We start from the raw sequence: 288,358 nt of genomic DNA on the forward strand, positions 1-288,358 counted from the left end.
TCATCGATGTAAATAAGGGTCTGTCTGTCCTTGCTGGTCTGTTTACCATACCTAATATTCCTTCGACGTAGGCACATCTGGAGCAACAAGCTTATCTACTTACCAAGGTCTTCTGGCACCCGTGGGTCTGTCTTGCATGCTGAGAAAGGGGAACTTGGGAGGGTTTCACAAACCTGCTAAAAATAAACACCTTCTTGGCTTTGTTTTGCTCATGCTATAAAATGTTGTAAAACCTTGAATAAAGCTGGCACTGCTTGGACATCGTCCACTGTGTCCCTCCTGTCCCCATCTCTTTACTTTTCTTTTATTTTCCTCATCCCCTTATCCTCAGGACCCTGATCGTGTTGCCGCAGCGCGCGCAACACCTTAAACACTCAAGTTGAATATAGATTGTCAACCTAATCAATTCCCGGTAGAAAGGGGTGCTCCTCTTACTACATTAAATCCCTCATCTTGCTCAACCTCTTCCTCAGACTAAACATATACACAAGTGATATGTCTTTCAAACAACCCACAGATTTTTTTCCTACCTGCCAGCCCTTAACTGTAGCACTTGCACTCGTGAGTGAAAAGCATTCCTTTTTGCTCTGTGACAGCACCCCTGCAAATTTAATAAGCAGAGACTTACTCTGCAAATGGAATCATAATATTAAATGCTCAATGGAAAGAAGTATCAAAGTTCCAGAGGACTCTTCTATTAATAATCAGGTTGTGTCTGTTATATAACTATATATATGTGTGTGTATAAAGATATATGTATATATCTTTGCCCTCCCAGATAAAGATCTTGCCTTATTTCTGACATTCTATGACCTTCAACATCTCCTGACAGAGAAAAAATAATTGGAGCAGAACCCAAAAAATAGGTCCTACGAAACTGTGACTCAACATCTCCAATATCCCTTGAAACCAGAAGCAAAGGAAGAGTTCAAAGCAATAGTTGAAGGTCTTATATCCAAGGTCTCCTGGGTAGCTCAGTTAAGCATCTGATTCTTGATTTCAGCCTAGGTCATGATCTCAGGATCATGATCCCAGAATTGTGAGATCGAGCCCTGTGTCTGGCTCCACACTGAGTACAGAGTCTACTTGAGATTCTCTCTCTCTCTCCCTCTGCCTCACCTCTAAATAAAATCTTTGAAGGTCTTATATCCAAAGGTCTTCTCACACCCTACACTAGCCCTTTTAACACTCCACTCTTGCCAGTGAAAAAAACCAAACAGGTAAGGATTATCAATTTTTTCAAGACTTCAGGACAATCAATAAAATTTTTGTCCCTTGTTTCCCATTAGTATCTAACCCAAATATCTTCTTGTCATAATTCTACCTTAAGTAGTTGCTTTTCTGAGGTCAATCTTCGCTTTGCCTTTTTCAATGTGCCAATCCAGGAAAGCACATTGCATTCAGTTATTATGTCTCCTTTGTTTCCTTCAAGCTATTATAATTTCTCAGTTTCTTCTTATTCTCCATGACTGTGAAAACTTTGAGGAATACTGGCCAGGTGTTTTCTAGAATGTTCCACAATTGAAGTTGGATATTTTCTCATGATTAGACCAGAGCTATTGGTTTGGAGAATACCACAGAAGTTCAATGCACTTCCCATATCAGGTATACATGATACTCAAATGACTTAATCACTTATGGTATCCTAGAGTGGATCCTGAAGCAGAAGGAAGACACTAATGAAAAAACTAGAGAAATCCAAATAAAGTCTGAAGTATGGTCAAGAGTATGTGTCAAGTTGCTTCTTAGTTTCAGTAAATGTATTATGGTAAGGTAAAATTAACATTGGGGAAAAAGTTAAAAATTTTTAAAAATTTAAAAAATAAAAAAAATTAACATTGAGGAAAACTAAGAGAAGAATATATGAGAACCTTCTGTTTTATCTCTGTAATTTTAAAAGTATTCCAAAATAAAAAGTTTATTTTTAAAAAAGTTAATGGTACATTTTCAGATAAAAACAGAATTTTCACCAACAGAACACCATGAAAAGAAACCCTAAAGAGTGTCTTTAAGTAAGCCAAAAAGAAACTGGTTTCAGATGGACTATGCAATGCAAGAAGGGTAAAAAGCACCAAAAAAATGGCAAGTTAAGTGTGAGTGAATGTAGGTTAATATTATCTATATAAAAAAACTACAGTAATGTGTTGAGGGGTTTATATATGTATAGAATCAAAGCACTTAACTGACATTTAATTAAATAGAGTTGAAGTGTTCGAAGGGGTTTTTACTCCTAGACTGGCACATAGAGGTTATTAGAAGGGAGAATCTTGAGACTTTCTCCAGACTTGCTAAATCAGAATTCCCATTTTAACAGGGTCCTCTGTGATTTATATACACATTAGAATTTGGGAAATTCTGTTCCAAAGAGACTTGTATTGTCTCAGAAGAGTAAAAGTACCAATCGACTTAAGGTTGTTGCAAATATAGAAATATTTTTGTCATTTCTAGGGTAACCCTTAAAGAAATAGTAAAATATAATTTCCAATCTAATACAGAAAAAATAATAAAAAATTATCACTTCAGATAAGGCAGGAAAGAGAGAAAAAGAAATGGATAGGACACATAGAAACCAGTATTAAATATAAGTGAGCTAAATATTCCTTTTAGAAGATGATGATTATCAGTCTAGATTTTTTTTTAAAGATTTTATTTATTTATTCATGAAAGACATGGAGAGAGAAAGGCAGAGATGTAGGCAGAGGAAGAAGCAGGCTCTAGGCAGGGAGCCTGATGTGGGACTCGATCCTGAGACTGCAGATCACACCCTGAGCCAGGGGCAGGTGCTCAACCGCTGAGCCACCCAGGTGTCCCCAGACTAGATTTTTAACAACAGAAGCAATTACATGCTACTGAGAACACATCTAAAACCAAAAGCTATGAAAAAAGGGCAGCCCTGGTGTCTCAGCGGTTTAGTGCTGCCTTTGGTCCACGGCCTGATCCTGGAGACATGGGATCGAGTACCGAGCCTCCATGCACGGAGCCTGCTTCTCCCTCTGCCTGTGTCTCTGCCTCTCTCTCTCTGTCTCTCATGAATAAATAAATGAATAAAATCTTAAAAAAGAAAGCTATGGGAAATTATACAACTTGCAAATATTAACAAAACAGAAAGCCAGCAAAGATTACTAATAATAGATTTTAAAAGTAGACTTTAAGACACATGGCAACTGGGTGACGGGCACTGAAGGGGGCACTTGACGGGATGAACACTGGGTGTTACACTATATGTTGGCAAGTCGAACTCCAATAAAAAATATACATATAAAAAATGACGCATGGCATTATTAAACATAAAGAGGAATACTTCATAATGATAAAAGATTCAATCCACCGGGAAGATAGAATATTTTTAAATTTGTGTATACATAATAACAGTTTCAAAATACATAAAGTCGGGGATCCCTGGATGGCGCAGCGGTTTGGCGCCTGCCTTCGGCCCAGGGCGTGATCCTGGAGACCTGGGATCGAGTCCCACGTCAGGCTCCCTGCATGGAGCCTGCTTCTCCCTCTGCCTGGGTCTCTGCCTCTCTCTCCCTCTCTCTCTCTCTCTCTCTCTCTCTGTCTCATGAATAAATAAAATCTTTAAAAAATACATAAAGTTAAAACTGACAAAAAGAAAAATAGACAAATTTACAGTCATACTGGGACATTGAATTGATGATACTTAACCCCAAAATTGGTAAAGATATAGAAACACTATGCTTAGTAACTTGATCTTGTTGGGGAGCAACAAGGTGTATGGCAAAAGCCACTTCTTCCTGCCATTGGTCCGTACTGAATTCAGTAGATGCTGAAGACAGCAATGATGGTGGATAGATAGCCGGGCCTCTTGTGGTCAGTTGTCCCATCTCCTGCAGCCCCTAGTTAATGCTCCTCTGAGAACTGTGCACATAGTCATGGATGCAGTTCCTGGCAGCCCCTCACGTGATTGCTTTTTTTTTTAAGATTTTATTTTATTTATTCATGAGAGACACAGAGAGGGAGACACACAGGCAGAGGGAGAAGCAGGTTCCTCACTGGGAGCCCGATGTGGGACTCGATCCCAGGATCCCGGGATTACGCCCTGAGCCAAAGGCAGATGCTCAACTGCTGAGCCACCCAGGGGTCTCACGTGATTGCTTTCTTAAGCCCCCAGACTGGGAGCTTCACCTTAGCACCTGCCCTCCTTGGTGGTGCCTGATGGTGTAGCCTCTTTGGGCCTCTCTTTGATCCAAGATACTGGACTCTGAGTAATCATTTCATCTCTCATCAGAACGGGCCACACAGCATCACCTAATGTACGTTCATAGAATACTATTCCAAATTGGGAAGCGCAGTTCTTTTCAAGCTCACATGGAACATTTACCAGAATTGACTATATCCTGGGTCATACAAGTCACAACACATTTCAAAGCTGTGAAATCATACAGAGCACTCTCTGCCACATTGCGACTAAGAAGCAATAATAGAAACAAGGCTTATTTGGAAATTAAGCATAATCCATATATCATAGAAAATATTATATCAGAAACTAAAAAGAATTTTGAACTGAATGGTAATAAAACCGCTGCATATTAAGACTTACAGGAAATAGCTAAAACCATACTTAGGAGGAAACTTTAAAAGTATAGAGTAGGGGAATAGAGGATGTAGGAGGGAAAGCATATAGTAAAAAAAAAAAAAGGCTTAAGACTTTCTGAGCTAGGGGCACGTGGGTGGCTCAGTGGTTGAGCCTCTGCCTTTGGCACAGGTTGTGATCCCAAGGTCCTGGGATCGAGTCCCACATCGGGCTCCCTGCAAGGAGCCTGCTTCTCCCTCTAGCTATGTCTCTGCCTCTCTCTGTGTGTGTGTCTCTCAGGAATAAATAAATAGAATCTTAAAAAGAAAAGATTTTCTGAGCTAAATTTAGTAAAAGAACAGAAAATATACCCAAAGAATATGGAAGGAAAGAAATAAGAAAGACCAGAAATTAGGGAAATAGAAAACAAAGAGGAGATTAGCAAAACCAACAGGGGTTTCTGTGAAAAAAAGCTGCGGGTGAAGTGAGGAGAGTCCAGGTCCAAGGGCCAGGGACACCGCAAGAAGGCAGCGTGGTGGGAGGTTGATGTGCAGCAAGTGGCCAGGGAGAAAGAGAAGGGGCAGGTTTTCAACAGGGGATTGGAAGTGAAATGCTGTACGTTCTAGAGGAAATCCCTACCCTCCATCTCCCTATGAAACACTTAGTCTTTTCTTGTTAATCCACTGTAGGGGTGAGTCTACTTAGGGGATGCCTTGAAGCACTAAGTCCTGAGGTGACGGTGGTCACAGGGTGAAATAAAGGCAGCTCAACAGCACCTGGTCATCTGCTTTATACTAATACACCCTCACATGGAGCCTGTGCGCCAGGCCCTGCTCAAACTTTACCTGCGGTCACTCATTCAATCCTCCCAGCAATACCATGGTGCTGGCATGAGTAACCTCACTGCATTTCACAACTGAAGAAGCTAAGTGTCAGGAAAGCCGGGTAGGATGGCACCATCAGTCAAGGGAAATAGCCAGGATTGTGCCCAGGCTTCTGACTCCTCCCCCACACGGTCAGTATGTAGTGTCAGGGTTCTGTCCACTGGGATGTGGATGGATTAACAAGATTAGAGCCAGAAGGAGAGAGAGGACAAGTTACCAAGAAGTACGCTAAGTCACAAAACCCATTAACAACCCCATGCAGAGAAGGAGCCCCCCCACCATAGTGGTGCTGGGATGCCTTGATGCTGGAAGTGTGGAAGGCATCATAGGCCTCTGCTCCAGCACTGCCCACACCATCAGCAACCTTATCACGCCTCACCCCACCCCTTTCTCTCCACCTCCCACACCACCACCTAGACCTGTCCTCTTGTCGTCTCTCCTTGAACAGATGCAGTGGCTTCTCTGCTTCCACGTTGGCTTATCTTATTTCCCTCCAGTCTGCATCCAGCAGTGAGCACTATCTTTTAATTCTGTATCAAATCACATGCTTCCCTTTTAACGTTTTCCCGTTACACTGAGCATACAATCCAGGCTCCTTATCTTGACCTGTAAAGTCCTACAAGGTCTGGCCCCTCTCTGACACCGAGCACTATCCTCCCTCACCGGTGGGCTCCCATCTCGCTGACCTCTCTACACACCCTGAAACACATCTTTTTCTTTTCTCACCTGAGGATTTATCCACATGCTCTGCTTGCTGCCCTAACCCATCTTGCCCTCTTCATTTGCATGGCTGGCTTTCAGTTTAAATGTCAAGTCATCCAAACGTCTTATCTAAACAGGAACTTAATTTGAAGTAAATGCTCTACATGTTCAGTTAAAATTCTTTTATGAATTGATTGCTTATGTAACGTCTGGAATGGAAGCTTCTGGAAAACAAGAACCCTGACTATTGATGCACCTACTCTTCCTAGCACTTAGCACAGTGCCTGGCACATGGTAAGCATTCACAATCATTTCTGAGTGGAGAAAATAAGAATGGGTCCAAAAGATTGCTTATCATTTGGTGATTGCTGAATGAACCCAGGAGAGGAGAGAGGACAGAGAGCAGGGATCAGGGTCAAATCGGTGACCTCTCAGATTAAGAGGGCAATTTCCAATCATGGAGGAGCTATTTTCCATTAGCAGATGCAAAAAGCAAATACTGACCATGCTATTTTGTCATTCCATTCACATGTGTTCCAAAATGTTTGGGGTAGGGGAAATGACAAGTGTCTTAAGAAGCATGGCAGGATCTGGCTGTCATCAACCTCATTAACGAGGCCTCTTAAGCAATTTGAAGCAAAATAACTTCCACGCCAACGCCAAGCTTCAAAGAGCAGTTGGAAGGAGCAAGTGGGGAAAGAGCAGAATCAGTAACTAGGTTGCTCAGAAAAGTCTCCTGTGATTAGGGGCAAAAAAAAAAAAAAAGGTAGTAATTACATTTTGCTGAGCCTCAGAATTCAGAGAGCTTGGTCTCGCCTTCATCTTCTCTATTTCAGATGGAGGGAGATGAAATAAAAGTCGATGTGGATGTAGCAGGAGGTAATTTAAGACCTGCCCTGGGATGCGGAAAGCGGTTCTCTCTCCAGAGGGTGAGGAGGTAGGTAGAGAAGGCTGCCTCTGAGCACTAAGCCCGCAGAGACGGGATAATCCCCTGTAAAAGCAGGAGCAAGAGAAAAGCTGCAGGAGACTTGTCAGGAGTGTGTGAACCGGCCCAGAGCCTGGGGCTTGCTGACACTTGAAAGAGAGAGAGGATGAGCTTCCCAGGCCTTTGACAAAGAGGGAGGGCGGGTGGCAGAGCGGTGATCAAGGCGAGTGGCCAAGCCGCTGGGGAAGTGGCTCCAGAATCAGGCAGATGGAGTCCACAACTGGCTCTTCTTCCTCCCTGCAAGTCTGTGCAAATTACCCAACCTCTGTAGGCCCCAGTTTGCGTGCCTGGGAAAGGGGCATAAGGATAGTGAGGGAAGGCAATGACCGGTGCAGGGGGGCTCGGCCCGCACATGGCACAGGGGGGCCCACTGCCCGGTAGAGCCAGGCGCCGCTGGCCCCCCGGTGTGGACTGGCTCGATCGGCTTCCTTCTCGTGCACCTTACCCGGGGCTGGATAACCTCAAACTACATTCTCCAAACTTCCTCCCAACTGGCATTCTAGAAGCAAATTAAGTGTAACCCTTTAGATGTACTTGTGTGAGACTTGGAAGGTGGAGGACACTTTCTTGCTTCTTTGAACCATGTTGTCATCAGCCAGCAAGGCAGTAAAAACGTGAGCTTTTTTTTTTTTTTTGGCCTTTTAGAGTCCATTCTCTGGGTGTCCAGAGGCAGTGTGGCTTCCTGATACAAGAACAGTCTCAGTAATGGGTTCCCGATGTCATAGCCCTCATGGTGGTCTTGGAGGAGGTAGCTTCCCTGGTGGGTCAATTTTAACAGTATTCTGAGAGTCTATTCTAGAAGCCCAATCTAGAGCCCACATCTCTAGACCTCCTAATGATTTTGTAAACATCTTATTCCCTAGGTTAAGTTCCTTCATAGTTAAAATATCTAGAATCACGTCCACTTCCTGCATTCGATCCTAACTGCTTCTCTAGGCATTTATATTTCTTTCCTTCAAAATCTCACTTATGTACCACATTTTTTATGAGTGAAAAAAAAATTAAAGCATCACTCACTTCCCCCAAAATAAATAACTATTTTTCCTGCATTATTCACACCTACAGAAAGACTGATGAAATGCCCTATCCCTAAGTAACTAAGCCTAAGGCATCATCATCCCCTATGACAGCTGCCCAAACTGCAATTATAATTCTGGGAAGGGAATATTATTAGAGTTGGAGTTAGAAGACGACCACCTTCACAGTCCCAAACCAAGAAAGTGAAGCTCCAATCAATACTGACTTTCATGTTGAAAATGGAGACGTTGAGAGAAAAGAATTTGTCCAGTAGTGCCCAGGAAAGATGGAGCATTGATGATTCAATATGAGTCTTCCCATTAGCTTGGCAGATTCAGCGTTTTCATCAAGAATGACTCATCATGCCTCACTGGTGACTGTATTCCTTAAAAATTGCCACTCCCTTTGCAATGGGCTCAAACTGTTTTTGGAAAAAGGCAGGAAATACATTCTGCATCTTAGTTTCCCTATTGATAAAAGATCATGCTGACCATCTGACACCTACGCTGATGTGGTTGTCACTTCTCCATCTTCCAAAACACTAATAAGTTAGCATTCTAGACTTTTTTCAGGCCTCTGAAATCATCTTACCAACGGTTGAGTTCTATAGAGCCGAGAATCATTTCTACAGAGAGCTGAAAACCATTTGTGAACCTACAGACCTGAGTCAGCATCTGAGCTTGACTCTGGGAAAGCCTGTTACCTCTGAGACCGTCCTCTGTCCCCAAAGGCTGACTTGCATTCCCAAGAAGACAAACATACACACTTTGGTCAATTCTTAATTATCTACATGTGGCTTGTTCAAAACCATGTATTTTCACTCAATTAGGAGACTAGTTGAAAAGACCAAGCTCTTGGATTTAAGAGAGATGGGTTCACATCCTGACCCTAGGGCTTCCTGACTCCGTACTCTTGGACAAATTATTTTACTTCTTTGTTTCACTTTCCTAATCTGCAAAAAGGAGCCAATATGAATACCTTTTTTGTGTGTGAGATAAAAGATATACAAAGTAACTACAGTCAGTAAACAGTTGCACTCAATAAACTGTAGCAATTGTTATTATTTGCTGGCTATTGCAGGAATACAAACATGACCAAGCCACAATATTGAAAGAAAAGAAAAAAACTTTTAGAAATATCTGATCTAGTAGAGGAGGATGCCATCGGTATATAGGTAACTATCATAGTCTAAATGAGATGTGCTATATAATTGAAGACCCCAATTAATTTAGACATCAAGCTTAAGCTGCAGGTAGCATTTGAAAGTGGATTAAGGCTCTGTCTGAAAATAGAGAGTGCTCCAGAAGGGAAGAGAAAAGCAATACTGTAGAGATAAAAAGAAGCCTGGTAGACCTTTCTGGAGAAGGCCCTAAAGGCAAGTTTGAACTTGAATAGTTGGATTACAAAAGCCACCACATATGCTTCTGCCTCCCACCTCCACCCCCTTAGGTAACTCTGATGTTGAATTTGGTCATGCAACTGGCTTTGATCAATGAGACGGATGGTACCAAATGTGATTCAGGTAGAGGTATGAAAAGGGCTTGCACATTGGGACTCACCCTGATGCTGCAAGTGGAATCTTTCTGCCACCATGTGAACAGGCCTGCTCGCTCCAGTTGGATGATGAGAAACCCATGGTCCAGTTCCTCTGCGTTGCCCCCATCAACGGTCAGCACTGTCAGGGGACCAGGGACCTAGTGCCCTGCAGCTGGCCCTATACAAGCACAAGCCCAGCGAAGACCAGCAAAAGAATCCTCAGCTGGGGGAATCCCTGGGTGGCGCAGCAGTTTAGCGCCTGCCTTTGGCCCAGGGCGTGATCCTGGAGACCTGGGGTCGAATCCCACATCGGGCTCCCGGTACATGGAGCCTGCTTCTCCCTCTGCCTCTCTCTCTCTCTCTGTGTGACTATCATAAAAAAAAAAAAGAATCCTCAGCTGGGCCCAACCCAAATTATAACCCACAGGACAGTGAGCAAAATAAATGGTGGTTGTTTTAAGTCACTGCATTTTGGAGTGGCCTGTAATGCGACAGAAGCTTGCTACTAATCTAGAGCCATTAGAAGCTGGGGGCAGGTGAGAGATACGATATGCTATCCAGATGGACATGCACTCAGGAGATTGGGGGCCCATCATAAATACGAGAATAGGCAGGATAATTATTAATGTAAACAGGCTTCAAAATAAGTAAGTTGATCAGTGATTACTGAGTGGAAGGTGGCGATTCATAATATCCTACACTCTTGCTGCTCAAGTGTTGTCTATGGGCCAGAGGCATAGCCTCACCTGGAGCTTACTGGAAATATGGACTTTGGGCTCCACCCCAGACTTGTTGAATCAGAATATGAATTTCAGGGGCACCTGGGGGGTCAGCCGGTTGGGCGTTGGCCTTCGGCTTCAGTTGTGATCCTAAGGTCCTGGGATGGAGCCCTGCCTCCAACTTCCTGCTCAGGGGGAGTCAGCCTCTCCCTTTCCACCTGCCTCTCCCCCAGCTCATACTCTCTGTCTCACTCTCTCTCTCTCTTACTCTCTCAAATAAATAAATAAAATCTTTAAAAAAAAAAAGAATATGAATTTCGACAACATCCCTAAGTGATTTGTTGGCACTATTAAAATCTGAGAAGTGACTATCCTATCCTAAAAATGCAAACTGAATCCACATTGAGCACTCACCTAGTCTTTCCTATTCTGGTCAGGTTTTTTTTCACTTCTTTAAATATTTCAGCACGCCCTCTTCCTTACCTACTTCCTGCCATAGCTTTAGTAGAAACAAAGAAAAACAAACAAAATCACCTTTATTATTATTATTAAGTATATTATCAAGAAACTCTGCGTGTGTGTATGTTTTTCTTGGGAACTTTGAGTATGGCCCAGTAAATAAAACTGCTTTCCCCATCCAGGTTTTGAACCAATTAAGAAATAAGACAAATGATTAGGCAGATAGAGGCCAAAATATCATTTTTATCACTGGTAAAGTCTATGTTAGAGACATTACCAAATGGGCTTCCTTTACGACATCCAGAATTAGCCAGATTTATCCACAACCAGCGCCAGTGATGTACCCAGAGAGAAGGACAAAGAAAGGCCTGGTTGAGGGGAGGGAGAGGGTTGAGGGAGGGACTGCAGAAAACCAGGAGAGTTACCCCCACATAAAAGGAAACACTGGGAATGGTGATATGTACGTGCACGTGCTGGTGTTGAGAGAGATGTGTCTGTAAAATGTGGCCAGTAGGGACGCCTGGGTGGTTCAGTGGTTGAGCATCTGCCTTTGGCTCAGGTCATGACCCTGGGGTCTTGGGATCGAGTCCACATGGGGCTCCCTACAGAGAGTCTGCTTCTCCCTCTGCCTCTCTGTGTGTCTCTCATGAATAAATAAATAAAAATCTTTTAAAAAAAAACATATTCAATGCAACTACTTAAAACCCCAATTCTTTAGAAGTGATCTTTAATGATGACTGACTGATGGTATGATCTTCTATTAAGATGAAATAATGAAGATTGTAATTTGTGATTTTTTTTAACAGGGTCAGAGTTTAGGTTGGATGGTAATAACTCCTTGAAAGTTTACGAACAAGAATAACACTAAAACTGAGATGACACTAGAGCAATGTTGACATGAGAGAAGTAGGGCCTTCTTTCTGAAGATTGCTAGTTGGCTCTGGAGTGGAGAGAACATTCGAACACCACCATGTTACCTCATGACCTTAAGGTGCCCAAGACACTATACTATTGCTTCTAATAATGGTCACAACAGCGGTAAAGGTTTGGAAGCACTTGCTGTGTGCCAGGTACTGAAATACAAGAACAATATGTTATTTAAGCATCCCAGGAAGCCGGGAGGGCAGTATTTTTCAGCACCAGTGTTCTCATTTTATGGATGAAATCAAGACTTAGAAAGGTCAATAATTCATCCACGGTCACAGACTGGTAAGGCATAGAACAAAGATTCAAACCCAGGTCACCAGTTCATGCCTGTGACCTTGTCCCTTTTGTCCTTGTTTTATGGTCACCTCTATTAATTCCCCCTTTTTAAAAAAATAACTTTTTATGATTATTATCTTGAGTAATGACACATTTTCGTTACATTTCAAAAAATTTAGAGAATATAGATTAAAAAAAAGAGATGAAAACAAAAATCTCCTGTAATTTCCCACAGAGGGATAACCACTTACTAAAAATCATGGTGTGTGTTCATCCAGCCTCTCTTCTGTGCACGTAATTTACTGGTTTGGTGGTTGTTGTTTTACAAAGAAAGGGAAGATGTCGTATATTTGTTTTGTTCCCTGCTTTTGACACTTAACTGTGCATTCAATGTACTTTTAAGCCATGTATTCTCCTAAATTACCATTTTCAATATCACATTTTTTTCTGTTGTATGAATCCATTACAATTTATTTAACCGGTCTCTTATGGCTTATTTACAATGGTAAAATATTTTCTTTGTTTTTTAACTTTTTATTTACTTTTTTAATTTAAATTCAACTTGCCGACATATAGTAAAATATTTTCATTCTCATAAATGACTCTACGATAAAAATTTGTAGCCTCATCTAGATACTCATCCTTATTCCACCCACATGTTTTGCCTACCCCAGAGCCATTCCCTCTCCCCTCCCTTCACCTTAAGAAAACCTCCTTTTTTGGGAGACAGAACATGAAAGACTCCTAACTCTGGGAAACGAACTAGGGGTGGTGGAAGGGGAGGTGGGCAGGGGGTGGGGATGACTGGGTGATGGGCACTGAGGTGGGCACTTGACGGGATGAGCACTGGGTGTTATTCTATAGGTTGGCAAATTGAACACCAATAAAAAATAAATTTATAAAAATAAAAAATAAAAAAATAAAGGTAACCTCCCTTTTTGGAAGTTGAAGGGAACCCACCTTTCATCTAGACACCTTTTCTCAGCTCCTGTTGCAGTTGGCCGTGGACTTATGACTGAGTTCTACCCAATGGAACATGAAGTGAAGGTGAAATGTGCCATTTCCGAGTCCAAACTGGGAGAAGCAGCTGTGCCTTCCATTCCCTCTGTCCCCAGCTACTAGGGAGTTGGAACTGCAACTACATCCTGGCCCTGGAGAGTGACTGTGTTAGTCGGGGTTCTCCAGAGAAACAGAACTAATAGGATATAGTTTTCGTACAATTTCCTACAAATCTACAACCTCAAAAAAAAGTTAAAAAACATATGCAGAAATGTTGCCTGTGCTTATAGAAACAATGTAAATGGAAATGGAGTTCTGAGCCAGAGGGACGGCATCTAGACAGCCAGAGGGAGGAGGGTAACCTGCCCCGAGGGTGTACCTGTCTGGGAAGGTGGTGCACTTTCAATTTTCTTAGCAAATAACCCAAAAGTGCTCTCTCCTGTGTATCAGCCAAGAGGGCTTTTCCCCCTCCTGTGAAAGTTGTAATTCTACTCCCACTATTCAAGCTCCTCCTCTCTCAGAGTATGTTAATGTTTTGAACTTGATTTGTTAGCTGTCTAGTCATTTAGGAAGGTATACTTGATTGCACGTGGGATATTTTCAAAATATAAGCCACAAAAAAAAACAAAAACAAAATATAAGCCACAATATATTTAAAGAACAGAGAGTTTTCTGGGAAGATTTGAATCATATGAACAAACTTGCCCTTTGTGATGTTCAGGAATATTTCTGGGAATAGGCTTCTGCAGAGTGTTGATGTCTGTGTGTGTGTAAGGAAATACACCACTGGGTGTTATGCTATATGTTGGCAAATTGAATTCCAATAATAAATAAATAAATAAATAAATAAATAAATAAATAAATAAATAAATATAAAAGAAATACATGAGCCTCAACCAAAACAGAGTTGGTGACTGTAAAAGCCCCCAACTCATAGATCTTAACCATCAGGGCATCACCAGGGGAAAATTTGTTTAAAACACAGGTAACCTGATCTCCCATTCAGAATTTCGGAAGGTGTAGGTCTGGGGATGAGGTCCGGGAATGTGGAATGTCCCTAGCGCGCCGGGCAACGTGGCTGCTGCCTGCCTGTGTGAGGATCACTGTGTGAAGCACACAGGCTTAAATCCTCAACAAGGAGGAGGCTTGCCCACTGGCTTTTAAGTATTTAGTTGAGTTCCTGCTGAAATGGTGCAATTTGGCTGAACAGTCAGCTGTGGAAGAGACGAATAGAGGCAATGCTTCAAAGACATGCTGAGCAAACCGAAAAGCAAGTTAAAGCACCGTGACATTGCTTCCAGAAGCCCAGGATTGACAGCCCCTGACAGTCGTGCTGGTACCAGTGTCACCTCTGAATACAAAGAACATTGGGTATTTTGACTTATTTCAGCAGGGATAAATGTTAGGGAGGAAAATATTCCCCTAACTAGTTCCTCCTCTGAAGCATCAGTGTGGAATAATAATGCCTTATATTCGTGCATCAGCCTTCCAATCACTAACTTATTTGAAGCCATCACAAGAGAGATCTTTTAAATCATCTGCCCTGAGGCAAATGGTACATTTCTTGAAATTCCTTGAATGTTGAAAAGTGTACTTTTGCAAAACACATTCCAAGTTCTTTATAGCTTAGAAACATTTCCTTCTCGGGATGTTAGGAGATGTCCAGCTGAAATAAAAGTGAAGGCAGAAGGAGGCAGAAAGTTGGCTGGCAGACAGTTAAGACATCAAGGAAAATGCTATCCCCAAGCGACACCAAGCTGCATTTGAATTTATAAAAGTTATGAGACCTAGGTTTTTCCAAACACTACCCCGAATGTTAATTGAAGAACATCCTCCTTACTATGTTCTAGGATACTCTGAGTTCTGATCCATTTTTAGAATTTGGGTCTGGAATATTCTTGGTTTCTCAAGGACAAAGGCCACAGTCTGCTTGTTTTGCTTATCCTGCACTTAATTCAGTATCCAATGTACAAAAGATACTGAATAATTTTGAGAGAATGAAAGACCTCTCCTAGAATGCACTAACCAAGGGGAACACAGAATGGGTGGGGAGGGTCCCTCCTGGCCCCTTCCTTCTTTCTGCCAATAATTTGCTCAGATACACAGAGTTAACGGAGCTAAACGAGGTGGTGGTGGGACCTCTGTAGGCCAGAAGGAACAGTGGAGAGTAAAAACCAACAAGTACTCCTCATAGGGCTGGACATCTTAAGAAATAAAACCGAATCCCTAGTCTGGCTGTTCCAATTAGACATTTGAATCACATACAATTTAAGATTAATAGTAACAATAGCAGATTGTTCTGCACTAGACCTTTTGTTTGAATTATCCCATTTAATTCATACAACAACACTACGAAATTATTATCTGTAAGGGACTGCGTCTGTGCTTGCTCATCATTGCATCCCCAGCTACTACTACATACTTGGATGCCCAAATCATAGTGTTTCAGTAAAGGAAGCAATGAGTGAGTGAAACTCCACTTTTGCAAGTAAAGAAAGCAAGCTCAAAGAGGGAAAGAAATTTGCCCCAAGGGCACAGCCCATCAGAGGCAAAGCTGCAATGTGAACCCAAGTCTGCTTTCTGGAGAAGCCCACCTGGCCTCATTCCCTCACTTCATCTCTGAAGACAGTATGTGGTTCTCTTTTACAACAAGCGGACTTACATGATAAACTAATATTCTGGTACTCTGTTTACCAGACTATTTGTACCTTCTGTAAAAGACTTGTTTCCTCAAACTTCCCAAGGTCATGACTTGGAGGACACACTGAATCTCTCCGAAATGACAGTTTGTACATTTGCCTCGTCAGGTCCGAGTGGTATAGATGTGACCGAGCTTGCAGAAGTAAAGAAAGTAGAAGAAATGAGGAACATAAAATATGTAATAAGTCTAAAATGGGGTGGAAGGAACATGATCAAGCAAGATACCATAATGAAGGAAATGGTGCAGACCCGGTTAAGATGGAAGCACCAGTAGGAGATAACAGACTCAAACACATCATGTGTGCTCTGCCGGGAATCTCAAGTTTTCACTGACAACCCACGAGTAACTGAGAATTCATTTCCTACCTACCTTCTACTCTTCTTCTTAAGGCATATTTACAAAAATTGGTCATATAGTTGATGAGAAAGACAACCTCGATAAATTCTGAAATATATTGTCTCTAGAGAAAACACACACACACACACACACACACACACACACACACACAAAACCAAAAAACCCAACCCTTAAGCAAATTGGGAGTGTTAAAACTGAATTTGTTTTTAAACAGTTCTTTTTTTTAATTTTTTTTTATTTATTTATGATAGTCACACACAGAGAGAGAGAGAGAGAGGCAGAGACATAGGCAGAGGGAGAAGCAGGCTCCATGCACCGGGAGCCCGACGTGGGATTCGATCCCAGGTCTCCAGGATCACGCCCTGGGCCAGAGGCAGGCGCCAAACCGCTGCGCCACCCAGGGATCCCTGAATTTGTTTTTAAAACTTAATTTTAAAAACAAAGCAAAAATAAACAAGGAAGCAATAAGGAAGTGACTTCATACCCAAGCCTTTGCATACAGGTAGCATGATACTCAAATGGCAAGTTGAATTTGGTTTAATGCTTGAATGCTATCATTATTTGAAAAAAATCTGAAAATAAATGAAATAGGTGGCCAATTTAAGAAAGGTGGTCTGTCGGTTAAGTGTCCAACTCTTGATTTTGGCTCAGATCTCAGATCTCAGAGTTGTGAGGCTCCATGCTCAGCAAGGAGTCTGCTTGGGATTCTCTCTCTCTCCCTCTCCCTCTGTCCTTCCCTCTGCTCTCTTCCTCTCTCTCTCTCTCTCTCTCTCTCTCTCATGTACGCTTTCTCTCTCTTAAATAAATAAATATTTTAAAAGAAACAAAGAGAATAAAATAAAACAAAGGAAATAGGAGAAGGCTATTAATAAAGATAAAAGCTAAAATTAATAAAATAGAAAAGCAAAGACAAATATAATAGCCTTATTTTTGAAGAAGATTGAATATTAATAAACAAGTTAGCTGAATAATTAATTATTAGCAAATCAAACCTGGTAGTATACTGAAAGGATTGTATACCGTTTCCATGTAGATTTTATTTCAGCACTGCTAGAATGGTTCAACATTATGAAATAGATCAGTAAAATTTACTACATCAAGTTAAAGAAGACAATTGCAGTTAAATGAATAGACACCAAAAGAACTGACCAGAGAGACCAAATTGCATTTAGCACTGCTCTGGTTTTTATTTATCATCCCTACATCTGCTCTATAGCCCAGTGACAACTCTCCTAGTAAGAATAAAAGCTGAATGCCCCCCTGTAACCCCCTCATTCCTCCCCTCTCCCCCAGGAATATTTCTTATAAAACAGTAAGTGCATGTCTATATTAACTAAAATACTATCTCCCCTACTTTCTTTGTCATAAGTTTTCTCAGGCACACAGTAAAGGATTCCCTCATGGATGAACATTATTATACAGGCCCTCTGACTTGTACACAAGAAATTCTAGAAGTCTAGGGACAACTGGATGGTTCAGTTGCTCGAGCAGTCAATTCTTGATTTCAACTCAGGTAATGATCTCAAGTCGTGAGATTGAGCCATGTGTCAGGCTCCATGCTCAGCATGGAGTCTGCTTCAGATTCTCTCTCTCCTTCCCCCTCTGCTCCTCCACCCTCAACTCGTGTGTGCTCTCTCTCTCTTGCTCTCTCTCAAATAATCAATCTTAAAAAGAAAAGAAAAGAAAAGAAATTCTAAGAGTCTATAGATGGAGATTATGTCCATCTTGGTAAATGGCACCACCATTGGTCCATGTGCTCAGACCAAGAAACCAATGAGCCACCTTGATTCTGTCCCCATCCCTAGTCCCTCATCTAATGCATCAGTGTCTTAATCACCTCAGGAAGCCATAACAATATACTGGGTGGCTCAAACATCAGAAATCTATTTTGCACAGTCTAGGAGACAGAAATCCAAGATTGGGTACCAGCAGAGTCAGTTAGGATAAAGATCCTCTTCCTGACTTATAGATAGCTATATTCCAATAAAACTTTATTTATAAATCAGACAGTGGATGAGACTTGGCCTGCGACATAGCTTGCCATCTCCTGGACTGGATGAAAGGATTGATTTCATGGCACCATAGTACTATAAATGTAGTACTTCCCCATCCTTTTATTGTCAACTCTAGGGCTGATGCTCAGGGATTCCAAGGGAGTTTATCGGTCTCTCCTTGCTTCTTAATGAGCATGAAATATCATCAACTCTAAGGGGAAAAAGTGGACTCTCTTCAAGCTCACAGCTTCAAAACCCAAGAGAAAACTAAATTTGACAAGTATCCTTACTGGACTCAACATATCCAATGTGTTTGAAAAGCCATTTTACGTTTTCAAATGTGCTAACGGGTACCATATAATTAGGTTTATTATCTATGCAGCCACATGTCACTCTGCATTTAGTGTTAGATCCAAGTTCTGCCAGTTGTGAATCCTAGCAGCCAGTAGGTGGCATTCCCATTTGATATTAATACTCAATGCTCAAAACACACACACGCACACACACACACACACACACACACACACACACAAACTGAATTCTCACTCAGTTGCAGCTCCTTTCATCTTGAGGAAGTAAGACTGTCCCCTCACCCAACACTTCAAAATAGGTACTTAAAATTAGGGTAAAATAATCACATTACCTAGAATTTAATCCAAATGGCTTTTATAAGGGTATTTAAAACTACTCCTTCCAGTCTGTAGTAGATTGTGCCTCTTCAAAAAAAAAAAAAAAGATTTGTCTATGCTCTAATCTCTGGAACTTGTAAATAGGACCTTACTTGGAAAAAGAGTCTTTGCAGACTTAATCATGTTAAGTATAACAAGACAAGTTCATCATGGATTACCGGGGTAATTACCTAAATCCAATGACAAGTGTCCTTAGAAGAGACAGAAGAAAGAGAGAAATGGGGGAAAGAGAAGACCGTGTGAAGATGGAGGCACGGATGCAAGGGTGCAGCACAGGCCACAGAACAGCTGCAGCCACCAGGGCCTGGAAGGGGCAAGGGAGGATTGTCCCCTAGAGCCTTCGTGGGGAGAGCTACTTGCCAACAGATGGGTTTAGACTTCTGGCTTCCAGAATGGGGAGAGCATAAGTATTTGTTGTTTCAAACCACCAGGTTTGTAGAAATTTGTTATGGTAGACCTAAGAAACCAATACACAGTCCCAATAAAATAAAACCGAGTCAAAGGCAAGGCAGATTGTTGATAAAATCATGAAGTTTCAGGGGCCCCTGGGTGGCTCACTCCATTAAGCACCTGCCTTGGTTCAGGTCATGATCCCAGGGTCCCAGGTCCCAGGTCCCAGGTCCATCTTCGCTCTCCCTGCAAAGAGAGCCTGCTCCTCCCTCTCCCACCCCCACTTCTTGCACATGCTTTGTCTCTGTCAAATAAATAAAATCTTCCCCCAAAATTCTTTAAATCATGAAGTTTCAAACTCAGCTACTTAACCAAAATGTTCGGCCTACCGAACTATGAATCTATGCATATATCACTGTGAACGTGAATGTTCACATCATTTGTAAGACTGAATTCTATTGGAAACATGTGTTTTGGTTTTTCCAAAGATAACAAACCTATCTAAGACCTTACCACGCCCATCATCATCCAGGAGCCATGAGGCATTGCATTGCCCGCAGCTTTTCCAAGTGTGGTGTTAGAAACAAAGCGGGGGCACGTGGACATAAACATGCATTCCCGCATCTCTGGATTAGCTATTCTTGTCTCCTATATTATGACCTTGCACGGGCCCTCATTCAGACATAGTCAGCATTTACTGTGCCCCCGGCAGGGCGCTGAGCAGTCAAAGACTGATCAGATAGTGTTCTTGTGGTTTAGTGCAGAGAATCAAAGTGGTGGGATGCCTGGGTGGCTCAGCGGTTGAGCGTCTGCCTTCGGCTCAGGGCGTAACCCCCGGGTCCTGGGATCCAGTCCCACATCGGGCTCCCTGGAGGGAGCTGCTTCTCCCTTGGCCTGGTGTCATCCTCACTCTGTGTGTCTCTCATGAATGGATAAATAAAATCTTTAAAAAAAAAAAAGAAAAGAAAACATAGTGGACTTGGAGAGACATAAGGAGTCCGATGCAGTGAACGTGATGAGTGAGGAAGTTCAGGAGCACACAGAAGGACCCCCCCACCCCCCCAGGGGGCAGGAGGAGGAGGACAGGGAACCTGAACTGAATCTTGCAAACCCGATTAACCAGACTGGGGCTGAGACACGTGGTGTAAGGGAGCAAGAGTAAGAGCATAGAATTCTGGGAAACTGCCGGAGGGTCAGCCTGTCCGGCTTGGGGACCGATTCACAGAAAGGCCAGGTGTGCAAACAGAGCCCCAGTGGGTGAAGGCCTTGGTGACGGGTTCGAATTTCATCCTTAAAATAAGAGAGCATGTGATGCTTGGGTGCTTAGTGGTTTAGTGTCTGCCTTTGGCTAAGGGCTGATCCAGGGGTCAGGGATCAAGTCCCACAACCGGCTCCTTTTGGGGAACCTGCTTCTGTCTATGTCTCTCATGCATAAATAAATAAAATCTTAAAAAAAAAACAAAAACAAGAGAGCGCCATGAACGGGTATTGCGCTGGGTCTGCACCCTTTACTGAGTGTGTGGATCAGACTGCTTTTTGGAAACGCTCGTGTGCTGGTGTGTGGACGCTGGGACATCAGGCAGGCGACGCCAGGGAACCCAGGTGAAGAGGCCACGGCTGCCATCCATCTCGACTTTCAGAAAACCTAGCAACAGCAGGTGGGGCGGAGAGGTGGAGAAGGTCTAGAGAGGGTGTGAAGGGGCTCCCTCTAAGATCAAGAGACAGGGGCAAGGGAGGGGAAAAGTAGTGTTGAGAGTCACTCTGTGGAGTTTCTGAACTCCTGAGAGGTTAAGTGCTGTCGCTTTATTCATCTCTGTGCCAGTCCAGCCACTTGTACAAAATAAGTCTTCAGTGTGTTACGGGTTGAATCAGATTTCCTAGGTTTTTATTAGAAACTGAGGTTCCATGTACCTTCCACCACGCTCCTGGAATACCCTTCACTTTCAAGTATATAAAGCTGTTATGAGAAATAATTTACAGCTCTCAGAAGGGCCTCCTGTTTTTGTTCGTCTGCCCATTTAGCGGCTTCTTACTGGATTAATGGCCTGGTGCATGAATCACAGTGACTGCCTGTGCAGAATTAAGTGCTAACCGGAGGTTTTGGGAGAACCATCGCTGATGCTGCCCGGGGAAAGGCTAGACACGGCTGACGTCCCCCATTCCGACCAGCCTCCCCCACCCCTGGGGATACATACATATTTTATTCCTTCTATATAGGAAGGCCCCCTGTTCTTGTCTCTCTCGCTATAAGTCCCTAAAGAAATTCCTACATCACTGCCAATTGAAGCCTTTTTAAATCATTTCGTGATTGAGTGAGTGAGCAAGCAAAGCACTGTAGCCACGGAGTGCTGGATGCAACTGGATAGCAGACTGGCTTCCTGAAGCGAGAGCGCCTCCAATGTGCTTTGACAGACAGGCTTTTACAGCAAGAAGGGGCGGGGGGGGGGGGCGGGGACAGAAAATGTAGGACTGTATGCTATGCAGAAGAACAGAGGTAACAGCAGCATAGAGTCTTTCAAGAGGGAAAGGTGAAAGGGACCAGGTTGGGCACAGAAAGCCTTGCAGAGATGACTTGGATTAGGTCTCTAGAGACAAGATTTAGCCAAAGTGTTTTGGGGGGAGTGCTATTGGCAATTTGGGCTGGATGATCCATTCATGAGCCACGCATGGCGTAACACTTACCATTCCCAAATTTTGCCTCCTAAGTACCAGTAGGTCCGAAAGCTCGCTGATGCATGTTTTTGAATACCCCCCAGAGGACTGGACTTTCCTGAGTGTGAGCCACTGACAGGTAGGAAAGGGATGTGAGAGATTGATTGACATGAAGGAGATACAGGGGCACCTGAGTGACTCAGTCAGTTAAGCATCTGCCTTCAGCTCCGATCATGATCCAGGGGTCCTAGGATCAAGCCCCACGTCAGGCTCCCTGCTCAGCGGGGAGTCTGCCTCTCCCTCTCCCTCTGTGTGCTTGCTCTCTCTCTCTCTCTCTCTCTCTCTCTCTCTCTCAGTCTCAGATAAATAAATAAAAAATCTTTTTTAACAAATGAAATGAAGGAGACCCAGAGGTGAAGGAGGGACCCCTGGGACTCATCCTGGGACCACTTGTGGAGCAGAAGGCTGTGATAGAGGACTTGACCCGAAAACAAGATTTAAAACGAGCTAAAGATGAGGTTCCTCATGAAATACTGTTCAGAGCATGTTCAAGTGGCCTCCAAAGATCATGTTAAACACTAACGTCAGGTTCAATTAAGAAGTCAAAGGCAAGCAGCAAATGGAAGTGAGCTCTGAACTCAGATCTAATTGCATCCCAGCCTCACCACGCAGCAGCTATCTCCTTGGACAAGCTACTCGTGTTCATTCACTCTGCTTTACCACCTTCTAAAGGAAGATTGTGCTTTCTCAAAGGGTTGGTGGAATGTCTTCATGCTAGATGAGGTCACCAAGAGGATGTGACCTGGCTGACACGGGCCAATGGAGGCTTCTCACTCCTTCCGCTGTTCTTAGAATGTACGTTCCACCCACTAGTCCCACAGTGGGAGCCACTTCAAGATTGTAGCCTCGAGAGAGCAAGGTATTGTGGAGACCATCTGGCCTCTACATGAGACCATCTTCACTGAACCCCGTGAAGCCTTCATATAAGCTCCTATGATTCTGGTGAGCAGGTGCAGAGATCTGCTCATCCTACTGTCGCCCAAGGCAAGTTTCGTCTGTTAACTTCCGTGGTTTATTAAAACTACCACCCTCCTATCTGGAAGCGCACACCTTTCTTCAGTCTCTGCTCACCGTTTGCAAGGGGAGGTCAGTTTTGAATTTCACCCTGGGGAACGCTTGAGGCTGCAAACCAACAACCATGCGATCTGATACTAAATCTGATATCAAACCTGCTTGCCCCAATACCAGTGTATCAAACTTTTATTGGGAAACAAGTCCTCTGAATTTTGATTGTATGTTGTTTCTAATTGGAAATTTTCCCTTCTTTTTTGTTACTCAAGGTAATGTCTATAGTTATTATAAGTGTCCGGTTTGATGAATGTCTGTAATTTTTTACAAACATTTAACTGCTACCACAGTTAAGAAAGTAGAACGATTCTCCCGCCCTAAAAAGTTTCTTCGGACCCTTTTATATTCATTTATCTCCCCTTACCCTGGCCCCAAGCAATCACGATGTCTCTGTTATTATAGTTTTGCATATTATAGAATTTCATATAAATAGATTCGCACAGTTTGGAATCTTTGGGCTTTACTTAGTGTGATATTTTGAGATGTATCCATTTTGTTGTCTGAATTAATATTTCCTTCCAGAGCGCCTGAGTGGCTCAGTCAGTTGAGCATCTACCTCTTGATGTTGGCTCGGGTCACGATCTCAGGGTCATGAGTTCGAGCTCCAAGCTCAGCCAGGAGCCTGCTTGAGATTCTCTCTCTCTCTCTCTCTAGCCCCTCCCTCTGCTCTCTCTCTCTCTCTCTCTCAAGAAAAAAACCAGAAACTTCCTTCCTTTTTATTGCTGTGTGGTTTTCCATACTATCAATACCCCACACTTCATTTATCCATTCAACAGAGATGGGCCATTGGCTTGATACCAGTTTGGGGCTATTGTGAATAATGTTGCCACAACCATTCGTGTACCTGTTTTGTTAGGACATATGTTTTCACCTCTTCCGGGTAAATAGCCAGAAGTACAATTTCTGCTCATATGTATGCTTGTATGATAACGAATTTTTGACTTTGTAATGTCACGCCCTACTGTTTGCCAAAGTGACTATAGTCCCACCAGCAGCGCATGAGAGTTCCAATTGCACCATATCCTTGACAGCACTTGATAGTGTCTGTCTTTTTTATTAAATCCATCCTAATGTATAGTGGAAACTCACTGTGATTTTAATGGACTCTTCTCTGATGACTAATAAAACTATCATGTGCTTTTGAATACTTCTAATCAAGTATTTATCAAATGAAGTTTCAAATTTGTTATTGGAAGCATGATTTGCAAACAGGGAGACTGGAAATTTATCCTTTCCTAGCACAGGAGGTTCTGAACAAATTAAACAATGAGCCTTCAACTAGTGTACAATATTAATATTGAAATTCTGTAATTGCATTTTGAAATATCTCAACTTGTAAGATGAATCATTTGCTAATGCACCTATTTTTAATTAGACCAATTTATGTTCTGAACTGGAATGATATGAAATGTAGGCGGCCTATAATTATGCAGCATCATAAATAGAGACAACTTCTTTGATGAGGTTCTTCTTATGAAATATTTGTTGAAGAAAGGTACTCTCAGGGAAAGCAAAAAAGGCAGCATTTGCGAATATATTGGGGCTGAAAAATTTACCCATTGCCACATGCAAAAACTTAAAATTGTGAATATCCTTGCATTCATTTACTAGGGCTACCGTAACAAAACAGCAGACCAGGTGACTTAAACACTTTCTCACAGTGCTGGAAGCTAGAGCAAAGTGTCGACAAGTTTAGTTTCTTCTGAGACCTCCCTCCTTGGCTGCCTTCTGGCTTTGTCCTTACATGGTCTGTTCTCTCTGTGCTGACACATCCGTGGTGTCTCTCCATGGGTCTAATTTCCTCTTCTTACAAGAATGCCAACCAGATTGGATTAAAGCCCACCTAATGGCCTCGTCTTCACCTAGTCACCTCTTTGAAGACCCCTTCTCATATAGTCGCATTCTGAGGTGCTTCCTCGTGTGAATTTTAGGGTGAAATAATTCAGCCTGTAATACTCTTCCTCTAGCAGAACCAGTTTTTGACATCCCTTTTACTTCCACGTGACCCACAAGGAAACATGACCGCTAGCATCTGGAGAGGGGTAGGTATTAAGTGGACCAGAAAGTAAATACCCTCTGCCCTACAATCTGCAGTCACTCTTGTGTCATGAGCTTTTCTACATGTCACCATTGACCTGCCAGGCTCCAAAGTCCACCTATTCAGACCCATAATATCTACCTAACCCTTTCACATTGGCATACTTAAAAAAAAAAAGTTGTGTTTCTTCTTTTTATAAAGTACTGTATATGCTCACAGAAAAAAAAAAAAAGACCAAGCTCAAACACCAGTGAAGTATAATAAGACAAGGAAGTACATAATAAGAAGATAAGGATCACCTCCAGAAACACACCACTCAGTGGATGCTCATCAAAATATTTTGTCTAGGGGCACCTGGGGGGGCTTAGTCGGTTAACCGTCTGACTCTTAACTTCGGCTCAGGTCATGATCTCAGGGTCATGAGATTGAGCCCTGCTTTGGGCTTCCCACTCAGCAGGGAGTCTGTTCGAGATTCTCTCTCTCTCTCTCTCCCTCTGCCCCACTCCCTGCACGTGCACATTCTGTCTCTCTCTTTCAAATTAAGTAAATAAATAAATCTTTAAAAATATTTTTTTCTATACAGATACTTGTATGCTTTTTCATATAAAAATAGAAATCACAATATACATAATTTCTCAGCTTTGTTTTTTCTACTTAATATATTACTGACATTTTTCCCTTCCAGTAAATAGATATTATAGGACCTGTTAAAGTTCAGGCTGGACAACCCTGCCTCCACCCAGAGTTAAGTTTTACTTAGACTCATTGCAATGAAATGGAAGTTTCAGGGCCAAAAGGGGCACAGCCTCTCAATGTGAAGCAAAGTCTAGGCCTTACCCCATACAGTTCCAACAACCCGCCTAAAGGTGAGAAGCAGAGATTGCTAAGGGATGCTGGGCCCCGAGTCAGGGAGGCTGCGTGGTGGTTTGTGAGCAGACAGCAAGCAGCCTCTGGTATCCTGCGGGCTTGTGAGGAGTGCCTCTCCCAGACAGGAGCTGTTCTCACCTCTTTTATTGAACTTCCTCCATTCCTCCAGGCTGAAATTGTGAGCCTTGTCCACTCCTGATCACAGTTCTCTTCTCTCATTTAGGACACCAAGGGGCATCTTTCTTCCGCCCAGCTCTCAAACACACACATAAAAAGCAACTCAGCATCACACACCCTGCACATACAACCTAGAGGAACTGTCAAAAAAGAATTTGCAAACATCACACATTCCCCTCCTCTGCTTCAAATACACAGTCCATCTTCTGGGAATGGGGCCCAGAGGTGCATAAGAAAAATAGATGTTTGCCCTGGTCTGTTCATTTTATCTCCTCAGGACAGTTAAAACTGCAAGGAAAAAAGCCCAGCAACACAATATCCTTAAAGAAGTGCTAAGTGTTCCACTGACTAATAGAAATTATGTCCTAACTGATTTCCTATCGCTAGATATTATACCTTATTACCTTATATCACTAGATATTATACCTTATTACCTTATGTCACTAGATATTATACCTTATTTCCAAATCTACTAAATGACACTTCAGGCAATATTTTAGACATTTATTTTGCACTCTTGCCTTAATATATTTCATTAGAATATATTCTGAGAAGTGAAATTTATGGGCTGAAGGGTATACACATTTAAAGTAATAAGAACTATTTCTGGGGCTCCTGGGTGGCTCAGTTGGTTAAGGGTCTGACTCTTGATCTCAGCTCAGGAGAGATTCTTGATCTCAGGGACATGAGTTCAAGCCCCACACTGGGAGCCTACTTAAAAAAAATAAAGTAAAATTAAAATAAAATCTAAAAAGTCATGATGACTATAATCTGCTCTGTATAAATGTAATGGCAGTTTATATCATTTCAGTTATCTTGGGTATGTATCTTGGAATGAGATTGAGGGTCATTTGGTAAACCTATGTTTAACTTTCAGGGCAACTATCCAATGGTTTTCCAGAGCAGCTTTGCCATCTTATATCCCATCAACAATGTATGAGGGCTCCAATTTCTCTGGATCCTCATCAATACTTGTTATCTGTCTTTTACTATTGCTATACTAGTAGGTATGATGTGCTATCTTTTTTTTTTTTTGATGTGCTATCTCATTGGGGTTTTGATTTGCTTTTCCCTAATGATAAATGATGGATGTCCTCATGTGCTCATTGGCCATTTGTATATCTTCTTTAAAAAAATCTATTCAAATCCTGTGCCCATTTATCAAATGGGTAATCTGTCTTTTTAATGTAGAGTTATGAATTCCTTATATATTCTGAATACTAATTCCTTGCTAGATATATGACTTGAAAAAATTTCTCCCATTTCATGTGTCTTTTTCCTTTCTCGATAGTGTCCTTTAATGCACAAAAGTTTTAAATTTTAATGAAACCCAACCAAGCTATGTTTTCTTTGGTTGCTATGCTTCAGGTTTCACATCTAAGAAAACATTGCCCAATTCAAAGACAAAAGCATTTGAGTTGTTTTTTTGTACATAATAGTAGGAGGTAAGGATCCAACTTCATTCTTTTGCATGTGGTTATCCAGTCATTTCAGTATTATTTGTTGAAAAGACTAATCCTTTCCCACTGAATTGTTCTTGGCACCCTTGTCAAAAATTAATTGACCATAAATTGATTTATTTCTGAATTCTCAATTCTATTCTACTGATCTATATTATATCCTATGCCAGTACCACACAGTCTTAATTACAATAGTTTTGTGGTAATTTTTGAAATCAGAAAGAGTACGTCCATCATATTTGTTCTTTTTGTATTTTAGGGTTGTTTTTGTATATTCCGGATCCTTTGATTTCCATATGTATTTCTACCATTAATTTGTAAAGTTATTTCTATGTCAATAGCAATCCTTTGTTAAACATATTATTTTTCCTTATATATTTTTTCTCTTCAGCAATTTTAATATCTAATTAATTTATTAATCAGATTAGCCAATCTAATTAATTAATCCCATTGTTTTGGGATTTGGTTATAGCTAACTTTATGGAACATCAGTCTTTGCTTTATCTAACTTAAGCTAGTTCTTTAATCCTCCCATTTTTTTTAAAAGATTTTATTTATTTATTCATGAGACAAACAGAGAGAGAGGCAGAGACACAGGCAGAGTGAGAGGCAGGCTTCCCATGGGGAGCCCCATGCAGGACTTGATCCCAGGACCCTGGGATCACACCCAGAGCCAAAGGCAGATACTCAACCACTGAGCCACCCATGTGTCCCTAATCCTCTCATTCTTGATCACTATGAAGCTCAGACTCTACCTGAGTCACAGTCTTGTTAGGTTCTTCTTATGTAAATAGTGCAAAGATAAAAATGACCAAAAGTTATTTGCCACTCCTCCCATCAAGAGATAAGGCCCATGTGCCCTCCCCTTCAATCTGAGTGGGCTCTGTAACTGTTTTCATCACTAAAATATGGCAAAAGCTCACTCTGTGCCTGGGTTTAGGCATTAAAAGACTGGAAGCACTCACTTCTTGGTCCTTGGAACATTCTCTGAGAGCCCTAAGCTGCCATGTTAGAAGTCTGATCACTCTGAGATCACCCACCATGCTCTGTGTGGAAGCCCCCAATAGCAGGGGTCCTAACCTTTCAGTCATCTTCCAAGAAACCAGACAAGTGAGTAAATCCTTTCAAAATAGTCATCCACAAGCTAAAACCACCAGGTGACCCCAGTTGACAATCATGATGTAGAAGAATCATCTAACCAAGCTCGACTGAATTCATAACCTACACATTCATGAGATATAATTAAATGGTTGTTGTTTTGAGTTTGGCAGTAATTTGTTACACAGCGATAAATAACCAGCAATTAGCCTGGGCTATTAGCCACCCATGTACTGGTAAGACAGATGGAGAGAAAAAAGAAGCATGTAATCCTTTAAAGAAACATTTCCCCTTTTGGAAAGAGGAGAAAAAGTAATGGTTGCAAATCAAGTATGGAAGCTCTGTCAAGCTCTTGTCCTCTTCACAGATTCTAGATAAGAAATTAAGACTATATGGGAGGACGAGAGGTATAAAAAAAGGTGACACTTTGAGGAAGTCAAATTAAGGTGGTGACTTACTCCATTACTTTGGTTAATCTCCCTAAATACTCCTCCCTCATATATAATCTAGGAAGAAGATTTTTTGCAGTCCCCATATTTCTAGGATGGAAGAAATACCAGGAAGAGTAGACTTGGGCTAAATTTCCAAGTGCACCTTGCGTACTTTAAAACTGCTTGGCCATTGGTGGAAATATAAAGATGCAGCTATTATGGAAAACAGTATGGTGGTTCCTCAAAAAATTAAGCATGGGGATCCCTGGGTGGCGCAGCGGTTTGGCGCCTGCCTTCGGCCCAGGGCGCGATCCTGGAGACCCAGGATCGAATCCCACGTCGGGCTCCCGGTGCATGGAGCCTGCTTCTCCCTCTGCCTATGTCTCTGCTTCTCTCTCTCTCTCTCTCTCTCTCTCTCTCTCTCTCTCTGTGTGACTATCATAAATAAATAAATAAATAAATAAATAAATAAATAAATAAATAAATAAAAATTAAGCATGGACTTACCATTTGTTTCAGCAATTCTACTTCTGGGTGTATATACAAAAGAACCAAAAGTAGGGTCCACCCTACTTTGTACACCCACGTTCATAGCAACATTCTTTACTACAGTCAAAAGGTGGACGCAACCCAGGCATCCACTGATGGCTCAATGGATAACAAAATGTGTTATATACATATAGTGGGAAATTATTTAGCCTTAAAAGGGAAGAAGATTCTGACACATGCTACAACATGGATGAGCCTTAGGGCATTAGGCTCAGTGAAAGAAGTCAGTCACAAAAAGACAAAGACCACTGAACTCCACCTATATTAGTTATCTGGAGTATCAAATTAATAGGAACAGAGAGTAAAATGGTTGCCAGGCACCAGGGTGAGGGGTATACTGGGAATTGTTTAGTGGGCACAAAGATTCAGTTTTTTGCATGAAGAAAAAGTTCTGGAGATTGGTTACACAACAATGTGGATATGTCTAACAACACTGAACTAAACACTTAAAAGTAGTTAAAATAGTGAAAGGGAACAAAGGGGAAAGGAGAAAAAATGAGTGGGAAATATCAGAAAGGGAGACAGAAGGTGAGAGACTCCTAACTCTGGGAAACAAACAAGGGGTGGTGGAAAGGGAGGGGGGCGGGGGGGTGCTGACTGGGTGACGGGCACTGGGGGGGGCACTTGATGGGATGAGCACTGGGTGTTATGCCATATGTTGGCAAATTGAATTCCAATAAAATAAAATAAAAAATAGTTAAAATGGGGCAGTATGGGTGGCCCAGTGGTTTAGTGCTGCCTTCAGCCCAGGGCGTGATCCTGGAGACCTGGGATTGAGTCCCATGTCAGGCTCCCTGCATAGAGCCTGCTTCTCTGTCTCTCTCTCTCTCTCTCTCTCTCTCTGTCTCATGAATAAATAAATAAAATCTTTTTTTAAAAAAAGTAGTTAAAATGGCAACTTTTATGGGATGCCTGGGTAGCTCAATCAGGTAAGCACCCAACTCTTGATTTTGGCCCAGGTCATGGTCTCAGGGTTGTAAGATCAAGCCCTGCATTGAGCCCCATGCTGAGCATGGAGCCTGCTTGGTATTTTTTCTCTCCCTTCTTCTCCCCCCCGTCCCTGCTCTAAAAAATAAGGCAAATTTTATGATATGTGTATTTTCCCACAATTACAAAAACAAAAACCAAAACCAAAAAAAAAAAAAAACCCTCTCCAGATTTTTTCTGGGTGGAGGTTGAGGGCTGTGGATTTTGGAAAAATAGCTACTCTGCTGGGAATGCTAAATCCTCAGCAACTCCAAGGATCAATTGTCTTCATTATGCAAAGAACTTAAAAGGGACTTGTTATTTATGGAACATCATTTAGAAATTATACAATTTTCAGCTCGCAAGATTTAAAGAACAGACACTATTAGTAAGTTTTCTTGTAATTTAAAGCTAATCTGTCTAGATGCTTACATTTCAAAATAATGTTTATGTTATAGTACTAATTTGTAGTAGCTAATATTGAGTGTTCACTCTGTGCTAGGCCCTGGCCCACGCTATATCAGTTAGGATGGGTTAGGTTACACCATGGCTACAGTCAACCCCAAAATAAGTGGAATTTTATTTAAAATTAACTACAGTTTATTTCTCACTCATACATACAGGTTGGCTAGGGACTGTCTTCCAGCATATCATCATCTTTGTCCTAAGAGCCAGGCTGACAAAGCTGCCAATATCTGGAACATTGCCAGTGCCCTATCAAAAGAAAAAAAACAAAAGTATATACCCAGAGTTAACCAAACTAAAAAATTTGAGGACACAGTCCCTAAGATTGTCCTCACTTCTAACACCAATTGCAAGTTCAGAGGTTCCCCAAGATACCTTCAGATTCAATAATTCACTACAAGGACTCAGAGAACTCTCTGAAAACTTTTATGCTCACAGTTGCAGTTTGTTACAGGGAGAGGATACTGATCAAAATCAGCTAAAGAAAGAGACACATAGGGCAGAACCTGGGAAGTTTCCAGACACAAAGCTATGCAGTCCTCAGGATACAATACTCTCCCAGCAGCCATGTGTGATAATACACACGGAATACTGCCGACTAAGGCAGTTCACCTGAGCTTCTATGTCCAGAGCTGTTATTGAGGTTAGAGACGTGTGATTAATTGAATGATTTAATGATTGATTGAACTAATGACTGATAACTTGTGCCCCAAAGTTCTCACCCTAGATCGCATAGTTGGTCTTTCTGTTATGGCCAACCTCTACCCTCACCAGAGAAACTCCTATCAAGCATGACATTGAGAACCTCCTCAAAGCTGAGGGCAAAGGCTAGTTAGTCCTTTCTTTGCGCAAGGCCAAATTCTCTACTACACAGCATATGTCAAAACACATACTGGCCCGTAAGGCTTCCACTCAGAAGGAACACGCACATTCTTTTGGCTAAATCAAGTCACAAGGCCAAGCTCAACAACCTCAAAGGGGGTGGGGAGATACATTCTTCCCATAGATGATTAGATAGAGGTGATTAGAGATCCAGTCTATCATGTAAGTATTTTTATGTGTATCATTCACTTAATTCTCTCAACAATTCCTACTATTATCTCCATTTTTTCAAATAAAGAAACTGAGCCATAGCGAAGTTAAGTGACATGCCCCAAGTCACACAGCCAGGAAGGCGAGGGCTAGGAACGCTTGGTTTTAAGCCCATTAGAGACATTAGGCACTTGCCTCAATGAAGCTGAAGTTTTTTTCACTTTCTTCTTGGACAGAGGAATTTGTGATGAAAATCAGGGGCTGGAATAACCAGGTCCCTTTCCCCACACCCACAATCAGCATTATGACAACTATATCACACTCTTTATCCCCCTCTAGGATCAAATCTTGCTCACCCACTTCTTGAAATTGGAGGGGCAAAGAAAGAGGTAAGGGTAGGGATGCCTGGGTGGCTCAGCAGTTGAGCATCTGCCTTTGGCTCAGGCTGTGACCTGGGGTCCTGGGATTGAGCCCCACATTGGGTTCTCCGCAGGAAGCCTGCTTCTCTCTCTGCCTATGTCTCAGCCTCTGTGTGTATGTGTGTCTCTTGTGAATAAATAAATACAATCTTTAAAAAGAGAGAAAGATAAGGGGGAAATTAAAATGAAGATGAATGAAATGAAAGTATAAAAAGCAAAATAGAATAACTCTTGGCTACTTCTTCTTGCTTCAAAATACATAAAATACATAATGGTCACAGCATAGGCACTGCCCCATCTGATGGCAATTACAAACTATTTTCCCACCTGAACTGGTGCTCTGTGGCTCAGCATCAGCCCTACCCGTACCCTTCATCCTCCAGAGTGGGATACCTTTTCCTGGAACTATTGAGGGGAAAAATGGTTTTTTTTTTCTACTGGATTTGCTGAGAAGACAAATTTTTGGCAGCTGTCCTGCCACCATAAGAGATCAACCTGTCTGAGAACACAACCACAAGAGAGGAAAGCAGACGAGAGGCAAGACATGCAAACCAATGCTTTGACAATGTTTGGGCTCCTGGATCTGGCCATGCCTGAGGTCAGTTTGGCCTTGACGTTCAGTTATGTGAGCCAATAAATTTTCTTTAGGGCTAAGTTGAGTTTCCTGATATTGAAATCAAAGAGTCTCGGGAGCCTTGGTGGCTCAGCGGCTGAGCGTCTGCTTTTGGCTCAGGGTATGATCCTGAGGTCCTGGGATCGAGTCCACATTGGGCTCTCTGCATGGAGCCTGCTCCTCCCTCTGCCTACATCTCTGCCTCTCTCTGTGTCTCTCATGAATAAAAAAATAAAATTTAAAAAAATAAAATCAAAGAGTCTTAATACATCCAAATATCTCCCCCCCTTTTAAAGTTCCAATGCCAAAAAAGCCATCGAACATCCTACAGAAGAAGGGAGAAAGGTTCGTATTTAAGAAATGAGAATAAATCTGAGGAAAGCAAATGAGGTTCACAGAGAATGATACCAATTTCCTCGGCACCAACCACCAAAATTATCATCATGTCCATCCATACTCACAGCCTGCAATTTTTAGAAAAGCACGAATAGCAACAGAAGGAGGAATTGGCTACCAGAAGCATGGAGAGATACCAGCATACTGAGCATCTTATCTCTCTACCAAAAAAATCTAGTACTCGAAAGCTGAAGTGAAGTCTCATATCCTTAAAATTCATTGCAGCCATAAAAAGCACCAACACATTTTCATGAGCTATTAACACAAACAGTTAAAAATAAAGCCCAAAAAGAAAAAAAAAGCCCATTTCGTATCCAATATCCTTCACTTGATCACATTTTTTTCATGTATTTGTGAAGCCACAAAATTTGGCTAACTGCAGTACATCTCCTTGTAACTGATTCAGCTTTCCACACTCTCTTTTGCATCCTAAAATAAGAAGCTACAATTTCTCTAGCCATATAATTTATAATTACATAGACTTATATCACCATGTGAAATGCAGTCTCTCCATTTCTTGTCTTTACCTTGTACAACTGATCCTTCATTTTAACAATTCTTGGTGAAATTCCCACGAACATCAAGTGACATGGACGTGGGCATAAGAACAGTTAAAGGGGAGAGTAGTAACGTGTTTGGGGGTATCTGGGGGGTTCAGTTGGCTAAGCGTCTGCCTTGGGGTGGGGCATGATCCCAGGATCCTGGGATGGAGCCCCGCGTTGGGCTCCCTGCTCAGCATGAGCCTGCTTCTCCCTCTATTCCCTGCTTGTGTTCTCTCTCACTATCTCTTTCTCTCTCTGAAGTAAATTTAAAAAAAAATGTATTTGGCACCTACTGATTGCCCATCACATGACACGTTCTTTTATTTCACTTAATACTGGCCTTAACCCTTACCGCAGGTGTTATTGCCCTCGTTTTTCTGATGGGGAAGTCATTGACCCAAATTTGAACAGCTGTACAATAGCTAGAGCAGACAGTGTTGATTGCTCATCAACAACTGTTTTCCTTTTTTCTTTGCTTGTTGAGCAAGCTTCTCATTTAAAAAGTTGAAAATGCTGAATATACTTTATTTCAGACTTCTTTGCCGCTAGGGCATGAGCATGTGACAACCTAGCCAAAAAGGCCTGGAGGAGAGTCTGCTCCTCTCCTCCAAAAGGCTTTGGGGGTAAGTTTTCTCTCTGATTAAAAAATAAAATTCACAAAGATAAAAAAAATAATAGATAAAATAAAATTCACATACACAAGAAGGATCCTCCTTCTCCCTACTTGTTATAGATGAGATCTTGTAATGATGTGATATCTGGTGCTGCAGCAGCCTTCTTGAGCCTGAGGGTATAAACCTGAGGTTGAATCCGACACTCTAAAGATGGTGAAAAGGAAGAGTGGTTTTTCATGACATCTTTGAACCTCTTATTTAACTAACCCTGGCACCTCTCTTCCTTAACACTTAGAACAGGGCCTGGTGCATATTAGGCACTTAACGAACATCTATTATATGAATAAATGAATGGTTTTGACTTTTCAAGATTTGTCTTCAAAGAAGATAAAAGAAATATCCACCCAAACTAAATCTTCGTCTACCCTATTACTTAGCAATTCCAGGTATATATCCAAAAGAAATGTGTCAGGTGTCTATAACAGACATGGGGAAAAGTGTTCATAACACCTTTCAAGCTGGAAACAATCCAAACGTCTGTCCACAGGAGAATGGATAAGTACATATTGGAATATCCATGCTTTGGGATACTATACAACAATCTAAGAGAACAGACTACTAATACTCACAAGAGCATGGATGAGTCTCACAGACATAATATTGAGCAAAAGACACCGTACACATGAGAATACATCCTACACAGTGCCATAAAATTAAGTTCAAGAACAGGAAAAACTAATCCATGGTGATAGCCAGAGGTTGCCTCTGGGAAGTGGGGATGGTTATTGAGGGGTGCAGGGCATGAGGTAATCTCCTATGGGGATAGAAATGTTCTACAGCTTGATCCGAATCACAGGTGAAACATGTAAAACATCATCAAGCTGTACACTTAACAGGTGTGCACCTTACGGTGTATGTTATGCCTCAATTTTTCCTAAGGCCAAAAAAAAGTTTTATTTTTCTTTTAAAGGAGGTATAGGAAACATTTTTTACTCGGTGTTTCTTTAGGGAAGGTATTACTTTAAGTGCCCCACAAAATAACCTTCATAGTAACACTATCGAGTAGGCATTGCTATCTATACACCACAGATGCAGATATGAGACTCAGAGAGATTAAGTTACTTTCAAGGTCACACAGCTAATCAATGTCAAAGCTGGTATTTGACTACAAGTTTATCTGATTCCAAAGCCCATGATCCTTTCTCTGTGTTACTATAAAATGTGCAGGCACCTGCAGAGCCCACTTTCCAAGGTCATAGAAAGAATCATTGCTGTGACCCAGGAATACTCTTCCGGAATGTGGATTTTTCTAAATAAATCGCCTAAATAGAACAGAAAAGGCTTTATATACAAAGATAGTCATTGCAGAATTATAATAGTGAAAAACTGGAAACAACCTAATTATTCAACAGCGTATAATTAAACAAATGATAATACAGATATTCGATAAAATATTATGTAACCATTAGATATTATGCTCAAGGAAGCTTATGACGTAATTTTCAATGGGGTGAAATGGAATAGAAATTGAATTTGCTTTAAGAATACAACCATGAAAAAGAAAAAATTTTTAACTTACGCCTATAGAAAGAAAAAACCCTGAAAGTATTTGCATTTAAAGAACATTTACAATGTCTGCCTCTGAAGAATGTGATTTGGCAAGGTGCTTTTAGGAGTTGAGGTGGGTGGGGGTTAGGGAGAAGACAGGGACTTTTTTTTTTCTTTATAAGCTCTGCATCTGATTTTTCACAATGAATATGCATAATTTTATGATAAAATTGTAACTCATTAAAAACAGCTGGAAGGGAATTTGTAAAATATTAACAATGGTTGTCTTTGGATAATGGGATTTGAGAGCTCTTTTAATGCTTTTCACTCTCCTATACTTTGTAAAATTCCTATGATGAGCATGTTTCCTTGTATCTGAAAAAAAAATTCATTTCAGTGAGATGATGCATTTGGAAGCACTCTGTAATCTGTGAAGCAATTCAATTATAGGTGATTTTTATAACTACTGTAAAACATATTAACTGCTGGCAATGCCATTTGTAAGAGCAGAGGGCAGGTCCTCTATCCTACTGCCGAGCACTCAAGTTTTGCCAACAGCTGCCACCTTCGGAAAGTGGAGGAAGGCTGAGCAAACCACCGCCCACCCACTCAGGACAATTGCAATGCTCGAGAGTCATTCTGGCAAAGCGCAGGCGTTAGTTTAGAAGAACATTTCTTGAGGCTGTGCTTCTCTGCCCAGGCTGCACATTAGAATTACCTAGAGGTGATTTTTAATTTTTTTAAATGTCCTGACCCCAGGGATTGCAATTCAATTGCTTGAGGTGAGAGACTCTGCTATGGGTATTTTAAAGATGTAATCCAGTTAATACAAATAAACAGAATGGAGAGTGATGCCTTCTAGAAATGCTGTGGATAAATTCTCTATCCAAGTGCAGGAAAGAGTTCTAAAACTCCTCTGGGAATGTTTAAACTTTCTAACCAGAAAAACATTGCTTTCTACAAACCAACCCGAGTTTCATTTTTTTAAAAAGTGCGAATTTTAATCCCTACAAGTATATTTGCAGTTTATAAAGAGCACTCAAAGAGTTAATCTCATTTGATGAACTCATTGAATCATGATAACATGTATACTGCTAACAGGTGCAAGTAACTGCCTAGAGAATTCTGGGAGGTAAGAGAGGCAGAAACCATTATTTACATTTTGCCCAGGAGGCAATTGAGAGGAAAGAGTTCAGAAGTTTCACAAGATCTAGTAACGGATTTGAACCCAAGTACTCCTTCCTCCAACTACAATATACTGGCTTTGAGGTTTGGTTTTTATCTTTGAACTGCCAATGATATTACACTGGAACAAAAGATTGGAAAAAACCCTTGCCTGCCTCCTTTCTCACTGCGTCCCTAGAATATAGAAAGCAAAGTGAATGTATTGTGTGACCATTAGCACTGCTGAGAACAGGGCCTGGACACATGAGAAAAATGCATATTCAATGAAAGAATAAATGACTCTATTTTCCAAGATAACACTACCTCCATTTGTCTTAGTCCTTTCAGAATGCTTTCGTAAAACACCGTGGCCTGAGTGACTTGTAAACAGCAAGCATCTATTTCTCACAGTTCTGAAGGCTGGGAAGTCCAAGATCAAGGCTCTGGCATATTCCGTGTCTGATGAAGGCTCACTTCCTTGTTCACAGATGTCAGTCTTCTCCATGGAACTTTACATGTCAGAAGGGGTGAAGGAGCTCTCTGGGGTTTCATTTATGAGGGCACTAATCCCATTATGAGGGCTCTACCCTCATGACCTAATCACCTCCCAAAGGCCCCACCTCCTAGGACTATCACGTTGGTAGTTAGGAAAGCATACATATTTTGGAGACACACACTCAGTCTACAGTACCATTTTACAGGGGAGGTAACTGAGACTCTGAGGAAAAAGGTAACATGCCTGAGGTAGCAAAACTTGTAAGAGATGGACATGGGAAGAAAAGAGAACTAAGGACAGTCAACCTTGTACTCTTACCCACTATACTCAATTACCACTGGTTGTAGTGTTTAAATATCAAGCCCTAAAGACCACAGCCTAGAGATAATTTATATGGCAACTATACTCTAGATATTATACACAGATATCATAAAGGAGGAATATTAAACAGGAGTTGGCAGCAGTGATTTGCTATTATAGTGTTTTATTGAAAACTATTCATTTTACTTAAGATTTACTTCCAGAATCCTTAGTCTGACTAATGACAATCTGAGATGATTTTTTTTAAAAAGATTTTGCTTTCTGAAAAATTCACATAATATAGTATGTGACAGATCACCAGAGTCATATATTTATATCTACAATTACTAGACACAAATAAAAGAGAGCTGGAGAAAGGATTTCATATATGCTTTTCATCAGGGAAGAAAAGACCGCTCTAATCAATATCTTGCAAGACCATTAGCCAAAATCCTGAACTGAAGCTCAAATAATTGAAAAATGAAATGATCCATCTATTCATGACAAGGAGATTGAAGTCTTATTTTAAAAAAGTTGAATACATATATGGATGAAAAGGACTGACACTGCCCTTTGGTAATTGGCTAAATAACAGTCATAAACAAATGGAAGAAGTAACTAAGTTGAGAGCAGAAGTCAGAATTTTTCCCCATCATTGTCAAGAGGCCACAATTCACACATCCCAAATTTTGATACAGAATAGAATGGACAATGGTAAAAGCCATTTTAATTCATTGATCCATTGTCTATCTGTCTGCCCATCCAATCATCCATCCAATAGGTTTAACCACATCGAATTGCCATCATTTGATCATTTCTTTACTTCCAAAAGAGACAACTTCATGTGGTTCAATATAAAATATTCAGTTAATGTTTATTGAATATACTACTATGTTCAATGTACTATGCAAGGTTTGGGAAGAATGGTTGGATGGGAAATACACTCCATCCCTGCAAACCCCCGTGGGAGAAATACACACCAACTCCTGTTTATAAGAGAGCTAGGAATGTACTCATCTATATGCATAGGAAGAACATATAACAAACTGTCAGTAGGGACATGGTTGGTAGAAGTTCATAAAATTATTTTTCCATTTCCCTATTTCTATTGTAAAACATTTTATTCAATGGACACACATGATTTTGTAATTAAAAGTGCTTGAAAATATACCGTGAAGGTTGCAGAATTGATGGCTGTTAATAAATAAATATAAAATAAAGGCTTTAAAAGTGAAAATACATGAAGCAGCCTAAGTAAAACAAATGACTGAGAGACTTAATATACAAACAGACAATGGCCAGGCCATATATAAAAACAAAAACTCTGACCCACAACCTGCAGCAACCAGCCTGGGAAACCGACCTATTATCTATAGTAACTAGCCCAGGATGCCAATCTCCTATCTATAAGTCAGACCACTATCTCTATCAACCAGCCTTTAAGCCAGACAATAATCTCTGTAGCAATTGATTCAAAATAGCAGGACTTGATTAGTAAGTCAATTTCCCTAATTTTTAAACTTTGGACCAGCCAAAGACAGCCCGATATGTGCCCCTAACCAATGATGTAGGATTCCCCCTTCTAGTTAGCCCACCTCCAGCTTCCCCATGGCAACAGCCTCCAATCAGGACACACTTGAAGCCTTCCTTTTGTTTCACTATAAAACTTCCTCTGCCTGCCTTTCAGTCTCTGCCAAAACACAAGTGATGGTGGCTGACTCTTTTGCTATAGCAAACTCTAAATAAAGATACCCTGCCTGTGCTCATTTGGTTTGTCTTCATTTATTTCTGCAGAAGACAAAATAAAAATAAATTCAGGAGTGAGCTTAGCACAGAATGCAAATAACAAAGGCATATGCATTTATGAGAAACGAAGCACTGTAGTAACTCTCCATACCCCACTAACAACAGAGACTAGCTAGGTTCTGATTAAGACCCAAGAAGATGAAGTTATTTTACTGTTTTGTATGTCCTTCCTCACACCCTCTTCCAGCATGGTTTGCTCCCAACCCCTTAACATGGAAAGGCAAATCCAAGCCATGAAATGCCTCTGCTGATATTTGATTTTTGAAGGCTGAATCAGAATCAGAAAGACCTAGGAACCAAATTTAGTCACTAAAATATCAACTCCATGAGGGAAGGGAGCATGTCTGCTCAACTCAGTTGAAATGATTGAAATAAACACATCGATGTATCCAGAGCATAAGCACCACATGCAACCTACAAGTAGAAAACTCAAGTGACTAGGTCATATCAAAAACCTATCTTACTTCCTTAAAGTCCCTGAACCAAGGCATAGTCAGAGAAAACCGATGATCCAACACACCAAATGTGGCCCAAACAGACTAGCCACACAGGAGCCAAAGATTGGGGTCATAACTCCCTAGTAATTTGTCCTATGATGCTCAGTGCTTAGTTGGATACAGCTGCATTTCTAAACTCCATCTTTCTCTCACGCTCACTGGATAGTAAACATGAATCGCTATTAATAATAATTTTCCACTGCACGTCCAGAGTAATCCATCCAGAGAAAATTGGAACTTCTTTTTTGCTGAGGTCCAGTCCCATCAATTTGATGCTCATTTTATAGAAAGGCCATTGAGCAAAATTAATGTACCCAAACAAATAGAGTTTGTCCTTGTAACTGATTCAGAGTATGACAGGAAACAAAAGGGCTGCCTTAATGGCCTCCTCTGGGAAATTTATTTTCAGAACATTGAGTTATTTTCTTCTACTCTACCAGATTACATTAAAATATTTATTAAAAAAAGAAAGGAAGAAAAATAAAATGTAGTTGTCTGTTTTCATAGAAATCACTTTGAGATCTAGCTTCATTTAAATTCACTTGTTATTGTCCAAGTCAAATAATGCTATGATCTCAGGATTATTTTAATTCTTTCTATTTTCCATTTCTTCCCATTTTCTTCACACTGCCCTCAGCATGATTTACTCCCAGACTCTTAAGCAAAAGAAAAAACTAAAGCCATCATGTGCCAGAAATGAGGGCACCTGAACCTCTCTCAAATATTACCATATCTTGCAATGAGATAATATTTTAGACCATTATCCAAAAACTCTGATCATCTTTTTTCTGTTGTATTGGAAAGGCCAGTGAAGTCACCTTCCTCATTCTGGGTCACTGGAAAAGAAAAAAAAATGCCCCCTTTCAGTCTCTAGAATGTTTTATGCTACATGATCTGCCTGCCTCCAGAACTCCTCCATCACAACTGACTGGATCCAAAAGCAGCCCATTCATGGGCTAACCTTTGAAGTGATGAAGCACAAGAAAACTCTATCCAAACAGGAAAGATAATAACAAAAGAAGCCGATCAGAGTGCCTTGTTGGAAATTAGATTTAGAAAATATGAAGAGAGAGTCAATTGGGTGGCAGGAAGAGACTCTGAAAACTTGCAAAAAGAAGGCATGAGGGAGCTCAGAGTAGTCATAAGCAGTGGCCATGAGGTCAGGAAAGCATGACCAGATGAAGAGTCAGTGGGTAGCAGGAGAAGAACAGACAAGATGGAGCAGAGCTGAATCAGCAGGATGACAGGTGACCCCTTGCTGCTGGGGAAGGCACAGAGAGAAGTTAGTTCCTGGCCAGGTTTCCCTCAAGTTCATCTGGACAGTAGTTTCTGTCACATGAGCTTCCTATTATCATGTGTACACTTAAAACCCCACAAAATCCTATTGCAGGAACCTGAGTGTGCACCTCTTTTTTAATACAAAAGAGCTGGGGACACACACACACACACACACTCCTCTAAAAACTAAACCTTGTCATATCTGGTGGACCTGCGCCTCCTTGCACAAAGCGGAGAGGAACCTGAAGTTATAGGCATAAGGTCTAATCAAGTTCTGCTACTCATTTGTGGGGTAATCATACATAAGGGTGTTTTGCATCTCTAAATCTATTATTTCAACCATAAAATGGAATAGGACCAGATGCATTCCCTTGAATTGAGTTCAGGCCATGTGGCAAGTTCTGTGCTGGCTCCAGTGAAGAGGGGCACCTAATTCAGTTGGGGAAGGAGGTCCGCAAAGAAGCTTTCTTGGAGAGATTGAGAAGAGGTGGTGGGCATGTTCTGGCTAGACTGGAAGAAAAGCATCATTCATGTGACAGTTTTATGTGTCAACCTGGTTAGACTGTAGTGCCCAGTTATTTAATTAAGCCCTAGTCTAGGTGTCACTGTGGAGGTATTTTGGAGATATGATTCACATCTATAATCAGTTCATTTTAAGTGAGAGATGACTCACCATAATGTGGTGGGTCTCATCCAATCAGTTGAAAAGCCTAAGAGCAAACACTAGAGTTTACCAGAAAGGAAATTCAAGAGTACTGCATCAACTCCTATCTGAGCCTCCAGCCTGCTGGCCTGCCCTACAAATTTTGAACTTGCCACTCCCCACAATCACATAGCCAGTTCTTCAAAATAAATCTTTTATATCCCATTGGTTCCGTTTCTTTGGAGAACCCTGACTGATACAGTCCACATGAAGGCAGAGGCACAAGCCCTGAGGGAGGAAGCCAGAAGGATTGGTCCAAAAAGTGAGGAGGGAAGTATCCAGAGTTTGCAAAGCTTTGTAAACCAAACTAAGGTTTTTGGATTCATTCTAAGTATCAGGTGAAGCCACTGAAACTTTACGCAGAGGAGGAACATAATTACAAATGCAAGTTGAGAAGATAACTCAGAGAAGATAACACAGAGAAGAGATTTGAGGTGGGAGGCCTGGCTGACACCTCTTGCAGCTGGTCCAGTATCTTCTCCTCCCTTTCCTCTTGCCAACAGAATTATAATTTGATCTGCTGTCCATCTATTCAAGGTGACTCAGGAAAGTGGGATCATATTCCAAACTCCAAGGATAAATCATGATTATCCAAGACAGTACAATGGTCCCATTCTCTTTGTCAGTGATTGTTTCCACAGTAGGCATGTGACCCAGTCCTCGGCAATGAGCTTTGAGGGGAGATCTATCATGGGAGACTTGTGGGAAAGGTACTTTCCCTTGTAGGAATGCACTAGGGAATAGTCTTTTCCTGCTTCTGGATATGGCCATGTCTGGGTATGAAGCTGGTTTCAACAGCTGCATAGTCACGTTCACCCACAAGGGTGGCAGCCTGAGAGTAAAGCCAACAAACTAAGCATGAACTAAAATGGTAAAGAACCCAGCTGCATCAACCAGCTCCCAAACCTGCCCACTTGCTGGCCTTCCTCCTTTGCAAAATAATGAATTTCTTTTAAACCATTTTGCTTTGGGATTTCTGTTTTTGCTTTCCATGACATCTTAACTATGTGGGGGGCTAGGGTAGAAATAAGAGTCTAGTTAAGAGACTATTGGAATGGTCAAGACAGAGATGATGATGGTTTGGACTGGGCTGGTAGGGATGAAGAGAAAGAGAAGTTAATGATTTAGGAGATATTTCAGAAGAAGAATCAATAGGATGAAGGGTGGATGGCTAGAGGGATGGCTAGATTAAATCATGAGGAAATCGCTGTCCATGTTGACCGTGACTGTCCTAGTCCATTTGGGCTGTTGTAACAGAAATATCATATGCTGAGTGGCTTATAAACAATAGAAATTTATTTCTCACACTTCAGGAAGCTGGAAAGTCCAATTAGTGGCACCAGAAGATTTGGCATAGGTGGTGAAAGCCCACTTCCTGAGTTATAGGCAGTCATCTCTTCACCGTGTCCTCACATGATGGAAGGGGGCACCGGAGCTCTGGGGGATCATTTTGGTAAGGATACTAAATCCCTTAATGAGAGCTCCACCCTCACGACCTAATTACCTCTCAAAGGCTGCACCTCCAAATACCATCCCACCAGGATTAGATACCCCCATATGAATTCTGGAAGAACACATTTAGCCTATGCTAATTTCTTAATAGCTTAATATGTCATTTGAAAATTTCTTGCGGACCAGAAATGATTGCAGCTGTACTTCTGAGCTTCTTTAGCATCGAGTTCATTGGCCAACAATACTAACTCCCGAGATACAAGTTAAAAATAGTATCAGCATGTAAGGTCCTTTGTTAATCATCTCAGCATCCCAGAGTCTAACTGGGAGCAGGAATGACTGTGCAGCCACTCTCAAGTGTTTCCTCAGAGCCAGGAGCGACCATCTCCAAACAGCCAGAGCTTTCTAGAACAAAGAAACTTGTCCTTTATTCTGAGGCCAGTTTAACAAGAAAGCAGAGGAGCAGCCTCTAGAATGGAGAGGCTGGAGGTCATTTAGCATAGCTGGGCATCTTCATGGATGGCATGGCCAGGTTTGGATACGTTTCTGAGCATGGGCATCCCGTCCCCTCCCTAGCCTTTGCACCTGGATCCTGGCAGGTGGACCTGTCGCACATTCAGTGAGGAGGGGACTGTGTGAGGAAGCTCAGAGCGCCTTTGAGGTGTCCCGAAAAATGAATGGAACCACATGTGGCTTGTGGTGTTTCATAGGCAGATTTTCTGGCAGGTTTCCTTCAACACAGAGCTTTCATTGTGAAGTTTAGAATCATGGCCTTTTCATCCGAGGAAAACAGCATAAATCTGATCACTGGCAGGAAGCAGTTTTGCTTTTGCTCACCCTGTTTTGTGATTATTTTTTAGGTTTGGTTTATGTTTTCCCTTATTGTAAAGCTGTGCTAATACACATACCAAGCCTTGGATGGGGGAAGCTTCCATCTGATAATAATAGGTAGGTGCAAGTTACTGTGATGGCATCTTAGAGTGGATTGAAGAGCTCCCCTTGACACTCTCTCCCCACCCAAAATAATTCATATTCACTCAAAACCTCAGAATGTGGCCTTATTTGGAATAGGGTCTCTGCAGATATAATTAGTTAAAATAAGGTCATATTGGATTAGGTTAGGCCTTAAATCTAATGACTGGTGTTCTTATAAGAGGAGAAGACACACAAAGAAATACAGAGAGAAGGCTGTGTGACTTTGGAGCAGAGATTAGAGTGATGTAGGTTAGATTAGATTAGAGTGATTTATAGACATAAAACAAGGATGCTGGGAGCTACTGGAAGCCGGAAGTGTCTTTGGAGGGAGCATGGCCTTGCCAACATAGTGATTTCCAATTTCTGGCCCCCACTCTTGGAGAATAAATTTCTGTTGTGTAAATACTTTGTGGTGATTTGTTAGGACAGCCTCAGGAAGTGGATACAGGCTTCAAAGGCTGAGCCCCAGACTCTCCGCAGGCCCGCACCTGTCACCTGTTTCTTTTTCTCTGTTCAGGACTTAAGGATTTGACCTATTTTCCTTTTCTTTCAGCACCTGTTGTCACCCGCTCACCTGCTCTCCCCCAAGCCCAGCAGCAAGGTGGTACCCAGTTTCTCCAGCTCCCCATTCTGCTGACAAGTTCATAGCGCTCTCCTTGTTTTTTTATTCTTTTTATTTTTTATTTATTCATGAGAGACAATCGCTTCTCGGCCTTTTGGCTAAGATCAAGTGTATTCATGAGAGACACAAAGAGGCAGAGACATAGGCAGAAGGAGAAGCAGGTTCCCCCCAGGGATCCCAATGTAGGACTCGATCCCAGGACCCCAGGATCACATCCTGAGCTGAAGGCAGAAGCTCAACCACAGAGCCACCCAGGCATCCCTGTTTATTTTTTATTTTTTTATTCTTTACTACAAACAAGCAACCACAGAAATACGAATCCTGGGGAAATGACAAAGTCTTATAAACCTTGTTAAACCACAGTCCTGCTCTCTGGGTCCTGGATTTATCTAGCATCTACAAATAAATTGGCACTTGTGGCTTTCAGCTTTCTACCTGTTAAAATGAAAAACAAAACTTGAGTTGTGTACATCTATTCAGTTATAAAATATTTTGAAGTTTTCTTAATATAAGCTGCACAAACTGGAAGTAGCGATGCATTTTAATTAAGGACATGTATTTTTCACCACCACCACTGCTGTGCACCTTGTGAACCCATCCCCATTCCTATCCCAAACCAGGATTTTGGAAAAGCAAATCTAACAATTCTTTTCTTGCCTGTCTTCCGAGTTAGCTGCTGGGGAACTAGGCCTGTGTCTTTTTTGTTCATTCTAGAACATGTAGCTGAGCAACCCTTTCCCTCTTCTCTTGCTGAGATGTATCCTTCCCTTCAGAAGCTCCTCGTCTTGTTTGGCAGTTGTGATCATCACTGAAACGGTCATGATGGTCCTTGGCTGACATCTGGCCAACTTGGATTATGGGAGAGTTCCCATCATTCCTGGTAAGAGTGATTCACTATAGCTAAACTGCTTGTGGCAACAATATGGTTTGTGCTCACCATTTGCTTTGCTTCTAGGGATCTGGGGTTTTGGTAGATGCTAGGCAGAGGGTGCCTACATGACCAAGCCCAATAAAAGCCCTGGGCACTGAGTCTCTAGTGAGGTTGCCATACAGACAAGATTTCACGAATGTTGTCATGACTTACAGTTTGGAGGAGGTGTGAGTGTCCTGTGTGATTCCACTTGGAGAGAGCTCTGGGAAATGAGTGCCTGGTCTCCTCTGCACTTCGTCCCATGTGCCTTATCTCTTTGCTAATTCTGCTTTACATTTTTTCACTATAATAAGTCAAAGACATGGGGCGCCTGGGAGGCTCAGTCGGTTGGGCATCTGCCTTCGGCTCAGGCCATGATCTCAGGGTCCTAGGATCGAGCCTCACATAGTGCTCTCTGCTCAGTGGGGAGTCTGCTTTTTCCTGTCTCTCTGCTCCTCCCCACTGCTCATGCTTTCTCAAATAAATAAAACTTTAAAATTAAAAAAATAAGTCATAGACGTGAATATGATTATATACTGAGCCCTGTGAGTCCTCCTAGTGAATTGTCAAATATGGGGGTGCTTTGGGGAACCTCCAACACACATTATCTTAGTGGTATTTGGAGAGCAGATATCAATGCTACCAGAGAAGTTGGGAGTGATGACTTCAACTACAAAATTCATTTTCAGAATTATTTTAAATATAATTTCACTCATTCATGCATTTGTTCATTAATGTATAAAACTTTCATCAAGTACAGACTGTGTAGTCATTCTCCTATTGGGAACCAGAGGAAGAGAGAGGACTACAAAGAGGAGAAGAAAATATTTCCCTTTACAAGGGGCTCATATTTTCATGGCACCTTCTAACAGGGAAATAATTAAACTTCAGTGGGAGAAGGCTCCATCAGAGGTCAGAGCAAGGTCCCTTGTATTTGGGGAGAATACAAGGCAGACACAGGATGATCTCTGTTTAAGAAACTGAGGACTAGTTTTTCTAAGAGTAAAGAGGGGATAATAAGAACCCCTGCCTCAATAAGTTGCTGTGAGGGTGAATATACTAATAAACTCAGAGTACATGAAATAGCAGCTGACTATCAGTAAACTGTAGCCTTCATTAATACTGCATTAAAGCAGCATTTTATTTGTACATAAGTTTTGGAGAACAAATTCTGCTTAAAGCAAGATCCAATATTAGTTTAAGATAAATTTTGGAAAGGACAGGAAACTGGGAGTTAATTTTTTCTTAAATATATCGGTATAAATACATCTGTATTCAAATCATGACATACACCTGTAAATATTGAAGTGGAGCAGAATACAGATGGGAGGGCTCATCTAGAGGATCTCTGTGTTTTCTCAAGGTAATAATAGATTCCCTATGAAGCAAAATTCCACTGCGGCTGGATAAACAAAGCCAAAACAGATTGCCAACCTAGTGGCTATTATCAGATTTACTCAAAGACCAGTGTTCTCTGTTTTCTGTGTTTACTGATTGCATAGCAGTTGAACCACAACCTTTAAAATCACATCCAATTAAAACTTTCACCTTAGACAAATAGTTCCTGTTTTTTTTTTCCATTGCTATAAAAACTTTGTAATGCACTAAAGTCAGTTTGAATGTAATTTTTTGGTTAAAAAATTTCAAATAGTGTGAAAAGGTATACAGAAGTAGAAGCTCCAGAATTTCTTTTTTTTCCTCCCAATGTCCATATAGAAAGAATTTAGTGGTAATGATATATTTGGAACATTCTCCCAGCTAGCCTAATCGCCTAATAGTTATCACTATTACACTCAATTCCATCAAGATTCTCCTGGAGTGTTTAACTATTATATTTCTTTCTTGTGGCTGTTGGCATTCCGTGGCTTACCTGGCTTGTGGCCACATCACTCCAATCTGTGCCTCATCTTCACATCTGTCCCCATTTGTCTTCTCTCTCAAACCGCCCTCTGCCTTTCTTTTATAATACACGTGTCCTTGGATTTAGAGCCAACCATGATCATCTGGGATGATCGCATCCCAAGATTCTTAATCACATTTGCAAAGACCCTTTTCCCAAATAAAATATTAACAGGTTCCAGGGATTTGATGTGGATATATCTTTGGAGGGAACCATGACTCAATCCACTGCAACCACATTATTCAAAATAGCACCTACTCATTCACACCACCATTGTTCTGTATTCCTCACCTGGCATTGCCCTTTTTCATAACATTTATTATCATTGTACATGCTAATCTTCTCGTCATTACTTGTTATTGCTTGTTTCCCCCATGAGAATGGAAGCTTCTTGAGAACAAAGATGAGTTCACTCTTTTCACTCTAGTACTAGACTAACATCTGTCACACAGAAGGGGAATAAGTTTTTGTTGAATGAGTGAATGGAAGAACTAAGATATTTTGAATCTGTGTTTGTTTAGTAAGTATGGTTTTGTACTTAGATTAGGGTGCCTTGGAGGAAAGAGGGTTGCCAATGGAGCCTCACCAGTACCAACGAGCACCCATGGTCCTGTCACTTTATAGAGGGAAAGCAGATCTCCTGCGCACCCTAATCTCTAATCTCACATTCCTTTCCAGAGGCAACTATACACTTCTCTGTTATATTTCCAAAAGCATTCAATGCATGTATATGTACCTAAGATTAATCTTCAACAGTATTATAGAGTTATGTGTTGAGTTCACTTATTAGAAGAATCAAACTTTTGCTTAAAATCCCTTAAGCTGAGGCACCTGGATGGTTCAGTGGTTGAGCACTTGCCTTTGGCTCAGGTCATGATCCTGGAGTCCTGGGATCAAGTCCCACCTCAGGCTCTCAGGAGGGAGCCTGCTTTTCCCTCTGCCTATGTCTCTGCCTCTCTCTCTCTCCTTAAAAATCTTTAAAAAAATAAAATAAAAATAAAAATAAAATAAAATCCTTTAAGCTATCCTAAAATTACCTTTAAGCAAAAGTTTTTATCTTTTGAAGAGGGCTATGGACTCACTGAATTTCCAATTCAGTCCAAACTCTACTCAGACTCACAAAGCCCAGCTTCAGAAATGCCCTAAATTCTAATCTCATCTTTTGTCATTCCCCACTCTGTGGGTTCTAGCCAGAGAGCAGAGGAGTGGTCAGGATCTTCAGCAAGATCTCAGCATGAGATTTGTATTGAAAGCAACACAATGAAGCCCTAGGCAACCCTTTAAACCTAATGTCTTGCTTCTCTCTCTCTCCTCCACTCTGCTCATTCTTTGGTGCCTGATCTATGCCCCTCTTACATGCCCTCATAATACCCTGTTCTCCTTCCACATAGCACTTAGCATACCATATCATAATTGCCTGTTTGTCTGTAAATTCCATGTCCTCATAATCTCCACGAGGGCAAGACCTTGAGCTCTTTTGCAGAGCTCAGTGTGTTGTTCTACAAATTACAGAACCTGAGGGAGTTGTGGGATCCACCTCCCCCCTCTGGAATTTGTAGACAGTAGGTCATAATTCCAAGTGGCCTAGAGGCCCTGAAATGTGGCTGGCATCGATGAAGTGTTAGAGCGACCCCCTTAACTCATGAATCTGTGCTAACCCTGATAGTTAGTGCCAGAATTGAACTGTGGTATACCAGTTGGTTTAGGAATATCTATGTTGAATCATCCGAGGCTCTTTGCTTCAGGGACTAAAAAACCTGAGGCTCCCAACAAAGATTGGATTTGAAATACACATTTTGGAAAAGCCTCCTTAAACAAAGGGCCCATAAAATGGCAGCAGTGCTTCCTATATTTTATTAAAGGAGCATTATTTCCAAGGTGATGATGACATTAGACATGGTGCATTTAGGTCTGTTAGGATGTTCTGAGTACATAGATATGGTAAAATGGAATTGTGGGAGTGGAGACAGGTTTCATTTACGGATCTTGTCTCTTCTAAATCCTGACTACTATTAAAAAATGCACCCCTAAGGGAATATTCCATGGGAAAAAGGAAATATCTGTGAGAAACACTGGGAGAAGGTAGCACAGCCTTCAAAACGGAGATATTGACAGAAGGACATATTCTACATTGTTTATGTGAATTTTTAAAAGTCTGCTTTGACTGATCAATTTGATAATAAAGCCTGGCTTTACCAATGACCTTTTAAGTTAGATGTTTTACATACATTGAATGAGTTAAACCTATAGTTTCAAGGTTTTGATAAGACAAAAGCATCTCAGCAAACAATATCATATTGGGGAAAGTCTATAAAAATGATAATATTCTTATTTTCTCAATTCTAAGTTAAAAAATAAAGTGTCTTGAAATGAAGGAGTTATAGTACAATTATAAATAATTGGATAAGTCTTTAAAAACCTTTTCAATATGCTTCCTAGAAATCGAGAAAGTGGAAAACTCAAAGGAGGACCTAAACGAGGTACCGATGGCTGATCATAAAAATAATTTTTTGGTAATAAGATAAAATACTCTGTGATTTTTAGCACGTCTTGAAAGAAGATCAAAGATTTGAGTGACATTGCTGTTATAAAATGTTTCCAATGTTCATCTATTTATTTGAACAGATTTTCTCAATGTTTATGTCTATGAAAACTAAAACTACAAATAGAACTGATGCTGAATCCTGCCTTATCAAGCAATAAATAATAGTCTTGTACTAACATGTAAACCACTGACAAAAATACAGTACCATTTATCTCATTAAAGGATACATTTCCTTTTTTTTTGTATATTTTTTATTGGAGTTCGATTTGCCAACATATAGTATAGCACCCAGTGCTCATCCCATCTAGTGCCCCCCCTCAGTGCCCATCACCCAGTCACCCCAACCCCCCACCCACCTCCCCTTCCACTACCCCTTGTTCGTGTCCCAGAGTTAGGAGTCTCTCATGTTCTGTCTCCCTCTCAGATATTTCCCACTCATTTTCTCTCCTTTCCCCTTTATTATCTTTCACTATTTTTTATATTCCCCAAGTGAATGAGACCATATAATGTCTGTCCTTCTCCGATTGACTTACTTCACTCAGCATAATACCCTCCAGTTCCATCCACATTGAAGCAAATGGTGGGTATTCGTCACTTCTAATGGCTGAGTAATATTTCATTGTATATATAGACCACATCTTCTCTATCCATTCATCTTTCAGTGGACACCGAGGCTCCTTCCACAGTTTGGCTATTGTGGACATTGCTGCTATAAACATTGGGGTGCAGGTTGTGTCTCAGTTTTTCACTGCATCTGTATCTTTGGGGGTAAATCCCCAGTAGTGCAATTGCTGGGTCATAGGGTAGCTCTATTTTTAACTCTTTGAGGAATCTCCACACAGTTTTCCAGAGTGGCTGCACCAGTTCACATTCCCACCAACAGTGCAAAAGGGTTCCCCTTTCTCCACATCCTCTCCAACATTTGTTGTCTCCTGTCTTGTTAATTTTCACCATTCTCACTGGTGTGAGGTGGTATCTCATTGTGATTTTGATTTGTAAAGGATACATTTCCAATAAAATATGCCATAGGAGGTTATATCGGACTAACCCTTTTATGGACACAAATGATAAACTTTGGGGAAAATATAAAAAAAAATTATTTGAATGTACTGGAAAGCAACCAAAAGCAGGCAGTAGCAATTGAAGGGATGGTCAATCTTCAAAGAACTGAAATATAACAAGTGTGATTTATTCTTATACATCTTTTCATGTGAGGGCACTACTCATCTGTACTGTGAAAAGCACCTGGAAGTCAATCAGAAAGCCACAGTCTTAATGGCTTAAGGATGGAATCTGGAGCTGCCAGAACAGCTGGAAATTGAGGAGGGAAATTCTGAAAAGGAAGGAGTAACAGAGGGAGAGAGCTCTAATATCTATACATACACTACCCAAATCCTTGGTTGGCTAATGAACTCAGTGCATGAGGGAGACTCCAAGGAGCCCAGCAAAAAAAGCAACATCAGGATTGCTGAAAGAAATGATCAAAAATTCCAGGTAGAACTTGACTCTAGCCGACTTAACTACTTATGAGAACATATTAACACTCATCAGAGGAGGATAATTGAATCTACAGACTCTACAATATATCATCCACAAAATCCAATATGTAATTTTAAAAATACTAAATATGTAAAGAAATGGAAAAATTGGACTCACAGTCAAGAAAAAAGTAATCAATAGAAAATGACTCTAAGATAACTCAGATGTAAGAATTAGCAAAAACTTTTAAACACTTATTATGCATATATTCAAGGTCTTAAAATATATATCATAATGAATTAACAGATGGAAGATGTTAACAGATATATAGAAACTCTTTAAAAAAAGAGCCACATGGAAATTCCAGAATTGAAAAGTACAAAATTTGAAATGCACCTACTGGGTGGGTTTAACAGTTAATTAGAAATGGCTGAAGTGTTGGAGAATTTAAAAACAGATTAAGAAGGGAACCTGGGTGGCTCAGTAGGTTAAGCTTCTGCCTTCAGCTCAGGTCATGATCCCAGCGTCCTGGGATTAGGCCCCACATGATCGGATGGAAATCTGCTTCTCCCTCTCCCTCTGCCCCTCCATCCTGCTCAGGTGCTCTCTCTCTCCTTCTCTCTCTCAAATAAATAAATAAAATATTTTTTTAAATAAATAAAATATTTTTAAAAAACAGATTAAGAGAAATTATATAATTTGAAAAACAGAGGTAAAAACTATTGAAAAAAATTAATAGAGCCTTACTAACCTTTAGGACAATATCAAAGAGTTTTACACACACATATATATAGTAGGAATCTCAGCATAGGACAGAAAAAAAGGTTTGAAAAAATAATGGCTGAAATTTTTCTAAACGCTGGAATACATAAACTTACAGATCCAAGAAACACGGCAAAGCTCAAGTAGGATATATATAAAGAAATGTATATCAAGAGCATCATGGTCAAGCTATTGAAAAAGCAAGGATAAAGAAAAAAATCTTAAAGGCAGCTAGAGAAAATGACAGTGCTAACTGGGCAGGTGGGTGGATGGACATAACTCAGAAACAATGAAAGTTAGAGAACAATGAAATTACATTTTTTTGACTTGAACTTGGAGGGGGAGCAGAGGGGCAAGATAATTCAGAATTCTACTTCTAGAGAAAATAGCATTTTTTAAAATTATGGTGAAATAAAGATAATTTCAGATAAATGAAAGCTTAGAATTTCTCACTAGCAGATCTCTATTACAAGAAATGCTTCAAAAAATTCTTCAGAGGGAAGGGAAATTATCCAAGTTGGAAACTTAGATCTTCAGAAAAGAATGAAGAGCACTGGAAATGGTTAATATGTGGGTAAACATAAGAAACTATACATTGTTTTCTTAATTTTCTTATAAAACATGTAATTGTTTAAGACAAAAATTCACTATATTTAAACATATGTGGCTCTAACATATATATGACAATAATAACATAAAGGATGGGGGGATAAGTAGAACAATACTTTTGCGAGGTTCTTACACTTTACATCAGGTACTACAATATAAACTCTATGTACACTGAGATAATTTAAGGATATATACAGTAAGTGCTAGAATAAGCACTCAGAATTAATGTAAAGAGGTTTAGCAGGTCAATAGAATATTTAAGATGAAATATTAAGAAATATTGAGTAACCCAAAAGAAAGGAGGAACAAAAGAACAAAAAAGGATGAAAAAATAGAATATGAATTTCAAATGACAGTAAATCTAAATCCAACCAAATTAATATTACATTAAATGTAAGTAGACTAAAAACTCCAATTAAAAGGCAGAAATTATCAGACTAAATGTAAATAATAAAACCAAGAACCAACTATAAGCTATTTACAGGAGATACATATTTACAAACATGCATACATAAAGACAAAAATAGATTCAAAAGAAAAGGATGGAGAAAGATTTATCAGGCCAACAGTAAGCCTAAGAAAAGTGGAGTGGTTATATTACTATCAGACAGTATAGACTTCAAGGCAGGAGTAGAAAAGGAGGAACAAGTTCAGGAAAATGAAAAAGAAAGAAAGAAAGAGAGAGAGAGAAAAAGAAAAAGAAAGAAAGAAAGAAAGAAAGAAAGAAAGAAAGAAAGAGAAAAGAAAGAAAGAAAGAAAAGAAAAGAAAAGAAGGAAGGAAGGAAGGAAGGAAGGAAGGAAGGAAGGAAGGAAGGTCAAATCAAATCATCAGGAGGAAATAAAAACCCATCCGAAGACATAAAAATCCTGTGCATGCACCTAATAACACAACCTCAAAAATATATAAAGCAAAACCTCACCAAACTAAGAGAAGAAATAGACAAATCTACAATCATAGTTAGAGTGTAACCGTCATCTCAGTGAGTGATAGAATAATTAAATGTAAAAATCCATAAAGATAGGGGCACCTGGGTGGCTCAATGAAGCACCTGACTTTTGATTTTGGCTCAGGTCATGATCTCAGAGTCCTAGGATTGAGCACCAAGTGGGGCTCTGGTTTGGCATAGAGTCTGATTGTCCCTCTTCCTCTGTTCCTTCTCCTGCTCTTTTCTCTCTCAAATAAATAAATAATTTCTAAAAAATCCATAAGAATAATACTGATGGGAATAACACTATCAATACTGAATTGATAATTATAGAACAATTGTTAGTTATAGAACCACTCGACTGCAGAATACACATTCTTTTTAAAGAGGGCATAGACCATTCACTGTGGTAGGTAATATGCTGGGTTATGAAGTCAGTCTCAATAAATTTCACAAAAGGTTGAAATCTTAGTGTATCTTCTCTGGCCACAACAGAATTAAATTAGAAATTAATACTAATTTCTAGAAAAAGTCTCTAAACATTTGGAAATTGGGACGTTTGGGTGGTTCAGCGGTTTCGTGCCTGCCTTTGGCTCAGGGCGTGATCCTGGAGACCTGGGATCGAGTCCCGCATCGGGCTCCCTGCAGGGACCTGCTTCTCCCTCTGCCTGTGTCTCTGCCTCTCTCTCTCTCTGTCTCTCATGAATAAATAAATAAAATCTTAAAAAACAACTTTCATTTAAAAAATTGGAAATTACACACACACTTCAAAGAAGGGAGTCAAAGAAGAAATCATAAGGGAAATAAAAAAAACTATTGTGAAATGATGAAAATGAAAGCACAAACAGCAAAAACTGTGAATGCAGATAAAGCAGCGCATAGAGGGAAAGGCATAGCTTTAAATACATATATTTTTTTTAAAAAAAATAGAAGGGTCCAGAATCAATAATACAGTCCTCTAAGCAGCTAGAAAAAGGAGAGAAAAATCAAACCTAAATTCAGTAGCAAGAAGGAAATGAACAAAGCGCAAAATCAATGAAGTAGGAAACAAAGTCAATGGAACGAAAAGACGGCTTTTTGGAAAGACTTTTAAAAATGATGAACTTCTCGCTCTGTTAGTCGTAAAAAATAGAGACAAAATGCAAACAACCAAAGTCCTGAATGTCTGAACGAAAGACAAGTCCCCTTACTGCGGCGGGGCTGTAGTGGGGGTAAATAGACGTACAGGTAGAGACCGCGGTGAACTCTGCGAGGACGCTGCGGTGGACGGAGGCTGATCCAGGTGGGATGGGGGCTCCCCGGGGGGGTCACTGAACGGGCCCCCCCGCGCGCCTCGACGGCATCCAGCCCACCCCGCAGCTTCCCGCGTCCCGAGCTGCAGGTGGCGGCCCCGCCCCTCGCCCCTCGCCCCGCCCACCGCCGCCCTCGCCCCGCCCACCGCCGCCCCGCCCTTCCGCGCAGGCGCAGAGCAGGCGCGCGGCGGGGCGCGGCTTGGCGGCTGCGCGGGGCCAACCGCCCGGCCGGCGCGTCCGTGCGGTGTCCCCGGGCGGCCCCCGCGGCTCCGGTGCCCCGCGATGCCGAGGCCAGAGCCGGGCAGCTCGCCTGTCTGAGCCGGTCTGGACGCGGAGGGCGCCGAGGGAGGCCATGGCGGAGTCCCCCGAGCCCGGCCGGCCGGCGTCCGCGGGCGGCGGCGCGAGCCTGCCGGAGGAGGACGACGAGGAGCGGGAGCCGCTGCTGCCGCGGATCGCCTGGGCCCAGCCACCCAAGGGTGCCCCGGGGAGCGCCGTCAGGCTCGCGGAGGCGGCGGGCGAGGAGGGCGCGGCCTCCCCTGCCGCGGCCGGAGACGACGAGCAGCTGCTCGCGGCCGGCGGCGCCCCCGGGAGCTCGCCCGCCGGCGCGGGCCGGAGACGCCCCCGCGCTGCAGGTGCGACCCGCGGCCCCCCCTGCGCGTGCGCGTCGGCGGCCCTCGCGGCGGGGACGGCCCGGGGTGGGGGGGGGGGCGCCGCGGCCCTCGCGCCTCCCCTGCGGGGAAGCCTAAACTTTTGAAACCGGGCGGCGTCGTGACGTCGTGAGCTGCGTGGTCCCGCGGGGGCTTGCAGCGTCGGGCCGCGAACCCGGAGGCGCCGGGACAGCTGCCGCAGCCGCGGAGGTGCGAGGCAGGTGCGGGGCCGCGGGGAGATGCCCCGCCCGCGGGTGCGGGTGCGGGTGCGGGTGCGGGTGCCCCTGGGGCGCGTTTCCAGCCCTTGTGGTTCCTGTGGTCATTGTGACGTCGGCCCGTCGGGTTTCTCCAGCTGCTGTCTCTGGTTTCTTGAGCCTTTTCTGCGCTCATACTGGGGGGGCGGGGGGTGGGGTGGGGGCGCTTTTCCACCACCAAGTGGAGCAGTGGCCTCAGGTGGGAAAGAGGGTGGTTGATGACGATGCCCCTGCCGGCGTGGCTATTTGTGGATGAAGCAAGGTTCTGGGGCAGGTTGAGGGAGGGAGGGCAGGCCACCCTGGCGGTGAAGTGAGGTCGGCCGGCCGCTGTGAATCGTGAATCGCAGCTAGGCGAGAGGGCTGCTCTGTGCAACTAGGATGACCTCTCCCTGTGGGTGGTTGGGTCGGTTTCCTGGCCTGTGGTGGGACTCCTTACGGGATGGCTTAAAGGAAGGCCACAGGAAGTGCAGTTTTGATGGGTGCTGCTTTGCTTTTCTGGAGTTTTTAGGTTTTAGGCGTCCTGCCGCCGGGTACTCCCATCGGGGGCCTCCTGCAACGTAAGGGGCTGTGGGTAGAATGGGTTATTGGTGCCCGAGCTGGACTCAATCCAGACGTCCTCTCAGGCAGGTAGATTGGAGAGGCCCAGGAGAACCCGACTTTCCCACTCAGGCGTTTCATGGATAAAGCTTTGGCGCACTGGTGTGACATGCAGGTCCGCTGCCACGGAGTCAGCGAACGGGTGCTCTGCAGTACGACGTTGAGCAGGACAGACATGGTGATCGCACGTGGGCCCGCATTCACCTCGCTACACAGTCTGCTTCTGTATTACCTGGAGCCCTCTCTGTAAAGTCACTAAGATCTGTGTGGCTAGCTTGGTTGTTTTTTTTTTTTTTTTTCTACCCTGAAGTTACCTTGGTAGCTGGATTTTAAAAAGAGCCTAAAACCTGGAGTGTGTTTATTCTTTGAAAGTGAGGTTTTGTTTAAAAAAAAAAAAAAAAAGTAATTAAGGCCAGAAAAAGTAACAGTAGGGGCAGCCCCGGGTGGCTCAGCGGTTTAGCGCCCCGTTTGGCCGGGGGCGTGATCCTGGAGACCCGGGATCGAGTTCTGTGTCGGGCTCCCCGCATGGAGCCTGCTTCTCCCTCTGCCTGTGTCTCTGCCTCTCTGTCTCATGAATGAATAAATAAAATCTTAAAAAAAAAGTTAACAGTGGGATAGACTATAGTAGTCAAATACAAATGGATTACAAAAGAGAATTCCCCCCTTTTTAAATGGCAATGATTTATTTATATCACAGTTTATAGTTTGCTAAGATCTTTTTTTGTATAGTTCATTAATTTTCGCAACAGCAGGACAAGTTAGTTGTTACTCACCCTCGTCCTTGCTGTGAGATTGAAAATGAATAAAACTGTAATGACTAGTAGTTCATAGAACTTAAGCGGTAAGCCAAAGTCAAGTATACAGGAAGTGGTAAAGCCACAGCTGAGCCTCATTCTTCTCTTTATATCCTGCACTTTTTCCATTTTGCCATGGATCCCAAATATTATAACTGTTACCTGTGGTTATTAATGGAGGTCTTATTTCTAATGGATTTAAAAATAGTGTAAAGTTGTAAAAAGTATTTTAATACTTCAAACCAGTATTCTAAAAAGTTTGTCATAGAGTAATATAACTAGATTTTTAAGTTATTTTTCAATGAGTCCATTAACTTCCTTTGTCCTTTACCACTCAATTTCCATGAAGCTACCTCTCTAGTTCTAAGAAATTCCTACCTTTAGATTGATATCAACATCTTTATCTTATGCTTAATGCATAAACATTTGTGCTTCACTATCTTATTTATGTAGATAGGAGCTTTATGTACTTTAGCCAGTGGAAGAATGTCTGTAGCCTTTACTTGATTGAGCAAGATGATGAGAGCCTAGAACCAGCATAAGTATAGTGTTGTCAGGTCAGTGTCAAAGTAGAAAGATTAGTGGCATTCCTTGTTCTCGTTGTCATTTTAATCAGTGAGTTGGAGAGTAATAAAGACGATAATAGTCCATACCTAGGTAACAGTATGTGTAGGGCATAGTTCTGTGCACTTCACTAGCCCCATGAAGTGACTACTATTTGTTATTCTCATTTTAAGGAGGCACAGAGAGATGAAGTGACTTCTCCGTGGTGCCAGTTAATACAAACTGGGAGCACTTACCGGTTTTGTTGGAGAGCTTACAATTAGAGGCTGGTGTTGGAACACACAGCTGAACTACCAAAGTGAAAGGACGTGTGTGTTTATAAGCCTTGTAATGATTCATGGTGACTTATAAATATATGAACAAAATAACATCATTTAAATGTAAAGAAGAAAGATTCGGATAGGACAAGGTGATGAAATAAGTAAGAGGGAGGCTAGAATAGGAGTACGCAGAATGCACGTTAAAAGCTTGGTGGAGGCTGCCCACAAATCTGATCTTTAAAGTTACTGAGAAGTCAACTTGAGAGGAGCGCAATCAATGTGCCCCTGAAGTTAAACTAGTTTTTTACATCAAAACAGAACTGACAAAGGAAAACCTGTCATGCATCTTTTGGAGAAGAGACTATATGATGAATAGTATCTTTGTAAAGAAGTGATGAGTTTCATAGGAGTAGTTCCTGTAACTTCGCTGAAGCCCATTTTAATAGAAGAAATTGTAATGGGTGATGCTATCAGTATTGCTGGATCGATCCTCTAGACACTGATAATCTGGCTGAATGTAGAGGAAGATACTAGAAGAGTAGGTGCCCTACCTGTCTTGACAATCCTCCATAACTGAGCTTTTGAAAGGTGGTGAGGAGATTATTCCTGAACCAGTAATTAGAAGAAGCCTATTCTTTGTTTTCCATTTATTGCCGAGATACATCATTCTCAAATGCTTGAGTGCCTGCTGGGTGCCAGTGGATATGGAGGTTTTGGGGAGCCAGTGGTGACCAGATATCAAAAACCATGTTCAGTCGCCAGCCTTGTCCCCATATAGCTTTGTAGCCTAATGATGGAAAGGTCAATTAAAACAGTTCCAACGGCCCGTATATTTGGATAGGGAAAACTGGACCCTGGATTTAGGGGCCAGGGAACATTTAGCATAGGAAATAGTATCCAATTTGAGACCTCAAAAATGACCAGCCCTGGAATCCCCCCCCCCCCCCCGGCAGGGTTCAGATCACCAAACTAGTGAACTAACTACTATTCATTTTAGAAAATATGGCAGTTGTGGTTTTGTAAAACAGAATCTCAATCCCTCAAGTGAGGAGCGATTCATTTTGGTTTAGTTATTTAAAATGAGAAATTGGGGCAGCCCTGGTGGCGCAGCGGTTTAGCGCCACCTGCAGCCCGGGGTGTGATCCTGGAGACCCGGGATCGAGTCCCACGTCGGGCTTCCTGCATGGAGCCTGCTTCTCCCTCTGCCTGTGCCTCTGCCTCTCTCTCGCTCTCTCTGAATGAATAAATAAATAAATCTTTAAAAAAAATAAAATAGAATGAGAAATTGATCATTACCACGCGTACTTACATAAAAGGTTTATTAAATGGGTTCTCTTAACTCTTTCATTTCTGGTTACTAAAGGACCAGTGATAACTCTTAAGTGTGGTCAAGGGGATCGTTTCTTTTTTTTTTTTTTTTAATTTATTTATGATAGTCACACACAGAGAGAGAGAGGCAGAGACACAGGCAGAGGGAGAAGCAGGCTCCATGCACCGGGAGCCCGACGTGGGACTCGATCCCGGGTCTCCAGGATCGCGCTCTGGGCCAAAGGAGGGGATCGTTTCTTAATAAATAATTGTCAGATTTATCGAGGGCCTGCTATGTACCAGGCACTGTTTTTAAGCACTGGAATATATCAGAGTAAAACAAAGATGTCTGCTGTTCTGGAACTTAGATCATTTTGATAAAGGGTTACAAGTAATCAGATAGAGTTGAAGGATCATTTAGAATTAGCCCTAGGAAGGAAGCTTGGAATATACACGAGAAATCGCATGGGCAAATGTTGAGAGGGTGTGCTGGATATCTTGTGAAAAGTGAGGAGCTCAGATAGAACTGGAACTTGACTAGAAGGTCCCCACTTCTTAGAGAAGACCCAAAGGAAGTACACAGAGGTAGAATTGAGATTTTCCTCAGAAAAGTCTTTGATACACAAGCAAATCAAAACCTATAGTTTATTCCTTGAAAGGGATAGCCGTAATTTTACCTGGAAAAAAAGTTCTTTTAAAGAAAATGTAGTGTGACCAAATTCCTAAACAACAAATGCCATACTAGAGTGCTTCTTATTTTCGTGTACAGCCAGACACTGACAGGTGTTTGTGTTCTCTGCAATGGGCTGCTCAGCTCGATTCTGGAGACAATATTTTAATGGGGCACCTTGAAAACCTGAGGCATGAAACAAGAAAGCAACTTGCATGCTGAAACGACCGAAAACACTTCCATATGGAAGGAGGTAGAGAGTAGATGCGACTTAGGGGAACGTGAAGTGATCTTCAGCTATATGAAGGGTTATCCCTGAGAACAAAGGAGTAAGTGGACTTTTGTTTTGCTCCAGGTAGCAAGTCTAGGATATTGGACAAAACTACAGGAGACTTATTTCCAGAAAAGGAAGGAGTTTATTATATTTGTTTCCAAATAAAAGCATGAAAAAAGCAATGGTGTCTCATTGAAAGTGTTGAGATATTTGCCCAAAGGCCCCCTCCAGTGATTATATTATAAAAAGTATACTAGTGCTAGATTCTTGTTGAGAGAATGGCCTAGAAGAAATACCACTTGACTATTGATAATTATTACTGGCATATTCTAGCACATAAATAATACTTCATTTATTCAATTAAGCGTTTATTAAGTACCCGCTAAATACTGATCCCTCATCCAGGTACCAGGGATATACAGTGAATAAAGAAAAAAGTTCCTCCATTCTTAATTACTTTCATGGGGTAAATGAGAATGATGAGGAATTAGCATGTCAATTGTATTGACATGACTAAAATACTTGCATTATTTATTCTTCTTTTAAGTAAGTTAAATATGCCTAATAGCTCTTTTTGTAGTATTTTTCTTTTAAAAATTTAAAAATTGGGATCCCTGGGTGGCGCAGCGGTTTGGCGCCTGCCTTTGGCCCAGGGCGCGATCCTGGAGACCCGGGATCGAGTCCCACGTCGGGCTTCCGGTGCATGGAGCCTGCTTCTCCCTCTGCCTGTGTCTCTGCCTCTCTCTATATATGTCTCTCATGCATAAATAAATAAAAAATAAATAAATAAAAATTTAAAAATTAACAAATAACAGTTTTGTTTCTGTCTGAATTAAGGCAAATTTTAAATTAAGGTAAATTAATGTTTTGAATGTTCATGATGTTGAACGCATGTAATAGCATTTAAATACCTTCCAAAGTAAAGTATGAATAATTTTCTCCTTGTCTATCACTTTAAATAATTAATTGTTCATCCTGCAAGTGTTTATTGAGTGCCTGTTATGTTCCAGGAACTGTCAAAGTTCTGGGCATACAGCAGTAAAAGAAATCCTTTTCTTATAGCTCACAAAATAAATAAATTTTATATTAGGTGATAAGTACTATAAACAGAAAAATAAAGTGGAGGACAGGGAGGACTGTATAGGGCCTTGGGGCCATTATAAGGACTTGGATTTTTTCTTTTAGTGAAATGGGAAACAGTTGGGTTATTTTATTCAAGAGTGCCATGATCTGACATCATTTTTTATTTTTTGTTTTGTAAGATTTTATTTATTTGAGAGGGAGAGCAAACATGAGCCATGGAACAGGAAGGAGGGCAGAGGGAAAGGGAGAAGCAGATTCCCCGCTGAACAGGAATCCCGATGTGGGGCTCGATCCCAGGACCCTGAGATCATAACCTGAGCCGAAGGGAGGTGCTTAACCAACTGAGCCACCCAGGCACCCCAGATCTGACACATTTTAAAAGAATTACTGCTATAGCTTCTGTGTTTAGTATAGAGAAGGCATGGGTGAAAGATGGAGAGCAGTTAGGAGACCCTTATAATAATCTAGGTGAGAGTTGATAGTCCCTTGAATCACACTGAGGGAGTGGAGATGGTGAGAGGTGGTGGGACTCCGGGTGTTTATGTAAGGTAGAGCCATGCAACCTGCTGATGGCTTGGCTCTTGGGGTGAGAGTATAAGGTCATGGATGATTCCAAGGTTGTTGGCCTGAGCAACTGAAAGATTGGAATTGCCAGCAACAAATAGAGAAACCTGGAAGGGGAAGCAGTCAAGAGGGTTGGCAAAGATATGAATTGAGTTTGGGGAAGTAAAGTTTGAGCTGTCCGTTAAACATCCAAGTAGAGATGTTGAGTATGGTAGTTTAGAGTTTAGGGCAGAAGCAGGACTTGAAATAGAAATTTGAGAGTCGTCAGTGTTGATGAAGAAGAAAACAGGATCATAAACTGATTCTGAGACATCCCAAGGAAAACCTGTGAGGGAAATATAAAGGGGAGCCAATGAAGTAGGAAAACCTAGAGAAGAGGGATCCTGGAAACCAAGTGAAGGAGAAGGGAGTGGACAACAAGGTCATGTGGTGGGGTTGGCCAAGAAGATGAGTTCTGACATTAGATTTAGCAACTACGTACCCCCAACAAAAGTTGTATCAATGGAGTGGTTGAAACAGAAGCCTAATTTAAGTGAGTTCAAAGGACATGAGAGATGCCTAACTCTGGGAAACGAACAGGGGTGGTGGAAAGGGATGTGGGCGGGGGGTTGGGGTGACTGGGTGACGGGCACTGAGGGGGGCACTTGATGGGATGAGCACTGGGTGTTATGCTATATGTTGGCAAATTGAACTCCAATAAAAAAATAAAAATAATAAGTAAAATGAGTTCAAAGAGAAAAATCGAAGGAAAATCGGAGATGGTAAATATAAATAACTGTAGAGGCCTGTTATACTGGGCGTCAGAGAAATGAGGGGGCATCCGGGAGTATCATGGGTTAGATTTAGGATGAGAAAAACTATAGCATGCTTCATTTGGCGATGGAAATGATCCAATAAAGAGGGAAATATTGATGCAGGAAAGGATTGCTGAAGAAATGCCCTAGAATCATAAGAGATAGAGTCTGGTACACAAAGTGGTTGAGTTGATCTTTGAGCTTAGTTGGTTCATCTATAGTAATAGGTGGAAGGCAGAGGATGTCGTGGGCAGATGTGTGGTGCAGAGGGCTGATGATTGGTTTTTCTGATTGCATCTCTTTTCTTTAGGATCATCTGAGAGAGAGGAGGCATTGGAAATTTGAGAAGAGGATAGGGTATGAGAGAGTTGCCCAGAATACTGGGAGTTGTGCTAGTTCAAGCTGTTAGAACAAAATACCATAGACCAAGTGGTTTAAACAACAGACATTTATTTCTAAAGGTTCTGGAGAGTGGGAAGTCCAAGATGAAGGTGCTGGTATGATCAGGGCTGTCTGTCTGGCTTACAGATGGGCACCTTCTCACTGTGTCCTGGTGTGATACAGGGAGAGAGAGAGCATGCTCTCAGCACTGATCCTATTGTGGAGCCCTATCCTCATGACTTCATCTAAATGTAACTGTGTCCCAAAGACTCCATCTCTCAGTACAATTCCTTTTGGAGTGAAGGCTTCAACATATTTTGGGAGGACACAGTCCATAACAGGAAGGTAGTAGCTTCCCAGGCATCATGAAGGGCTCACCTGAGGTTTCTGGTGATGAATTTAAATTAAAGTGAGATATCAGGCACTGTGTTTGTGTATGTTTGTCCAGTCATGTTTAGCTGTCCCAGCCTAGGCATACTCAGCAGACAGTTGAGTTTAACCAGGACTGGGATTTTTCTAGGTGACTAATGAGGGAAAGGAGGAAAGGAAGAGTGATTATATGATGACTGACCATAATTTAAGCTGGCCAAGGAGGGACATAAGGACACAAAGATCAGTGACAACGTGATCAGTGCTTTGTAGGCCCTAGCAGGATGGAAGAATTGTTGGACTCGGTGCCAGAAGGAATGAACTAGAAGAATAGAAGGTGCTTGAAATTGAAAGATAGGGAGAGGTTGCAGGTATTGGTAATGACAGATCTGAAGTATGACTGTGCAATTGGAAGTTGAGATAGGATGAAGAACAAAATCAGTGCAAGAGAGGAATTCAGAGTAATGTGTGGTAATAGTGTGATTATATCAACAAATAGGGATTTTGTTTTTCATGTGTCATTATTTGAAGTTTAAGGAGAAGAAGGGTTAGGGGGAAAAAAGGAAGGATCCAAGCAGCCCAATGCTTGATGACGTTTATTTTTCTGTACCTTAATGTCCTAATGCTAATAACCTAACCCAATATTACAGGTCCCTGTCATAAGCATTCTTTTAGCTGGGCTTTTTCTTCATGTTCTATATTAATATTGTTTTTTTTTTAATACAATAATTGTTGGTTCTTCAGCCTTGAATACATTCTTGGATGATCCTGCATTTGCTGATGTTGTGTTGAAAGCCGAGCAAGCAATAGAATTTGGAGTTTTTCCAGAAAGAATCTCTCAAGGTTCAAGTGGAAGTTACTTTGTGAAGGATCCTAAAAGGGTGAGAATTTCACAGATCTAGTATACATAGTAGAAATTTTGGAAAACACTAAATGTGAAGTCATTGTGAGATTCTGAAGGTATTTTCCTAATAAATCTGATTGCACCCTTTTAAAAAATAAAGGTCAGGGGGTTTTGTGGTTTTTAACGAAAGTGCTCTATATTTAGATATAGACCTGTTCATTTTAAGGCATAGTTTACTGTCCTACTATTTTAATACTTGGTTTCAAGTATTTATGGAATACTCGTATTCAGCAACAGGTTTGTTCAGTTTGTATTCATAAGTTCTTACTTTACAGTAACTATATTAGCCAAGCAAAGTAGAAATTTAAACTTTCAAAATGTATTTAATGTCCTTTTCAGATCTTTTTCATAGGCTTATTTTGCCTAGGAGTATTTTTTTCCAGCAGAGGAGCCTGAGCAATCTGAAGATTGAAGGCATTGGAATGTGACATAGTGAAATGAACCAAAGTATTATTCTAGGAAAGAGAAGTTGATATGGGACTTTGTTCCACTTAGTCTAGAATTTTTCAGAAATCTCTATTACTGTCTCTAAAAGCTTTCTGAATGATACATAGCCAGCAGTTCTTTTTTTAGGAGTAAAAAAGATTATTATTTTATCCTAATATTTTTGCAAAGATTAAAATTGTATTTTAAGACATAGTCTTTTTTGAGTTTTAAATATATATGTAGGTAATGTCCATGTATTTATTCTGAGTTTGATTTTGTAATTTGTTCGTGTTGACTTTTTTTATTGCTGACTTAGACTTTATTGCATTATAAAGCAATTATATACTTAAAATTATAGTAAGATTTTTATTTCTTGTCTAAGGATAATTCACTCTCTAAATTTAATATGAATATATTTTATCAGACTAGTAATAAAGATTATAAACTATAGACATCCATGAGCAATTTTAAGAGGAGAGGATTTATTTAAAATTGATTCATTTGGGGAATATGAAAAATAGTGAAAGGGAATAAAGGGGAAAGGAGAAAAAATGAGTGGGAAATATCAGAAAGGGAGACAGAACATTAGAGACTCCTAACTCTGGGAAACGAACTAGGGGTGGTAGAAAGGGAGGTGGGCGGGGGGTGGGGGTGACTGGGTGATGGGCACTGAGGGGAGCACTTGATGGGATGAGCACTGGGTGTTATTCTACATGTTGGCAAATTGAACACCAATAAAAAAATCTATTAAAAAATATAAATAAACAGATAGATAGATAGATAGATAGATAGATAGATAGATAGATAGATGTTAGCGCCACCTTTGGTCCAGGGTGTGATCCTGGAGACAGGGGATCGAGTCCTACGTCAGGCTCCCTGCATGGAGCCTGCTTCTCCCTCTGCCTGTGTCTCTGCCTCTCTCTCTCTCTCTCTGTGTCTCTCATGAATAAATAAATAAAATCTTTTTGAAAAAATAAATAAAATTGATTCGTTAAAAAAAACAACTGGAAAAAGATTCGAGTAGGAGAATCTGACAACACAGATGTCACTGTAGCTATCAATACCTTTGTATTGGAGACTACTTTTTGTCATTGGACTTATTAGTGTATTTAAGAAATGCTTGAATGCCTACTGTGTACCAAGCACTGTTCTGAGTACTTGGGATACAGCCCTAACAAGCAGAGTCTCTGCCCTTTAGAATGTACATCTAATGAGAAAGTAGATGATAAACAAACATATCATATTGATATTTAGTAGATACTGAATCATAATATCGTTTGACCTAGAACAGTAGCTTTCAGGCATTGTAAAATCAGTGGAATCCTTTCATAACTTGGAAGTACAGTAATAAAACAGGTGAAGTCAGGGTTGATCTAGTTAAGTGGCATGGAGTCTTAGAGCCCTACCTTCATCTCCGTTCTCACCTTCCCTAGTGTTTCTTTTTTTTTTTTTTTTTTTTTTTTATAAATTAATTTTTATTGGTGTTCAATTTACCAACATACAGAATAACACCCAGTGCTCATCCCGTCAAGTGTACCCCTCAGTGCCCGTCACCCATTCACCCCCACCCCCCACCCTCCTCCCCCTCCACCACCCCTAGTTCATTTCCCAGAGTTAGAAGTCTTTATGTTCTGTCTCCCTTTCTGATATTTCTCACACATTTCTTCTCCCTTCCCTTATATTCCCTTTCGCTATTATTCATATTCCCCAAATGAATGAGAACATACACTGTTTGTCCTTCTCCGGTTACTGTGGCCAAGTTCAAAAAGGGTGTTGCCTGAGTTCTCCTCTGGGATTTTGATGGAATCTTGTCTCACATTTAGATCTTTCATCTATTTTGAGTTTATCTTTGTGTATGGTGCAAGAGAGTGGTCCAGTTTCATTCTTCTGCATGTGGATGTCCAATTTTCCCAGCACCATTTATTGAAGAGACTGTCTTTCTTCCAGTGGATCGTCTTTCCTCCTTTATCGTATATTAGTTGAGCATAAAGTTCAGGGTCCACTTCTGGGTTCTCTGTTCTGTTCCATTGATCTATATGTCTGTTTTTGTGCCAGTACCACACTGTCTTGATGACCACAGCTTTGTAGTACAACCTGAAATCTGGCATTGTGATGCCCCCAGATATGGTTTTCTTTTTTTAAAATTCCCCTGGCTGTTTGGGGTCTTTTCTGATTCCACACAAATCTTAAAATAATTTGTTCTAAGTCTCTGAAGAAAGTCCATGGTATTTTGATAGGGATTGCATTATACGTGTAAATTGCCCTGGGTAACATTGACATTTTCACAATATTAATTCTGCCAATCCATGAGCATGGAATATTTTTCCATCTCTTTGTGTCTTCCTCAATTTCTTTCAGAAGTGTTCTGTAGTTTTTAGGGTATATTTTGAGAACCATTTGAATGGTAAATGGTTCTCCAACCTTTTATTTTCAGGTTGTAGGTGTCCTTCTGTCTAAAATGAGTCTCTTGTAGACAGCAAATAGATGGGTCCTGTTTTTTTATCCAGTCTGAAACTCTGCGCCTTTTGATGGGGTCATTAAGCCCGTTCACGTTCAGAGTTACTTGAACTTCTTCTTAAAGGGGAGTTTTAAGAGTTCCCTAGTGTTTCTTAGAGCACAGTTTGAAAACTACTAGCCCAAAGGATTATTGATTTTTTTTTTTGTTGAATGAGGATGAATATAAAAATATAACTGGAACTTAACCTCTTAATATGTAAGCGTAATGTCCAAATCTGATGGGAAGAAATACAAAATGATTTATCAAAATGCATTTTATGGCTTGTCTCTATCAAAATCTAACAGCATTTCTACTTTTTTTATATAGAAAATTATTGGTGTGTTTAAACCCAGATCAGAAGAGCCTTATGGTCAACTGAATCCAAAATGGACCAAATATGTTCATAAGGTCTGCTGCCCTTGCTGCTTTGGTAGAGGCTGTCTGCTTCCTAATCAGGGATACCTTTCTGAAGCTGGTGCCTCCCTTGTGGATGAAAAGCTTCATCTGGGCATTGTACCTAAAACAAAGGTAAGGGAGAAATTGTTTTTAATTATGTACTTGTAATTGATAGCTTACTTCCCTGTGAACACTTTAGTAATATTTCACATGAAAGAACCTAAAGTCGAGCCCTTGTTTTGGTAATTCAGAGTCATGAGTGACTAATAAATTGATTTTAGTGGAGATCCACAAAGCTTCCCAAAGGAATATCCCTTGCTCAGATGGTGCTGACAAGAAGAAAAAGAACTAACGTTTAAAAAGCAGAAAAATATCTAGGTTCTAGAAATTCTCTTGAAGGTAGAAATAACTACTGTGTTCAAAAGACTACTGTTTTCTTTCTTTTTATTAGCCTTTTTAAATTTTTACTTGAAGACTTCCTCAGAATATTCATTCCTAATTCTACATTTCCAGACAATTCTTTCTTGCTTTCACTGGCCAGTTTTAGGCTGTCCCTCCCAGAAACATTTGCCATTTAACTGAGTTTGCAAAATCTCTATGCCTTTCTGTTTTAGATTCTGAGGCATTTCATATAGGATTAAACTCTGCTAATTTACATTTTTAGAGTACATGAAGTAAATGAGTAGAAATACTATAATGCAAATTCTAATAACCATTTTTCTAAAACTGTATGTTTCTAGGTGGTTTGGCTTGTCAGTGAGACATTTAACTACAGTGCAATTGACCGTGCAAAATCTAGAGGCAAAAAGTATGCTTTAGAGAAAGTGCCAAAAGTAGGTAGAAAATTCCACCGGATAGGACTCCCTCCTAAGGTAAATTACTGTGATAAGCTTTATTTGGTGGTGGGGGGGGGGAGGCAATTCAGCATATATGACCTGAGCACTGTGTGCTGTAGGCTGTGGATATAGTGGTAAAGAAAACGGGTTTTTCATCCTCAAAGAGCTTATAGTAGTGAACAGGCCATCTGAGTGCACTATGATAAAGCTGTTAGTGTTAGGATGGTTAAATGTTAGGAAGGTTGGAGAAGATTGGGGAGGAGTGTTCGACCCAGTGGGATGACTAGGGAGTGTTTCCGAGAGGAGTTTGCATCTACGGCTTTATAAATGAAGGGTTAAACGCACAGGTCAAGAACCAGACCTGGTTTCCCTCCTAGCCTCTCCACCAGTTAGCTCAAACCTTGGGAAAGTCCTCTGCTTTCTAAGCCCTAGTCTCTAAAATGCGGGTGAGAAAAACCACCTCCTGGTGCTGTGAGATTAAATGAAGAAATACATAGTATTTCTTAAAAATAGTTTTGATAAATGTGGTTTATTTAAATTAGTATTAACTCTTGTTTTTCTTATGTTTATATAACATTTTATGATGATACTGCTGAGAAATTGAAGAAGTAATCCCTTTGTTCTTGTACTTTCTTTTCTAACTGTAGTTCTTAAAATTATAGATTGGTTCCTTTCAGTTATTTGTTGAAGGTTACAAGGAGGCTGAATACTGGCTTAGGAAATTTGAAGCTGACCCATTGCCTGAGAATATTAGAAAACAATTTCAGTCACAATTTGAAAAATTAGTTATTTTGGATTACATCATCAGAAATACAGGTATTGAAGTTCTCTTATTTGTTCACTCAAATCTTGTTAGCTTGCAAATTGTATTCACTATTTTTTTAAGATTTTATTTATTTGAGAGAGACAGAAACAAAGCACAAGCAGAGGGAGGGGCAGAGGGAGGAGAGAAACAGACTTCCCACTGAGCAGGGAGCCCAGTTCCTGGCTGGATCCCAGGACACTTGATATTATGACCTGGGCTGAAGGTGACTGACTGGCCGACTGAGCCACCCAGTTGCCCCTGTATTCAGTTCTTTTTTTTTTTTTTAATTTTTATTTATTTATGATAGTCACATAGAATGAGAGAGAGAGAGGCAGAGACACAGAGGCGGAGGGAGAAGCAGGCTCCATGCACCGGGAGCCCGACGTGGGATTCGATCCCGGGTCTCCAGGATCGCGCCCTGGGCCAAAGGCAGCTGCTAAACCGCCGCGCCACCCAGGGATCCCCCTGTATTCAGTTCTTGATGCAGTAGGCTCCACGCCACTTTTTCTCTACCTGCCTTGGAAAACAGAGATGCAGTATTGACTTCCCTGGCAAGGGTAATCCTGTACTGGAGGTCCTAACTCCTAGTGGGCTCCTGTCCAGGTGATAGAGGTCAGTTCCTGTCCCATCTGGGGAGTTTCTGGACAGTAGGACAGAGCCAGAAGTGTTACCTGCATAATATGAATAATTAAAACTTGATTATGTAAATTGTTTTAGTTGCTTATTTTGACATTTGTAACTGCTAGTATAGTCTATAAATACATTAATTTTTTTCTGGTCTAGAAGGGAGCAATGATGTAGATAATCTAAAAGAGTGCTTCCCAAATGTGGTTTCCTGGACCAGCTGCATCAGTATTACATGGGAACTTGTTACACGTGCATCTTCTCAGAGAGGAGTGTACCCCATCCCTATAAAGCAGAAACTCTGCCTCTGGGGGCCATCAGTCTATTTTAACATGTCCTCCAGGTAATTCTGGTGCACTCTAAAGTTTGAGAACCACTGGTTCAAAATGCTCATTTATATTCGTTTCTGAAGAAGCATTGTACTTTTCCAGAGTTTTCCTTCTTAATTAATATGGTCCTGGATTAATGTTAAAATTGATATAGAGACTAGAGTACTTCTATATGAACATGAGGTGAGAATCTACCCAGAAATTTGCCTGGTAAAAATAGTAGTAGATGTTTTTTCTTCCTAAGGTGAAGAGAAGTTATCTTTGATTTTAATAACATTGATTTAATAGTTCTTGATAATAATTATACATACCTTACAGAGTGGTTATAAGGATTAAATGAATTAGTAAGTACTTACAACAATGCCAGAAACAGAGCAAACTCTAAAAAAGTACTAACTTTTGTAAGTATTTTTTAGTTTGTATGTGTTAAATTGGAACTCTTAATATGTAAACATATGCCACAGATAACAATCAAGGTCTTGAAAATCAAAAGGTGACTAGATTTTTCCCTTTGATATTAAACTATGATACCCATAAAAAAATGAAGTAACAGGTTTGTTTTGTTTTGAAAGACAGGGGAAATGATAATTGGTTAATCAAATATGAAAAGCAGAAACAGGGAAAGGAAATTAAGGTAAGGAAATTTCAAAATTATACACATACACAATTTCTATAAAAGGTCCCTTAAATTTATGTTATTCTTCATCTTTTTTCTTTACTTCTTCTATTTACATTGCATTTTTTTTTAATTCTGTTTTTCTAAATCTCTTTGTTGCTTTTTTTTTTTTTAATGTTGTGTTAGAATAGAAGAATGATACCAGCTTGGTACTTTTTTTTGTTTTTTGTTTTTTTTTTAGAACTTATGAAATTTGTTGTGCAACCACTAGATTTATTTTGCTTTTATGTAATAAAAATAAAGGCTTCTGGTATTTTGGGTCAACATGTTTATATTTTAGTAACTCACTTCTTTCTGAGTCTTATGACTCAATAATGTGGATGAATCTCAAACTCCTGCTGAGTGAAAAAAGCTACACACAAAGGGACCACACTATCTGATTCCACTATATGAAAATCTAGAAAGTACAAACTAATCCCTGGTGACAGAAAGCAGACCATGATTGTCTGCAGGTGGGGCAGAGGGAGGGAGGCCTGCAAAGGATACCAGGAAACTTGGTGAAGATTTCATATCTGCAAATGCTTATCATATTTGTAAACTTTAATATGTGAAGTTTATTGTATTTAAATTATACCTCAGAAAAGTTGTGAATAGAAAAAAAGAAAAAAAATAAATGGTAGTTATAGCAGAAATAGGTTTAAAATACACACATAAATATACATATTCATAATAGTTTCTAAATACGTTTTATTGGTATACATTAAGCAATTAGATTTTACTGAAAATTTTATTCTTGGGATGCCTGGGTGGCTCAGTCGGTTAAGCATCTGCCTTCAGCTCAGGTCATGACCCCAGGGTCCTGGGATCGGGTTCCGCATTGGGCTCCATGCTCCATGAAGAGCCTGCTTCTCCCTCTCCCTCTGGCTGCCACTCTGCCTACTTGTGCACTCACTCTCTGTCTCTGTCAAGTAAATAAATAAAATCTTTTTTTTTTCCCTTTCCTTTTAAAGATTTTATTTATTTATTCATGGGAGACAGAGAGAGAGAGAGGCAGAGACAAGGCAGAGGGAGAAGCAGGCTCCACACAGGGAGCCCGATATGGGACCCTGGGCTGAAGGCGGCGCTAAACCGCTGAGCCACCAGGGCTGCCCCAATAAATAAAATCTTAAAAAAAAAAATTTCATTCTTTTACTTTTAAGTATTTTGTGCATTTTCATTGAGGTAAGATATTTGATATAAACCAAAAGAAACAAACCAGACATGTATCAAACAGCCCTTCATGTTAACACTTTTAATTTTACAATTATCTTTTTCACCTTTTGTTTTTATATAGGCCACTTAATAATGGCAGCTGTCTATCTTTGCATAATAAGTACTCTTTTAACGTGAGAACTCTCTTGCTGGCAAGGTCTTTGTTTCAGCTATCGAAGAATGGAGAAGTTAGGAATGGCCTACACTCTGTAATTAATAGTATCTTGAGATTCCTTCTACTGAAGCTTATTATATTTGTTCTTTGAGGAGTTTTATTTAGAAAATAAACTTTGGGAAGTTTTATTTAGAAAATCGTATTTTAGTCTAGGGGACCCTGGGAAAGACTAAATTTTTCATAAGGTAGTTTTGTTACGTTCTCTTTAAAATATTCATATTTTGCATATGTCATACTTTTAAGCAGTGCAACTAGCAAGAAATTATCTGGAACAACATATTTTTAAGTTTAAAAATTCCAGGTGCTCTTCCCCAAAGAGAAAAAAAAAATGAAACTATTACTATCTAAATTTATAACAACAAATTTTAAAAACGATGATTATGAAATTCTTACTGATTTATAATTATAAGACAGTTTCTTCCTTTCATGGGTAAAAACTTGTATTTTCTGGCAACTTTTATTTTTATAGGCTCTTCAAATAAAATGTCTTTAAACTTCAGTAGTTTTTAAAAATTTATTTAATACTTGATCTTTTGGAAATATTCATATAAATTTTTTTATAAGCAGACCATTTTTTTTTCTTCTTTAGGAAACAAAATGGATTGATGATAAAGAATCACTTATTAAAATAGCTGCAATTGATAATGGTCTGGCATTTCCCTTTAAGCATCCTGATGAGTGGAGAACATGTGAGTATTTAGAACCACCAATCAATTCCATAATTACCCTTTTCCAGAATAGGAAGGGAACAAAGCTTACAGATATCAGAAAAGGAGAAGAAAAACTGGGCAAAGGAGAACCATTGATTAGAGCTCTCACCTAGATGCTGGGAATGCAGAGATGTGTACTGCATGGGCCTTGCCATGTGTTGTTTGCTTAGCTTTGAATGACTGCATCTGGGTTGTTTTTTTGGCTTGTGTTAGTCTTGTAGAATAAGTTTTTAAATATTTACAATATGGAAATCATACCTATTTTAATATTGGGCTAGAATTTAACTTTTATGTTTTGGGTAGTATTCACTTACAAAACATTTTGGGCCTACTTCCCTCCTTCTAAGCGAGTAGTCTTTTAATTGCCTTACCAGTCTCTCTGGTTAATAGTCTGGCTTGCTGCATCTTCTGGAGCTAGTTTTAGATATTTTTATTTTGCTTAAAATTGTTCATGACATCTTGAGTTCTAGATTTATGGGTGTATAGTTTTTTATAGAATTCTCTTATAATTAAAAAAAACTACGCATATTAAGTATGTAGGGGTGAAAGGAAATGATATCATCTAATTTGCCTTAAAATATTTAAGGGGAGGGAAAGTAGAGATAGGTGACATGTTTTGCAACAATTTGGGAATTAGATTACTCAAAATATAGGAGTTCATTGTACTAGTTTTTAATTGTTTTTATATGTTTGAAATATATGTCAATATAAATAAATATAAATATTTATATGTTAAATAATCTCTGTATTGGGATGCCAGGATGGCTCAGTCAATTAAGTGTATCTTGAGAGCTCCTGCTCTCAGCTCAGGTCTTAAACTCAGGGTCATGAGTTTGAGCGGAGCTTACTTTAAAAATATATAAATAAATAATGTCTGTATCTATGACTATGCCTTTTTATTTTTTAAGATTTTATTTATTCATGAGAGACACAGAGAGAGGCAGAGAGAGAAGCAGGCTCCCATGCGGAGCCTGATGTGGGACTCGATCCCAGGACCCCAGGATCTCAACCTGAGCCAAAGGCAGCCGCTCAACCACTGAGCCACCCAGGTGTCCCATGACTATGCCTTTTTAAATTTCTACTGTTTATTAGTGGGCTTTTTTTTTTTTAATTATTAAGCTTGCCACAGACTTGATTACAAAGCATTGACCTTTTTGTATTTATTTATTTTCTGCTTTTTAAAAAAAATATAATTGACCTTTTATTGATCAGGTTTTCATTTTGTTTGCTTTTTCCCTTTCATTGATTTGTGTTTTCCAACGTTATTCTTTTCCTCTGATTGTGTTCATACTGTTTTGCTCTCCTATGTGTTTTTCTGTAGGTATCCTTTTGGCTAAACCATAGATTAGATAGGGGCTTCTCTGTTGTTCTGCTCTGCATGTTCATGCTATCAGATTTTTCCCTTTGATGGGAGTAACTTAGGAAGATTTTGTTTGGTTTTAAAATTTCTCTCAGTTGATTTTTTTTTTTTTTTAATGCCCATTGTCATTTTGAGTTTTACTGCGTTGTGATCTGTGAATGTGGCTAGGTGAATTCTGCTGTTTGAAATTTGTTAGTAATTCCTTTATAATCTGTTAGATGGCCAGTTTGAAAGTACTTGAAAAGAATGTGAACACAAAGTTTTGCATCTGTCTGTTGATTAAAGTTTGTTAGTCAAATCATATTATTTTTTTTGATCTGATAATTTTTGAGAGTTGAAGTTCATTGTAATTGTGATTTTGGCAATTTCTTTCTCCATTTCTATACCTTTTTTTGCTGTGTGTTTCTCGTAAAGGCTCAGCATTTTTATTTTGCTGGTGGCTTGTTCTTTTATTAGTGTGAAATATATCCCATTTTATTCTTCTCGATGGTTTTTACTTTTCTTATTTTATCTATTGTAACATTGCTACACCTCATTTCTTTTTATTAACATTTACCTGGTATTGTTCTATACTTTTATTTTTGACTTCCATCATTTTGTTTTAAGTATATGACTTATAAACAACACTTAACTGGATTTTTTTTTTCCACCCAGTTTGAGATTCTTTTAATAGGTACACTTAGCTCTACTTAAAGTCTCAACAAATTACTGATGTGTTTGAACTTTTCCTGCCATCTTATTTTTCTCCGATGGACCACAGATTCCAGTTGGCTTTTTTCCTTTCCTATCTTTTGTTGAACTGACTTAAGCTATCTGTTTCATTGGTTTTTTCCTCTAATAGTTTGAAATTTATATGCAAATTGTATTATCAAAGTGTTAAATTTAAGGTGCCTACATCTGGGAAATTTTGCCAAATATGCAGATGAGGATTAAGAATCTGGAACTTGAAGGGAATTGATATTGAGGATATAGTTTTTAAACTGTCCCCTTGGTAGTGGAAGTCATGGTGAATAGATACCATCAATAGGACAATGTGAGGTACACAAATACTCAGTAAATGTTTAGTGAACGTTTAACAGGTAAAGGAAAGAAAGAGAGGAATGGTGGCATCGAAGACAAAAGGAAAAGCCAGCACACGAGAAGTGGCTTAAAAGAAAGAAGGTAAACTTTGAGAGAGCAGAATTTCCAAAGCCATACAGGAGAGAATTTTAGAGATGGAGATGACTGAAAGCAGTACTACTTGCTGTGGAAACATTAAGTAACATAAGAACAAATGGGCCTCGGAGAGACTCTTACGAAATAGTTTTAGGGGAAAGAGGTTTTTGTTTTGTTTTGTTTTTTATTTAGAGAGCGCTCATGAGTAGGGAAGGGCCTAGGGAGAGGGAGAAAAAGAGAATCTCCAGCAGACTCTGCACTGAGCATGGAGCCTGACGCAGGGCTTGATCCCTTGACCCTGAGATCATGACCTGTGCCAAAATCAAAAGTTGGACACTCAGCCAAATAAGCCACCCAAGTGCCCCTGGGTGAGAGAGTTTGAATGGTGATAATAGAAATTGAGGGATAGGGATTAGAAGTAAAGGCGGACAGGGAATAAGGGCTTTTATGTGACTGGTCAGGGAGAAATGAAAAGGAAATTGGATATAGCTTCGGGTCGATGAGGGCCAGAAGAAAGTCTTTCTTTGGAATAGACAGTGTACTTCCCACAGTATACAAGGGGTTAGTAAAAGAGAAGTAAGAAGAAATGACTCTAGATTTTTTCCTTAGGGCTTTCTAAGTGGTAGGAGCCATCAAAACGAGGTTGTCATCGGAGGAACCCTCAGTGGTTCTGTGGGTGATCATATTGTCATAAGCTGTCCTACTTTCTTGCAGGAATCTGAATATGCACCCTCACTAGAGGATTCTACTACTTTACAAATCTTTCGAGTCCTAGTACTGTGTAGATTGAGTGTCTTCTTAGGAGAGAACTAGAATTAGCCTAGAGTCATGGATCTTTGGTTATTTAAAGCCACTTTTACCTATTTACCTGCTAATGATTTAAAATTTTGGAACATCATGTGTTTACGTGCATGTGCGCATGAGTGGTCAATTCCTGATGATTTGTGACCCAGAGGGCAGGGAAATATCAGCCATGGTATTTGATCTGGGGCTGTGAAAAAATTATAGGTGTCCTATAATTTCCAAACTGAGGAGCCAGAGATTCAGATATATTTTTTGATGTAGGGCTGTTTGAGATAGACTCATTATCAAAATTCTTACTCTTTGCTATCTAAAACTCAGGAACTGAGGATCCCTGGGTGGCTCTGCGGTTTAGTGCCTGCCTTCGGCCCAGGGCGTGATCCTGGAGTCCTGGGATCGAGTCCCACAATCCCACGTCAGGCTCCCTGCGTGGAGCCTGCTTCTCCCTCTGCTGGTGTCTCTGTCTCTGTCTCTCTCTCTCTCTCTCTCTCTGTGTCTCTCGTGAATAAATAAATATAATAAAAATTAAAAAACAACAACAACAACAACTCAGGGACCTAATTAGTTTCAGTAGTATCTTACTATGCCTTACCATCTAAATTGACCATCCAAGGGATGCCTGAGTGGCTCAGAGGTTGAGCGTCTGCCTTTGGCTCAGGGCATGATCCCAGATCGCATCCCGCACTGGGCTTCCCTGTGAGGAGCCTGCTGCTCCCGCTGCCTGTGTCTCTGCCTCTCTCTTTGTGTCTCATGAATAAATAAATGAACATTTTTTAAAAAATAAAATAAATTGACCATCCAAACTTGGAATCAGGATGATCATCCTCTCATAACTTCTTCCTCTCTTTCTCTCTCTTTTGTTAGATCCATTTCACTGGGCTTGGCTTCCTCAAGCAAAAGTTCCTTTTTCTGAAGAAATAAGAAATTTAATTCTACCATATATTTCTGACATGAACTTTGTGCAAGATTTATGTGAAGATCTTCATGAACTTTTTAAGGTAAATAACATTTTAGTTAATTATTGCAGAAAATGAAATAAATCTTAGAGGAGATTTTCTTAATAGAGTTAATTTGCAATTTACTGCTTCTGGTATCACTACTTACAGTAGAACCTAACCTAAAAAGGAACTAACAGTTTTACTTTACAGGAGCATAAATTTGTGAACTGATTATGAGTGTTCTCTGAAGTGAGACTATATTAAAACCTCACAAGTTGTTTTCTTCAAAAGTTGAATTTCTACAAAAGTACTCTATAAATTATAATAAATGCTAGGTGAGCTGCTCTGATTTAATCCTCTTTAAAAAGCCTAAACCGTTGGCTAGAAGTTCATTTTAAATCCTTTTGGAACCAGTTGGAGTATAGCTAAACTATTCTTGTATTCTAGAGGCATCCAAAAATAAATCAAGTAAAAATGCTCTTTAAACGTTATTTTATCTATTAGGAAGGCTTTGACATGGCCTTACGTGCTAAGTTGAAGAGTTCATTTATTCTCAAGTATTTGCTTCAAAGATCTTGATTTTTGGAATTGTAATAATGTGAGGTTTTTTTCCATTCCATGAAAGACCGACAGAAGATTTAACAAAGCCACTTTTGAAAGTCAGATGTCTGTGATGAGAGGTCAGGTACGTTAACCTTCTTATGATCTTATTCATTAAGAAAAAAGATCTCTCTTTGAAACAGTTGTTAACTTTTTTTCTCCATGGTGACCCAAAAATGCAATTCTATCTTTTATGCCGAACCAGGGCTCATATGATTAAAAATGAAGTGGATTTCAATATCATCTTTCCTCTTGTTCTAAATTAGATATTTTTGGCCTTTTTGTACATTGTTTGTTAGCCTGTTCCACACCCCACCCCCGCCCCCATGAATTCTTTGTCCTCATTTTGATAACCTTTTTCCTGAGTGTTGCTATATTTTTCATCCTCAAACATCTACTTGGATGTTTCAGTACCAAGTTCTGTTGCCTGTTGATGGTTTTTCTCATAGAATGTGTTTGGTCTTTCCTGGAGCAGTCAGTGAGTCACCATGCCACCCAGGTTGAGCACTGATTGGGGCATAAAAGTACTAACTGTAACTCAGTGGCCTTCTATTCAGTGATTTATAAACCAGAAGCTCATTGCAGAATCAGTAATAATTGATGTTGAAGAAAATAAAACTAATGCTTTAGTACCTCCTGAATACTCTACCCTTGACTAGATATTGTGATGTGTGGTATCACTTGTCTTCACAGCAGCTCTCCATAGTTACCTGCATTTCATATGGAGGCAACTTGGCTCAGAGGGGTTAAGTAACACTTAATCTGTACATTTCTATTATCTATTTCTATTAACCTATACATTTCTATACACTATTAACATTTAATCTATAAAAGTAGGGGCTCTTCGTCTGGCCCATCAGCTACATTTAGACGTTGCCTCTGCCTGAGACCCCTCTCATCTCTTCTCTGCACTTAATCATTTATAAGTGGTGTCCTGACCTCTTTTCCTATCTCTTTGACATTAAACCAGAACCATCTCTCTAATAGCAAATCTGATCATGTCTCCTGCAGCTTACCATGTTCATGACCCCTGGGTGTGCCTAGGCTCCAGTGCCGACTTAGAGCACGGTCCACAGGACCTTTTGCACTCTTCTTTCGTTCCTCCTATGCACCTGCCTTATCGCTTGTCAGTGGTGGCTTCCCCTCAGCCTGGCCACTCCTAACTCCTTCCCTCCTGTTTCCCATTTCCCAGGGACGCGCTTCTGTGCATTGCTGCCACTCTTCAGTGCCTTTTCCTCCTCCTCTGGGGAACGGTTTTCCTTCAAACTCCAGCCTTGTCTTCCCAGGCTCCTCCTGGCACTCAGAGTTCTGTTGTCTGCAGCATCCCTGGAAATACACTGATGTTGCAGCCAACTCAAAAATTAGATGTTAAAACAGTATGTTGGGCATGTTACTGTTGCTTGCTACAGCTTAAAGTCAAGCATGAAGTGAGTGTGTGTGGTTTTAGATAGTGCAGTAATTTCTTAAACCCACTAAAATTTGAGGACCAGGGAACTAGTCTAAAGGAAAGCAAAGTCTGTATGTGGAAGTCTGTGAGTTTATACCACCTGCCTTTGGCTTAACCATCACATCCCTACCCAGGTCTCAGATGTGGCATCGATGGAGACTAAATGTTTCTCCTTGCCTGCAGTGCTTAGTCTGTTTCTAAAGGTAGCCTTCTCTGAATTAAACATATAATAATAGATTCGTTCTTTCAGGAAGGAAAAAATGGGCGATCTCTGGGGGGGGGTGCTGGTTAAGAGTATGAGTCAGGGCACAGATCCACTGTTGTTCAAATATTTATCACTTTTTATTACAGTTGTTTGTTCACATGGCTCTTTGTTTCTGGGATGTGTGTACTTTAAGGGCTCACATGGCTTTTTTTCCCCTCACTCAGTCTTCTCTCCCCCCCAACACAGTGCATGTTCCGTAGATGTTTCTTTAGTAAATAAATGCAAGATCATCAAGTGTTTACTCAGCTTTCAAAGAAACATTAATATTTAGGATAGTTTTAGGATTGAGTAATTTTTGCTTATACATATATATGTATAAGCAAATTATATATAAATAAAAATTCTTAAACATGTAGAATGAGTTTAATTTTCTTTGTACTATTCTGTTTTCCAGTTCTCTACAACAATCACATCTTTAGAGTCAGGAAAACATTAGATATTACTTAAATTAGTGTGTTTAAAAAATAAATAAATAAATTAGTGCGTTTAGACTAACATTTTTAGAGTAGAATTCTTTAAACCAGAAGAAAAAACTAACCAGAACATTTCTTTCCTTAACCATGCTGGTGCCCACATGGATTTTCATGATAAAAACAATACTTATAAATGTGAATTTCAGGAATTCTTTGTGTAATTATCCAGATATAGCCAGCCTAGAAGATTTTAAGGGAAGAACTTAAAAGGGATCCTAAAATGTAAATTCAATGAGTTACTACTGTAGCTGGTAAAGTTCCCTGAGGTGTTAAATACTTAGCATTTTCTAGGACCTAAGCCATCCAGTTTATACTTTTCGAAGTTTTATGAATTTTATTTATTAGTATGGCTTTATGTTGAAACCTTTATACTATGACTATTAAATAGTCTTTACAAGAACCACTAAAATGCGTACTATTTCTATATTAGATATCTTCAAATACCTGAAGGAGACATCTTTATTTCTAAAGTACATAACAAAGGAAGTTTTTTACCTGATATGCAGGAAAAAAAGAAAATGAATTATTAAAATTTTATTTTATCTGAAAGTATGCATTGTTTCATAACCTTATTTATGCACTCAAAGTAGCAATTCTGAGAGTGTGTTTAAACATGAAATGTACTATATTTATGTACTCTTCCTAGTTTTATTTTTTCTATTCAAGAGTAAACTCTTAAATGGAACTTTATTTTAAATGGCAACTTCCGGGATCCCTGGGTGGCACAGCGGTTTGGCGCTTGCCTTTGGCCCAGGGCGCGGTCCTGGAGACCCGGGATCGAGTCCCACGTCGGGCTCCTGGTGCATGGAGCCTGCTTCTCCCTCTGCCTGTGTCTCTGCCTCTCTCTCTCTCTCTCTCTGACTATCATAAATAAATAAAAATTTAAAAAAAAATAAAAATAAATGGCAACTTCCCCAAATCTCTAACCTCCTTGCCTTGCATCATGCTTTCCCATGGCACTTTTACCCTAAAATACATGGTATAATTTACTGAATCATACTTATTGACTCCTCCCCCTGCTAAAATGCAAGCTGTGTGGAAGCAGGGCTTTTTGTTATTGTGTTGCTCCAGCACTTAGAGCCTACCACTACCAGGTAGTAGGCATGCAAAAAAAAATTTTCTGTAGAATGAGTGGATAAGGCAAGTATGTAGTTAAAAGCACACTATTTTAAGTTTTCGTTAAATTCCAGTTAACATACAGTGTATATTAGTTTTGGATGTACAATTTAGTGATTCAGCACTTCCATACAACACCTGGTGCCCATCACAGCAGGTGCCCTCCTGTTTCCTTCATCCCTGTTTCCCTCATCCCCTCACCCACCTCCCCTCTGGTAACTGTCAGTTTGTTCTCTATAGTTAAAAGTCTGTTTCTTGGTTTACTTCTCTTTTTTTCCCCTATGATCGTTTGTTTCTTAAATTCCACATAATGAATGCAATCGTGGTATTCATCTTTCTCTGACCGATTTATTTCACTTAGCATAATATCCTCTAGCTCCATCCATGTCATTACAAATGGCAAGGTTTCATTTTTTTCTTACGGCTGAGTAACAATTCCATTGTATCTATGTTCCACGTCTTCTTTACCCATTCATCAGTTGATGGCTATTTGGTCTCCTTCCAGACACTGTTGGTGGGAATGCAAGCTGGTTGCAGTCACTCTGGAAAACAGTATGGAGGTTCCTCAAGAAGTTAAAAATAGAGCTACCCTATGACCCAGCAATTTACACAAAGAACACAAAAATTCTGATTCAGAGGGATACATGCACATTGATGTTTATAGCAGCACTATCAACAATAGCCAAATTATGGAAAAAGCAGACTGTTTAGACTAGTCTTTGTTTAGCTTCTATGTCAAATGGAGAATATGAAACCATTCACTTTATTCAGTCTAATGGGCATAAATGAATGAAATAAAAATTGTAATTGTGAATAAATGGTTAAAATTAGGTCGGTGAACTGAACAAAGGTTTTATCTTATTTGAACTGGTGAAGATACCTCATTTCTTTCCACAGATCTTAAATCTTACTCAGGCACTGAAAGACGGGAAGAGTCCTGTGCAACTGGTACAAATGCCTTGTGTGATTGTGGAGCGCAGTCAAGGTGGAAATCAGGGCCGAATTGTCCATCTGAGCAATTCATTCACCCAGACTGTCCACTGCAGGAAGCCATTCTTTTCCTCCTGGTAGCAGATGTAAAAGAAACAACCCTTTTGGCATTATTCTGTTATTAAAACAATACAGTAATGCAAATCTGTTAAGCGCTCCAGTTACAAAACCTCAAATAATGTAAGTCTTTAAAAGGTTATCTCTTGAATGTAATCAGAAGTTTACAATTTTTTTGTCCAAATATTAAATTTCTATTTCAGGGAAGAAGCAATATATCTCCTATATTGTATTTTTGTAGAAAAATTGTATTTTATGTTGTCAATGTTAGTATAAGAGGTAATTTCATGGTTTACATATTCTGAAATGACTGTAATTACTTTAGAATTCCCAATAGAAAAATAAGTGTTGACTTTGAATAACTTTTTATATTCTTTTTAAACATTGAGTAGGATGTTCATATTCACTGTTCTTGCATCATAAAAGGCCTTGGAGGGTGAAACTGCTCTTGTGAGCTTTAATAAGTGGTTAATAGAAAAACAGGTAAGAATAGAGCAATGTTGCCTTAATTGAAAAAGCTGCTATTTTAGAACTTGAAGAAGTGCCCCCAAAGTGACTGTGGTTAGGGACCAGAAAGTTATATTTTGGTTGAGTAAAAGGTGACCATTTCATTTTCTGTACTTCAGAATATTTTCTGTCAATTATTTTGTTATAGTAAAGAAATACGATGAAGATATTCCCCCTTTTTTAAAAAATGGAAACACTGAACTGAGATGGAGGGGACTAACATGAAATTAAGGCAGATCCCCAATATTTTGAAATTCCAAAGTCACAGTAAAAGTCCCTTTTGTTTCTTGCATGGGATCAGTTATTTAATCAATTAGTACTTTAGTATTGATCTTACTCAGTTTAGAGCTTCAGTTAGTATTAACTTCACTGAAAAATAAACCATACCTCAGAGTGTATGTTGGATTGCATTTTGGGGTCCTAGGGCAATAAGCCCTTAAAAATAACAGATTATACGGGACTTGAAATTACCGGTGTTACTATAATTAACAATCAACTTTAGAATATCAGCCCTAACTAAAGGGGAACGTGACAGAGATAACCATAAAGTCATTTATATTTGATTTTGAAAATCAGTATGCCTGGCACCCTAGGACTTCATAGCACTTGTAACTCACCAAGTGATTTAAATTGAGATGAGCCCAGTATGAATATGTGATTACAAGAAACCAGAAGCTTCGTTCTCTTCTTCAGGCCCCAAACAAGTAACATCACCACTCAAACTACACTGGCAGTTTGTGGTCTGGGCCTTTCGGTTTTTTAGCTTTCTGTCTTGTGATTCTTTTTTTAATTAGGTATTTTTGTGTAAAAAATGTTCACGAAGGTTAAATTAGGACCGGAGACAGATCTGCAGATCCTCCTTCCTTCACCTCTTTCTCACGGTCTCCATGGATGTGGCAAGTGAGAACACTGCTGCCTTAGTACCAGCTCCCTGGATACGTGTGTTCTCCTGCCTTCCCTGACCTTCTGTGATCTTCCTGCTGAGATCATGGGAAATTGACTGGAAATTCAAAACTCAACTACTATCTTTAGATAAATACTAGTAATTAAAATGTGCCTTTTGAAGATGGGTTCTTAAAGAAAATAAGTTGTTATGATATGGGTACTGCTTTCATAAAACAGTTTTTTCAGTATTTTGAGAAATTGCTAAATTAATTTTTATAATGGAAAACTTAGTAAATTCCTACTGTTTTATATCCTGAAGTTAAAATAGTGTGGAAATATTTTTAAATGGCCTGACCAGGCTAGAAGAGTAAAGTTGAAATATTTAAAATATGATCATAAGTCAGAATACATTGGTTATATTTTGTAAATTTTCATGAACTTGTTTCTTATTTAAATATAGTGTTAATTTTTTCAGTGAGTATATTTATAGTGTCAAACTTGGTAGAGTAAAGGTAATAAAAATCATTGTCTTAAGGTCACAGTTCTCCTGAAGTATGTATATTGAATATTTAGAATGTTTGTGAACACATTTATGTTTATAAATGATGCCAAACCACCGTTTCCCTCGTATGTTAGTGGTATAGTTTAATTCTTTAAAATTCCAAAAGCCACTGAGGGGGCCACTTTATGGGATGAGTACTGGGTGTTGTGCTATATGTTGGCAAATCGAACTCCAATAAAAAAATATACAAAAATAAATAAAATTCCAAAAGCCATATTTAACTGGAACCTTCGTAATTGGAGACTTTTTTTTTTAATTTTAATTAGAGACATTTTAATTTTGTTTAATCATATGCTTTCTAATTCTCCCCCGAATTTATCAGGAATTGGAGGCTGTGGAAAACCTGTGGAAGGTTTTTTGCAGACTTGAAAACAGTTTGAGTTACCAGTTTTGTTTTTTTTTTAATTTAAAGTCCTGTACTGATGGAATTAAAGCCTTGTTAAAACCAGATAGTGAGTGTCATCTAATCACATTACATCTGAAATCCTCTTACAGGTACAAGGACAGGCAGGCAGCCGTATGCTTTAGAGTCGGTCTTTTCTCCCAAGTTGCTTGGCCAACAGCACGGAGCTTCTCGGTGTCGCCCCGCCTTTGCCAGCCTCTGTCGTGGTTACTAGTGCCGGCTGGTCATAGACGTGGCTCCCGGGCCTGGCGAGGAAACTTCACAAGCAGTGGTCATGATTGACCACTTTTCTCTTCCTGTTTGGACATAAGCAAAGAGTTTGCAAGATGGAAAAGCCAGGACGTGTCGGCCAGTGCTTGCGGGACTACCCGGAGAGCCCGCTGCCTGAGCTGAACTGTGACATGAGCAAGAAGTAAATCCCACCCGTGCCTGGGATTTATATGTGACTGTACCACAGTCTGCCCTATCCTGGGCATTATAATATAAATAGAAACATACAAATCATTTAAAAATAATCAGTCGTATAGGAGGCACGATGGTAGCAGCAGCGGGTGTTTTTTAGTCTCCCCGAGCCCCCAGGTGCTATCCTATAGCACGAGAAAAAACCGCAGTGGCACCATCTATGCTAAAATTCGGTGGTAAGAGTAACCCTGTAAATCCCAGAAGCTAAGCAGTTGGGGCTAAAACCATCGATAGCAGAACAGCAGCTTTGGAGGAGCACACAAGCAAAGCTAGGGGACCCGTGGAGTGGCACCCTCGGCGGGGGGCCCCCAAACCACAGTTGAAGTGGACAGGACTGTTGAGCATTCAGGGGCAGCTAGGAAGGGGAGCCCGCAGGAAGGCCCCAGGGTGCGAGGGCAGCCCAGAAGCACCCTGGAGAGCACGGCGCCTGCCCAGAGGGAGACGATTGGGTGTGGGGCCCAGGCTGACAAGGAAAGGCCTCAAGACAATGTTGAAGGAAAAATACTGCCAAAGTATGTACCTGTCTCGTTTGTGTAAATACAGAGCCGCACCTTGTGTTGTGTGCAGCCTTCCGAGGCGTAAGTACACACCAGGGTGCCTGGGAGTGCCCTTCCCCGCCCTCGGAGGAGTCCCGGCGGGCTGAGGCCACGGCAGCAGACCTACAGGGCACCGAGCAGCCCACCTGAAGTATAAGGTTCATTTCTTGCTGATCTGGAGCAAATAGACTGTCCACATTTGTTAGAATCTGAGTGGTGAGTCCAGGTGTTTTCTTCTAATATTATTCTGTTACTTCCTGTATGTTTCAGTTATTTCATTTTTCTAAAGAAGCGTTTACATGGGAGCATATTTATGTGAATGCTCTGGTTGCCGGCCTTTATTCGCGTGCAACGGCCACCACCACAGAGTACCACCGACTGGGTGGTTTAGCCAAGCCAGCGGGAGTTTATTTTCCCACAGTTCTGGAGGCTGGGAGGCCAGGATGAAAAGGTGCTGGCAGGATGGGTTTCCGGGCGGCATGCCTCTGGTTTACAGAAAGTCACCTCTCTGTCCTCGCAGGCCTTTTTCCCTGTGCCCTCCCCCTGGGTGTTTCTTCTTCTAAGGACGACAGCCCAGTTGGATTAGGGCCCCACCCACATGGCCTCCTGTAACCTTAATTACCTCTTGAAAGGCTGTCTCCAAATATAGTCACGTTTGGGGGTTCAGACTTCTGAATACCAATTTGGGAGAGGACACAATCCTGTACATAACACCACCCAAGGTAGAAAAAAAGAAAAAGAAAAAATTTCTAAGCACTTGCATTTGTTTTTCTCAACGTGGCTGGGATCGGCCTCCACCTCACTCACTCCAGCCGCCTTCTTAGTCATACACCTGATAGAAGACTAAGATCATCGGGGGGCCGGGAGGCCCAGTGGGTTACGTGTCTGCCTTCAGCTCAGGTCATGATCCATGATGGGTCCTGGGACTGAGTCCCGAGTCCTGCATCGGGCCCCCTGCTCAGCGCGGAACCCCCCCTCCCTCTGCCTCTGCCCTCCCCCTCCCCCCTGCTTGTGCTCTCGCTCGCTCTCAAATAAACTCTTAAAAAAAGACTAAGATGATCATAAATACCTTCTGAAAGGCCTTCTTAGTAACGTGGAGAACTTCTCAACTTTTATAATAACTTCTAATAATTATTTTGACTACTGAGGTAAAGTTCTCGCTTACTGCCAGACTCTGGGCTCTGTTCTACAGAGTTGTGGAACCACAACAGCTCATTGCTCAATCGCGGCAGTTACGTGAATTTACTTTGGCTCTTTCTCACTTCCTAAAACCCCAGCTCCTGGGTGGATGACAGTGTGCATGATAAGTATAAATCACTCATTGACTTCAACAAACACTTGTTGAGCACCACGCTCTGTGTCGAATTCTCTAAAAGATAGTAGGAATGCGAAAATCCGTAAACTACATTTTCAACTCTTGGATTCAGCTTCAGGTAATGCTCAAAGGGAGAAGAAAAACCTGAAAACGGTAATAGGGCTAAAATCAAGTATTTTCTGGGGAATAATGTTCCAATCTTTGTGTACCTTACACCCACCCTTTTCTACCTTTGCCTCTTAGCCTGTAAGTTCCTTACATACGAGGGAGAGAAGGTAAATGCTTTGTAGACTGAACGCTTGACTGCATTTGGCTGGAGCTCTCAACCGATTATTTCTAATAGCAGCATGTTTGCAACGTCTAGATTTCACTTGGACTGTGGAGGGTGTGGCTTTTGTCCTGCGGCGTGATACATTGGTGTTTTGCAAGTGGAGGGTAGAGGGTCTCCAAGGATGTCTGTCCTTAGTTCCCTCCCACTGTAAGCATGAGCCACGCCCCCCATCAGGAAGCGCGGTCTGCCTCGCCTCCTTTTCAGTCTGCACTGGCCTTGCAACTTGCTTCGAACGGCAAAATGGTAGTGAAAGTGAAGCTATGCCAGTTTGGGGGTTTTGCCTCTGCCCCCCCCGGAAGTCACCCCTGTAAGACGTCCAACTCCCCCCGAGTCCATGACGCCATGAGGAAGGCCATGCCAGTCATGCCGAGAGACCACGTTGAAGGAGAAAGACAACAATGTAGGCGTCTGGGTGGCTCAGTCAGTTGGGCATCTGCCTTCGGTTTGGGTGGTGGTCTCCGGGTCCTGGGGTCGAGCCCCGAGTTGGGTTCCCCGCCCAGGCAGGAGTCTGCTTCTCCCTCTCCCTCTGCCCTTCCCTGCTCCTGCTCTTTCTCTCTCGTTCATGTGTTCTCTTCCTAATCTTTAAAAGAAAGAGAGAATATGGTCATCCTATTTACCACAGCATCATCTCTCTGAAAAATATCAACAAGTGTCTGTATTCTATCAACAATATTCAAGTATCTTCAGTGATTTGCCAACTACATAATTTTACAGCCAGATTTCCTTGGCTGGGGATAGTCAGGTTTTATTCACTGCATGTGTTTGTTCCGTCTTCTAACCTAGAACAGTTCCTTCCCTCTCCCCATGACAGTAACTGCTGGGACATCCCCCACATCTGAATCTGCTTCCTCTTACTGTTCAGCTTGATCTTCTATCCCCTGTATTTTCTATAAACTGGAAGTGAGATCTGAAAGCTGGACTAGGTTCAGGTTAAACATTTTTGACAAGAATATTTCGAGGATGATTCTGCATACTTCATACTGCATGTACATCAAGAATTAGATAAAAGATATTTCATTTTTATTGAAGAATTCATCATGGTAGGGGAGGAAGTCCCACAGGAACCAGAGAGCTATGGCAGTAGGAACCCTGCTCACAAATCAAAAATTATTCTTGTCTAGGGACGCCTGGGGGGCTCAGTGGTTGAGCTGCTGCCTTTGGCTCAGACCATGATCCCGGGGTCCTGGGATCGAGTCCCACATCGGGCTCTCCGCAGGGAGCTTGCTTCTCCCTCTGCCTGTGTCTCTGCCTCTCTCTGTGTGTCTCTCATGAATAAACAAAATCTTAAAAAAAAAATTCTTGTCTGTGTAGAGGACGGTTCGATCCCCTCCATTTCTTTGAAAATCTAATTTTTGTCCCATCTTTATCAATGACTTTTTCTAAGTGAGCTGTCTTTTTTGATGCTGATGATGCTGATGAATGATGGATGATAAAGATGAGTTGGTTTTAATCAAGCAAATGTACTAATGACATTACCAAAAGAATATTGCCATGAATGATATTAAGCCTAAAATCTCAAGAATGACATTCATAACTTAGAACAAAGGTGTACTTCACTTCCGTGAGCTTTCATTCTTCGCTGTGAGCTATTTTGCTATTACTCATGGCATTTGCTTTTCATAAGAAGATCCCCAAATATTAAGTGGGCTCATGAATTGAACAGCGAAAGTATATAACAAAAGTGAATTTATCTAAGCAAACTGCATTATTAATCAGCTTCATTCTTATTCAGTAAGTTTTAGCCTGTTTCAAAATCCATGTAAAGAGCTCTTTGAGAAAGTAAATCCTTAAGCTTTAACATTTTTTTTCTAACATCAAGTAATGCAATAGACTTGACTTTCCTCATTTCAAAACGTGATAAACTTACTTAGGCGCTAATGTCACTTATCTTCACTAACTGGCTCGTGCGCCACAGTTCTCCTCTATGAATTTTAAATTGGAATAGACCTGTTTTCAAGCCCTGGTTCTGCCCCTTATTCGCTCTGTGTCCTGGACGGATCTTGCAATCTCCCAAACCAGCTTTCTCTCCGTGTATAAAGCACACAAGCGGATGGTCACCTCAGAGGTTTGTAACAAGGACACGTAAGGTACAATTTGTGAAAAGCCTGGTACAAATTCTGGTAGCTGGGGGCTCCTGGGTGGCTCAGCTGGTTAAGCGTCCACCTTCAGCCTGGGTCATGATCCTGGGGTCCTGGGGTCAAGCCCCTTGCCAGAGCCCTGCTCAGTGGGGAGCCTCTCTCCCTCTGCCCCAACCCCTCTCTGTGCTCTTCTGCTCCCTCCCTCTCTTTCTCTGTCAAAATCTCAAAAAAAAAAAAAAAACAACCACAAATTCTGGTAGTCCTAGGATGGGTCTCTATCCAAGCACCTGTCTGCGTATGGTGCAAATAATAGCAAATTAATGCCATTTGAGGATTTGGGGCTTTAGATGATGGAATAAGGCCATGTATCCGTGTCTGTGGCTTTGGATTGCTGCAGAGAGACCATGTGTGCAGGGCACATGCCTGGAATACATCGAAAACGTGTTTCCTGGAGCCTGGCAGCAGGTCTGGAACCAAAAGGCCACCCTGACCTCCTCTGCGGTGCAGGTGCGGGTTGACCTGGGCTGGGGAGCGAAAGTCACCCGAGCGCACTGGACACAAGTCGGAGATGAATCCAAACCCCATCCTGGGAAGGGATCCGACATCTCAAAAGTGGTTTGTTAGGAATCCTGACGCCCCCCAACCCCCCCACCCCAGTCCCCGCCAGCGCAGCGCTCTGGGGTTCCCCGGATGCCTGCAGGGCCCCCACTGGGCCCTGAGAACTCAAAGCTTGGGAAAGCAAAGAGCAACCCCGAGCCCCGTCTGTGCCCTAGACGCGCGCGCCTTGGGCCTGGGCGGCTCCGCGGGTGCACCTGCTGGGTGGCCGCGCACCTGCGGGCGGTGGGGCTGAGCCGGTCACCCCCATGCAGAGAGGCTGTGCGCTGAACCCCTGTGGCTTGGGACGCCTCCTGAAAGCTAGTCCACCCTGCAGGTGCTGGCTTTACATTGCGCCACTTAAAGGTGGTCGGGAACTGAGTTTGAACCAAGGGGCTGGTTTAAAGCAAGGTCGCCCCTGCCCCTAGCATAGCTGCTTTTTTCTTTTTAAAAGATTTTATTTATTTATTCATGAGAGACACAGAGAGAGAGGGAGAGAGAGAGAGAGGCCGAGACACAGGCAGAGGGAGAAGCAGGCTCCCTGGAAGGAGCCCGATGGGGGACTTGATCCCACGACCCCGGGGTCACGCCCTGGGCGGGAGGCAGCCGCTCCGCCGCTGAGCCCCCCAGGCGTCCCCTTAGCATAGTTTCTAACTTGCCATCCGTGCTGTGCCTCAGGACTCGCAGCTGCACAAGCGCTGGAATCTCTGGCTAGAATGCTGCTCACTTTTCTGGATAGGATCCCCCTTAATGTTTCGAGGGCGACCATCGTTATCTTTAAGTTTCCACCCACTGCGGCTCCAAGAGGGGGCAGTTATCAGGCTGCTGGCGCAGCAATCTGGCATGAGCTGCAGAAGAATGCAGTAAAAAGAAGAGGCTTGGACTCCGGCTTGAAAAGGTTGAAAAGTAGCAGAACGTGTTGCTCCCAAATACGGCACTTGGGCCCGAGGAGGATTCTGAGCTGAAGCGGATAGAAGGGGAGCCCTCTGCCTTCCCCTATACCTGCCTAAAGGCAGGACAGTTTGTCAAGATGCCCCCCTTCCCCCCACCCCCGCCACCTGCGACAGTTCTAAACTCTACCATCAGTCTCCCCATATCCTTGCCTTCCCACGGCCCGGTGCCCCTGGAAGCTCAAAGTCCTTTGCCTTTATCTGGTCGCGTCTCTAAAAATACACTGTTCTCTTGTTAGGATCCCTCTAAGCCCGTGCACTAACCAGCCCGTGGCACCTGTTTGTGAACTTCCTGCTTGTTCTTTTCTCTTGTTAATCTGCCTCTTGTTAGTCTAATTTACGGACCGAGGCCGGGGAACCCAAGGTGGGTAGAAGAAAAAGGGTTTTTTCTCCTTCTCCACCAAGGTCAACTAGATTCTAGTGGAGCTTCTAGTCATCACCCGGGCAGGTATTCGAGTTTCCCCTGTGTGGATGCCTGTGTTTACCTATTTATAAAGTCCTCGCTTTGCCTTGCACTGAGTGTTTTCCACGCTGGACCCCTCCCAGTTGCCCATCGGGATCTGCTTCTCATGTTTCTCCTCCTGCTTATGCCCGGGCGGCAGTTGCACGGACGCCACCGACAGGCACCCCCACATGTCACCTCTGGCTTTGCCAATAGGAGCCCCTGACGGATGAGCGCTCCGAGGCCCAAGGGAGGAGAGCGAGGTTGGAGACTTCATCCCCCGGCTCCCGCCCTGTGGGCTTGGGATGGTGACTGAGGCCCTGTGCCCTGCAGGGCCGGCCCTGCCCTGTCTCCCCTTGGCCCGTAGGCCTAGGAGTGGGAACGGCTCCCTGCTGTTCATCGGCCCCAGAAAAGGCACAGTCCCTGGGGAGCCGGACGGAACTCTGCCCCCAAGCTGGTGGACAGTCCCCTTATAACACTGCCCTCAACGTCCCCACTCGGGCGTGCACCTGTTCCTGCCAGGACCCTGACTGTCCCGCACGTGATCTCACCCCGTCCTTCCTGCCAAGCCGGACCATGGATATGATCCCCGTAGTACACCTGAGAAAGGCCCGGAGATATTAAACAGCTCGCCTCAACTTACACCACTCATTTTCCTTGTTTTGTTTTTTAAAGATTTTATTTATTCCTGAGACACACACACACACACACACACACACACACAGAGAGAGAGAGAGAGAGAGAGAGAGAGAGAGAGAGAGGCAGAGACAGGCAGAGGGAGAAGCAGGCTCCATGCAGGGGGGTCTGATGCGGGACTCGATCCCGGGACCCCGGGGATGAGGCCCTGAGCCGAAGGCAAATGCTCAAGCACTGAGCCCCAGGCGTCCCTCCAAAGGAATTTTTATATGTTAAAGCAGACTTCAGGCTCCTGGGGGTCGGCCTAAGAGCTCCCGTTGCCCTCAGCAACGTAGGATCGAGCAGGCGGTTGAGGCCCTAGAGGAAGGTCCCTCCGCCTGTTTCAAGGACTTGCAGTGGGCTGTAGGCAGTGAGGAAATTTAATAATTTTTCTTCAGCCTTTGTTCCCCACATCAGGAAAGGCTTTGTGACTCGATCGTCCCGCCCCCCTCACCAGCCTGGACAATGTTGCGTTACCTCTGTGGTCCCACCCTTTACCTTTTGTCCTCTTTCTGTAAAAAAGGCTTTGTAGACCCCCTTGACTGTCTTAAAATGAAATTCATAGATAATATAATCTACCTAAAGACCTGGGTTTAAATAAAATATGTAACATGTCTTTTCTTTTTTCTTTTTTTTAAAGTAGGCTCCAAGCCCAGGGCAGAGCCCAACGTGGGGCTTGAACTCACAATCCTGAGATCAAGACCCAAGCTGAGGTCAAGAGTCAGACCCCTGGCCGACTAAGCTACCCAGCTCCCCTGTAAAATATCTTAAAATAAGAGGACAGTCGCTTAAAATAAAACATGTGCTTCGTATGTAAACACTTAGCATGACCTCATTGTTATAACAAAGTAGTGAGATGCACATACTCTCATATAATGAGTATGCTTGGATTTAAGAGAAGTGACACAAAATTGAATTTTTTATTTATGCAGGAGATTTTGTAATCGGAGCTAAATTAGGAGAGTCCTGTGGGGTCACTACTAAAGTGGATTCCTTTTTGTTTTTCTTTTTTGTTTGTTTGTTTGTTTTTTGCTCAAAAATATTCACTCTAGGCCTCCACCTCCAGGGGAGAATACTTTCATCTTTCCATTTTTCCACCCATTGATTTTTGGGCTTGCCAACGTGGCCTGCTTTGGCCAAGAGGAATAATGGCAGGCAACTGACCTGAGGCTTGAAACATGCTGCGCAGCGGGAATCGCCCTCTGGTACCCCCACCATTATCACGAGGAGAGTTTCTCCCCGGGGTGAGATGCCTGGAGCAGACCTGAGCCCAACCCAAGTGTGGAGCCCAGCCCAGCTGACCCAAGTTTGAGGCAGAACCGCCCAGCTGAGCCCAGCCAGGACCAGCCAACCTCCCGCTGACCCAAGATGCATGGGGGCGAATGACTGCTGCTTTAAGCCTCTTTCTTTTGGACTGGCGTGTTACCCAGAACTTGCTGACCAATACAGTATAGTGACTGCAAGGGATCCCTGGGTGGCTCAGTGGTTTAGTGCCTGCCTTTGGGGCAGGGCGTGATCCTGGAGACTCCAGATCAAGTCCCACATCGGGCTTCCTGCATGGAGCCTGCTTCTCCCTCTGCCTGTGTCTCTGCCTCTCTCTCTCTCTCTCTCTCTCATGAATAAATAAAATCTTAAAAATATATATATAGTGACTGCAAAAGCTATAAAGGCAGATACAGAGGGGCTGTTTGGGGGACGCAGATGACACGAGCCATGTTGCTATCACTCATGTGAGTTTTCCACAGTGGGGCATGCTTCTTTTTTTCTTTCTGGGCAAAGCAAAGTATAATTTCCCTCTTGATACACAGCAGTTGCATTCCCAGTGTATTCAGATATTTTAAAAATATAGAAAATTATTTTGTGTTTGTGCAAATCAAAGTTGGATTCTAGGTTCAAATGAGTAGGAAGAGGTTATTCACCTCCCAAAATGTCTTTCCAGATTTTCATTGCACGGGACTGTGCCAACTGTTACAGATCATTCGGCACCTAACCCCTACCCTTCAAATTCCCTCCAAACCCAGTGGCAACCAAAAACACCCCCACCTGTTTTCAGAATGCTCCCTGGGAGGTGGCATGGTTCTTGTTGGAATCACTAGATGAAGTGACTCAGTGGTCCCTTCTGGGTCTGATTCTAATTGTCACTTGCCCAGTAAATATGTATTAAGTGTCTGTCCTGTGTTGGTAACGGGGATGCAATAATAATGCACAACCGTTGCTGTCCAAGGGGTTACAGTGTAGAGGGAAACACCAGCCAGCAATTAGGCAGTTTTGGTGTGGAGTGATGATGCAAACCACTGAGGCACATTCGGGCTGCTGCAGGAGCATCTCAGGGGAGCATCTGACCCGATCTTGGGGGTTCGGTCTCTCCCAGAGGAGGTGATGTCTAAGCCACTCTTAGGGAGGACTAGGTGTTCACTGGGTAAACGGGTAAGAGGGGGCCAGAGGGGAACAGGCAGGAGGCTCCATCCCAGAAGCTGAGCCTGCGGGACCCTGAGCGCTGGGCTCCCAGAGATCTTAGTTCAAACACTGTCTCAGCTCTAATCCTGAGCCACTAGAATAACTGAGCTTCTTAAATTGCTCATTACATTCCAGGCATTTTGGGGAGTGCTCTTCATGGGTTCTTTCTTCTATTTGTAATTTCTTATAAAGATGTATTTATTTTAAAGAGAGAGAGAGAAGGGGGAAGGGGCAGAGGGAGAGGAAGAGAGAGAATCTCAAGCAGACTCCCTGCTGAGCGCAGATATCTAACCCCCCCCCCGAACCGTCCCCCAGCCCCTGCCACACAGAGCTGGATCCTGCAACCCTGGGATCATGACCTGAGCCAAAAATCAAAAGTCAGATGCTTAACCGACTGAGCCACCCAGGCGCTGCCTGGGTTCTTCCTTTTAATCCTCCCAACGGTCTTTATAACCATCCCTCTGCTACATAAAGAGAAACTGAGGCACAGAAAGGTTAAGGTAGCCTGACCTAAGGAGCGGGAGCCAGATTGGAACCCAGGCAGCGTGACTCCAGGGCCAACGATCCTTGCTCACTCCTACCTGCATAACCTCAGACCCTGTTCCCTCATGTGCAAAATGAGTCTGACAACAGCTCCCGGGAATTGATAGATGGGTGAAATGTTTACAGATTTAGGGCACTGGACACATGGGTGGCATTTTTTTTCAGTCATTTGTCCAAGTTCAATCTTTCCCTTTTTAAGGGAGAAGCATCATAATCTGGAGAGTATATTAGTGTATTTAATTTTAGTTGCAAATCACATTTTTGAAACCCAAAGTGCCATTTTTTAAAAAGCCTATGCTAAGGTTACGTTGGATTGCAAAAAAAGGGAAAAAAAACACAAAATGCAAGTTGCCTAAGTAGATGGGGGTTTATTCTCACATTAAAAGAAGTGCAGTTAGACCAGTTCCTCCTATCGTTTCGCCTTCTGCCTCGCGCTTACCGCAAGGTTCAAGAGGGCTGCTGAAGCTCCACTTGTCACACCCGCATTCCACCAGAAGGGGGGACACGGAGCAAAGAATAAGACAAATCTCCCAGTGGAGTCAGTTCCTTTAAGGATCTTCTCTGAAGCCCCACAGAGGGCTTGTGCCTAGTCTGGGATTGGGATAGAGTGATGGTGGGGTACAGGAGGCCCCCCGCCCCCCGCAACGCAGGCAAGGCCGGTCACACACCAGAGCTGCATCAGGCTGAGGATCGACTCCGACCGCGACTTCTCTGCCTCGGCTCGACCCCTGCCCTTTCCTGTTCCACTCACTTCTGCATGTTTTTCCGTCCAAAGACCACTTGCAAAAGCACTTGCACCCCAGGCTCTGTGTGCAGGAACCCCATGTTCTTTTTTTAAAAATATTTTATTTATTTATTCATGAGAGACACACACACAGAGAGAGAGAGAGAGAGAGAGAGAGAGAGAGAGAGAGGCAGAGACACAGACAGAGGGAGAAGCAGGCTCCCTGCAGGGAGCCTGACGTGGGACTTGATCCCAGGACTCCCGGTACTGGCTTTGGGGTGGCAAGGAAGACGGGTCCCGGGACGGGGGGGTGGTGAAAGAAAGAGGGGAGGAGGACGGTGGGCACGAGGACAGGGCCTGTGGCAAGGAGAAGGTAGAGCAGGGCTGGCGGGTCTTGCTTGGCAAAGGGTTTCAACACCTATTAGCCCACGGAGAGACCCGTCCCCTATTAGGGCCGCAGCCGTAGAGCCATAGAGCCGGCAATCTTGGCTGGAGTTTATAGAACCAACCCCAACTCGGACTGGCTCAAGGAGACAAAGGAATTTCTGACCCATAGGAGTGAAAACTTCAGGCATGGCTGGATCTAGGTGCTCATATGCTGTCCTCACACATTCCTGTTTCCTAGATCTGCTTTCCTTTTTTTTTTTTTTTAAGATTTTATTCATGAGAGAACAGAGAGAGAGAGAGAGAGAGGGAGAGAGAGAGAGAGAGGCAGAGACACAGGCAGAGGGAGAAGCAGGCTCCATGCAGGGAGCCTGACGTGGGACTTGATCCCAGGTCCCCAGGATCAGGCCCTGGGCTGAAGGCAGCGCTCAACTGCTGAGCCAGCCGGGCTGCCCCTCTGCTTTCCTTTAATTGCCTTTTCTTCTTCTTTTTTTTTATTGCCAAGGCAGGTGCTCCTTTAGCGGTGGGAAACCGCGACACCCACAACCACCACAAATGCCAGCAGCCACGTGGTTGCCGCAGTGAAGGTGCTTCGGGCCAGATCCTGCTCCCGGCTCCACTTCTTCACCCCCTGCCCCACGCCTTTGCCGTGTTCAGAATGCTTGGCCCCCTGACTTGCCCGAGCCGAAAGCACACGGTGGAAGGGACAGCGGGGCCCCGAGCCCGGGCCTCCAGACGCCTCCAGACGCCTGTCCCTTTCTTCTGATTCCTGCGCTCCTGCCATTCCCATGAGGAAGGCACGTCCAGGCGGGAGCACCGGTTCCAGGAGGAGGATGAGAGACACGTGGGGCTGAGCCAGATGATCCTGCCAAGGGGACCCCGGACAAGCCAGTCCCCCAGGCCCGCCAGGATGGGAAAGCCCAGCCCATGTGCCAATTGAAAGAGCAGCATGACAGGTGCCACTACAATGACAACACCTGCCTCTTGTGGTCTCTTCCCCACCCCCCGACGTCCGTGCAAACCCAAGCCGGTCCCTCTGGCCCTGTGGACGCTCCCACCACATGGGCTAAAAGTGGAGAGGGTTGGCCTCCCAAGGGAAATGGGGTCTGGTGCACAGGCAGGCTGCTCAGGCCTCACAGCGACATGCTCCTCGGGCTCCCAGCCTGTCTCCGCAGTAGGTCTGGAGGCTGGGGTGCTTGTACCCCACTACCAAAGCAGGGGGCAAGCCCTCCTGGTCCCTGTGGGAAGCTCCATGATTTGTCCACATCCTCGGGGAAGGGGGTCACCGAATCGGGCCCGTCTTAGTGGCATCAGAGATCCCCCTCTGCGGGATGGAGAGGCCTGGGCCTGGCTCTGCGTGCAGGCCTCGGGGACCTGCGTCCAGCTCTGCCGCTGGTTTCCCTTGAGCATCCTGCTATGTCCCCCGACGTCCCTCCGCTCAAGGATTTTCCTGTGCAGACACACAATAAAAAGAAATATTCTCAGCTTCTTGTTATGAGCTCCTATCTGGGCCCCTCTCAGCAAATATTCAACACGCACGACGTTTACTGTGTCTTACCTGAATATTGGGGGAGTGGTTTGTTTGTTTTTTTTCTTCCCCAAATTATCTCCCAGAAAAGAGGGAACCGCCTTATTTCTGAAACCTTCAAATCCTCTCCCACTAAGGAGTACTCTCTCATTTGCCTTATTTGGGTCAACCGTCGTCGTACTTTTACTGTTTGGGGAAGGTTACCTGTGAAGGCCGCAAACCCATACTGGTTTGGCCTGCTCCTACAGGGCACCCCACAGACTAATCAGAGTTATTGAAGAGAGAACCACAAAATGCAGATTCAGTGACTGTTTCCGGTGGTGTGATTTCATGAACTCAATTGCAAACTTTGTGACGAAGTCTTTCAATGGTCACCAATCTGTACCTATGAGACATTTTTTTTTTAAAAAAGAGACTGCATTTATTTGAGAGAGAGCAGGGGCGAGCGAGAGCACAGAGGGAGAGGGAAGCCGACTTGCCGCCGAGTGCAGCGCCCAACGTGGGGCTGCGTCCCGGGACCCAGGGGGCAGGGGCTGCGCAGAAGCAGACGCCTAACCGACTGAGCCACCCAGGAGCCCCTGAAATTGTGTTGAACTTGTACGCGCAGTAAACCCGGGGAGGCCTGACAGCTTCACTGTGTCGTCTTCTTAACGTAGTAACACAGTTTCTATGTTTATCCAGATCTTTGATTTTTTTTTTCATTTAGCATTTTGTAGCATTCTGCGTACGAGTCCTGTACTGTACGTGTTCTGTTAGATTTACACCCAAGGATTGCATTTGTCTGAGCAGTGGTAAGTGGCGCTTTATGTCTAGTTTGGCCGTTTGTGGGATCATTCCTGGAACATAGCAGCATGATTGGCTCCCAGATGCTTGTTCACCTGCCCTCTTGCAGCCCTGCCCAACTCAGTTTTGGCGGGAACTATTTTTGCAGATTCCTTGGCATTTTCTATGTAGACGATCATGTCATATGCAAAGGGGGGGGCAGTTGTATTTTTTTCTCTCTCTCTGTCTCTGATGCATAAATGTCGATAGATATGTGACTCTCAAGTGGTAGAAGAGGACAGTGTGACTCTGACTTTGGGAAAAGAAGAGCATGTTTTTTTCTCAAATGCGGTTGCTGCAGGTGTTCCTATGGTCAGGGGCCGGTGGTGGTGACGCTGCCCCTTTGGCCTTAAAACCCCACCAAGAGTGCTCCCAAGAGTCATCTCATCTGGCTGTATTCCTACGAGAGGAGACGAGGAAGCTGAAGAAAAGGCTCCAGTAAAGAAATCTATGCGAGATACTCCAGCCAAAAATGCACAAAAATCAAACCCGGAATGGAAAAGACTCAAAACCATCAACACCAAGGTCAAAAGGTCAAGAATCTTTCAAAAAAAAAAAAGAAAAAGGAAAAGACTCCCAAAGCACCGAAGGGCCCTAGTTCTGTAGAAGACATTAAAGCAAAAATGCAAGCAAGTATAGAAAAAGGTGGTTCTCTTCCCAAAGTGGAAGCCAAGGTCATCAATTATGTGAAGAATTGCTTCTGGATGACTCACCAAGAGGCTATTCAAGATCTATGTCCCCCCCCTCTCTCTCTCTCTCTCTTTTTTAAGGGAAAATATTAATTTTATCAGCATTTGGACAAATGTCGCGCAAAGGAAACGTCAACAAAATCATATGGTGGCACAACAAACAAACAAACAAAAAAGCAACCGAAGATGTGAAAAAAGAAATACAAGGTGGAAAACCGTTAAGAATCTCACGATCCAGTGTAGAAACAAGGAATCTCAGCTTAAACACCAAACGAGCACAGCCATAAAAGAAAGCGCTACTGTTCGTGCTGCTGTGTCGCAGGGGCTGAGGGTGACGCAGAGACTGGGTGAGCCCATTGCACAGGTCCGGTAAGTCGCCCGCGCGCCGCCGACGCCCTCAGCTCCTCCGCTGGGGCCGCGGGGCGGGGCGCTGCCCGACGGCGGCGGCCTCCGCTCCTCCTGGGCGCGAGGGGGCGCTGTGCGTGCGGGCGGCGCGGCGCGGCGGCGCTCTCTCTCGGCCTCCTCGGATTGCACTGGAGGCTTTCGGGACGGTGGCGGCAAGATGGCGGCGCCCAGGGCCGGGCTGGGAGCGGGAGCGGGAGCGGGGGCGGGGGCGGCGGCGGCGGCGGGGGTCCCGGGCCGGCAGGGGAGCTCGGGGGTGGAGGTGGTGTTTCCCTCCGAGCCCGCCCCGCCCGCCCCGCTGTGCCCCCACGGTGGGTGCGCGTCTGGGTGTCTCGGGGCTGGCGGCTGTTTAGCTTCCTCCGCCCCACGACGTGGGGGGGGGGGCGGGCTCGCGGGTCCCTTAGGCGGCGGCCCGCGGGGGGCAGGGGGCAGGCGAGGGGGGCTGGGGGGAGGGGAGGGGCGGGGGGCGAGGGGGCGGGGGGGCTGGGGGGAGGGGCAGGCCGGGGGCCGCCGCCGTCTTTTCACCCTAAAACCTGAGGGACGAGGGTGGCGCGAGCTGCTGCCTGGGCCCAGCCCCCGCCGCCCCCGGTGCCCCCGGTGCCCCCGGTGTGGGGGAGGCGGCCCCAACCCCGAAAGCTCAGGTTTTTAAGATTTTATTTATTTCATGAGACACCAGTTTTTTTTTTTTTAAGATTCTTTTTTTTAAAGATTTATTTATTCATGAGAGACCACTTTTTAAAAGATTTTTTAAAAGATTTTATTTATTCATGAGAGACCATTTTCCCTCTTTTTTAAGGTTATTTTTTAAGATTTTATTTGTTTATTCATGAGAGACCAGTTTTTTTAAAGATTCTTTTTTTTTGATTTCTTCGTGAGAGACCAGTTTTTTTTAAGATGGCTTTTTTTAGAAATATTTCATGAGACACCAGTTTTTTTTAAAGATTCTTTTTTTTAAAAAGATGTATTCATGAGAGACCATTTTTAAAGATTTTTAAAATGATTTATTCATGAGAGACCAGTTTCCCTTTTTTTTTTAAGATTTTATTTCATGAGAGACCAGTTTTCTTTCTTTTCTTTTTCTTTTTTTTTTTAAGATTCTTTTAGTATTTTATTTATTCATGAGAGACACACACACAGAGACCAAGAGGCGGAGGCACAGGCAGAGGGAGAAGCAGGCTCCATGCAGGGAGCCCCACGCGGGACTCGATCCCGGGTCTCCAGGATCCCGCCCTGGGCTGAAGGCGGGTGCACAACCGCTGGGCCACCCGGGCTGCCCGAGACCAGTTTCCAGGAGTAATGTCTTGGGTGATCAGTGCCTAAATGGGACAGGAAAGAAAAAAAAGTATTTAAACAGAGTGATGGGTTTAATCATGACAAGTTGTGCATAACATACCAAATCAAGTTTTATGTAAAAGCATCGAAAACTAGGAACCCGATGTACACGACTGCTGTTTGACGTGCTTCTTTCCCCCCCTCCTGTTCCAAAACTAGGGCCCACGCTTCTGTTTGTGAAGGTGAACCAAGGGAAAGAAGAAACGCGGAGATTCTATGCCTGCTCAGCCTGTAGAGACAGAAAAGACTGTAATTTCTTTCAGTGGGAAGACGAAAAGGTATCTCAGCTTCGTGGACACGCGTTTCCCAATTTTTTGATGCACGTGACAATTTGCGAGTGCCCAAACCGGTAAAAACACACGCAGCCTGAGCATTAAACGAGGTGAATGTCTTCAGACAGATGACGATACGCTGGGGTTTGTGTCCGAAAGACTGGAGTTGATACACCTCTGAGTACTGATGTGAACAGCTGTCTCAGAGAACATCCCCTTTAAAGACACTGAGGTGTCAGTGCTGGGTGGCCGGTCCTTTATTGGCAAATACAGATTCATCCCTAAACAGTTTAGGTTGTGATCAGTCCAGGCAGTGTCTTAGAAAAAAAAAAAGACACTTTTTTTAAATGTGTATTGAGCATCCTTTATAGAGCTACCGTATGTATGATCGATGAAGGCGCTTAGAGATACAGTTACGAGCTTGGTATCCTCTCCAGGTAAAGTTTCAGAAGGTTCTGTCTACAAAAATTTCAGCTTTGTTAGGCTTGTTGGGACACAGTCGTGTGTATGACTCTTCTGCACACCTGTTAAAATCACCGTGTGTGGGATAATCCCTCAGTGCTTTAGGATGTTAGGTACGGCATCGTACTGCTCCAGAACTTTGGCAGCTTAGTGTGTTTTGTTTTTGTTTTTCCCTGAAACAGATAGACGCCCGTTTACAACATTAAGCTGCGGTAATTGGCTCCTTAATGTCAGGGTGTGATGCCACTGGGACGGTAGTAAGGTTGGTGGTCTGTTAAATGGCATTCTTATTCCTTTCCAGTTGTCAGGAGCTAGACTTGCTGCCCGAGAAGCTCATAACCGAAAATGTCAGCCTCCTCTCTCCCGAACGCAGTGTGCAGAAAGGTGCTGATGTGGTGTCATTTTTATGTATTATTTTTGTTTTGTTTTTCTGTATGCCTTTGCATTTACTCTTTTTTTTTTTTTTTGGTTATTATGGTAAAATATATATTGCATAAAATTTGCCATTTTAGTAATTTTAAGTATACAGTTCAGTGGTGTTGATTATATGCACAGTGTTGTGCAGTTTTCACGATTACACTTCTCCAAAACCTTTTCATCACCCCAAACAGAAACTCTGATACTATTAAACAGGGACTCGCCATTCCAATTCCTCCCAAACCCTGAAAAGCTCTATATACTCTATGTCTCTATGGTTTCGATTACTCTAGCTGCCTCATATAAGTAGAATCTTATATTTGTCCTTTTATGCCTGGATTATTTTATTTAGTGTGTTTTCAGGATTCATCAATGTTAGTACATATCAGAACCCTGTCTTTTTTATGGCTGAATAATGTTCCATGATACGTGCACATACCACATTTTGTTGACCTGTTCATCCATCCATCAGTGAACACGTGGGTTGTTTTCACCTTTCGGCTCTCATGAAAAATCCTGCAGTGAACATTGGCACACAACTATCTGTTGGAGTTCTGTTTTCAGTTCTCTTGCATATGTATCTACAAGTGGAATTATTGTATTATATAGTAGTTCTTTGTGTAGTTTTTTTTTTAAATATTTTATTTATTTATTTATTCATGAGAGAGACAGAGAGAGGCAGAGACACAGGCAGAGGGAGAACCAGGCTCCCTGTGGGGAGCCAGATGTGGGACTGGTTCCGGGATCCCAGGATCACGCCCTGAGCCGAAGGCACACACTCAACCACTGAGCCACCCAGGTGCCCCTCTGTAGTTCTTCTGGGAACCACCAAACTCTTTTCCACAGTGGCTGCACTGTTTTACATTTCCACCACCAGTGTACAAGGGTTCCACTTTCTCCACATCCTTGTCAACACTTATCATTTTCTTTTTTCTTAAATTATCTTAATAGTTGTGAGGTGATGTGTCATTGTGGTGTTGGATTTTGGTCCCCTAATGAGTGATGATATTATCTTTTCATGTGTGTATTGGCTATTTATGTATCTTTGGAGAAATGTCTGTTCAAGACCTTTGTTCATTTTTAATAGGATTGTAATTTTTGTTGTTGAGTTGCTGGAGTTCTTCATATGTTAAGGGATCTTACGTTCTTAACAGATAGACAGTTTGTATAAACTTTCTCCTACTCTGTAGATTGCCTTTTCACTTTCTTGATGATGTCCTTTGATACACAAGAGTTTTTTTTTTATTTTTTAAAGATTTCATTTATTTATTCATAGAGACAGAGAGAGAGGCAGAGACTCAGGCAGAGGGAGAAGCAGGCATCATACCGAGAGCCTGATGCGGGACTCGATCCAGGGTCTCCAGGATCACGCCCTGGGCTGCAGGCGGCGCTAAACCGCTGCGCCACCAGGGCTGCCCCACAAGAGTTTTTAAATTTGATGGAGTCCAACTTCTAAATTTTTGCTTTTGTTTTCTTTGCTTTGGATGATATAGCTAGGAATCCATTGTCATATCCACTATTATGGAGATTTACCATATTTTCTGAAATACTAAGAGAACTAAAACATTTTTTGAAAGCTGTGAACATATCTTTTTGAGAGTCTGCATTGTTGAAATATGTTTTATTGGGTGACTGGGAATTGAATCCTAGATTTAATTTTTTGGAGACTTGTGAAAAGCCACCTCCTCCTGTGTCATAGGGCCTTGTTCGTATGTGCTGGTAGAAGCCCTTTAAGAAGCCCCTCGTCTGGGATGCTGGTGACAAATAGGTTTTTACTCTAAAGTCAACTCCTTTGGTTACCTGGACTGCTGTGTTTGAAGGATTCTGGGGTCTTGTCTATGTTAAGTGGAAAGGAGGAACTGGGCTCTGTTAAAAATATCTTTCTTGAACTTTTTACATTTTGAAGTCTTTTGATAGAGGAGGCTGTTTCTTAAGATAACACTTAAGAACACTCCTTTTTTTTTTTTTTTAAGATTTTATTTATTTATTCATGAGAGACACAGAGAGAGAGACACACAGGCAGCGGGAGAAGCAGGCACATTGCGGGGAGCCCAATGTAGGACTCGATCCCAGGACCCCGGGGTCACACCCTGAGCTGAAGGCAGATGCTCTACCGCTGAGCCACCCAGGTGCCCAGCTTGACCACTCCTAACCAAAGTACTTTGTCAGTGATGACTACTTAATATATGGAAATGCAATCAAAAACAAAAAATATTTACAAGGGAATTAATGTAAATTGAGCACTGCCGTGAGCCGGCTCATGCTCTGTGTTAGACATGAGAATTATTTAATCTTGCTAAGGTGGTTTACTTAGATGAGAAAATTGAGGCCTGGAGAAATTGAGTGTCTTCATTAAGCTCTTACTACTAGAGTGACTTAGCAGTGACTCACACTTACACCTCTATTCTAAAATGTTATTTTTAAACATAAAAGTAGATAGTGATTAACATATGGGTAATGATTTAAGGAGATTTAAGAAGGTAGATAAAATGTGAGTAATATACGGATATGTCATAATGAGATTATCATAATGATACAAAATAGAATATCAAAGATGCAGAAAGTAGAAAAACATCATCCATGGTTTCTCCCTTTGAACCGACCATCACCTTGTTCATTTTGTAGTGTTTTCTCCTAGCTTCTTTTTACCTGTGCCAAAGTTTGTTTTACAAGGTTGTAGCCATAATGTATATATATAATCTCTTGTCCTTTGGCTTACAGATTTTATCTGATAAGCCTGTTTTTTATGTTATGACATAAGGATATTGGTGATTCAATTAAACTCTGTAGGAAAATCTAGATGATCTTGTTTCCTTGTGTAATAAAATTTTAGTCTGGAGCTAAATCATTGTTCTGTCTTTGTACTGCCAGAGTATGGTTTTTTGATGATAATTTTTGAGATTCATTTTTCATGTTAATTAGAAAATAAAAACACTGGCTAAAATGTGGAGTATTAAAGAATTTTCAAGAGGCCATTTCTTGGAGGTCATACTTTCATCTGTAATCTAGTGCTGTTTCTTGAGAGCGTGTCTTAATAATTTTCAACATTTTAAATCATCTGTAACCCATAACCTAGGATTTTGTTGGTCAAGCTCCCTCCCTCCCTCCCTCCCTCCCTCCCTCCCTCCCTCCCTCCCTCCCTCCCTCCCTCCCTCCCTCCATCTTCCTTCCTTCCTTCCTTCCTTCCTTCCATCCATCCATCCATCCATCATCCATCCATCCATCCATAATCATTCTTAGTTGAGGGATCAAAAAAACCTTGAAATGTTAGTAGTGGAGTTGAAATATGCAAAGATAATGCACTGCTAAGAAGGATGTGCTAAACGTAGAAAAATATTTATAGAAAAAACTGAGTGTTCTGGAAAGTCAGCCGTGATACAGATACCTCATGCCTTCACTGATCGGTACAGTTTAAGGGCATGAGACTTGAACAGATTTTGGAGGATGGGGAGAAGTTGAAGCTTTCTGAAAGTTGAAGTGAGGCTTTCACGGCCTCATTTTGTGATGGATGCTGTTATGATTTCTTATGGACTTTCTGTGGAGTAAAACATTTGAAATCCGTCATTCCTCTAAAAATTTATAATTTTGGCTTTTTAAAATCAGAGGCTTACTAACTTATTATATGTTAGTAAGTTACCTATTCTCTGAGGTGAGAAAATTGAGACTGGCAGTTCATCCTCATGTGAAGATGAACCTAAGGATGATGTATTATTACTCGAGACTAATTGTTTTCTAAGTTAACTTTCTACAACTCATTTATAAATTATCTTATGAAATAACTACTCCATTTGAAAGTATTAAAATGCATTTCAGTATAATTCCTATTCTGCAATGCGAACCTTCATCTGTCACTGTGGAGTAGCAATAGGTTTTCATTGATAATTTCTTTTCCAAATTGTTAGAAAGGAATTATGGTAGCTAGCAAAATAAATTAGCCTATGTTACTTGATTTTTATTATGGAGCTGGTAGTGCTGCACAGATGTCTAGGTGCTACAGAATAGGATTTGATAATCGTTTTTTTAATCTCACTCTTTGAACCATGCTTTATATTTCATGTGTTCAGTTGACAGATTTACATTTTGTGTCTGAGATTTGACTTTCTTATAGTTTTTAGCTGCCTGTTAACGCCCTCAAATGTTATTTTATTATGTAGTATGTTGGCACCTTATTGTGACCTATGAGGTCTTAGAGAAGATATATTTTAATGCTAAAATAAGCATTAATTTATGTGCATCCATATAGTTTTGCTCAGTTGATATTTCATTTCATTATGTTTTTTTCTGAGCTCATTTAAACTCAGATTTTCAAGGTCTGCTATTAGGGGAATGCCATAAACATAATTCGTCTACACCAGGAAAGGCAAATGGAACATCAAATGGAGATCAATAAAAATGACATTTCAGAATGCTAGCCTGCAGTTTGTGAATCATGCTGAGCCATGCGGCAGAATGAATTTCTTCTGCCCTGGGTAGAAAGTACGAATGGGAAGGAGCGCTGAGTAATCCTCAGCCTTTCATGTGTCTCCTACCGAACTTCTAAAACACCTTGTTTCCGAAAGTTAAATTTAAAGCAATATACTTGAATGATTATGATATGATTTTGAATAGAAAGAAAAGGTTAACAAACTAGCAGGGAAGCTCTCTGAGGAACAATCCCCACAAGACACAGAGATGTGCAAGTGGAGGTTCATTTAATGATACTTTTCTTTTCCTTTGTTTAAAAGTAATTAAACTTGGTGCCCTCAGTGGCGGTAGAGAGTCCTGTGTATGAGCGAATTGCGCACCAGTCCTTCATGGTTTTGAACCTTCTTCTCTTCCTGGTGGTTTGGCAGCTTCTCCCCCTCAGCTGGCATCGCCTGGTGAGTGATAGGCAGTCCTTCTGATTGTGTTTAAGGAGCAGAACTTGACACAGCTTTATCCGTGGGGATCTTGCTTCTCTTTCTTCCTGCAAAGCCCTTGATCGTTGCCATTCTTTCAACGTTAGTATTTATTTTCTCGATATCAAACATAGGTTCTATTGCTCCGTTTTAGCTCCTGACTGCACATGTAATACCTTTGCGTTTTGGGACTGAAATCGTAGGTGGTGGCAGGGACACTGGAGTGTGGTACTAGCAGTGGCTGTGCTGAGCCGAAGAGGTGACTGCATGAAGGGCCAGGGGAGGTTTGCACGTGGGGGGACCATCCTGGCTACGCCATGACCCCTGTCTGGCGGATGGCATTATGTATCATATCTCAGTGTCATAGATGCTAAAGTGTGAAAACATATGCGTCTTACAAGTGATGAAATGGGATGGTGGGGATTTGCTTTGTGATCCGTCTGACGGGTAGACTTCTTTTAATGGGTAGACTTAGTTCAGTTGCATGGTGGACATAATAGCTGTGCTTGGTCTTGATTTTGCTGTATTTTATGCTTTCTGGTTTTCTTGCTTCTCTGCTCCCTTTCACTGTGTGGTGTATATTTCCTTTTTTTAAACATCTATTTCTTCTATTTTTTTGTTCTTACAATTGCCTTTGTAGCTTTTTATGCTATATTTAATCCTTTTTTTTTTTTTAGATTGCCTTACATCTAAAAATGAAAAATGATGGACTAGTATATTGCATCTTCCAATCTCTCTACAATCACTATCCAGTTCTGGTTGATTATTTTTTTTTTAGGGATAACCTTTAATGCCTTTGAGTATTGCTTAGAACTCTTACTTGGTTTTTCAGTTTTAAATGATGTCTTTGCCCTTTGACTCTATCACATGAGAAAATCAGTATACTTCTATTTCCCACTTTCTCTAGGACTTCCCCCCACATTTTATATTTGGATTTATATTATTTTTATTTATTTATTATTTTAAAAAATATTTATTTATTCATGAGACACAGAGAGAGAGAGGCAGAGACACAGGCAGAGGGAGAAGCAGGCTCCCTGTGTGAGCCCGACATGGGACTCGATCCCAGGACCCTAGGATCATGCCCTGAGCTGAAGGCAGATGCTCAACCACTGAGCCCCCCAGGTGCCCCATATTATTTTCATTTTTACTGTAACTGTAATATCTATATTGTTCTGTTTTTATTCTGTGGTTAAATGATTTCAGTGCTTACTGACAGCCCTTTTGCTGTAATTCCTTCATTTATTTCCTATTTGACTAAAATTCATCCTCTAGTGGTTTTTTGCTTTTTAAATAAAAGTCTCATATTAATCAGAAATTTTATTTATTTAATTTTTTAATATTTTATTTATTTATTCATGAGAGACACAGAGACATAGGCAGAGGGAAAAGCAGGCTCCCTACAGGGAGCCTGATGTGGGATTTGATCTCAGGACCCCAGGATCACGACCTGAGCTGAAGGCAGATGCTCAACCACTGAGCCACCCAGCTGCCCCTTAATAAGAGATATTAAATCAAAATCCCTATGTGGCTATTGTATGGTTCCATTTATGTGAAATATCTCAAGCAGGCAAATCTGTTGAGACAGGAAATAGATCAGTGGTTGCTAGAGGTTGAGGATTGGGGTTGGGGAATGAGGCGTGAATGTAGATGGGTACAGGGTTTCTTTTTGAGGTGATGGAATTGTTCTGGAATGAGCTTATGGTAATGGTTTCCTCACTTCATGAACATTCTAAAAACCACTGAATTGTACGCTTGAGAAGGGTGATTGTATGGTATGTGGACTAAATTTTAGTAAACAAATAAAATCTGTATGTGGCAATGGAATCAAATAGTTCAAAAAACCAAGTAGAGGTTTTACAAAGAACAACACCCCTGTCTCCACCTGTGTATTTCTCCCTCTCCAGAAGCAACAATAGTCAGCTCTTTTGGCTAATTATTTTAGAATTTGCCTTCCTGTCTGTGAAATACAAAACATGCTTGTGTTGCTTGTTCTTCATTTATCAAGTTTTGAAGTTATCTATTTTCTGTGGAAGATGAGGGTTTTTCTTTTTCTCCTCTCCTACCCTCTCCCCTCCACCTCTAATCCCCCACTATAATCCATACCACTTTCCTACCCCATTTTGTTTTATGGTTATGTCATAACTTGATTAGATTCATATTTTAGTATTTGCATTATTATAACCATGTCACCGCTGCTCATAACTAAACCACGTAATAAAACACGTTTTTTTTTTTTCTTTCCTACACAGCTTTTTGTTTTCTTTGGAGTTAATAATAATCTTGGATTTTTTTATTATTACAGCTGCTATTTGCTTATTTATGTGCTTATCACTGCTTCAACTGCAAACTCCCAAACTGCAACTGCAAACTGTCTGAATCTTTTAAGAACATTCAGATGTACCATAATCCATTAGTTTCATCTTCTTAGAGAAATCTGTCCTAGGGCTTTCAGAAATGCCCCAGTCTGGCATGGTTGCCCTTTCTGCCTGGCATTCAGTTGTCCTGCAGTTTCTTTACTAAGGACCTATATTATATCACTATAATTATAATTATATCACTATAACCTGAGTTCTTCCAAGTCCTCAAATATTTGTTTACCTCCTTTATTCTTGAGTGGCACTGATCCAGCTATAAGATTATTTAGATTATATGTTTTCTTTGGGACAGTTGCAAGATTGCTTCATGTCCCCCAGAGCAGTACTTCTTAAATGATCTCTTTTAAAGAATCAGTCGTTTGTTTGTTTGCTTGTTTTATGTTCTTGTTTTTATTCCCTACCCGTTAGGATCAGATAACTCTGTAAATAGAATGAAAATAAATTACCAGGAAATAAAATGAAAAAAAAGAGAAGACATACAGACTACAAGCCCACATTTTTTATTAATTTGGACAGAAAAATACTGTTTAAGTGGTATAAAAATTTCTAAACACATACTCTTAATATCTATCTTTGTCTCATCGGGAACTGGTAACAGGTGACTGCCAGCACCGGTGCATGGCCACTCCCTTCCCTTATATTCCCATCTACTGGTTCTAGAGTTAAATTTGGTATTGAAGTCTGAGGCCAACCTGATTTTTACTATCCAACAATTCTGAAATCTGTGTTTCTGAAAATACTTTTATCTGTGCTGATACTTGGTGGATACCTATGCAGATGATGGAATTCCAGGTTAGAAATCTTTTTCTCTCAGAATTTGGAAGGCAGTGTTCCATTTACTTTTGTCTTCATTATAGGTGTTGAAAAGTTCAAGTTCAGGAAGTTCATTCTCAAGCACATAAATAATCCATGACCTGTTTGATCCCTCTGTCATTTTTTTTTAGAATCTTATTATTCCTACGAGTATGACATTTCATGATTACCTGTCTTGCTGTGAGTCTGTTATATTCTGTTTTGCTGGGTAGTAGGTTAATCCTTTCAAACTGGAAACTCATGTTCTTCAGTTCTGAGAAGTTTCCCAGATTATATATTCCCACTGCAAAAGAATGAAAAACCAAATAGCACACAACTTTGGACTGAGTACAGCCTATTTCTTACTTAGTATTTTTCTGAGGTCATCTTTGCTTATTTTTGTTGTGTTTAATTACTGCCTTTTATTTAAAGCACTTTTTAAAGTCTTTTATTATGGAAAATTTCAGACATGCACCAATGCAGAGAGAACAGTATAAAGAATCACCTACACCCACACCCGGCTTTATCACTCATCAATGTGTGGCTAATTTTATTTCACCTGTATCTTCTACCCTGACCTCCAGGGTCGATATTATATAATTTTATCCATAAATACTTTACGTATCTCAAGAAGTAAGGCCTCTAAAAAAAGGATAATCACAATACTGTTAAAATACCTTAAAAATGAACAGTTCCTTAATATTATATAACATGTTAGTAGTCACGTTTAGTTAGTATTCACGTTTCTCTGATTAGCCCCTAAGTGCCATTTTATAACTGGTTTTTCTTTTTTTTTTAATAAATTAATTTTTATTGGTGTTCAATTTACCAACATACAGAATAACACCCAGTGTTCATCCCATCAAGTGTCCCCTCAGTGCCAATCACCCATTCACCCCCACCCCCTGCCCTCTTCCCCTTCCACCACCCCTAGTTCGTTTCCCAGAGTTAGGACTCTTTATGTTCTGTCTCCCTTTCTGATATCTCCCACACATTTCTTCTCCCTTCCCTTATATTCCCTTTCACTATTATTCATATTCCCCAAATGAATGAGAACATACACTGTTTGTCCTTCTCCGATTGACTTACTTCACTCAGCATAATACCCTCCAGTTCCATCCACGTTGAAGCAAATGGTGGGTATTTGTCGTTTCTAATGGCTGAGTAATATTCCATTGTGTACATAGACCACATCTTCTTTATCCATTCATCTTTCGATGGACACCGAGGCTCCTTCCACAGTTTGGCTATTGTGGACATTGCTGCTAGAAACATCGGGGTGCAGGTGTCCCGGCGTTTCATTGCATCTGAATCTTTGGGGTAAATCCCTAACAGTGCAATTGCTGGGTCGTAGGGCAGGTCTATTTTTAACTCTTTGAGGAACCTCCACACAGTTTTCCAGAGTGGCTGCACCAGTTCACATCCCCACCAACAGTGTAAGAGGGTTCCCTTTTCTCCGCATCCTCTCCAACATTTGTGGTTTCCTGCCTTGTTAATTTTCCCCATTCTCACTGGTGTGAGGTGGTATCTCATTGTGGTTTTGATTTGTATTTCCCTGATGGCCAGTGATGCGGAGCATTTTCTCATGTGCATGTTGGCCATGTCTGTGTCTTCCTCTGTGAGATTTCTCTTCATGTCTTTTGCCCATTTCATGATTGGATTGTTTGTTTCTTTGGTGTTGAGTTTAATAAATTCCTTATAGATCTTGGAAACTAGCCCTTTATCTGATATGTTATTTGCAAATATCTTCTCCCATTCTGTAGGTTGTCTTTTAGTTTTGTTGACTGTATCCTTTGCTGTGCAAAAGCTTCTTATCTTGATGAAGTCCCAATAGTTCATTTTTGCTTTTGTTTCTTTTGCTTTCCTGGATGTATCTTGCAAGAAGTTACTGTGGCCAAGTTCAAAAAGGGTGTTGCCTGTGTTCTCCTCTAGGATTTTGATGGAATCTTGTCTCACATTTAGATCTTTCATCCATTTTGAGTTTATCTTTGTGTATGGTGCAAGAGAGTGGTCTAGTTTCATTCTTCTGCATGTGGATGTCCAATTTTCCCAGCACCATTTATTGAAGAGACTGTCTTTCTTCCAGTGGATAGTCTTTCCTCCTTTATCGAATATTAGTTTTTTTTTTAATTAATTTTTATTGGTGTTCAATTTACCAACATACAGAATAACACCCAGTGCTCATCCCGTCAAGTGTCCCCCTCAGTGCCCGTCACCCATTCACCCCCACCCCCCGCCCTCCTCCCCCTCCACCACCCCTAGTTCATTTCCCAGAGTTAGAAGTCTTTATGTTCTGTCTCCCTTTCTGATATTTCTCACACATTTCTTCTCCCTTCCCTTATATTCCCTTTCACTATTATTCATATTCCCCAAATGAATGAGAACATACACTGTTTGTCCTTCTCCGGTTACTGTGGCCAAGTTCAAAAAGGGTGTTGCCTGAGTTCTCCTCTAGGATTTTGATGGAATCTTGTCTCACATTTAGATCTTTAATCCATTTTGAGTTTATCTTTGTGTATGGTGCAAGAGAGTGGTCCAGTTTCATTCTTCTGCATGTGGATGTCCAATTTTCCCAGCACCATTTATTGAAGAGACTGTCTTTCTTCCAGTGGATCGTCTTTCCTCCTTTATCGAATATTAGTTGACCATAAAGTTCAGGGTCCACTTCTGGGTTCTCTATTCTGTTCCATTGATCTGTGTGTCTGTTTTTGTGCCAGTACCACACTGTCTTGATGACCACAGCTTTGTAGTACAACCTGAAATCTGGCATTGTGATGCCCCCAGATATGGTTTTCTTTTTTAAAATTCCCCTGGCTATTCGGGGTCTTTTTTGATTCCACACAAATCTTAAAATAATTTGTTCTAACTCTCTGAAGAAAGTCCATGGTATTTTGATAGGGATTGCATTAAACATGTAAATTGCCCTGGGTAACATTGACATTTTCACAATATTAATTCTGCCAATCCATGAGCATGGAATATTTTTCCATCTCTTTGTGTCTTCCTCAATTTCTTTCAGAAGTGTTCTATAGTTTTTAGGGTATAGATCCTTTACCTCTTTGGTTAGGTTGATTCCTAGGTATCTTATGCTTTTGGGTGCAATTAATTGTCAATGGGATTGACTCCTTAATTTCTCTTTCTTCAGTCTCATTGTTAGTGTATAGAAATGCCATTGATTTGTGGGCATTGATTTTGTATCCTGCCACGCTACCAAATTGCTGTATGAGTTCTAGCAATCTTGGGGTGCAGGCTTTTGGGTTTTCTATGTAGAGTATCATGTCATCGGCGAAGAGGGAGAGTTTGACTTCTTTGCCAATTTGAATGCCTTCAATGTCTTTTTGTTGTCTGATTGCTGAGGCTAGGACTTCCAATACTATGTTGAATAGCAGTGGTGAGAGTGGACATCCCTGACTTGTTCCTGATCTTAGGGGAAAGGCTCCCAGTGCTTCCCCATTGAGAATGATATTTGCTGTGGGCTTTTCGTAGATGGCTTTTAAGATGTCGAGGAAAGTTCCCTCTATCCCTACCCACTCTGAAGAGTTTTGATCAGGAATGGATGCTGTATTTTGTCAAATGCTTCCTCTGCATCTAATGAGAGGATCATATGGTTCTTGGTTTTTCTCTTGCTGATATGGTGAATCACATTGATTGTTTCACGAGTGTTGAACCAGCCTTGTGTCCCGGGGATAAATCCTACTTGGTCGTGGTGAATAATTTTCTTAATGTGTTGTTGGATCCTATTGGCTAGTATCTTGTTGAGAATTTTTGCATCCATGTTCATCAGGGATATTGGTCTGTAATTCTCCTTTTTGGTGGGGTCTTTGTCTGGTTTTGGAATTAAGGTGATGCTGGCCTCATAGAATGAATTTGGAAGTACTCCGTCTCTTTCTATCTTTCCAAACAGCTTTAGGAGAGTAGGTATGGTTTCTTCTTTAAACGTTTGATAGAATTCCCCTGGGAAGCCATCTGGCCCTGGACTCTTGTGTCTTGGGAGGTTTTTGATGACTGCTTCAATTTCCTCCCTGGTTATTGGCCTGTTCAGGTTTTCTATTTCTTCCTGCTCCAGTTTTGGTAGTTTGTGGCTTTCCAGGAATGTGTCCATTTCTTCTAGATTGCCTAATTTATTGGCGTAGAGCTGTTCATAATATGTTTTTAAAATCGTTTGTATTTCCTTGGTGTTGGTAGTGATCTCTCCTTTCTCATTCATGATTTTATTAATTTGAGTCTTCTCTCTCTTCTTTTTAATAAGGTTGGCTAATGGTTTATCTATCTTCTTAATTCTTTCAAAGAACCAACTCCTGGTTCTATTGATCTGTTCCACAGTTCTTCTGGTCTCAATTTCGTTGAGTTCTGCTCGAATTTTAATTAGCTCTCTTCTGCTGGGCGTCGGGTCCATTTGCTGTTTTTTCTCTAGCTCCTTTATGTGTAAGGTTAGCTTTTGTATTTGAGTTCTTTCCAGTTTTTGAATGGATGCTTGTATTGCGATGTATTTCCCCCTCAGGACTGCTTTTGCTGGATCCCAAAGATTTTGAACGGTTGTATCTTCATTCTCATTAGTTTCCATGAATCTTTTTAATTCTTCCTTAATTTCCTGGTTGACCCTTTCATCTTTTAGCAGGATGGTCCTTAACCTCCACGGTTTGAGGTCCTTCCAAACTTCTTCTTGTGATTGAGTTCTAATTTCAAGGCGTTATGGTCTGAGAATATGCAGGGGACGATCCCAATCTTTTGGTATTGGTTCAGACCCGATTTGTGACCCAGTATGTGGTCTATTCTGGAGAAAGTTCCATGTGCACTTGAGAAGAATGTGTTCAGTTGAGTTTGGATGTAAAGTTCTGTAGATGTCTGTGAAATCCATCTGGTCCAGTGTACCATTTAAAGCTCTCGTTTCTTTGGAGATGTTGTGCTTAGAAGACCTATCGAGGGTAGAAAGAGTTAGATTGAAGTCACCAAGTATAAGTGTATTATTGTCTAAGTATTTCTTCACTTTGGTTAATAATTCGTTTAAGTATTTGGCAGCTCCCACATTCGGGGCATATATATTGAGGATTGTTAAGTCCTCTTGCTGGATAGATCCTTTAAGTATGATATAGTGTCCCTCTTCATCTCTCACTACAGTCTTCGGGGTAAATTTTAGTTTATCTGATATAAGGATGTCTACCCCTGCTTTCTTCTGAGGACCATTTGAATGGTAAATGGTTCTCCAGCCTTATATTTTCAGGTTGTAGGTGTCCTTCTGTCTAAAATGAGTCTCTTGTAGACAGCAAATAGATGGGTCCTGCTTTTTTAGCCAGTCTGAAACCCTGTGCCTTTTGATGGGGTCATTAAGCCCGTTCACGTATAACTGGTTTTTCAAATCAGGATCCAGATAGGGTTTATTCATTGTAATTGGTTCATATCTTTAATCATTTGTTGAAGAAACAGAGTAATTTGTCCTACAGAACTCCTCACATTCTGTATTTGTTGATTACATGCTGGAACGTTTAACATTTATTCTATCCCTGTATTTCTTGTAGCGGTATCATCAGACTCAAGTCTGGTTTTAGGGGGCAATACTCTTGTAAGTAATGGGGTTTATTTCCTTTTGTATTACATTGAAAGATAGATAATGTCTGGCTATTCACTTTGTGTGATTTTAAGATTGGTCATGTGTAAATTAGCCAGTCAGTGAGCAGTACAATTGATTATGTATATTAATCTTTTATTCAGTAATCATGATGAGTTTACTTACTGGTTTCTAGCAACTTACTGGTTCAGCACTTTCTACATACACAGTCATGTCTGTCAATAAATTGTTTATTTTTCCTTTCCAATCCATGCCTTTTATTTCTTTTTCTTGTCTTATCAAGGTGGTTGGAATCCCCAGTCAATTTTGAATAGAAATGCTAAGAGTAGATATCTTTGCTGTGTCACAATCTTGGGAATAATGCATTCAGTCTTTTACCAATATAGTGTTAGGCTGTAGGTTTTTCTCAGATGCCCTTTATCATGTTGTGGAAGTTCTCATCTGTTCCTAGTTTTCTGAGAATCTTTCTCATGAATGAGTGATTTTGTCAAGTGCTCTTTTTCCTCATTTAATGAGTTTTTTTTTTTTTTTTTTTTTTTTTTAGGATTGTTAATATTGAAGCAGGCTTGCATTCCTGGGCTAAGCTACACTGGTCATGATCTCTTACCTTTATATATTGTGGTTTTGATTTGCTAAAAGCCCATTAATTTTTGAGTTTGTGTTTATGAAGTTTATTGATCTTTGGTTTTCTTGTAATTTCTTTTTTTTCTGGTTTGGTATTGGGATCATGCTGTCCTAATGAAATGAACTGAGAACTGTATCTTTCTCTTCAGTGTAGTGGAAGAATTTGTGTGGAATTGATATTGTTCCATTGTCATCTTTTTTTGCATTGTTTTTAGTGGGAAATATGATACCATTCTTAATCTTTGTTGCTCTGTATGTGCCTTTTTTTTTCTGATTTTAAGATTTTCTTTTTCACTGATTTTGAATAATTTAATTAAGATGTATCTTGTAGTTTTCTTCTTGTTTCTTGTGCTTGAAGTTCTCCGAGCTTTCTGAATCTTCTGATGTAGTTTTTGGAAAATTTCAGTCACAATTTTTTCAAAATGATTTCTGCCATTTTCATGTATTTTGGTTCCTTGGTGTTTCATTTTGGATAATTTCTGAGGCTGTGCCTTCATATACACTAATCTTTTTTCTGTAATGTCTAAATTGCTGTTAATCCTATCCAAGGTATTTTTCAGCTCAGACAATTAAAAAAATCTTTAAAATTCTATTTGAGTCTTTTTAACATTTTCTATGTTTTTACTTAATAGGCTCATGCTTTTTTCTACCATTTAAACATATGGGGTATAGTCTTAGTAAATGGCGCTCATGTCTCTGTCTACTGATTATAGCACCTCTGTCATTTTTTTTTTTTTTTTTTTTTTTAGATTTTATTTATTGGTAAAAGAGGCAGAGACATAGGCAGAGGCAGAAGCAGGCCCCCTGAGGAGCCCGATGCAGGACTCGATCCCAGGACTCCGGGATCACATCCTGAGCCAAAGGCAGATGATCAACCACTGAGCCACCCAGGTGCCCTCTGTCATTTCTACTCAAACTGAACTGATCTTTTTCTCCCCACTAGTCATGGGTCATGTTTCCTGTTTCTTTACATGCCTGGTTGTATTTGATTCATTGCTGACAGTGTCAGTTTTACCTCGTTGTATCCTGGGTATTTTTTATTCCTTTACATATTTTTGAGCTTTGTTCTAGAACACCGTTGTTGCTTGGCTATAGTTTGATACTCTTAAGCAGGATTTGGCAAACTACAGATTGCAGGCTGACTTTAGTCATGCCTGTTCATTTACATTGAATCTGCAGTTCCTTTTGTGCTACAATCACAGAATAGGATGTGACAGAGAAACCAGATGGCCTGCCAAGCTCAATATTTATTACCCAGTCCTGTACAGAAAAGGTTCATTGTCCCTTACTTTTGAAGACTTATCTTTAAGCTTTCTGGCAAGACTGGAGCACCTTTGGGGGTAAGGCTCCCCCGTCCTGAGGTGGTTACACTTCTCAGTGCTGTACCTGATGCTTGTGTTTCGTGAGGTTTCTCACTTGGACTCGCTGGTAGACAACCATTGTGTACCCTGTTGGCTCTCTGGTGATTATTCCATCTGCTCCTTTCCAGTGATTTCTCTCCCTCACTTTGGGTACTTTCTTCACATGCATGGGCTGCCCAGTCCTCAGCTATAAAATTGAGGGGAGTCATGGCAAACCGTGGAGCACTCTCTCTCTTGCTTTCTGATTCTCAAGTGCTCTGCCCTGGGAATTATAGCTGCCCTGGCCTCCAGCACTTCTCTGCTCTGCCTCATGGGTTCATTGAGCTGTGTTTGGGCTCTCTGTCCCCGTGTTGCCAGCCCTCCACAGGCAGTAAACCAGGCAGGTGTACCCACCCCCTCATCTCTTCCCTTCTCTTGTTCACCGTTCGGGCTGTCAGTTGTCCCATTATGTTACAGCTGTACTTTCATATCTTTTGTCTGTTTAGAAAAGGTTTTAAGGGGCAGGATGGTGAATCTGGTCTCTGTTACCCTATCAGGGATGGATGTGGAAGTCTTTAGCCCTTAACATTTAATAACAAAAGGTAATAGTAGCAAATTCAGTGTTTCTGTTGCCAGAGAACGTACTGGTTCTTTTTACCACATTTTGTGTCTTAGGAGCCCTTTTCTCTCTTGACATTCTTACTTTGAATTACTATAAAAGTTTCCTCTAATATCTCTTCCCCTTTTCTTTCCAGCCGTAGATAAAGCTGTCAGAAGCACAGTTATCATGGAAATAGAAACATTTAAATTACTGGCACGATAAGCTTATTTCTTGCTGTAGCCATTCAGAATATCGATTTGTCACTGCCTTGGGTTCTTTGAAGTGAAGCTGTGCTTAGATATAAAAAGTTTTAAAACCCACTTTGATTCTATGTGAAGTTCACAGTTTTTACAGTGCAGTTCTAGAGGTTAGTTCAGTTGAAACCGTGTGACTCTCTTCTCAAACGCAGAATCCTTTAGTGTAGTATTTGACATGCTTAGATTTTTAGACATTGCCGACCCGCTACAGGCCTCACTAATGTCATTTGTTTTTCTTTAGTTTTCTTACCCTCATTTCATAGCTGGTACTGCTATGCAAAATCAGCAGTTTTAAAATAACGTACTGTGATTATTTTCTCCCTCTGATTATCTCTAATAAAATGAAAAAAAAAAAAAAACCCCAAAGTGGTAACTTTGATATCAGATAGGATGTCTTGGAAGAGATCAGATGGGCTATCAGTATTTTTTTTTTTTTTTTTTAATGCTTTGGATATTGTCTTGCTGTTTGGGGGTTGAGCTTTTTCAGAACTGCTTCCCTCAGTGCTGCTAAGAATAGAGGAACTTTGTAGGAACATTTTTTCTTTTAAGAGGTAATTTTTCTTGCTAAGTATGCCATAAAAAATTGAAGAATGATCTTAATTTCTCATTTTAAAATGACTGTCATACTGAGCCAGACTATTTAACACTTCAGAGTTAGGACACATGGATTCGTCAATAAATTTAAACATGATAGTAGAGTCCATTACTACTAAGTTGTTTGAGTAATATATTATATTCACATTTTAAATAGATATTGATCCTCATTCAGTGACTGAATTGGAGCATCTCAATTCTTATAAAATTGCTGATTCTTTTCTACTTTGTAGGTATGCAGCCAGACATAAATTCTAGTCAACATTCCACAGATTTTCCTTAACCTTTGTTTCTTTACACAGTACTCTTAGGAAGTAATAATATTTTTTGCATACTAAAAACAGCAAAAAGAAATAGTTTTTAAAACAACAAACTTGTAATATATTACCTTGTGTTTAATTATGTCTTGAAGGTACTTGAAGTTTATTGAGTTGCCCTTGTCTCAGAGAAAGTTTTGTCAAAGATGTCAGCAGTTGCTGTTGCCAGATGATTGGGAGAAGCATCATGAGCATCGGGTAGTAGGTGATATTTCTATCACCCAGTTAAGAAGGCCCAGTCAGCTTCTTTATCCATTGGAAAACAAGAAGACAAATGCCCAGTATTTGTTTGCTGATCGGAGCTGTCAGTTCTTGGTAGACCTACTTCCTACCCTTGGATTCACAAGAGTGCTCTGTGTTGGAACACCAAGGTATGCTATATATTTTTTAAAAAACTTCTACTATCCCCACTATCTAAGCTGTAAGAAAAAATAATCAAGTAGTTGTTTGCTATGTTCTGGGACATGGCATGCAGTTTTAAATATACAAAAGAAGTATAAAGCATGGTCCCTCTCTTGAGTTTGTAATCTATATTACATTTGAGAAAAAAATCCTTACAGATTTCTGATAAATGATAGGAGATTGCTTCTGATTTGATTCTTAAATTGTTTATAACTTTAGAGTTCTTGTTTTCAAATAAGTTCTACATTGGAAAAGCTGAAATCTTGGTTATATCTGCCAAATTCTTTTCAGTGTTTCATTGAAATACTAGAAATACCAGGAGAACATCAGTGGGGTTTTTTTGGTTTATTTGCTTATTATCTATGGCGTTTCTAATTCCTTATTAAGTTTGCTTTCATTAATTGTTTTAGGTTACATGAGCTGATCAGATTGAAAGCATCAGATGACAAGAAATCTAACATTAAAAGCCTTTTATTGGATATTGATTTTCGGTAGGTTTATAGAGTATGATACTTATTGTCATTCATTGTCATCTGTTTCTGTTTAATGTTTTTCTCTTATTAATTATTACCTATTACAATACTCTAACGTTCAGAGTAGTAATTGGTTAGAAGCCACCTTTTTAGTCATATAAACCCCCCCTTGTAATCTTCTGTATTTCAAACAAGATGGCAGTGGATTTCTTTCTTTTTTTTTTTCTGGATATGCTTCCTAAATTTTTTCAATGGATGTGTCTCATTGACTTGGGCTTGTAATTTAGAGATAAATTCTTACTGAATGAAATTTCTCTTCATACACTTATTTTTCAAAGATAATTCTGAACTTCTTCAAGGATTTTATTTCATCATGATGTTTTAATATATTTATTTTAATACTTATTTAATTTGTATTTATTTTTATTTGTTTTAATTCTTTCAATATATTTTATTTTAATGCATTTTATTTATCCTAATTTATTTTAATATATTTTACAAGATGATGTGCATATTGTCTTTCATTGGATGTAGCCTAAAGTCAAGGGAATGCCACCAGGGAATAGACAGGTCTTAAAGCAGAGGATTAATGAATAGATCCGAGTCTGTGGGACAGGGTTAGAATTAAATGGCATCTGATGTGTTGGGACAAACGGAGATGAAACTGGCAGAGGAGCACACCTGGAGCTAGCTCCCTGCAAGTGGTAATTTAGAAAAGCTCATGTGTCCATCCACAGTCTCTGGGATCCTATAGACTTGGATTACTCTTCCTACTTTCTGTAACTGTTTGAATTCCATGAGATCATGGTGAGTCTACAAAACACCGTGTTCTTAGTATCTTTTACCTGTTCTTGAATACATTGAAGGAGGCAAGCACTGCATTTCTTTTTACTTGATCTGATAGTCTGTTTGGCCAGTATCCCAATATTTGTTAGAGAGAACCTAGGAAATTACATGTGCTTTTCTCTCCCCAAAAACAAGGTGGACAGAATTCTGAAGTGTAAAAAGTCACAAGATGAAGTACAGCTTTTTTAATTTATTTATTTTTTTTAGATTTCCAGGTCAACTTTAGATTGTCTAATAAAAGTAACTGTGTTTCTCAGAAATAAGCCACACTTTCTGTAGCCTCTCATTCCTTATTAACAGGACTAGTACAGTTTACTAATCTCCACTTAACATGAGTAATGCTCAGTACAGTGGAATTCCATAGGTGATAAAACAATTTTTTTTTTAAGATTTTATTTATTTATTCATGAGGGTCACACAGAGAGGCAGAGACACAGGCAGAGGGAGAAGCAGGCTTCCTGCAAGGAGCCTGATGTGGGGCTCAATCCCAGGACCCCGGGGTCATGCCCTGAGCTGAAGGCAGACGCTCAACACTGAGCCACCCAGGCATCCCTAAGACAGACTTTTTAAAGAAAAACTCAATTTCCTTTTCTTAAGTTGGGATATAATGCACTGAAAACCCACCAAGTTAAGGTATATATGCCGGTGGTTTGGGGTATATTCATTACGTTTTGCACCAGTCACCCTTATCCAATTCCGGAATGTTCCCATCACACTGAAAAGAAACCCTCTCCCCACTTCCTCTGATGATCTGTCTCTGTGGTCTGTGTGTTCTGTGTGTGTTCTAGAAATGGAATCCTGCTGTACGTCCTAAGCGTGTGGCCTCTTTCACATGCTGCTGTGTTCATCCAGCGCATACTATCTAACAGGGCTGTATTAACACTCCACTGTATAGATGTATCGGATTCTTGTTGTAAATACCACATCCCTTTCCTTAAGAATGACTGTCAAATTACCGTAAAGGTATTATTTTAAGGGTAGAAGTTTAACTTTGGCGTTCTTATCAAAACAATACGGACAATAACTGGGGTTGGCGCTGAATGCTTGTCCTGTGTCAAACCCTGCTCTGCCTTAGTCAGTGCTCACAAGAGCCTCCCCTGTAAGGGAGGTGCTGGCATCCTCCTCATTTGCCGATGAGAAACCCGGGCTGTGGAGACGTGAAATAACTTGACCTCACAGTTCTGAGTGGCCACGTCAGGGTTCAGACCCGGTCAGTCTGGCTCCAAACATTAAGATGCCCTCCGGAAGTAACCTGTACATAAGCGTTTTTTATACAGCCCGTTTCTCGGTCGTCGTCCTTCTGTGTCTCCCCTTCTCCGCCTACCCCCGTGCCTGTTCCACGGAGGTGCATGTGAGTCAATAGTGGCTTTGCAGGTTACTCACATATTTAGAATAAGGCACTCCGTAGTCAGGCCCCTTACACTGGAGCCCTGGAAATCTGTGTCTGTCAGAGAGCCTAAGATACAGCAGGCCTCGGCGCACGCGAGCTCCTGGGCCTTGCCCACTGTTGTTCGCACTCCATCCTTCTCTCTCTACCTCTTGTTCTGTCTTTCCCTGGATTAGCTTTATGCTCCAGTTTACTTCACGCTCACTGCCAGGGATTTTGGCAGCTGCAGCTTTCAGCTTATGTAGTCCCAGCTCAACTGTCCAGGAGACAGAGGCACTCTTTCCTGAGCCCCAGCAGCATAGCTCCAGGGAGGGATGGCTCACCTGGAGTCATATGCCCGTTCCAGAGCCTTCTCTGTGGCCTCGCAGGTAGGATGCCCTGGCAGTCCTGACCAACTACATAGAGTGGGTTCACCACAGGAAACCCTCACTTACATAGGTGCATGAGAAACAGCAAACAAAAATAATAATCACATGTCCACAACCAAATTATTTAACATAATGTGTGTCAGTTGTCAGCAGCACCCACTTCCTACCGTTGGGACTTTTACCTCAGTGAAAATGGTACAGTGTTGTCTTTCTAATAGTATGGTTCTTTGAAGTTATCATACAATTTGTATTCTGATTTTGTTTAAGTCAAGCTTTTTTCAAGGTTTAGTTGCAGTGGGCTGGTTTATACACAAACTAGAAAAAAACTGACTCATCTTGACTTGTTCAAATTTGAAGGATCCTCTGGTTTACTTTTTTTTTTTTTTTTTTAGCTTTCTAAAGAGACATGGTCTTTAAAACTGTCACCCAAAACATTCTAGATTTTGGCTTTTTAGACCTTTTTAATGCATACAAACATTTTAAAAAGTAAGAATCATATAGTCTTTTTTTCCCTACCATATATCAGGCATATATTTTTTTTTTAAATTGAGGCATATTTCACATAGAAAAAAGAGGTGTTTAGTGTTATTCAAAAGGTTGCACAACTGTCACCATTATGTAATTCCAAAACATTTCCTTTAATAAGTGATCTCTCGGGATGCTTGGGTGGCTCAGTGATCGATCATCTGCCTTTGACTCAGGGCGTGATCCTGGAGTCCGGGGATCGAGTCCCACATCGGGCTTCCTGTGTGGAGCCTGCTTCTCCCTCTGCCTATGTCTCTGCCTCTCTCTCTCCCTCTCTCTCTCTTGTGAATAAATAAATAAAATCTTTAAAAAAAAAAATAAAGTGATCTCTTTTCCTCCTCCCCCAGCCCTTGGCGGCCACTAATCTACTTTCTATCTCTATAGGTTTGCTGCTTCTGGATATTTCATAAAAATGGAATCATACAATATGTGGCTTTTATTATCTAGCTTCTTTCATTTAGCATGATATTTTCAAAGTTTATCCATGTTACAGCATGTATGAGTACTTAATTCCTTTTTATGGCTGAATAAATACTCCATTATAATGATATAACAGATTTTGTTTATATGCTCATCAATTTATGGACATTTGTGTTTCTTCCATGTTTTTGCTATTTTGAATAATGCAGCTATGAACATTTGTGTACAAGTTTTATATGAATATAGGTTTTATTATCTCTTGGGTATTGGGTTAATTTGCGAGGGCTGCAATAACAAAATAATCATATTGAGTAGCTTATACAACAATAATTTATTGTCTCCATTCCGGCGGCTAGAAGGAGAGAGAGAATCTTAGGCTCAATGCCCAACACGGACCCCAATGTGGAAGCCAACACTGGGCTTGATCTTATAACCCAGAGATCATGACCTGAGCTGAAATTAAGAGTGGATGCTCAATCAGCTGAACCACTCAGGCACCCCTATTATCTGTCTTTCTAATGTGGTATCTCATTGTGATTTTGTTTTGCATTTTATCAATGGCTAATGATGCTGAGCATCCTTTCATATGCTTATGGGCCATTTGTTTATCTTTTTGGAGTAAGGTCTATTTAATCTTTTGCCTATTTTTTAATTGGTTGTCTTGTCTTTTTGTTGTTGTTGTTAAATTGAAAGAGTAGTTAATATATTCTGGATACTAGACCCTTACTAGGTTTATGATATATAAATATTTTCTCCCTTCCCATGGGCTATCTTTTCACTTTTGTGTCCAATTTTTCTCCTCTTTCTTTGGTTACTTGTGTTTTAGGTGTCATATCTAAGAAATGATTGCTAGATTCAAGGTCATGAATATTTCACAATGTTTTCTTTTAAGAATTTAATGATTTTAGCACTCACATTTAGGTCTTTGATCTATGTTGAGTTGTTTTTCATTTACGGTGTGAGGTAGGGGTCCAACTTCATTCTTTTGCACGTGAATGCCCAGTTGCCTCAGCACCATTTGTTGAAACAATTATTTTTCTCTCATTGAGTTGTCTTGGTACCTTACTAAAAATGAATTGACCATAAATGTATGCAGGTTTTTTTGGACTTTTAATTCTGTTCATTTGACCTATGCTTGTCCTTATGTTAGTTCCACACTGTCTTGATAACAGTTGCTTTGTAGTAAGTTTTGATACTGGAAAGTGTGAGTCTTCCAGCTGTATTCTTTTTCAAGATTGTTTTGGATATTGTGGGTTCCTTGCCTTTCTATATAAATTTTAGGATCAGCTTGTCAACTTCTATAAAAAAGCCAGCTTGGATTTTTATAGGGATTTCATTACATTTTTTAACTTGGAGGCTAGTTCTATCTTAATATTAAGTCTTCCAATTCTTGAACATAAGAGGTCTTTCCATTTATTTAGGTCATTTTTATTTTTATTTTTATTTTTTTTTAAGATTTTATTTATTTATTCATGACAGACACAGAGAGAGAGGCAGAGACACAGGCAGAGAGAGAAGCAGGCTCCCCGCAGGGAACCCGATGCGGGACTCGATCCCGGGTCCCCAAGATCACACCCCGGGCTGAAGGCGGCCCTAAACCGCTGGGCCACCGGGGCTGCCCTATTTAGGTCATTTTTAATTTCTTTAAATGATATTTTGTAGTTTTCAGCATACAAGTCTTAGCGTGTCTTATTCCTAAATATTTTTTTTTGCTGCTATTATAAATTAAATTTTCAAATTTCATTTTGTACTGTTCATTGCTAGTGTCCTGACTTTTTTTTTTTAAAAAAAAACTGTAATAAAATACACATAGGTTAAAATTTACCATGTTATTTAAGTGTACAGTTCAGTAATGTTAAGTAAGTTAAATACCTTCACATTGTTGTACAACTACTTACTGGAACTCTTTTCATCATAGCTGAATTCAAATTTTAATTTGAAAGATTTATTTGGACCCTTAATTTTTCATTTAAGCTATTTGTCTTATAGTTTTACATTTCTTGGGACTGTATATTTAAATCTCTTGGACAGAGTAGAGGATGTGCATAAAGTTATTTTGTAACTTATTGAATGTACTGATACTTTTTTCTTTCATACCTATAAATGTGTGTTTTGGAAACAAAAAACTGAAGGTGTTAATCAGCTTAGCTGCTTTTATACTGAGTCAGATCTGTAAAAGGTTGACATTGGGTATTAAGAGAGAGCTCTTTGGGGCACCTGGGTGGCTCATTCCATTAAGTGTCCCAATCTTGATTTTGTCCCACATGAGTTTCCCACTCATGGCTCAGGTCATGATCTCAGGGTGGTGAGATTGAACCCCGTGTTGGGCTCTGAGCTGGGTAAGGAGCCTGCTTGGGATTCTCTGTTCCTCCCCCTTCCCACAATAAATTAAAAAAAGAGAGAGGGAGCTCATTTATTAAAACACAGTAGTGATCAGAATGAACTGTATCTGTTGCCTGTACTCATGATATTACAGGGTATGGAGTTGATTTGTATTTCTCGCTAGGACCACAGTTAAATCAGGAATAAGTTCCTATGTGATACAGAGTGAGAGTGAGTAGTTACTTTTCACACTTTTTTGGTTTGTTGCCCTACCAAAGGTCTGTCCAAGGCTTCAGAGAACTGCCTCAACTCCAGTGTTACATATGCTATAAATATTCTCTTTGTTGGGGGGGGTCTAAGATATGAAGTTAACATTTGCTAAGATGGATTTTTAAATGCTCCAATTTTAGCATGAAGGATGTGAAGCTCTATTTGGCAAACTATCATCCAAATAAAGTTATATCAAAAAAATGAATTTCTTAGGTTCATTTCATGGACTAATTTTATTCAGCTCTTGATTACATTTCCTGTGTATAGAGCATGTTTCACACTTGGTAACTGACTCTCATTTAAAGAGAATGAATGGCCAAATTAAATGAATGTCCTTTTGCAGTTTTCAAGTGCATGCATTTCTGATTGGTTTTGTTTGCCTTATTCAATAGAGAGAATAATTCTTTGAGGCCAATTTCATTTTAAGAGGGTAATGTTCAGTGATTTTTCATAATTTAAAATATGAAAAATTATGCTCCCTTGTTTGTATCTGATGGAAACTCAGAGCTGAAATCTTGGCTTTATTCTCTCTCTGACTCTGCCCACTGCTGCCCAGAATGATTTGGACAAGTGTGCTAGGCTGAATTTTATGTAAATAAAATTTTCGTTTTTAATTTTTAAAAAATGACTATTGTGTCTTTGAGAAGCAATACAAAAAGGTGAAAAGGGAGTAGGAATATATTTTAAAAGGGATTGTATTTTCCTTTGTTACAAAGCAATGCAAGAAAGAAGACAATCCTCAAATGATAGTTGATCCACAGTGGTACTAATATTGAGATATACCTATACATAAAATAACTGATATTATGTATTATCAGTTATTTGGAATTTAGTTTATTTGGAAGACATTTGTTTATTAATAATTGACATTGTCCACAGTTTTTGGAATGTTCATCAGGTTAAAATATATAGTTTGAATGTTTTTCAGTTACCCAAACCTCTTATTTTTTCAGTGCAAATTTATGTTTTATGGAATCAGCAGATGTACTAAGTGTCTCAAATGATATTAAGGGGCATTGTACTTAGAATGAACAGCTGTTCTTCTGTCTCTACAGAACAAGAAGAAATGGGTTTAGACTACAGGAGGAGAAATTTTGATTGGACATAAGCATAATTCCCTAATATGAGGGGCATTAAGACATAAATCATTATAGCTGATATTTATTAAAATAGCAATGCCTAACATTTCAGCATATGCTATGTAGCTCCTTTATATTAAGCAGTTTACATACCGTTTCACTTACACTTAAGTTCTATGCAGTAGACACTATTATTTATTCCATTTTGTGGATGAAAAACAGGCTCAGATAGGTTAAATAACTCACCAAGTTAGGTAATAAGTGACACAACTAGTGTTTTCTTTTAAAGATTTTATTTTGAGAGAGAGTGAGCGAGCAAGAGTGATCACAGGAAGGAGCAGAGAGGGACGGCAGAGAGACAAGCAGGGAAGCTGCTTGGAGTCCTATGTCTCGCTCGATCCCACCACCCTGATTTCAGGACCTGAGCCAAAATCAAGAGTGGGATGCCTAACCGACCAAGCCACCCAGGAGCCCTGAGACCCAGTGTTTGATACCAGACTGACTGTAGAGCCTGTATTTTTCTTTAAGATTTTATTTATTTATTTGAGAGAGAGAGCAAGAGAGAACACGAGTGAGGATGGGGGAAGAGGCAGAGGGAGAGGGAGAAACAGGCTCCCCGCTGAGCAGGGTGCCTGACATGGGACTGGATCATGACCTGAGCAGAAGGAAGGCTGACACTTCACTGGCTGAGCCACCCAGGCGCCCCCTAGAGCCCATTTTAACCACGGTGTAATAGGGGGAGGATAAAGCAGGGCTTTCCACTAGGGGGTGAGTCAATTATGAACAGTAAGGGAGGACAGAGCAGAAGTAGAAGCAAAGTGTCACTCTCATGATTTGGTTAAAGAAGTTGTGTAAGTCAGCATGGGTCCCTGATTTTTTCCACTAGGTTATGAATTCTGTAGAAGGGTGGTGTGGTTCTTACGTGAATTGTTTATAGCAAAATTTTAGAAGTTCAGAATTCTATCATAATAAAAAAGTTTCTATATTATACAAAAAACTCAGAATTCACCAAGAACTAACAAGACCCATATACATAAATATGGGAAAGACGTAAAGACCGATAATACAAATACAATTAAAGAGTACAGAAAATTCCAGTCTTGTAAGAAATCAAATAAATGCCAGTTTAAACCATAATGTGCTATGAATTTTTAGTAAATTAGCAAAAATTTATAAAATGTTAATGCACAAAGCTGGGACTCTCATTCATTACTTTTTTTTTTTAATGTTCCATTTATTTATTCATGAGAGACACAGAGAGAGGCAGAGACACAGGCAGAAGGAGGAGAGGCAGGCTCTATGCAGAGAGCCCGATGTGGGACTCAATCCTGAGACTCTGGGATCACACCCTGAGCCAAAGGCAGATGCTCAACCAGTGAGCCACCCAGGCATCATCCCTCATTCATTACTGATTGCATTTTAAAGTAGGATGTTAGAAGAATAAAATGGTTCAGTCAGTAAATAAATATCTCTCTTTCCTGGCACTAATTCAGTAAATATGAAATGTACATACTTATTTTTCTTATATATTGAGAAGCATATTTTATAGAATTAATCTGCAATAGACAAGAAATGCTTTGTATTAAACATTTTTTTTGTTAACCACAGAAGATAATTAACAGCTGTTGAGCAGAAATGTTGATTCAGTATTTTTCTTAAAATTATTAAGTATGAGAGATGTATTTTAATTGCCAACCCATCTCAAACTTAAATTGCATAACAATCTATCAGTAATCTCATTGTTTCTGTATAATTCTATGGTCTGAAGGTATGTTGTGCATTTTATATTTGCGTCTTCTGTAGTTTTTTTCACTGGCTTATTGGGAACATAATTTAAGTTTGATATCTATTCATTATCACTGACTCCCTAGGATTTGGGGAAAGTATCCTTTATTTCAAAAAAACTAAGGAATGATGAAGTTGCTTAATTTATTAAAGGTGTGATTTCATAGTTTAAAATTTTAATATGTATTTATTTACTGTATAGCCATAACCGGACAGATAACTACAGTAATAAATTATTTTACAGGTATTCACAGTTTTATATGGAAGATAGCTTTTGCCATTATAACATGTTTAACCATCACTTCTTTGATGGAAAGGTAAGAATTATGACCGTTATCTTTTTTATTGTGGAAGAGCAAATTTAAGAGTACCTCCTTTCTTATTTGCTTAGAGTTCTTCAAGATCAAATCATGGCTGTTCAACCATTTATTGGTATTTATTTTTCTTCATCCACGGTGTGTGTGTTGAGCATCTAGAAGTGATTGTGTTATTCTTCTTCTGTGACTTTTTACCGCTTTTTGGATACAGACCCACTTTCCTACCAAGGCCCCAATGGCTTGGCCTTATCTGATCTCTGTCGCCCTCCATCTTATTGTTCCATGCTCTGGTGTTATGTTCACGTTCAGGATGTAGGACTTTCACCTGGAACTGGCTTTTCCATCATGAAGGCTTTTGCCCATGCTGTTCCCTCTGCCTTCTAGTCTCATTTTGCCTTGTTAACTTCACCTCATCTTTTAGAGCTCTCCTCCAAGTCACTTTCTCCAGTCTCCTCTGAGCCCCAGACAAAGTCAGGTTTCCTTTGTTGCTATATGATGCCGTAATTAAATAATTCTGTGGTTAGTTGTTTGATGTCTGCCTCCCTTGTAAATTTCATGTTGCAGTTAAGGGGATTTATAGTTTTATTAAACTAATTCTTAAAAATTAGGGTCGAAAGTGAACCCTAATCTGTGAACTCTGGGTGATAATGATGTGTCAGTGCAGGTTCATTAGTTGTGGAAAATGTACCACCTGGTGGGGAATGTTGATAATGGAGGAGACCATCCATGTATAGCAGGGGTAGCTTCTTTCAATAATACGATGTTAGTAATGTCACTATAAATAAACAACATAGCAGAGCTGATACTTCTAGTTTGAGCTCTTCGCCAGTCCTATTATAGAATAAAAACTATATCCAACCAAGTAATCATACCTGACAGGAAGTTGGCTGCAACTGTTTGAGATGATCAAGACTACCAGAAACACATATCCTTCTATGCATGTATATCAATTTTTTAAAAAACTGTGAGCCATGTAGAAGTATATGTTGTTTTAGGTTATTAATAATAGGACAAAAACCAAGCAAAACTAAAAAACTGTGTATCCAGACAAGGAAAACAAATTCTGATTGTTGGTTGGGATTGGAAAAGAGTCTCCTGATCCAGTCTAGCCAATGGTGTACTCCTTCCATGAGCCTCAGTCAGCATTGGGATATATATTTTTTAGCTGCGATAGCCGTGGAAAGCAAATATGAAATAAATAGCAGTTAGAATTAGACATACTTCACAGTTTCCCAAAGGGCTTATGTGGTCGATAATCTCTAGGATTTGGGAACCGATTAGATGAGTGTGAAGGAGAGAGAGGAATTGCAGACTCACTTGACAACAGACCACAGTGGACTTCTCAGCTAGGCCAGTAGCTGTGGGGAAGAGAGAGGTGGATTCTGTAGTCATTTCACAGATGGAAACGAGATTTGGTGGTACGTGTACTGGATGAGAAGTCAGAGATGACCTTGTGGTCCAGCCTGGCTTTGTATTTCATTCTTCTATGTTTCTCATGCCATACCATGATTTTGCTTTCTATCTTGAACAGTAATGGTGAGATAAGAGTGAAATGACATTTGAATACCTAACAGCTGACTGTTGCTTCTATTTTAAGAACGTAACTTGTAATTAGCCTTTTCCTAGGAAATTCTTTTTAATTTTTATTGAAAGTTTGTGGAATTACCTTATAAGTTTCTAGAATAATGGTTGGAATATGCTGCCAAGACTGAGCTCCACTTTATTTTTCCCAGAAGAAAATAATCGTCTAGCCCAGGTTTTCCTTTCTCTATATTTTAGGAGCAGCCTTAAATAGCACTGCAACTGTAGAGATTGATCTACAGAAAACTGTTGTCTTGGATGATTTTACTATCTGCCCTTTTTCTGCCTACTTCCTGAGTCAAGGTTTTCAGTGGAGCCTTACCATCCACTGATCAATCACTTGAGTATTTAAGCGTCTACCAGGGGCCTGTGAAGGTGTGCAGGGCGCTTTGGGGGACATAAGCCTCCATTGATGCCTATAAGCACTTCACAGCCCACTGAATTAAAAAGCAGGAGCTCCCTGCGCAGGATTTTCTCATAGAAAATCATACAGTCTTTAAGGTAATAGAAAATGTCATATACCTTAATGGTCAAGGAAGTTGAAGTATGTACAGGGGATGGTTATTTAAAGTGCCAAGCATTTTGGGGCTCCTGGGTGGCTTAGTTGGTTAAGTGTCTGCTTTTGGCTCAGATCATGGTCCCAGGGTCCTGGCTTCCAGCCCTGCATCAGGTTCCCTGCTCAGTGGAGAGTCTGCTTCTCTCTCTCCCTCCCCTCCTACACCTGCCTTCCACTCGCGGGCTCTCTAAAATAAATAGATAAATAAATAAATCTTTTAAAAAGAAAAATAAAGTATCAAGCACTTTTTAAAATGATGATTGAAATGAAGGGAAGAGTAGTTCAAGTACTGTCAACACTGGTGGCATAAGCAAGCCTCCGTTTCTATAGGTGGTCAACATTAGGACCCTCAGCAGGTCATGACAGGACCTCACACCATTGATTCTTACCTGCAAACAGACATACTCTATTGGTTTTTTAATTTGGCCAAGAGTCTAGGTTTAGTTTACTTGTTTATTTTTCTTTTCCTACTTTTAAGTCTAAGGAATTGGAAGTTTTTCAATAACAATGTCTGTACTTTAAGTCCTTGTTTGTGAAGGCAGGTTAAGGAAGTGCCAGGCAGCACTTGAAAAATGATTAACCTTCTTGACACGCCATCCCTTGCTCTAGGACTTCCAGTAGGAAGTTAATAAAGACTCTCCTGGGGAAAGGGGATTAGAGTGTTGTGGTTTTTTTCCTCTCATCAATTGAGTCTTCTAAATTGATTTAGTGGAAGAACAATATATATTTTATTATAAAGTACATATGGGTTTATTAAAATTTAAAATGCCATTAAGCTTTAAAGTCTCGGGCTATTTTGTATACTGTGTTGATTTGCTTTTTATAGATGAGTACTCGAAAACGACTACAAAGTCAGTAGACTGGAGTTAGTATTATAGGTATATCTCTTATTAACTTCTCCCAAAGCAGAAAATAATAAATATCCTAGACAGTGCGTAATGTTAATTTTACAATTACTAAAAACACTTCAGTTAGTCTGTTGGGAAAATGTGTTAATTGCATGGTTTCATGGCCTGGATAAGCTATTTGTTATTTGTGGACTTTCATTCATTTCCTCACCGTGCATGTCCGAATATGTCTGTCCTGTACCTGGTGCTCAAAAACATGTGTCAGGTAACTGGTAACGTGTAGCTCTTATTAAACTGAACTTGTGGTGGTGGACAAACCAGACAGGGAAAAAATAGGTCGTATTTGTCTTTGTGTCTCCAGTGTTTGGCTCAGTCCCTGCTTCTGTTTGTGGAATTGAATTTAGCGTTTTAGATAGTCTTCATGGGTAATGAGTTTTTCTCTCCTAGGTTACTAAATTTAGTTTTTTAATTTAACCATTTGAAATGTGTAGTCCTCTGATAGTGATGGTGTTTGAATTTGCAATTTTAAAAACCCACTTATCAAGGAACCCAAAGATAAAATCTCATGGGGGCCGAATGAGAGAGGCTTCTGGATGTCACTGAGGGACTCTGGGTGGCAGGATGGATGAAGTTTCAGTAGAAACAGTGGGACCGAGCCTCATGCCTTCTCCAAATAGGATGAAGTGCCTCCCTCTAGTCCTCATTTAGAAATGAATTTTTATTTGTTCCAGGCTGCCCTTGAAGTATGCAGAACATTTTTACAGGAAGATAAAGGTGAGGGAGTCATTATGGTGACAGATCCTCCTTTTGGTGGCTTGGTTGAACCTCTGGCTGTTACATTCAAGAAGTTAATTGCTATGTGGAAAGAAGGTCAAAGCGAAGGTGTGTAATTTATTACTTACTGCAAAATAAACATGTATCTGTGTATCTACTTCCTGTCAAATATTAGCAGAGCTCAGTGAATCAGAACACTGATAAAATATACATGTCTTGGGTTCTTGTGTTTTTAGAAACAGGCTTGTTTGAGGAGGTAGCAGACTTCATTAGCATGATACACTTTGCACTGTTCTAATCATGTTTTCAAAATGACTCGTAGATGAGTGTAAGGGAACATTATGAGGAATAGCAGTACACTGTTGTCATTTATTCAATAAATATTTACTGCGTGGCCCCTGTGTTCAGATACTGTTTAGGTCCTGGAAATAGAGTACTGAACTAGATGGACACATGTTCCTGCCCTCATGGATCTTACGTTCCATGTTCCTAAAGTCTCGTCCAGAGCTCCAAGAGGGCCCCCAACCTCTGACTCAGAGCTCTAAACTGTGCCATGGTTTGGGTAGGATGACTGGGTATGCGCTAGCCATGAGTGATTATCTGTGACAAATAGATACCACAGAGATAGAGGTGGGATAGTGGCTGGGGGTTATTATTCAGCTCAAAAGTGCCTTAGGCCTTCAGAGTATTTAATTAATTGTCTAATTAGCTGGCACAGTCATTTTTTTAGTTTCTCGCTTGCAAATTGAAAAACTGTAGGAGTGTCAGGAGTTTGTCATCAAGCTTCTCCTTTAATTGTGTTATGTGAATAGTGTGCTTTGGAGAGAGAATGCAAAAGAAATCTGAAACATGACTCATAGTGTTAAGTGTTCCACTTATTTTCAGTTCTTAATCCACTTATTAGAACAGAAAAGGTCAGTGTTAATTGAGGAAGCAACGAAGTGTTTAGTGGGCTTGAATTTGAGTTCTGGCACTTAATAGGTGCCTGAACTTGAACAAATTCCTTAAATCTTATGGCATCAGTTGCCCTGTCTGTAAAATGGGATTATTAATGTCTAACGCTAGGGGTTATTGTAAGGAGGTAATATATAGAAAGTACCTGGCATTGGGCTACATAATAGCTACATCTTGTATCTGTCATAAAGGTTATTTTTGACTAAGATTGTTTTTTAAGAATCTCCCATGCTTCAGGAAAGATCGACTCATCCCTGAAAATGGATATAACGAGTCGTAGCAGAGCTGAGATCCTGACCTAAGGCCTTCTGCCTTCTAGCCCATACTTCTTGCCACTGCATGACAGTGACCGTGGGGCTTCCAAGCAAGGCTCCTTGTCATTTCCCACTTTATTGGTGATATCTTTGCCTTTACTTAGACTATAGTGATATGCATGTAAGGATTGCTTTTATATACCCCTTGTAACTGTGTTTAGTTGTAAAAGCACATTTCCATTGACTTTTGGGAAAGGTCAAGTTGTAAATGACACTCTGGTAAACATTCTCTTTTGTATGATTTAAGTGCATTGAAAACACTTGCAGTTTCTCCTAATATTAGAGGGTTTGCAGTTACAGCTGTTTTATTTTTTTTAGATAACAATTTATTTTCTTCTCCTTTTTTGTGATCCATTAGATAGCAGTCACAAAGAACTACCCATATTCTGGATTTTCCCCTATTTTTTTGAATCCCGAATTCGTCAGTTTTTTCCAAGCTTCTGCATGCTGGATTACCAGGTATAGTAAAAATTCTGTTTTCTGACGTGGTTGACGAATGGATATTCCACTTACATAAATATTCTGATCAGACTATCCATCAATTTTAGTAAATGAAAATATTACTGACTATATTAAGCACTAAAATGGTACCATATGTAAATTAATCCTGAGGTTCGTAAAGGTAATTCTTAAGGTGTTTACTAAAAATATAGATTCTTAGGTACCAAAATAAACCTACTAAATTAAAATAAGAGAGTAAAGCCCCAAGAAGCCACATTTTACCAAGCTTCCCAGGTGATCCTGCAGCGCAGCTAGGTTTTAGACAGACTGACCTGACCTTTACCATCACCAGAAGATGCCATGGTACCCCAGGGTCATTGTTATGAACAGGGGTTTTGTTCAGAGGTTGTAGAGAAGTCAGTCGCTTCTTCTGGTCAGTGGAATGTCATGTACACTCTACTGTGCCACTCAGAGGATGCCAGGAGCTCTGAAGGGAGGTGTGTCCGTGGTGGCAGGGTGTCAGAGAAGCAGAGATGCTGAGGTCTGTGTGGGTGAGTGTGCTGATTTCAAGGTAAAATTGACCGGCTCTCCTTCCCGTCTCTGCCCTCAACTCCTTCTGCTTTAATATCCACTTTCCTGTATTCATTTCCTTGGGTTCTGAAGTTAACCTCGTTGTCACCATCACCATGTGTGGTCACCGAGTGGCCACTGCTTCCTCTATTGTAATAACACTTTTCTACTTGAGCTTTCTGGGCAATGGACTGCCTTTATAAAGGCTTTCAGCCCTGGCACGGAAAATATCTCCACTCCTTGTTCCAAGCTAGCACTTGGATCTAATCTTTCTAATCTTGAAGGCATTTACCATTATGAAAATTATTTAGAGACTCTGAAAGAAACAGTGTTACCAAAAAATGAGAGGACAGACCCTACCTGCGATTCCACCCCAACTAGCAAATATCATAATTTGACACATAGGTTTTTAATCATAGCAGATGAATCCGAATTCTACTTTCCTCACTATGTCTTATGCAAGTGTACAGTTTTAAATGTAGCTCCATAGTCTTTATGCTTTTAAACACTTTATTTTTTTTTTTAAAGATTTTATTTATTCATTTGACAGAGAGCACAAGCAGGGGGAGTGGCAGGCAGAGGGAGAGGGAGAAGCAGGCTCTCTACTGAGCAGGGAGCCCGATGTGGAACTCGATCCCAGAACCCTGGAATCATGACCCCAGCCAAAGGCAGACAGTAATCTGACTGAGCCACCCAAGTGCCCACTGTTAATCACATTATATTATTTGATTAGCAGGTTATATTTTTTTTTCTTAGATACACAGGTTGCTTTACCTTAAAGTACTATAAATAACACTACCATAAACATCTTTTATTCATATAATTTTTCCATATTTTATATAACTTCCTTAAAATAAATTTCCAAAACTGAAATAGAATTCCAAAAATTTCATTATCAAATTTAATGGACATTTTTATGGCTACTGAAGTATATAACAGGTTCCTTTCCAAAGTATATAGCACAAGTCCTTTTAACCTGACTTCTTGAGTTCTGCATTAGGCAAAGTCCAGATCATAATTCTTCCCAAATCTGGTTTACTTTCATTATTAGAGCACATAGTTTTCTGTTTCTTGTCTGAGGGGTACTTCTAGTATTGAGGTTTGCAGTGCTGAAATAACGGACATATCCTAAAGATGTTAACTAAATAAACTACAGCTGGCAGGAGCGCCTGCTGTCTTTGACAGTGAATAATCTTCTAGTACAATGTCTGGCACAGAGGAGGTGCTTAAAACATTTTGAATGAAAAACAGCATGAACTCTGGAGTTGAAAAGGAACTGGGTTTTAATCCTGGTTCTGCCACTTACTTACACATTTTATCTAATTCTCTGCAGCTCATGTGACCTGTTGAATGAGCAGAATAATAATATATCTGCCTCATGAGGTTTTAGGAATTATATGAGACAATACAGGAAAAAGCGTAGCCTAGTCCCGGACACACAACAAAATAGACTAAAGATAAGTGCTCCCAGCATTGTTGAGACCATTGGCATAATGTCACCGTTCAGATAGTCTCTGAGTGGGGGTAAAACTCTTCTTTGGGGCTTTTTTGTTTCTTTGTGTTTTGGTACAGTATATGAAACATTAAAATTGCAAAACATAAGATCCCTCAGAAGACTGTTCTATGCACATTTAGAAATGAGTTTTCACTGCAGACAAGAGCTTGAAATGGCGAGGAGGCCAAAGAAGGCAGATCCAGGGCAGCCCCGGTGGCGTAGCAGTTTGGTGCCGCCTGCAGCCTGGGGTGTGATCCTGGAGACCTGGGATCGAGTCCCACATCGAGCCTGCTTTTCCCTCTGAATGTGTCTCTGCCCCTCTCTCTCTGTGTCTATGAATAAATAAATAAAATCTTAAAAAAAAAAAAAAAAAGAAGGCAGATCCAGAGTAGAGTGGATGAGAGGTTAATGTGGAGAAACCAGCCATGGCTTGTTTTGATGGCCTGAGTTACTAGAACGGAACTTGGGGAAGTACTGGAGTCTCAGTTTTGAGAAATAGTCCCAAGGTCCAAGCTTATTAAAAATAATTCTACAATTCAGTGTATTGGTAAAAAAAGTTTCAAACTAGGCCATATCAGATAGGCCATATCAGGGTGAAAAGCGGTCTTTTTTTTTTAGTAAAGAGAAAGCCAAACTCTGAAAAGAAAAACTAGAATAAAAGCTGTGAAACAAATCTTCATTTTTCCTAAAAATCTTATCTTTCTACTAAAGACAAGAACACTTACTGCCCATTGCATGTGCAGTTGGAGAAACTGATTGTACCATATCTCCTATTGTGTTTATAAACCTTATTTGTTGTACCTCACCTTGATAATCTATTTTTCTTTCTCTTTTCTTCTTTCTTTCTTCCTTGAAAATGTTTCTGGATGTATTATTATTATCCTTTCTGAAACTTATTTTCTTCCTTTTCTCTCTTGTTATTTTAACCTGGTTTTGTAGCAGTTCTTTGTCTTGTATATTAGCTGTCTTCATCAAATGAAAAATTTGAAAGTCTCTTGTCCTCCTTCACAGGTTTTTGCCATAGACTGTGATTAGACCTTCTTTTTCACATTGCCTAAGATGATTATAAGCCCCCTAAACCACAATGCAGAAACAAACAAACAAACCCAAATCACTAAATCTCTTTTTTCAAAATACTTTTCAGGTAAAAGGAAGGTAGAAATGCTGCAGATCTTCATAAAATATAAATTATGTAGACTTCTTCAGTGATAAAGCACTTGATGAGTACAGAATAAAACAGTCATCAAAGACCTAGAAAAGCAAGAGTTTTATTAAGGGCAGAGTAGGAAGGAAGAATGTGATAATATAAGAAATTCTAACTCAGAGTCAGAAGTATGCGTCCTAGCACACTGACTTTTAGACGCTCTTTAATCTTGGGAGAAGTCAGTGTATCTTCTGGTCTCTGTTTCCTTACCTATAAAATAAAGTGATTGAATCAGGAAAGAGATGGCAGCTAAGTTCCACTTTTAGTGCTTTAGTGGGAAGCCTGATAAATTGGTAGCGACTTTCCAGAGAATTTGTTGAGAGTATCAGGCTTGGTGGCAGGGAGTGGTGTGTGATGGATTAGTGGTGTCCACCACAGGGGCCGGGCGGGGGTGTGGTGGCATTCAGGTCCTGTACTTACTGTATCTGAACTAGGTGGCCTCACTTCCCTTCCACTGTGAACGTGCTGTGATCTCTTGTTTCTCCCTAATGTCGGACATTTGTCTAGATTGTTAAAAGTAGAGCTTTGGGTTTTATTTTTTTACAGCTATCTTTTAAATAATTCTCCTGTGTAGAAAACTGTCTTTCGAGGTTAGTTTCACGTTCAGAAATGAAGATATTTTGACAGGGCTCTGGTGGAAGTTGGCTGATGGCGATATTTTGATACACTGAAACTAAGGAGAACACAATCCCGAAGGAGTTAGCGAACTACAAGTACTCTTGTCTTACTTCATCTTTGTTTCCCAGCAGGATGCCTAGAACATAGTAGGTGCAAAATAAATGTCTGTTGACTTGAAAGTCTTGGTTTCCTTATAACTAGTTTCAGTCTCATGTCACAGAAGAAATTTGCGTATAGATAAAATTAAAAGTTAAGAATCGCAGAGATTTTGTGCTTTCCCTCATTTCTATACAGTACTTCATCACATTAATCAGTTCCATGGGAGAAATTTTCTATTTGAAAATGCCTCTCATCATCATTGTGAGTGAAATGTCAGAGATAATGATGGGAAAATGGTGTATCAGCTCTACCACTAGTGATATGCAATTTGCAAAATTGTGTTTGCTTTACAGCGCTTCCATAGGACGTTTATTTGTGTGGATGAAGCTATGAAATATGGATGTATGTTAGAGGTACATTAATTTACCCTAGCAGCATGCGTTTTACATACCATATGTTTATAGTTAATTAGCACAACAAACCCACATTTAAAAATAATAATAATCTCAATTAGGTTATGCAAAATCAAGCAATCAACTACCTTCCTGACACATACATTTTCGACTCCTTGGGTAACCATAAAGAAATTGTTCTTTCTTTCCCTCTCTTCCATCTGCTGTCTATTGTATTACATGGGATATTCCATTTACTAGAAATCTTTCTAAGGCCCTCTCTTCCAACATTTGAAGATCTCCGAAAGGTTCTCTTGGGAAGATTTTTTTTTTCCCCTATGACATCCATAAATGTTCAAAATATCTTTGTTGAATTTAATAAGGTGTCATATATTTATTAAATACATAGAGGAATGCATTAGGGAATAATTGGGAATTTAAATCATTTTTAAAGAAAACTACATTAATATTTTAAGGTAGTTTTGAAGTAAAATCTGCTTTTATATCTTAGCCTCTAATAGGTGACATATATTCATAGAATTTTAAAGTTGGAAAGAACCATTAGGGGTGTAACGTAGGCTAACTTCCCACCATAATAATCCTCTCCACTAAATTCATGACAAGCAGTCGTCCGGCCTCACTTGAATGCTTTCAGTGAGCCAAGTCCTGCAGTCTTACAAGGCAACTCAATTTATTTAATAGCTCTAATCGTTAGAAAATTTTCTCATATTGAGATAAAATATGCTCCCTATTAACTTCTAACCATTGGTCCTACTTCTGTTCTCCAAAGCAATAAAGGCTTAGTCTAATTTCGAATCCACTGACACCCCTTCAGTTATAAAATAGCTATCAGATCCTTCCAGTTTGTGGTTTTCTGAATAAATACCCCCGAAATGTTAAACAACAAATCCTATTTATTCCCATTACTTTCAGTAGAAATGAACTGGTTTTATCAGTGAATGCAGGACTTCAAATGTGATCTAACCTCATGCTTTCCTTGTTAGGATGTTACACTTCTGTACAGGGCAGCTCTGGGCCAGCACCAGCTTTCATACGGTACGCTAGACTGTGGATTCACCGTGTTGACAGGAACCAGAACCCCCAGGGTTTTGGTTTTCATTTTGGGTTGGTTTTTCCACACTGTCCCTTGTCTAGCTGTTCTGAGTCTGTTGATAAATAAGCAAACTCTTGCTTTTAAGAATTTCTTCTTAAATACTTTGGTTTAACTCTTAGCATCAGCTTGTTCTTTATTGGTTAAGAAATCTTCATCGACGTTGACTCATTTGAATAAATTTTCTTTTTCAATTTTTTTAAACTTTCTAGGTAGATTATGATAATCATGCACTTTATAAACATGGGAAGACAGGTCGTAAACAGTCTCCTGTGCGTATTTTCACCAATATTCCGCCCAACAAAATAATCCTTCCTAGTGAAGAAGGGTACAGGTAAGATCCTAGTGAGGCCTTGAAATACATGAGTCATTGAAAATAAAGTTCCATATATCTAATATCAAAATGTTGTTAATACTGGCTCATATAGCTCTTCTGTTACTTTTAAATTTGGTCTATAATTTTATATTGAATTTGGATTGCACTCAATCTTTGTAATAATTGTCTACTCTGTGAGTCTTGCTGAGAATATGCCGCTGATTTATCTGTTTCTTTCCTCCCTAGATTTTGCCCTTTGTGTCAACGATACATCTCCCTAGAGAATCAACATTGTGAGCACTGTAATTCTTGCACCTCCAAGGTATAGGTTTCTATAGAATGCATTTTTATTAAAACATATTCAGTTTATTTTAGCTTACTAGTTTCATTACATTTGCTTACTGTTATTTTGATGATATAATTTGTATTACCATATTATCATTTACTAATTATACTTCAATACAATATTTTATTTCTAATTATAAAGTACAACAGGCTTTAAAAAATAGGTACCTCCATCATCAACAGTTGTTTGAATTCACTTTTTTTAAAAAAAGATTTTCTTTATTTGATCAAGAGAGAACACATGGGGGGGTTGGGAGGCAAAGGTAGATTGAGAAGGGAGCCTGACGCCATGGACATGGGATCATGACCTGAGCTGAAGGCAGACGCTAGACCAACTGAGCTACCCAGGCACCCCTGAATTCACTTTTATGTGAGACATCTATGACTGCTAAAGTAGGAGTATTACAGATAAGGCACGAGAGGAATGCTAAACTTTGTTGAGGGTAAAATTAAGATGCTTCAAACACGGTACTGAACTATAAGATACTCTCCCTATTCTGATGAAATAATAACAACATATACTATGTACTTTTTATGTGCCAGGATCTTTCCTACCATACATGGATTAACTCAGTCACTCTGCCCAAAGCCTGAGTAGATAAGTATTTCCCAGTTTTTATAGATCAGGAAAGACTACGGGGACATACCCCCTATTTATTGTTTTAAGGAGGTGGGATGGCCCTTAAAGGGACCTGTTTATTTTAACTAAATCCAGTCAGAAAGAATATGTGAGGTTTAGTTTGGCTCATATGCACAAATAATTCTCCAAAGGAAACGCTGTATTTTTATAACTATCATAAAGTATATTTTTCATAACCTCACAATTTTATGACTGGTTATACTTGTTTTTAACTGTGGTAGTGCATCTGATTACATGTAATTTCAATCAGTTTAGAAACTCTCTGTGTTCTTTATTTAAAAAAAAAAAAAATATGCCCAGGTCTTATAAATCTCAAAATGAGGAAAACGAAGCATCTTTATTTAGAGGTGCACACACAAATGGTAAAAATAAACAAAAGCAAGGAAGTGTCCATCACAGAAACCAGGCTAAGTGTTACTTGGTGGGGAAGGAGGAATGCTTGATTTTTAAGGAGCATGTGGGAAAGTGATGGGGGGACAGTATTCCTTAACCTGTTGGGATTCATCAGTGTGTGCTGTATAATAGTCATTAAACTGGACATGTAAGTGTCTTACATAGTTTTCTAGGTAGTTTCATTTCACAGGTTTAACATTACCCAAACAGTAGCCTATAATCTCTATCTTTTAAAATTATCTAAAGTTCTCAAATATGAATTTCACGAAGGATTATGCCGCATAGACACGTAAAAGTTATGAATCATTAATTCTCTTGAAATTTTCATCAAGTCCTTCTTTGTGTAGATTGGGTTGCTTGAACTAGAGTAGACTTTTCAAGATCATGTAGATAAATCCCCTAGTTTTCCAGTTAAGAAAATTGGGGCCCATCAAGGAGACGTTTGAGTAGAGTGGAGAAATGCATAGATTAAAATCAAAGTATTTAATTGTGAAGCCCAGGAAAGTGAGAAATAAGGAATGAATAATTTACACAGATTTTAATAAGACATTTTAATTTTTAATTGTGGAACTTGATTTTTAATGATGGATTAAACATAATTTAAAATTATTTTTGTAGGATGGCAGGAAGTGGAACCACTGCTTTTTCTGCAAAAAGTGTGTAAAACCTTGTAAGTATTTAAACTTAGTGTTTGAGAGCCTATGAAAACATTTCAGAGTTTTTCTTCACCTAAATAGGATTTTTATTTAATTGTATTTATAAGAGGAAAAAAATTAATATAGAGACCGGCATTGATTTACCTGCTTTCTAATTTTTGCAGTTACCAAAGTGCACACTCTCTCCTTCATAGGGAGACATGACTTTGTAACCTGTTTCAGTGTGGCATTTGGTTTGGCTTATTTTAATAGGGCTTTGTGTCACTCAGCCAGCCCCCATTGTGTCAGTGGCTCTCAGCTTATGACTCATTGAAGAAGGGCTGCATTTGTTGCCACATATCAGAAAGAAGTTAGCTGGGTTATGTGGGATTCCGACCTCATAACCTTGGCCTCTTTAGCCAAATTATAACCAGCAATGCCAACTGGTCACATTATCTGAACTAAACACTATTCATGTTTCCCTGTCATAAGGGCTGATCAAATGAAAAATTATATATTAAATGAACTTCTTCTAAGACTTAATTTTTATTTTGTAGCCTGGATCCACTGTAGCGTTTGTGGTCACTGTGCACTTCCAGATCATTCTTGCGGGGGCCCTAAAGAAGGCTGCTTTATTTGTGGTGAATTAGACCATAAACGTAGTACTTGTCCTAAAATTACTACATCTAAGAAAGTGAACAGGTGAGTTGACTTCTTTTATTGCCTAGAAAAAAAATTTCCTTCTGTGATTTGTATAAAGCAGTCTTTAAAAGTATGCATTAAGGATTCAGAAGTGCTGAATTACTTGCTGTCTTTACTGTTATTTATTGTTTGCATAGATGAGGGGAGTGTGAGTAAAAGAGCTTAACATTTTTACAGGTAAGACATGAAAATCACCAAAGTATAAGGTAGAAACTGATTAACTTTATATGTCCTGTGGGTCATGTGAAATTATAATTTGTAGGGAGAGAGCCCAAGCTTTATTGATGGACATGATATTTAAGTCAGGATAGATCGGGTGCAGACACATGACAGCAGGCGAGGCTAGAGAAGGCATTTCAGATGGAATGTAGTGTGTAATCCCACGGTGAACACATTGGAAAATGAAGATCTCTCTAAATTATATCAGACTTCAAAAAAAATCATTTACTATTTAAAGATGAAAATTTTAATTTTTACCACTTTTTTTCTATGATTATTTTTACTTCTTTCGACCAATATTTGGTTTTGGTTATCACTCAGAGCAAAGTTATACCGATGACAACAGCATATTTAGAAAAACTATTGCTATTTCAACTGGGCTCATTTGAATGATTACACTTAGAAAAAAACCTAAAAGGGATGATAGTTATTGAGTCTTCTTGTTTTATTGTTATGAAAAGCACACATTAACATTATGTGATAATTGGGCAGCCCGGGTGGCTCAGTGGTTTGGCTGGCTCAGTGGTTTGGCGCAGCCTTCAGCCCAGGGCATGATCCTGGGGACCCGGGATCCAGTCCCACATTAGGCTCCCTGCATGGAGCCTGCTTCTCCCTCTGCCTGTGTCTCTGCCTCTCTCTCTCTCTCTCTGTCATGAATAAATAAATAAATCTTTAAAAAAAAAACTTGTGAGAATTGAGGTCAGCATAACATTTTTGAGCTATCTTACGACTTGTGATAAAAAAAAATTCTTAGTATTAGAAATATCTAATGTTATTTATGATTGTATTAGAATTCTTTTCTCTTTGTTAATTTTTTTTTAGTCAGTGGCAATTAGTTTTTGCCAGTAAGGCCCAGCTATTTAAATTCTGCCTACTGTTTTATTTTTCCATCACTTTTCATCAAATTTACTTTAAACAGTTATTTCCAGTAAGTAATCCAGGGTAGAAATGAAAGTTTCTAAATTAAGTAGTGTATAAAAGATTTTTTCTTAGAAACCTTTAGGAATAAAGGACCACCTAATAAGCTAGTGGCATGGGATTGTTGCCCCATGCACGAGGTAATTGTGGTTGCAAACAGTAATGTGCTCAGACTTTCAGTGTGTGATCTTACGATACGTGGAAACTTAATTTGCGTTTTGCTAATGTCTTATAGGCTCCTTGTTGGCTCCTCTAGCTTGGGCTAGTTTGCTGAGTAGTATCCTATTGTTTTCATTGAAGGAAACCATTTAGTATCTTTCAGTACTAGATTTTATCAAGTTTAATTCAGGGAGCAAATCCATTAGGATGTGGTATACCTGATAAGTCTTAAATAGCATTACTTTTTTTCTCTCAGAAGAGACTCCTAAACTCCTGCAAACAGTTATCTTCAGGGATGGCTTTCAAAAAATTTTCCTAATGAAATTGGCAAGGCAAATTTTTTTCTTTACAATGATAAAAAATAATTTAAATCACCTTTTTTTTTTTTTTTAGCATATATGGCATAAAAGATCTCACAGCTGTCATATTAATTTGTTTTTCTTGAGTTTAATTTGCCTTTGCTCATGAAGTGGAATGGTGCTGGCTCCCTCTTGTGGTTAATCATTTTTATCATTACATAAATACCTATAATTTAGAGGACAAACACTAGGTCAATTCAATTTTAAGGCAAAACAAAATAATGAATTGATTTATACTCAAGCAGTGCAGTTTATACTCAGTTGAAAGACTTTATCTCTGGAAAGTTTGTTTATTCATATTACAAATGAATATTTTCTTCTGCTTTTGTTTACTGTGTCCTTTAGTGGGGTCTGCTGGTTCATGTTTAGTTCTTCTTATAAGTAGATAAGCCGAAGAAAATTTGTTTAAATTTTCTTTACAGGCACACACAGCTTCATTGTGCCATCAAGAGATTATACTTAGTAAATTTGCTAAATCATCCCTTGTCAGGACATTAACCTACTTAAAATAATGGCTGGAGGGAAAGGAGATTTATATAACCTACAAAAGAGTATAAAGATAGCTGTGGTATTTGTTTTATTTTTGAACTGATAGGTTACCCACTGTAAAATCCAAAATCTAAATAAGAAAAAATGGAAAGTTGTCAAGCAAAATTCTGAAAAATAGTCATGTGGAGCTACTAATAATAGCTAATGTTTGTTTAGTGATTACTCTATGCTTAGGGCTTCACATATCTGAAAAGTTTAGGAGAGTATATAGTATCAAGGTAGTTAAGAACACAGGTTCTGGCATCAAGCTGGTTCTGCTGGTTCCTCACAGAGGATTTCATAGCCTGTTTCTTCCCCGCCAAAAAAAAAATTGGGGGAGGGAAATGATAAGTGACATCTACCTTGTCTCAGTCTCCCAGATACTTGGAGTCAAAGACTATGCCTCTCATTTTTGTATTTCCAGCCCTTACTATATATGTTGTGTGAACAAAAAGCGAGGCCTGCGTTTGCTCCACTGAGGGATCATATACTATACATGAAGGCCCTTTGCTGGATTTTGGTCTTGGGAAGATGAAGAATAAGCTTCTCTCTAGGACTTGGGGTTTAGGAGAAGTGAGTCTAATGACAGATATTACTGGGTACCCTTGGGGATCTTCCAGGTTTGCCCGTGGTGGCAGCCCCAGCCCTTTCCTTGGTTTGTGATATGATAAATGGCATGATTCTGCTAGCTTGGAGAAAATGAATGAACCGGCCGGTAATCTTTCTCAGCTATAGATTGTCTGGAACCTAGCTCAGAGAGCACCAGAAGCTTAAGGATCTGTTTCGTTCTGGTGTAGTGTTCTTAGAGCGTGAGTTCCAAGTCGATCATTGTGAAGCTCGTCACTCAAGAAGGCAAAGACCACAACATGTGGACATCCTGTGTGGCACTTGTCTGGACTTTTAGACCCATCAAGGAAAGGAAAATTAGCTGTAGAGCTTACAAGATGGGCCTCTGTAAGTGCTGCCCATTTTTCCATTGTGCCATTTCATTTCTCTGCCTCTGCTAACTGGCACATGTATCGGTCCTTTTCCTGAAAAATGTAATTCAAGGATTTGAAGATTGAAATGCTGAGTTGAGCAGTACAGATGTACCAATACCAAAATAGCAGCAAAACACCCTCGTACCTCATTGGCCTTACTGTTTTTAAGTTTTAAATAATATATGTCCCAAATATTATTTGAACACATAATCGATATAAAAGTTATTGACAAAATATTTTGTGTTCTTTCTTCAATATCCGGTATGCATTTTATGTGTAGAGCACATATTCTCACCACATTCCAAGTGCTTGGTGGCCACATGCTGACCAGAGGCTACCATATGGTTAAGCACAGTGGGTGGCTTTTCCTGGCTTGACTCTCTACCTCTGGTGGGTTTCTCCCAAATAAATCTGTAGTAACCGTCTTTCAGAGAAATTTCTTTACTTAAGCATTTTGCTTAGTCAGGCCTCTGATTGTCTCCTTGTTATTATGGTGAGGATTCTGAGGATTTATGCTTATGATACAGTAAATTCTTCTCCTTCTTATTTGGTCAGCTGGTTAATTAAATTCCAACATAATTACATAATTCACTATGCTTATTCTACAAAATAATTTAGCACCTTGTTTTTCAGAGCTGTCAGAAAGCAGAAGCAAAGAAAAAGTAATAAGATGAAAATGGGGATCACTAAAGGACAGTCCATGAATCATACATCTGTTACAAGGAAGAAGAACAGGAGAGAAAGAGCCCATCAATATCTTTGCTCTTAAATGTCCAGTGACTCGAGAATAAGAAAGATTTATTGTCCAACCTTTGATGCCATTTTCTGAAAGGGCCACATTGGACTTAAATTCTGTTGCTTTCAAAGGTATGCACCTTTCTAAGCCAGATAATAGGCAGGTAGTATTTGCTGGTTTATGGACACCTCAGCAGCCTCTCTGGGGACATGGGGAGGTGTTCCATCCTGAGCTGGTTGACCAGATCTTTCTGTGTGCCTTTTTTCTCACTTTAAATCTCTCCCAATCACATGATTTGGGCCTCCTTTGAACAACGGGCATGCAGCATTCTTTTGCAGAAAGTGTCAGAAGAAAAATGAAAGTGAGAATGTGAAGTCTGGTTTATGTTAAACACAAGAATGTTAAATTAGATACAGAAATGTTCTAAGTTAAGTATCAAAATATTGTATGATGACTTAAACCCCTCTTGCAAAGAAAAGTACAATGAACAATTAGTTTTAGACAAAATCTGAATATGATGGAAAGAATTTCCAAAAAGTAGTCTTAAGATACAAAGATTATAATTATGGTTTTATTATTAAATACTTGTCAAGTCCTTTTTACAGTGTCCTTTGATGGTGTAGAAGCACTTAAATGTTGTAGAATGAATGAGACGTCTAGAATTATGACTCGCTCCGTCAACTCCATGTCTTTTAACTGAAGCAGTAAATTTATTTCTTTGTAAAAGTAGTAGCAGAAGGCAGGATAGTTTGGAGACTAAAACCTCTCGTCCCTATTCTGATGAACCCTTCCTGACTGTATGTCCTTGGCCAGGTCATTCACTCACAGCCCATTTCTTTGTTATTATGTAATTATCTTATTACAGGCTTGTTTTTATGGTTATGTTAAGTGAGGCACATGTGCCTGGCTCTCATTTCCATGAGTGAGAAATGTTAACAAGGGCAGATGGATGGGTACGGGGCCCTAATGGTAATCATATGGTTGTCCAGTATCACTGTAGTGAAGGGGCTGGGTTTGAACTCTGAGAACACACAGGCCGTCTCCCCTTTCTCTGCTGGGTATCGGACGTGATCTCCTTAGGGTTGCATACTTTTGGTTGCTTTCATTTGCATAATGACTTTTCTCTTACTCCCAAACAGCTGCTTTAGAGCAGGTTTGGAAGCATGCTTGCTTGGGCTTAGCTACAGTCCTGTGAGTGAAGGTGCAAGAACTGCACCCCATCTGGCAATGAAATTCCATCTGGTCTTTAAGTTAGGACTGTTTGATGCCTGGTGTGGAAGGCATTAAGCATGGCCCTGATCAGTGGATGGGGCTGTATATCCAGCGATATCAAAAGATGAGCTAAGCCCCCTGGACCAAACAAGAATCAGAAAACACTTCCCTTGGGACGCCTGGGGGGGGGGGGGCGGTGCTCAGCAGTTGAGCAGCTGGCTTTGACCCAGGGTGTGATCCTGGAATCCCTGGATCGAATCTCCTCATATCGGGCTCCCTGCAGGGAGCCTGCTTATCCCTCCCCGGCCCGGCCGTGTCTGCCTCTCTCTCTGTGTCTCTCATGAATAAATAAATAAAGCCTTTTAAAAAAAAAGAAAAGCACTTCCCTTACCCCCTTTTGCACGTGGGCTGCTATGGTGATCAGAACGGTAGATTTAGAGGTGACTGGGTGAGATAGGAAGGAACCTTTTGCAGAACCATTGTGAGTGTTCCCCTCCCTGATTCGATTTCAGCTCAGGTCATGATGTCAAGGATGTGAGATTGAGCTCCTCCTCCTCCACCCACCGTGTCAGGCTCTGCTCTCAGCAGGGAATCTGCTTGAGACTCTCTCTCTCTCTCTCTCTCTCTCTCTCTCTCTCTCTCTTTCTCTCTCTGCTACCCCCCAATAAATAAATCTTTTAAAAATTTTGGTGATTTTGCTTTTGTGTTCAATTAATACTAATTTTAAGAACTAACTGCTTCTTTCTTTTCTCAAGTAGTAAAGAATAGGATGTTAAAATGTCTCTGGGATGTAAAGTGTGATGGGAGATGAGTTTATTTGTTCTAATTAGAAATATGCGTTTCTGAATATTAAGATACCTACCTACTCAAAACAGCAATTGAGGAAAGTCCCTAAATTAGACACCTAAAATTTTCTAAGCTTTTTAAGAGGATGTTTTTCTTAAATTATTACAGCTAAATTTCATTAAACTTCTTGCTTATATTACAAAATTCAAGGAAATCCAGAGTCACTTTGTAGGCCCTGAGTGATCATATTTCAAGTTTTTTCTTATATTTAGTTTGATAGACTAATTCACTTCTGATTTATTTCTCCAATATGCCCACTGTTTTCACCTCTTCCTCTTCTTTATGTTTCCAGGAGTATTTCCTTCCATCTGGCCACCTATTAAAGTCTTATGGAGCCTTCAGGCCCTGGCCGGAATCCCACTGTCTTCTGGGAAGTCCAGGCTGTGTCCCTGCTACCATCCCATACCTTCCTCTCTGGAGGTGTTCTGCAACCACATTTCAGGCACTTTTCGTGTATTGTTCTGTGATTAGGCTTACAGATTTTGTTTCCCCAAAAGATTTCAGTTTCTTAATGCCCATACCCATTTTATACCATCTTATATCTTTCATGCATTATGTAGTCGCTCAAAAAATTTTGATGAAAGCATGGAATCTAGAAGTCTTCATATGGTAGGTGTATTCGTGTGGTAGGGCTACCATAACAAACTATCAGAGACTGGCGGCTTACATCACAATAATTTATCTTCTCACAGTTCTGGAGGCCGGAAGCCCAAGATTGAGGTATTGGCAAATTTGGATCTTCTGCCTCTCCTTAGCCTCCCGTGGTGTTTCCTTTGTGTGTATGATTCCCCGCTATCTCTCTGCATCCAGGTTTCCTCTTTAAGGATACTAATCAGATTGGGTTAAGGTCCACTCACATGGCCTCATTTTACCTTAATTTCCTTTTTAAAGTCCCATCTCCAAATATAGTCCCATTCTGAAGTACTGGAGGCTGGGCTTCAACATCTGGATTCAGAGGGTACCGTTCAGTTCTTAACAGGTGTGCCTAAGACACGGAGAGGTCTTAGTCTTTCCTCTTTGTTTCATTTATTTATTTTAATCGTTATTATTTTTGTAAAGTGAGCTCCACTCCCGGGGTTGAACTTAACGACCCCGAGATCAAGACCGGATTGCTGAGATCAAGAGCTGGACGTTCAACTGACTGAACCACCCAGGCTCCCCTCGGTCTTTCCTCTTTCCTAGAAGGACTGAAAAAAGGACAACAGGCTGAAACAATATTGGAGGGTACTTAGAGTCAGTAGGAAGACGGTCTTGCTACTGAGGGTTTAGGTGTGTGTTAATGATTGGGATGTACTAGGTGAGCAAGACTGAGAACCTTTAAACTTCGAATAATTCAGCTTTCGAGGTAATTTTAAGAAAAACCCGTAGGTTGATGTCTGACCCCCTCAAAGTCATCTACAAAATACTAGGACATCTAGGAGAAGTCTAATTTTTAAATAAAATCACAGCCCACAAAGGGTCCTGGTGTGATGCTGCCTGCCTCAAGATGTCCCCATTGGTGTCTCTCCTGGAATAGTATGTTTCTTGCCAGTGAAATAAAAACGTGCGTGTTTGTATGTCTTTCATCCCCATTCCTACTTTCTTTTTTTTTCCCCCTACTTCTTTTAAGGTACTTAAACTATGCCCTGTATTAGATCGACTTTTTTGTACTTACTTCCCCTGTCCAGATAAGCTCGTTGGTAGCAGTGGCCTGTGGACACCGTGGTGTGTGTTCACTAGCTCCTGGAGCTGTGCTTTGCACACTAATGTCAGAGACAACTGCTGCACCTGTGACTTCACTAATTCTCCCCACGACCCCAGGAAGTGGGTGGCTGACTAACACCCTGGCTCACCCACCAAGTGGTAGCTGCTCATAAATCAGGACTGAGTGAGTGGAGATGCCATGTAATATACTGTGTGAGGTCTCAAAACCCTAACTGGGCGACCTGAGTAAGAAGCTAAGATGCTTAGAGCTGCCGAGGTAAGGAGTGCTTGCACAAAATGCAAAGGAAAATCCAATTTCACCTATTTGATGCGATTTTAATTGGAGCATGAGGACAGGGGTTAAATTAGTCAAGGGTCAGCTAAGAAGGTCATTGCAATCAAGTGAAGATGAGATCTCTGACAGTTTGATTTCAGGCGAGTTAGTATAAATGTTAACTCAGCAAGACTGAGGGGGGAAAAACACCCAAGTGAGCAAGCAGATCTCGGAGCTCTGAGAGGTGAGTATTATCCTGTTAGCTGGACAGGCACAAGGTTCTCACACTATTTGGTTACTTAATACCACTGCAGATTAGAGGCCTAATATCTGCTGGTCTCTAAGAGACTAGGCCTGAGTAGATGGGCCAGTTTCTTCACCTGTGAATGTAGGGGCGAGGAGTAGGAGAAATCAGAGAAATCAGACAATATTTTATGTGCTTAATGAGGACAGAAAGACAAAGGGCTCACCTGTCGACTTTACAATTAATGCACGAGCCAGGTAAATCAAAACGAAAAGCCTCTCCAGTCCTACCTCCCAGAGATAACCACTGCCACAACTTCTGTGTATGTTCTTCAAAAATAAATTTTTGCATAAATAGCTATATAAACACACTCTAAAATATCCCCCACATGGGGATCCCTGGGTGGGGCAGCGGTTTGGCGCCTGCCTTTGGCCCAGGGCGCGATCCTGGAGACCCGGGATTGAATCCCACGTCGGGCTCCCGGTGCATGGAGCCTGCTTCTCTCTCTGCCTCTCTCTCTCTCTGTATGACTATTGTAAATAAATTCAAAAAAAAATTAAAAAAAATAAAATATCCCCCACAAAAAATGGAATGGGGACTACCTACCATTTTGTAATCCTCTTTTTCATAAACATCTGAACATCAGTTTATATTTACAATGGTAGTATTCTTCAGTATGGGTATAATGTATTTTTTTTAAATTTTTATTTATTTATGATAGTCACAGAGAGAGAGAGAGAGGCAGAGACACAGGCAGAGGGAGAAGCAGGCTCCATGCAGGGAGCCCGATGTGGGATTCGATCCCGGGTCTCCAGGATTGCGCCCTGGGCCAAAGGCAGGCGCCAAACCGCTGTGCCACCCAGGGATCCCCTGTATTTTTTTTTTAAATCATCCTCTTATGGTTGGACATCTAATTTGTTTGCATTTTTTCACTCTTGTAAACAACTTGTAAAAGTGCTAACCACACTGATGACTTTCCTTTGTTTCCTTAGAGCTTTCGATACCTGTGAATACTGGTTCTGTAGCTCTTATTAGAACTATTCTTCAGATTGGAATCACATGAGTTGGTCTCTGAATTTCTTTCGCAGAGACAGACAAAACAGCCCGGATTTAGACTCACTCTGGCAGGATGGACCTTGGGAGATAAAGGTATCTCCCAAATACCTTTATACTTAAAACTACCCTTTGGCTAGTTGTGATTGAGTGTCCGGTTGAACAGTGTTGACTGGCTGTGTCGGCAGGATCTTTCCCACCCTTCAACGTGTGCCTGTCATGGGGTTTGGGAGAGAGATGACCCGACATCCTCTCCAGCTCTTGGGGAGGACTTTTTTTTTTTTTTTAAATATTTATTTACGATAGTCACACACACACACACACACACACACACACACACACACACACAGAGAGAGAGAGAGAGAGAGAGAGGCAGAGAGAGAAGCAGGCTCCATGCACCGGGAGCCCGACGTGGGATTCGATCCCGGGTCTCCAGGATCGCGCCCTGGGCCAAAGGCAGGCACCAAACCGCTGCGCTTACTGTTCCATACCCCGTACCTGTGACTGATTGCAGGTTAGGCTCATGATAGGGCTTGGTCTCATCACGGCAAAGCTCAGGACTTTGGGCTTGTGATTGGTGAAGAGGCCTTTGTTCCCTCTCTGAATGCAGAAGCGTGTAGATCCAGCTGCTGTTGGCAGCTTTCCTCCGACCCCGACCCCGGGCGGAGCCAGCTTCATGATGATGTACACCCTGAGCGTGGTCCTCGATGTCTCCTGAGTTCCTGGATCTAGCCTGCCCTGAGGTTGGCTCTGCTTCTGGACTTGTACATGAACCAATACATCCTAGTCATTACTTCGGCCACTTTGAGTTGGTTTTTTTTTTTTTTTTTTTTTGTCATTTAATAAATGCAACCCTAGTAGGATGAGAGATTCTAACACCGATCTACGTTCATCTCTTCCCAGCCAATCCGGTCAATTTTTTACTTTGTATGTTTCACCGATTTTATGACTTCGACCCCTCAAGACGACAGCCTCTCACATGGCCTAGAGGAGTCACAGCCCACACAGTTCCAGCTTCCCTTCCCGGACACAGCGATCGCCACGTGCGCGGGCCCTGCCCTCTCCCCTCCACACCTGACCTCGCAGGGTCCTGTGGGTCGTCACGGGCTGCACTCCGCCCCGACAGCGGCCTCGCTCCCCGGCCTCGCCCCCCCCCACCCCCCCGCCGCCCTGCCCGCCTCCCCTCTGCCCTTGACACGTGGCCCGCGTCAACCCGCATCTCCGCCTCGGCCAAGCCCAACCGTAAGCCTGGCAGGCCGCGGCCCCCGCCCCGGGCCTCGGGCCTCCGGAGGTCCTTGTCCGGGAGGTCCTCCGCGGGAGGAGGCCTGGGTGAGCCCGCAGCCCTCGCACCGCGGGCTGCTACCACCTGTCAACCGCCGGGCCTTACTGGGACAATCAAGCTACTTGCCCGCCCGCCCTGCCCCCGCCGCGCGCCCCCGCCTCCGCTCCCCTCCGCGTGCCCCCGCCCCCCGCGCTCCGTGCCCCCCTCCCCTCTGCTCCCGACTCCGCGCGCTCCCGCCTCCGCCCCGTGCGCGCCCCCGACTCCCGGCCCCGTGTCTCCGCCCCCCCCGCGCGCGCTCCCGCTCCCCTCCGCGTGTCCCCGCCCCCCGCGCGCTCCCGCCTCCGCCCCGTGCGCGCCCCCGTCCGCGTGTCCTCGCCCCCGCCTCCCGCTCCCCCCGTGTCCCCGCCCCCCGCGCGCTCCCGCCCCCGCCCCGTGCGCGCGCTCGCCCTCCGCGCGCGCCCCCGCCCCGCGCGCCGCCGGGTCCTCTCGCGAGGAAGTCCGGGCCCGGAAGTGCCGGCAGCGCGCGGCGGGGCGGCGGGCGGCGGGCGGCGGGGCGGCGGCGGCGCGGGGGCTCGGGCGCGCGGCGGGTGGAGGAGCGGGGAGGCGGGGGGAGGTCGTCCGGGCGGCGCGGGCCGCGGAGAGGGACCCCCGGTACCGCCGGGGCGGGAGCCCCCCCCCCCCCCTCGGCGGCGTCCGACCGGGGAGTCCCCGCAGGGCCGGCCCCATGTTGCGTTTCCCGACCTGCTTCCCGTCCTTCCGGGTGGTGGGAGAGAAGCAGCTGCCGCAGGAGATCATTTTCCTGGTCTGGTCGCCCAAGCGCGATCTCATCGCTTTGGCCAACACGGCCGGCGAGGTGAGTGAGCCCGAGCCCGAGCCCGCCCGAGCCCGCCGCAGCGAGCGCGTGCCGCCGGCCCAGCCTCAGTTTCCCCGCGTGCGCACTCGCTGGGCCGCGGCCGCCCCGCCCCCTCCTTCCCTTGGGGAGCGCGTCGGGAGCGGCCGCGGGAGGCCCCCAGGATGGGCCCATTTCGCGTATTTCGAGGCGAGAACGGCGGTCCTCACACAGCGGGGTCGCTCGCGCGGCGGCCCGGCATCCCGAGGCTGAGCCTCGTTTACTCCCTTATTTGTTAAATGGGCTTTTGGGAAGCCCGTGACGTGTGGCTCGTCCACTGGGCATGCTCGGGCCTCAGACGGCGCATCTCACGGCGCGTTCGGAGCTCTAGACTCTCTTGGCCAAGTTTTCATTCTTATTTATATATTTTTTGAAGATTTTATGTATTCATGAGGGACACGGAGCGAGAGGTAGAGACGCAGGCAGAGGGAGAAGCAGGCCCCGTGCAGGGAGCCCGAGGCGGGACTCGATCCCGCGACCCGGGGTCACGCCCTGGGCCGAAGGCAGAGGCGCAGCCGCTGAGCCCCCCGGGCGCCCCTTGTCCAAGCTTCCTCCTGCGGATCGCGGGGCCGACTCCTACTAAAAACACCTTTAAAGCAAGGGGATGATGCTGGCCTGGGCCCACGGGGCGCACCTGAGTGTTGTCACCTGGCGTTTCTAGTTCCCAGTCACCTGCGGCTTCATCACGGGTAACCGCTGCATCTACCTTTGTCCTGAGGGTCCTGGCCACCTGGCAGCCATTTTGTAAGGAAACCTTCAGCCCTGCATGTCTCCTCCTTCCCTGGCAGGTTTCCCCGATACTTGCCCGGCCAGGTAGGAGTTGAGTGCAGACTAGCTGGGACCCCAGGGGTCAGGAATACTTAGCAGCCTGCAGAGCCTCGGGCGCATGCCGGCCGCTGCTAGCTTCTCATCAGGCGTTGCTGCCTCCTTCCTCAAGGCCCTCCGTGTTACCTTCTGGTCGCTGTCCTCTGCCACCGTGCCCTGGAACTCTTCCTGCTCCGGACAGGGGTGCAGATAGTACAGCCGCAGCAGTAGGACAGACGGGAGAGGAGGGGATCCGTGGGACTAGATGTGTAGATGTCATAGCGGGCCTTTGTCTCCCTTTTTCTCAGTGAAGAAGGAGGAGCACCGTCTAGGAGTGAGGGCGGACAAAATACTGGTAGTTGGAGAAGTGGGGGGTATGAAAAGCTCATGAGGCAAGTGGACTAGGGAAACTTAGTAAGGTTGCTGGTCAGGGGACGCCTGGGGGGCTCAGCGGTTGAGCATCTCCCTTCAGTTCAGGTCATGAGTGACCCCAGGGTCTTGGGATGGAATCCTGCATGGGGCCCCCTGCATGGAGCCTGCTTCTCCCTCTGCCTGTGTCTCTGCCCTTCTCTCTCTGTGTGTCTCCGATGAATAAATAAATAAAATCTTCAGAAGAACCAAAAAAAAAAAAAAAAAAAACATTGCTGGTCAGTATTAAGAGCCACAGGAGGTTAGTGGTCTTGTAGTTTGACAGAATCTAGTGAGCATGGTTGTGTCTCTGCTGTTCTGTTCGACTCCGTGGGTGTAGGCATGGTTGGGTCTCACGAGGGTGTTGTTTTGCAAGTGTGACATAACGACAGAGATGCAAGGGAGTTAAAGTTACACGTAAGAGGAGCGATGGTAATGGTGGTCCTTGGATTCTAACACGATTAAGTATGGAAGTGGGGGGGTTGTGAGTGAGGGACAACGAGTAGGTGCAATCGTGTGTTATATGGCTTGGTGAGGTTGAAGAATTGAAGTTGAGTGTTAGTAGGGATGAGCTAGAAGGGTAGGGGCAGTGATGGAAAGTGGGAGGTTTGAAACTTTATGGCAGCACTTGTAAGCACTTGTAAGGACATGGGCAAGGGCATGACCCTGGGAGTGACAGGTGAGTAGAAGACATGATCACGGGAAGAAAGGTAGTTGGGAACTGGAAAGCCAGGACACCGTAGCTCTTGAAATCACCAAGAATGGTGATGAATGGTGTTGGAAAGCATGATACGAGTCCCGATGTTCCAGGCAGGAGGGAAATGGCCAAGGGGGCTTTAGATGATTAAGAGGGGTAGTGGGTGGTCTTGTGTGATTGCATATGATTCAGAGTTGGAGGATTTTAGAGAAGAAAAGTCATCCAGAGATGTCATCGGACATCAAGGAGGAAGCCTACTTCATGTCCTGGCCCAGTAGAGTGGGGAGCATGGGATAGGGAACGGCTCTCACCTGAGAATCCTGCTGGAAAGCAGTGTCTCTGGGTGACAAGCACCTTTTGGAGAAGAGAAGGAAGATATGGGGATCTTGGTGCTACCTGACCATGAGGCAGCACTGTATCCAGAAGATACAGAAGAAGGGTTTCAGAAGTAAGGGGTGGCAGAGATGGGCTCAGACAAGAGCGCTGAGTCTAGGGAATGAAGGATTCCTTGGGAGTCCTGGCTTCCCTGTGGGGCCCAGTGTGCCCGGAGTGAAGGAGGCTGCGAGCTGAGTCCGGGAGAGATGCCACTGTGAGAGTGGTGCCCTGAGAAGGTGTGGGAGGGTCTTCAGGGCCACCTGCACTTCTGAGACTTTGTCTTCCTTATTTTCATTGGTTGTGTAGAGCGTGGAGTAAGGACAGCCTTATTTTTAAATCACAAGGCACTGTGGGGCACATCTCGACCCTCCACGGTGGGGATTTTCTGTGTGGAAGTGGAAATTTAGAATGGCTAAGTCACTTGTCCCAAGATCTACCGCCAGTAAGTAACAGCTGAAATTCGATCCCAAGGTGTCTGATTCCAAGTTTGGTGTTACTTGGGTGTTACTTGGCTATTACAGCTACCTTTCTAGTGCTACTTACGTTCCTTACTTTTTGTCACCATCTTCTTGGACAACTGTATTTCTTTTTAAAAGATAAGTCTCTTGTTGACATAGGAAAGTGTGTAGAGTACAGGGTTAAATTAGGTCTTGTTTTCACCCATCTCCTTGAATATACCTTCAGTTCATTCAGACCCTGTTGTCTTCTAATTTCTTCTGATAGCTAAATATGCTTGAGATTAGTTTTGAAGATTTTTATAGAGGGGATCTAGTTTTATTTCATTTTTGGAAATGGATTTTTAAATTTTTGCCACCCTATGTGTTTTGTCTTAGGTTTTACTTCATAGACTTGCAAGTTTTCATCGAGTTTGGAGTTTTCCACCAAATGAAAATACAGGAAAGGAAGTGACCTGTCTCGCTTGGAGGCCAGATGGCAAACGTAATGATAGGATTATCTAAAAAATACTATATTATTTTTATTATTATTTTTATTCCCAAAAAGTATTTTGTAGAGAAAGCTTATTTCCAGAAAGAATTTATTGTTCCCATTATATTCTTATTATATACTAAATATCAGTTTGGGAACTTTATTTTTGGAAGGTTTAAAGTGTTTTCATTGAGTTGAGATTAATTTATTATGTTATTTCTTGGCCGAGATCGCTCTACAGTGAAATTGGACTTCTTGGCAAAGATAATGCTAGAATGAAATCTGATAGAATATACAAAATACTTAGGCTTTGCTTCTTTGCACTGTCTTGTCCTGCACTGATGGCTCAAGTCCTATCTGCTGTTTACTAGTCTGTTCAACACCACTGTGGTCTTTTCTCCCAGAAATGTATGTTAGCACTAAACTTGTAGCTCATACTCTCTCAGCACAAATGCATGCTTCACCTGAAGGACTGTCAGTTCTGACCCCATTCTTCCTGTTTCTCCTCATGCCCTTTATTTTGTAGCTTCTTATGGCTTTGACGACTGAACTCTATTGTCCCACTTATTATTTTTACAATGAGAGTCTTTATTTGAGCTCTTGTACACACACAGTCAATACAATAAAATGCTGTAAATTATACAGCTTAAAATTAATCTGTTATCATTGGTGCTTTTACACAAAAAAAAGCTGAATTGTTTTTGTAAAATGGTATGTACTCCTCATTGCTTAATTTTTTTCCTAGTAAACATAAATGAATTTGTAAAAACGCCCTGAAAGCCTCGACTGTCTGTACTCAATTTGTTCAGCTCTCGTTTTATCTTTTATTAAAAAAAGATATGTGTAAAATTAGAGAGCTTTTTTTAAGTAACATCATGAGATCTTGCACTCTTCATCCAAAAATACCAGAATCTCAAAAAAAAAAAAAAAATCATGAAAGTCCTTGAGTATTGAAATGTATATGAGTAGATGAATTTTTTATCATTAAAAAAATATGCTGGGGATCCCTGGGTGGCTCAGTGGTTTAGCGCCTGCCTTCAGCCTGGGGCATGATCCTGGAGTCCTGGGATCGAGTCCCACATCAGGCTTCCTGCATGGAGCCTGCTTCTCCCTCTGCCTGTGTCTCTGCTTCTCTCTTTCTCTCTCTCTCTGTCACTCATGAATGAATAAATAAAATCTTAAAAAAAATGCCTTGTGTTTTTGGACAGTGAAATAAGGTTTTTTAGGTAATGAGTATTCAAGACTGCTTTAAATTGTTTTGAAGAAGAGGAGATGTGAGTTGCCTCACATCTCACAAAATTGTGTCTTGATACACAGTGAAATGCATAGCCCTCTACTTAGAAATTCTTAAATTTGATGTATTAGGAAGATATTAATAATGTATGTATCTGGAGAAACTACTAGATAATTCAGCCACAGTGAAAGGAAGAAGACTGATCAGCATTTGATGGCCTCGTTTCCCATTAAGGGTTAGGAACAAAAGGGAATACTGAACCTTCTAAGAACCAAGTAGATAGAATTGCTTCTTACCTTGTAGACATGTTTGCAAGACCAGCATATCTTGGTGATAGGATATTACTGTTTGTCTGTTGAGACCTGTTCTGTATCTTCTGCTTGGAAGCAGGGCTCTAGTCCAGAGGCTCTGATGTGTCAGAGGTGAAGTGCAGTACATGAGAAAGTAGCAGGCCGCTCATGAGATTATGAACCTTTGGAAATAAGCTTAGATAACAACATAACTACATGTAAATATATCTTCCCATTTTTAAAAATAATATTTAAAGGAAGGATTTTTAGGTTAAATAATTTCTATGATTATGATGCATTTAAAATAGTAAAACTGGGCAAGAAATGAAATAGCCATCTCCTTTTCTCAAATGAATTAGTCCTGATTGTTTCTTCTTGTTTCAGTTTTGGCCTTTGCTCTTGCTGACACCAAGAAAATCGTTCTGTGTGATGTAGAAAAACCTGAAAGCCTGCACTCCTTCTCTGTGGAGGCCCCAGTTTCCTGCATGCATTGGATGGAAGTGACTGCAGAAAGCAGGTAGAGGAGTGGAAAGAGAGCTCCCAGTAGCCACAGTGGGATAGTCATGCAGTTTCCGTGTTTTACAACGGACGCTGGGGAGTATCTGAGTGTTGAGCATGGGCACACTGCATTTAACTTCGGGTTTTCAGATTATCGAGATGAAATTTTGTAATGCTTTGTTAGATTTTTTTTTTCCTTCTGAAAAAAAAAAATCTGTTTTCTTTATTGGAGCAATGATGCCTGAAGGGCTAAGATGTTTCTTTGCTTTTTAAATATTTAGTGGTTAATGTCCTGATTTGTACTTAGTTTCTTATTTATTTATTAAATTTTAGGGAGTTAGTGAAATATTGGTTTCTGGAGTAGAATTCACTGATCCATCACTTAAATATAACACCCAGTGTTCATCACAAGTGACCTTCTTCATGCCCGTCATCCATCTAGCCCACTCCCTGTCCACCTCTCTACCTCCCTCCAGCAGCCCTCTGTTCTCTATCCATAGGAGTCTTTGATGGCTTGTTTCCCTCTCTCCTTTTTTTCTTTCCCCCTTCCCATGTGTTCATCTGTCTTAAATTCCATGTATGAGTGAGATCATATGATAGTGATTTGTACTTTCAAGTAATAGAAACTAAAGTTACTTATTAGCAAGTTGAGATTCTTTGTTCTTTTTTTTGCCATCTATTTCCTTTGGATTTTTGGGGTTTTTGGCATCTTATTAGTAAACATCCTCAGTACAAAAAGTGTTAGGTTGAGTACTCTGGGTTTTTGTTGTTACTGTTTTTGGTTTGTTTAAAGATTTTATTTACTAAAGCTAGAGCGCAGAGGGAGGGGCACAGGGAGAGGGAGAAACAGGCTCCCTGCTGAGCAGGGAGCCCGATGCAGGGCTTAGGCGCAGGACCCTGAGAACATGACCTAAGCCAAAGGCAGCCACTTAACTCAGGTGCCCCTGAGTACTCTGTTTTGATGCTGAATGAGTTCTTTCTGTGTCTGTGGTCCTGATACCTTCCTGGTTTCATGAAAATAAGTTTCCCTTACTCTACATTCAAGTCATATACCAGGTTTGCACTCAAGATGGCCTAAAGGATGAGTGGCTTTAGCTAATACTGAAAATAAATGTGGAAATGTGATAATTTCCTTAACAGTAGTTTTTCCTTTCTAATTAAGTTTTAAGTTAATTTCAAATTAACTAAGGGGGTTGATAAAAAATTGAATAATAAGGATCTAGCTCAGTGTTTGAAATTCATAGATACAACAGTGATTAATGCACTATCAGATAATCTAGGGTTGCAAATAGTCATGTGAATGTATCAATGCTTAGAAGAGCTTTACCATTTTATTTATTTTTTTTTTTTAAAGATTTTATTTATTTATTCATAGAGACAGAGAGAGGCAGAGACACAGGCAGAGGGAGAAGCAGGCATCATACAGAGAGCCTGACTTGGGACTCGATCCAGGGTCTCCAGGATCACGCCCTGGGCTGCAGGCGGCGCTAAACCGCTGCGCCACCGGGGCTGCCCAGCTTTACCATTTTAAAATACGTGTGATATCTGTTTACTTGGTAATATATATAATGTCTAAAAATGGGCAATTTTTTAAAAAAGTATTTTTTAATGGAAAAACAAGTAAAATCTTTGGTATTTTTGTAATGGCTCTTCTTTGCTTTTCTTCTCAGTGTTCTAACATCTTTTTATAATGCTGAGGATGAATCAAATCTTCTCTTACCTAAATTACCCACACTGCCAAAAAAGTAAGTATCAGAGTTTAATTTCATTAGAATCTGTCTTGTGGATTTCCCTTTCCTTTACCTTGAACACTGTGATAATTTTCTCATGTGTTTTAAAAAATATATTTCTATTGCTTTTTACACTAGTCTCTGTTTTTCTCCAGTTACAGCAACACCTCAAAAATTTTTAGGCAAGTATACCTTTTTTGTTTTCAAGTAAAATAATCTTTTATTAGTTGAAAGATGTAGTTGAAAGGTAACACAATTATTTTTATATTTTAGTGAAGAAAATTCTGATGAAATTATTAAGCTTTTGGGAGACGTCAGGTAAATCTTGCAAATATCTTAAATAACAAGTCTAACTTCTTTAAGTTGATGTTTGATACTTGTGACAGAGTTTCAAGGGCAGTTTGGAGTTTCAAGGGCAGTTCCTTTATGTGCATCCTTTTATTTTTCTGCTTACAAACACCTCAGAATAATATACAGACATTAGCCACTGTTACATACATACTTGCTTTTATCGGATGGTCTTTGTGTCAAGTTCAATAGTACTATACTGCACCTTTGTTTATTTTAATAAGAAGTAAAAGAGGATAGAAGTTACTAGAGTTTCTAAAATTTAAATTTAAATATTCCAAGTTTTTTTTAAGCCCTTGTAGAACATTTAGTATCAGAGCCATGATACAACTGATGGCACTTTGTATTAACTGGGAAAAGGATCGTGTTATCGAGAGTGTATAAATACAGTCATTGTTAAAAAAAAATACAGTCATTAAAATACTGTGTCCTTGTTTTACTATAAACTGATGTTTTTTAAGCTAGAGCAAATTTATGTCTCTTTGAGAAAAAGAATAAGCCCTCTATGATTGAATATTGAGAACTGGTGAATTTGTGTGGTGTTTCAATTTCCCCACAGGGGAGCCTTAGCATGCAGATTATCTGAGAGCAAGAACAGTTTATATCTTGGTTTAAGAACTCAATCTTCTCTGTTGTCCTCAGCTTGTTACATTACTTTTAATTAGGCTTAATATTCTTGTCCTTGGAGGAAGTTCTGGATTTATCGAGCTTTATGCATATGGAATGTTCAAAATTGCTCGAGTCACGGGGGTAAGTTTTCCTTCAAAATATTCCATATCATTTCTCTTCGAATGTACTACCTGATTTATGAAAAAAGAATACAACACTGGGGTTTTTTTTTTCTTGTTTCAGTTATTGGAATTATTCATTTATAAATGTTAAGAGGCTAATTTTCTTATGAAGATAAAATAGCAGTGATACGGTATCTGTGCTATTAGTGGAATTAGTCAAGTTTTTCTATTCTTTTTTGTTGTTGTTGTTAAGATTTTATTTATTCATGAAAGACACAGAGAGAGAGGCAAAGACACAGGCAGAGGGAGAAACAGGCCCCATGCAGGGAGCCTGATGTGGGACTCGATCCTGGGACCCCAGGATCACGCCCTGGGCTGAAGGGCCGAAGGCAGATGCTCAACCGCTGAGCCAAGTTTTTCTTAACAAAAAGATTGATACAATACACATGATTATGATGTAATGTTTTTCTAGCCTGTAGTCAGGGTGAGAGCTACAGTTTTGATGGGAATGTGATGAACATCATGAGAAGCGATCTTATACTTAGTACCAGGTCTGTCACTGTTCCTAAGTCTCGGTCTTCTCCTCATCTTTTCCATCCTAGTCTTGCCATTCCTGAGGGGGACGAAATATACTGTAGGCTCTCCAGCATCTGATTTGGGACCCTTGATGGAGGGGTCTGTGTGTGTGTGTGTGTTTATGTCTGTGTCTGTCTTTCTCCACGTGGACTGGGTGGATACACACCTTGCATCTCCTACATACACATGGAAGGCGTCAGGCATGAGTGTTTCTGCTTTGTAGGATTCTGTGAATTTTTGTTTCCTGTATAGTAAGCAGCTGCAGTCTAGCAATAATATTAAGTAGACTGGGGAATTTGACTCTTTTACAGATTGTTGGTACTTGTCTTGCATTATGTTTATCCAGTGATTTGAAATCATTATCAGTGGTCACAGAAGTTTCTGCTGGTGGTGCTTCAGAGGTCTCATACTTTCAGGTGAGTGTGGAAATCTTGTAGTAGCAGAGAGTAAATACATATTTTTAAGGCTTTATAGGTTTTTTATTATCCTTATCTTTGGGTTCTAATGGTCATTAAAGCAAAAAAAGAAGAACTAACTTGGAGCTTCTAAATCTCATATATAGAATCTTACTCTAGTGAACACTTTATTATTCCCAGGGCCCAGTGTATTTTTATAAAGACAGTATTTTAATAGTTTATTAATGACCATGTTAATTGGTTGCTGTACAGTTTACCTTCTACCAAATGTGTGTGTGTGTGTGTGTGTGTTTAAGATTTATTTGAGAGAGAGTGTGAGCAGGGGGAGGAGCAAAGGAAGAGGGAGAGTGTCACAAGCAGACTCTGTGCTGACAACAGAGCCCATCACAGGGCTGGATCTCACCACCCATGAGATTGTGACCTGAGCTGAAACCAAGTTGGATGCTTAACTGACCGAGCCACCCAGGCATCCCTATACCAGATATATTCTTAGGACTCTGATCCAAATAATAATAAAAGCTAAGATTTCTTAATTATTTAATATGTACCAAGTACTGAATGATTCAGTAATAATTCATTTGAACCTTCACAGCAACCTAATAGGTCCTATTATTATCCCCATTTTATAGATAAGTAGAAACTGCACAACTTGCTTGGTATCACTCATTTGGGAAGTGATACTGGGCAGTATGGCTCCAGAGTCACTTCTCTTAACCAACACATTGCCTCTTGTGTAAGATGATCACTTAATTTTGGGGAAAATCTTTTGTACTGTATGTTGCTTGTATTGTAGATTGTGGAGACCATGTGATCTCCTGTAGAGTATTTAGATTATAGCCTTGCCTTTAAGAAAATATTCCTTAGATTTTTTCTTTTTTTTTTAAGATTTTATTTTTAAGTAATCTCTACACCCAACACAGGGCTCAAACTCACAACCTTAAGATCAAGAGTCACACACTCCACCGACTGAGTCAGCTAGTCACCCCTTCCCTAATTTTGATGCCAAATAACCACATAGCCTAAAGCTGCATGAATTCTCAAACAAGTAGAACAAAAAGATGCAAGATGCACTGTGTATGATGCTTTCAATATTCATTGTTATATTCAGAGCATCAGGTACTCTTGACTTCCTGATTCCCCATAATAGTTGCTCTTCATCTTAAAGTTCTGTGAAAACACAATATCTAGGATTGCGTTTGGTGCTATAATAAAGTGATTCACTATTTCTTTGAAGTTCGTAATGTATATTTTTTTTAAATAACCACTTTACTGAGATATAATTCTATGGCATTGTAATAGATATTAACTTGTGTTTATCAGTAGCCTATAGTTCTTTAAAAAGTTTTTATGTATATTTTTGCAGTCATTTTTAAATTTCTCATAATAGTGTTACAAAGTAGATTATTAGATTTATTTAGCTAGGGAGATAGGATTGCTAACCGAGGGGGGGCGGAATCTGTGCACAGGTAAACATGACAGATTAGAAAATTTCTAAGATTCTATTCTGTAATCTCCAAAGTATTAATCTCAAAAGGGAGCAGTTTTCTTTTTTTTTTTTGAGCTCAGAGGGACTGATTTATCCTTAAAAGAATTGTGTCTGATTATAACTCTATTTTGATCTCACAGCTTGAAACCAATCTATTGTACTCTTTCTTACCTGAAGTAACTCGGATGGCTAGAAAGTTTACTCACATTTCAGCACTTTTACAGGTATTATTTATAGCTTGTTTTATGTGAATATTTACTCTTAAGTTTCTAACAGTCTATAAATAAAACACTTGCAAATTTTGTCTGTGAAGCTATCTGGTATAACGTGTCTCTTCTGGTAATCTTATAATGTCCATTAATCAGAAAAGGGAATTTTTTTTTTTTTAAGATTTTATTCATGAGAGACACACACAGAGAGAGAAAGAGACCTACGCAGAGGGAAAAGCAGGCTCCCTGAGGGAAGCCCAATGTGGGACTCGATCCCAGGACCCTGAAATCATGACCTGAACTAAAAGCAGATGCTTAACCACTGAGCAACCCAGGCGCCCCAGAAAAAAAGGAATTTAATTGAAAATCTCTTCCCACCCATCTGTTTCTCTGGAAGAAAAGAAAAAAGTAGTTTGAATCTTTTTAAAATATTCCCCTAAGTAAACTTACATTTTGGAATTTTAAAAGTCTTATTGCAGATAAAGTGTTCTTAAAAACAGGCCTCATATCCGTTCACTCTTAGGCATAATAAACCCAATCCAAATTAGCCCACGATTCTGCGGGTCAGTGTCTTACTCCACAGTTTGGGCTGGGCTCAACTAGAAGGTTCTGCTGATCCAGGCCAAGTTCAGCCCATCTCAGCTGGGCCTGGTCATGCATCAGTGGCCAGCGGGCTGGTTTGAGTGTCCCTTAGCCATGGTGGCTCCATGCTTGCCATCTCCTAGCAGGCTAGTCCAGGCTCGTTCGTGAAGTGGTGGCCGCAGCAGGGGTGTCAAGATTGCAGGTGGGAATGTGCAAAGCCTTTTGAGGCCTTGGACTCCGTGTCACTTCTGCTGTGTGTAAGACACAAGGCCAGCCCAGATTGAGGGACTGGAGAGGATGGACTCTGTGTCTGGATAGAGGAGCTACAAAGGACTGTGGCCTTTCTTTTTCAGTCTGTCACAATCCCAGACTTTACTTGATGTCAAAGATTTCTGGAGATCGGTGTCTTTTTAAGGATTCTGTTTGAAAATGGAATAGCTGACTAAACCAGCATTTTGACAATGTACATGAAATATATAAAGCTGGAGGATGTCTGTTTTACCAGATAAAAGCTGAATTTTGGAACGTTTGATAGTTAAGTGGTTATCAAGCATTAGTTGTGGTCTCTTTCGCAGGCTGAGTTAAAAATGATTGGAAATAAATTCTGGATTTCTTTGAGATAGTTGGCAGGAAGTATGTATTACTTAGCACATTAACTTACATAGTTTTTATTTTTAGTATTTTAATATTTTTTCCTTCTTGTTAATAGTATATAAATTTGTCACTCACGTGTATGTGTGAAGCGTGGGAAGAAATACTGATGCAGATGGATTCTCGTCTCACCAAGTTTGTGCAGGTAAAATTTGTGACATTTCCCCCTGGAAGGAGTAAGAGGAGACATGGTGTCCTCATTGACTTGATGAGCTGCCTGAGGGATGGGGTACTGGTCGGGTTTGTAAAAGGCAAAGGTCAAGATTTCTTTCAGATGGCTCAGTCTAAGCTCACACCATTTCCCCAGGGAGGAAGGGCCCTCATGTTGGGACAGCCCAGGCCAGGGCAGGATTGTGGGGCTGAGCTGGTGGGGCTTGGAGAGGAAGAACAGGTGTTGGAAGAGCCCACTGGCTATTTTCCATTAACTGACATGCACAGAATCAATTTGAATAAGGATTTGAAGGAAGGTTAAGGGAAAGGAAGGGAGTCATGCTCCTCTAGTTTTAATTTTGAATTATACATATGGTTATGATTTTTAAAATACGTGTCATGGTTTTATCCATTTTATCTAGGAGAAGAGCACAACCACTTCAGTACAAGATGAATTCATGCACTTGCTGTTGTGGGGGAAAGCAAGGTAGTAAAACTCCTATTAGGTGCTCTTGCTTTTTCTTCTTTTTGTACAGTAGTTTTTTATTTTGAAAGTAATTCGTAAAAAAAAAAAAAAGAAAGAAAGTAATTCGTATTCATTTAAAAAAAATTCTAGTGCACAAAAATAAAAAATAGATATTTTTCTAGACTTTTCTATGCATTTTTGTAAATGTAATCATTTTCTGTGTCTGTAATATATGTATGTATTTCTAAATGTGTAAAAAAAATTCTAATTTTTTATGACCCCATCAATCTTTTCCTTTATGGTATCTGCCTTAGTGTAGATTCTTAAATCTTAGTGTTATTCTTAAAAAGACCTTTCCTATCTTAAGAGTATTCAGAGATTGTTCTGTATTTTCTTCTAGAGTTTTTTTTTATAGTTCATGTTTTATTCCATTTACATGTTCCAGATTTGATTTATTTGGTTGTATGCTATGGAAGACTAACCTGTTTTTTCCTGAAGGTTTAGATAATTGCCCAGCATAATTTATTGAGTAGTACACTTTCTCCTTATGGATTTGAAATGCCCTTTTAGCATTCAGTACATCCTGAATATACTTTAGTCTGTTTCTGGACTTTATTGTTTCCTGTTTTCTCTCTCTTCCTTTGTGAGTACAACAAAGTCTTAATTTTTGTTAGACTGTTTCTTTCTGTTTATTTGGTTTAAAAATGTTGTTTTTATTTTGAAATTTGCAAGTTTTAAGTGATGCATTGGCATTTTGGATAGAGAAAACTAAAAATACTTTCTTTTTCATTGTAGTGCTGAACTTCAGACCCTCTTAATGAATCAGTTAACAGTAAAGGTACAGTTAAAATATCTTTCTGTTTAAATGGCTATGTGCACTTTCTTGATTTTTTTTTAGATCAGCACACAATATCTTACTTATATGCTAAATGTATTTTTTCCTCTCACTTAGGGCTTAAAGAAGCTTGGCCAGTCGATAGAATCATCATATTCCAGTATCCAGAAATTGGTTATAAGCCACTTACAGAGGTATGAAGGTGATGTCGAATTTTTGGTATTATGTCTACATGTACTTGCTGTTGGTGTTCTTCATCAGCTGGCATTCTCTTTTTGAGCTTTTTCTAGCTAAAATTGTTGCATTGGTACTTGGGGGAATCTTGGGGTGCCCAAGGTTTAAAGAATCAATAACGGTAATTCTGCTTTATGAAATAATTTTCAAACATCTTTTCACTGGGCTGAGCTCTCTGTCTGGGATTTCTTTTCTCAGACAAGCAGGAGGTGTATTTTGAAAAGGCATATACCCCTTTTTGAGCACAAAAATTCAGTATGTTTATCATTGTACACTTTACAAGGCATGTTACGTGTTTTTGCATTTAGCACTTTGGCAAGGTGTTGATTGTGATTATCCTCCTTTTACACAAGAAGAAACAAATCCAAATCGGCCTGAAGTTACTGAGCATCAGTCACAGCCAGACTCTCTCCGATCTTCAGGTCTCCTCCTATGTCTATCCACAGCTCCCTCACCACAAGCAGTGTGCTTGTGGCTGCTCAATGTTTGACTTAAATTTTGATAAATCCCTTTATGCTGAATTCCCTAGCCCTCACTACATCACCTCAGCCTCGGATCACTGCAGTGCCCTTCAGCCTGGTTTCCAGTCCACAAATACATTTGTGCCCCTCAAATGTATTCCCCACAGCCGGTCTCATCAGGTTACTCTTACTGCTCACAGGACCAAGACTCTTGCATGGCCTTTAACACACCTGCCTCTCTGCTTCACGCACACTCGTGGCTTTATCGGACTTGACCTATTTTCATCCTACCTAGGGCTTTTGTGCATCCATCTTGCCTTGTGGATCACTCCCACCCTGCTCTTACTTGAACCCCTTAGCTCGGATATCACCTGTTCTGAGAGGCCTTCCCTAGTTCCCCAGATTTGGTCAGGTATTATTCCATTACACTCACAATTGTGAGCATTTCCTTCGAGTCATTTATGATTGTTGGAATGATATACTATCTGACTGTAGTTATGAGTGTCCTCCCGACATGAGACTGTCCATGCCATGAGGATCCTTTCATTTTGTCCCCAGTATCTAGTGCCTGGTTTAAAGTCAAAACTTAATGTTTGTTGGATGTTACATACACAGCTCGGGTGAATAAGATGACCATCTGACTATCTTTATTTAGAGTGCCAGGGCTAACTGTAGAACACAATGTGATCTTGTAAAATTTAATTTCATTCTCATGTATTCATCTGAGTCGTCAGGATGACCAAATGATTCTGTTACAGTTTTTAGAGAAAATTTCGAAAAATGATCATTTCCCATAGAAAAAAATTAAAGTTGCTTTCAGTTTTTATTTCTGAAAATTTGGAAATGTTTAGGTCAGGTAGTAGCTGTCTGCCACCTTGAGGATAGTAATGATGAGAATTTTTTTCTGTTCTGTTTTGATAGTGGCTCCGAGTCTTTATTATACCACTTGAGTGAACTGAAAGGAATGGCTTCATGGAAGCAAAAATACGAACCTCTTGGACTAGATGCTGCAGGAATTGAAGGTAGTAATTTAATTTTTCAATAGAATACATTAAACACACTTGAGTTACTTGACAAATGATATTTATTTACTTCTCTTTAGATGCTATTACTGCTGTGGGTTCTTTCATACTCAAGGCAAATGAGCTGCTTCAGTAAGTATTGGGATACCTAGAATCACTGGCTTGAAAATATTTTATTCTCATAAGCAAGAACCTAGCAGACTGTCATGATTTTCTTAAAATGGGTCTTTTAAATTTTTATCAAAATTATTGCCTTCACATGATTAAAACAAGCCAATAGCCCAGCAATTTCATCAATCAGAGTGGTGTTTTACTCTCCCTACCCCCATCCTCACTCCAATCCCCTCTCAGAGGGAATCCTTTTAATTCCTTTGACTGTGTCTGTTTTTAGTTCTTCTGAAGGTGACTTCCCCACTTCTAAGTTGTATAATAACTATACCGCATTTCTTTTATTTACTCAGTTTTAGAAATTCTTATCTGTGTTTGTTTTTCCTAGACTTTGTTTTCTTTCTTTTTGCGTTGTCTGCCTTTGTCACATCCTCAGATTCTTCCCCTGTCTCAAGGGCATTATCACCCCCTGGACTCCCCCTCAATCCCTGACATCTCCTCCTCTGACCTACCCTCCCCCACCTTGGCACCCATCTGGATGTGCTGCTCCAGCTCTCCTGGCAGCTGTCACATAGGTACTCCAGTGCTTTCACGAGTTAGGTCCAGACTTAGGATCTCCTTTATTGCTTGCTTTCTTTAATCATTTTGTTGGAAAACATCCTCCAGTAACTTACTCAGAAAATAGCTACAAAACAAACTCTGGATCTTTTCTCCTTTACACATAATTGATGGTTTCCAGTGGGTATAGGGTGATGAAGGGAAAAATTCGTTTGCTCAAAGAATTTTGTAAGTATTGCTCCTTTGTGTGCCAGCCTTTTTTGTGGCTAATGGAAAGTCCGGTGCTTCTGATTCTCACAACCCGGTTGTGTAGTGCAGTGGGAGAGCGAAGGGCGGATGCTGGTTAGTGCTTACGTAAGTGTAGAAGTCAGACACGACTCTGTGTCTTCCTCTGCTGGGGTCAGCTGGCTGCCAGGGCCCAGGACCCGTGAGCGGTTGGATTTGCTGGGCTTGGTGACCAAGGTGAAGCAAACGTGGGACGAGGGAATTCAAGCCAGGCCATGATTAAAATGAACCTGGAATTGGAGCTGGTTCAGGAGGGAAGGGAGGACGCAGAGTGAGTGAGGCAGGAGGAGAGGTGGCGGAGGCAGTGGGCAGCAGTCTTGGTGACACGAGAGCTGGGGTGCTGGAGAGCGGTCGCTGGGAAGACTGAGGTTGTTGGCGAGTGGCCTGCTGGACGTTGAGATTTAGAGGGTTCAAGTTGCCAGTGCCGGGGTCTAGGCTGTAAACTCTGGAATAGGTGGTCGAGCTGAGGTGGAGGGCGTGATGTGACCTGAATCGTGTCAGATTCTTTGTCATGGCAGTCCTCATCTTTCAGTTTCCCAGAATGTCTTCCAATTTCTTTAATCATTTTTCAGAGCTGTGCTTCTGCTTTGTAGGTGACGTTTTCGCAAATCTCAGAGGACATTAATTAGATATTTTTAAAAGTCTACCGTTGCCTGAATGATCTCCACTTCCTGGGTCACTTTTCTGTTTGCCCTGGTCTCTTGTTGCAGGCTTTCTTCTCATATCTGATGCTCCCTCCTTTACTGATCTTTATTCAAGAGGCAATTGCTGGTTGGCTTGGAATCTCTGAGACAGGGCCGCAGAAAGCCGGCTTGAGTCCTGGAGCACCAGAGCTTGGCTGTGGGCCACCAGTGCCCACACGGACCACCTCAGCTCTTCCCAGCTTGTTCGGTTTCCTGAAAGTACCCCGTTCGTTTGCTTTTGTTTGGAAGGTAGACCCCTAGGCATTCGTGTTGTGGGGGAGAGAACATACTGACTGCTCTGTATTTCACTTTGTGCTGGGTCCAGCCCCACGTCATCCCGGGGCTGCTATGGAACCTGACATTTCCAAGTCCGGGTGTCCCTGGGATTCCACAGGGCAGGTGGCTCCTTCCTGGCTCTTCTGCGTGTGCTGCATGTGGCCGCCTCTGTTGCGCAGCCTTCCTGACATTTCTGAAATTTCTTTCCTACTGTCCTTTTTGTTTTAGGGAGTTTATAACACACCCCTCCCGCCACTCCACTATCATTTTAATGGGGTTTTAGATGGTAGAGGTTGTGCTCAGAAGACAAAACGAGAGGAGAGATGATTGCTTTTCCTGTACGTTGAATTATCTTTTGGTTCACCATGTTTGCAGAGAGTAAGCATAAAATATTAAGCTTTCTGTGATCACTTTCCAACATGAACAAAAGTAGTTTATTTAAATTCTTGCTCCTTTGAGGTAAGTTGAATATAGCATTATTTCAGGTTGTAGACAGAGAAATTGAGGCAGTGAGAATTTTGATGTTAGCCTGTAGCAGAGTAGGGATGGCCTGAGGCAGGGGAGGGGAGGTCCAAGTATTGATTAGGAAAGACAGAAAGGAACTTTCCTTCTCTTTTTTCATTTTTGCCACAAGAGAATTTTATTTTTAAGATTTTATTTATTTATTTATGAGAGAGAGAGAGAGAGAGAGGCAGAGACACAGGCAGAGGGAGAAGCAGGCTCCATGCAGGGAGCCCGACATGGGACTCGATCCCAGGTCTCCAGGATCAGGCCCTGGGCTGAAGGCGACGCTAAACCGCTGAGCCACCCAGGCTGCCCCAAGAATTTTGATCGTATTGCTTGGTAACACAAGAAACGTCAGTCTTTTTTTGTCAGGTGTTTTACTCTAAGAGCCAGGTTAACAAGACCTACCTCCCCAATAGTATGAAACTTCTTGCTTGGAAGGGGCTTTAAGGAATCCCTGGGTGGCTCAGCGGTTTAGCACCTGCCTTCAGCTCAGGGTGTGATCCTGGAGACCCGGGATCGAGTCCCATATCTGGCTCCCTGCATGGAGCCTGCTTCTCCCTCTGCTTGTGTCTCTGCCTCTCTCTCTCTCTCTCTCTCTCTCTCTCTCTCTCTCTGTCTGTCTCTCGTGAATTAAAAAAAAAAAAAAATTGCAACATCCTTTGAAAAAAAAAAGGAAGGGGCTTTGAGATTTAGGAAAGAAAAGTACAGGTGTTATTAGTTGCTTAATTATCTTGTAGATGTGAGCTTATAGATATTTTTAAAAAGTGATACCCCTGTCCATATTTAGAGATTTTTTTCATCAAAATGAACAGGACTTCCACTTAGAACACTTAAATTTGGGTTGTGCATTTCTGTAAAGCTCAAGAAAATTCAGTTTTTGAGGTCAGTTACTGAAAGCTTAAAAAATTGACTTCCAAAAATCATGTCCACTGATACCAGAGGTAGCGGCATAGTACAAATTTATGATGATTTTCTGTTGGTGTTGATGTTTTTCCTTCTTACTGACCAGTGAATATTTTTTTAAACTGAGAATAATGCTGAAAACGTTTTTTCTTATTTCTTTTATTTGCAAAGTTGGAAAAGGATTTCATACTTTACTGAATGCTGGAAAGACTATTACACAGTTTGTGGCAAGGCTGTTATAACTAGTTGGAATCTGACTTGGTTTGTTTTTGAAAAGAACCAGGATTTGCTCTTCTGAAGCTTTATTTTTAGGTATGTGTTTGATTTGTAAAATCAGAGGTTTAAATATCCTCCAGATAGGATAAAATAGAATGGTAAGGATTATTATATCCCACAACAGTTGAACGATGATACATGAACCGCACATAATTTTTTTTCTGGTTTCTTTTATTTTTATCTTTTCAGAGCTATAAATAGCATGAAAAACTTCAAAGCGTGTTTTTTTTCTGATTTCTTTTATTTTTATCTTTTCAGAGTTATAGATAGTAGTATGAAAAACTTCAAAGCGTTTTTTTCGCTGGCTTTATGTGGGTAAGTTAATTGAATGAAGCATTCTTATTACTTTAACACTTCTTTTAAAATTGTGGGAGTACCAATTTAGAATATTTCAGTTACTCTGGTAAAATTTCAAGTAAGAGGAAGAGAGAATGGCCTAAGTGACCCCTCTTCTGTATCACCAGCCCCAGCTCCCCACGGAGATAACATGTAGCATCAGCTGTCCCTATCACTCATTGATGGTTAACCTTTTTTTTTTTTTTTAAACCTTGTAGTGTCTCCTTGGGTGAAAATAACATTATTGAATCTCTGCTATGTACTAGGCACTGGTAGATGTTAGATTTTTTCAAAAGAGAGGGGGAAAAATAAGATAGAGCCTCTGCCCTTCAGTAGTGTATTTTCTGATCTGTTCCTTGATCTTCTGTTTCTATACCTATGCCTTCCATTATGGTGTGCCATAGCCACCTATGACTCTTTAAATTGGTTGACATTATGTAAATTTACATTCAGTTCTTTAATCATGCTACACACATTTGAAGTACTGAGAAGCCACACACTGTTGGTGCCTACCACGTTGGACAGCACTGAACGAGGTTTGCAGTATCCTGTCAGACACTAATGCCCTAGCTAACTAGAATGTGGACCATTTACAGTTTTTCTTTGGGTCTCCACAGTGTCTTTTCATTCATTGTAGGTAGTTAACTGGTATTTATTAACTTGATAGTAAGTGTTTTATTGCTTACTCTACAGTGTGTGCATATTTTATGGAGGTCCCATTTGTACTATTTTTGTAAACCACCCCACCTTAATATCCTTGAAATGATCCAACATACCCTCCCTTTCAACACAGGAAAATTTAGTTACAAATGGGATTTATCCCATGTTAAAATTCTAAAGAGTAAAATAGAAGGTAAATTATTTGTAATATGCTCACAGCTTTTAAACAAATGCCTAAATCTTCAATTCTGATATCTTATAAACAGACTTTGTATTTGTCAGCCTAATGTAATTGCTTGTGATTAAAAAAAAAAGAATGGGATCCGCAGATGTTGGCATTTGAAATTCTTCATTTTTTCTCAAAACCGTACCGAGGCTAGCCAGAATGGGGAGCCAGAGTGTTTATCAGGCCAGCCTGTTTAATATCAGGGACGCTGATTAGAATAAATTACAATATTAAAACTGAATGAGATCTTTGAAATAATTTTCTTTTACAGAAGAGGTTTGGTTTTACTTGTAATTACTGGTGTAGTTGAGGCAGTTTATAGTCTTATTGCATGTCCTAACTCTAATGAGAAGCCTGATTAGAAGAGAAATGAATTACTGCTCAGTCCTTATCATTAGAGCGGAACATTGCAGAAAGCACACTGGATGGGAGAACGAGAGGTCTAATTATAATCCTGGCTCTGCCATTCGTTGACTGTACTGCCTCGGTTTGCTCCTTTTTGAAAGGTAGCCTCCATGAAGGCAGGAACTTCTTTTATACTGCTGTGTCCCCAGCACCCCTGCTATGCTCAGTGAGTAATTTTTGGGCGGATAAATGAATGAATGAGTGGACTAGATCCTGGCTTGTTTTTCAGATAATTTAGAAGTTTAAACTAATTGAGAACAGTTTCTAAAATTATCTGTGCAGAATCACATCCAGCATGCTCACTCCTGACCGAACGCAGTTAAGGGAGATATGCAAACACTATGCAAAAGCACATGCAGCATTCTCCTTGACTCTGGTGGACATAATACAAAAACACAGCCCTCTGAAAGGACAAAATGAATCAGCCGCAGAAACTAAAGAAAGTCTATAAATATACATGTATGTAAGTGTAAGTATATACACATAAGTCTTAGTACAAATATCTTTGTGTAGCCAAAACCCAGGAGAAAGAAACATGTTTGTTTGGTATTCTAAGGCTTTTGGAGGAATGAGTTGCTTGCAGATTTTAAGAGAAGAAACATCATATGTTAGAGGAATGAATCCCCGCATACGTAGTCTTCACACAAGGCGGCAGTCACATCGAACTGTCTGGAGTGGCAGTGGGTTGAGTTGAAGGAGAAAATAAAAAATACTAGTTTAGAATCGTTAGACCAGCCATTCTGAACCTGAGAATAAAAGTCAGATTTAAAGTCTTCACGCTTTAGTTTTTAGAAGGAAAATCTGTTTTCCTTGGTGAAAAGATTTCCTTGACTCTTGAAGACTTAGGGCAGTGAAATACATTTAGTCTTTGAAATGTATCTGTAATAACGTCTGTAGCTTTCCTTTAAAGATTGTTTTTTTAATTTATATTTCCAGCAATGTTGAGAATGACGGAAGACCACGTGCTTCCGGAGCTGAATAAGGTAGTAATGTTTCCCAGTGTGCTGAATATTGCTCTGCCTGAGATCAGCTTTGCTGCTCCTCTTGGTATTCTTACACCATTGCTAGTTTCCAAGATGTCAGGCTGTAGACGCTAAAATACATCTTAGTGAGCCTTTGATATTTTCTTTAAAAAATTTGTTTTACTTACTTTTCATCTTGCAAAATACCTTTACCATGGTTATCTAATTTTATAATTTTCATGTTTATAGAAGATTTTGTATTCTGTATCATGTAGGGTACTTCTGTTCCATATTTATAACTTCCTTAAGTTTTGAATGCACTTTTATTTCCTTGGAAATCTGGTACTTTAGATATTAGTCCCAATGCTGGTATCTGGTAAACAGTAGTTTCTCCGACGGTAAGGATTGTGACAAGTGGCAGTGGAATTTGCTTTAAATAAAGCCTTTCAGACTAGGGCAAAATTCCCACCTGAATTCTGTGGCTCACTCATCCTCACCTCTGCCCGCACTCTGATTCAGATAGATGAGATAATATGGGGCCTGAGAAAATGGAGAGCATTAAAATTAGCCTCAGTGGACTGCATGAATAAGGGATTGCCATTCTGAGACTCTTACAAGGAGCAGGTCTTTTATGCTAGGATGACTGGCCTGGCAAAACAGGGTTCACAGTAGCTGTTTCTCTGATATCACTGTTACTTTTGTTTGGGGAAATAAAATGTGTTAATTGTTGGGGAGAGGAGTAACCTCCTTGTATAATTTTGTGAGGCCTGAAGAACTGGAGTGGGGTGGCGGCAGGGTCATTGCAGGAAGCAGACATCGACCCCGAGGCAAGCATCACTGTTGAGTTGTAGGTCTTCACTCAGGTCAAGACTCCTCTGGACATACAGCCTCCTCTTCCAAAGCAAGGACCCTGCACACACAGTCTTACCACAAGGCCTAAAATAATAAACCAACTTTAGACCATCAGGAATTCTGTAGCTGTTGGATTAGCTGATTGGAAAATGGGTTTAAAATGTTTAATTACATGCTTGTCAGAGCCTTGAGATTTCATATTTTCACAGTTGCATAATCTTTTGGATTTCTATTGATACTTCTTTGAAGGAACTTTGCCTCCTTGTACCATGGCTTTTAGAAGATAGTAAAAAAGGTCACATTTATTATTACATAATGTAGGTTATATCGGGAAGCTTTCTTTTGTCTTGATTTGTTTTTCTTTTTGTTCCTTTTTGGTTTTGATAGATGACTCAAAAAGATATCACATTTGTTGCTGAATTTCTTACGGAACATTTCAATGAGGTAGGAAATTGGTATTTCTGTAATGCTGTTTTTTTGAAAAGAATTGAAATAAACCTGGGTAATGGTGAGAAGTAATCACATTTAATCCAACTTAGTTGACATTTTTAGCAGTTGTGCTTTTTAAACTATTGAACTAATTAATGGAAATACTTACTTTAGAGGCTTTATAAACTCAGCTTTTGTTTGGATGTGTGTTATACAATCCCTAAAAAAAAAAAAAAAGAAGATAACTGCTACTAACAACTCCCTTAAAAAATTAAGCTTTTCATTAAGTTTAAAAATTTTTTCTTTATCTTTTGTGAGTTGACTTAAGAGTTAAACTATGCTTATGCTTATTCTTTCTAGGCTCCAGACCTTTATAATCGAAAAGGAAAATACTTTAACGTTGAAAAAGTTGGTCAGGTATGGGCTTTTGGAACTTAGTTATTACTGTTTTTAGAAATTATTAAAAACTAATGTTAAAACTTTAGCAGTGTTAGTCTTTATTATCCAAAATTTCTAGAAAATAATACAATGCCGGCTTACACAGCAACTCTGTACTTTTAGTAAAGGACCAAAAAGAGAAACCATTTTTATACTTCTGGTCTCAGAACTCTTAATAATGATTGAAGACCCCGGAGAGTTTTTGTTAATGTGGGTTATGTTTATCAATGGTAGATATTAGTAGGCATTGAAAATTATGGTATTAAATACAAAATTATTTAAAAGTAGCAATAATTCTACTTAAACATTACATGTTAGCATAAATATTTTTAATGAAAAATAACTGTTTTACAAAACATTTTAGTGAAGAGTGGCATTGTTTTGTAGTTTTCCAAATCTCTTCGATGTCTGGCCTAATAGAAAACAGGTTCTCATAGATGCTTTTTCAGTCTGTTGTGATGGGTTTTTTTGGTTTATGTCTGCAAAGAAAATCTGGCTTCACAGGGGTGTTAGAAAGGGAGAAGTATAGTAATGGCTTTTTCAGGTAATTGTGGATGTTTTTTTTATTATACCAAGTCTTGATAAGAGATAGTGTCTTAAAGATTGGCTTTAATGTGGAATCTAAAATTACATCAGTGAACTTTTCATACTCTGATACATTAAAATCCATTCATCTGTCTTGGGCTTTGAATGGATCTTTTACCCCTGCGTGATTTTGTAATATTACGTATTGATCATTTGGAAAATACTAGTTATGGTTACTGAGTTATGCAGATCTTCCAAATGCTGACACCTTTCTTCATGCAGTATCCAGAAATCTGATATTATGAAAATCCCTACCAATATCATCAGAAAATCTTTAAGTGCTATGGCTGTCAAGCACACAGTGGCAGATACAGATTTTCAGAAATTTTAATTTTTGCTTGAATGTTTAAATTTTATCGTTGGCAACAAATACTGTCAGTTGTTTTGCTTAAAGTGACAGGCTTGCTTTATTTTCAAGAAAACGTCTACCAAATGCCCACATACGAATAATCACAGCTTATCTGCCAGTCCTTCTTTCAAATAAAAATGGAATTCCGTTAACACCAACAAAGGGCCTGGCTTAACTCACAACTAAAACAATTTCTTAAATGTTTTTCCTCAGGGTAGCCATCGTACTTAGGTATCAGCAGACGTGCTTTGTGTATACTTCCGGTTCTGTCACACAGAATATTTAGAAGATTTGTACTTCAGGATTGAGATTTAATAAAATTGATCATTTTAGTAGCTCCATTAACTAAGAAGTGAAATTGTCAGTATGCTGCAAACAGGAATACGCTGCCCATAGTATGGCCTGAGGCTTTGCCGCCTGGCCCCAGCAGTTATCCCCACTTGTGCTTTTGACCATCAGTGCCAAGGTCCACACAGTTGAAAGGGCAAATCACATTTTGAAATTCTCAAAATAGTATTGACCTCATGGATCCTAGCATCTTTGGAGCTCCTAGGGGTCTGTGGACCATACTCGGAGGACTCTTGCCCTAGAGTAGATTGGTAGTTGATACTTTTAAAATTCATTTATAACACATGCATACACACACGCAAGATTAAAATGTACTTCGTGAACATGGAACACCAAATTTAAACTCAGTGTGTGGTCTTTGCATCTGTACCATTCTGACTTTCAGGGGTTTGCAGTTTGCTCAGTGGCTCAGCATTTAGTGAATTTTGGTCACTTTGCATGAAGTAATAGCAATATAGTTTCAGAGCCCTTGGCAGTAAAACAGAATCATTTAAATAGAATAGTGTTAAATATAAAGTCTTTGAAGCCTTCTTCTTTGGTTTACGACATTTAAATTTTTGATTCTCTATTAATTCTAGTACTTGAAAGATGAAGATGATGATCTTGTGTCACCCCCTAACACAGAAGGAAACCAGTGGTATGATTTTCTTCAAAATAGCAACCACCTTAAAGGTAGTTAATGAACCCAGTAGATTTTGGCTGTGTTTATACTTGATTTGAGAGCAGTATATTAGCTATGAGTATTGCCGGACAATTATTGGATATTTATCTCTGTTCTTTAGATCATTTGTGCTCTGTTGCATTTGATTAGAGAAGTAGCAAAATAACAAATAGTATATGACATTACTACAGTAGAAAACACTCTGAAATGAACTGTGATGTAGGAAGATTGCTTATGCTCAGGTATTCTCATACTGTCTGTTTTGTACCCTATAAAAAGTGGGATATTGGGAAGAAAATTATAGAGCCTGCTGGTGAGAGAAGTCTTTGGCCAGTTCCAATTTGTGAACTCCTAAAAGCCTAGTGATGCATAACACTTCTCCTGAGATTGTAGTTTTTCATGTGTACTACTTGTGCCTCTCATTCTCTAGGATCTTGAAATGTTGATAGAGTAAAATGATCCAAAATTATTAGAGATGCAACACAAAATAGCAATCACTAAGCCTGAGCTTCACTATTTTAGATACAAGCAATATTTCTTTGCTTTCTTAAAGAGTGATCTGATTTAAAAAAAAAAAAAGTGCTCTGATTACAGTCTATCAGTTTCTTAGATCCCTAGGGTAATGGCCCCATGCACATATTTCCTCCCTGAATGCTCTGAGAAACCCAGGGGGTAGGCACCTGTTACCATATTTTCTAACAAGGAAGTTGAAATTCAGAGAAGGCCCAAGATCACAGAAGCTAGTATATAATGGACCCATGGGTTCTGCTGACCTCAAAGCCTGAGTTTTTAACTCGACTCATTGGTAAACTCTGCTACTTCTATCTGGTTGCTGTTTATCTGAATAAATGAATGACTGAAGATAGATGGGGGAGGATAGAATTCTCTGAGGCCCAGAACTTGGCTTATTCCTCTTTTGTTCTAACCCTAGAAGTCCAAATTCTTCTTTTTTTTTTTTTTTTTCCAAAGGTTGTATTTATTTATTCATGAGAAACAGAGACACAGAGAGAGGTAGGACATAGGCAGAGGGAGGAGCAGGCTCTGCTTCTCTGCAGGGAGCCTGGGGCTCCAGGATCATGCCCTGGGCCGAAGGCGGCGCTAGACCACTGAGCCACCCGGCCTGCCCCAAATTCTTTTTCAGAGAAGGACATTCTGTATTGCTTGAGATCTATTGATGTCAGTTAGTTATTGAGTAGAGGGAGAATAAAGGTACAGCCGACTCAGCCCACAGCTGTGTTTCCTCAGGATGCCTCCGCAGCCTGAGGAGGGCTGACAGCAATGTGCCAGCAGCAGTGGCACCTGGACCCTGTCTGGGAGTGAGCTGATAATGGTCCTGAGAACTTCATTGAGCTAAAAATAGACCCTACCCCTTTATTCTTCACATCTCATTTCTGTGGATGAACAGGAAGGCCTAATCTTAGCTACGGGCCCCATGTTTGTTTGTTTTTAAGACTTTACTTATTTATCTATTTGAGAGTGAGAGAGTACAAGTGGAGGGGAGGGGCGGGAGGAGAGGCGAGAAGCAGACTTCCTACTGAGCAGGGAGCCAGACACAGGGCTTGATCCCGGGACCCTGGGATCATGACCTGAGCCAAAGGCAGACACGTATCCTACTGAGCCACCCAGGCGCCCCTATGGGGGTCCTGTTTAACCAAGATAACACTTCATATTATTAACTCCATATCTTAAATCCTTGAGGTTTTATGTGAACGGGGAGAAACTCATTAATTCTCTAGTTTCTTAGTGTGGAGAAATATGGGCTCTCATTATGAACGTTTTAAGATTTATTTATTAGAGAGAGTATGTGTGCACAGGTGCACTGGGAAGGGGCAGAGGGAGAGAATCCCAAGATGACTGCACTGAGCCCGACACAGGGCTCCGTGCCATGACCCTGAGCCATACCAAGAGTTGGACTCCCAGCCGATTGCACCACCTAGACCCCCCATCATTATGGAACTATTAAGAAAACCTTCATGAAACTTCTGTCTAGCACTTTGCAAAAATCACATGCTAAGTATTTTGTACTTTCTCAGGATAAGTGAAGGAGAGCCAGCGTTGCATGATGGGTAAAAGTCGGTGCTCTGGGCAGCAGGGTTTGGAATCTGCTCATTTTACTGATGAGAAAACTGGGGTTCAGAGATGTGAGGCAATCTGCCCTCAGCCACAGTGCGAGGCAGTTGTAGAGCAGAAAAGCGGTTGTGACGATGAAATAAATGTAGATAAAGCACTTAATGCCTGACGCTCAGCTCCCGAGCAGTCAGCATGCTAGCGTGTGATACTGACACTCCCGACAACAATTCTGACACCCACTGGGTGTCCTGCAATTCAGTCGTGATGGTAACTACCACAGGTTAGTGTGTGCTAAAGCCCACAGTTTCCCTGGCTCGGTCCCCAAGACTGCCCGCGTGTCAGACTTCAGTCCCAAGTATCAAGTCCCTGGGTGGCCCACACTTCTGTCCCCACGGCCACCCCCTCTTTGCAGGTTGATAATTTGCTAAAATGGCTTACAAAACCAACACTTCATTTAGGTTTCCTGCTTTATTATAGAGAGACAAGTCAGAACAGCCAAGTGGAAGAGATGCTTAGGGCAGGGTTTGGATGGGCTCAGAGCTTCCATGCCTTCCCTGGGCCTGCCACCCTCCCACGGCCTGGACGCTCTGAAACCCGCTCGTCAGGGCTTCTTTGTGGGGTTTTCATTATGCCAATTGATTGAGGAAACCATTGACTATCGGTGATTGGACTCAACTATAGCTCCTCTCCCCTCCCTGGAAATTGGGGTACAAGGGCCGAAAAGTCCAGGCTTCTCATCGGGACTTAGTCCTTTCTGGTGACCACTTCTCATCCTGAAGCCATCTAGGGATCTACCCAGACTTACCTCATTACAACGAAAGATGTTCCTGTCACCCTTATCAGTCCGGAAATTCTGAGGATTTTTGAAGTTCTGTGCCGGGAGCCAGGGACAAAGACCAAAAATATCTTTCTCTGCTCCCACAGCATCTGTCACCTGTGGGGAGGTTAAAATGTTAACGTGATTAAAACTCATTTTGTCCAGCATAGCTGTGCCATGAGATGCCTTGAGTCAAGGAAGCCTACAGAGCTCAGTAGAAGAGGTGGGCTTTGGGAGTCTGAGGGTTGGATTCACGGGTATAGATTGTTTTGTCATTTTCACGCTGGGCATTTGCCAAACCTCCTGGGTAAACCTCATTTTTTTAATCTATAAATTAGAGCGTGCGATGTTTACTTCGTACAGCTGTTGTGAGCAATAGAAATAACATATAAAGGAATCTAGCATAGTCGCTCTCAGCGAACAATTATTTATCACTTTCTACTGGTAGGGTAGCCTTTTGAAAAGTAAAAAAAAAAAAACACAGCTTTAGTTTTTGCCTCCTGTTTCTGTTTTTATTATTAACCTCTCCCAAAACAATACTGGACTGCTTTTGTCACCCCATTGTGGCAAAGAGTAGAGAAGAAAGAACTCTGTTTTACCCTGTGTCTTGTGGTTCCCAAATCATCCCTTCTTACACCCAGCGGAAGCACACCGTTAGAGTTTGGTGGGGAAAATAGACTAGAGTACCAAGCTGCGGGACTCGGCTTGTAGTAAGCGTGGTGGGTTTTAGTGGGCTGGCAGCAGGGGATGATGGAAGAGAGGCGGAAGGCCACAGTCCTTGTCATGAGGTCGTGCAAAGGGATAGTGAAGCGGCCAGGGGGCTCTCCACGGCCACAGAAGCTGTGCGGACTGGCTCTGACAAGAGATTATTTTCTCCTAATCATTTGGTTTACTATAGCTTCGTGGTTTTGTTTCTGTTTCTCTTTTTGCTTGAAACCAGAAAGTCCTTTGCTGTTTCCGTATTATCCTCGAAAATCATTGCATTTTGTGAAAAGGCGGATGGAGAACATTATTGATCTGTGCTTGCAAAAACCGGCAGTAAGTTTGAAAAACAAATGCATGTCTTTGTGTAGGAGGGAGGGTATCTATAACATGTGACTCACGATCATAGTCACTAAGGTGAGCCATATGAAAATGCCGGGATCCAGCTTTTGGCTAACAAAATCACCAGGTTCATTTGGTTCACCCTAGCATTTCCTCTCTTATTGTTAGTTTCTTACATAAATTAAAAAGTAAACAAATAACAAGGCTATCGAAAGTGTTGGCAACCTTATTGTTTTATGTGTTCCCAGAACAGACTTTTTACAAAGGGTCTTGGTTACAGAGCTGTTGTGTCTCATTCTCAGGAAGGAAAGTCGGTGCCTTGAGACTGGGGATGGGATGGGGGTTCTTAGTCTGGCATGCACGCTTCTCCCCAGTGTCCTTTTCAGCTCACAATTTCTTCTCTTTTCCTTGCTGTTACGACTGTCACTGAAGTCTCTTGTGTGAAAGCTTGGTGATCTAGATGGCTTTTTACTAGATTTGAACAGTGATGGTCAGGTACTTTCTGACAGGTAGAGTATCTGTGTGTATGTAAATACTTTCATTATATTTTTAATGTTTTATTTAGGACGTAATTGGAAAATCGATGAATCAAGCAATCTGTATTCCATTATATAGGGATGCTAGAAGGTACTTGTTTACTTTTTGGGTGGTAAAATTCAGCAGCCAGTTTAATTTTTCTTAACCTTTTTTTTTCTTTTGTTCTAGTCAGGACTGCACACGCAGATTGTTCAAATTTCCTTTTCTGTAAGTATGTGTTTCTCCCCATCTCATGTGAGCAATACAGTCTTGTTCTCTGCAGTGATAGCTAAAAATCAGGTTTTGACATTACATTTTTTTCCCTTAGGTGGAATAATAAAACCTCAAATCTACATTATCTTCTTTTTACTATTCTGGAAGATTCACTTTATAAAATGTGCATCTTAAGGAGACATACTGATATTTCCCAGTAAGTATTAAAGTTTGAATTAGAGAAGGAGATTGTATGATTTTTAATAATAAAACCTACAGCTTCCTTCCCCAATGTTTTGGGGTTCAATGAAGCTGCCTTACGACTGACTTAGACTTGCTCTTAGGGTGTTTTCACATCATTAGGATGATAACGCCAAATCAAGAAGCTGAATGACCCCTCTGATGCTAGATGATTTTTTGTACAAGTGTAGCTGTGACATGCAGGATTTCTTTAGGGTTAAAAAAAATATGACAATGGAACCCTCAGGATGGTATCTCATGAACTTGGAGCATTTCAGAACTGTGGTTTGGGTTCCTTATCGAAAGGATTTTTGCCTCAGGCTGAGTATGCCTTTCATTAAACGAGAGGCCTGCCTATAGAGACTTCTTTGAAAACCTGAAATAAAAGTTCTAAAATATAAGATCATGTACAGAAATACTGATAGTATTTTAATCTGAATTTGAAGGAAATGTTTTGACACCCAAGATGGGGCCAAAGAGAAATAATTTGGTTGTTCCAATCGTCCTTAATTCTGTAAGGTTTCTAGCTACTGTAGTGACTAAGATTTTAAGCCAAGTTGTAATTCTGATGTCGGGTTGTCTATCTGGGTGTTTAAATGAGTTGTCAGTGCTGCAGAGTGAGCAGGACGTATTTTGGTCGGGGACGTGCTGTGTGGGTGAACATACTAACACTGGCTCGTGTTCTTTCAGGCATTTAGATGATTGGCTATCCAGGTTGTCTCACACAGTCTCTTTCTTCCCCCCTTCTTTTTTCAAGATCTGTAACTAACGGACTAATTGCTATTAAATTTGGGAGCTTCACATATGCCACAACAGAAAAAGTGAGAAGAAGGTAAATCTTGGATCTCGTTTGATGAGATTGTGTACATGTGCATAATATGATGGGTGTGTATGTTTAATTATAGAAATGTGGTTAGACTCTGGGACAGTGACGTTACGCTTAGGAGGCCATTGTAACTTGCAGCTCGGGACAGGATCACTTATGTAGGTTATACTTTGACTTACTGGTCAAATAGAACCGTCCTGCCTTACAGGAATTTATATAGCTGTGGTTTCCTGTGATTGATACTCCTGAGCTCCCCTGTCTGTTAAAAAAGCAAGGTGGTTCCAGGGGGCATGTGGGCCAACGATCATGTGAGGTGGCATCATTCTCACTGCTGTGGGATGTTCTTAGGAATAAAGGGCTAAAAGTACCAAAGTCGTCCCTGAGGCTGTGGAATGGACGCTAATCACAGGCCAGTCCTTCTCTCACTTTTCCTTACGTAAAAGCAGTTTTTTATGATAATATCTCTGAAGTTGTTGTGACTCTTCATCTGTAAATCTTACTTTTCAGTCAAGTGAGCCTGCTTGTTTAGCCTGTATATCAAGGGGCCATTCATGGAATTTCCATAGGCTTAAGGCCTGACTTGGTGTCAGGAGTGTTCCGGAACCGTGAATCAACCTCACCCTCACGGATTTTTCCTTTTCCTTGATGACGTATTTTTAGAGCCTAGTTCCGTTAGTGAATAATCACTATTGTCGGTAACTGATTTTAGTGCAAACCAAGGATATATTTTAAGTGTAATTGTACAGAATGTCACGTGGGTTTTGTTTCATCAGTTTTTTTGCGTGGTACCAGAGTGTTTTCTCAGTAGTCCCGATCACTTGTGATGTAACAGAAAGTACTTCACTTCCAGCACCTACAGCTGCTTAGACGCACAGTTTTATGATGATGAAACTGTAACCGTGGTTCTTAAAGACACCGTGGGGCGCGAAGGAAGAGATAGACTCCTGGTCCAGCTGCCGTTGTCTTCGGTGTATGACAGCGAGGTTGCTGCAGAATATCAGTTCACTGGGGCTTACTCCACAAGGTGACTCACTCATTCATAAGAGCGTCTTTGGGACACAACAGTTAGGTGGTTTTTAATGCGTCTCGTACATTCTAATTCTAATTCCTTAGGCATGCTAGACCATGTTTACGAGGGATGGCAGTAAAGTCAGCTGAGCAGAAGTACCATTTTTTTCTTTAAAAAAATACTGGCTTCAACAGCTCTTCTGCCCTTTTGCTTTATTAAAAAAATCAAGAAGTACTTGGTGAAATCAAGCGGAGAATTATTTGGAATGGCGAATGGGACTTCTGTTGTATTTTCAAGGGTAGCAGTTAACCCCAGTTAATAGTAGAACTGCTCTCAGTGGTTTCCTTTCAGAATTAGAATCTCAGTAGCCATATGGAGGGGACACAGCCAATTCCAGAAACGACTTTGGTTTTCTTAGATTTAAGTGAGTGGGTCTCTTCTCTAATTTAAAAATAGGTCTGTTTTCCTTGAAAAGGAATCAGACACCTCAGTAAGATGCCATTCTGGCTATTTGGAATTGCAATATTTTCCTAGGATACAGGGTCGAAGCTTTTTACACAGTGGCTGAGAATTACACTGGAAATGGGAATATTAGTAGAAGTCGAACCCATGGTGGACAGTGATACAACCCTTCATAAACCAGGGAGATCGCTTTTTCATTCTGGGGTTGGTTTTTCCCTTCCCCAGGCTAGATGAACAGTGCAGTGCTATTCCCACACGTACCATGCATTTTGAGAAACATTGGCGACTATTGGAAAGTATGAAAGCACAATATGTTGCTGGGAATGGTTTTCGCAAAGTGTCCTGTGTGGTAAGTATTTACAGATTGTTTGCTGACCAAGAATAACAGGAGGACGTGACTTTGGATCTATCAGGTCCTTTCAGGAAGTGTGAACATTTCTTGATGTACTGCTCTTTTTTTTCTTAAGATTTTATTTACTTATTCATGAGAGACACAGAGAGAGGGGCAGAGACACAGACAGAGGGAGAGCGGGCTCCTCACAGGGAGCCTGATGCAGGACTTGATCTCCGGACCTGGGATCACGCCCTGAGCTGAAGGCAGATGCTTAACCACTGATCCACGCAGGCGTCCCTGTGGTGTATTGCTTTTATTGATTATGAACATGTTGTAGTCTTGGCTGTGTAGCTTTCTCATTCTGAGAAAGCTTAATGAGTCATACAATTCCAGATATTATTTGTTTATTTAAAGTGATCTCTACACCCAGCGTAGGGCTCAAACTCATGACCCTGAGATTAAGATTTGCACACTCTTGTGACTGAGCCAAGCGCCCCTAGATTTCAATGATCATGAAATTGTCGCTGTGGTATATGGAGATCCTTTTGCAGCAAATGAGGCTCAGTGAGGTGATTTTGTTGTGAATCCATGGGAAAATAACTATCATCAAAAACCATTCTTCAGACTTCCGACTTCTTGTATATTATGTGTTAGTTAAGCTATTAATTTAAAAATTCTATGCTTGACCTTTTCTCCAGTTGAGCTCAAATCTCCGTCATGTGAGAGTATTTGAAATGGACATAGATGATGAATGGGAGCTCGATGAATCTTCAGACGAAGAGGAGGAAGCCGGTAATAAACCTGTGAAAATAAAGGAAGAAGTGTTGTCTGAGTCGGAGGCGGAGAATCAACAAGCTGGTGCTGCTGCCTTAGCTCCAGAGATCGTCATCAAAGTGGAAAAACTTGACCCTGAACTAGACTCCTGATCTCACTTGCCATTATTTTGTATGTTCTCATCACGTCAGGGAGGACATGGGAGATGGACTGAGGTTTTTTGGACCACTTTTCATTTTCTTTGTATCACAAGGAAATAAACCATACGTTTTAGTTTTTCCTTAGTCCTCTTCGTCTTCTCTCGGTAGTATAGTCACTATGATAGACTTTCTTTTTGCTAAGATTTCTTTTTAATACTGTGTGCACAACTCATGTTTAAAGAAAACATAAATCGAATGTGAAGAATATTTCAGTCTTTTCTGTTAAAAGATAGGTGTCAGGAATCATCCCTGTCTCCGGAAGAAATTACATTTAAACAGTCATTCATCATGGGAGGTTTTGATGCATTTAGTATTTTAAACGTGTAGATAACATTTATTCCTATTTTTCCATCTTCCCCTTTCTAGTTGATTCTTGGTCTCCATAATGCTTTTAAAATTATGTTTTCAAAATTATACTGCTTTACTGTAATGCTAAATAAGATGGATACTGTCTTTATGATCTAAATAGCAAAAACACCGCTTGACACCTACATAATTATCTTCTCATTTTGTTACTGGATTTGAGCTCTGAATTCTTCGAATTGGCAGCATTTAGATGTGTCATTTTCCTGTTTAGAATTGGTCAAAGACACACGGTGGCTTTCTATGTCACACCTTAGGAACATAAGAAACATGGATCAATGAAACCTAATTTAGCTTTTGTGCACATGTTGATTTCCTGGTGCTCATTCCTAAAGTGAGTAATATTCGATGAGTTTCCATTTTATATATGAATTCTAGTATCAGTTCACCATGGAATGAAAGCATCACTTTTTAAAGCTTTAAATATTTTCAGGCAGGAAAATATACTATATCCCCAGGAGTGGGTAACTGCCTGGTCCCGTATCTTTTTTTTTTTTTCTTTATTCATGATAGTCACACAGAGAGAGAGAGAGGCAGAGACACAGGCAGAGGGAGAAGCAGGCTCCATGCACCGGGAGCCCGACGTGGGATTCGATCCTGGGACCCCAGGATCGCGCCCTGGGCCAAAGGCAGGCGCCAAACCGCTGCGCCACCCAGGGATCCCCTGGTCCCGTATCATTCACCTGTTTCTTCAGTAGTACCTGTTGGGCTAGGATTTGAGGCACATCATGCTTTAGGTGCCCCAGGTACCTCAGTGGGGCTGATCTGTGTCGGTTTTGAAGGGAAAACTGAAGAGAAGCCACTGTTGTGTGGATGAGCTCGGTGACTAGAGCCATCATCTTCAGGAGAGCGGCTGTGCGGCGGGCAGCCTTGTGCGTAGCGGGCCTGGAACACGATTCATCTGTAATTTGCATAAATGCTTCTTGGTGGTCGGTCAGTTTCATGGCGTAGTACAGATGTCTTGAATTAGCTTTTGTGAGCAAGACAGGTAATCTCTCAGGCGGCATTACAGCTTATTAGAATGAATTACAATTTCACAATGAGCAACCAGTTCTTTATTAGACAGTAATCTGTCCCATGTGACTTCAGCATGAAATTTATAAAGATTTTCTGACCTGGGCACATTTGCTTTCTGCAGCTGCAGCCTAGGGATGAATTGAAGCCGAGACTCCCAAACTCTGCGTTCATCTCGAACCAGGCATTGGTACTAGTTCTGCTGTTGTACTAGCGACACCTTAACATTGAGGGTTTTTTTGGTTTTTTTTTTTTAACATTGAGTTAAATAATTGTGAATCATTCCTGATTTTAGGAGGATAGTTTTTTCATTAGTGATTTTAATGCATGTGATAGATAATTTAGGAACTGGGTTTATATTATGTCAAAGGAGAAGAGTTTGAACTGACATCTGAATTCCATCTTAAGTTTTATTTTTTAATTTTAATTTTTTAAAGATTTATTCTATTTATTCATAAGAGGCATAGAGAGAGAGGCAGAGACACAGGCAGAGGGAGAAGCAGGCTCCCTATGGGGAGCCCAATGCCGGACTCAATCCTGGATCCCGGGATCATGCCCTGAGCTGAAGGCAGACGCTCAATGGCTGAGCCACCCAAGTGTCCCTGGGTCTTAAGTTTTAATAAGTGTGGTGCAGATAATCTGTTTTATCATTTTATTTTTAGATCTAGGCTATGATTTCCACACCATGAGAAACTTTGCTTTTAATATTTAGAAATAATTTGAGCAATAGAGACTATCATTTTATTTCTAGTTTATTTAGCAGCTGATGCTGAATGTGAGTTTTGAATTTAGTGAATGACCAGCAAAGTGGGGCTTGGAGGACCCTGGGTGGTGGGCTTCCCCCCACACAGGCTGTGTGGGGTGTCAGGCCCTGACCTTCACACAGCGGGGATAATCGAGCACCTGTCTCAGGGTTTGAGGACTAAATGGGTGTTGTAGAGCAATGTGGTTGGCACATATCAGACACCTGATAAAGATCAGCACTTATTAAAATTCTGTACTGCTCTTTTCAAGGATAAAATGTGTTGATATTTTAGGAATTTAAATAGCACTTTTTTTTTTTTTTTTCTGTGCCTTAATGGGCACCGTGATAATAGTCTTGCTAATTCTCTGGCTTTGTAGGTTTCTTTTTTCCTTCCGTTCTTGATTTTTTTCCAAAACAAAAATTTTACACTTAGCAAAATGCTAAAACATTTTATCTTCTTTATTCAGAGCATCTGAATATAAATGTGAAGAAAACTATGATGGTATGTAACCTTGGGTTTATGACCCCATAACTAGGGAATCTCTCTTAGATACAGATACAGATATAGTTGTCTGAGTTAATCTAAATACTTGCAATTCTTGAGGAAATCTAGCAAGCAAGTGTGCTAAATACTTCTAAAGACTGCTGTAATTGAAATCATGGGTTGCATGAATTCTCCGGGGCAAATCAGTTTCTTAGGCACCTCTTGCATTTGTAGCAATTATTATAGACTGATTGCATTTATTAGAATATATATTTGACTGTCCAACATAACATTTTTAGTTCTCACTGAACAAAGGGAGAGGGTACTTAGCATTATGTGAAGTCAAGGTCACAAAAACCTTATCGTATGAGAGTAAGGAGTATTTTACAGCAGGAAATAGTATTTAAACTCTTAGGAATACTCAGTTTAGAGACTCTCCATTGTTAAAGAGTTAGTTCTAAGAAAGTGAATTACAAATATGTAGATAATATTTTTTTACTTTCTGAGCTCACCAGAACAGGATCTTCCATGATGCACACACCATCACATCAAAATTGCCTGGGCCGGTGGTTAAAAATGCAAATGTGTGGATGACCCAAGACTGCTCAGTCAGATGTGGGGGTAGGGCCCAGGCCTTTTTAACGGACTTTTAACGGATTCACCCAATCTTATACGCCCACTAAAATTAAGAACCTCTATAGTCTATGGAAGCTGTTTTTTAGTAATTAGAGGTTGATTTTTTTTAATGATTACTTAATGGTCTCTTTTGTAAGAACTTTTTTTTTTTTAGATTTTATTTTATTTATTCATGAGAGACACAGAACGAGAGAGGGAGAGAGAGAGAGAGAGAGGCAGAGACACAGGCAGGGGGAGAAGCAGGCCCCACGCAGGGAGCCCAACATGGGACTCAATCCCAGCTCTCCAGGATCACAACCCAGGCCAAAGGCGGTGCTAAACCGCTGAGCCACCTGGGCTGCCCAAGAACTTTTTTTTTTGTTTGTTTGTTTATTCATGAGAGACCGAGAGAGAGAGAGAGAGAGAGAGAGAGAGAGAGAGAGAGAGGGAGGTAGAGACACAGGCAGAGGGAGAAGCAGGCTCCATGCAGGAAGCCTGACGTGGGACTCGATCCCGAGACTCCAGGACCAAGTCCTGGGCCGAAGGCAGGCAGCAAACCCCTGAGCCACCCGGGGATCCCCGAGGTCGATCATCTTTTAATTAAAAGCCGCTCCCTTAGATGCATTGAAAATGGATATATTTTTTTCCTTACAAATGACCCCTGTGCGATTAATTTTACATGCAACACGCTCACCGTCCTGTAAATCTGTTTAAACGATGGTGGGCCTAATTATGCCGAATCTATGCACTGCAGCCTGTACCACTGAATCCCAGAGGGCCACGCTTCAACCTTCAGCTCACGTCCCACCGAGCAGTGGATGCCAAGGTGGGTCTGTATGGGCCAGGCAGCTTGGCTAACAGGTGATGACGACTCATAAATGCCCCCTTGGCTCTGGGGTGTACAGAGTGAACACACAGCACCCCCAGACGCTAAGTGTTCTGCGTGGTTATTGCTGTACAGATGATCAGTCCTCCCGCCACATGACCACATGACGCCGAGCCCACCCACTTGATAGACGTTTTCAATGTCAAAGCAAGGAGACAAGTTTGTAATCTGTGCCTCAGGCCCTTCCAATTCCAGTGTTCCCATATCTCCCCAACCAGGCTGAGAACGTTAGGAACTGTTTTTATTCAGTTCTGATTCTCAATTCTTGCTGCAGAGCGACCATTAATATTTTGATTTGTATTTTTTCCACTTTTTGGATAGTAGAACTGGGTGTTTAGGAGCCCAGCTAGATGCTATAAACTGGCATCCGTGACTGTCAACATGTCAAACGATGGTGAAAACCGTTCTAAAGTTGACAACATGTTCCTTCCTGTTTTCCCTTCCACCACTTGCTTTGCACCATTTTGTCCTGCCTACCTTTCAGGAAGAGGTGTGGAGGATTAAAAAAATATATATATATAAAATACATCTCTCTTAGGCTGTAAAGTCAGGATGTCTACATAACAGAGTGGGCGTGGAAGGGGCAAGGACCATTGCTGCGGGGTCCTCCGGGGTGCAGAGCCCGTTTTCTCCCTGCTAGAGGAGGAGCTATCAGAGGACCCTTGGAAAGAGTGGCTGGGGAGGTAGGAGGACACCTAGGTGACATGTTTGATGGAAACCCCGTCAGGGGAGCCTTCTTCATGTCACATGCTGCCAACAAGTGGAGGAAGGGAGGGATGAGGATTGGCTAGTTTGTCTGAGAAAACTTGAGCACCTGAGCACTTTTCCGTTTGTGAGCATGTTCCCCACGGCTCTGCTGGCCTTGCCCCTGAAGTCCTCCCTGCCATCGTCTTGGGGCTCCCCCCGACTCATTCTGGCTTTCTTTCCTGTTCTTGGAGGAACCGAATTCTTTCCACCCCAGAGCTCTGAGACGTGCCATTTGCCAGGAACAAGCCCTTCCCCAACACCTCATGGGCTTAATCCTCACTCTCAATTCCTCCGCCTATGTCTTCCTCGGAAAAGGCGACGGAGATTTTAGGAGTCCCTCCTCCCCCTCCCTTTCATGCCAGATGTCACGGTTTGCTGTTATGTCCTCCTCTGGTGCCTATTTTATTGCCTAAATTAGGTTATAAACCCCGTGGCCGAGATGGTGCCCAGGTTGTTTACTTCCTCACACCCGGTGCCTGGCACGTGCTGGGTGCTCCAGAGATCCTGCATGATCGGGGTCACCAAACATGCTGGCAACAGCAAAGTGGACACTGGTTTGACATACGAAAGAGAAATTATCCTGAGATTTTAACAATATTACAATGAGTCAGATTCATTCACAAAAGAGTCATACCCCCGAATTTGCAATCTGATTGACAGATTACATTCCTCTCCTTAAAAAAAAAAAACAACCCGTCGTGGTCGATCCAGGCTGCGCCCACTGAGAGTAACAATCCCCGACCGTCCTCGAACCTCCCCTCCACCCAGACACCGGCCGCCTTACACGTAGATTTCCAAATCGGGATCCCTCGTTTTCATCCTCCGCCTAATTTTCCAGGCCTTTGTTTTTGTGACCCTAAGAAAGCATGTATGTAAAAGATGGCTTTTAGTTAAAAAAATAAAATCAGTCACGACACCGACAGGATTGGGTTCCTCGGGTGGCGGTGGCCGGAGCCCCGTGGGAGCGTGGGAGCGGGGGAGGAACAGGAGGGAGGGGAGAAGCAGAGGCCGCCAATGCGGGCAACCAACGTATGAAGAATTTTGCTGCAAGAGTAGGAGGGGGCATGGGCGGCAATGGGGAGCTTCAAAAAGAAAAAGATCAGGGCGCCTGTGGTTAAGCATCTGCCTTTGGCTCAGGGTCCTAGGATCGAGTCCCACGTTGGGCTCTCTGCTCGGCGGGGAGCCTGCTTCCCCCTTTCCCTCTGCTGCTCCCCATGCTGTTCTCTCTCTCTCTCTCTCTGTCAAATAAATAAAATCTTTAAAACAAACAAACAAACATTGATGACACGAAGGCATATTTATATGTCCCCAGCAGTGATGTGCTAAAGGAGGAGGAACTGACCATTTCCAGAGAAAAGGAGAAGCGTGAGAGTGAAATCCTTGAGAAGGCAGAAAGGTGGGGAGGGCTCAGCGTTGGCTGGAGCACCCCGTCCCTTGCACCCTAGCAGGGGTGCAGTTCCCCCTGTGCACGAGGCGTCGAGGTCTCTGCTGACACGAGGAGCAGCGACTTCTCCCCACTTGCTGGGCACGTGAGGTGTCAGCTGAGAGGGGGTGCGCTTCCTGGGATCATTTTCTCCTGCTGGCGTGTTGGGTGCAATCTGGATTGGGGGTTTGCCGACCCACTTCGGCCCAGGCAGCGAGGGTGAGGGGTTGGGAAGGTAGTCACGCGGTGACAGGGGCCGGAGGATTGGAAGGTGGAGAATTGTGGAATATCGGAATTTGGGGGGTGGGAAGACAGGGAGAGGCAATGGCCTGTCGGGGCCATTTGCAGGGACGGTGCCAGAGGTGGCCCAGAGGGCCTGGCCCTGAGCTCCCCCAGGAATGGGGAGGACCCTAGTGAGGGCGACGGAGGAGAACAGGAAAGGCCTGGCGGGGGGTGCCGGGGTGGCTCAGTCGATGAAGCGGCTGCCTTCAGCTCAGGTCAGGGCCCCGGGGTCCTGGGATCAGCCCCACATCAGGCTCCCTGCTGGGCGGGGAGCCGGCTTCCCCCTCTGCCCCTGCTTGTGCGCTCGCCCTCCCTCCCTCCCTTCCTCCTTCTCCCTCCCTCCCTCTCTCTGTCAAATCAATACGTAGAATCTTTAAAAAAAGAATAAGAAAGGACTGACTTGCGTCAGTAGGGAGGCAGCAAGGCTGGGATTGAAACTGGGCCGGGCTCGCCGGGTGCTCCGCGACAGCACCGGGAGGACGGCGAGGTCCGTGCGATGCTCAAGGCCTCTGCGAGCAAGGGACTCGCTGACCTTGTGCAGAAAAGGAAATGCGTGCAAGAGTTTCGCTGCGTATCAGTCACACTCGTGGGGGGCAGAGCCGGGGTGCAAGGCGGGTGATGGGACCCGATGACAGCGACCTCACAGTGCATGCGGGCCGTGGGCGGCGGGCCCCTCGCCGCGATCCTGCAGGGCAGGTGCTGTTACTGGCACCATCCCCACTTCACAGATGGAGAAACTGAGGCGCGGGCAAGTTTTCTAACCTGTGGTGGGAATGACAGGAGCGGGGCGGGGGGGAGAGGGCGTGAGCCAGGCAGCGGGGGTGGGCTCCGAGCGCCTCAGAGCATCCCGGGCCAGAGATCCTGGTTCCCGGCCCCGGAAGGGGGTTTGCTGGGGGAGCACAGTGCGGCCCTGAGAACGCAGCTTCCCTTTGAGAAGCGGGAGCGAAGGGACCTGGGGTGCAGATTGGCTCAGGGTGGGTTCCCCCCCCAAGGGCTGTGCCCCCCACCCTGCCGGGCCTAGGCTCCCCCGCGGCCTGTCTGGGAGGCCACAGCACCCCTCGGGCCGGGGAGTCAGCGCGCAGCTGAGACATCCAAGGTGGGGGCCTGCTCCCCACGGCCACGGCCATGGCCACGGGGGTCTGAGGGTGCCCTGTGCCACCACCTGCAGCCGGGGAGCCCGGGCCCGGCCTGCGCTGTCCCGCTAACGCCGGTGGCCCGCCAGCCCGAGGTTGTGTGCCAGGGTCCCCAGCCTGAGGTGGGGTCCCCGAGTCCCCCGACAGGGGGCCTGTCGCTCGGGGGCCGAGTGGCACACCCCTGCAGCGGGCGGTGGCTCACCTGTGCGTGCAGCTCGCGGAGGGTCGCGGGGCCACACCGAGCAGCACGGGGCCTCGGCTCTCGGCCCGGGCCCGGAGTTCAAGGCTTCGTGGGGCGAAGCGAGGACGGAGCCAAGGGGCTTAAGCAGAGGCTGCTGGTTCCGAGCTCGCAGGGGCGTCAGCGCTGCACCTCGCGGGCCGGCAGGGACCCGGGCGGGGAGGAGTGGGGGGAGGGTGGGCCTGGGGTGCTGCCGGGGGAGCCAGGGCGGGCTTGGGAGACTGGGGGGCCCGGGGCGGGGGGGGGGTCTCCCTGGGTGTCGCCGAGGGTGGACGGGAGCAGACACCAGGGAGGCTGTCAGTCCCAGCAGGGCCTGGGCACGGGGGCACTGGGGGCCTCCCGCGTGGCCCCGGCGCCAGCCCTGGTGACCTCCTGCGGGGCGCGCCTGTGGGTGCAGGGGGCCGCTCTGCGGTCGCCGCCCGGGATTCGGGCCCCGCGTTTCTGCATCTTCCCGGGGCACCTGCAAGGGCCGAGGGCGCAGCTGCGTTCACGCTTGCACACCTGACCCGGCGGGCTTGCGGGCGGTCCGGGCGGAGGCTGATCCAGCTGCCGTTTGCGCCGTTTGCACCTGCCACTTAGAATGGGGGACCGTACTGTCACCAAGTGTACAGCGGGGGGGGGGGCGCAGTGGGGTCTGGGCCCAGGCTCCCAGGAGCAGGACCTCGGGGTGAGGCTGGCAAGGGCTTTTCCTTCTCCACTTTGCTTTTTCCCCTCCTGGCGGTGCCGGGGTCTTCCGGCCCGGGTGACACGATCATCCTGTGTTGGCTAAGGTCACTAAGAGGATGTGACCTCCGGTTGACCCGTGGGCCGGCCCCGGGGTCATCCAAGGCTCCCCACCCGCTGGAGCTGTTTCAAGGACGTAGCCTCGGGGTTGAGGCCTGGGTGGTATAGGCACTGAACCACGTGAAGGCCTCGGCGTCAAGGTTTCAGGTTCTGGCGGCGGAGGTGGTGGGGGGATCTACTGGCTGCAGCCTGACTGCACCTGTCGCCCACCAGGCTGGAGTGGCCTGGCTCTCTCTTCTGTCCCTCCTTGCCCTCTGTGTATGGGGTCAGATGTCCCCTGGGGAGGGACGCCTGGGTGGCTCAGCGGTTGAGTGTCTGCCTTGGGCCCGGGGCGTGATCTTGGGGTCCTGGGATCGAGTCCCACATCGGGCTCCCTGCAAGGAACCTGCTTCTCCCCCTGCCTGTGTCTCTGCCTCTGTCTCTCTCTGTGTCTCTCATGAATAAATAAATAAAATCTTAAAAAAAAATTCATCTGAATCTTGTTTCCTAGTCTGTAACTCAGGTGCTCCTCAAGCTTCCCAGAGACTTTTGTGAAGGCAGCTTTGACTTTGGTGACTAGGATCAATGCCACCGAATGGCACGCTTGAAAGAGGCTAAAAAGGCAACTTGTAGGTCACACGGGTTATTGCAATTTAAAATACTTCTTTAAGGGAAAAACCAACGCTGCAAACCCAGAGCACACAGTTTCATGTGGGAGATGGCCAGAAGTCAGGGGCAAGCAGAGCGAGCCTGGGCGCGGAGCACCCCCGCAGTGCCGTTCGTGTACGACGTGGGGTTGGCAGTGGGCCCGAGGTCACCAGGCGAGTCATCTAAGGATTGCTCTTTAGATGGGTTGGGGCGCCGGGTGGCTCAGTCGGTTAGGCAGCTGACTTTTTTTTTTTTAATTTAAATTCAGTTAATGCACATATAGTGTATTATCAGGTTCAGAGGGAGAGGTCAGGGATTCATCAGTTGCACAGAACACCCTGGACACATGACATCATGTGGCCTCCTTCATACCCGTCACCTGGTTACCCCGTAACCCACCCCGCCCCCTCCAGCGACCCTCAGTGTGTTCCCTAGAGTTAAGAGTCTCTCTTATGGTTTTCCCTCCTCTCTGATTTCATCTTATTTTATTTTTCCCTCCCTTCCCCTATATTCATCGGATTTGTTTCTTAAATCCCACATACGAGTGAGGTCATACAGTTGTCTTCCCTTGATTGACTTATTTCTAGGCGTCTGACTCGTGATCTCAGCTCAGGTCTTGATCTCAGGGTGGTGAGTCCGAGCCCCGTGTCGGGCTTCACCCCGGGCATGGAGCCTATTTAAGAGGAAAAAAACAAAACAAAACAGTGTTCATGTTTGATGTATTCATTTTTGTCATTTCATTAACATGTGCCACAGTCCACGTTCCCGGATCGGAAACCTACAGCTTGTCTTTGAGACTCTCCGTTCGCCAATCCACCGAACCCAGTATGGATTGTGCTTTTGAAGTTCTTCGTGGGTTTGGTGCTCCGCTCTCCATCCGCAGTGCCACCATCCGGCTGCTGCAGGCCACACCTGCCGGCAGCCTCTTCGTGGGCCTCCTGCCCAGGTCTTCTCCAGACCATACTTCCTGTCCTAAAATCCTGGGGTCATAGTGGACCTCTGTACTCAGACTCAAGTCTGATGACTCTCAGGTCTGGGAGGCACCACAGTGATTCCTGTAACCAATACGCTGGTCCTGCTCTTCTCAAAAAACCTCCAACAGTTCCTTCTCTCAGAGAACAAGGCAAAGCCCTACATGACCATCCCCGGAGTGATTCTGCACCCCGCCGCACCCCGACACCTTCAGACACACTTAACTCCTCTTCCTTCCCTCTATTCATTCTTCGCCAGCCCTACCCGCCTCCTGGTTGAATGTGGAACCTTCCAGGCACATCCCCACCCCCCTCCCAGGCATGTGTCCTGTGCCTTCTGCCTGAAACCCTCTCCCTTAGACATGTCAGGCAGGCTCCCTCCTCCCTCTTACCTGCTGGCTCAACTCCACGCCCTATTTGAAGCCGCAGGTACTGCCCTGGCCCCTGAGCTCCCTTACTCTTGCCCTCCAAGGCACCCATCACCTTTGCACAGGATATTTTGAATCCAAGTGTGACTCCCCTCTCCAGTGAGGACAGGGGTCTTCTGTCTGCTGGGACATAGTAGGAGCTCGAGAAGCATCTAGAAAGGATGAATGAATGAATGAATGAATGACTCTTTTCCCAATCTCCCAATGAAAACCTGGGGCCCATCATTTCCTTCTTACCTCTGCGACCACTTGATGCTCAGCAGATCCTAAAGCAGACTCAAGTGGAGACAGTGTCCACCTGACCTTGGGTGGGGACGACGGCCAATGCAGCCTCCCCGAGCCTGGCTCTTCCGCCGGGTGCCCTCAGCCTCGCGCTGGTTCTGGCCGCGCCAACGGGCTGAGCAGAGGAGAGAGGGGGGCTACAGCAGAGTAGGGAGGGGGTCCCCAAGAGGGGGTGCCCACGGAGGGGCTTGGAATTGGTAGAGATGGGGGCAGGAGGACCATGGCGAGGGCACTAGAGTGATGTTTAATTTAAAGAAAGATAGTGAAAAATACAAAAAAATAAAAAATAAAAAAAAATAAAGAAAGATGCTGGGTCCCCTGGGTGGCTGAGCAGTTGAGCATCTGCCTTCAGCTCAGGTCCTGGGATCGAGTCCCGCATCGGGTTCCCCGGGGGAGCCTGCTTCTCCCTCTGCCTGTGTCTCTGCCTCTCTTTCTGTATCTCTCATGAATAAATACATAAAATTAAAAAAAATAAACAAAGACAGATGCTTTGGAATCTCTCCCACCTGAGCCTCGCAAGGGCACAACAAGAAGGGCAGAAATGAAACTTCTCATTTGGGGGGCTTGGCCTGCCCGGCTGGGCTTTCCACTGCCTTCCCACCCGGGCACGTGGACTTCCCATCGCCCTTCCCAGCGTGCAGATTACTATGTTTTGCTGCTGAAATATTAACATGCGTAATTGTGCTGGGCTGTGTTGTGAGGTCTCGTAGCGGCGTGCTGTCCTGGATTGCCCGGGGGCCTCACGGACCATGTCCATGTGCATGGACTCTCTCAAATCGGTGCCTTCTGGATTTTGACCCTCGGCTGGCCCAGGTTTGCAGATAGAGGGTGTGGATCCAGGGGTCCCCCCGCTGTGGCAGGGAGACGGGAGGCCTCATGGCCCTGGAGCCGCGCGGCCTGGCTTCAGCAAGCAGGTACTGGCTGCGTGGTCTTGGCAAACCCTGTAACCTCCTGGACCCTCTGTTTCTTCTTCGTCTGTAAAACCTCCAGAAGGTGTGGGTTGTGAGGTCGGAAACAAAGGACCTCTTTGGTTTTTCTTGTCAGGACCAAGGCCTGGCTGATCCCAGCTTCCCTTACATGCCTGTCTAGTGTGGATTTTGGGAAACAACTCGGAGGGGCATCGCCTTCTGCCCCAAAGGGAAATTCTCGAAACCCTGAGGGTTGGTGTTGCTTTTGGCAACTGCAGGCAACAACCACCACCACCCCTGACCCGCCGAGGGTGTATAGGTCAGCACAGGGCCCCGGACGGGAGCCGGGCCCTTCCGAGTGTGATAATTACTGGAACAGCCTTGCTTCTGCACCGGTGTCCTCAGGCTTCCTTGTCCCAGCGATGTCGAGGTACCCGGTGAGGAGGACGATGTTTTCCTGACCCCTTCTGCAGCGGGGGAAGCCTCTCCAGTGATGACACGGGAAGAAGCCAGGCCTCCCGGAGGCAGGCCGCGTATCACATGGGGCTTCAGACAAACTGAAGTCAACACTGGATTTTACCAGGATGCGTCCTCCAGGACTCAGGGGGCCCACCCGAGGGCCCCACAATGAGATTCATGAAATATTAGAGACCTTGAAATTTCCTGCAAGAGTCCCGCGAGCAGAAGAGCAAGTCATATGAGCACCCGAGCACCTCCAGGTTTATAAAATTTTATCATGTTGCACGATTTTCTTCAGATTTTTTTTTTTGAAGAAACAAAGTGATACAGACCCAATCGGAGTCCCCTGTGTACCCCTTTCCTGATTTCTCCCTTTCCCCTTCTCCCTGAGTTTGGTTATTATTCCCAGGCATGTTTTTCTATTACTAATACAAATATTGTCTCCATAAATAATTATGCTATTGCATACGTTGTTGAAGTTTAGTATCATATGGCACAGTGTTTGATTCTATGATAATAAGTTATACGTGCGTGTAAATATATGTGTATACACATTGGAGACAGAGCAGCACAGAGGGCCCGGCGCAACTTACCTTCTTTCGTCGTTCAATATTATGCTCCGTTGGTTTGCCCGACGTTGCTACACAGAGCTAGACTTCAGTCACCTGGACTCTATAGAACATTCCCTGGTGTCAGCACATGGCAAGCAATTGATGCCTACCTCTCTCTCTCTTTTTTTTTTTTTTAGATTTTATTTTTATTTTTACTCCCGGGCCATAAGTTTTTGTTTCTTCAGTTTCTTCTGTGCAACCTCCTCTTCTGGTTTAGGAACAATCTGCTCTTTTTCAGTAAGAATCATCTCGATGTGGCAGGGAGGGCTCATGTGTGGGTTAATCCAGCCGTGAGCCCTGTGAGTTCTATGTCACATCTCGGGGGCTTGGTTCACCTGGATGTGCTCAATGACCAGAGAATCCACACCTAAAAGTTCAGCATCACTCTCTGCGTCTTTAAGCATGTGCAGTAAAAACTCAGCCCTCTTCTTGGGCCACCGACCCTGTGTCCAGCCCCACTGCTGGGCCTGCGCATACCCACCAACTCCACCATTGTAGCGACGCAATCGCACACGCTGCTTCTGCAAAGTGCCATCTTTCAGAAGCTTGGTGGCCTTTTGGATATGCACACCCTCGATGGCCTGGGCAGTTTCACACGTGTCCTTAAAGCGAACACGAAGATTTGAACCTTTGCATGATTTTGTAGGGTTTTCTGGGTCCAGTGAGTAGCGAACCATTTTTGGAGGTCACCTCAGGCCGCTCCGGGGAACAGCGATGCCTTCCTCTGTTGATGGGCATTTAGACTGTTGCGAGTTTCTGCCATTAGAAACAATACTTTTTTAAAAATGATTTTATTTATTTATTTGAGACAGGGAGAGAGAGAGAGAGAGAGAGCGTGCACAAGCAGGGGGAGGGAAGGGCAGAGGGAGCAGCAGGCCCCCCCGCTGAGCAGGGAGCCAGATGCGGGGCTTGATCCCAGGGCCCCGGGATCGTGAGTGGAGCTGAAGGCAGCTGCTCAACTGACTGGGCCCCCCCGGTGCCCCCAGACAATAGGTAAGGGTCGGTCTTCACAGTGTCCTCCCACCATTGCCAGAGCTTCCCAGTAGCTCCCTCGGCTCCGGCACCTCGGGGTGGCACTTGGCTCAGTGCCCCACCAATGTGCGGCCCAGGCTCAGGCCCAGGCTGTGGCCATCCTGTCGGCCGAGCAACAGTGGCCCTGGCTCCCACCTGCGCCACGGTCCTGGGGTCCGGGGGAGGGGTACGGGGGACCCTCCCCGCCGCTGCCGGGTCCCTGGCCTTGAGCCCTCCAGTCCCCAGGGCCCAGCAGCCGCCGGAGGAGGTCAGGGAGCACGAGGGGACAGCCCTCCTGCCTTGCACACCCAGTTCCCGCAGGCCCAGCTCCCGGCCCAGCAGCAGCACCGTCCTGGGGCCTTGGGGTGACGTCCTCCGGGCTCCCTCTTGTCTGCGGGGCTCCCCAATGCACCCCCTCATGCACCCAGCACTCATCACTCCCTAGCGAGCTGGGCCGCCCCACCCCTCTCCTTCCCTGAACCCTGCGCTCCTTGAGGTCTTTGGAAACAACTGGAATCTGGGAATTCTACTATCCTGCAGAGAGCTGTGCCCACAAGAGGGGGGCAATGGGGCCTCTGCCCCCTCCCGCTCGTGCTCTCTCTCTCTCTCTCAAATAAATAAATAAATAAATAAATAAATAAATAAATAAAATCTTGAAATAAAAAAGGTCTGGAGCCGGACCGCGGTGTGGTTGCACAACAATACGAATGCATTTTGTACCATTCAGCTGTGCTCTTAAAAACGATTAAGATGGTAGATTTTCCGTTGTGCATATTTTACCACAATTTTAAAAATAACTCTGATATCTGGCAGCTTGGGATGCTCTGCGGGTAAGGTCAGGCACCCCAGAGGAGCTTTGTTCCGTCTGGGCGAAGGGGAGCCCTTCACTCATTCATTCAATCCCAATCCACTCGGTCAGCACATACTGAGCACCTGCTGTTTGCTAGACAGCGTGCTCTGCTCCTGGTGGTGGGTCCAAGAGTGACCCACGCGGAGAAGCTCCCCGCCCTCACGGAGTCTCCACGAGGAAAGGAAGCAGGGGAGCAAACGAAAGAGAACTAACCAAATGAATGAAGCGGGTCCAGGCTGGTTGCGGTTGGAGGAAAGGTCGGGGTGAAGAGAGGAGACCGCAGGGTGCGGCCAGGAGGAGGGGGCCCGCCAGGAAGACGAGGGCCGTCCCAGGGGAGGACAGCTCGGGCAGGGGGACAAGGGAGAAGATGCAGCCCAGGGCCAGGAACCACATGGCATGGGGGTGTAGCCCCTTCCCACTCTTAGGGGGAGCTGGTCCTGGGACTCGGGCCAGACACGCAAAGGGGCAGCATTCACGGGGTGCTCACCTGCTGGCACATGCCCTAGGGATGGTGCCATTCATGGGAGGGGAGGGAGGGAGGAGGGAGGGAGGAGGGAGCGGAGGGGAGGAGGGAGGGGAGGAAGGAAGGTGAGAGGGGAGGAAGGAGGGAGGTAGGGAAGGAGGGAGGAAGGGGAGGGCGGGGAGGGGAGGGAGGGAGGAGGAAAGGGAGGAAAGGGGGAGGGGAGGGAGGGAGGAGGAAAGGGAGGAAAGGGGGAGGGGAGGGAGGGAGGAGGAAAGGGAGGAAAGGGGGAGGGGAGGGAGGGAGGAGGAAAGGGAGGAAAGGGGGAGGGGAGGGAGGGAGGAGGAAAGGGAGGAAAGGGGGAGGGGAGGGAGGGAGGAGGAAAGGGAGGAAAGGGGGAGGGGAGGAGGGAGGGAGGGAGGAAGGGGAGGGAGGGGAGTGGAGGGAGGGGAGGGAGGAATGGGGGGAGGGGAGAAGGAAGGGAGGGAGGGAGGAAGGGGAGGGAGGGGAGGGGAGGGAGGGAGGAGGAAAGGGGGAGGGGAGGAGAGAGGGAGGGAAGAAAGAGGGAGGGAGGGAAGGAAGGAGGGGAGGAGGGGAGGAAGGAAGGGACGAGGGGATGAAGAAGGAAGGGAAGAAGAGGAGAAGAAGGAGGGATGAAGGGAGGGAGGGAGGGAAGGAAGCGGGGAGGAAGAGGGGAGGAAGGGGGGAGGAAGGACACAATACCAGGAGAGCACGGGAACCGGGCCTCCTAACCCGCGGTTGCTGGGAGCACGGAAGGGTGCAGTCAGGAGGGGCCATAGTTCGGTAGCTTCTCCAAAAATTAAAAATGGAATTACTCTGTGATCCATCACAGTAATTCTACTCCCGGGTCTACACCCGAAAGACCCGGAAGCAGGCCCCTGAAGAGGGGTCTGTACCCCGAGTTCACAGCAGCTTGGTCCCTTGGCCAGGAGGTGGGAGCTGCCCAGTATCCGCAGCACCGCTGGAGGGAGGGGAGGAGGAGGAGGAGGGAGGGGGGAGGAGGCCTGGGGAGGGTTACTGCTCCCCGGGGATGGGGCGCGTGCGTAGAATGGAATACTTATTATTCAGCCTTGAGAAGGAAGGGAATTCTGGCCCACGCTCCACCGTGAAGGAACCTCCAGACCCTGATGTTCGGCGACCCAGCGGCCAAGGGGCAAACGAGGCAAGGGTCGGCTCCTGGGAGTGGGCCCCGAGCAGGGGAATGCAGAGCCAGGGAGTCCCCAGGGTGGCCGGGCCACGGGGAGACGGGTCGCGGCTCATGCACAGGACTCCAGTGCGGGGACACGGGACGTGGTCGCAGAGGGTGGTGACCTCTGCGCGACAACTTGACCGCGGTTAAGCCACCAAATTGAATGTAGGAGCATTTTACCACAATTTACAGAGATGGGCCGCCTCGCCAGCTCTCGAAACAGGCACTCCTTGCTGCTCCCATCTTACAGGAGAGCACACCGAGGCAGGAAGAAGTCAGGGGACTTTCTTAACAGCACACAGGCGATCGGGACGAGCTGGCACTGAAATCGGGCAGTCGGCTTGCCCGGTACTGCGGCCTATCCCGGCTCCATTCAGGGCTCCGCTCCAGGCCGCCCGCACCCACGCCTCCCTCGGCACCTGCACAGAGCAGCCGCTGCCCCCGCCCAGCACACCCCCATCCGTGCCACCCTACCCCGCTTTGGTTTTCCCTCCTCGCACTTGTTGTGACACTTGTTATACTTATTGGGTTACATTTTTTAAATATTTATTTATTTATTTATTTAAAGATTTTATTTATTTATTCATGAGAGACACAGAGAGAGAGGCAGAGACACAGGCAGAGGGAGAAGCAGGCTCCACGCAGGGAACCCGACGTGGGACTCGATCCCGGGACTCCAGGATCACACCCTGGGCCAAAGGCAGGCGCTAAACCGCTGAGCCACCCAGGGATCCCTATTTATTTAATTTTAGAAGGAAAGAGAAGGAGAGGGTGGGGGCAGAGGGAGAGGGAGAGGGGCCCGGCTGGCCCCACACCCAGCGTGGAGCCTCATGTGGGGCCCGATCTCGAGACCCTGAGGTCGTGACCCGAGCCAAAATCAAGGGTCAGATGCTCAGCCCCCCCTCTGATTGCTCTTCAGCGTCTGTCCCCCGGCTCCGTGATGGCAGGGAGTTCGCCTTCTTGTTACCTGCAGGTGCCGGGCACGGAGCGGGTTCCCTGCAAATACCTGCAGAGTGGACGGATCAAACGTGTATCATATGCGCTGGATGCTGAAATGATAATATGTCCGTGAATTCTCGTCCCCAGCTCCAGGACTCGTGGTCCGGTGGGAGACGGGCAAGCACGCAGACACACGCAGACACCCGCAGTCCTGTGTGCCCAGTGCCAGGACAGCACGGTCTGGTGGGAGGCAGGAAGGCTTCCTGGAGGAGGGGCAGCCCCTGGGCTCAGTTCTGCAGAATGACTTGGGCATGTCCAGGTGACGAAGAGGAGGAAGGGCTTTCTAGGCAGAGGGAACGGCATGTACAAAGGCCCGGGGGCAGAAACCGGCCTTTGGAGAGCCCGTGAGTCAGTGCATGGGAGGAGGGAGGGCGGACCCCCTGATGGGTCTGGAGAGCTGTTCCTCACGCTGTTGCTTTTCTGCTTTCCTTATATGGACGGCTCGGCTTATAGGGGACCCACTTCCAGCTGGGCAGGGCCTGGACTTCTGTCAGCGACGTTCAGAGCCCTCCGCATACGCACCTCGCCCCGGAGGCGCCCAGACATTTATCAAGCACCCCTGCCTGGCGTCTGAGTCTTGGTTTGCCCCCGCAGTGAGGACCCCACACCAAGGAGGACGGCTGGCAGGGACCTCCGGGGGGCGGGACGGGCGCCCAGCTGGGTTAGGTCGCCACAGCCGCCGCCAGCAGGCGCCCAAGGGCCAGCCCAGGCCAGCCGGTGGCTCTTCCTTCCAGCACCTCTCGAACCGTGGCATGCGCCGTGGCTCACGCTCTCTGGGCTTCCATCACCTGGCCAGGCAGTGACGAGGGCACCTGGATTTTGCTGATACAACCGGGGATCTGGGCCCATCCTGCAGCCGGTCCTCCTGGGACGATGTGCGCGGCTTTTCTGGCCCGGAGGTGCTGGGGACAGGCTGTGTCGTGCATGCATGTGGCACGCACAGCAGAGCCGTGGGGGCGTCGGGGGAACCGGGGCTGGGGTGCAAAGGAGATTTTTTTTTAATTTTTATTTATTTATGATAGTCACACAGAATGAGAGAAAGAGGCAGAGACACAGGCAGAGGGAGAAGCAGGCTCCATGCACCGGGAGCCCGACGTGGGATTCGATCCCGGGTCTCCAGGATCGTGCCCTGGGCCAAAGGCAGGTGCTAAACCGCTGCGCCACCCAGGGATCCCGCAAAGGATCCCGCAAATTTTTTTAAAAAGATTTATTTATTTATCTTAGAGTGAGAGAGAGAGTGGGGGGGGAGGGCAAGGGGAGAGAAGCCCCAGAGGCTTCCCGCTGAGCATGGGGCTCGATCCCGTGACCCGGGAGATCATGACCTGAGCCGAACCAAGAGTCGGACGCTCCACCCACGGAGCCCCCCGGGCGCCCCACAGGTGAGACTTGGACACTGAACATGCCTCTTCTCAAGCAGAGTCGGAGGGCAGGGGTTGGGGCCTCAGCATCAGAAGGGGATGGGAGAGTGAATCCCACCTCGCCGCCCGGGGCAGTGACGGGGGCCACCCCCCCTCGCCCCCCGCGTCTCCGTGACACAAGGGCATTTCTGTGGCTGAAAACTCCCCACCTGCAGCCCAGGGAGGGACGAGGTCAGTGCCCCGGGCTTCTGGGTCCCAATGGGATATTTCTCTGCAGGGACTATGGGTGCCTTGGGTGTGAGTGTGAGTGAGTGTGTGTGTGTATGTGTGTGTGTGTGTGTGGCAGGCTGGGCCGCCGGGCGCGACAATGACAGACGGTCTGACTTCCGGGGACACTGAAAGCCCCACACTGGGCCTTCCTGGGCCAGGAGCCATCAGAGCACTGTGGTTTATTCAGGGCACGAGCTCTTAGTCACGGTCAGCTTGCGGGGGGGGGGGGGGGTGGCGGTTGGATGACCCAGGGTGACCCAGGACCAGCCCCGGGGTAACTGTGTCATTTGTTCGCTCCTTCACTTAAACAGAAGTACAGTGGCTTTGCTTGCAAAGCTGTGAGTGGAAGGGTCCACTTGTATCTGCTGGAAAGTAACTTTTCAATGGCTTTTTTTTATACCTACTGACTTCACTCCTAATGTTTTTCAGGGGGCCCCTGGGGCCCCCAATTATTGACACACTCCATCCCTTCATCCAAACAGAAACCAGGCTCTCGGGACACCTGGGGGGCTCAGTGGTGGAGCATCTGCCTTGGGCCCAGGGCGTGACCCCAGGGTCCTGGGATCGAGTCCCGCCTCGGGTTCCCCGCATGGAGCCTGCTTCTCCCTCAGCCTGTGTCTCTGCCTCTCTCTGTGTGTCTTTCAGGAATGAATAACTAAAATCTTAAAAAAAAAACAATAGGAAGGGGACAGATGGGAGATTAAAAGTGCAGAATCGACAAGGTTTGGCGGCTGATTGCAGGTGGGGGGTAACCTAGACTCAGAAGGGAGACACGACCCCTGGACTTGGCCGTGCTGAGGTCACGGGGGTGCCTGACAGGAGTAGCTTCTGGGCAGTGGTGGGAACAAGGGTAGTTTGGGGTCAGTTCAGGGGAGAGGGAGAGAACAGGAAGTGCAGGGGTTGCTTCCAGGTTAGCGGGGTTCAGGACAGAGGCAGAGGACGGCCGCTGGAGGCTGCTGGAGGTCAAAGGGGGGGTTTATGTGAAATTGGGGGTGTTAGAGCACACTAGGATGCCCATCTGGCGATGGGAAGAAACCCGAAGAGGGAGGGAACTGAAGGGCCCAGCAATGAGGAGACCCCTGTGGGGTGAGGCTGGTAGGCCCGGACCAGAAGGAACGTGGGGGTCACCCAGTGGGAGGGAGGCAGGGAGGCTGGTGCACGGGCAGAGGCTGGGAGGAGCATCTTTTCTGTTGGCGCAGATCTCCTCAGTGCCATAGGTGGTGGCACGGGGGAGCTGAGGAGGAGGGTGGCCCTACAGATACCCAAGGCCCTGCCACGGCGACCATTGCAGGTCAGAGAGCACCGAAGTGGCTCTGACCCCGCAGAGCCCCTGCAACCCCTGTTACCAGTCCGGGCGGTGACTATAGTGGACACATTTGTCCTCCACCCGGATGGGAGAAGCGGGGGGCCTGTAGGTCTGTTCCCAGGACCTCACTGCCTCGATGGTGTTCAGCGGATCCCCCCAGTAAGAGTTTGCTGGGTGAATGAATGATGAAGCACCAGCCACCTGTTACAGGTAACTTGATGGACCCCGTGAGGGATGAGAAATGACTAGGAAACACTTCCTTCCCTCAAAGACCCTATAACCTGTTGGAAGAATAACTGTGTTGATTTGAGCTTAAAAACCCCATGTGAGCGATTCTGAACCCACCCAAGAGCAGAGGTGAGGTGCCCTTTGGAGGGCAGGTTGTCGTTCCTTCCTCCCGGAGCCAATGGAAGAGGGAGAGAGGGGCTGCCGCAGGCTCTCTGGCGGCTTCCTTCCTGCTAGGTTTGGGGGCCCCCGTGGGGCATCCTGGCCTGATGGGGGGCGGCGGGGGAAGGGGCGTGGGACCCCTGCCTTGACTTTCCTCCATAACCGGTGATATCTTTTCTTTGTTGAGATCTGCAAGTCAGAGGTAGGTCAAAAGGAAAAATGTGCCCCCAGTCTTACCATTCAGGAACAAAACAAAACACTGTTTATAGTTTGGGGTAGTTCTAATCTTTTCCTTGTTCAGGACGAGACAAAATCTTTATTGTTGTTTTTGTTTTGTGCACGGGGTTATTCGTTGGCATCACAGGAGCCAGGGGTGGGCCTGGAGTAGAAAGAACAGCAAGGATAGAGGAGAAAGGAAGGAAGCATTGCCGCGGGTCCCCGTGACCGTGCCCTGTGTTTGCTCTGTGTCTTCCTTGCTGCTTCCCTTCCCTCTTCATTTTCTGACGTTAAAGAAAGAAAACTCCGAAGTTTTTTCTCCCTATGTGGTGTCCAGACAAGGAGACACAAGTAGGTCAATACAGGAATCCAGATAAAAAGAAGGAGGAGAAAAATGATCGCAATCCCCGGGTCTGTTTCGGAGCCCATCTGCATCCATCTGTCTCATTCCTTCCCTTCCTTCTCTGGTTCTTTTTCTTTCTTCCTTCTTAGTTTTCTTTCTTCTTTTTTAAAAATAAAAATTTTATTTATTTATTCATGAGAGACAGAGAGAGAGAGGGAGAGACACAGCAGGCTCCCTGTAGGGAGCCAGATGTGGGGCTCGATCCCAGGACCCCGGGATCACACCCTGAGCTGAAGGCAGATGCTCAACCGCTGAGCCACCCAGGCGCCCCCCGGCTTGACTGTTTCTTAATGTCTCTATCTTTATATATGATACATGATTAAAACCGAGTTCTTACCCGCTTCAGCTCACAGGCTAGTGTGGGGGGTGGACATGCAAATAGGCCTTTCGAATTCTGTGCCGTGAGGGCAGTGATAAGCGCAGGTGGTAAGGGGAGCTCGGACAGCCAGTGCCCAAACTGGCCTGGCTTGTGCAACCAGGTCAGGAGGGCCTCCTGGAAGAGGTGACATCATGGCCCCACAGGAAGGTCTGTGGAGAGGTAATTTAGGTTTTGTAAAGAGGTTTAGTTCCAAGGTCAGGGGGAGAGGGGAGGTCAGCTTAGCCTCTAGGTTTACTCTGAAGGCCTGAGCCTTTAAAACTTTCCCGATTCTTCATTTTCCCTTCTTCTTCTGGCTCAGCATTAGATCTCATCTGAGGGCCTGACCAGAGAGGTCCAGAGGGCAATGTGGACCAGTGGTTTTACCCCAGTAGAATCTCGATGCCTCAGGGCCCCTGGGGGGCTCAGCAGTTGAGTATCTGCCTTGGGCTCAGGGCACGATCCTGGGGTCCCGGGATCGAGTCCCACATCGGGCTCCCTGCAGGGAGCCTGCTTCTCCCCCTGCCTGTGTCTCTGCCTCTCTCTGTGTCTCTCGTGGAGAGAAATAAATAAAGCATTAAAAAAAAAAAAAGAAAGAAAAGAAAGAACCTCAATGCTTTTACTGGTATCTACCAAAATAACTCCCAAGTGTCCCCAAATGTCTCAGATCCTTCATCGGTGCCCCAAGTTTCTGGGCGGAAGCGGGGAGAGGGGGCAGAGTGGGATAAAATCAGCCCAAGCAGCATTGTTCAGAATGACCCCGAAAACATGGATTGCAGACTGATGGGTGTCCTTATCACTACTTGCCCTAGAGTTTGCCTCGGCGTCCCCAAAAGCTATGACCACTGTGTTCCAGTGTGTAACAGCCTTTATTGTGCTGCGTGCATCGTGCCAGCTGGCTGGGTCACTCATGTAGCTCTTCACTGTGACCCAGTTTGGGGCTCTTCAAAGGACACTCAACAACTATCCAGGCATGCATTGTGGCAGTGACTTTTTCGGGCTTGCTTTCAAGCGGGATCATCCTTAGCCGTGTGCCTTGGAAATGCATGGTAGGAAAGCCAGTGTCTGGACAGCATGCACGAGAAAAGGAGCAGGATGTCCTCGGGGACGGCTCTGCAGATCCTGAGATTCGGGGCCTGCTACTGACTTGACTCAAATTGAATTAAATTGGTGCCTCAGCCTGGAAAAGAGGGATGATGAAGCCTACGGGTTAGATCGTGTCACCTGTCACAAACCCAGAGGGACTTGGAAAGGGCTTCTACTCCCAGTTTCCCGGCGATGATACTGCTGGAAATCAGCAGGATTTGTCCAAGGCCACAACACAACTTTGAAAGTCAGGGTTGAAAGTCATGGTCTTGGGGCACCTTGATGACCTGGTCGGTTAAGCAGCTGCCTTCAGCTCAAATGATGGTCCCAGGGTCCTAGGATCGAGCCCCATGTCGGGCTCCCTGCTCACTGGGGAGTCTGCTTCTCTTTCTCCCTCTATGTGCTCTCTCTCCCCCTCTCTCGAATAAATGAGTAAACAAACAAATAAATAAATCTTTAAAAAAAGAAAGAAACTCACGGTCTTTTGACCTCTAGTCCCTTCCTCCGGCCAAATTTAAATATCTTCTCTCATCGTCATCTTTAACATCATCAAAAAGATAACAGCAATGATACGGTAGGAGCAACTGTTTACTTGGTTCCTGCCCGGTGCTGCGGGGTGTTTTATACACGCAGCCTTTGGAAGCATTTTGGCTGAATATCTTCAAGACAGACGGCAGGGGCTCCTGTCTATATATTAGGGACCAATTTTTCAGACCTAGCATGTTTTTGAATCTGTCATGGAGAAACTGGGTTGAAAATACCCATTCAACACACATTTATCAAGGTCAAGGCCCTCAGGAAGGTCACGGTCTAATGAGAATGAATAGCCAGCAGGCAGGTGGTTACCACCCAACAGACCAAGTACATGACAGAGCTAATCACAGGGTGGGGTCACTTGGGAGCACAGCTGAGGAGTATCTAGACTGGGAGGAGTGGCCAAGAGATGTACCTGAACTTACCCTTGAGGAAATCCACCAGATGAAGGGAGCTGGGTGGATGGAGAAGTGGTGATGGTGTTGGGAACCATAAGGACATTCCAGGAAAAGGAATTGGCACCTGTAAAAACATGGCGCCCTGTGCCATTTGTGCACCCCTGTGCAATGACACTGGGTCCTTGGAGGTTTGGGATGAATATTGGTTGGATGAGTGAGTGATCAGATGCATATTTGATTTGATTTGAAGACTGATTCCCTCAGGCCAAGGTCTTCTCTGCTCCCTGAGCTGTTCTGCATTTGATGTGGTTGGGGTTGTCTGTGTGTGTGCTCGGCTGATCCACGGAGGCTCTGGGTTGCTTGGTCCCAGTTGAATCTGGGACAGGAAGGGCTTGGCCAACCTTTTTCAGCAGAATATTAATGTTAATTGACATCTGAATGTTGGAGGGAAAATACCTGCAAAACCAGTCCCAGGTATTTCCTGAAGCTTGGGGTGGGGTTGGGTATTGCAGAGTTATTGCCTTTGACTGATGTCAGCCCAGGGAAGGGATGTGAGTGTAGGCCACACATAACCACTGCCAGCTTGGCTTCTTGATGAGCCTCTCACCTGGCTTCCCCTGCACCTGGAGTGGGGCCTGGCTTGCCTGTCTCTTCTCTCTCTGCCTCCCTCTTGTGCTCATCCCACCGGGTCATCACAGCCACGCCACGCAGTGAGGGCAGTAGACAAAGAAACTTGGTCTTGGAGAGCCAACAAGACCCCATGGGGCCACTCGGCTGCTGAACAGCACAGCTGGCCTTCAAGCCATGACCACCTTCTTTCCTGAGTGTGTTCTCCTGGTAGCCAACCCCTACTTCTCCTTTTCAAACCCCAGCTGCGCCCCTGCTGTACACAAGGCAGCCTTTCTCACAGTCAGTGAGGTTTTCATTTATTTATCTGCTTGCTTGCTTATTGTCTTTTATCCCTCTGGAACACAGCCCTCCTGAGAGCTGGGACCTGTCTGCCTCATTCAGTGGCACATCCCCAGGGCCTCACATTGTTCCAGGCACACAGACCAGCTCTAGTAAGTCTTGAAGGAAGGGATTTTGGATTTCTTTTTTTGTTTTTTTGTTTTTTTTTGTTGTTGTTGTTTTTAATATATACATGTATATTTTTTAATATTTTATTTATTTATTCATGAAAGACACAGAGAGAGGAGCAGGGACACAGCAGAGGGAGAGGTGGGCTCCTTGAAGGGAGCCCAATCCGGGACTCCTTCCCTGGACCTGGGATCAGGACCTGAGCTGAAGGCAGACGCTTGACCGCTGAGCCACCCAGGAGTCCCTCTTTTTTATTTTCTTGCTGTAACTTTCATGCCTGGGATGGTACATGTAATAAATTCTTGTTGAGTGAATCCATGAACAAGAAACAAATGCTGAAGTTCAGGGAAGTTAGTCTTCCTTGCGGGGAAACTCACCGTTGAGTGAGGGAGGGAGACAGGCCTTAGTGATCCTTGTTGACAGACCATGCGGCCACATGATGTCGGTGCTAAGATGTTGACAGGTGACAGGTGTTTCTCCGGAGGCTCAAGATGAGGCAGAGAACAAGGCAGACAAAATGCCTGCCCACCAGGAGCTTATGTTCTACTGGAGTCATGTGATTTTTGTTTCGCTGTTCAGTGAATTGTGTCATGGCTTGGGAAAGGGACCAGTACCCCCACCCCTGACAGCAGCTGGGCCACGGGTCAGTGAGTGAACAGAGATTTGCTGAGACCCCCTGAGGACAGAGCCTCTGCTGGATGCCCATTGCACACAGACTGAAGGCCAGGACCATAAGAAGCAGCTGGAGAGATGAGAGACCCCCATGCACTGGAGGACACCTGGGTGCTAGCAGATGCCAAGGAGCAGAGTGGATGGAATGTCATTTTTTTAATTTTATTTAGTTATGATAGTCACAGAGAGAGAGAGGCAGAGACACAGGCAGAGGGAGAAGCAGGCTCCATGCACCGGAAGCCCGACGTGGGATTCGATCCCGGGTCTCCAGGATCGCGCCCTGGGCCAAAGGCAGGCGCCAAACCACTGCACCACCCAGGGATCCCTGGAATGTTCTTGAAGTTAGGGTGCGTGAGTCAAAGGCGGGGAGAACACGGGACAAAGCATGTGGGTTTGGAGTCAGGTGCCAGGATTTAAGGCCCTTATTAGCTCCATGATATTGGGTGCTTGACTCCACCCTTCTGAGACTTAGATTCTCCATCTAAAAAAAATGAGAGCAACAATCCCTTCTGGGTTGTGAGACAGATTCAAGGCAACACACGTGTCAAGCCCCTAATACCTGGGAGCACATGGGAGTTGCTCAGTAAGCCTGGCTGGTGTTCAGAAGTCAGGTCGCCCTAGCACATTCTCTGCTAGGGCGGGTGTAGGGGCCGGTGCACGTGGGGCTGGTGAGCAGCACCCACCAGAAAATTCTGATTAGTTAAGCACTTAACCACCCATTTGGCACCGAAATTTTCATAATAAGGCATATCGTGGCATAGCCTCAGGTTCATTAGGGTTTGCACATGGGGAGGTTTTGATTAAAGGTCATTTCGTTCTCTAGCTCTGCGAGTGAAAGTCCGTGAGCCCTTGGGAATCCCACTCTCTGCAGGACGGCAGCTACGGGCTGGGCACGGACCTGGAGGAAGAGACAGGTAGTAGATAAACCACCCTGCAGATGGTGGGAAGTGCTTTGAAGCGGAGCTACATGGTGGAGGAGGAGAGAAATGAAAAGCAGATGGTGTGCTGCTAGGGTGGCCAGGGAAGTCTTCTGGGCAGGGCCCAGATTCCCAGTGCAGATTCCCAGCTCACGGCATATATGAGGGCGGATGAGGGGAAGTGTGTGACAGCAATGATTCAGCAAATGCCAGCGCCCTGGGACTCCGTGGGGTCAGTGGAGCGGACAGCCTCCCAACATGTGAACATCAAGTATTCAACGTTTGAGCTCCTTGTGTTGGACGAGGAGGAAGATGGAGGAGCCATGCGGGTATCAGGGGGAAGCTCATTCCAGCTCAGCCAGGGCAGGAAGCACAAAAGCCATGAGATGGGAACGTGTTTGATATGTTCAAGTAGCAGAGAAGGCGGCAGCATGCCAGGATGGCTGGGAGAGGGACAGGGGTGGCAGGGGTGAGGCTCGGATCTCAATACCTTTTAGACCATGGGAAGGACTTCGAGTTTGTTCCCAGCAGGGTGAGAGCCATGGAGGGTTGGGGGTTGCAGAAAGGTTCATTCTAGCTGCTGCCTGGAGAGTAGTCAGGGCACAGGGTGAGCTGCTGGACGGGGGAGTGGAAGCAGGGAGGCCAGTTAGGAATGGTTGTGGTGGTCCCCACAGGGCTCATAGTGGTGGGGAGCAGGTGGTAGCAGTGGAGCAGGTGACAGGTGGGACGTGAGCTCAGGCAAATACCTCCAGCAGGTGTGGGGGGATGGATGGTGCTGGGTAGGCCTGGTTGGGGTTGGTGCCCTTTGTTGGTGACGGGGTTGGCTGTCACAGAACACTAGAGTTGTGTAAATGCAAAGCCCAGTCTCCGATGCTTTACTCCTGTTGTCTGAGCCACTTGCCCTTTGGTGACTCTGTGACATATCAGAGGTCCCCCACCTTTTGAGCCTCCTCCAAAGAAGTGACTAGTATTTGTTGGTTCTGGCTGCCATAACAAGTGCCACAGTGGGTGTCTCAAGCAACTGAAATGTGTCGTCTCATGGTTCTGAGGCCTGGAAGTCTGAGATCAAGGTGGTAGCATTACTGGTTCCTTCTGATGGCCATACCTCTCTCCTTGGCTCCTAGATGGTCGTCTTCTCCTTGCTCCTCCATCTTCCTTCTGTGTATGTCTGTGTCCAAATCTCCTCTTCTTTAAAGACACCAGTCACATTGGATTAGGGACACACTAATGCCTTCATTTCAGTTTAGTTACCTCTTTACAGGCCCTATGGCTTTAAAATGTGGCTACAGATGTTTCCACATATGGCTGCATTCTGAGGCACTGAAGGTTAGGACTTTGACAAAGGAATTTTGGGTGGGACTCAAGTCAGCCCATAATAATGACCCATGGGCCCTGGGTTAGGGTTTGGTGCTGGTTTGTTTTGGTTTATCTCAGTCTCCAAGAGTCTAGGAGAACATTCCTCCACCTTGGACTCCTTTCCTGTAGACTCGCTCCTCCAGTCGCCTGGATCTCCATTTCCACCTCTTTCCCTGCTTGGAAACTGCCCCCAGAAGCAGCCTGAGGTTGCTGGAAGCTGGATATTGTTTTTGCCATCTGCCTGCCTGCCCTCCCATTCGCCAGCAAGCAGCCCCAGCCCCAGCCCCAGCCCCAGCAGTGGGTGCCACTTTTACTAGCAGGGATGGCCTGGTGGGGCCTAGTGGCTTTGCCCTGAGTTTCACAAGGTGTCGAGCCAGATCTCAGGACAACACTGGGCTCTGGGAGCGTGGGAAGCCTGGTGAGCTCTGGTTTTTCCATGTTTGACCATCTCAGCACCAATATTATCCTAACTTTCCTGTGCTGTTGATTTTGGCTTTGGATGATCAAATGTTCTATTGTGATGAGGCGAAGGGCGTAAAATGAATCACACTGTGTCTGGTGAGTAATGGACTCATGGTATATAGGACTCCTATTATTACACTTTGTCTTTACCTTTTGTCCTTTGCTTTTTTTTTTTTTTCTAAGAATTTATTTATTTATTTTTCAGAGAGCGAGAGAGTGAGCAGGGGGAGGGGCAGAGGGAGAGAGAGAATCCTGAAGCAGATACTCCCAGGATTGTGGAGCCTGATGCAGGGCTTGATCCCAGGACCCTGAGATCATGACATGAGCCAAAACCAAGAGTCAGACACTCAACTGACTGAGCCATCCAGGCATTCCTACCATTTTTTCTTTAGAAAGGGACATGAAAATGCTCACGTCATCTGAGGCTACCATTATGATCACGCCATTGAGTTCTAGGGCACTAGCATTTATTGACTAATCACTATATTGTACCCATCACCTGATCTACCCCCATATGTATGAGATGGACATCTTCACCCCCATCCGATATATGAAAAAATCTGAGACTCAGAAAAGGTGAATTGACTTGCTCAAGCCACATAGTTAAGGGCAAGAGGAGGGGTTAGAGCTCTCTGACGTCTCTTCTTCTAAGGGACCAGGGCCCCACCTTACAACCTCATTTAGCCTAAATTACTTTCTTACTCCAAATATAGCCACACTGAGGGTTAAAGCTTCAACGCAGGAATGGTGGGGAGACCCAGTTCAGTCCAGAGCAGGTATTTGAAATCAACTCAAGCATTTGCAACACGGCGGAAGTTAAGACACGAGTATGCATTCGGAGTCAAGCAGAATTTAGGGTATTTCGGACACAATCATGGGGAGCCTTTTCTGTTACCACTTCACAAACTATGTCCTGGGTGTTGGGATAAACGAGATTCCCATGTGCGGTAGGAGGTACTTCCTCTTAAAGTCTTTGGGGTTATAAAAGAAAGCATCTCTTCGAAGAGGGTCCTTAGGGCTGAAAGGGCTCGGCGGCCCTGGAACTGGGGGCGCAGCCTCCCATCTTTGTGCCTCCGTTTTCTCTGTACCATAGAAATAGAACAGCCCTCCTTGACCTGTTCTGGAATTAAATGAGACCTGTCGCTATGATTATCATCAATAACAGCAAACACCACGCATGGGGAAAGTTTTGCCAAACGCCAGGGCCAAGTCTAGGAAGGGCTGCTAAGCAGGTGACTCTGTGGCCCTGACCTCCAGAAGGAAGGCGAGGATGACCTGAAGGTCAATGCGGCCTGATTTAGGAGCAAGAGCTAGCTGGCTTTGGCTGAGCACCGAGGGCAGTAATCCCCCCACTTAACAAACATTTGAAATTTATATTCTAGGAATGGCCGGATTTGGGGGAATTTACAGCCATTTAAAAAATTAATGAATAGTTTTTCACTATAATGAAGAAAAAAGATAACCTTGCCTGGGAATCTGTGCCCTGAGGCTTATGGCTTTGTTCATCTAAACTTGCTGGAAGCCCACACCTGACCTTGGAAGGAACGTACAGCAGCTCTAGGGCTCCGAAGTACCTGGGTTAACGAGGCAGGAAGTCTTTGGTTGCAGGGTCCCTTTAGGGGAGCTTTTGTGAGTTTTCTCATAAGTTAAGAATGAGATGGATGACTCATTAATGGCCTGATTAAGGAATCATTCTAGAAAAAACAAAGGGAATGAGAGAAACAGATGAAACATCCATTTTCTTAGCCTACTTAGAGAGCCAGCCAGAGACAAGCCTTTAAACTATATTTCTTCACTAGGAGGAAAAATAGTACTGAATTTTTGGCTCAGAATGTCTTTGTGTTGGGATAAAATAATAGTTTTTCCACTTAATGTCTTTCTGACCTCTTCCCTCTACCCCACCTTTTTTCTGTACTTACGGTGTGCGAGGGATGTGTTCTGGGCCAGTCTCAGACTATCAATAACCTGTGTTTTCTGGGGACCAGCCCTTTTGGTTCTTTTTATGATTACAAGATGCCCTTTAGCAAAAACCATCAGGAAACTTAAAAAAAAAAAAGTGTGTTGCTTACAGGACCTGGAAATTACACAGCATACCTGCATACCTGGGGCGGCCCAGTGAGGTCCCTAGGGTGGTGTGTGTGTGTGTGTGTGTGTGTGTGTGTGTGAGAGAGAGAGAGAGAGAGAGAGAGAATTGGGGGGGCACGTGAGGGATGGTTAGGGTTAGGTTTGAGGGAGTTCTGCTTTTTTGGGGGTGAGGGTGGGGACCCAGGGTTTCTCAGACTCACCCCTTATTGGTGTGTTTATAACATGAGAGCAGGAGTTTAAAGTGTGAGAAGAGCAAACACGAGTGGCCCGAATAGTCCTGAAAATCAACCAAGATCTCTACAACAAAGGAGCCGCGGTGTGGGGAGGTGGCCTGGCCCTTGGTCGGGTCCTGGGGCTGACCATCTTTGAAGTGGATGCCTGTGCAATCAAAGCTTGAATCAGGGACTTGTGGGCACCTGGGGGGCTCAGTGGTTGAGCATCTGCCTTGGCTCAGGGCGTGACCCCCGGGGTCCTGGGATCAAGTCCCCCATCGGGCTCCCTGCAGGGAGCCTGCTTCTTCCTCTGCCTGGGTCTCTGCCTCTCTGTCTCTCATGAATGAATAAATAAAATCTAAAAAAAAAAAAGAAAAGAAAAAATCCAGGCACTTGCATTATAAAGAGGAGAAACCCCAACCTCCAGGGCTTGCTTGCACTACAAGATGTTAAGCAGAGGAGGCTGGAAAGGTTGGGTGGGACCAAGCCAAGGGAAGACTTTGAGAAATGTGACTTTCCCTCTAATTCTGTACACAATGGACACATGTGGAGTTTTTCTGAGCAGGAGGCAGAGGAAGGAGCTTGGGGTCCCACCAGCCGTGTGGCCTGCAGGGTGACCCCAGACTTCCGTGTAGAACCTGTCGCAGGCTGTTGGGAAGTCCTGCGAGCGGGAGTATTTGTACACCGCAAGGCTGGTATGGGGGCTCTTCCCCCATCGGGGTCCCCTTTTGGAAAGACTGGTCAGGGAGAGGCACACAGGCTGGGTGGGAGCGAGGCCCCGGGGGGCTGGGGCAAAGGCTGGGGGGCCACGGCTGGGAGCAGGGCCCCGGGAGGTATAGACGGAAGGAGGCTGGGCAGGAAGGAGGCCTGGACGGGGCGGCCCACGGGGCACAGCATCACTGGGAATGAGAGAAGACGGCCGGCCGCCCGGCTCTGGGTGGGTGACAGGGAACCACACAGCGCGACGCCTGGGACCCAGGGACTGGCGGTCTGGGGGCCAGGATGACGCGGTGGGGGCTGGGTTGAGTTGGAGGTGCCTGGAGGTGCCAGCTGGGGGTCGTGCCAAGGGAGGCTGGGGAAGCAGCCAGAGCAGGGGTGATGGAAATCCCCGCAAGGGGAAAGCGGATGCCACCCCGAGGGCCAGGCCTGGCCGGACCCGGACCCTGGATCCACTTCCCTGGGCAGGTTGCCTGAGCTCTGCGCGGCCCAGCTTGCTCCTCGCTGAAAATGGGGCTAAAAGCCGATCCCCTTTGCTGGGTGGTGATGGAGAGCAAATACAGCAATGACGTCCGGCCCTTAGGCCCGGGCCTGGCACGCGGCAGGCACCCAGCAGGGTTATTCTCAGAGTTGGAAGGGGGAGCTCAGGGCTTTGTCCCTTTGGAGGCTCTGCATGGGGCCTTTCCTCTGCCTCGGGCTTGCGGTCCGTCTACACGGAGTTTCCCACCCAGCACCAAACGCCGACTCCTGGAGCGTCAGGAAGGTGGGTGGCCGAGAAATGCACGGAGGCCCCCACCCACGGGGGACACTCACTCACCGAGCTCAGATCTCCGGCACTGATTGCGGGGTTGGGTGCCTGGAGGTGTCCCCAGAGCCCAGAGGCCCTGCTTTGCAGAGCAAGATCGGCGAAACCGAAGCTGCCGATGGATACTCAGATGTCAGATGCTCAGATGTCAGATGTCAGATGCTCAGACATTCTCTCGGCTTGAACCAAGGTCCGTGACTTCGCCTGTGAAACCCCGAGGACCGTCGATTTGGGCTGCGGTCAGAGAAGCAGTCCTGACGGGTGGGGGTGACCCTGGCCGCAGCTCCTCTTTCTGACCAGGCCCTGGAGGGGGGTGCTCTGATCTTTCTCCACCGTACACGGGGCTTGTGCTGGTGAAAATGTGGCATTCGTAGGACACCGGCACAGTCCCCGAGCCTCTGGCACTACGCCGTCTCTGCGTATTGCTTTCATAATCAAATGCAACTGAAAGGCCTTTTCATATCTAAAAATTTACGAGGATTGGCTGTAAGTTGATGAAACGTTTTGTTTTAATAAATAATCCAGAGGCAAGTGTTCGACTGACTGAGCCATTTGGAAGAGCCACTTTGACAACCTTGAGGATGTGCTAAACATTTTGGAGCATCTTTTGGGGGATTGCCTTCCTAGTTCTTGGTGGCTTCTTTCAGACATCCTCATTGGTGAAAAATCTTTTCCTTCAAAGGGAAAAGGTTCTAGGACGTCTGGGTGGCTCAGTGGTTGAGCGTCCGCCTTTGGCTCAGGTCATGATCCTGGGGTCCTGGGATCGAGTCCCACATAGGGCTCCCCTGGGGGAGCCTGCTTCTTCCTCTGCCTGGGTCTTTCATGAATAAACAAATAAAATCCTTAAAAAATAAATAAATAGAAATGGCTTAAAAAATAAAGGGAAGAGGTTTTGAAAAGACATAAAAGTCGTTTAGATTTCACTGAAGCAATGCCATTTTTGTTCAAAGACAAGGTGTCACGAAAGTAACAAGGCTATTTTTCACTGGTTCAGAAGGCAATCTTGAGGGAGGCATTCTAAAGCACACTTCCCAAGATGAACATAGTTTTTTTCCAGAAACAACAGAGTCTTCTTTGTAGATGACCCCCTTGTCCCAGTTTGCCTGGGGGTGGGGGTGCGGGTTCTGTTTTAGCATGAGAAGTCTGCAGCCCTGGGCAAACCAGGACAGTTGGTCTTCCTACTGTGAGGCCCGCATGCTCCTCTAGCTGACGAGTCTTTGGCCCTGTCCCTGTGACACGATGGTCCAAGGGTTTCTCGGCCCAGCTTACTTCCCACGGGTACAGGCTGCTAACATACTAGTGATTTCAGTGCGTGCATGGCACCGGGCTGCTTTGCTCGTGTGTTGGTTCGTTTTAAGACCAGTCTAGTCGAACCATTCTAGCGTCGTTGAACTTCACGTTGCTATTTGGCACAATGTTTGGAATTCTTTTGTGGTTTGCAGCTGCTGCCTGTTGGCACTGTTTTTGCTTAAACCGAGCCAGCTTGTGTGGTCCAAGAAGTGGAGTCAGATTTCTAGACTGAGCACGGCATTTATCAGCCCTGGATCCCTTAGCCTATCTGAATCTGAGGTGCCTTAACCAGCCAAAGGAAACATTATTGCTTTTACCATTTCACAGGGTTGATGTGAGGATGAAAAGAGATAATACACGTGAGCTGCAAAGTTGCTTTTAATGATTAATTTATTTAGTCACAATCTATTGAATGTCTGCTACAGGCAAGACCTTCCAGAAACATAACAGGCACACCTGCCTGTTGTATATCTACATGATGACCACCAGCTGATGTTTGTAGTGTTGTAATAGTTCTCGGGACGAGGTTCTAGGACTTCAAAGGAAAGGCCGATTAATTCTAATTGGGACTGTCCAGAAAGCTGCTTGTATTGGATCCTGAAGGCTGACAGAGGAAAAGCATGAGCAGGGCCAGGAAAGTGGGCATGTTTGGGGAGCTGTGCATTCAGAGGCATGAGCTAAGACCTTTTCTTTAAAAAAAAAAAAAAAAGATTTTATTTATTTATTCATGAGAGACACAGGAAGAGGGAGGCAGAGACACAGGCAGAGGGAGAAGCAGGCTCCATGTGGGGAGCCTGATGCAGGACTCGATCCCAGGACACCAGGATCATGACCTGAGCCAAAGGCACATGCTCAACCACTGAGCCACCGAGGGGCCCCAAGACCAAGACCTTACAGGACCTTAAGTGCCAAGCTGAAAAATGTGGACTTAAAGTCCACATTTTTCTTTTTTCTTTTCTTTTCTTTTCTTTCCTTTCCTTTTCCTTTTCCTTTTCTTTTCCTTTTTTCCTTCTTTCCTTTCTTTTCCTTTTCCTTTCTTTCTTTTTTTTTATATCAGGGGTTTGGCCTACTCAAAACCTCCTGGATTCAGTGTGAAGGATGGAATTAACCTTAAGAGTCAGGATTCAGGGACATCAGTTATTGAGGCATATTGTGTTCACCCAGGAAAGACCAGGGTAAAATATTTGAGTATATATTCATGTTTGTTGTCTATTTCCCCCACTGTAAGGAAAGTTCCACCAGGGTAGGGCTTTTGTTTCTTTCTTTTCTATAGCCTTGGTGTCAGAACAGTGCCTGGTATACAGTAGGTGCTCAAGACATACTTACGGATTTTAAATAAATAAATAAAATACGTTTGGGGTCCTTCCTACTGACTATATGTGAATCAACTGGGCAATATGGTCAATCAGCTCCTGTTTTCATTTATGGATTAAACTTACTTCTAAAAAGCATTTGGGGAGGGCACTTGATGGGATGAGCCCTGGGTGTTATACTATATGTTGGAAAATTGAATTTAAATTAAAAAAAAAACTTTAGATCTATATTTAAAATAAAATACAATAAAACAAAATAAAAAGCATTTGAGGTGGCTTTCGAAATACATGCACTACGGAATGATTCAAAAAGAACAGAGGTAAATCAGCCCTAAAAGAAAAAGACAATGGAATAAGGCTAATAAAGCAAGGAGAACGGTAGGCGGTTGCAGGTGTTCCAAGGGCTGCGCTACAATTTTCAAAGTGGGAAGCAAATTCACGTGTTGGCTGCTTGACAAGCCGAGGCAAAGAGGGAGACGTGGTCAGTGGCGAGATCCACAGTCCACATTAGACAAAGGCATGTCACACTCTCAGAAGCAGCCTCGGTTCTTCTTCATGGATAACAACGATCCTGAAACCATGGGCTTTAGTCTTCAGGCTGTTTGCTTGGGAGGTGGGGACTGTTTGGCGACCCCTTAGCTGTTCTGGACGGAACTTCGTCTTCTGTGTAGCAACATTCATTGACTATAAGAGGTGACGAGACACTTATCCAAGCCAGAAGTAGCTGGTGACAGGTTAAGTGACACTCACTCAAGGGCAGGGCCGGGTAAGGAGAGGAATGTAAGTAGTCAGTTCCCGTCCTTCTGTCCTCTTGAGAACCTTTATCAATCTCCAAGTCTTATCTCCACTGATAAAGAGGAAAGTTACATGTGATACACCTGAAACAAACATAACACTGTGTGTCAATTATACTTCAGAAAGAAAAAGCGACGTGAACAAAGAAATCTGGCAAAGGTCGTTGAAATCTGCATCCTCCCCTTGTTCTACTTCCTTTGATGTAGTCAAGTGCCTCGGGAGTGTCACTTAGGTGGGAGGCTGGAGTAGCACTTCAGTAAGAGATTTGGTTTGGCTGCTAGTGTATTTTCAAGAGAGCGAAACCAGGCGAGAAGGGGAGAGGATGCTGATTGGATAAATGATGTGAAGGTGATTTAACTCTAGTAGAGATGTTCTTTAAAAGATGTTCGAAAGGATTTTTGAAAAAGTGGTACATCCACACGGTAAAACAAAAATTCAAGCAGTGCAAAGAAGTCAGCTGATAATGCCGCCTCTTCATATATTCCTGCAGAGATACTCCTATCTGTACACGTACATAAACACTTTTTGTTATATAAATGAGAATTTATTTTAACTTTTTAAAATTTTATTTATTTATTCATGAGAAAGACACAGAGACATAGGTAGAGGGAGAAGCAGGCTCCCCATGGGGAGCCCGATGTGTGACTGAATCCCGGGATCCCCAGATTGTGCCCTGAGCCAAAGGTGGGTGCTCAACTGCTAAGCCACCAGGTGTCCCAATAAATGGGAATTTATGATACAAAATCTTTTCTTGCTTCCACCCTCCCACTAAATAAGTCTCGAAGAACACTCCCCGGGAGCTCCTATTAAGCTACTTTATGCTTTTAAAATGTGGAGTGGGATTCCATTATATGAGGACCATCATTTGTATATCCAGTTTCCCAACTGGATATTAGTTGTTTCCCATGTTTCTATTACAAATAGTGGTTCGATGAAATCAATGAAATTTGAATCTGTCCCAGTCAAGGTTCTGGAAGGGGACAGCATGGCAGCCAGGAAGGCTCACACTAAGAGACTTATGCAAGGGACTTCTTGGCAGAGGTGTGGGCAGGGTGGAGGGAATGTCAGTGGATATTTTGGTAGCCAGGGACTGACACAGCAGTCACCCCTAGGCCCAAAGGGGAAGATGGTGCCCTGGAGCCTCCAGAGAGCGGGAGCACCAAGGAAGGGCTACCTGGCAAGAGCTGTACATTTCCAGAAACATAGCATCAAAGAACAGAGGGAGCAGAGAAAAAAAATATATCCACCTTTCTCTCTTCCTGCCCTACTGTTTCTGGCCAATGCCTCCCATTAGCCAAACCCAACCACAGAGGCCAGCTGGCAAGGGACCCTGGTGACCAGAGTGATCACCCTCCTGGCACAGGAGGTGGGCACAGAGAATAGACAGTGCAGCTGGGATGGGAATGGAGCATACGTGCAATCTATGGAAATTTCTAGCAGTAGAATTGCTGACTCAAGGCATACGCCTTTTTATTATTGTTTTGTAAGTTCAATAGTCGTTTAATGTTCCCTTTCTGTACGTCTGGATTTCTATCGGGAATAATTTTCCTTTTAGCTGAAGAACGCACCCTTCAGGATTTCTTTCAGTGCAGTTCTGCTGGCTAAGACTTCTCTTTGTTTCGCTTGTCTTTGAAGGATACCTTAATTTAGTTCTGAAAAATAATTTCACGGAGCAGACCATCGTAGGTGGACAGTCATTTTCTTTTTGCACCTTGTCTTCTGAGTTTTATTGCTTTTGTTGAAAATCACCTCTAAGTCATAATGTTGTTCCATTCAAGGTCCTCCTTGCTCTCAAGTTTTTCTCTTTCTCTTTGGTTTTCAGTAGTTTGGCTCTGATACGCTCAGTGTGGTTTTCTCTGTTTTCATCATGATTGAATTTAGCGACCTTCTTGAATCTGAGCTATAGTGTATTTTATCGGTTTCATCAGAAAATTCTGGTCTATTTTTTTCAAATATGGCTTCTGTCCTATTCTCTTTCAGTGTCTCCAATTACATAAAAGTTAACTCTTTTCGTGGGGTCTCATTTATCTCTTATGTGTTTTCTGTATTTTTAATTTTTTTTTCTCTTTAGGTATTTTCTATTCTCTTTAAGTTCACTGATCTATCCTTTCTGGATCTGAATCTACTCCTAAACTTAACTAATCTAGCAAATTTTAAATGTTTACTTACTGTATTTTTTAGTCCTAATGTTTTGATTTGATTTTTTTTGTAGATTCTGATTATCTGACAAAATATTCTTGATTAATTTTTTTTTTTGCTATTTAAAAAGAAAACATTCAGTTGTGGGTCTATTTCTATTTTTTTTTCTCCTCTTTGTTTTTGTACTTGTCTCTTAGTGTGTCTGGTAATTTTTGAATGAAGGATGACTATAGCATATGAAAAAAAATGTTGACACTATAAATGATGGGATCTTCCTCCAGAAGGAGTTATCTTTTTCTTAGCTGGTCAGGGGAAGTGGGCACTGATCATCTTAAGATAGAGACTGAGGCACCATTTAGCTGGGTCACAGTTTTGACAAGCTTCTGTCTAGATCCATTCCCCTCCACTGTTACGGTAGATCTCTCCAGGGATCCTAGCTGTGAATCTGGAGTATTGAACAGAGATCCTCTCTTTTAGTAAGTTTTGAACTCATACTTGCATTGTCACCACTGTGAGATTGCCAAACTCTGCTTTTACTTCCTGAGGCTTTCAATTTGTCTTCTTAGCCTCCTGCCCAGACAGCTTCAGAATGTAGCAGATGTCTTTTGGAAGAACTGGTAGTGTTGAACTCAGTTCACTTAGGAAGGCAAAGTAGGTATTTTGAGACATGTAAGGACAGAACACTTGGCATCCCCAGAGTCTCTGGGAAAAGACTACTTGGGGCTATATTCCAGTAACAAAAAATAAATACAAGAAACAAGAAGATGAAGGTCACGAGGACCAGTAGAAAGCCAAGAAACTTGTAAAGTTACTGTTGAAATCTAAATGAGAAGCTGAATGCAAAACACAAAAGAAGCAACGATCTAGATCTAATGGGAAATGATTACAACGTGGGCAGAGGTGGGAGGGTGTGAAACTGTGAAGTTTGCTATCTTGTTCAAAGTGGGAGAGAGATACTGATTATTTTTAGATATTTATGGAAAATGGGCATTAAAAATGTTAGGATATCCATTAAAAGAGTAGATATAGGACTTATAAGTTCCTAACCAGAAGAGGGGTGGACATAAAAACAGATCAATACAAACCAAAGGAAAATTATAAATAGAAAAAGACAAGAAACAATATGAAAACATAAAAATTGCAACCCATAAAATAAGGTAGCAAGAATGGTTCCAAATATACAAATGAACTAAAGGATATAAATCTTTTTGATGAAAAGGATTTTGAAATATTAAAAAGTAGTTTGAACAGTGCGAGAACCCTTTGAAAAACTCAATGAATGAAAATCAAGATGAATTGGTGAAAACAATACATCAACACAGCAGCTAATTTAGATGAACAAATTCTTAGACACAAACTACTGAAACTGACTCAAGAATAGAAAATCTAGGGCAGCTCTGGTGGCGCAGTGGTTTAGCACCGCCTGCCGCCCGGGGCGTGATCCTGGAGACCCGGGATCAAGTCCCACGTCGGGCTCCCTGCATGGAGCCTGCTTCTCCTCTGCCTGTCTCTGCCTCTCTCTCTCTCTCTCTCTCTCTCTCTGTCTCTATGAATAAATAAAATATTAAAAAAAGAATAGAAAATCTAAATACACCTGTAACAAGTAAGTAGACTGAATTAGTAATATAAAAACTTCCTTTTTTCTCTTTCTTTCTTTCTTTCTTTCTTTCTTTCTTTCTTTCTTTCTTTCTTTCTTTCTTTCTTTCTTTCCTTCCTTCCCTCCTCCTTCCTTCCTTCCTTCCTTCCTTCCTTCCTTCCTTCCTTCCTTCCTTCCATTTTTATTGGAGTTCAATTTGCCAACATATAGTTTAATACCCAGTGCTCATCCCATCAAGTGCCCCCCTCAGTGCCCATCACCCAGGGACCCCCACACCCACCTCCCTTTCCACCACCCCTTGTTCGTTTCCCAGAGTTAGGAGTCTCTCATGTTCTTTATCCCTTTCTGATATTTCATACAAAAACTTCCTGAAACAAAAGCCCAGATTCGTGTAGTTTCCCTAATGAACTCTACCAGGTATATGGAGAATAATTAACACCAATACTTCACAAACTCTTCCAAAAAATAGAAGAGGAAGGAAACTTCTCAACTCATTCTGTGAGGACAATATTATCCCAATACCAAAACAAACAAAGGTATCTCAAAAGAAGACAAGTATAGACCAATATCTCTTATGAACACAGATATAAAAATTCTCAACAGCATACTAGGAAACTGAATTCCAGCAACATACAAAAAGGATTATACATTATGACCAAGTGGGATTTATCTCAGGAATGCAATGCTAGCTCAACATGTGACAAGCAATCAACGTAATATACTGTCAATAGAATAAAAGAAAAAAATCTCATGATCATCTCAGTAGATGTGGAAAAAAACATTTGACAAAATCCAACACCCTTTCATGATAAAAACACTCACAAAACTAGGAATAAAAGAGAACTTCCTCAACCTGATAAGGGGCATCTATGAAAGACCCATAACTAATACACTTATTGGTGAAAGACTGAATGTTTTCCCCCTAAGATCAGAAACAAGACAAAGATGTCCTCTCTTGCCATTTCTATTTGAGATTGTGCAGGAGGTTCTAGCCAGGAAAGTTAGGCAAGAAAGTGAAATAAAAGGCATCTGGATTGAAAAGGAAGAAGTTGGGATCCCTGGGTGGCGCAGTGGTTTGGCGCCTGCCTTTGGCCCAGGGCGCGATCCTGGAGACCCGGGATCGAATCCCACGTCGGGCTCCCGGTGCATGGAGCCTGCTTCTCCCTCTGCCTGTGTCTCTGCCTCTCTCTCTCTCTCACTGTGTGCCTATCATAAATAAATTAAAAAAAAATTTAAAAAAAATAAAAAAAATAAAAAAAAAAAGAAAAGGAAGAAGTTAAATGATTTCTACTTGCATATGACATATTTTCATAGTGGATTAGCGGTTACTTAGGGCTGAGGGTGGGGGAAGTGGAGGGGAAAAGGAAAGTGAGTACTAGTGGGTTTGGATTTCTTTTTGGGATAATGGAAATGTTCTAAAATTGTGGTGATGGTTTCACAACTTTGAATATTCAAAACCCACTAAGTGCTACACGCGAAATGTGTGAATTGTATGGTATGTGAACAATATTTCCATAAAGCTGTTTCTTTAAGAAAGATAAAATAGGTGATTTTCCAGTCAATTTAAAAAATTGACTTGTGAAAAAATGGAAAACCTGGGGACACCTGGATGGCTCAGTGGTTGAGCGCCTGCCTTCAGCCCAGGGTGTGATCCTGGAGTCCTGGGATGGAGTCCCCATCGGGCTCCTGAATGCATGCCTATATCTCTGCTTCTCTCTCTATCTCTCTCTGTGTCTCTCATGAACAAATAAATAAAATCTTTTAAAAAAATGGAAAACCTGAATGGTTGAATTACCCTAGAAGACATTTTTTAAATATTTGAAAATTTATCTCATCCCCACACCACTCCCTTCAGCCCCCCCACAAATGATAGTAGATCCAGGGTATTTTAGAATCAAGTTATAGAACACCTGTAAGCTACTCCAAACATTATGTAAATTATTCCAGGGCACAGAGAATGATGGGAAGCCTCCCAACTCACTTGACTTGGCCAGTATTACCTGATCATATAATGAAATGAGATCATGACAGCATAAAAGAAAAAAGAACAAAGAAACTAAAAAAAAAAAGAACAAAGAAACTATAGACTAATGTATCTATGAGCCAAGATGCAAATATCCTAAACATCACATTAACTAATTGAATAGTAAAAAGCCAGTAGAGTTGATTCCAAAGCTTCAAGGATGGTTCAACATCAGGAAATGTATTAAGAAATCCTTTCTAGCAATACATTATTCATGGAGGAAAATAATCATGATCAACTGATTAAGTGTTGAAAAGTATTTAACATCTAAGTTGTAGAGTTTCAGTTATACAAGATGGGTGAGTGCTGGAGATCTAATGTACAGCATGGTACCTATAGTTAACATTACTGTATGATTGTCATACTGTGTCACTAAAATTCTCTGAGAGGGTAGAACTTGAGTGTTCTCAACACACAGAGAAAATGGTAACTATGTGAGGTGAAATATATGTGAATTAGCTTGATTGTGGTGATCATTTCAAAATATATGTATATACATATGTATGTCTATATATGTATATAAATATCATATACCTTAAGTAGATACAATTCCTGCATGTCAATTATACTTCAATAAAGCTGATTCAAAGGGTATTAAATTTAAACAAATATCTGGTTAAAAATCTTAGCAAGTTTGGAAATGAAAAAAATTATCTTAACCTTATATCGGGTATCTTCTAGAAGTCTGTACCAAATATCACATTAATAGTAAAAAACTGCAAGCATTCCCATTGAAGTCAGGAATAAGACAAGAATGCCCACTAGTACCACATCTGTTCAATATTCCAAAATCTAGCCAAAGGAAGATAGTTTCTTCCATCATGACAAAACCAAAAAAAAAAAAAAAGTAAATATATCAAGAGAAGAGACAAAATTGTCATTATTTACAAGTGATATGATTATTTGCTGAGAACCCAAAATAATAAGTTTTAAAAAGTCTATAAAACTGATGAGCTTAGTATGATTGCTAGATATAACATTAGTGTTAAACTATTAATAGGTTTTCCATAGTTTGTAGTATAGTCCACAATATTGCCGCTATAAACATTGGGGTGCAGGTGCCCCTTCGAATCACAGTGTTTGTATCCTTTGGGTGAATATCTAGTGGTGCAATTGCTGGGTTGTAGGGTAACTCTCTTCTTAATTTCTTGAGTAACCTCCACACTGTTTTCCAGAGTCACTGTACCAACTTGCATTCCCACCAACAGTGTACGAGGCTTCCCCTTTCTCCACATCCTCACCATTTGTTGTGTCCTGACTTGTTAGTTTTAGCCATTCTGACTGGTATAAGGTGGTATCTCATTATGGTTTTGACTTGTATTTCTCTGATGCCCAGTGATGTGGAACATTTTTCATGTGTCGGCCATCTCTATGTCTTCTTTGGAGAAATGTCTATTCACATCTTCTGCCCATTTCTTGACTGGATTGTTTGTTTTTTGGGTGTCGAGTTTGATAACTTCTTTACAGATTTTGGATACTAGATCTTTATCTGATGACACATTTGCAAATATCTTCTCCTATTCTGTAGGTTGCCTTTGGTTTTGTCAACTGCTGTGCAAAAAGCTTTTTATCTTGCTGAAGTCCCAATAGTTCATTTTTGCCTTTGTTTTTCTTGCCTTTGGAGACATGTCTAGCAAGAAATTCCTGTGGCCAAGGTCAAAGAGGTTGGTGCCTGTGTTCTCCTCTAGAATTTTGATAGATTACTCTCTCACATTTTGGTCTTTTATCCATGTTGTGTCTATTTCTGTGTCTGGTGTAAGAGAATGGTCCAGTTTCATTCTTCTGCACATGGCTGTCCAATTTTCCCAACACCATGTGTTGAAGAGGGAGACCAGATGTCCATTGACAGATGAATGGATAAAGACTATGTGGGATATATGTATTATGGAATATTACTTAGCCATCAAAAAGGATGGGATCTTACTATTTACATTGACATGGTTGGAACTGGAAGGTATTATGCCAAGCAAAATAAGTCAGTCAGAGAAAGACAATTATCATATGTGGAATTTAAGAAACAAAACAGAGAATTGTAGGGGGAGGGAAGGAAAAATAAAATAAGATGACATCAGAGAGGGAGACAAACCATAAGAGGCTCTTAACTATAGGAAACAAACTGAAGGTTGTTGGAGAGGAAGGGGGGAGGATGGGTAACTGGGTGATGGGCATTAAGGAGGGCATATGGTATAATGAGCACTGAGTGTTGTATGCAACATTGATGAATTACTAAACTGATGAATTACTGAATTCCACATTTAAAACCAATAATATACTATATGCTAACTAACTGAATTTAAATAAAGTAAGTTAAAATTTAAAAATATATAGATTTTTCCACATGCCACCAATAATCAATCATAAAATGCCATGAAAAAAATCTCATGCATAAAAGTGTCCAAAGCAAACCAAAACAAAAAACCGTGGAATGAACCTGAAGAAATGTACAAGTACACAAAAGGACTTTTGAATAAATAGACATCTTATGCTGTAGGATGGGGATACTCCATATTGTAAATGAATATATACATAATATATACAAAATAATATATAAACTCACTGTCATCTCAGTAAAAAAGCCAATGCAATTTTTCAAGGAACTCAATAAATAGAGTCTAAAATTCATGAAGAAGAGAACATGCAGAAGAATTCTAGTAAATAAAAGGAAAAGAAAAATAATGAGGGATGGAGAATTTGTCCCAGATATAGCAAAAGCTTCTTCAAGGTTATTATAATTATATTATTGTTATTATAATTATATTATAATTATATTAGATATTATAATTCTATTATTTTTACAGGGATGATAAAATAGATCAATTGGACCTGAATGGAGAATCCAGCAATGCATATGGGGATGTATGGAGATCTATATATAAATAAAAGTGTATTTGAAGTCAGGGGGAAATGGGTGAGCTATTTGACTAACAATATTGGGACAACTAGCACTCTATATGGAAAAAATTAAGTCAGATCACTATTTTACTTTATTATTTTAAAAAAGATTTTACTTATTTATTAATGAGAGACACACACAGAGAGAGAAAGAGAGAGAGAGAGAGAGGCAGAGACACAGACACAGGTAGAAGGAGAAGCGGCTCCATGAAGGGACCCCTATGTGGGACTTGATCCCAGGACCCCAGGATCACTCCCTGAGCCAAAGGCAGATGCCCAACCGCTGAGCCACCCAGGGATCCTGAGATCACTATTTTATAACACATCCCAAAACAAATACACACACACACGATATAAAAAGTACCTGAAGAAAATGTAGAAAAATAATTTCATAATACAGATATATGGATTTGGGAAGCATGTTTTAAAGTGAGATATAAAACCCCAGAGGAAAAAAAAGGACAGATTCGAGTATACAAACATTTAAAAATTTTGCATGATGAATAAATAAATAAGCAAAATGTGAAGACAGGTGTCCGATGAGGAGAAAATATTTGTTGTATTATGGATACTGGATAACAGCACTTACAACCTTGGGGATCTACTGTGTGTGAGACCTTGCATGGGATACATTCATTTATGTTATCTCATGTAACCTTCAAACTGAGTCTCTGAAGTAGCAGTGACCTACCCATTTTACAGATGAAGAAACTGAGGGCCTGACATCTTAAGTATTGTGCCCAAACCTCATGGCTCCGAGGTGAATTGGGATTCGACCCCAGACCTCGTCTGACTCCAGCCTCCTCCACCACTTCCCTCCTCAGGAGCTAGCATGATTTCTCTCCCTGTAGAGTCACTTGGCTTATTCTTAGTGGTTTTGCTTTGTTTGCTTTTGGGCAGCTTGTCTAGGAAGCTTGATTCTACTGGTGGAGAGAGTCCTGAAGTGAGGATGGACAATGGGTCATGATTCTGTGCCATGTCTTCTCATGAACTCACGGAGGACAAGTAGCCACTTTCCTTTTTGGCTTCTGAGTTTCCTAGGGTGCCCTTATTATCAGCCCTTGGCTCGGGGGTGGGGGGTGGGCAGGGAGTCCTGGGCACGGTTGTCTCCCTCTGATCTCACCACTTCTACATTTCCCTCTTCCCCTTCTACATTTACTCCTGACCCAAAGAGCAGTTTGGGTGAGCCCTCTGGAACTCACCGGATTGTGCTGTGGGTGGGCTAATTCAGGGCGCCACTGGACTGGCTTGACCTGCTCTTCCATTTCCTTCTTGCGTCCCCTCCCTGCTTTGGCTCACTCTGTTTCTTTTTTAAAATTTTATTTAAATTCAATTTGCCAACACATAGTATGACACCCAGTGCTCATCCCATTACATGCCCTCCTCAGTGGCCATCAGTCACCCCATCCCCCCACCCACCTCCCCTTCTGCAGCCCTTTGTTTGTTCCCCAGAGTCCGGCATCTCTCATGGTTTGTCTCCCTCTCTAATTTTCCCCACTCAGTTTCCCTCCTTTCCCTTATGGTCCCTTCCACTATTATATTCCCCATATGAGTGAAACCATATAATGTTTGTCCGTCTCCGATTGACTTACTTCACTCAGCATAATACCCTCCAGTTCCAGCCACATGGAAGCAAGTGGTGGGTCTTGGTCCTTCCTGATGGCTGAGGGATATCCCACTGTGTCTATATCCCACATCTTTATCCGTTCATCTGTCAAAGAACATCGTGGGTCCTCTTCTGACTGAGATGTGGGCTGTCCTATGTTGTTGCAAGAGGGGCAGTCATCATTATTTAGAATGTCCTAGAAAGGCTGACTGCTTCTTAGTAAGTATTCCCCTCCCCCAAGTCCCCCTGAGAGTTGAATCTGAGATTTAGTAAACCCTGCTAATCTCAACCACAATCCCCCCCACCCCCCCACCCCCGCCGCTCAAACCCTCCTGTGCCTTCTTACTCCTAGTCTCCTGCCACGACAAGGTCAAGTTCAACTTCCCAAAGCACAGGTTTTATCACATTTCTCTCTTGCTTAGAAACCTGTAATAGTTCCCCCACCAAATTTTCAAAATGAAGTTCACAGATGTTCTATTGGAAACCAAGAAGGAAATATTAGACATCCTGTGTATGGTTAATCCAAAAATTAAGAAAGAAATTCAGCTTTGGTAATACACATCTCATATGTGGATTGTCCCTGGGGAGCCTTCTTTGTCTGTCATGTGGTGTCCTGAATCGTGCTCATGTTGGGAATTCCCTAATATACAGGGCCTGGGAGAGGAAGACACATTTGAAATTCCCCAATTCCCTAAGACATATTTTCAGTTTACTGGGAAGTATTGCAGATCCCATGAGCCCGCTTACATGGATGGATTTCCAAGCTCCTTCCTCCCAGCCCCAAAGGATGTAGCTCAAAAAAGATTCTTGGAAATGGAACACGCAGGACTCTTTGGACGTAATCAGAAAAGTCCCTTTAAAAATCTCTTGTGGGGATTTCCTTGCGCTGTCCTCTGAATGAGGATGCAGGCATGGCATTTCTCCCTGGCTTCATGCCTCTGGCCAAGGGGGCAGTAGTGATGGCCAGCTTCTTTCCCTGTAGGCCTGGCCTCTCTGAGGGTCTGAGGGCTGGACGCAGGAGTTGGGAAGAGAGCTAAGGGGTGGAGAGGTCTTCCTTGGCTGGTGCTGGAATAATCTGAGCCTATGGTCTCCAGACATGGGAGATTTTTGAAGCTGGCTTTTTTTTTTTTTTTTTTTTGCAGGCACTTCTGTGGGTTCTTCAGGATTCTTGCGCTGGGCCTGCCCCACCACAACTTGGGCTGATAGGAAGTGCTTCTTCGGCACCTTGCTGCTCCCCGTCCAGCCTCAGTTTCTACCTCCAGTAGTTCCAGCCGCTGCCTCTTACCAGGTGGGTCTTGCTGGCTGAAGGCCGCCATCTTGGGCGGATCCCTTCCAAACTGGCCCAGGCCAACGTTCTTCTGGCCCCACTATTGGAAGAAGAGAGCCGTGGCTTCCCTGACCTGACTGGAGGGAGTCAGGCCAGTTCATGGAGGCCAAGTTTCTGGTTTCCAGATGCTCCCCTCACTAAGCAGAGGGTGGGAGGGTACTGTCTCCCAGCCCAGACCCTTGATATGCCAAGTGCTATAGACACCATCACTGTGTATGCAGCGGGCGGCCACGCTGATCTTACCGCCGGGCTGCCTATGTTCCAACCCTACCTCTGTGTCAGTGCGTGTGCCAGCTTTGCACGAGTGGCTGAAAATCCCCGTCCCTCATTTATAAAATGAGGATAATATGAATGCCTGCTTAGTAGGGCTTTTGTAAGCTCAATATGGTTTCAACAGCTGGAATAGCACATGGCATTATAAAGTACCTGATACTATGAACTATTAGCTATTATTGTTTTTATAAAAAGACAAGACCTTTAGGGGCAGAATTTTTATGATACTTTACAATGAGATGGTGGCAATCTCTACAAAGAATGCTGGTTTTCCCTTTTAGTGGTGATAGGGTGCTTCTTTCAAAGATTCATATATATTTTTTTTTAAGTTTAAAAAGTGGCTTAAACAAAAATATGAGCTAAGACAAAAGTGTTAGAAAACATGGCAAAAATTGGGAAGGTGTGCAAGTGATCGGTCCTGGAAGCCACAGATCTGGTCTGTGAGCTCACAATGGTACCCAAAGCTTGGAAGGGCCTGACAATTGCCTTCCCTGCCCAGGGGCTCACATAGCAGTAGTTTACTTTTTTATGTGAACTTACCAATTTTCTTCAAAGGGGGGTTTTATGTTTTTTTTTTAAAGATTTTATTTATTTATTTGAGAAAGAGAGAGAGGGGGTGGGAGAAGCAAACTCCTCACTGAGCGGGGAGCCTGATGCGGAGCTCTATCCCAGGACCCTGGGATCATGACCCAAGCCGAAGGCAGACACTTAACCGACTGAGCCACCCAGGCGCCCCTGCTTTTGTTTTCTGATTGAACCAAACTTCTTCAGTTAAAAACAAAACAAACATGTAGGCACACAACCCCACTGTATGTTTGCTTAAAATTTGTAAATTATATTTGTGTATGAGAATAGAATAATGTAGTAGTTATAAAATGTAAAGTCTGTAGCCAGGCGGTGGGGTTCAAATCCCAGCCATGCCTCATCTCAGCTGCGTGATATTGGAAGGATTGCTTGACTTGTCTGTGCTTGTAAAGTAAAAATAATAATACTACATCATCAGGTTCTCGTATAGGTTAAATAAAATGACATATGTAAGTTTTTAGAAAATTGCCTGGCATGGGCACCTGGGTGACTCAGTGGGCTCAACGTCTGACTCTTGATTTTGGCTCAGATCATGATCTCAGGGTGGTGAGATGGAGCCTTACGCTGCATTGGCTCGGTGCTCAGAGGGGAATCTGCTTCTCTCCCTCTGCCCCTGCCCCTCCAAATGTGCGCTCTCTCTCTCTCTCATTCTCTCTCTCCAAAATAAATAAATCTTAAAAAAAAAAAAAAGAATTGCCTGGCATGGAATAAGAACTAAGTAACATGGTCTATTAATATGATTATTACATAATGAAACGTGTATTATAAAATACAAAGAACGTAGAAAAAAAGAGAAAATTTAGATTTAGGTGACAAAATAGCAATAGAAGTTCGAATATGTTAAAACCTTGACATTCGTGGGTTATCTTGGGAACCCTTGGGTACCCCCCCACTCCACGGGAGACTCCTGAAATCAGCAATGAGAAGAACATACTGTGTCCCTAAGTATTCGGCTCTCTAGGTATCTTGTAAAGCTTGGAGGACTGTGGGTGGACTTCCCCACATGTGGATTATGTGCACTCTCATTTCTACACTAATCTCCTGGCTTCTCTGCTTGTAAACAGTAATCAGGTGGGGCTGAGCATGGGGTTGGTGAGTCCTTGGCGTCCCGGCCAGTCCTGCCTAATCATTACTCGGGATGGAGCGGTGCCCGGGCTTTGCTCTGTGCTTCGTCTGGGCCTCCCTAGGCTTAAGCAACTCCTACCCAGCTTAAAGCCAGGGAGCTCTAAGCCCATGGGAACAGCTGCATGGTCGTCTGTGCTGTGAAACCAGCCATCAGTGTAATCAAATGTGGTAACAGCTGATTAAAACAGAGCTACCTAAAGACAGGTTTGGAGCATGCTCACACTCAGTCCCCTGCTGCCAGCAGCTGCCCTTCTTGACACTTGGCCAAACCAGAGAGCTCCAGCGGCCGGGAGCTGCTGACCCTGGAAACCCTGAAAGTGGCTGGCTGCATCGGGACTTGTTGAATGATTGATTGGCATGTGGGGAGCACCAGCTAAGCCTTGACTCTGTCCAGGGACGTTGCTGGTGGGTGCCACATGAGCAGTGGTGACTGGTAAACCTCGTGGGAACTGGGTCTAGTTCCTGATGAGAGATCTCAGTGGATCTGCAGACATTGCCCCAAATTCCAGCTGATTTAGGTCAGATCGTTTTAGAGTTGAAGAGGGCCCCAGGGATCGTCTAGTAGATCCCAGGCCCGGCTGCTTCTGGGGTCACTGGGGGAGCTTCCAACTTTCTTATGATGGGTTAATTCACGCACATAAGACAATGTGACTATATCATTGTACATTTCACCCAGTTTAAGAAACCAACTTTTCCAGTACAGCTGAAGTCCCTGGGTAGGTACCTACTCCCAACTGGATCTCCTTCTCCCCTCAACCCAAAGGTGACTTCAACCAGAGCTGGATGTTTATCATTCCAATTAGGGAAAAACCTTAAAAATAGAAGTTGTCTCTGAAGGTTTGGATCCAGTGCAGCTGGGATGATGCTTAGGAATCTGTTTTGTTTTGTTTTGTTTTTTAAGATTTATTTATTTATGAGAGAGAGAGAGAAAAAAAGAGAGCACATGAGTGGCAGGAGGGGCAGAGGGAGAGGGAGAGAAGCAGATTCCCTGCTGAGCCTGGAGCCAGATGTGGGGGCTTGACCTCATGACCCTGAGATCATGACCTGAGCTGAAATCAAGAATCGGGCGCCTAACCGACTGAGCCACCCTGACACCCCAGGAATCTGTTTTTTTCCCCCACATTTTATTTATTTATTCATGAGACACACACACACACACACACAGAGAGAGAGAGAGAGAGAGAGAGAGAGAGAGAGGCAGAGACATAGGCAGAGGAAGAAGCAGGCTCTGTGCAGGGAGCCCGACGTGGGACTCGATCCCAGGTCTCCAGGATCACGCCCTGGGCTGAAGACGGTGTTTAACCGCTGAGCCAGCCAGGCTGCCCAGGAATCTGGTTTTTAAAAAGTTCCCTAAGTCTCTTTGATGAGGAGCCAGAATTGGTGGATGCCCGTCATCACTGAGGCTTGGCTGAGTGGCCTGAGCACTAGACTTGGAGCTAAAAGATCAGAGGTCCTACCTGGATTGCCACCTCCCACCTGTGTGACATTGGGCAAGGGATGCAATCTGTCTGAGCCTCAGTTTCTTCATCTGTAAAAAAGAAATAAGGACAATGAATCCCCTGATAGCTCACGTGTGCCTATGTAAGATGCTATACAGACCTAAGACTCACGGGCTCGTGCCGTGGCATCACCCTAGGGTTGCTCACCGATTGATGGGGACTTCCTTCCAGAGGCAGCCCATTTTGTGAGTGTGTTGGGAAGGGGCATGGGGGGGGGCACTCTGAGATACAAAAAGTCCTTCCAGACCCTGGGAAGAAGTCTGTTCCCTGCAATTTCCTCCTAAATGGATTTAATCCTGTCTCTGGGGGTCCCTGGATAAAATGTAATCCCTAATCTGCAGACCTCTAAATTACCTCTGAGTAATTTCAGACGATCCTACTCTTTCTCCCCTCCCCATATCTTAGCTGTAGGCTTCCAAACACATTGCCTACTGAGAAGGCCCCTTAATGGATAAGCAATATCCCCCCTCCCCAAATTACCATAGGCTTGGCTGCGTTCCAGCCACGCTAGAGAGGCAGGCTCCGGGGTTAGGAATTTGGGAAGGGCCATTTTGCCTCTAGTTAATTAAATCACTCAGTTAAACTAATCACTCATGCTCTGGTAGCTACTTACTAAAGAATTTACTTAGAAAAGGCATAATGTTTAAGGAGCCCTTTTTCTGCGTCATGTGCTGTACTACTAACTCATTTGTGGGCACTGAGTTCTCCAAATAAATGTCAAAGCTAAGTGCTAGCATTATTCCCACTTTACAGATGATGAAACTAAGGCACAGAGAGGTCAAGAAACTGCCCAAGTTCATGCAGCCAGCAAGTGGCACAGTGGGGTTTGGGCTCAGGCCCGGCGGACTCTGAAGCTTGCGAGCCCGTGACCGTGGCATCACCTCCTGAGCTGGTGGCTTGCACAGCTGTAGGGACAAAGCGTGGCAGTTGGAGCCTGGCTGGTTCCTCTAATTTATGGATATTCTCCCTTTGCCTCTGGAACACTCCCTGCTCAGGCAAGAGCTAAATGTTCTGAACACGTCAACCACACCCTAGGTTGATGTGATCCTCATCAGATCCAAGGGAGAGCTTTGAACTTCCGTCAGCCAGGGCTTTACGGCCTCCTCATCGCGCACCTGCCTCCTGCCTCCCCCGGGAGGTTGAGTTACTCTTGAGCTGCTCGTAGGTGTGCAGTGAGACCACTGTGGCGCCCCTTCCTATCCTCTCCCTGTTCTCCCAGACAAATTGGGGTCACCTCCCACTCGGTTTCCTGCTGCGTGGGCCTCGTTGAGAAAGAATGGCCCTGGCTTTGGAGCAGCAGAGTTTCTAACACCGGGGCAAGAAAGCTTCCTTCTCCGGGATGCCCCATGTGACTTCTCAGATAGAAATTTCTCCACACTTGGCCTGCCTGCCCACAGAAAAACTTCCCTGAAGGGAGTCGAAAGGATACAAAGCTGTCACCCACAAAAATCATGCCAATCCAGCCACACATACCACCCAGCAACCTGCCTCTGAGTGCCTGAGAGAGTTTGTCTTTTAGGTGAAGCTGTTCAGAGAGAAGCAGCAGGTTCTTTTTATTTATTATTATTTATTTTTATCTTTATTTTTAAGATTTTATTTCTTTATTCATGAGACACACACACACAGAGGGGCAGAGACACAGGCAGAGGGAGAAGCAGGCTCCATGCAGGGAGGTCGATACAGGACTCGATCCCAGGACCCAGGGGTCACGCCCTGAGACGAAGGCAGATGCTCCCCCGCTGAGCCACCCAGGGGTCCAGATGCAGATTCTTTTTAACTTACTGTACAATGAGGAGGTGATCGGAAACTTGCAGTATTTGTCGAGCAGGTTGAGGATATTAGAGTGTGGCCCTTTCTTCAGGGTCTATTTCTAGTTGGAAAATTTATTTTACCTCCACTCAGCAGCCTCCTCCAGGGCTAGACCATGTACCAATCCCAGAAGCTGTTCGACACGGACTCCCCCAGCCCCCAACTTCCCTGAGTTTCTCTTAATCTCTAAAGCAAGCTGCTGGGTGTCAAGGCCTCACCTCTTGTGGGTGTGGTGAGGAGATAACCAATGGAAGAGTCTGGGGTAACAGTAGCCCTGGCAAGAATAAAGTGTGGCTACCGTTGGCTACTGCAGATTCATTTCTTTGGCCCAAACTGATGGATACTTTCGACATGATTTGGTATTTGTACTTAGGCATGATGGTCGGAAGTCTGGGGTGAGGAGTATATATTTGGCATCACGCGTTACTTGCCTGAAAATACTCCCCAGGAGCAAGGTCAAATCTACTTTGCAAACAAACAAAGCAAAAAACCCAAACGGAAAAGAGTCGGTCTCTGAGCAGAACCGCACTAGATGTATCATTTTTTATGGTATGACAAAATAGGGCCAGACTGTGTCCTCCTATCCAAACAACCCAAAGAAGCTGAAAGAAATTTAAGTTGATATTCTAAAATGATTGGGGCCCAGGATTCCAAAAGAGTCTCTGAACTGGAGCTAAAGCAAATTGATGTTTCATTCTGAATCGATTGATACTAAGAAGTTGGCCGTTCTATTTATAAGAGTAGGTTTGGTTTTGTTTTGAGGGAAAATATCCCTACAGAGAGGTGTACATATCTGGAGTGTATGACTTGGTGACTTTCAGCAAGTGTAGAAGCCCCTGTATCCTATAGTCCAAGCAAAACAGAGTGGCTTCAGCGTTAGAGGATTCCGTGCGTCCCTCTGGTTGGTTCTCATCCTTAGAGAATAACTAGCTACTGTTCTGATTTCTAACACCATAGATAGACTTTTTCCTTGGCCTTTCCTTTCCTTTTCTTTTTTCTTTTCTTTCCTTTTTTTCCTCTCTCTCTCTCTTTTTTTTTTTTAGGTAAGCCCCTTGCCTATGAGGCTTGAACTCATGACCCTGAGATCAAGAGTCGCATGCTCTCCTGACTGAGCCTGCCCCTGTCCTTGGCATTTCCTATTAGCAGAATCAATCCTACAGAGCATTCTCTGTTGCTCAGCTTGCTTTCGAGATCCAGTCATGTTGTGGGTGTATCAGCAGTGTATTCTTTCTCGTGGCTGTATGGTATTCTGTGGTATGAATGTACACAGTTTGTTTACCCATTCTCGTAAACTGGTTTTCACACGTCTACAGGTCATGTAGAGTAGAGGTGATCATATATAATCACTCATCTACTCATCAGGCAAATGTTTTTTTTCCCCAGAGCTTTCTCTATGCCAGGCAGTGTTGGAGGTGCTGGGAAACTATAGCGAACAAGACAAACCCCTTGTCCTCGTAGGGCTCTTATTCTAGTGGGGAGAGAAACAATATACAAGCAATCAAAACCATGAGCAGGCCCGTGGTGAGAAGTGCGTTGAGTGTCCTCCATTTCCACGATGGTGTGAAAGTGGCTTATAAGGACGCTGAGTCTTCTTTAGCTTGGGTGGGAGGGAACTTGGCCGACATGGGGTGACAGAAAGGTGGCCAGGTGAAGGTAAAGACCCAGAAGAAAAGCACTCAGGTCTAGACAACAACTGGCTTAAAGGCCCTAAGGCAGAACTGAAAGGGCCACACATCAATGTTGAAGGAACAGAAATGAGCCAGGGGACTGGAATGATGTGAATATGGGTGCAAGTGGCAGGATATGGGGCTGTAGAAGAAGAGGGGGAGAAGCAGGAGGTGTGTGTGGGAAAGGAGCTTGGGTTTTATTCCGGGAGTGATGAAAGGCCAGTGGGAGGTTGAAATAGGGAGTCACATGGTCTGATGATTTACATTTTTAAAAGGCCTTTCTGTCTAAACATGGGGAAGGGAATATCCCTGAGATCAGTTAGGAGGCTTCTGGTGGGTGTGTGTGAGATGGTAGTGATTAGGGGGACACCATCACCAATGAGTAGGGGGCCCTGGTAGTGGAAGGGATAGTGCAATGACCAAGGGGAACCAAGGATGATGACTCCTAGGTCTTTGAGCTGAGCAGCCACTTCTGAGACGGGAAAGATTCAAGGTGGTAGTACTGGGGTGAGGGGGGTTGGGAGACAAGGGGTCAGGAGTTGTTTTTGGCCATGGTGAGTTTAGAATGGATGCCTGTTAGTCATCTTCCATCAGAGATGTCTAGTGGACAGTTGAGTATGTGTCATCAGGAGTTCAGTTGAGAGGCCAACGCTAAATATAAAATCATAGAAGTCCTCAACATAGAATGGATATTTAGGGCTGAGGGACTAAATGTACTCACCTAGAGAGAAAATAAGGATTAAGGATTGGGTCCTAGAGAAGAACCAGCAAAGGAAGCTGGGTGGACAGATTTGCCTAGGTCTCTTACCCTCATCTCCTCTATCTCTTGAACATTCACAGGGGACTTAGCCATGTGCTTTGTCATTTGGGCTTCCTGACAATCCTGTTGAGATACTCAGTAGAACCTTTGTTGCAAACTGACCTAAACTGATTGGGTGATGCCTGGATATCAGGTTCTTTAAGGTAAGTCTTGGAGCCCTGGGAGTTGGAAGTAAGTGAGGGTTAGTTACTCACCTACAACCTGGATAAAAGGCAAGAAACAAAATATGTATCAGATTAAATGTTACTACACAGGTAGATACTAGCCCATGGGCTCAGAAGAGCCCTACAGGATAGTCCTATGGTGGTTCTATGTGGGACATTGGGTGTTCTAGGGATCAACCCTCTGGTGCCATCCCTGAAGGTTAAGGGCAGAGGATCTAGTAAGGCTAGGAAGTGTCTAAACTATCTTATCTTATATTTTACTCTGCATATTGAATACCACTAATTCTATCAATGGAGCCCATTCGGCACATCCACTATGCAGATCAACAACTCGCTAATACCCCGGTAGAAACGCGTTCTGACATTCATTATGTGGATTAACAGAGCCTCTAAGTGTCACGGTTGGACATAAAAATAGAGGAAATGCTTATAGGACTGTCCTCTGGGGGGGACTTTCTGGGGTTTAGTGATCGCTCACCAGGCCTCAAGTGTCCGTACTTAAGGTGACTGAGTGCCCCTTGTCATGCCTGTTAACATCCTCCCTCATTTGTATCATGCTGGATTTTATTTTATCTATTTATTTTTAAAAAGTTTTTATTTATTATTCATGAGAGACACACAGAGAGAGAGAGGCTGAGACCAGGCAGAGGGAGAAGCAGGCTCCCTGAGGGGAGCCCTATCAGGGACTCAATCCCAGGACCCCGGGATCATGACCTGAGCCCAATGCAGACACTCAATCACTGAGCTACCCAGGTGCCCCTTTATTTTATATTTTAAATATTTTATTTATTTATTTGAGAGAAAGAGAGAGCAGGAGCAGGGCGAGGGGCGCAGGGAGAGGGAGAAGCAGATTCCCCACTGAGCAAGGAGCCCAACATGGGGCTCGATCCAAGGACCCTGAGACCATGACCTGAGCCGAAGGCAGATGCTGAACCGACTGAGTCACCAAGGCACCCCTTGCTGAAGTATTTTAAAGTAAATCATTAGTATCATAGTAAGATTTATACAATTAAAAAACAACCTGAGATAATAGAAAAAGTCTTAAATTTAGAAGAGTAATAATAATAATAGAGACTAAGGACCAAATCCCTATTCTGCACAAGGTGCAGAGGTAAGTTCCTTGCCTGAGTGTCATTTAATTTCTATAACCACCCTGGGAGCGAGATGGTATCATCTGTTTCATGTGTGAGAAAATGGAGACTCAGAGAGTGACTTGCTCAAGGACATCCCGCTGGTGTTTGGCAAGAGATGACTTTGAACTTGGCTCTGATTCTACAGAATGTGTCGTAAGCACAGAGCTCTGAGGCTTGGGTTCAGGACTTGGATTTGACACTTGCCCTTGGAAAAGCTGCTGATCTTGCTATGCTTCAGTTTCCTCATCTATGAAATGGGGGAGGGGGTGGCAATGGATGAGCCAGTGCAGGTGAATAAGCTTCCTAAGCTACGAAAATGCTCCTGTGTCAAGTGCCACTATTTGCATGGCTCCCATCCTCTTCCTGGTCCCCCTCCCTTAAGTGACACACATCTTCCTTGATGACAGGCGGGTGGCTGGGTGTGTTCTGTGTGGGGTCCAGCCTAACCCGTTGGTCCTATCTTCCCTTGATTGTTCTGCAGCCTGGAGAGCCCAAGGCATTTTCTTGAAAGTCACTGCACAAGCAACAGTCCCTCCCCATTTCTTAGAAGCAGCCTGAGGCCATCCTCCTTGGGAGGGCAAGTTTGCCTGCTGGTGAGAGCTGTGCCAACTCTGGTCTTTCTTCGGCAGGTGTTGGGCATCTGTGAGGGAACATGGAACGTGTTACGAGAGGATTCGTGGCGTGGAGAAAGATGAATTCAAATCCCACCCCCGACACTTTGTGTGCCCATTCATTCATTCATTCATTCAACACGTGTGAATTTAGCATCTACCACTAGGGGGTGAGAACATAATGGTGAATAAGCTAACAGAGCTGGAGCTGATGGTCTATCAGGAAAGAAAGACAAACACGGAGAATAGATAAATTCAATGGAGTGAGCCAAGAATGCGGATAAAGTACCTCGAGAGCTGACTTCACATAGTTTTGTGGAAGTCAAGGAAGGCTTCCAGGAGGAAGGGATGTTTAATATGGAAGAGTTCACCTAGTAAGGAGATAAGGAGTTGGGAGAGGCTTCTTTGTAATGGCTTTTGGGAGTGATTTAGGCTTCATAACTTAAATTCATCTGCATGAGAATTGGAAGGAATCCACTTGGGGCCATGCGCAGAACAGTGTTGCTCATTTTCTGCAAATGTTCCAGTGCCCAGACACCAGCTCCACGGGCCATCTTTTTCAATAGACTGGACTCTCAGGTGTGGTGTGGTTCTAAATCTAACATTTGGTGCCAAAATAAACACTTGAAGCTTAAAGAGTTGTGTTTGAGGAGCCAGCAGCTCCGGGAGGGGCCTCTCAGTCCTGTAGGCCTGCTGGTGGCGGAAATGCAGCTCCTCTGGCTGGCTAGCTCTGCATTGCTGTCCTGGGCACCGTGGTCCTGGCATCTGTCTGGTCTAGAGCTCACTGCTCTGGCCCTTCCAGCGATTTTTGTAAATTATTTTTCTTTTTAATGGAAACATAATTGAACATAATGTACAACCATGTCTTGTATTAGTCTCAGGGGTATAACATAATGATTCAATATTTGTATGTGTTGTGAAATGGTCATGGCCATAAGTTGACTTCCATTTAGCACACACAGTCACACATTTTTTTTTTCTTGTAATGAGAACTCTTGAGATCTATTCTCTTAGCAACTTTCAAATGTAAACAATATGATATTTTTTTAAAGATTTATTTATTAGAGAGAGAGAGCGCGCGCACATGAGTGGGAGGAGGGTCAGAGGGAGAGAGAATCCTCAAGCAGACTCCTCGCTGAGTGCAGAGCCCGATGTGGAACTCGATCCCAGGGCCCTGAGATCACGACCTGAGCCGAAACCAAGAGTTGGATGCTCAACCAACTGGGCCATCCAGGTGCCCTATGTACAATATGATATTATTAACCATAATTACCATGCTGAATGTTACTTAGTTATTTTATAACAGGGAGTTTGTACCTTTTGACTCCTTTCACCCATTTTGCCTACCTGCCGCCTCCCGCCTCTGGCAACCACCAATTTATTCTCTATTTCTGCTCATTATCCTTTTTTAAACTTTTATTTTTTTTCCATATTCCACATATAAGTGAAATTATATAGTATTTGTCTTTCTCTGACTTATTTTGTCTAGTATAATGTCTCAAGGTGCATCCATATTGTAAATGGCAAGATTTCCTTCTTTTTTATGGATGAATAATATTCTGAAATATGTAGAGATATAGATATACACCAGATGTTCTTTGTCTATTCATCCATAATAGATACGTAGATTGCTCCCAAGTCTTGGCTGCTGTAAGTAATGCTGCAGTGAGCATGGAGATGCATATATCATTTGAGTTAGTGTTTTCATTTTTTCTGGATAAATATCCAGAAGTGGAATTGCTGGATTATATAGTAGTCCTATTTTTTTTAAATTTTTATTTATTTATGATAGTCACACAGAGAGAGAGAGAGGCAGAGACATAGGCAGAGGGAGAAGCAGGCCCCATGCACCGGGAGCCTGACGTGGGATTCGATCTCGGGTATCCAGGATGGTGCCCTGGGCTAAAGGCAGGCGCTAAACCGCCGCGCCACCCAGGGATCCCAGTAGTCCTATTTTTAATTTTTTTTCAGGCATCTCCATACTGTTTTCCAGAGTGACTGCACCAGCTTGCATTCTTACCAACAGTGTAAGAGGATGCCTTTTTCTCTGCATCCTCACCAACATCTGCAGTTTCCTGACTTGTTAATTTTAGCTGTTCTCACTGGTGTGAGGTGGTATCTTGCTGTGATTTTGATTTGTATTTCCCTGATGCCAAGTGCTGTGGAGCATTTTTCTTTTTTTAATGTGTCTGTTGCCCATCTGTATGTCTTCTCTGGAGAAATGTCTGTTCATGTCTACTGCCCATTTCTTGATTGGATTATTTGTTCTTTGGGTGTTGAGTTTGATAAATTCTTAATAGATTTTGGATATTAGCCCTTTATCTGATAAGAAATGTCTGTAATTTTTTTTAAAGATTTCATTTATTATTCATGAGAGACACACACACACACAGAGAGAGAGAGAGAGAGAGAGAGAGAGGCAGAGACACAGGCATAGGGAGAAGCAGGCTCCATGCAGGAGCCTGATGCGGGACTTGATCCCAGGTCTCCAGGATCACGCCCTGGGTCGAAGGCAGGCGCTAAACCACTGAGCCACCCAGGGATCCCCAAAATGTCTGTACATTTTTAATTCCTCAGGTTAAATCCCTTTTTGCTTGAAATAGTTGGAGTGGTTTCTAATTCCTGCTGCTGAGCCCTTCCTGATAGTACCGAGGTACACCCAGATTCATTTATTTGGTCAATAGTTTCTGAACACTTAACATGTCCTCGTTTTAGGCTCTGGGAATACAATGAAGAAGACAAAAGTCATGTAACTTTTGTCATATTGTCATGGCAATTATGGTCTAGGGCAGAGTTATCCAATAGAAACACATGTGAGCTGCATGTGTAGTTTACAATTTCTAGTATCCACATCATAAAACAAGTAAAAACCCAGGTGAAATTAACTTTAATAATATATTTTACTTAATCTAATATATCCAAAATATTTTTATTTCAACATGTGATTAATAAAAATAATTCTTAAGGATATATTTCATAAATATTTTTTCATACTAAGTCTTGGAAATTCAGTGTTTTGTTTTTACTTACAACACATTTTGACTCAAACACAAAATTTTCATTGGATACATTTGATCTCGGTTACATTGCATAAAATTTACAGTTTAGAAGGTACTTTGCATACCTAATATATTCCAAACATAAAAGTTTTCACTAGCCAACAAAAGGACAAAAACCAATCTTTCTTTAATATTTACATCCATATTGACAAAACCTATTTATCTTTTCTAAAAGAATTAATTCGACTCTGAAACACAAGCATATCAGTTTCAAAACTACATCTGTCCAAGTGAAGTAAATTCAACTTTTGGGCCAATTCAGAAGCCTACTGTTTAAGTTGAAAAGCAACTTAAAACTTATCAGTGACAATGAAATGTTCTTTATATTTTTTTGCTTTATGTCCAATTTACATAACACCTGTCAATTACAATGAAAATAATTTGCATACTAATCATATCAGGAAAAAGTATAAAATCATTATTGTTGATTTGGATTATAAAAGTTTCAATTTCAACATAAATTCTCATCTCTACTATGTCGCAAAAAAGCTTTTCTTACCTTGGAATTTAAAATTTAGCTCATTCATATGCAGTATGATTTTGATGAGAAGACATAAATCACACAGCTCTTTTCTGTCTTTGATTATTGAATATTTGACAAGCATTCTTTTGTTTCAAAAATCTTGGATGGGAGTTAAGGATTCCATAAGTCTTTGTAAAACCCTTTCATGACTCAAACACAGAGCATTGGCAAAGAACAGAAATTCATTAAAATCATCGATTGCTTTCAACTTTTCATAAACTGGAGATCATTTATAGTATTTAATTAAATGTATATAAAAACAATTTGAACAACTATATCCATGATGCTGTTCATTTGTGGAATAAGTGGAATAAGCAATAAGGAAAATATTGGTTTCTTATTTGAAAATTCCCGTAAATCCAGGGGCCCCTACGTGGCTCAGTCAGTTAAGCTCAGGTCGTGATCTCAGGGTCTTGAGATTGAGCCATTTGCTGGGCTCTGCCCCAGGTGTGAAGTCCACTTAAGATTCTTGGGATCCCTGGGTGGTGCAGCGGTTTGGCGCCTGCCTTTGGCCCAGGGCGCGATCCTGGAGACCCGGGATCGAATCCCACGTCTGGCTCCTGGTTCATGGAGCCTGCTTCTCCCTCTGCCTGTGTCTCTGCCTCTCTCTCTTTCTCTCTCTGTGACTATCATAAAAAAAAAAAAAGATTCTTTCTCTCTCCCTCTTCTCTGTTAAATCTTTTAGGTTGTGAATTGACAACATGTCTTCGTAAATTGGAAGTACTTTGAGACAAAATGTACCCAAAGTATTAATTGGGTGGTGTCTATTATATGGCATGACTCATCTAAAGCTGAGGAAGGTCATTGTGATTTTTCAAGTGTATTGATTGGTCTTTGCTATTGTTAGAAAAGCCTTATATTTTATGGCGACTTAATGGAAGGCCTTCTCTTTTCATAAAATATCTTTTTTTAGTCTTTTCTCAGGATCTTTTAATAATATTTCTATGACTGAAGAATAATTCCTTTTACCAGTTCTTCATCTAGAAATATTTTTCTTTTGTGTAAGAATCTAAGCTCTTTTATTGCTGGCTAAGTTTATAAGCACAGATTCTGTTTATTTTCAAAAGCTTAAGAAGTCTAAAAAAATTTAAATTAAAAAATTATTTTTTTGTTGAACATTTAATTCTGTTTTTAGGCAGCCAATTTCATTTATTTTTTTTTTGACCATTGAAAACAAACTTATCAAATTCACTGTACATTTGCTGAAAATGTCTTTTTACATTATTAACTTTATCTTTAAAAATTTGTTTTACACCACTATCTGCTGCAGCAAATTGCAATTGCTTTTCATTATCTTTTTTTGTTGTTGCTTTACTCTTTCTATTATAGTGCTAGCTTCTGCGTCTCCACTTGATTCTGAATCTTTAGTATACCTTTGTTTAGAATTTTTAAATTTGGTGTGGTGCATGGATGGCGCAGTCAATTAAGCATCCAACTCTTGGTTTTGGCTTGGGTCATGATCTCTGGATCATGAGATTGAGCCTGGCACCAGACTCTCTCAGGGTCATAAGACTGAGCCCCATGTTGGACCCCAGGCTCAGTGTGGAGTCTTGGGTTTCTCTATCTTCTTCTGCCCTTCTGCCCCCCCCCCATAATCTCTCTCTTTCTCTCTCAAATAAATAATCATTAAAATAAAAAAAAATTTTGGCTAAACCTTTTTTTAACTAGAAAAAATTAATGACATTATAATTAAAATAATAAGTTTTGCAATTTAATTACCAATTATGACTTCCATAGGTATCTCCGTATCCTTATTGTCTGCCGAAAATATTTGAATAAACACATTATAATGTTATGTAGGTGCATAGAGAAAAGCCATTGGAACTGAAACAATTCACTGACAAGTTCGATGTAAAAATGACATCTGTGCTCTACATGTGCACTACAATAATATATTGTATAAGGCAGTGGTTAAAATGAAATGTAGTTCCAGCACAACAATCACGTTGTGTTAATGGCAGAACAAGAGCGTTTCTCACACCAGTAAGACTGTCCTGAGTCTCACCAGGCTCATTTCAAATGCTCAGTGGTTTCCACACCAGTGGATTGTGAATCTCGATTACGTCGTGCTCTGAAAATTGGGCTAAGGGATTTGACCTGCACCCTGGGCAGAGGGGGTTCATGAGTATGGACTTCAGTAAAGGATGCTGGAGGAACTCAGGGAAGTGAAGTGGTGGACGGGGAGCTGGAGAGCCCAAAGGCCAGGCAGGGGCAGAAGTCAGGGTTTGGGTTCCTAAGGATGTACGAAGGTGATGGGAACGTGGGAGAAGGTGAGTTGATGCCGTAGGAACAGGAGAATCATCAGGCCTTGAGTGACAGGGAGGTAGTGGACAAAGGGATGTGTCACAGGTTTCTGGGCCTGTGACATTGGAGTGAGGCTGAAAACCAGGGGAAGCTCCTCTGAGTTTGTTTCATGAACTTTTATTGTTTTTCTCCTGATTTTTCTCAAAATACACATTTTTATTTTAGATTATCTAGAAAGAAAGAAAGAAAGAAAGAAGAAGAAAGAAAGAAGAAAGAAAGAAAAGGCAGCAATTCCTGAACATTTATTTTGTAAACTGCCTTTTCCCCACCATGTATACATGGAGACGAGAGGGGTAGGCTACCTTCAGCTTGAAGCGGAGTTTAACTGGTTCCTATTCAACTTGATATTTATTGATTGGTTTTTAAAACATTTTGTTGATTTGACAGAGGGAGAGAGAGCACAAGCAGGGGGAGCGGCAGGGGGAGAGGGAGAAGTAGGCTCCCTGCTGAGCAAGGAGAAGGGTTCGATCCCAGGACCCCGGGATTGCGACCTGAGCAGAAGGTAGATGCTTCACCAACTGAGCCACCCAGGCTCCCCTTGATATTTATTTTTGCATCTGCTTGGTACCAGCCCTGTGTCAGCCTGTGGGGGTCTACCAGGGGCTCCCCCCACCCCATGCCCTGCCCCCAAGGGGGAATGAGAATGGCTGTTGCCCTGACTCTGTGAACTCAGTTCTTGGGGAAAATACTAAGGGAATAGAGACCGAAGAGTAAAACCCTAAATAAATTTGACCTTGTCTCCCTCTCTCTGCCCACTGGTCTGCAGAAAGTACTAATTGTTCTTCAAGTGCCCCTTGAAGAAAACAGAATTTTCACGCAAACAGTATTTTCCACCTAGATGGAGTTTTTAATGATTTGCAGTTCAGCGATCTGGCTCGACTGTACATTTGCTATGCACGCTTCTACCCTCAAATCAAATACCTATTACGTATACATGTTGGGGAAAAGGCAGTTTGCAAAATAAATGTTCAGGAATCTGGCTTGCTTTTCTTTTTCTTTCTTTCTTTCTTTCTTTCTTTCTTTCTTTCTTTCTTTCTTCTTCTTTCTTTCTTTCTCTCTCTCTCTCTCTCTCGATAATCTAAAATAAATGTGTATTTTGAGAAAAATCCAGAAAAAAAACAATAAAAGTTCATGAAACCAACTCAGAGGAGCTTCCCCTGCCTTTCAGCCTCGCTCCAATGATCCCAGCCCTCAAGCCATAGGCTCCTTGGTCAGAGAGGCATCATGCAGGGTGTTTTGGAGGCTGAAAAAGACCCCGAAGGCCCAGGAGGACATGAGGGTGGTGCAGGGGCTGAATGTCACGAGAGGTGAAGAACAGCATGTGGAGAGGGTGGGGACAAGCGTAGGAGGGACTGCTCGGGGCTGGGAGGTGAGTGGGGGCAGAGCTAGGAGTCGGCCTGTGCAATTCTGAGCAGAGAAGAGCCAGAGGATTGTCTAAGCAGTGGGTCATAGGGTCAGAAATTACTGTACAGTAAGTCAATTGGTGGCAATAGAGAGATTGTGGAGTGTGTGTGTGTGTGTGTGTGTGTGTGTGTGTGTGTGTGTTGGGGTGGGGGTGGGAGAGCCCAAAGGACAGGGAGACCAGGTAGGGGGCTGCTAATCAAGTCCAGGGAAGTGACGATGGCCATCAGACAGAGAGGAGCACTGGGTTTCTAAGGACCTCTTTAAGGTAGAAGCAACCAGAACGGATCACCATGATCTCCTTCAGGGAGAGAAATATGACTTGTTAATGTTTGTGCTCCTGGTTTTCTAGCACAGCATCGGACATACATTCTTCCTCCACGTATGCATCCATCCAACGAACATGAATTAGGACTTATTGTGAGCCAGGCCCGTGCTGGGTTTGGGTCACTTAGACAGATGCCACCACTGCACGGAGTTGGGGATGGACATTAAGCCAGTAAATGCACAATCAGAAAATATGGTAGCTTCCAATTCTGTTAATAAGTGCTACAAAGAAAATCAAAACAAAGGAATGTGACAGCGGGGTAGGGGTAGAGATGGGAGGGTGGCCTCAGATTCCATGGGGCTGAGTCTTGAAGGAACCAGCCACACAGCAGCCAAGATCCCTCCTGCCATTACATACCTTGGCCATTGTTGATACTCTGAGCAAGGCCCATCACTCTTTTATCCTAATGACTTATTTTTAAGTTGAAGTAGGGCTTGATGTAAAATGCAGAAATCTAAAGGGCACAGCTTGGTTAATTTCTATACTTTTTTTTCTTTGTTTTTTTTTTTTTTTTACATTTTACATATTGTTTTCATATATATGGGTCCCCACCACCCAGATCATATGTAGAACATATTCAGCTCTCCGAAAGTTTCCCCAATGCCCTTCCCCGTTAATACCCCAAAAGTAACCTCTGCAGACACCCATTACCATCAGACTTGCTGGTTCTTGACTTTGTATAAAATGGAATCATTTAGCATGGCCTTTTTGTTTGTTTGTTTCCACCTGGATTCTCAGTGTTGTAACCTACAGGGTTCACCCCTATTGCGGTGTGTAGCGGTAGTTTGTTTTCATCGCGGTACCTCATGCCATTGTATAAGTAAATAGATCATTTAAAAAAATCTATTCTCTGGCTGGTGGGCATTTGGTTTATTTTCAGTCTGGGGCTATTATGATTACCATTGCTGTGAACATTATGCACATAAACACTCGTTGCTATTGGTCATATAATCTAAGAGTGGAATTGCTGGTTCAGAGAGCAAGTTTCTATCTAACTTTGGGGGACACTTGCAAATAGTTTTCCAAAGAGCTCGGATCAATTTACACCCAGCTCGCAATGAATGGGAGTTCCTGTTGCCCGCTTGTGGCTTTTCAAGTCCCCACACGAGAAACTTATCAGCTGTTCGGACTCCTGTGATGAATGATGAATGAATGTAGGTATGATAAAATGTGCCTTTTCTTCCTTATTATGTCTCCTAGTTCAGTGTAGTTGGGAAAACTCATGAAACTGATTGTAATTCACGTTCAGCTGGGAACTGTGTCTGGGAGGAGGGTATCAAAAATAGCACACGATTTCCTTCCAGGTCCTAATTTCTAAATTCTTCTCCGTGTGTTGATTACCACCTGCCTTGTTTCTGGCCCTAAACTCCCTTTAGGATTGATCACAACTTGGCCTCCTCTCCTTCTCCTCCTTGAATCCATGTGGCTTCTCTATTTTATGGTTAAAGCTCTTTTCAAAACTGCTGTGAGTGGCCTCCTTGAGCTCCTCCGCTCTCACGGTTGCACGTCATCTCTTGGAATCCATTCCTCCTCTGGCTTCCTGGTCGGATGATTTCACCTGACTCCTGTCGGCCCATGGATTCATCTCCCCCGACCAAAGTCAGCCTCACTCACAATCACATTCCCTTTGATGCTCTCTTCCTGCCAAACTTTTCCACTCCAAGCATACTGGAGGTGATGGCTCCATTTTTTCTGTATTTTTGTATGGCTTCAGACCACAGCTTAAAAAAACAAAAAGGCCTGGGGCACCTGAGTGGCTCAGTCAGTTGAGCGTCGGCCTTTGGCTCAGGTCATGGTCCTAGGGTCCTGGATCAAGCCCCGCATCGGGCTCCTGCTCAGCGGGGAGCCTGCCTCTCCCTCTGCCTGCTGCACCCCCTGCTTTTGCTCTGTCAAAAAGAAGTCTTTTTTTTTTTTTTAAAAAAAAGACTTTATTTAGTGAAGGGTTAAATTTACAGACTAGCTGAGAAGATAGTACATAGAGTTCAACATACTCACCTGCTTTTACCCACAGGCTCTCCTGTTATCAACATCTTGCATTCGTGTGTCACACTTTTTTACAATTAATGAACCAATACCAATGCACTACTATTAGCTATAGTCTGTAGTTTATGTAAAAGTTCACTCTTGGTGTTGGGCACTTCGATGGGTTTTGACAAATGGTATGACATGTATCCATCAGTACAGTTTCTTATAGAACAGTTATGCCAAAATAATAACCCCCCACACCATAGCTTTCAGGATGCCTTTTTTTTTTCTCCATGGCATTTCATCTCTACCTGACAACACTCTCGAGTTGAATTATTAGTATTATTTTTTTTTTGTATTTTGACGACTGTCTTTCCCTCACCTCAACCCTTTCTAGAGTGCAAGCTCCATGAAGGTGCAGATTTTTATCTGTTTTGTTGGTTGTTGCATTCCCCAGCTCCTAGACTATTGGCCACCAAACTGTAGGCACTCAGTAGATATTTGCTGAATGATGAATAAGTGAACGAATGGATGAGTGACTTAATGACCCTTTGGAGCTGAGTGATTTGTTGATCTATGTGTCCTCTTTGTTAGTTGTTGAGAGTTTTGTAGCAAAATGTATTGGAATACATTAAAACCTTTATGGGTTCCTGTCTATCTGAAAAGGGCCAGCCAGCTCTGATCAAGGTGGAGGGACCCTGCTGCAATTAGCTAATCCTACTGAGGGGTGTTGGCAGCTCTGGGGAGACGTCCAGTGGGCTCATGGTGTTTGCTCTGAGTCATATCCTCTAGGTTAGTGTTTTTCAACCATTTGTTCATTATCGTACCCATAAGGAGCTTTATTAGACACTTTTCCCCAAATACCTATCCCTCTTAGGAAATTTTAACACCACAGATGATATAGTATATACTCATTTATGTCCTACATGGATATCTATGCTTTATGCATAAAAAGAGCAAGATGGGTTTTGCCCCTTTGGAGGTGATGTTACCCTCATGCTCTCAATAGCCTTACTGACGACCTGGAGTGAAAGATGGGGAAGGCATGCTGACAAGACTTGGGTGGAACAATAAGGAAGGGAAGGGGGATATAACAGGTGACAGATTCCGGATTTTCCAAAGTTTGGAATCATTAGATTCTCACCAACAAGCCTTCGATATTAAACTCCTGCACCCAAATTCAAAAATTCATTTGCATGGACAACCTAGGGGAAAACCAAGTTGATGGGTTGCACTCACGGAATCAGAATTTCTTTTTCCTGTCAAGTGGTGGATTCACTGTGTTCCCTGTAGTCGTGCTGCATATGGAGAAACCTGTTCTGTTCCGGAAATGGAACTAAAAGGGATCCTACCAAAGCTGAGGGTGTCCAGAGGAGGGTTCCCGAGACTCAGAGCCATTTGGAAATTGTGGCCAGTAAGAGCAATCTCCCCCGACAGGAAAAAGGGATGCAAAGCAGAGACAAGGTGGCTATGTTTAAGTGCTCTAAGTATTGATGTCTGGAGCAGGGAGTTGGCTTCTTTGGCCTAATTCCATAGTGCGTGGCATGGGCTGACGATGGCCCCCCCAACCCGCCTCACCCCCCTGCAAACATAGTGAAGTCCTAACCCCACTACCTGTAACTGTGGCCTTTGGAAATAGGGTCTTTGCAGATGATCAGGTTCGGATGAGGTCATTAGGGCAGACCCTAATCCAATGTGACTGGTGTCCTTATAAAAAGGGAAATTGGGACGCCAAGACAAACAAGCATAGAGGGGAGTGCCAGGAGCTGGGAGAGGGGCACGGCACAGCCTGGCCCTGGCAGCCCTTGCAAGGGCAGCCCTGCCCTCGCCCTGTCCTGGGCGTGCGGCCTGCAGGGTCGGGGCCAGCGCAGCTCTGACGTTGACGCCGCGGGTCTGCGGTGCTCGGCGACAGCAGCCACTGGCCAGTCCCGCGGGCCCTAAGCGGGGTCACCGGGCGGGGATTTTAGGGGAGCAGCGTTTGGTTTAACACAAGCGGGGAGTGAGAGGGAAATTCGTGCCTCTGAGCGCCTGCAGCGCCTCACTCACGCATGCGCACCGAGGGCCCAGCGACAGGTGCACAGGGTCTCGGCTGCGCGGCGGGAGTGGGAGGCCCCCGGGTAGGAAGCCGCTCGCTGCAGCCAGCGTGTCCGAGCCAGGCTTCGGAGTCTGCGTCCGGGCGACCGGGAGAAAGGGGTCCTGATGGGGGGATGGGGGGGTGGAGGGGTGGGGGGCGGGGACGGGCCTCGGGTGGCGGATGGCAGGTGCCCCGGGGCCGCACGGCGAAGGCCACCCCGCGTCCCGCGTGCCCCGCCGCCCTCCGTGCCCTCCCCGAGCTCTCCCAGCGTCGCTTGGGCCTAGGCGGCGTCTCCCCATTTCACAGACGAGAAGGTGGAGGCGCAGAGCACGGCGCGACTTGCCAGAAGTGGGCGAGGAGTCGCTGGGGAGAGGGATGGGCCCGGGGTCTCGGGGTGCTCTGTCCTGTGGCCCAGACCAAGGCAGGCCCCGCCGAGGAAGGCCTGCGCCCCTTGCTCACCCAGCCCGTCACGCCAGCTCCCTCGCGCCCCCCTCCCCCCCGCGAGCCCCGGAGCCGCAGCTTCGCGAAGGCCCGACCGCTGGCCCCACGGTGAAGGCGCCTGGGCCTGGGGCCCCCTTCGGGCCCTCGCGAGCGCTGGGCGCCCTGGGGCGAGCTGGGGACCCCGCCGGGCCTCGGCCCCCTCCGCTGCAAAATGCACCCGGCCTTGGGGGCGCCCACCTGCCGGGGCTCCTGTGCGACCAGCTGCCCTCCCAGGTAAAGGCCTCGGGGGAGCACCTGGGGTGGTAAAGCCCTCGGGGAGCACCTGGCGAGGTGAAGGCTTCCGGGGAGCACCTGGCGAGGTGAAGGCCTCGAGGAGCACCTGGCGGGTGCCAAGCACTCAGCGCCCTCTGTTCTTCTTATCTTTCTTTGTGAAGGCCTCAAGGGCCTCCCTTGGCTCTTGATTTGAGCTCGGTTCAGGGACTGCATTTCCCACAGTAACAGTAAAGCAGACAAATTGGAGGCAGGGACCAAAAAATCCAAAAAAAAAAAAAAATCTTATTAGAAGGGAAGGACCACAGGAAGTGGAACAGCGCTTCTTCAGCTTCTCCCCGGGGAGCGGTTTGTCTTGGGTAATTTGCGGTTCCAGTTGGTGGTAAATCCTTAAAGGACGATTGTCTTCTGGGAGCTGGTTTCCAGAAGATGCACTTGAGGGAAGCATCCCCCCGGGGATGACGGGGCCCTTTGTGCCTTTTCTTTGTGTGGCCTCTCTGCCCGGTGGCGGGCAGGTCCGAGCAAGCAGGCAGTATCTAACGTGATATAAGGACCCAGAAGGGCCTAACCACTTTGGGGCAGGGTGAGGGCAGGGGGGTGGGGAGGAAATTACTGCAAATGGTCTTAGCAGGAGGAACCGATGATCGCAGCACCTGATTTCATAGTCGCAGGAAGGGGCTCTGGTGCTTCGGAGGCTCACCCTGGGTGGCACATTCTTCCTTGCGTCGCACTGGCCTGGAGTCACCAAGGATAAGCTGCGGACTCTGAGCCCTGGTTCTATCATCTAAAAAAGTGAATCACAAGTTCCGGTGATTTCACCAAATTCAGCCTTCCTCTCTCCTTTCAGGGAGGGTGATGTGGGCAGAGGTGGGGGTGGTGAGGCGTTGGCAGGGAGCAAAGTTACCCAGGAAAGGAGACTCTAGGTCACCAACACTGTGGTGTCCATCAGCGCATTCTACTGTCCTGCTACTACCCACGACATATCCTGTCACCAGGATCTATCCGCTCTGTGCCAGGTGTCCCGCCAGACCTGTGGATACCGTGACGAGTGTGGTCCAGAGGGGATGACAAAGCTGAAACTCCCACTGAGGAGGCTGTGTCCGGGGGGTTAAGGGCGTGATTGGGAAGAGCCTCAGGGAGCCTGGGAGCAGGTGGGTGTCTCTGGCTTCTAGGAAGAAGGGATTCTTGATCCGAGTCTTAATCTAGGAATAGGAATTAACCGGATAAAGAAGGAGAACGAGAAAGTAGAGCCAGGTGGAAAGCCCATCTTACATAAAGGTGGGAGATCCGAGGACCCTAAACGTCCAAAATGCCTTTCAATTGGGCCTGGGGGCAAATTTCCAGAATTAAAAGCCTAATCTCTCTTTCTGGGGGTTGGGAGAAACACTTCGTGGTACCAAACACGTTGGACACTGTAGCAGGCTAAGTGGCAGGTGTGGAGATGGGGTTGTCTGACCTATTCATGGGGTCCCGTTAGCCAGTGGCTCTCTGCACCTCCCACGCCTGCCCCCCCCATGAGTCGGTAAGTCACCCAGGTTCATCCAGAGGTGAGTGGATTTCATGGTGCCCCCGTCATGTGGCAGAGTCATTTGTGTGTGAGGAGAGTCGCATGCCCAGACAGGGCAGGGCCACGATAATTAATTTCCAGCTACACGTTAGGATCTCGACAGTTTTCTTGCCGGGGAAGCTGGATGCTCCAAGTCTCCCTTTCTCAGATGGAACAGGTGACCTTGTGGGGCACAGCTAACCAAGTCGCACCCCTGAAACTGCCAGTCTGGTTCCCCTTTTGCATCGTTCATAGCTGACCACGTTCACCACTGCGAAGTTGAACGTCACATCAGACGAGTTCCAGAACATGCCCAGCGTGTCGGGAAGGGCAGGAAAGCAGGCCACGAGGCCAAGTGTTGGGACCTTCTCGTGCCTCTTTTTTCGGGGGCAGGCGATGCAGGCACGGGAGAGGGCAGCGTGCCATGCTATCGGAGTGATAGCTGTTTAATAACTTAATAGCTTGTTTTGATCACTTATTGTCAGGAGGGTGGAGTGGTTGACAAAGTCACCGGAGGCAGGTTCTTTGGGTCGAGATCCTGACTGCCTCCTCCCAGCAGCATGACCTGCCGACCATTAGCCTCCTTGCCTTATCTGAAAAATGAGACAGAAAGGCCCCCCGTTTTTGGGGGTTAAATGAGGCAAGGCCCCAGGTAAGGCCCTTAGACCAGTACTCAGAAAACATTAGTCATTGCTCACTATCTGTACAGAGTGAGGACTTGTGGCCAATGATAAAGGTCAACCAGTGCAGGCCCTGTTCTCTGAAGTCGCAGGAAATCGTTACTGGAGACGTTTTCTCCTTCTCGAATGGTCCTGCAGAGACAAAAAAGGAGATATTGGAGGGATGCCAAGCTTCCCACCTTCCTAGGGTGGGGGGGGGAGTCCTTGAAAGGTAGCAGTTTGGGAAAAAAATTGTTTTTTTGTTTTTTAAACTGAGGTACCACCTACATATAGTAAAGTGTATACGTGTGTTTATACCCATGTAACGTCACCACGATCCGTGAGAGTCCCGCATGCCTCACCCCAGGCAGGAGGCCACCCCTCCTGGGACTCTCCTCACTGACATCGAATAATACGTATTTGTCCTTCCTGTGCATGAACTTCATAAAAATGAAACCGTACCCGTGGCGCGCTGGCAGGTGTTCGGCAACAGGCTCTCCCACCTTGGTACCAATGGTAAAATAATAATAGTAAAGCCTGATTTGTGGCTTTTGTCAGCTTCCCTGGCAACCACTACCGCCACCGGTTTGAAGATCTCAATGCGACGTCTTTGAACACGGAGTTGAGAATGGGTGTGCAGCAGGCCGCAGTTATTAGTACTTCCGTCATGCAGACGCAACCGATATAAGTTGCCTCAAACGCATACATAGATAATAGTAAAAGTGTAGTAAAAGAATTAGGAAGTGAAGGGCTTTGAAAATTTACTACCTTTGTTCTCAATTTAATTAGTAAGCTGGTAGGATCGTTCATGTACATGTATTTTAATGGCCGTAGGCTTTCATTTCCCTTGGATATATACCTAGGAATGGATTTGGTTTGTCTTTAGGAGATTAGGCCAAGTAGTTTTACCACTGGTTGAACCAGTTTGCCCTTCCATTTACAATGTTTGAGAGTTTCTTTGCTCTGCTTCCTTGCCAACACCTGGCATTGTCTGTCTTTAAAATTTTAGCCACTCTAGAGGCACCTGGGTGGCTCGGTCAGTTAGGCAGCCGGCTTCCGCTCAGGTCCTGGGATTGAGCTCTGAGTTGGGCTTTCTCCTCAGTGCAGAGTCGGCTTCTTGCTCTCCCTCTGCCCCTACATCCTGCTTGTGCTCTCTCTCTCCCTCAAATAAATAAATAAATAAATAAATAAATAAATAAATAAATCTTAAAAAAAAAAACCCACAATTTTAGCCACTCTGGTAGATGTGTAGGGATTATCTCATAGTGATTTTAATTCATATTTCCTTGGTAAGTAATGATGTTGCATTCTTCTGTGTTTCACCTATTGTCTTCCCCTCCATATCAGAGGCAGAAATTCATTTTTACAAACTGTTCCTGAGATTATCGGTGGTCTTATTGAGCTTTGCCAGAGGCCCGGGCTGCCATGCTGGAATTTAGGAGTGAGCACTGGGTACTTGTTAACACCTTGGCTGTCACCAAAGGGGCTATTTGTGTCCAGAGTGACAGATCCTTCGGGTCAAACTAGGGTGGCTCTTGAGGGCGCATGAAGCCCCTCACGGGTTGCCTCTGAAAAGCACCCCCAGGTCACAGTGCTGAGCTGGAAGGCATCAGGGATTTAGACCCAGAAGCCCTCAGGTTCAGGTTCTATTTCTGCCTTCACAGGACATTGGGAGGCCGTATAACCTCCAAATTCTCAATTTGCTCATGGGGTAAATTGGATAAGAGCTATTGAGGAGCTCCAAAGAGACATGGAGAAAAACACCATGTAACAATGAATGGACGTCAAGTCCAACATCAGCTCTGTGGAGGTCCACAGGAGAGAGGCAGTGGTCTCCTTGGGGATGCTGGAGCTGGCTCTCAAGGCCTCCTCAGGGAACCAGCACACCCTGGGAGATGCTTGACTGGGTGTATAATGAGCCCTCAACCCCTAGTTCTAAATTCTAATGTGGAAAATACCAAGGCAGGAAGAAAGTTGACTTTAGTGGTACTGCCTGGAAGCCTGAGCCTCTAGCCAAGTCCATTCAAGGGACAGGCAAAATGGCGGGAAGTCGTATAATGAGAAACCAGGACCCAGGGAGTCAAGGTGTCCACAGAGGATGGGAGGAGAGGGTGATCTGAGATTTCCTTTCTTTTCTTTTTTCTTTTTTTTTGTTTTTTTTTTTTAATTTTCTCTTTAAAAAAGTTTTTATTTATTTATTTGACATAGAGAGAGCTTAAGTAGGGGGAGTGGCAGGCAGAGGTAGAAGGAGAAGCAGGCTCCTCGTTGAGCAGGGAGCTCCATGCGGGGCTGGATCCCAGGACCTCGGGATCATGACCTGAGCCGAAGGCAGATGCTTCACCCACTGAGCCCCCCAGGTGCCCCTGATGTGAGGTCTCTGAACACACCGCATGCACCCCACGGGAAGGTGAACAGTGGGCTGATTTTGGCAAGTGCTCAATGACAGGGGAAAGTTTGACATATTTTCAGATTCTAAAAATCATGAATCCTAATTGAAGGACATGTGAGACACACAAGAAAGTATAAAAAAGAAAAAATATTGTCTGTAATTCTAACCCTCCATGTTGATTATTATTAGCATTGTACATGCACATCTCTTTCCCACTTTGCATTAAAATATGCCGTTCATGACTCTTTAATATCAAGTTCTTAGTGGTTGCATTGCATTCCATTTCGTGGACGTATAAAAATTTGATATATAAAAAAATCAGATAGCCTCTTGTGGATATATAAAAATTTATTTAACCACAAATGGTATTCTCTAGCTGCCCTCTACTTAATATTTTCTGGATACTTTAAGTTTCACCAATCAGCCTTATTGTGCTGTAGGAAGAAGGTGCCAGACTTGCCTAGTTATCCCTTTTCGATCGTGAAATAGCCCACCACGAACATGACTGTCGGCCTAACAGTTGTTTATGGAAAAGAAGTGACTCTGGAAGTCGACAGGGAGAAAAACAAAAGTTCCCAAGTGGGGACTCTTATATTTCTAAAATACATAATAATGTTCATTCATGATTCCTTTATCATTCATCGGATTATTTCTCATACATTCATCATTCCACATTTTTTAGAGCCAGACATAGCTCTGTTCTTGACTTAGCTCCGCCACTTATCAGCTGGGAGACCTTAAGCCAGTGACCTGTTTTCTTGGTTTCTTTTTTCCCATCTGCAAAATGGGTCGCAATGCCTCCCAAGGCTGTTTTGAGGATTTAACCCAGTAGAGTACACCAGGCACCATTTCCTGCCTGACCCTTGAGCTGCCGCTGCTCTGTGGGTCCAGGACTATGGCAGGCCCTAATGACTTGTCAATTTTGCTGAAGGGTGGTGGGAGACACAGAGAAAGCATCTGGTCACTCATAAAATCAGAGCTCGGGGCCGAAAAACTCGGTCTTCATTCCTTCCAATGGCCTACCGTGAGTCGTGAGGCTGGCAGGTGGCTTGTCTAGTGGGTTCAGAAGGCCCTGCAGATATTTCCGACTCCTCACCACGCCTGGTATGGGAGATGTCGGACAGAGTTTGAATCTCAGAGCCGCACTTAGCAAAGTGACACCTAGGATTCTTCATTTTTTCCCTGTCACTTACCCAGGGTTACGTGAGATGTCATTTCGTCTGTTATCTTTCTGATTCTTTCCAGTAGTTTCTCTGGAAGAATGAAGGAGGAAGCCCTTTTGAAGTGGCCAGCATTAATGATGTCACCTAAGTGACTTCCATGGGCCATTAGGCAGCCAGCCAGCAACATTTATGTCCTTGCTCCCAGCAGGATGTGGAATATAGGGGAAGGGGGAGCCATTCTCTCCTGCTGGTCCCACGTTCATTAATATATTGTTAACTGCAGCTCCCATCGGAGACAGACTTCTTCGAAAGATTAATGTTCTTTTCAACACGGAGGGAAAAAGAGGGCAAAAAGCAAACCACCCAGGCCTTCCAAGAAAGAAGCCAAAGAAGGGTGTGCCTTGTACTCCTCCATTTCTACAATAAATAACATTTGATTGAATTTCCTTTGTGCCTGGATCCTTTTGACAATCCAAGGGCACGGGGGAAACTGATGCCATGCCATCCCCATTGTCTTTTGCACGATGGAGAAATATTAACCAACCTGCTCACCTCTTTCCTCACCCTTGGCTCTCTGCCGAGCCTGTTCCTGCCAAGATCGCAAGGCCTGGAAACCCTCTGGTCACATCTCCGTCCTCATCCTCTCCGCCATCCCCCCAGCCCCTGGAGCCTCTGACCATTGCCTCCTTCCTGAAAAGCTCCACTCCTTAGGCTTCCTCGTCAGTGAATATTCCTCCCTTCTCTTGCATTTTTAGCAAATTCTCTCACCTTTGTGAGTTGCTCTTTTCTCTGCCCTTTATTTCTTTGGATTTTTTTTTGTGTTGCTTTTTTCTTTCTTTCTTTCTTTCTTTCTTTCTTTCTTTCTTTCTTTCTTTCTTTCTTTCTTTCTTTCTTTCTTTCTTTCTTTCTTTCTCTTTCAATTTTATTTATTCATAAGAGACACACAGAGAGAGGCAGAGACCCAGGCAGAGGGAGAAGCAGGCTCCAGGCAGGGAGCCTGATGCGGGACTTGATCCTGGGACCCTGGGGTCACACCCTGAGCCAAAGGCAGACACTCAACCAGTGAGCCGCCCATGTGCCCCTCTGCCCATTCTTCAAATCAGTGGTTTTCCAAAAAAAAATTTTTTTTGCAGTGAAATCTTTTTTTTTTTAACCAGATGAAACTTTATGTACCCCCTAGCCTGCTATAAAAGACCCAGAAAACCCCAGCTGCTGAGTTTGAGCTGGGAGGGGCTGGTGGTGCAGGGAAGCACTTTCCCCTACTTGGCTCCTCTCCCAGAAGCTGGGAGGCACCTCTCCAGATCCCCGAGCTCTGAGAAGCCACCTCTGCTGTTGAGGTTCTATGCGGCCTCTGACTCGGCCTCCTCGTGTCTGCCTCCACCACCCTCCCCGGATGCCCTCGTTCTTCCTGGAAATAACAGTTCCTCTCCTTCCTCCAAATGCGGGGTGGGAGGGCGGTAAGCAACACCCTCATTCTTCCCTCGGTGCTTCCTTCAAGCGATTGGGAAATGAGGCCCAGGAGACGGAGAGTAGAGTCAGCCTTACTGCTGCCCGGGCCGCTGGACATGTAGCCAGGTGGGCTGCTGTGCTTCCAGAGCTCCGCGCCGGCCCGATGCTGTGCAGCCCCCGCCAGCATTTCCATCGGGCTGGCGAGCAGTCCAGAAAGCGTGTTTCCTCCAGTGGAGCTCCCCCACCAGAGAAGCTGGGTGGGTGATGACTTCCCCAGATCACCCACCAGTGCGCTCCTCTGGGGTGCGGGGGCTCAGTGGCCGCACGTCTGCCTCTGGCTCAGAGCGTGACCCTGAGGTCCTGGGATTGAGTCCCGCATCGGGCTCCCTGCATGGAGCCTGCTTCTCCCTCTGCCTGGGTCTCTGCCTCTCTCTCTCCATGTCTCTCATGGAGAAATACATAAAATCTTAAAAAAAAAAAAAGTTAACTCCTGTTCCTCCCATGGGGAAGAAGCAGGAAGGGGTGAGGACAGAGACCAGGACTCTTGCCCCAGGGTGGTTCCATTGCTTGAGGTGCTTTGTAATGGTTGGGGTGCTAAGGCATTTAGTGGTGGGGCCAGGGGTGCCAGGCATCACAACGCGTGGAACGATCCTGCACATCGAAGACCCCAAGTCCTGCACCAGCGTCGAGCGTCCACCACACATTAGTATGGGTGACTGATGCTTCTCACTACCTGCGTCTAGAACGGAGCCCTGTTTTAAATCATCAAAGCACTTTTTGCAATCTGTCTTTATTTATGTATTTATTTATGTATTCATTTATTTATTTTTATTGGAGGTGGCCCAGTGTTGACAAACATTTTACGCTAAATTTTCTAGGGAAGCACATGCTATGAGAATTGAGGGCTGATGACAAGTTGGTGGATTGAGGACTCATCTGAGGATTGTTAATATTTCAGAAAACTATGTCACTGATGGTAATGCCGCCCGCGGTATTTTCATTGCCGTCCACTCCAACGTTGTCATTGTCACGGTCACCACGGTATCGCCAGTCTCTGTAGCTGTTGCATTCACCGTGTTTCCACATATGGGTACAGACGTCTGGCTCCTTTACACTGGTGTCTCAGTATGTACAAGACTGAAATGCATCTTATTCAAAATTACCTTCTTTTTCTCTCTTACATTACAGTGAGGCTAGAATCATCATTTTAAAAAATATCTGTTTTTTTCTGGATTGCCTGGCTGGCTCAGTTGGTAGAGCATGGGACTCTTGATCTCGGGGTTGTGAGTTCAAGTCCCATGTTGGGTGTAGTGATCATTTAAAAATAAAATCTTTAAAACATTTTTCCCTTAGGTTGTATGGACTGTATATTCCATTTCATGATAGCAAAGGTGGTGTTGCAGAAATATTCCTTCTAAAAGTGAGGCATGCGTCTGATACTGTCCTAGTGTAGGACGCTCATGGAAACACAATGTTGAAAAATGGAGTCTGTTCCTACAGGGAGATTTTTTTTAAAAAATTCGGATTCCTGGGTCCCATCCCAGGCCTGCTGGATTGAGGTCCTCAGGGGAAAGGTGAAGTTTCTTCCAGTGAGTACAGGTCCCTGTATAATGTGGTTTCTGCCTACTTCTTCACCATGCTATGCTCCAGGCTGCTCAGATGCAGACAGTTTCCAGAAGGTGCCATGCCAGGCTCCGCCTCCCTCCCTATGCCTCCCTTACTTCTCCAGAACCTTCCCTGACACCCCTCTGAGCAAACAGGGCGTTGTTCATTCCGAACTGGAATCTCTGCTTGTTTGCAGCCTCTGCCTCCAGACCTTCCGTTCTGAGAGGGTGAAGGTCATATACTTTTGGTCTTTGTAGTCCTGTGCCCAGCCCAGGTATGAACATTCGGGAAGCATCTCTCTTCCTTGATGCCCTGGACAAGGATTTGGATACACGTCTTCACACTAAAATACACAGTTTATTTGAAAAGCCATAAATCTCCCTCCATCAGATGTCATGGGGACAAGAGGTGGGATCTCCCATCAAACCTCAGGCGAGACAAAGGTCTCAGGGCGAAGGAAATGTTTCCTCCCGAGATTATTTTGGGAGACAGTGTCTTTTCTTCTTTAGTGTCTCTGCCAGAAAATCAATTGTTAAATTATTCATTGAGTCAAATCAGGTCCTTTTGAGAGCAATCTTCATGGCATGTAAAGCTTTATCAAAGTTGACATTATTCCTGATATCAGAGCAGATTAGTTTTTATAATTTAAAACTTAAGGGGCACTTGAGCGGCTCAGTCGGGTAAGCATCTGCCTTCGGGTCAGGTCATGATCCCGGGGTCCTGGGATCGAGTCCGGTGTTAGGCTCTCTGCTCAGTGGGAAGCCTGCTTCTGCCTCTGCCCCCTGCTTATGCTCTCTCTTTCTCTCTCTCTCTCAAATAAGTAAATAAAATCTTAACAAAATGCTTAATCTGTCCACAAAAATACAATGATGAGGAAGGTATCACCGCTTTCTGGATACCAAGGTAATCAAAGGCCTCAATGGGCCGTATTCTCTCATCACCTTATCAAGTGAATCAAACTGGAAAGCAATAAAAAGGGACACATGAGTTAGTGTTCCTTTTGGTTTACATTTCTAATCCTTTAATTGCCAGCAGCTTAACTGCCTCTCCTGACTTCCTGCTGCATGACAGGGAAGGACACTGGAAGGGACCTGAGAGGTAGGTTATCCTTACTAGAAAGTCAGAGCAGGTGGGTTCAAGGGCACGAAGGTGAAGCTGGCACACCTGAGTTCTGACCTTAAGACATTGAGGGGCCCCTCCAAGGCACTTCTCTGAACTCGTTTTCTTCACGATAAGATAGGAGTGAGAGTGCCCACTTGGCAGACTCGTAAGGACTGAATGAGTGATGAGTGAATGTCCCTTGAAAGTGAGGCGATAGCAACAAAAGTTAGCCGCTTCCGGTGGGGACATATGCCGCTGTGAGTTCTCTCTCCCGCTCTGGAAGCATAATCATCTCTGGCCCGAGACCACGGAACATCTCATTTCTCCGTCTAATTAGATCTCTTGGTTAGACTTTGAGTCCTCCTCAGAAAGTCTCTAGGGTGGTAACTGCATATTTATCCCAGTGGGATTGGAGAGATTTGGATGTTTAACAAGAACCATGCAAATGGCTTAAAGGGTGGCAGGGCCGGGGTGAGATTTTCGTCACCAAGACTTGCGGTGTTGGAGGAAACTAAGCCTCATCTTTTGACAAAGATCCCAATTCTCTTTACGGAGAGAACCTGACTCCACAATTTGCCAGGCCTCAAAACACTGTTAGCTTTTCAGTTGGCTAGGCCCAGCTCATGAGTTACCTGGTGTCACAGACCAGGACATCAGGCCTTCCTGTGGATACTCAGCAACCTGAGGACAGGATTGCGTCTGTCTCTATACTTCAGTGTCCCCTAAAGACAGGTGCCCGGTGCCTCATAGGTGTTCAAAATATGGTTGTCCCAGAACAAGTCAATATATCTCACCCATTCATGGAATTAGAGTATTGAAATGGACTTGCTCATTGGGCCACATCATCAGTGGTTTTATATCAGCCAAGGCCTTCCGTAGCCCAAAAAATTTTCATATCTTGGGATGCCCGGGTGGCTCAGCTGTTGAGCGTCTGTCTTTGGCTCAGGGTGTCATCCTGGGAAACCAGGATCGAGTCTCACATCGGGATCCTTGCATGGAGCCTGCTTCTCCCTCTGCCTCTCTCTCTGCCTCTCTCACTGTGTCTCTCAGGAATAAATAAATAAAATCTTAAAAAAAAAAGCAAAACAATTTTTCATGTCTTAACCCAATGATGGTTAGTAAAAACAACCGTCTTTTGGTGGCCATGTCCATCCAGAACACAGTTCATGTTTGCCTTGGTCTATCTCACAAGTCACCCTTGATGAGACAGCTAGAGGAGATGTGGGAAAATTTGTGCTGGTGAGAAAGTCAATTAGAGCCCCAGTGAAAAGAATTTAATGACGGGCAATCATTCTGAGGTCTGAGGGCAAAGTCTCACGCCTCTTCCCTCCTCAAGCCAACGCTTGCTTTTCCAACCTTCTCAATGCTTTTGTAATGAGTTTTTGTTGTTCTTAATGTTGAGATTCCTAGTGAAATATGGACCATTCAGTGAACTGTTTAAAGCACTTACTTTAGTAAATGAGAAAATCTGAGAAATGTCTCTATTTGTGTTAATTTTACCAGATTTATACCTTGGGAAGACATTGGGTGCAATTGGAATAGTTAGGGAATCAAATATATAGGGGCCGGAACAACCTTATCATTATTACCGGCTCTAAATTACTGTGGCTGTTTTCCATTGAAATACTAGAGGAAAATCTCAATTAGCTGGATGTCAGCCTTCTGGGGACTTCGAGCAATTTGGTAAAACATGACGCAACGCAATGATAAAACTTAACCAAATTCCCATGGGGGTAGGTAGGTATGCTGTGGGCTCAGTGCACGTTTGCTCTACATTTTGCATATTACTATCCTTGATATTTACTTACAGCATTAAATAAAGAGATGTTTGATGGACCAGGATGGTCTTGAGGCTCTGCAACTTCTGTGATGGTGGAAATGTTCTAAAACTGTGCTTTCCAATATAATAGCACCAACTGAGCATTTGAGATGTGGCTAGTGTGGCTGAGGAAATGAATTTTTATTTATTTTTATTTTTTTCTTGCTATTTTATTTTATTTATTTATTTTTAATAAATTTATTTTTTATTGGTGTTCAATTTGTCAACATATAGAATAACACCCAGTGTTCATCCCGTCAAGTGCCCCCCTCAGTGCCCGTCACCCAGTCACCCCCAGCCCCCACCCACCTCCCCTTCCACCACCCCTAGTTCGTTTCCCAGAGTTAGGAGTCTTTCATGTTCTGTCTCCTTTTCTGATAGGAAATGAATTTTTAATTAAATTATATTAAGATTTGAATGTAGGTGTAATTTAATGATTAGAAAGCCCAATTCTGGGGCGCCTGAGTGGTGCAGCTGGTTAAACATCCGACTCTTGATTTTGGCTCAGGTCGTGATCTCAGGGTTGTGGGATCAGGCCCCAAGTAGGGCTCTGTGCTGGGGGTGGAGCCTGCTTGTTTCTCTCTCCCTCTGCCCCTGCCCCTCTCCAACTCTCTCTTTCTCTCTCTCTAAAATAAATGAATCTTTTTAAAAAGCCCAATTCTATGATATTTTGAATCAAAAATACTTTTTTTATTAGGACACATTTCAAACATTCAGAAAAGCACAGAGAGTATTATAAACCACCAACTAGATTGGGGGCACCTGGGTGGCTCAGTTGGTTGAGTGGTGCCTTTGGCTCGAGTCATGATCTCAGGGTCCTGGGATCGAGTCCTGCATGGGGCTCCCTGCTCATTGGGGAGTCTGCTTCTCCCTCTCTCTGCGCCTCCTCTCTGCTTGTTTGGCTCTTTCTCTCTCTCAAATAAATAAAATCTTTGAAAGAGTAAAGCACCAACTAGATTACATACACAGGTAACTTTCTGCTGTATTTGCTTCAGATAATTGTAAAGAAACAAGATACTAAAGACACAGTTATGGATTTTTCCCTCCCTTTCTTCCTCCTTCCATTCCCAGAAGCATGTGTATCCTTCCCATCTATGTTTTTGTAGTTTCACTCTATAAACAATATGTACCATTGTTTGAGTGTTTAAACAAATGGCATCATACTATATATATCATTCTGAAACTTGCCTTTTTTTTTTTACTTATTAATATATGTTGGGCCCTATCCACATAGTTTGTTTTAAACTCTTCTAGAGAGTTCCAACTTATAAATATACTGCAGGGATCCCTGGGTGGCACAGCGGTTTGGCGCCTGCCTTTGGCCCAGGGCGCGATCCTGGAGACCCAGGATCGAATCCCACGTCGGGCTCCCAGTGCATGGAGCCTGCTTCTCCCTCTGCCTGTGTCTCTGCCTCTCTCTCTCTCTCTGTGACTATCATAAATAAATAAATTTAAAATAAATAAATAAATAAATAAATAAATAAATAAATAAATATACTGCAATGTATCGATCTAGTCTCCTAAGGATGGTATATTTGGGTTGCTTCTAATTCTTTTTTTGTTGTAAATAATACTGCAGTGAGCATCCTAGTATATTTTTTTCCTGGGTCTATGTGGGAGGGTTTCTCTATGGTCATTTATATTTCTTATGATTACTGATATGTGTGAATTTGTTTATACTAGATTATTATTTTTTCTATTCGCCATGATTTTTCTTTGCTTCTCCATCTACCTCTTTCCCCTTCACGTGTTTGAAAACTACACATTCGATTTCTATTCATTTCAAGGTTAATAGCACATGTGGTTAAAAGTTTGGATCTAATCAATAGCCCTATCATTTTCTTAAACAATACAAGGAAATAAGAGTACTTTAACTCCTAAAACCCTCTCCAATCTTCTATATTATTGTTGGGTAATATTTTGACTCTTCCTTTAAAAAAAAAAAACCTCCAGTTGGTCATCATCATTGTTACTGAGATTTTACATTCAGCGTTATTTAGATTTATCAACTTTTTCATTAATTTCTTGGCTTACCATTGCTTTTTGAATCCTACCCCTTTCTTCTGGGTTGAGTTTCTTTCTTGTTGAGATATCACCTTTGGTATTACTTTTAGTAAGGGAATGTTATAGTAAATTATCTCAGACTTCTATGTCCAAAAAACCTTTACCTATTCACCCCTGCATCCTGCTTTGGCCTGGACCTCCAGTAGTATCTCCTGGGATCTCTTTCCCTTCTCTGGGACTCCTACTAAATGTATGCTGGATATTTTCTTTTGATGTTATGCATCTCTTAATTGTTTTCATATTTCCTACCTCCCAGTTGTGAGCTACATTCTGGATGATTTTCTCAAATCTACCATTCAGTTCATTAGTTCTCTTTTCACATGTGGGTCCACTGAATTTTTAATTTTAATGACTCTATTTTTATTTGTAGAAGTTCAGTTGAATTTGTCTTAAAAATTTTATAGTCCCTCCCTTAGTATTGTGTTCTCTCATTTTATTTTCTTTCTTACTCTTATGCATTTTATTCCTTTACATTATTGCATAATAAAATTACATGATTTTAAGGACTCTTTAAGGCTGCTTTATATGCATAGCTCTTGGTCTGGAATTTTGTTGCATTTGTCATGTTTGCTGATTTTTCTCTTGCAGCAATTATTTACTTCATGAGATCATTAATTGTTTTTATTGTGAGCTCATCTTCAGTGGGAATGGCTTCTAATGAAATACATGTACTTGATCAGAATTCTGTAGATTCCAGGCCTGTTTCATGTAAGCTTGTCAGAATGAGTTCTTGTGCTTCATTGGTAGTGCAGATTCTGATCAGGGGCTGATGCATGATGCAGATTGAAGTTCTGCTTTCTTTTGAGTGGTTCTTTTACCTTCCTTGGTCCTGAAAGATGGTCAACTTCCTTTTTGTATCACTGGCCAATGAATGGACTTCTGCTGCCTGTGTCAGAGACAGAAAACTTTGTGACTCTCAACTTTTGGCAAGAGAGGGCTCAGTTTCAGCTTCCAATCTCTCATGGGCTGAGATTCTGGTTAGTTGTTTCCAACCAGTCTCTGCAACCTTGTTCCAATACCCACGTGGACTCTTTCCTTTTAGCTCCTATGCCTGGTTCCCAGAGCCTGGGGAGATTCTCTTGTTTTCAAGCTTGGTCAAGTATTTAAACATTGGGGGGAAGGGTTTAAATTTTGTCCATCATTTGTATGTGATGGAAATAGAAGGGTCTATCAGTCTGCAAAATTAATTGGAAATATAGTAATCAACTATTCCAAATTTGTTCGTAGGGTATTCCTTGTCCTTTTTGAGTCTTGAGGTCTTATAATTGTGGATAAGAATAATATTAGCAGCTATTTAACAGGATAGTTGTCAAGGTCAAGGAAAGAAGATAATGGAAGTGTTACTTAGATGTCAGCTAGGGTCTTGCTGCCCTCTTATTTTTTTTTAAATTTGTAAAAAATTTAAAAATCAATTAACATATATCATATTATTAGTTTCAGAGATAGAGTTTAGTGTGCCCTCTTAAGTTTTGAGAGAATGTCCTCAAATTCTCTTCCATATGAGGTGAATGGGGTGGTAGTGGCACTTTACATTCTTCCACTCACTTCTGCTTCTGAATTTTAGCATCTGGCAAATTTGCTCAATTTAGGAGTTGCTTCTGTATCCTGAACATGCGATTCCTCTCCAACACAGTGTTAATTTCATATGAGAAAATTTGAGAGATACCAAATAAAAGCCGTAAGCCACTCGTAAGGCACTGTGTGCCCCATACCAAATATAAGGAAGAACATCGTTAAACTAAAGACTGAAGAACCCTTTGGTCACTTCACCATCTTGAGATCATCCACCTGCCCTGTGGACCAGCGTTCCTCTCTCCCCTGTCCCCTCCCGCCTCTCTTCCTCACCCTCTATCTCCACGATGACTTTAGAAACCCATATTCTTCTCAGTCCATGAAGCAGAGCATTTGAGCACCAAATTTACTTCCACTCATTTTGCATAATTGAACTAAGGTGCTCAGCAGAATAGGGCTCTCCAGATAAGAGACTCCTTCTCCATGGACGGAAGTTATTAGATAGCAAGTTTTCCATTCCTTTATATCTGTAAAGCCCACAGCACAGTGACTAGCACATAATAAACACTCACCAAGTGTTAGCTTTCACAATTTCCACTTCTAAAGACTGTGATTCTCAATTAGATGTAATGACCGACGAAGCAGAATTGATTTCAAAGGGGAAGTGTTGAGACAAAACACCGATGGCTCCAATGTTCAATTAAAGCTATTTGTGAGCTCCTTGCATGCCTGTTCCATTGCTGGTGCATATGAATGAGAAAATTTGAGATGGCTGGGTACAAGTCAGGTATGATCATTTTGAACAGCGAAAGAAGATAAAAACCAAAACCATGTCTTACAAAGGGGCTCTTCATTCAGAGCCAGGGAAATTCAGAATAAAACCACAAGATGATACCATTTTACTATCACTAGAATGGTGAAAATTCTGGCAAGAGTCTGATCACACCAAGCACTGGCAAGGATGCAGAATAACCAGTGATCCACCGCCCCTCCTTGCTGTAAGCTCTGGTTTCTGTTTGTATTTTTTCAAAAATTACTCTGAGTACTTTTGCCGGGATCTGTTTTGAGCTTCATCTTTTGTCTTCTGTCCTATGGACAGCTTCAAGGGTCAAAGGCATCATTTCTTACTTAAATCTCTCCACGTATCCCTTCCTGAAAGAGAATCCTCTTCTCTGTAGACAGCCCATTCCCTTTTTATCTTTAAAAGACTTTATTTATTCATGAGAGACGCAGAGGGAGAGTCAGAGACACAGGCAGAGGGAGAAGCAGACTCCCTGTGGGGACCCGGCTGTGGGACTTGATCCTAGGACCCCAGGATCACAACCTGGGCCAAAGGCAGACACTCAACCGCTGAGCTACCCAGGTGCCCCAAGGAATGAATAATCTTGGGGTAAAGGGACACTTGAAGTCCTATTTAGTTATTTCATCAATTTGTATCGGTTCCTTTCAGCGAGCATGAGTCACCACACAGAGCACAGATGTGAGACTCCGGTGGACAGAGGTTTGAATTTTGGCTCCGTGACTCTGTGGACTCAAGCAGCTCACTTAATCTTCCTGCAAAAAAAGATAAAATAATACCCATTTCTAGAAAACACAAGTTTGCATCTTTGTGACTTACAAGCTTTCTTTACATAGAACTCGTCTATTTTTTAAGTTGTTAATATCCTAGGTGTGCTGTACTTTTCATTGAAAGGGAAAATTCTGAAAGCTCCCAGTGAGAAAAGGCAAATGGCTTCCTGAGAAGTCTGGAGTTCAAGTTCACCACTGGTGGAGTGGCCCCACAGTGTTATCTGTGTTTCCCGTCCTCCGTCTTTCCTGGGTGCCATCCTTAGCGGGTGGCTTTTGTCCTCATGCTTATCATTCCCTTGTGCTTGCTATCTCACCTCCAGCTGTGGGGCCATGTAAGGAAGAAGGAACGCACTCATGAGCACTTTTATACTTTGGACTATTCCTCTACAGCATCATTTAAAATGCCTGCCTTGGAACAGGTGTGCCAAAATTTATTTACCTCTTCCCCCATTGGTGCATGTGTTTATTTTATTCATATTTATAATATAAATTAAATATTATATATTTATATTGATTTTATTAATTATATTTCTTATATATTTCTATAACACAAATTATCTATATTTCTATAATATAAATACATACCATATAAAAGACATACTATATATTATATATTTATATGTGACATACATACACATATATGCATATATTTATTACCACCAATAACATATAATTACCCATAATGACATATATTATTACAGTATATATACATTAACAATACTGCAGTGGGGCAGCCCTGGTGGCGCAGCGGTTTAGCGCTGCCTGCAGCCTGGGGTGTGATCCTGGAGACCTGGGATCGAGTCCCACGTCAGGCTTCCTGCATAGAGCCCGCTTCTCCTTCTGCCTGTGTCTCTGCCTCTCTCTCTCTGAAAAAATAAATCTTTAAAAACAAAGAAACAAAACAATACTGCAGTGGACACCTTTGCAGTGAAATCTTTGCACTTATCCCAAGCTATTTTCTTAGGATGAATTCCTAGGAGAAATGTCTTTGAGTCGGAGCATATGGCTATTTCTAAGACTTTTGATGTGTTTTGCCAAATTGCTCATGGGAAATGTAGTGGTTTCTCGTCCATCATAACACTAGCCACTGTCAACTTTATTAAATTTCATTTATTTCATGTATTCATTTAATAAATGAAAAGTCATATTTTATTATTCTAATTTCTTTGGGGATTAGTAGGTCGATCATTTTTTTTACATCTTTTTGTTCAGTTTTTGATATTTTTAAAAGGTCTGTGAGATAGCTTAAAGGCTTACTTTTATCCTTCTAGCTCCAGTAAATCATCTGAGCAAAAGAAGTAATATATACTATATACTACACGCTGACACCGATTCTTAGTGCTGTACTGCAAAATAACTTATCTGTGTTGCAGGTCTTTAAAATTTTGCTTTATGTTTGTTAATGTCTTTGGTTAACACCAGTATCATTTTAGTGGATTAAGATTAGGTCAGTCTCAACTATAAACATAAAATAATAATAGCCTACTAAAGTCATAATGTTTTCTGCTTACCCAGTTTGTTTCTTGGGAGATCAAAGAACTGTGATAATATTTTAATGAATCATCTTCGCTACCCCACCTGTTATTCCATTGAATGGGTGTTCATACTTACATCACAAAATTATCCCTTGTGTATCTGAAGTTAGAATTTAACTGGGAGCTCTGATTTGTTTTGGTTTTGTTTTTTTTCTCTGAATCTGGCAGCCCTGCGTGAGGAGGGTCCAGAATTTGAGATCCTGGTGGGGAGGTCTGTAGGGGCTGACACAAAGCAGAGGTTGGGAGCCGATGTCCAGGAGATGAAGCTCCCAGCCGCTTTCCCTCTCGCATCACCTGGCTGCCAGTTATGGGTCCAAGCCCTCCCCTATGTCTGGGATTCAGGCAGGGGCCCCTGAGCTGGCATGTTCCACCCACAGAGAGATTCCATCTGCCTTGGCATGAAGATGGAGGCAGACAATCTTGACTTCAGATCCCATCCCTTCTTTAACTGACTTTGGGATTTGAGGCAAGTTGCTTAAGTTCTTTGAACCTCTGTTTGCAGGGAGGAGGGTGAGGAGGGAGGAGGAGCAAGCAGAAATATTGATGACTGGGGGAACCATTACACCAGGCCTGAATGTTAACTCTGGACTCCTGTTGAGTGATTTCCTGTAACAGGACAAAAATAGACCCAGACTCAAAGGTCATCATAAGGTCTGCATGAGATGATGCTCAAAGGGCACTTAGGAGAGTCTTGAGTATCTTGCAAGCAGCCAAGACGTGAGTCTGAACCTTGAGGCATCAGGGATTCATGGAGGTAGGGTGGCTACTCTCGGGGTTCGCCTGAGAGGCCCTGGAAGGAGTGACAACAACAACAAAGTGAGGTGAGAGCACAGGCTCGAGAGCCCGGGAATCCTAGTGTTTGGTGGCACAAGGTTTGGAAGCCTTCAAAGGGAAGTTATCTCTGTTTTCTTCTATACATGTTTTCCTCTGGGAATGACAGGAATTCCACAGAGGTGATGTGGAAGCAGCTGGAAAGCCAGCAGCCTCAGTGGTACAAAGCAGAAGCCAAGCCTGGTGTAAAGCCAGCTGCCTCCCCTGGTTTCCCAATAACACGACCAGAGGCTTGAGTTGACTGGGACATCCACGTGCTTTAGTGCAGAGGCAAACAACACCCTTGACCAAGGCTTTTATAGGTCTCCCAGAACCTCAACAACTTCCTCATGATTCAAGATCTTATTGAAAAGCTAAAGAGTTACCTATTTGTAAATATTTTCAAGGGCAGGTGTAGGTGGCCCAGCCAACCCCTTCCCTCTGCCTCCCGGGGCTCGGGCCAACTGTTCAAGTGCCTTCCAAATTGCTCAAGAAGGGGCTTGTTGATGGTTAAGTGGGGAATGAACTGAAGGGGCCAGGGTGGCAATCAGGGCTTCCAGCTGCTCGGGGGGCCTGTTGCTGTCGGGATGGACAGGCGGTGTCTCCTCCTCTGGGTCGTCACCCACGCAGTCATCGTGCACCCTGACAGGTGCGGTCTAGAAGGAGCTGTCTCCAGCTGCCTCTAGATTAGGGTGTGGGCAACACACCCTCCGCTTTTTCCTTAAGGGTATGACCTTGACGCAGGAAACTGTTAGGATAGACTGGTTTCAGGGAATGGGACGCATCCCAGCCAACTTCTTTCTGGACGGCTGACCCAAGTAGAGGCGGGCATTTGTAAGGAGCAGAGAGAACAATGCCTGGAAGCGGGCAGCATTGGGGGTCTCAGGCAGTGTTCCCCAGTGTGTGGGCTTTTGTGTTCTACCTTAGTGATTTCTTTGCTGAATCTCTTTCGTGCCTAGGCTGTTACTTACTGCATCCTTCTAACAATTGACTCTCTCATTTTACTTCCATATCATTCCTATCCTCAACTTCAGTAGTGACATCATCGAAATTATGGGCAAGGTGCATGCATGGTTTCTTTCTAGGATCCACTTTTTTTATACATGCATACTATGAACTTTAAAAACTGTATCAGTGTGACCTTTAAAATCATCCCATGCTAAGATTTTTTTTGAGCGTTGGGGGCCAGGAACTGTGCCAGTCCCTTCGGGGGTTTGAATTTGTTTGACCATCATGGGGAGGTGCGGGGGCGGGGGGAGGAGGAGAACAGCACGAGTGACTCCTGTCGCTGTGTGAGGATGAGCTGGCTGGCTCAAGCAGTGCTCGGAACTGTGTCTGCCGGGGAGAGGGCAGGTGTGAGTGTTGGCCCATGGTATTAGCACTCTGTCCATTTTGCAGGTGGGAAAAAGAAGGCAGGTGTAGGGATGTTAGCTTGCACGTCAGGACCTGAGCTGCTGGAAGGCTAAGCCGGGACTCAAACCCAGACACTGGGTCCAGAGCCCAGGCCACCTTCCATGAAGCACCCCTGAGGGACTGGGGCCCAAACCCCCCAGAATGGGTGCTGGCTGGCGGTCCCCCGGATGCAAAGGAGTGGGGCATGGTGCCTACTTCCCTGGCCGGCGAAGGAAAGGTGAGGTAGGTTTGTTGGAGGAGCCAGGTACTGCCCAGAGATGCCAGGACCACGGCTGCTAAGCTGGCCGGTGGCACCTGGGCAGGGACAGCCCGGGAGGATGTCGTGCAGCACTGAGAGCAGCAAGCCTTGGCCATTTGGGACCCGGTCTCTGGAGAACCCATTTCCCTTCACCGTGCCTGTAGTTCAGAACCAACTGCTCCAGCTGTGAGCAAAGGCATCGCCCAAGAGTAAATTGCTTACAAATATTCTGCGAGCCTGACCTGAGGGAGGCGGGATGGGCTCCGTGCATCCGACCTGCTCCAGGAGTGTGTCCGGCCAGACTGTCTGCAGGAGGTTGCAAATGCTTTTGACCTTTTCGATCTTTTGGGGAATAATCTGTTTCGGGCCACCCCAGAGGCCTTCATTTACATAGGAACAGGTTGATTTGGTCAATAACACAGTCCCACGGCTTCTTTATAGCAGACCCCTCCGGGACCTCACCCCAACATTGGAGCCCAGTGTCAGTGACTCTGGGAGCCCGAAGGTGCCTCCCTGTGGGCATCGTGTAGTCAGAATCGGAGCTTTCCATCCATTCAGGTTTCCAGGTAGCGCCTAAATAATGTGCTGCCTACGCTACGTGCATTTGTCAAATATTCAGGAAACGCTTTGGCTGTCAGAAACCCTGCCACCTCTCCTCTGCCTTTCAGAGAAGAGCATTAATTATAAAAGTTCATTTAGAACATGTTTCTCATACAGATTCAGCCCAACACACTGAATTAGTTTTATCATTGACTGACTCCAGGCAGAGCTGTGACGTGGGTGAAGTTCATGAGAATCTCTCTCCTCCTCACCCCACTTCCCTTCCAGAATCTTACCGAAGACTGTTGCCCCGTGGCTGGTACCTACTGCCTGTGCCTCTCCCAGGGGCTACTAAGGTAGCCGACTCTACACCAGGGACCTTACAGAAACCATTCTAGTTCTTGCCAGAGACCCTACAATGAGGGGATTGTCAACCCCATTTTATAGATTAGGAACTGAGGCCCACCGTCACCCGGCCAACAGGCTGAGCCCAGTTCTGAATATGCATCTGGCCCAGAAGGGCCCGCTCTTGCCTTCAGGTGGTTCCACCTTTCAGGATAAGGTTGCCAAGCGTAACTTGTGAATTTGTGAGGAGTCCCCTGACTCCTGCTCCTGCCCACCAGCTAGCCCGCCGTACAATCTTGGGTGAGTTTCCGCCTTGCTCTGAACCTCAGTGTCGTAGTGTGTTTGGATTCTTATAATAGAATACCACGGACTGGGTGGTTGAACAATGAGCACTTATTTCTCACAGTTCTGGAGGCTGGGAGTCTGAGATCAGGGTGCTAGCCCAGCCGAGTGCTTGGTGAGGACCCTCTTGCTGGTTTCTAGACACCTGTCTCAGGATATCCTCATGCTAGAGCGAAAGATCATCTCTCATGTCTGTCCTTCCTTCCTTCCTTCCTTCCTTCCTTCCTTCCTTCCTCCTTTCCTTTCCTTTCCTTTCCTTTCCTTTCCTTTCCTTTCCTTTCCTTTCCTTTCCTTTCCTTTCCTTTCCTTTCCTTTCCTTTCCTTTCCTTTCCTTCCCTTCCCTTCCCTTCCCTTCCCTTCCCTTCCCTTCCCTTCCCTCCCCTCCCCTCCCCTCCCCTCCCCTTCCCTTTTCTTTCTTTCTTTCTTTCTTTCTTTCTTTCTTTCTTTCTTTCTTTCTTTTCTTTTCTTTTCTTTTCTTTTCTTTTCTTTCTTTTTCTTCTTTCTTTCCTCCTTTCAAAAGAGACCATGCACATGTGTACATAGGGAAGGACAGAGGGAGAGAGACAATCTCATGCAGAGTCTGCACTCAGCTGGGAGCCCAATGTGGGGCTTGACACACGGCTCGATCGCACAACCCTGAGATCACGAGATCATGACCTGAGCTGAAACCAAGAGTCAGATGCTTAACCGACTGAGCCAACCAGGCATCCCTCTTGTGTCTTTTCTTATAAGGGACTGTAAGACCCATTCATGGGACTGATCCTATTCGTGAGGCTCCACCCGCGTGACCCAATCACTTCCCAAAGACCCCCCACCTCCTAACACTATCGCACTGGGGGGTCAGGGTTTAGCACATGAATTTGTAGGGGAACACACACATTCCAGAACAGTCAGTTTCCCTACTTATGAAATGAAGGCATCAAATGGCGATCCCCAAAGTCCTCTAGACCTAAAATGCCATGATTCTACTGAATCTGTATCTGTTAAGATAGAAATTCTGCTTCACCTCCAGTGCTGAGTGCACTGGCCGGTGCCTTGTAGGGATGTGGTAAATGTTTACTGAGCATGGATAAGAAAAAACGGTGAGATACTTTCTTCCATAAAAGCACATCCACTCTCCCTGAAGGTTTCCTGACCATGGATCCTCAATCTTCATTTTTTTGTGTCCAATTCAGACATATGATCAGTGGCAGGGGCTGGGGGTGGCCCCCAGAGCAGTTGGTGGGACACAAGCTTGTAGCAAGTGACACCGGGAGGAAGCCTTCCCATCTCTCTGCCCTGGAGGTGCTGGTCCACCTACACACAGAAACCCAGGTCCCCGCGGGGACCTGAGAACAGAAGCGATGCACCCCAGCTCTGGAAAGCATTCCTACAATGGCCTCCCTGCCAAAAATTAGCTTTCTCTCTTGGTTTGGTGCCTCTGATCTTCCTTCCTCAATGATCTTTTTTTTTTTTTCTGTGTCTCCCCAGCCCCCTACCTTTCTCCATTACTCCCATCTCATCTTTCTTTCCTGCTTGGGGCACATAGACAAGCCTGGGGTGATGGGGGGAAGAACCCCCTTCAAGCTGTAGGAAGAAATATGGGCATAATGATGAAAATTAGTCTTCTTAATTTTTTTTAAGTCAGGCCTCATTGAGGTATAGTTTGCACATAGTAATAGGCGCATTCATTAGGTGTGCAGTTCTAGGATTGTGACACATGTAGACAGGTGTGGTGCTACCAGCACGACTGATATAGGGAATATTTTCATCATCCCCCAAAGTTCCTTTGTGGATCAGTCTGCGCCCCTGTCCCCCGGCCCTGGCAACCACTGGTCAGGCTTTTGCCTCTGTAGCTTTGTCTTTTTCAGAGTAGGTATTTTTTTTGAATGACAAGGCAGCTGTGGGTTTTGTTTCCTTTTTGTTTTTAATCACACCTTCCACTGGTTCTGCTAAATGTGCCTGGAAAGAAGCTGCTGTTTAAAAACATGTGCATTCCACACTCTTCATCCAGAGTGGATGTGAGGGAGTAATAGTCACAAGTCACACGGTGAGAAAAATCACCGCAAGGACAGGCGGAGAGCAGACTGGGTCTAGGAGCCTCCTTCCTTTCATTTAAGAAAAATGTGCAAATCTTCAAATACATTGCAAGGAGAGGACAATGAGCACCTCTATGCCCTCCACCTAGATTTATAGACTGTTAACTTTTTTGCCATATTTGTGCTCTCTCTCTCTCTCTCTCTCTCTCTCTCTCTATATATATATATATATATATATATATATATGTATCCACACTTATTTATCTGTTTATGTTTGTCTGTTTCTTTTTTGCTGAACCATTTCAGTGACCTGCAGGCATCACGACATCAGTCTAGCTGCTTTAGCAAGTATCATAACCATCATATGACTGTCACCCACAGCGAATGTAGCACTGACGGAGCGTCATTATCAATGTGTGATCGGGCCATGATCTCCTTCCTCCAGTTGTCTCAATGATGTCTTTTATAGCTGTTTCAGTTTTTTCTTTTAATTTTATATATATTTTTTAAGAGAGAGAGACCATGAGCAGGGGAAAGGGGCAGAGAGGGAGAGAGAGAGAGAGAAAATCCCAAGCAGGCTCCACGCTGAGCTCAGCACAGAGCTGGACTCGAGGTTCGATCTCATGACGCTGAGATCATGACGTGAGCCAAAACCAAGAGACGGATGCTTAACCGACTGAGCTATCCAGGTGCCCCCATATAGCTGTTTCAGTTTTTAAACAGCATTTAAAATCCAGGATCCAGTAAAGGATCCCAGGTTGCGTTTTGTGGATCTTCTCTCTTTGGTCTCCTGGATGCTTCCACAGGCCTTCAGCCCCTCTGGGCCTTCCTCTCAGTGTTGCCATGAACCCAAAACTGCTCTAAAAAAATAAAGTCTTAAAGTAAATAAATAGAAGAATATCCTAAAACTTCACACCCATGTGGATGGCTGCTGTCAAAGAGCAAAATAAGAATTGGCAAGAATGTGGAAACTTGGAATCCTTGTGTACTACCGGTAGGTATGGAAGAGGTTACAGATGCTCTGAAGAATGGTAAGGAGAGTCCTCAACAAATTAAAATAAGAACTACCATATAGGGGCACCTGGGTGGCTCAGGGGTTGAGCATCTGCCTTTGGCTCAGGTTGTGATCCTGGGGTCCTGGGATTGAGTCTCTCACATCAGGCTCCTGGCATGGGGCCTGCTTCTCCCCCTGCCTTTCTCTCTGTGTCCCTCTTGAATGAATAAGTAAAATCTTAAAAAAGAAAAGAACTAGATATCATCTGGCAATTCCACTTCTGGGCATATATCCAAAGGAATTGAAAACAAAGATTCAGAGACCTTTGTACACCCATGTTCATCCCAGCATTATTCACCATGACCAAAGGTAGAAGCAACACCTAGGTCCATTGAGAAATCAATGAACAAAAAAATTTGATATATATTATGAAATATTATTTAGCCCTAAAAAGGAAGGGAATTCTGACACATGCTACAACATGGATGAATCTGGGGGACAGTAGGTGAAGTGAATTAAGCCAATCACAGGACAGACACGCTGTGATTCCACCTTTCTGAGGTGCCTAGACTGGTCAAATTCATAGAGGCCGAAAGTTGAATGGTGCTGGTTGCCAGGGGCTGGGGGGAGAGGAGAATGCGGGGTTGCCGTGTAGCAGGCATGGCGTTTCAGCTCTACAAGGTGAGGAGTCATGGTGTGGATGGCGGTGATGTTGGCGTAATGTTATCAATGTATTTAATACCCTTGAGCTCTATGCTTAAAAGTGGCTACAACAGTAAATTTTGTTATGTGTATTTTACCCTCGTAAATTAAATAATGTCTAAGAGGTAGGATTGGGCTTGTCATTTGAACTTGGCTCATCTTTTGGAAAAGACTATTCCAGAATCTTGAGATTAAATGGCAGTGCAATGTGGGGCAAAGGGGTGTCCTTGTTCTAGCATCTTGTAACCTGGAGCCTTGGTGCGTCAAGCTGTGTCAAAGCAGGGCTCTCATCCGTTGGGTCAGACTGTTCTCCCATTTTCTTCATTTCAAGGAGATGCCCCAGGAGATAGAGAGGGGTTCCCTTTGCCTTTTATTCCTTCTGCAAATAGGCATATAGCACCGCCACTGCTTCAAACTTCCACCTGCAGGACCTTCTATCTGGTGTCACTCATTACCCTCGGGGGTGATGACAGAGGGAACCTTGCCTTCCTGTGAAGACTCAATGGATTACTGCTGCCACAGGGACAGGGGGTCTGACCCCTTCACTGTTGATCATGGGGCAGAAGCTATGGCGCCGTGGGGCCCATCCGGTACAACTTTCTCGTATCTCATTCAAACTTCAAGGAGCAGGGTCTCCCTATTTTTTTTCAGAGAAAAAAACATATCAAGGCAGAATGATTTCTAAACAAAGAGGAAGTCCCAACATGGAATGTGTTGGCAGCCCATGTTCTTTCCCTTTGCTATAGAATGTGGCCTCTCCCTTCCAGAGGCACATCGAGACCTCAACACACCTTGCCCGAGAACAAAAGACAGCTAGAGTCGTAGGCTGTTCCCCTGGAGGAGGCAAAGTCACTGTGGGTGCGGTCGTGGGAACCCACAGCCCTTGGGGGATTTTTCTGAGAGCTGCCCACACTCCCGGGGCAAGTTCCCTAACCTCTGAAATTGAGAGAATTGTTGGGATCCGGAGTTGGGGATAATAATATTTACCTCCCGTGGCTCTTGTAATGGACAGAGGTACTATACGAAAGCGTTAGGTGGATAGTAGGTATTCAATATTACTAATCAGGCTAATAATAGCACAGCAGCTGCCACTTGCTACGGAGCTATTCTGTGCCAGGTGCCGCGCTAAGCACTGCATGTGTGGCCTCCTTTACCACGGCAGTCTCATTCCATAAGCACTGTAAAATAGTTCCATTTTACAGGTGAGAAAACTGAGTCTTGACCCATTAAGATGGCCCAAATCAGAAACACGCACACCACCAAATGCTGATGAGGATGTGGAGCAACAGGAACTCTCGTTCGCTGCTGGTGGGAATGCAAAACGGCACAGCCACTTTGGATGACAGCTTGACAGTTTCTTGTAAAACTAAAGACACTCTCACCATTCCATCCAGCAGTTGTGATCCTTAGTTTGTACTCAAATGAGTTGAAAACCTCTGTTCACACAAAAGCTTGCATATGGATGTTGATAGCAGCTTGATTCACAGTTGCCAAAACCCAGAAGCAACCAAGATGTCCTTCAGCAAGTAAATGGATAAATAAGCTGTGATCTCTCCAGACAGGGGAATATTATGCAGCATTAAAAAGAAATGAGGGGGCCCTTGGGTCCCCAGTGGTTGGGCATCTGCCTTAGGCTCAGGGCATAATCTCGGGGTCCTGGAATCGAGCCCCGCATCGGGCTCCCTGCAGGGAGCCTGCTTCTCCCTCTGCCTGTGTCTCTGCCTCTCTCTGTGTGTCTGCCATGAATAAATAAATAATATCTTTAAAAAATAAAAGAAAAAGAAATGAGCTATCAAGCCATGAAAAGACATGGAAGAAACTGAAGGGCAGAGTGCTAACCGAAAGAAGTCAATCTCAAAAGGCTCCATACTGTATTTCTCCAACCATGTGACATTCTGGAAAAGGCGACACTATGGAGACAGTAAAAGGATCCGTGCTTGCCAGAGACGGGATAGAGGGGTCGAGGCAGGGACGAACAGGTCAAGCACCGAGAATTACAGCGCTCAAACTATTCTGATGAGTCCATGTCATTATCCACTTGTCAAAGCCCAGAGAATGTACTAACACCAACAGTGAATCCTAGGGTAGAAACCATGGACCTGGTGATGCTGACAACGGGGAGGTTAGGGGTGTGCGGGGGGTGGGGTGGGGAGTGAATGGGAAATCTCCGTGTCTTCCTCTCAGTTTTGTTGTAAAGCTAAAACTGCTCTCAAACAACAACAGCGACAACAACAAAAAAACAGTCTTATGGTCACCTGGGTGGTTTAGTCGGTTGGGTGTTTGCCTTTGGCTCAGGTCATGATCCTGGGGTCCCAGGTTCGAGTCCCGTGTCGGATTCCCTGCTCAGTGGGGAGCCTGCTTCTCCCTCTCCCTGTGCCCCTCTCCCTGCTTGTGCTCTCTGTCTCTCTCTCTCTCCACTCACTCCAATAAATAAATAAATAAATAAATAAAATAAATAAATAAATAAATAAAGTCTGGAAAACAAAAACAAAAAAACCTCACCAGAGCCTTAAAAGAACGTGTTTCTACTTAGGCCGCATGGGGAGAAGGTAGGAAAGCTTGGGATCAAGGGCTGGCTGCCTGGCTCTGGCGCCAAGTTCCCAGATTCCTGACTTGCGAGGCCTCGTGCCTTTTCAAGGAAGTGAAGCACAGACACACAGTCTTTTCCTTGGAAGTTGTGCAGAGGGACTGGGCGTGAGCTAGAGATCTCTGTTCCTTCCGGGGACTTGGGGAGGCCACTTGCCTCCTTGGGTCTCAGGATTTCCATCTGTCGGATGCCAAGAACACCCTCACCACCCTGCTTGGCCCGGGGTCAGATTCTGGTCACCCTGGCCACCTCATCTCTCCCGGGAAGCCCACCTTGGCACCCTTCATGATGGTCTTTGGCGACAGTGTCAAGTGGCATTTATTGTGGATCTAGAGGGCCCTGGCAGGCTCTGGGCCGGGGGTGGTGACGGGGGAGGAAAGACGATGAGCCCTGGCTTTGAAGAGAGGCTAATATGGGCGGGGGACCTGGGCCTGAACCCGTGTGACCTTGGGCCCGCCTTGTAACCTGCCTTCACCTTGGTTTCTTTAACTGGTGGAAGGAGCACAGCGCTTCCCCCCCGCAGGCCGGGGGGCCTGTGAGCCTGTGTACGCAGCAGCACTTTCAGACTGGAATACATGGTAGAGATACAAGCTGTTCTCAATCATGGACACGCTCCTTTTGGTGGAATGCAGAAAAACTCAACCAGGTCTGCCCTGACGAAGTTTGCAGAGCCACATAGGAACTTTCAAATCCCTTTCGACTCTGATTTGATCTCTGCAGAGTAAGTTGTACTCATGCTGCAGATTCACAGGGCTCTTTGCTCTGGACTTAAACAAGCCCCAGGGCCTTTGCATGGCTGCCTGAATACTCTCTCCCCAGTAGCATTGCTTGCCCTCGCACTTCGTTCAGGTTCTTCTCAAAGCTTCCCTTAGCAGAGAAATCTTCCCTGACTCCCTTATTTAATATACCCCCTCTCCCCCACCCCATGCCCACCCATCACTTTCACTCTGCATTTGTTTCCCTTCAGAGCATGTAGCTCATTATATATTACTCATTGCTCTGATCCTCCCGCCGGGCTGCAAGCTCCATGAGGGCCTGCGCTTGTCCCCCATGCCTGACATGGAGTTCTTTCCCAGGAAATACTTATTGAATGAATCGAAAAGCCAAAGAAGCCGATTGAATCCCTCAGAGGCATCAGAGCAGACAGGCAGGGCCAGATCTCCGGATCTGATGGGGTGGCCTAGAAGCTCTTTCCTCCTCGGGCCCCTGCGTCTAGGTTTCCAGGGTGAGGAGCAGCACTGCCTCTGGACACCGCGGCTGCTTCTCGAAGGGCGTTGACTCGGCCTCGGTTCCCAATGGCCCCCAGACATCTCTGATCTCTGAGCGTGCAGCAGGCTGTTGCAGTTCACTTCCTACTCGGTCATCAGTCACTTCGTCCCCCCATGACCCTTCCCACGTTTCCCAAT

The 288,358-nt window shown here is 43.2% G+C and overlaps 3 protein-coding genes across 3 annotated transcripts; all 3 read left to right on the forward strand.

Annotated features, from left to right (window-relative positions):
• Window positions 1–56,077: 56,077 nt before the first annotated feature.
• PI4K2B (phosphatidylinositol 4-kinase type 2 beta) lies at window positions 56,078–85,380 on the forward strand. The gene is made up of 10 exons (XM_055326761.1): window positions 56,078–56,512; window positions 65,184–65,320; window positions 68,594–68,794; window positions 69,403–69,534; window positions 70,161–70,314; window positions 71,829–71,890; window positions 73,888–73,987; window positions 78,189–78,322; window positions 78,888–78,947; window positions 83,061–85,380. The coding sequence occupies exons 1-10, from the start codon at window positions 56,233–56,235 to the stop codon at window positions 83,232–83,234; spliced, it is 1,434 nt and encodes a 477-aa protein (XP_055182736.1). The 5' UTR covers window positions 56,078–56,232; the 3' UTR covers window positions 83,235–85,380.
• A 15,279-nt stretch (window positions 85,381–100,659) lies between these two features.
• Window positions 100,660–149,007, forward strand: ZCCHC4 (zinc finger CCHC-type containing 4). The gene is made up of 14 exons (XM_055326793.1): window positions 100,660–100,810; window positions 101,991–102,109; window positions 102,867–102,949; window positions 120,424–120,699; window positions 121,141–121,221; window positions 130,450–130,522; window positions 134,239–134,389; window positions 135,908–136,008; window positions 140,330–140,389; window positions 141,692–141,813; window positions 142,042–142,117; window positions 143,792–143,843; window positions 144,366–144,510; window positions 148,307–149,007. The coding sequence occupies exons 1-14, from the start codon at window positions 100,660–100,662 to the stop codon at window positions 148,440–148,442; spliced, it is 1,626 nt and encodes a 541-aa protein (XP_055182768.1). The 3' UTR covers window positions 148,443–149,007.
• A 6,598-nt stretch (window positions 149,008–155,605) lies between these two features.
• Window positions 155,606–189,458, forward strand: ANAPC4 (anaphase promoting complex subunit 4). The gene is given in 29 exon segments (XM_055326800.1): window positions 155,606–155,856; window positions 159,010–159,115; window positions 161,012–161,144; window positions 162,796–162,870; window positions 163,011–163,037; window positions 163,129–163,173; window positions 163,869–163,953; window positions 164,822–164,926; window positions 166,553–166,636; window positions 167,913–167,999; window positions 168,427–168,491; window positions 169,266–169,308; window positions 169,423–169,499; window positions 170,922–171,022; window positions 171,103–171,154; window positions 174,877–174,910; window positions 174,912–174,933; window positions 177,182–177,228; window positions 178,447–178,503; window positions 178,849–178,905; window positions 180,787–180,880; window positions 184,697–184,794; window positions 185,366–185,427; window positions 185,506–185,544; window positions 185,645–185,746; window positions 186,527–186,601; window positions 187,446–187,619; window positions 188,292–188,415; window positions 189,099–189,458. Coding segments are annotated over 29 exon segments (2,427 nt in total). The 5' UTR covers window positions 155,606–155,727; the 3' UTR covers window positions 189,327–189,458.
• The last annotated feature ends 98,900 nt before the right edge of the window (window positions 189,459–288,358 follow it).

This window comes from Nyctereutes procyonoides, unplaced genomic scaffold (assembly GCF_905146905.1).
Source record: "Nyctereutes procyonoides isolate TBG_1078 unplaced genomic scaffold, NYPRO_anot_genome, whole genome shotgun sequence".
In the NCBI taxonomy this organism is placed as follows: Eukaryota; Metazoa; Chordata; class Mammalia; order Carnivora; family Canidae; genus Nyctereutes; species Nyctereutes procyonoides.

Excerpts from the sequence above, each read along its gene's own strand:
- PI4K2B (XM_055326761.1), top strand. The coding sequence starts at position 56,233 with ATGGCGGAGTCCCCCGAGCCCGGCCGGCCGGCGTCCGCGGGCGGCGGC. Across the intron at positions 69,535-70,160 it reads GGATAGGACTCCCTCCTAAG|ATTGGTTCCTTTCAGTTATT; the intron begins GTAAATTACTGT and ends TTAAAATTATAG. Across the intron at positions 73,988-78,188 it reads TCCTGATGAGTGGAGAACAT|ATCCATTTCACTGGGCTTGG; the intron begins GTGAGTATTTAG and ends CTCTTTTGTTAG.
- ZCCHC4 (XM_055326793.1), top strand. The coding sequence starts at position 100,660 with ATGGCGGCGCCCAGGGCCGGGCTGGGAGCGGGAGCGGGAGCGGGGGCG. Across the intron at positions 102,950-120,423 it reads CGAACGCAGTGTGCAGAAAG|GTACTTGAAGTTTATTGAGT; the intron begins GTGCTGATGTGG and ends TATGTCTTGAAG. Across the intron at positions 136,009-140,329 it reads TCTGCATGCTGGATTACCAG|CGCTTCCATAGGACGTTTAT; the intron begins GTATAGTAAAAA and ends TTTGCTTTACAG.